Raw genomic sequence first — 270,034 nt, 5'->3', positions numbered from 1 at the left:
ACAAATTTAGTTGCAGGAATAACAATTGGAGTATCTTTTAATCTTGAAATTTTGATTAATTCATTCAACAGAATGTCTTTTTCAGTATAGGAAAGGCAGCAGAACTATAACTTACCCAGTGATATCACATTCTCCTTTTAACAGTGTTAATAGGGTATTCATCGCAGCACTGCTTTTAATAGAAAACACTGAAGAATGTTTCTATTTTTCAATGAAGTGAACAACTAATGATCTAATTATGAGGAATAGCAAAATCAATTATCATACATCCATACTATAAAATAATCACCAGCTTAAAAACATTCATGCTTTTGAAAAACCCTCTAATGACATGAGAAATTGTTCATTTTGTGTTGAAAATAGGTACAGGAGTTGTTAGGACTCATCACATTGTACATGTAGGATTTACACATTTCACTGTCTGTGTCATGCACTGAGATCTCAAAAAAAACAACAACAACAACAACAACAAAAACAAACCCAGAACTATAAACACATATTGAACTGTAGTCGATAAATTTACTTTTTGTAGTGGTCTGAGTTGGCAATTCTGAAACTACTTCCTGAATATTTTAGCTTAAGCAAGTGAGTATATATATAGACAATAATGGAAGCCAGTTTTTTCACTGTTGAAGAAAAGTTACAGATGTGAATAGGTGGAAGGTGAGAGTATTCTCTGAAGTGTTGGATTGGTACTGGAGGTATTAATTTGAATTCATGGTTTTTATATATATATGCTTAACATATATTATGTATAAGTAGAAGGATATATACAATTTTAATGATATGGATATGTAAATAATTATAAGTAGATATAGATATTTCTTAGCTTTGTCTGCTGAGAGGGCCTAGAAGGAATGACTAAGTAGTAACAATGAGTGCACCTATCACCCAGAAATTGGTTTCTAAATACCACTTTTCACGGGGCACCTGGGTGGCTCAGTTGGTTAAGCATCTGACTTAGGTTCAGGTCATGACCTTGCGGTTCCCAAGTTCAAGCCCAGCATTGGCCTCTGTGCTGACAACTTGGAGCCTGGAGCCTGTTTCAGATTCTGTGTCTCCCTCTGTCTCTGACCCCCACCCCCAATCACACTGTCTTTCTCTCAAAAATAAATAAGCATTAAAAAACATTAAAAGAAGTAAATACCACTTTCCAATAAAAGGAACTAAAGATCCTTAGAGAAATAGCTAATTCCAGGACTGTGTCAGAGAAGCACAAAATGAATCCAGATCATCTTTGTTTTTTTGTTTTTTTAAATTTTTTGTTAATGTTTATTTATTTTTGAGACAGAGAGAGACAGAGCATGAACAGGGGAGGGTCAGAGAGAGAGGGAGACACAGAATCTGAAGCAGGCTCCAGGCTCTGAGCTGTCAGCACAGAGCCTGACGCGGGGCTCGAACTCACAGACCGTGAGATCATGACCTGAGCCGAAGTCGGACGCTTAACCGACTGAGCCACCCAGGCGCCCCCCAGATCATCTTTGTAAAACAAAGTAAGGAACAAAGAGAACTTCCCTACTATTCTTCTTTTCTAATCTTATAGTCTAATAAACTTTTGCCTGCTGCTCAAAAAAAAAAAAAAAAAAAAAAGTAAGGTATTTCTTAAAGAACAACAAGAATGTATCAAAAGGACACAGAAGCCAACTTGAAGAGCTCCCACTGGCCAAATATGGGATAATTTATGCATCAAAATAAATAGTGATAGTAATGGATTATAACCCATTAATTATAAAATTAAAATCTATGAGCCCATACTTATATCAATCAATAAATAAGTAAATACATAAAAAATAAGAAAGGGGAAGAGTTCTTCTTTCAGTAGAATGCCAACTAACATACAGAAGGAATGATGGAGGTAGAAAATCATTAATGGATACTGAAACCAGTGGGTGAAGGTTTAATGAAGAATGGAATATTTACATATTCAAAGTACCTCCTCATAAATTACTTATTAATTATAAAGAGAAAGATAGTAACATTAGAGTGGAGAAAACTAGTAGGCTCTACTTTATCAAAGTGATCACAGTTAACAAACTAGTTAACAAACTAGTATCATTTGTCACCTGGTGAGATGCACTGAGAAGGATACAGCATTAGTTTGGTGGTATTCCTGCCAAAACTGCAAAAAATCTGATCAGACAAATCAAAGTCAAAGGACATTGTACAAAATAACTGTTTTGTACCCTTCAAAAATATCAAGGTCAAGAAACTCACAAAAAAGGTGAGGAACTATTCTAAATTAAAAGATATTAAAAGTTGTGAGAATTAAATGCACCTAAGATTTGATCTTAGACCAAGAAAAAACAATTTATAAAGGATGTTTGTGGGATAACTAGTGAGATTTGAAAATAGATTGTGTACCATGAGTTGTACCAATGTTAAATTTCCTGATTTTGATAGTTGTTCTCTGATTATGTAAAAGAATCAATGGGGCCGCCTAGCTGTCTCAGTCAGTAGAGCATGCAACTCTTAATCTCAGGGTTGTGAGTTCAAGCCCCGTGCTGGGCATGGAGCCTACTTAAAAAAAAAAAAAAATCCATGTCCTTATTCTTAGGAAATACATATTGATGTCTTTGACTTCCTCTCTCAAATGGTTTATACCAAATAATATGTATAAATATGAATACACATATAAAGATAGAATGGTAACAAGATGAGGTAAAAATGTATTTGTGAATCTGGGGAAAGGGTATATGAAAGTTTTTTACTATTCTTGCAACTTTTCTGTAGGAAACATTTGAAATTATATTAAAATAAAAAGTTTTAAAAATATGGTATAATCCTTGTATAATATGATCATAAGTTTGAAAGAGTAGAACATTAAAATATATTTATTTACATTATTTATATACATCGGAAAAAATTGGAAGGAGATAAAACAAAATATTATCAGTGGTTATTCCCCCACTTAAGTTTTAAGGGTTATTATAAATTTAAAAATAATATTTTTAGTAATACCCATCCATGGTTTACATATCACTTTGTAACTACTATATGGTTAGTAACTGGTTTCTGACCAACAGAATACAGCCAAAGTGATAGGATGTCATGTCTAAATTTTGTTTATTTCAAGTTTTTATTTAACTCCCAGTTAGTTAATATACAGTGTAATATTAGTTTCAGGTGTACAATACAGTGATTCAACACTTCCATATAACACCCAGTGCAAAATCCATTTTGCATTTACTTTTGTTTATGGTGTAGGAAACTGGTCCAGTTTCATTCTTTTGCATGTTGCAAATCAATCAATGTGATACACCACATTAATAAAAAAAAGGTTAAGAACCATACAATCCTTTCAATAGATGCAGAAAAAGCATTTGACAAAGTACAACATCCATTCATGATAAAAACCCTCAACAAAGTAGGGTTAGAGGTCACATACCTCAACATAACAAAGGCCTTATATGAAAAACCCACAGGTAATATGATTGTCAATAGGGAAAAACTGAGGGCTTTTCCTCGAAGGTCAGGAACAAGACAGGGATGTCCACTCTTACCACTTTTATTTATTTTTTATTTATTTATTTTTTAATGTTTATTCTTGAGAGAGAGACAGAGTGTGAGCAGGGGAGGGGTAGAGAGAGAGAGGGAGACACAGAATCTGAAGCAGACTTTAGGCTTCGAGCTATCAGCACAGAGCCCAACACGAGGCTTGAACTCACGAACTGTGAAATCATGACCTAAGCCGAAGTCAGATGCTTAACTGACTGAGCCACCCAGGCACCCCCACTCTCACCACTTTTATTCAACATAGTGCTAGAAGTCCTAGCCACAGGAATCAGACAACAAAAAGAAATAAAAGGCATCCACATTGGCCAGGAGGAAGCCAAACTTTCACCATTTGCAGATGACATGATACTCTATATAGAAAACCCAAAGACTCCACCAAAAAATTGCTAGAACTGTTACATGAGTTCAGTAAAGATGCAGGATACAAAATCAATGTACATAAATTGTTGCATTTCTGTACACCAATAATGAAGCAGCAGAAAGAGAAATCAAGGAATCAGTCCCATTTACAATTGCACCAAAGACCATAAGATACTTGGGAATAAGCCTAACCAAAGAGGTGAAAGACCTGTACTTCGAAAACTATAAAATACTGATGAAAGAAATTGAAGATGACACGAAGAAATGGAAAGACATTCCATGCTCATGGATCAGAAGAACAAATATTGTTAAAATGTTTATACTACCCAAAGCAATCTACACATGCAATTCAATCCTTATCACAATACCAACAGCATTTTTCACAGAGCTAGACAAAACAATTCTAAAATTTATATGGAACCGCAAAAGACCCCAAATAGCCAAAGCAACCTTGAAAAAGAAAAGCAAAGCTGGAGGCATCACAATTCCAGACTCCGAATTATATTACAAAGCTGTAGTGATCAAAACAGTATGGTACTGGCACAAGAATAGACAGATAGATCAATGGAACACAATTGAAAACCCAAAAATGAACCCATAACTATATGGTCAATTTATCTTCGACAAAGCAGGAATGAATATCCAGTGGGAAAAAGACAGTCTCTTCAACAAATAGTATTGGGAAGACTGGACAGCAACATGCAAAATAATAAAATTTCTTATTTACGTCTTCAAAATGTTCTGGCTTCCTACTGCACTAGGAATAATAAAACTTAATGACTTTAAATGCCCATTTATGTCCTCAAAGGGAGGTCATATTTATCACTACATCTAAATAGCTACCTCTGTCTTCCCCATCACTTCCTGCCCCCTTTTCTGTTGGTGCTGTTAGCTCCTTTTAATGGCTCAATGTTGGAAACAGTCAAACATTCAGTCTCAAGGAAGGGTTTATATATTCTGATACAGCTATGTTCTGAATTATTAGGCAGCCTACACTCTGGAAAAGCTGTCCTGTGTTATTTTCCCAAGAAGAGCTTGGCTGTCCTGCTTCCTGGCTTGTGATTAAGCCATTAAAACAAATTCCTTTGTATTTCTAGCTTTCTTACCTTTTCTTTCAGGCAGCTGGAGACAGCTAACAGAGCCCAGAGTTCGATTCTCATTACTTCTTTACTAACTAGTTTTATCACTTTAGGCAACTTTCAACTTATTGAAACTCTAGCTGTAGTTTGTCCATCCATAAAGTGGGGAAATAGTAAGCACCTCAGGGGTTATTATGAGAATCAAGGACAGGGATGTGTACAAGGTCTCGGGCAAAGCACCTGCTTCACTGTGTGGGTCATGCATTGGTTCTCTCTTATTTACCCTTTTTTCCGTGACGCAGTAACCAGGCAGAACTAGTTGCTTAGTCCTCTGTGTTCTAATGGCTTTTCTTTTTCCTGAAAGAGCTTTTGCGAGGGTGGGTTGAGACTTTTCTTTTTGTAAGTTTCTCTTCCATGGCTAGATTGAGAGCTTTTCCATGAGCACAAATGTGCTGGTTTTGTCTCTGAGTCTCCAGTACCAGGCACAGAGTCTGGGGGAACAGCAGAGCTCAAAAGATACTTATACAATGTGGAGAATTCCAGTTCTAATGACATTCTCTTACGAAACCTTTTGATCCTCTAACTAGAAATAATTTTTCTCTCTGGTGGGAATTGAGAGCTCTGATCATATTTTGCCTTGAATCATAGTTATTTGTGAGCATTTTTTTTTTTTTCTGTTTGATTTACCTTCCAGCCCTCTCGTGCAGCACCCCAGTCATATGATTGCTGGAACTGCATCTTATTCACCTCTGAAACCACAATAGTGTCTGGCCCATGCATTCCATCATTTGTTTAAGATACAATTCTTCTTGAGCAAGGATCAAGGGATATGACTCACACACTTAATGTACAATTCAGTTTTTGCCTTTTTTGTATAGGCCTGCTCAGCAAACCACTTCCCCATTGCACAATGAATTGGGAGGGTGGAGCTGCTCCCAATGTTAAAATCGGTCAGGGGTTACCAGAAGTCATTCCCCTACCTCTGAATAAAAAACATTAATTCACAACTTGACTTCAGATCCAGGCCTCTCTATTTTACCAAGAATGTCAGGATAAGAAGCCGAATCATTATACATGTGCAAAATGTAAGGCAAACTCTGAGCAAGGCAAGGATTAGAACTGAGGAGAAGATAAAGTAAACTTGGAATGTAATGATTGGATTATAGCTTCTATGGTCACAGAGTTTTTAAAAAGTTGTTGACCTTAGCAATTACACTGCACTACATATGGCTATTTAAGATTAATTGCATTGGCTGGCGTTATATTGTATTAAACTTTCCTTATGCATATAGGTGGCAGCTGAATGGAGATTTACTCAGGATCCAGTAGCCCCTTACTGAATTTTTCAGCCATTGAACAAACGTTTACTGAGCTTCTGTCATGTGTCAGCTCTAGTCTAGAAATGGCTGATAGGCAGGTAGGAGACAGACCCTGCCTCGGCTCTTTTTTTCCCTTTCTTGCTATTAAGTAATCTAAGTTGACTGTATTTATCCTGGTCACGAAACTTGCAGAATTGCTATGGGGAATGAAGAGAGTGTTTATAAAGCAGTTCACACGTTTTGATAAGCACAATGTAAGAACCGTATGTGATTATTCTCCAGCATAATACTAAAGTGTTAAAAAATCAACCATGAAATTGCATTTCTAAGACCCTTTTGCTTTTGACTTTAAGGTTTCTTAATAGTCAAGCCCACTGACTCTCATTTGATAACCGGTTTTTAAAATTAAACTTGTTTGCACCATTTAACAAAGAAATAGTGTTTTGATTCTTCTTAGGATATAAATGCTCCAGTCTGAGTGATGTTTTATGGAATTGTTTTTCTTTAATGTCCATATTTCCTCCTCAGTCTCACAGACATTAGAACCAGAAAGGAATTTAGGTATCATCTAATTCAATGATGGTCAACCATTTTCATTCTTTTCAAACATTTGACTGTGCTTTTTTGTCTGAATACTTGAGGTTCTGGAAAATTTTTGCATACCTAAATGTATTATTAGTTAATAATATTTAATTTTCTCTTTTTCATTAAAGACATACTGCTGTCAATCAGAGCTTCCAATTAGTATGAGGTAATTAGAATTAGCAATAAGCAGTGTGGTTATTGATACTGGAATCAGATTACCTGGTCTTGATCTTCGTTTCACCACTAAATAGCTGTGCAAATTACTTAACTCTCTGTGCCTCAGTTTCCTTATCTGTGAAATCATGATAACAGTAGTACATACCTCATAGAGTTGTGAGGATTCCTGCATCATCACAGCCCAAACAAAGAAAAGGGTCCCCTTTGTTATCCTGTCAAACCTCAATCTATATAATATTAGGTTTCTAATAAAATATTAGAAATATTTTAGCTTGTGAATTGCTATTTGAGAATAAAGTTATCCTTTAAAGATGAGGAACTTGAAACCCAGAGAAGTGAGTTCCCTGAGGACTCCCAGCTACTCAGGGCCAGAACCTGCACTGGAACCTAGAACTTCCAGACTGTGGGATTGTTTGTTTATCAGCCTAATTAGAAGCCTGTTCATAAAGGTCACAAATGCACCCAGATCACATGGTGTGAAAGAGATGTAGGGTTAGGACATTAGAAGCACTTACTGTTCTGGGTTCTGTGCACACTGAATGCAATCAAATATTTATTTATTTATGTTTGTTTGTTTGTTTGTTTGTTTTTGAGACAGAAAGAGAAACAGAGCATGAGCAGGGAAAGGGCAGCAAGGAAGACACAGAATCCAAAGCAGGCTCCAGGCTCCCAGCTGTCAGCACAGAGCCCAATGCGGGGCTCTAACTCACAAACCACGAGATCATGACCTGAGCCAAAGTCGGACACTTAACAGACTGAGCCACCCAGGCACCCCTGAGCGCAATAAAATATTTAAATTCCCTGTCATTTGAAATAATAGAAGCCCCTTGACATCTGTGAGGAATAGCTCCAGAATTTGGAGATACCTAATTGTCAATATCAGTGTAGCATCTAGCCTCCTCTAGGGAATGTATTAAAGAATAACTGAGAAATTGAAGTAACCCTGTAAGACCCTTATAAAGTCTATGCATATTAGAGTAGAGTGACTGATGTGGGTTTAAAATAAATTCTGCCACAGATAATAACCTTGAAATTATATTATGACATCACTATTGAAACAAAGGAAACCAAGAGCTTACCCAAATTTGCAAAAATTCAGGGATGATGATGATGGGTACCAGTGACCTTTGCTGACCAGTAACGTTCTGATTGATGGAACAATGACTGGAAGTGGCCACACTGCAGGATGGAGTCAGGACAGACTGCTGCAGAGCTCCTACACTGACTGCAGACTCTGCGCCCTTAGCTAGACTTCCTGAGTGCTAAGTGACCTTCTCAGCCAGTCCTGGCAGTTTCCCAGTCCTGTCGCAAACCAATTACCATTTCCTACTTGTCAGGAACCTTTTGGGAAGCTTCTGAGGAGTGGAAATTTGAGAATGACAAACCAAGAATGCCAAGGGTTCTTGTATTCAGTGCTGGTGAGGGCTCATTAGTACTCCTATACACTGCTGGGAGGACTGTAAACGGATTCAAACCTTGAAGAGGACAATTTAATATTTCATTATTTTAAGTTCAGAAATTTCCATTTTCTTTAACCAATAAGTCCACATCTAAAAATCGATTTTAAGGGAACAATAGATTCACAGCTGTCTAGCAGCATTATACAACAGCAAAATATAGGAAACGATCTCAATGTCCATCAATAAGAAACAGATTTAAAAATTATTGTATGTTTATGCAGTAGGAAACTAAACAGCCATTACAAAATATATTTTAGGATAAAATTTATTGATGGGGGAAAATAGGCTATAAAATTGATTCCAAAAATCAGAATACAACTCTCTATATGCACATTACGGTCCCCCCCCCCCTTTTTTTTTTGTAATGTCTTCTGGGGCTCCTGGGTGGCTCAGTTGGTTGAGCATCCGACTCTGGTTTAGGTCATGATCTTACAGTTCGTGAGTTCGAGCCCCTTGTCAGGTCCTGTGCTGACAGCTCAGAGCCTGCAGCCTGCTTCGGATTCTGTTTCTCTCTCTCTCTGCCCCTCCCCCCCTCACCCTCTCTCAGTCTCTCTCAAAAATAAATAAACATTAAAAATTTTAAAAACCAAAACCAAAATGTCTTCAAATAGAAGGAAGACAGAAAGAAAATACACCAAATATAAAAAATGGTATATTTTAGAGTTGGGATTACAAGTGATTTTTATTTTTCTGTATATTATATCGTTTCTATACTAAGTGGTACTTTTAAAAATCAACTGGTTTTATTAAATAATACATTCATGTATTTGTGATAATAAATATGGAATGAAAAGAAATCCAGACATGTAGTTCCTCTTCATAGAAACAATAGTGTTAACGGTTTCTTGTATATCCTTCCAGAGATTCTACGGTGTGGGCATTGTGTGGGTGGAAGCAGGATGGGAAGGGCAAGTGGTCAGATAGGACTCACGTCAGGAGAAGTATAGCTCTGAAGCATAAATCCCAATACAGAGTTGGTCTCATCCTGAGGTGAGGTACCAAATACTTTAACCCCTTATCAACCAGTTTTTGGCCAAAAATGAGGGGAACAGAACTTCCCAGGAGAGTCAGCTCCATTAGGTGGAGGGCAATTCCTGTGAGCCATCAGCAGTGAACATTCACAGCAGCTTGGCACAGACGGGTACCAATAAGGCACCAACAGTGTTCACTACACTGACTCAACCATTTCCTAGTTTTATTTGCTTAAAAAAGGTTAATTCATAAATCAATTCATTGTTCTTCCTAGCTATTCACTCTAAAAGTCCTCATTCCTTATCTAATATACATATCTGTGCAGAAAAGTAAGCAAATTTATTGTTTCCTCTAATAAAAATTGGCACAGTATAATCTTTTAATAAAAGGTGCTTGCTTCCTTTAAAAAATATACTCAACACACAACAAAATAAATAAAATAAATTTAGCAAAAAAAAAAAAAAAGGTTAAATTTAGTTTTAACTTTTGACAAAGAACTAAATATACTTTCATTGTTCTCAAGTACATAGTTTCCTTGGTTGGACTATGTTACTGGATTGTGATTGGTGTTTGTGCTTGGATTTCCACAAATGTCAGTGTTTTCACAGGTCTTCTTTTCCTGAGCTTTCTGAAATACTGGCTTCTAGTTCCGAAATTCTCCCTGCTTTGGGGGCAAGTAGCAAAGCTCCAAATACATTCCAGAGGCAATTGATAATTGGAAAAGAATCTAAAGGCTGACTAATCCAAACCTCTAAGTTTACAGGTGTGGACACTGAGGCTCAGAGAAGGGACACGTCTTAGCTAAAGCTGCAAATCAAGTTAGAGGTAGAAAACAGAGTTAGGACCCCAGTCACCTGGCTCTCCTTCTGAGCTCTTGAAATGAATGGCTGCTGGCTCCCCCAAAGGAACATTAAGCCACTGAGATGAGTTTAGGTGGAATTCAAATTTCTTGTTTCTTTTTTGTAGCCTTGACAGTTACCCCCAGTGACTTCACTCTGGGAAAAAAACAAAACAAAACAAAAAAGACACCTGGGAATTACAATTTTCTGGGTGCCCATGACAGTGTGTTCAAGTGTGAAGTGGGGCAAAATGTGGAATGCGTTGGACTTGGATGCTGTGTGGGGAAATTCCTTGACACTTGAGCATTTTGGATTATTCAGGAAATTCCTCAGAGACTTGGCTTCCTCTGTATTGTTGTCCTTGGAACCGCCATGAGGCTAGGGAAAGAAACAGGACTTACACTAATTATTTACAACAACTTCCCAGGGGACCAGAGTGTGTACTCTGCGGACAGATTCTGAGATCCCAGCCCTTCTGCGTCTCCACCTTAAAGAGGCCAGGCTCTGACAGGTTACTCCTAGGAGTAGAGCAGAGGAATTCTCAAGGCAGGGCATCTACATAGAAGGGTAATTACAGTCTTCAGACAGAATAAGGTTATGCTTAATTAACAGAGTTGCTCTGTTCCCAAGGGATGGACATTTGTTCAAGTGTTTTCTATGGATAAAGAGAAAGCAGACATTTCCAAGTTTTAGAGGATGTTTGGAAGTCTTTCTTGGGCCTATAGTTTTAAAACAGGTTGTGTGGCTAAATGCAAATAAATGAATTCAGCCATGTTGAGCCCTGATCTCTCGTCTGGTGGGGAAGGAGAAAGATGTTGGAGAAGGAGAATTAGGTATGAAAATTCTTATTTTACAGACAAGGAAACAAGCACAGAGGGAAGGTGGTTAGCCAAGGCCACAGAACTAGTAAACAAGTCAAAGCTGGGCCGTAAAGCCTGAACTACCCACTTTCCTTCCAAGATGGTCAAGATGCTTTTCCTAGTGCTTTCTTCCTTTCCCTTTCAAGTCTGTGGGTAAATCAAAGAAAGCATGTAGTATGGACAAAATGAAAGTCCACTTGTTTTTGTTGATTTGTTTGTCAAAAGGTGTAAACCCTTTTTTTTTTTTTTTTTTTTTCCCTATCCTAGGCAAAATCTGCTGCATCCTTCACATCTCAGCCAAAGGGTATCTCCTTGGGAATTTCTCATTCCCCCATAGGCTAGGTTTCTGCCCTCTTAAACCTTCAGATCATTCTGTGTTTGCAAATTTTATATTTGTATTGGGCCTGCTCTGAATTCTTAGGGTCTAGCATCCAACAGAGACTCAACAAATGCTGGCTGCCATGAATTCAGGCTGACCTGAGCAGGGAAATGGCACAGCAAGCACAGTGAGACAGCAAAGTTCTCATAGGATTCAGCTGCTCTGGGAAGCTCCTTCATCCTGCAGCCACCACATTCAAGTGACATATCCATATCTCAATAGAGATATGGCCCAAGGTTAAGGCCCAAGAGGCACTTACCTACTTCCTACACTATTCCTGGTCAGTAAAACTCTGCTCCTCCATGCTCCATGCTGCTTGGGAAGCCTCCAGTCCATAATCCTTCCTCGGTCTCAAGGTTTTGGTTCCCCTTCTCCAAAGAGGGCTAGGTTTGGTGCCTGGCACAACACTTCCCATATGCTCTCTGAATAAAATTAGATTAATAGCATTTGCCACTTATTAACCCCTCCTTCTTAAATATATATTATTAAATTTTCTTGCTGGGGTGCCTGGGTGGCTCAGTTCTTAAGTGTCTGACTTCAGCTCAGGTCACGATCTCGAAGCTCGTGAGTTCGAGCCCCACATCAGGCTCTGTGCTGACAGCTCAGAGCCTGGAGCCTGCTTCAGATTCTGTTTCTGGCTCTCTCTGTCCCCACTGCCCCTATCAAATATAAATAAACATTTTTTTTTTTAACGTTTATTTACTTTTGAGACAGAGAGAGACAGAGCATGAACGGGGGTGGGTCAGAGAGAGGGAGACACAGAATCTGAAACAGGCTCCAGGCTCTGAGCTGTCAGCACAGAGCCTGATGCGGGTCTCGAACTCACGGACTGCGAGATCATGACCTGAGCCGAAGTCGGCCGCTTAACCAACTGAGCCACCCAGGCGCCCCTAAATAAACATTTTTTTTAAATCTTCTTGCTATCTTTAAAATTACCTCGTGAGAGTAATTTGACTCCAAACCTCATGTTTTCCTCACTTGGGAGCAAGGGCCATATCTTACGCACTTTGTAACGTATGTAGTGCTTCATAAAGAGTCTGTACTAGCACTTAGTGAATGGAATGAAAGGCCTTTCCTGTTGATAAAAACCAGCAGCACAAATCACACCCAAGAAGCACCATAAGAGACAATTCAACAGGAAGGGGATCACGAACCATGGCTTAACTGCATCCACTTTTTGTGTATCAACTGATAACCTTTTGGGACCAGTAAACTTTTCACTGATGATTCAAAAAGGAGCATTTCAAATCCCAACAGGACTATAAACTTTATCTGTGAGCTTCAGGTTGGGAAATTGTTTTCCTAAAATATCTTCACCTCACACCAAAATTTTTCCATTCCTTATATTTTGATTTCTTCTTCCTCTTTTACTGATTCATTAAGTCAATGTTTATTGGGGGTCTACTATGTGCCAAGTACAATTCTAGAGACTTCAATCACATTTCCTTCTCAACCTTCACTCATTCATTCATTTGTTCCTCTATTAAGTCACTTATTGTTTAACTGTGTATAAGGCATGGAATTTCACTTCTGCATTTTTACTGAAATATCTCTGGGATAATTGGGGAAGAACGTGAGTATCTAGGGACAATGTTCCCAACCAGCTCCAAGTACCTGCCCCATTGGGGTGCTGGGTTCTAAAGGCATAGAGCAGAGAGAGGTGAGTTTCAGCCATGCCTTTTACTTGGTGTGAAATGTGGGGAAATCACTTACCCTTCACAAGCCTCAGTTTTATCCTTTACAAAATGGGGATCGCACCACTTACTGCACAGGGCTGGGGAGGATCAAATGGGAATTCAAGTAAAAGTGTGTAGCAAAGTGCACAGTGCACAGGGGGCTCTCACCAGCATGATAGTGTAAGTCCCCAAGCAGCCTTCTTCCTGCCAACACCACAAGGCAGGCAGCTTGCAGAAGCATCTTGACAGTATGGGGCAGCACATGATCTCCCCCGGTCACCTCAGGGAGGCTGTGAGGCAGGGTTACATTCGGGCAAAGAGAGTCCAATTGCGGCCTTTGTCTTTATCAGCCTGAGCAGCGTTGCAGTGTTGGGGCACAGGCAGTGACATTCCAATTCTCTGACTGGACACTCAAGGGGAGAAGGGATTCTTGGAAAGAGATGAGGGTGGGCGGGGGGCTGACTGGCTGCTCTGCAGCTTTTTCTGCTTCCCTTGCATTTCCCTTTTGGTAGTTGCCTGTTTCCAAGGCCTCCACAGGAGAGGAGCAGAGCTGTCTTTGTTTTGTGATTCTGAGGCACAGCTGGGGCACGAAGCGTGAGGGTGGGAGGAGTGTGATTCAGTCCCGTGCCCCACCCTGAGTGGTACACTTCTTGCCTCACAGGAAACCCTATGGCTTCCATGCACATGGAGGTGGACAGACTCCCAGATGTGTAGGACTCGGAATGGAGTTTTCAGCAGAAGCAAGACATTCTTGCCCTTGGAAGCTCCCAACTTGTTTTCTAGTTCTGTGCACAGCAGGATGGGTGCTTGGTGTGTTCACTGAATGAATGCAAGAGCCCTCACTTGGGAAAAGTCACAAGAAAGTAATCACTTCACCCATCGCCAGACACAATTGCAGCTTCCCTCTGGGGTGGTCTGGGGTCGAATATGTGTTCGTTTAGTTATAAACTCACCAACAAACAACAAATTCAACAAACCATTGTCAGTGCATTCTGGCCCTGCCCTCAATGAGCTAACAACCCAAATATCTTCTAGAAGGAGTGGTCACTTTGTGTAATGGAAACTAGCAATCAAAGGAAAACTCCAATGATGAGAACATCTTGTCTTCCTCATGGCCTGGGCCACTCATCCCGTAGAGCTTGAAGCTCTCATATTCTCCATAGGTCATCAGGTTAGGAGGTGGGGGAACCTGATCTTTCTTGATTCCTCTAAAATGAGGCATAAAATCTCAACTCTGCTAGTCTCTGTATGATCTCAGAACAACTTGAGTCTCAGTTTGTCCACGTACAAAAGAAATAGGTAAAGATAGAATGAATAATTCTAGAATGAATAATTTCTAGGAGGGTGCCTTGTAAAATGCACCATACGTGTCAGTTATTAGCACTAGGGCCAAAAAAAAAAAAAAAAAAAAAAAGAACACCCCTTCCCCCCCACCCCCCCAATAAACAAGCAAAAAACCTCAAATCAGGGACCATTTGTGGAAACTGTCCTTTATAGATTGAATGACCTTGGGCAAGTTACTTGAACTCATAGCCCCTCAGTTTCCTCTTTCATAAATGTGAGGCTATGTGGCCTCCTTCAAAGGGTTGCCACCCTTTGAAATTAAAACAACGCAGTGACAAGCCCAGCACCTTGTCGGGCCTACAAATAGCGCTCAGTAAGTGGTTTTCTCCGGGCATCAGCCCGGGACCTCCCCATGGAGGACTGAGTGACAAGAATTTCCCAAGTCTGCTCATATCCCCCACCCCAGCGACTCCTGCACTGCCACCTCCCTGCCACTCCCACAGCTCCGTGAAGTGCAGGCTCGGAGAAACTTGGGGGGCAGGGTGGTGTCAGAGCAGACTGTCCAAGCCCGCACCCCCCCTCCCCCCCCCCCCCCCCCCCCCCCGGCCGCGCACGCGCGCCTCTTCTGTCGCCCGGAGCAGCGCCTGCTAGTTACCTTTCACCTAGTTCGCCCGGCCAGCCGCGCGGGGTAACTCGAGGGCAGACGCCGAGTCGTGTGCGCCTGCGCGCAGCTAGCTCCCGGCTCCGGCGGGGCGTCCAAAGCGCTTATTTTTTAGTGGTTTCCGTTCCCCTCTGAAATAAAGGGTGTGTGCTTTGCGGATGTGCCCTAATTTCTGGGTCTGGCGGGACTGGGCACAATCTCAGGCCCGTCGGGGCTACCATGGACCCCTCAGCCGTCACGCCTACACATCCCCTGGTCCCGCACTCCCCATTACTTCTGATTCTCCCGTCCCCCCATCGGTTGTCTTCACCTCCCACCCCCCCAGCCCCCCACACACAGCTGGCTCCCGTTCAGCTCTGGTCTCCCCACATCCTCTTCCCCCAAAGGCGGTTAGGAAAGGAGCCCCGGGCTTCCGAAAGGAGCACAAGCTCACGGAAAGCCACGTGGGCGCACAGTTCAAGTTCTTACTTCTGCCCGGGAGGGGCCCCGTCTTAACGACCAGGTTTGCAGAGGAAAGGAGCACATTCTCTATTTTTTTCTCTTCCCAAATGGCTACATTGAAGATCGCCAAGGCTGCAGGGCGTCTCGGGGTTACTGCCGGGCACCGGGCGGGGCGTGCGCCGAGGCGCTGGGGGAGGGAAGGACTTCCGCGCGCTCACAAACCACGCTGGCCCAGACGCTCTCAGCTGTCTGGCGAGGTTTTAAGTGCCAACCGCACAACCCCCAGTGGCGCTTTTCAGGGGTCCTTGTTATCTCTGCTCCAGGGGTCCTACCTCTCTTCACATTCCACCCATTGATGGGGAGGGAACACGGTCTAGGAGAAGAAATAAGAACCAGATGTGTGCAAAATGTACCTCTTCTTCCTTTGGCCTGTCCCGCTTTCTTCCTACTTTGATTCCTACAGTCCTGTAACAACCCAAACCAGTCAAGGCCTGCCTGAATTCATCCAGATTCTGCCACCGACTGGAGTGATTTGGATGAAGTCCTTTGCTCTCTTCAGGATCACTGCACCTTCTCCTGTTAGATGTAGGGGTTAGTCTGGATGACCCCCCCCCCCCCAGTCGTCTCCTCCATTTCATACAGAGACAGGAGGGAATACTGTTAAAGAGAATTACCATCAAAGTTACAAGGTTGTTCCATGATTGGATATTTTGAGGTTTCCTAGGTTTCTTTGAAAGGTTTTGTAACTGTTTCAAGATATTAGCATTTAAGGTTAAGTATGAAGGTCTTTCCCCAATATACTAATAGGCTTGAGATCACCCACCCCAAACTATATTTCTTTGACTCTGCCATTGCCCCCAGCACAGTATATAATGCAGCCAGTTGGTGCAGATTTGTTCTTAATGATAAAAGAAAATTTGTGGCCAGTGGGGATAGGGTTCCAATGCTTTCATTTTAATATGAGTAGATTTCGAAAACTCACAAGCCAATAAGTGTATCACATGAGAAAAAAATGTGAACATAGAGAAATCACTTAGAAGGATGTTAATCTGATAAATCCTAAATGAGTCTATACGTTTTAACGATTAGTATAAAATCCTGCACTTAGTTAAAAAATCTACTGACAGGGGCACATGGGTGGCTCAGTCGGTTGAGCGTCCGACTTCGGCTCAGGTCACGATCTCGCGGTCCGTGAGTTTGAGCCCGGCGTCGGGCTCTGGGCTGATGGCTCGGAGCCTGGAGCCTGCTTCCGATTCTGTGTCTCCCTGTCTCTCTGCCCCTCCCCCGTTCATGCTCTGTCTCTCTCTGTCTCAAAAATAAATAAATGTTAAAAAAAAAAAATTAAAAAAAAAATCTACTGACATACTTTATGAGGGGAATGGAAATAAGGTATCAATAAATGCAGAGCTTCTTTCCATTTCTGTCTTAAAATGGGGAGCTTCTGTCTTATGTAATCTTTATGATGAATCTGTGAGTTAAGTGAGTACAAAATTATGGTTTCCATTTTGCAGAGGAAGAGACTGTAGCTGAGAGAGATTGAACATCTGGAGACACAGCTAACATGTGATTAAACTGAATTCAGGGCTTCTAAGACCAGCCCTTCTGCTTTAGAGGGTGCCTTCCAATAATGTGTGCACGTGCATGTGAACAGGCTTGCGTGGAGATGGAGGGAGATGGAGAAATGCAGAGATCAGATTTGTCTGGTGGTGGGAGAGATGATGGGCATTTATAATCATTAATATTGCAGCTTATATTTATTGAATGTCACAGTGTTCCAGGTACTGGGTTAGCACCTCGCATGCGTTAATTCATTTAATTCTCCCAACAACTTTTTAAGATAAATAATATTATTGTCTCTTTTAGAACAGTTGAGGAAACTGGGGCCTAAGAAAGAGTTGAATTGTCCAAGTTCTCACAGGAAGTGGTAAAGCAAGGATTCACCCTAGGACTAACTCCAGAGCTAAAGGAAAATTTTTGTTTTAGGCATTTCTGTTACCTGAAAACTTGGGATGAATCAGCAATGAAATGTAGGTTGAAGGAGCCAAAGGGACCTCGGGTTGCATTACTAAAAATCCAGGGTGAAGAATAAAGTGGAGAGTCCTGCTTTCCTGTGTGTTTGTCAGATCCCATCTGGAAGTCTGGGCTCAGGTCTGGGCACCATATATGAAGTCCTGGACGTTTAGCATAAGATGGCAGCCAGGAGCACAGCTGGGGGTTGTCCAAGATGAAGGGTCCAGGGAGGAGCTGCATTTGGCTCCTCTGATCTCTGCCATCACCTTGGAACCCTTTAGATTCCCACGGCCTAGCACAACTTATAAGGCAGTGTGGTGCAGTGAAAACAGCAAGGGATTCCAAGCCAGACCTACATGGTCTTGACTCTGCTCATGCCTTCCCAGCTACATAACCATGGGTATATTCCTTAAGTGCTCTGAGACTTGGTTTTCCCAGTTATAAAAGAGGGAGAGAGACCTACTGTGCAGCATTGCTGTGAGAACTGATTGAGATAATGTACATTTACTAACTATCCTGTCCCTGTTTCCCATCCTCATACGAATGCAGGGCAAGGATGAGTTTAATCTTTGGCCGGTAATTTAATGAAGTCCTTAAAAAGAATAACTTCAAATCTTCAGCAAGGTCTTTGTGTAGCAGAAGTTTGTCCAGGATCTAAGAAAAAGTAGTGGGCTGGAGAGAGCTCATCAGGTTTGTCTGCATAATGGAACAAGAGGAATTTGGAGTCTGAAGCAATCTGGGAGTGAAAGGTTGAGGAGGAAAGGTAGTAGGGAAAAGGATAAGAGAGGAGGATTGAGGAACCTGGCAGGAAGCCCAATCTGAACATGTAGGCATGGTTAAAGACTATAAAGAACAAGGATGACTGATATTGAATGTAAAATTGATTGGGCTGTTGTAATGTAAACGTTGTCTTTCCCGCAAAGCTTCATTAAAGGTTGCTACACATAAGAATACCTTGGTAAGTTTTGTGTGGATATAATTTCAGTTAAACATTTGTGGGACACAGTCACATAATTTATTGTAGAACAGCAAAACAATCCCAAGCAGAATAATTCTGAAGAAGAATTTGTTTTTAGAGCCTGAGCTAATCAAGAAATGTAAGTTACCCGTGGGAATTGAAAGAACTTTCCGGGGGATTATTAGGTTTTTCTGTAATCCATGGAAAAGAAGATCGAAGCCTCTATTATCTGCATATGAAGGATCAGTGTAACTGCAAATGACATCTGAATTTTAGATGTAAAAAACCTAGCGTAGAGCAGATACTTTTACAAGTAGGTAATTTTTAAAATTCATTTTATCTATCCCATGTATAGCTTTTGTGTGCACAAGGAACTATTCAAAGCACTTTAAATATATAGCAGTGTTAATTCTCATTACCATTCCATGTGTACTATTTACCCTATTTAAAGATGGATACACTGAGTCACAGAGAAGATAAGTAAGTTGCCCAAGGTACCACAGCTGGCAAATGGTGCAGGTCGGATTCAAGTACAGGCAAATCTGTATACTAGCTGGCAAATATACATGTGACTGACATGACTTTGCACTGCCAGGCTGAGGCAAGGCCCTCCCTCTCTTCCATGTATGGGCACGATTGTAAGCTTGTTGACCACTGATGATAGAAAAGCTTCCACCAGACCTGTAAGTTATCAGAGGAAGAGGAAGTGACTTCATGTCTGGAGGCTTTCTGCGCATGGATGAAGGAACAGGTTTGGTGTGATTAAGAAAGCCTCCCTCTCCCCTGGTTGTTTCCCTTGTGGGAAATTCTCTCAAGGAGATAGCAATTTGCAGTAGGTAATTGCTTTCCTAACTGCTGGCTGAGATGTCTTGAGGGACATAGTAGTAAGAGAGACTTTGAGGAATGGGATACGCAGGATGGCTGGAGGGCAACTTATGGGTCTAAGGTGACATATGAGAGGGTGCTGCAGGTGTGAGCTGCAGAGAAACAGCAAGACACCAAGATTACAGGGTCCCCTGAAGCCCAGGGAAGCTGTAGCTTAGTTGCCGGTGGGGCCACCCTGCTCTGCCCACTCCTAACACCTGCCCTCATTGCAGTCCCCCATGTGACCTCAAGTGGGCCCTTCAGGCCTTTAAGAGATGTCAAGGGCCATAGACTTGGCCTGGAGGGAAAAAAATTATTTAAAAAAAAAATTTTTTTTTAATCTTTATTTATTTTTGAGCAAGAGACAGCATGTGAGCAGGGGAAGAGCAGAGAGAGAGAGAGAGAGAGGGAGACACAGAATCCGAAGCAGGCTTCAGGCTCTGAGCTGTCAGCACAGAGCCTGACATGGGGCTCGAACTCACAAACTGTGAGATCATGCCCTGAGCCGAAGTCGGATGCTCAACTGACTGAGCCACCCAGGTGCTCCTAGGGAAAAACATTATTGAAACCTAGAGTGTGCTTGGCAGAGATGTGCCCCCAAAAAAGACCTTTGTGGGAACTGTGGCCATAGATTGACATTTATCGGAGGGGCCAAAGTAAGGTAGTATGGTCATGTAGACCCTGGTGGGGATTCTGCAGTTAATTACTCCTTTAAACCTCAGTTTTCTCAAGTATAAAATGAAAAAAATGAAACTTACTTCACAGAGTTATTTATAAGATAAAATGAGATGGCGTAGGTGAGTATGCTTTGAAGCTATAAATATACTACAGAAATGTTACTTGTATTGCTAAGAAAAGTGGCGTTCATAATCAGTCCACTCCATTTCCAACTATGTTTTGGTGGTGAAGATCCAGCCTCACCCCCAGAAGAGAAATCTGTAGCCCCTGGTCAAAACAGAAAAGAAGAACACTTCTATTTGTTATTAGTGTGCATCAGCTGGATCACTGTCCTATACTCCATAATTTGTTACACTGAATCTTTCCACAGTGCTGCGAGCCAGAAGAGAGATGAGGTGAGCCAGCTGGCCATTGGGGAAAGTGCTTTCTCCTCTATTAAAGTATCTTCCTCATCCATCAAAGGGTTTACCTGTGATTGGATGTTTTTTTTCATTTTCTCCCCCTTTTCTTCCTCTGGAGAGTCTCTCTGTCCTTTAGTCAGATTGTGAATAATTTCCCAGATACAGACTACCTCCTCTTGAGTCCACCACTCATCCCTTCAGCTCTCCTTTCAGTAATGATGCATTTCCCCTCTCACATTTTGATACCTCTCAGCTCCCAAATAAAGATATTTAATAGCCATTCCCACTCTACAACAAGAAATCAATATACTAAAGGAAAATATAGATTTTGGGGGTGGAACAGAAAGGTTCTAGGAAGCAGAACATCTGTCACCTTAATAAGTTGTGCCAAAGTTTCTCATAAATGAGACAATGAGTTCATTTAGCATTTTCCCTTGATTCCTTTCGCTTCATGAACATTTAAGGCAAAGACCTATGACTGTTTGTTTTATACACATTTGCTATATTCAGAGTTAACACATACATTTGTGAGATACACAGGAATTTAAAAATATACAACTCAGAAGCATCAGTCATGAATGCGGCATCATCAGAAGGCAAATTAATTGTAATCAGTGTGTAAAGTCTGTGGGCCTGAGGAGAGAGATTATCTTTTTTTTTAACTTAAAGTTGATATGAATGAAGTATATAAACTGATAAACACTCAAAAAAGTTAATGTAGGTTATTTTATTCTTTTTAAAAATTTTTTAATGTTTGTTTATTTTTGAGAGAGAGAGATACGGAGTGCAAACAGGAGGAGCACAGAGAGAGGGAGACACAGAATCCGAAGCAGGCTTCAGGCTCTGAGCTGTCAGCACAGAGCCTGACGCAGGGCTCGAACTCATGAGCCTTCGAGCTATGAGATCATGACCTGAGCTGAAGTCAGCCGCTCAACCAACTGAGCCACCCAGGCACCCCGTAGGTTATTTCATTGTTTATTTAGTGAGCACTGGCACCTATCACTGCCTCAATTTCCACCTTGCTCTTGCCTACCATCCATAACCAGATTTAATGATAGCCATAATTATTGAATGTTTGTTGTCCTCTAAGCATCAGGCTTATCATCGTACATAGTTTATCTCATTTAATCCTCATGATATTACCCAATAACGGCAATCAATAAATACTTATTTATCTCAATCTTATTTTCATGAGGAAGTGTAAGCAAGGGGATATTAAGTAATTTGCCCAATATCACCATTTTAATAAGTTAGCAGGGCTGGCAATTGGGCTCAACTTGTCTGGCTCCAAAGCCCGTCTCTGCAACATTTCTTGGAATTTCTTCCCGTATTGCTGACACAAAATCTTCAATTTTCCCCTCCCCTTTCTGGCTTCTGTGGTCCTTGCTCCAAGAAGCTATTTTGTGATATTACTTTCCAGTTGGACAAAACCATTTTTGTAGTCATAATAATGTCATTTACATTATAGGGTCTACTATAAGCCTATCACAGGGCTAGACTCTTGTCACACAATTAAAGTCAGATCCAGTGAACTCCACACTCTCATCCCTTTTTCATTATCATAATGTGTCAGGAAATCAGGAACAAAAACAGAAAAAAAAATTGGACAAAGAATCAAAAGTCCTGGAATTCCTTAGTTGCAAAATTAAAATAACAGCCACTTTCTATTTACTTCACAGAATAATTGTGGGGATTAAATTAGATAACACATATAATAGCGCTTTGTAAACTGGCCAAATCTCTACAAAGTATTCTTGTAAGCTATGCTAACAACCAGCTGTGTGCCCTTGGCAAGTCAACATTTCTGAACCTCGGCTCATCATCTTCAGTGGGAATCAGAGTTCCTACCACTCAGGGGTGTTGTCAAGATTAAGTGCTGCCTGGTCTACAATGCAGGGTCGTTAGGTTCACATCTCACTGAGAGAGAGAGAGAGAGAGAGAGAGAGAGAGAGGCAGAGAGAGACAGAGAGTGAGCAAGGGAGGTGCAGAGAGAGAGGGAGACACAGAATCTGAAGCAGGGTCCAGGGTCTGAACTGTCAGCACAGAGCCTGAAACGGGGCTCGAATTCACAAGCTGTGAGATCATGACCTGAGCGAAGTTGAACACTTAACCGACTGAGCCGCCCAGGAGTCCCTAATGTGTGTTTCCGAGACCATGTTCTTTCCAGGTTTCTCAATCATCTCTCCTCTTTGTTCTCCTTTGTTGGCAGTGACTTCCCCTCATACACCTGAGTCAAGTCTGACCTGTCTGTGCATGCACTTCCATAGCAGCCCAGCCACCAGTTTACCTTGGGCACCCCAGTTTCTGTCCTATGCTGCCAGCCTCCCCACTTTCTAACCTTTTTCTTCTCTGAGATCTTATAACCTGGTGCTGGGGATCACATTGTAATGCAGATTCTGATTCAGTAGGACTGGGTGAAGCCTGAGTTTGTATTCCTAACAGGTTATCAGATGAAGTTGATGCTGCTGGCCCAAAGATGACACTTTGAAAAGCAGAAATCTAGCCTACAGGCCACCCTAGAAATTACCTGACCAGGATGGTTCTGATCCTGTTGGCTTCACAGAAGCTTCCTGGGTCTTTGCAGGTGGGCTTTAGGCTTGTAACCCCTTGCCCTCTATGGCAGGAGTCTCCTCCCTCTATCTGACCCCTTTCTCCATGGTGGTGATAGAGCCTCTCCTCCCCATCTTTAGCTGGGTACCTGGCCTGCGGGAATAAAGGCAACATGCCCTAGTCCCTTCCAGATATGTATGGCCACGGGACTACATTCAGGATGTGAGCACAAGTGGTTTGTAATACTTTGGTGAAGTATCTTTAAAAGGAGGAGATAATCTCCCCCCCCCCCCCGCCCCCACGTTGGTTCTTTCCTGTTGGTTGCAGTATAGCTATGGTGGCCAAAGTTCAATAGTCACCTTAGGCCATGAGGTTGGCTTGGCATGCCAGGCATGGCAGATTCACAGCATAGGACAAACCTAACTTGTGGAGAGCCATAGCTGCCCTGTCCTGACTAACTCCAGACTCTTCCACATGAGCAGGAAATGCAAGTCTTGCTTGTTTAAGCCACTGATATTTGGGCTCTCTGTTTCTTACAGTTTAATCCAAATACTTACAACCTAGCTTTGTCAAATTTTACTTGTTTTAGCTGTTATAAATTATTCCACACTGTATGAATAACTCCAAATTAATCTCTGTTCTTTTGCTGATGGATATTTAGGTTTGTTCCAAATTTTGGCTGTTACAAATAATTCTGGGGGCGCCTGGGTGGCGCAGTCGGTTAAGCGTCCGACTTCAGCCAGGTCACGATCTCGCAGTCCGTGAGTTCGAGCCCCACGTCAGGCTCTGGGCTGATGGCTCAGAGCCTGGAGCCTGTTTCCGATTCTGTGTCTCCCTCTCTCTCTGCCCCTCCCCCGTTCATGCTCTGTCTCTCTCTGTCCCAAAAATAAATACATGTTGAAAAAAAAAAAATTAAAAAAAAAAAATTCTGGAATGAACACTTGTAAATATAGCTCCTTGTGCAAGCTTGGGGGATTTAAAATACACTCTCCATAAAGCTTACCACCTTCATCACAATTACACAAAGCGTTTTGCAGATGTGGTTCCACCTTGAAATCTTACAACTCTGAGGGGCTGCGTGAAAGGGCGGTGACCTCCACAAAACCTTTCTAGCACCAGCTCTTCCAATTGTTCTTGTCATGAATCGACATGTTTTTCTCTGTACCATCCATTCATGTGTCTCCATAATTCACATTGAAAATAACTAGTATGGTGGATATTGCTAGTTTCTAACTCATATCCATTCAGTCTTTTTTTTTTTTTTAATTATCAGAATGTCAGTGTTATTTGGGATATGCCCAGTTTTACAAAAACAGTAAACACATTCCTATACTCTCTATCTCCCATGCAGAGCCGATGGGGGGACAGGATGGGGTCACAGTAGGGCACTCTGGCCAGTGAGGCTACATGGAAATCTACAGGGGCAAGTGCTGGGCACTCCTGAAGTCTTGTTTTCTTGATACCTGTGCTGTCCCTTTTCTCCTCCTCTTGCCTTCTTCTCCTCCTTTATTTTATTTTACTTTTATTTACTTTTATTTTATTTTATTTTATTTATTTATTTATTTATTTATTTATTTATTTATTTATTTGCATGAAACTCCAGTGAGAGGCTGGATGTAGAGCCTCCACCATGAACCATGACACTGAGGCCACATGTGGAGTCTGGTGAAGCAAAAAGATGGGGAAACCGAGTACTTGATGGCATCAGAGAACCTCCATACAACCCCAGGTACCAACTTCTAAGGCTTCCAGTTATATAAGAGAAAGAACCTGTATTTGATTAAGCCTTTGTAGTCAGGTTTCAGTGCAGTCAAATACAATCCCTAAATGATACTAAAAATTTCACTTCACTTACTTGTGTTTGCCCTTTCTTTTAATCCTTTATGGACTAGAGCTGTTTCCTCCATTACAGCAGGTTCTTAGAGTCTGCTGGTCTGAATATAGGTGATGATAGGTGAAAGGTTTTGTCTAATAAAGTAAAATTTGATCTTTAGGGTGGTAAATTCCAGGCAATTTGAGGCCATTCCAAATCCATTTAATTGAATAATTCAGATTCTCTGCCAGAAGAGAATCTAACTTTTATCTTAATCTGACTGATAGACAATTACCCTGGCTAAGAATGCAAATGAGTTATCACATGTGAAATACAGTAAACATCACCTTTATAAACTTAGTCTTCTGTGTACTTAAGTTTTAAATGGTAACATAATCCCTAACATTTAAAGTATGATCGAATATAATAATCACTTAATTCCTTCAAAATTAAGGTTCATTTCTGGGGTTGGAAATTCAAATGATATAGAAAGAGGTTTTGATAGATCTGCTGAGATGAGAAACTGTATCATTTTGGATACTGTGCATTAGTTTTCACTGACATTTCATTTGGATTCTATCAGCATCTTCCTGATAAGTGCACATTTATTTTTATGCTTGGCTTCAGTAATGCTGAGCTACCTTGCGGGAGGGCTTCGCAAAAACACTAATGAATATGATTGTTATGCACTTTACAAATGTAAAGTGCTACCAAAATGCACAAAACAATAATATGGCATCATCTAGGCTGAAAATTGCATCTGCTGTTTGATGCAAGTCTAGAAGAGGCATTGAAGAATTACAGAAGAGTCATCTATCTCTGTTCAATGGATATCCAAAGCTAAAAATCTGGTCTGTTGTGGTAGCACCATGAGAGAACAGACAATTCTAATTTTTCATTTTTAATTGTTACTTTAAAAATATTTATTTCTTTTGAGAGAGAGAGCACACACACGAGTGAGTGGGGGAGGGGCAGAGAGAGAGGGAGAGAGAGAATCCCAAGCAGGCTCCATGCTGTCAGCCTAGAGCCCGACATGGGGCTCAATCTCATGAACCAGGAGATCACGACCTGAGCCAAAATCAAGAGTTGGACACTTTGCCAACTGAGCCACCCGGGCTTAATTGTTACTTTTCAGAGGTGTTTTGGGATAACTTTACCTCTGATTTAAGCAGTAATTCATTTGGAAGTATCAGGTTCATATTTATACAATGAATTATACTGTTATAAATGAATTAATAGTTTAAAATTAGTAATGTTATAGATTATTATTTATGAAAAATTAAAAAAATATTAAAAGTTATCTTAGAACACAGAAATTAGGGCCTGAGCTCCCTCCACATAAGGCATTCTTTGCTTTCCCAGCAACATAGCTCATTCATTAATTCAACAAATATTTAGATGACTCTGTAGGCCAGGCATGGTGACAGGAACTAGGGAGTGGTGTTGTGGACATTAAGTGGTACAACATTTATGAAAACATCCTGTTCACTCTTGGTTGCTATCAAAGAGAACTAAAAACAGAAGGGCCTTGGAGAAATAGAGAAGGCAGTCTAGAATAAGGAGAAGATGGAAATAACGCCTGTCTGTTCTGATAAAGGCTTTGAAATAGAAGGTGAGAATTTGGGGGTTGCTCCCGGTAACAGTGGGCAAGTCACCGCAATGCCTTTGGAAGAGAAATGAGGCTGTGGGAAAATACAACTGTAACGCTCAATGAGATGGAGGATTTGGGATAATGAATCAAGGATGAATTTCCAAAGATATGGTTTGAGGACATGTTTTCCCTGGTGATCACTTGCTCTGATCAAGAGGACTTTAAGCTAACCAAGGAGGGGGAGGGGAAAGATGCCTAGATAACCTGTTAAACAAGTTACCATGGAGTAGGAATAGTACTGAGGGAAGAAAAAAAGGTGTGGGAGTTGCCCAGTGAATCGCATGAGAAAATAATTGGGAAGGGTGTTGGAAACAACACGTAGAGTTTCATATATCTATATGTCAGTGGGCTATGTATAGGTGATAAATAGCATGCATTTGACATGATAACAGAGGACAGTAAAGCTCATTGAGCTGTGGTAGTCTGGGAATCAAACCGCTCGATGCCAGTCCCTATTTCATCAGATGAAAGGACTTCTATTATACCGAATGTGAATCACTGAGTAGCTAGTATGGTGCCTCCCACAGGGTAATTATTTGAAATAGAAAACATAGCTACAGAGCCCTTGTAAATTCCTGATCTTCTCTTTACCTCTACTCCCATTTCAGTAAATGCACTATAATCTATCCAGTTTTGCAAGCCTAGAGATCCAGCACCCTCCTGCCTTTTCAAAGCAAACACCAAATCTTGTTGACATCCGTGCCATCCACCCATTTCTGTGTCTCTCCATTTTACCACACTGCCATCATCTCTGGGTCTATTCCAGTTGTTTCCTAGTGAGTCTCCCCAATTCCATTCTTACTTCCCTCTCACCCATTCCTCATCGTGCAGTCAGGGTCTTCGTTATAAAACAAAATCTGTTCATGTATCCGCCTATGTAAAACCCACCCACTTTCTCATCACTCATGGTAAAGACCAAGACAACACTTGAACACAGCCTGCCATGCCCATGTGCCCTCCACCACCCTCTCCAGACTCATGTCTGTCCTTGCCCATCAACTTTCAGCTCCCTAACTATGCCAGGCTCCTTCTTGCCTTAAGATCTTTGAAGACATTACTTTGTTTGTCTGAAAAGCTTTCCTCTGTCATTTTTGCCCTGTTCATTCCTACTTTTTCTTCAGATCTCATTTCCCATATTGATTTTTTTTCTGGGAAAGCCCTCCCTGACCACCTGTGCTCCTAGTACTCATGGCATCCTCTGCTTTTCCTCACAACAGTTTGTAACTAGTTTTCTTAAAAAAAATATTTCTTTACTGGCTCTCTCTCCTGCTAGACTATAAACAGTATAAGGACAGGGACTATATCTATTTTGCTCACTGGTGTAGCCCTAAAACCTAGCAAAATACCAAGCAAATGTTGAAATACTCACTATATATTTGATAAATAAATAAAGCATCTATAATCTATATCTGATTTAAAGACTAGATTTAAAAAACCCATTATGGTACATAATGTTGATATGAAAGAGGCTGTCAGGGGTCGAGGGGGACAAACAGTATATAAGAACTCTGTACTTTCAATTCAGTTTTGCTATAAATCTAAAACTGCTCTAAAAATAGTCTATTAAAAATTTAAAAAACTATTATGGACAATTTCAAATGTATACAAAATTAAAGAAAATATTATAATGGATTACCGGGGACCTACTACCTTAGGTCTTAGTATGATTTGAGTGTTTGGGGTGACTAGTGAAATCACTTCATTTTAAATTGACTTCAGATTTCATGACTGATGTAAGAGTAAAGTGATTTACATTTATATGTCCTGTGGAAATGATAAATGGTGATTCCTTTTTAGAAAGCATAATATAAGCTTTCCCATTTTGGACTTTTCAGTCCTTAAAAGATCTTTATGCACTCCGACAGCTATCTGATTTCACTGGAACAGCAGGGCATGCGGTGTTGGCCACTTTGCCATGTCATTTGGACATCAGAATGCACTGGTCCCCTCAAGAGCATTTGAAATCAACATGAAAACCCTAATTCATTTCAATGACCACTCACCCTTATGCTTCAGCACTTTTAGACAAAAGCAAAGACAATTAGCCACTGTGAGCTATCAAAAGAAAAAAAAAAGCTTTGAAAATAGAATGACTAAGATGTTTAACCAAAGGAATACAGTTTCTTGTATGTGTTGGGCTACTGCCCAACCCCCAGGCCTTTGTACTTGCTATCCCTCTCTCCAGATGATACCCCTGGCTTGATCTAGTGAACTCCCCAATATCCTTCAGAACTCAGTTTAAGCGACATGTCCCCTGAGAAGCTATTGCTGGTCCTATTCTTATCCCAACATACATGGCCTTCTCTGTATACCTTTGCTAACCTCTGTTGTCCTTTGCTAACCTCTGACCCTCTACTTTACTTTTTCTACTTTACTTTTACTGTCTGTATTTCTAATTGTCTGTAAGCTAGGTGAGAGCAGAACCATTGAAATGTATGGAGAGGCATTATAATATAGAAATTAAACAATGACCTATAAACTTCAGAATTTATGAGACTTGAGTTCAAATTGTGATCCCAGCACTTATCGGCTGTGATGCCTTAGGCAACTTCTTGAACCTGACCCCTGGTTTTGTCACATTTTAAGTAAATATACTAATATCTACATTATAGAGTCATCATAGGAGTTATGAGAAATTATGAGTATAAGGCACTTAGAAGAATGAGTACCTAGGACATAGTTAATGCTCAATAAGATACGTTGAAAAAAAGAAAGAAGAAAAGAAAGAAGAAAGAAAGAAGAAAGAAAGAAAGAAAGAAAGAAAGAAAGAAAGAAAGAAAGAGAAAGAAGGAAGGGAGGAAGGAAGGAAAGGAAAGAGAAAGGAAGAGAAGTGAATGCCCACACAAAGTGATGGCTGAAAAATCCCCACAACTGTTAATGGATTCTAATCTTGAGGATTGGTCTTCTCTATTTAGCTATGGCCAAATCACAGAGATTTTATCATTTTGAAGTTGAAACGCATACATTGCACTCTGTCTTTTATGGAGAAACACATGCTTTTCGATTCCTTCACGCCATTACCCTGAGGGGGAATGCACTGATCTGCCTTTCCATTTCTCTTTATAAACTGATGGGATTCTCATCTTTCAACTGCTCTTTTGTATCTTTGGGCTCATTCATTCTTGATGGGCTTCCTATCTTTCATGAACAAGAAAATTATAGTTACTGGGCATCTACTAGTACAGAGTATTATAGCTAGCACAAATATGAAACAACATGGTCTTTTCAACTGCCTTCCTATCACCCAGGAGTTGGCAACATGAAGCCAGCATGAGGCAAAGGGGTGGATGAGGAGATTCAATACATGTGTCTCATGTACTTGGGCATCTTATTGCTGGAACAGGGTTCAGAATGACAGGTGCTTTTATTTTTCTCAGAAAAGCTCAACTTTAAGCACCTGCTATAAGCCCAGCACTGTGAAAAACACTACAAGGGATACTAAAGGAAGTAAGGCCCAACTCCTGCCCTCAAGGAACTGACCATTGAGTAGGGCCATTGAGCTAAGAACAAACTAAAGAAAATGCTATAGGAAAAACACAAGGATAGTGCTTGAAGTTTCAAAGGAGGAAAAGCACATACCAGGTTGGGGATGTTGCAAAAGACTTTATTCATTCATTCCTGCATCCATTCAATGAAAAATACTTACTGGATGCCTATTATATGTCAGGCACTAAATTAGCTATTAAGAACAAGAGATAAATGGTCCAATATTCCTAACCTCAAAGGCTTAATGATAAAGTGGGAGGGACAAATATGCAAACAAACTATATCATTCATCAATTCATTGATTTATTCAACAGTTACTGAGTGTTAAGTCCCAAGTTCAAGGATGAAATAAACATGGTCACTGTGGTAAGAGAACGTATAGTACAGCTCAGGAGAAAATTTCAATACAGTGTGTTAGGTGCTATGATAGGCATGTTAAAAATTGTGAAGTCCCAAGGTGGTTGGCAAAGGGGCAGTTCATTCTTTCTGGGGGCAGGGAAGGCTTCTGAGGGGAACAATGGAAGGGATACTAGAGGGTGAAGGACTTTGCCAGGTGGTTGTAGAGAGGAGGAAGGTGGGGTATTTGAGGGAGTCTGTACATGTAACTGGAATAAAGAAGCAAGAACAGAGACATGTTGGGATAGAGGCCGGATTGTGGAGTACAGCTGAAAGAATGGAACGTCAAGGTGCAATGATGTTCAGAGGACCAGGTGAAAAATTGAGCCCAGGAGGGCATGGAGGGAACGTTGGGCAAAGACTTGCAATGGGGGAGGTGTCTGAAAGTCTTAAATGATGTGGAGGAACTTGTTAAGAGACCAGGAAGATAAAAGCATTCAACTGGGAGAAAACAGCATTCCTCAGGGAGATGTTCCCTCTTCTGGGATTCTGATACCTATCAGAATAGTGGAGAGCAGAAATTCCAGAAAGAGAAAGAGTTTAAGCCAAGAGTAGAAAGCTCACACACATATATATTGAAGTGTAGTGAAAGCCTGTGGAAATAGCTTTTCCTGCGTTTCTAATCTCAGTTCACTCTATGTGTCTGGCCCTGACTCTGACCATTGCACAAATTAGCAAATCAGGGATGTCCTCCATCTACTCCCTTCTCTCCAAGGGTGGGTCTTGGTTAGGTAGAGTTTTTTTCAAGTTAGGAGACCAAACTTGTGTTTTAAGGCCTCCAGATCAATAGCCACTGCTACATGGCTTGAGGGCCCTGTGACAAAAAGGGCCCTGAGGCTACAATGCAGAAGTGACCACTGGACCCAGCTCTTCCTTCCAGAAGTTCTTCCTTGGCCATACCAAGGCCTTCTGCCCTGTGTTGGGGACTGGGGAGGCCAAAAAGGAACATGCCCATTTTCTTCTTCTGAGTTTGGCACTAACTGAAAACAAAACAAAACAAAACAAAACAAAACAAAAACCCAGGAGTCAGACTATTAGAGAAAGAATAGACGTATGGCTGGTGATGATCTCAATGGCTGGCCCCTCAGCTTTTCCCTGGTTCCAGTTGGTCCCAAAGGTCACAGCTGGAATCAGAGTCCTTAGCTGCAGGCTTTGGAACTAAATCTGAGAGCCATGGCTCCTGGGCCTAGTCTCGGGTCACCATGTTCCTAGAATGGGGCTCCATGCCACATAACTGTCTTGCTTGAATTGTTTACTCCATTTGGTCTTTCTGGAGATTGAGTTTTCTGCCAGAATCTTCATTCTTAAGGCAGAATCCTTGTTTTAGCCTCCTGTGCTGCCTATTGGGGCTGCTTCCTGCCCCTGACAGTGTGATGCTCCAATATGCTCTTCCCTCTTTCCAGACTCCTTTTTTCTTGATGACCCCTTCCCTGACCATTTGCACTGTCTTCAGCAAATCTCACTGATTTTGGAGCCTCTGCCTTCCCTTTTTGATTTGGCCTGTTTGGTGTCACTAGATACCTGGTTCTGACATCAGGAGGCTGATTTCTTACAACAAGCACACTAGCACTGGCACATATCCATATTAGGGTTGTCGTTTGAAGGAGTCACCTGGGAAGGTTGTATAACCTGCCTAGTCCAGGGATGCTGTTATTGTTCAAGAACATTTCTGGAATTCCTCTGTTGGAATTTCACGGAGTCACAGGGCAAGACAAGACCCTAGTCCCTCACCAGCTCTCAGTTCTGCTTTCCAGTTTGTTTGTGGGAATACTGAGGCTCTGGGAGCTTTTGAACCCACTGAGACCGCACATCAAATTATAGGATGAGCTGAAACCTGTTACCATGTGACTCTCCTTCAGTGCCAGCTTGCAAGCCACAGAAGAAGTAATCTCATAATTCTATAGCAGTGATTATCAATCTTTTTTGAGTCATGGAGTCCTTGAGGAATTTGATAAAAGCTAAAGACATGATCCCTTAGGAAAAGACCCATACACTTAAAACTTCCACACACTCCAGGATAAAATCCCTGCCCTATGTAAAAAAAAAAAAAACACCTTCCCCCAAATTTCAAAATGTTTTTATTTTATTTTTTTTGAGAAAGAGAGAGAGAGAGAGAGACAGACAGACAGACAGAGAGAGTGCCAGGGAGGTGCAGAGAGAGGAGACAGAGGATCTGAAGCATGATCCACACTGATCAGCGCAGAGCCTGATGCAGGGCTCGAACTCATGAACCCTGAGATCACTACTTGATGAGATAATGACCTGAGCTAAAGTAGGATTCTTAACCGACTGAGCCACTCATGCGCCCCTTCCCTCAAATTCAACAGCAATTATTATGCAGCATGATTGTCTTCCTCATCCTCTAGACCTGCATCCAAAATGACTTCAGGCTGTTCCCAAATATCAAATCTCTAAAGGAACGAGATGTTCCAGTGCTGAGGAGGTCCAAAAGAATGTGCTGTAAGCGCAAAAGGCATTTCCACAGAGAGCATTCCAAAGATGTTTGAAGAAAGCCAGGGTCCCTGGAAAGTGCAACTTCTCCAGATGACCACCTAGAAAAGGATAGCATCTGTGTTCCGGTCTTGGTAGGTTCTTAATCAAGCCCTTTCCCTCTCTCTCAGGCAAAGTTCATATGGAGGTTTGGGTATGAGAATTTCCCATCTGCTGATTCAATGAGGGACAATTACAAGACTTAGCACATACTACCTCCTCCATGCAGGCTTCAGGAACCTCTCCAGGCAGTACCCGCTTCTTCCTTCCTTCAAACCTTTGTATAAACCTGCATCCCTATTTCCATCTCTACTTCTCCCAGCAGCCTTTGGGTACAGACCTGAAGGGCAGACACTGGATTCATGCATTTCATCATTTGACATTTACTAAGAGGCCATCCGTGTCAAACACTGCAGACACAATGGTGAACAAAACAGTGCTGCAGACTCTCAAGAAAGGAAGACAAACAAGAAATCACATAACGAAGTGTGTCTAATGCTATCCTGTAGGAAATACAGGGTGCTTTACAGTCCAACCTGTCTCTTGGGGAAGGACGTCTTTTAAACTAAGATGTGATGTATCTGTTTCCAGGGCCCAGCACCAAGTATGTGCTCAATCTTGAACATTTCCCTAGGCAAAGTCCTGCGTGCTTGCTGGAAGTCTCCCTCACTCACTGAGGGCAACTACTCACTAAGCGTGGCTGTGGTGAGCCCCGGAAAGCCAGCTAGTACCAGGCCCAGCTGGTTACCTCTTTTAGCTTTTTCTGAGACATCTGTGAAGCAGTGGAAAAAACAGCGGATTTAGAATTCCTATAGGCTGCCGTCCTGAGGCTCAGTACCGACTACATTCGTGAGTTCTCTCACTGTCCTTTTGTATCCTGATGCCACCTTGAAGGGCAAAAGAAGCTATGAAAGATGTTCGCAAACTTAAGGACGCAATCTATCTATCCATCTAATCTATCTCCTAGTTGGTCCGGCTTTGCTCCGGAAGAGGAGGGCGGGGTAACTGTAGATTTAAGAAAAGTGACGACATTGCTTTGTAGGGCTTGTGCCTCGGTCTTTTGCTGCCTCACATGACCTGAATTTGGCAGGGAGGGGGCAGTTTGAATTCCAGGCGGGCTAAAAGGCCTTGGCCGAGAATCTCTAACGGATTTCACAACACAGCAGAGAAAAGCTTCCCATGGAGGACCGGGGGAGGCGGGGGGATGGGAGGGAGAAAGCTGCAATTCTGCAAATTAGAAAAGAGCAGGAGGTGGGAGAGTCCTGAAAGGCGGCATGGGGATAACGAGAACCCCTCCCCTCCCCCAATGGTTATCAGAGAGCTCCGCCCATCTCCTAGCTAACCACCACAACACCCAAGCAGTATTATCTCAAACTTGCCTCAAGCCCTACCTACCTCCCCCCACGGAGCGCCCTGAGAGGCGCGGGTGGAGCTGGGGTCACTTGGCCACCTGCGCATGCGCGGATCTGGTCCTGCCACCAAACACTTTCTAGACACTCATCAGTGGCGTCCCGATCATGTCCTATTATCTCCCGTTGTACCTCGTGCTCAATCCAAAGCAGCTTCAGAGTGTGTAGGAGGGCAATGGGGTTGGGAAGAAACGAGTCAAGGAGCTTTCGGCCGGGGAACTACAGCTCCCAGGAGAAGCCGCGATGGCCCCGCCCCCTCGCGGGCCGGCCGAGAACCCTCAGCGTCTTAAAGCGGCGAGATCTTTTCCTCGCGGGTTTGGCAGGGCGCTGAGCTCGCGACGTCTGTTGCGAGCTGGCCAGTGGGAAAGCGGCAGTGTCTTTCTGTTTTTGCTTGTTTGCACCTGAGCTAGCAAAGAACAAAAAACGAATAAACGGTAGTTAAACGAGTTTAGAGGCTTCTCTCAAGTTCAGCAGTTTGCTGCTTCTGCTTCACAAATTCTGAATTGTCCATTTAGCAAATGAGAACCTAAAAAGCAGTTTGTGTGTTAAATTTCTGTACGATGAAATATTTTCCCTGCGATGTCAAATAAAGCAGCTTTATTTTCTTTCCTAGTTTTCAGGTGCCAGTGGCTGATGTTTAGTCTCACTTATTTTCACTAAAGACTTAACACAATAAATAAGAGGGTGGTCTGTTCAAAGAAATCCTGCAGTAAATCATCCTGAAAAAGCAAAAGCTTGTTGACTTGATAAATTTTCTACTTTAATTTTCTAAGCTTTAACTTTTGTCATAAAGCGTCTTTAAAATGTAGCACCCTTGATATCCTGTTTTAAGATGTAGATTTTAAAATCTACTTTTAATTGTAATTTAATCTTTGGACAGGATGTTGAGGGGTGTGGTTTAAAACTGCTGCTCTTAGCTTCTTGTTAGAGGCATGCAAAAAGGGACGGTTCTTCCGTGGCAGGAGGAATAGCTATCACAATAGTGCCATTGGGGTCCTAGGTCCTCATGACTATTGCGCGTTTCTGGAAGAGTAGTAACTGTGTTAAGAACTGACTTAACATTTTATTGGCTTAACACACTGTCAGAACTTCCCTACTCTCTTCCTACCTCAAGTCCTAACCCTGATTTCTTAACAGCTGCTAATATACTACCTCCACTTGCAAACAATGAACTCCTTTTGTTTTTTGCATACAAATACATTTTAAAGGCCTCAGAGAGAATCAATTTAGAATTGAAAGTGGAATCGTTTTTGAGTTGGGTTTTTTTGTTTTTGGATGTCTCAGCTTCAGGCTGCTGAGTTTTATGACTATGTATGCATTCAGTCTGTTTAGTGTGGTATTTGTGGATAATATGAAATTAGCCTTCTATGCCAAAAATTAACAAGACATATAATTTCTTATTTGTTCTTTGTGTAGGGAAGTCCAGCAATAAGCATACCGAAAAAAGGTAATAATAGTTGATGTATAGTGATTTAGGGGATGACTACAGCAGCTATTGTGCTCTAAACAAATCCTCCATACATCATAAAACAGTAAATCCGGTAGAAAGTAAGACTGGTGATATTTAGTAATATTTAAATTTTCCCCAAATTCTCACGTGTTCTCTTTATAGTTAAAAACAGAACAAGTTTTCTAGCTATCAACTCTTTTATTAAACATTCAGTTTGGGGGCGCCTGGGTGGCTCAGTTGGTTAAGTGTCTGACTCTTGATCTCCGCTCAGGCTTGATTTCAGGGTCTTGATCTCAGGATTGGGAGTTCAAGCCTTGCCTTGGGCTCCATGCTGGGTGTAAAGCCTACCTAAAACAAAAACAAAACAAAAAAAACCCATTCAGTTTGTCAAATCTTAGCCAGAATAAGAAAGCATAATATACAACACAACATTATTGTGTACAAGACAATTTTGACAGAACCAACAGACAAATTAACACTTTTAAGAGAAGGGAGCTGGAAATAAGTACAATATACAGTAATTAAATTTATTCCTGTCACCACCAACAAAGGACAAGCATCAGTTTGATACCACTTACATTGGCAACAAAAACATCAAGAACCTAGAATAAATCTAAAAAATAAAAAAATTTTTTAAAAGATGTGCAGAATTTTAATGGAGGGAAGTATAAAACTTTATTGAAAAACATGAAGAAAACATTTAAATAAATGGATGGATACATCATGTTCATCGGTTGAAGGATTCTATTTAATAAAGCTATCAATTGTCCTCAAATCTATACATGTAATATAACCTGAATAAAATTCTCATTGGTGTTTTTAGTGTATGTATATTTACATACTAAATAAATAATTTAGTGTATTTAGAGATTAGGTGTGACCTGACAAGCTTATTCTAAAATTTATGTGAAAGATCAATGGTTCATGAATAACATTAAACAAAATTTATTATTATTTTTTTTTTTTTTGAGAGAGACAGAGCATGAGCAGGGGAGGGGCAGAGACACACAGAATCTGAAGAAGGCTCCAGGCTCTCAGCTGTCAGCACAGGGTCCGATGCAGGGCTCGAAAGGACAAACCATGAGATCATGACGATCATGACCTGAGCTGAAGTCAAGACGCTCAACCAACTGAGCTGCCCCATGAATAACATTTTTAAAAGAATAAGTTGGGGAACCTAGTAATAAGATAGCCTGGCGTTACTATAATGGAAACACAACACAGACTGTGCATATATGGGGACTTATGTGAGAGATGATTGGGAGAAGATGGACTGTTTAATAAATGGTGTTTGAAATAATTGGTTAACCACATGGTAAATTAAAAAGAATCTCTAAATCTCAACATCCAAAAAAAAAAAAAAGAGTAAAGAAATTCTAGGTTAACTAGAAATTTAATGTGAAAAGCAAGACTTTAAAACTTTTAGATGTTTGGGGCGTCTGGGTGTCTCAGTCCATTTAGTGTCTGATTTTGGCTCAGGTCATGATCTTGCGGTACGAGGGTTCAAGCCCAACATTGGGCTCTCTGTTGTCAGGATGGAGCCTGCTTCGGATCCTCTATTCCCTCTCTCTATGCCCCTACCCCGCTTGTGTTCGGTTTCTCAAAAATAAATAAAACATTAAAAAGAAACTTTGAGATGTTCTCCTATATATTTTTATGAACTTGGTCTACACAAGGATTTCTTAAACAAACCACATAAAGCCCAAACCATGAAGGAAAAGATAGGTAAATCTGACTACATTAAAAACAAGCAAGAAAGTAGGGGCATCTGGGTGGCTCAGTCACTTAAGTGTTGGACTTCGGCTCAGGTCATGATCTTGCAATTCTTGAGTTTGAGCCCAGTGTCGGGTTCTGTGCTGACAGCTCAGAGCTCGGAGCCTACTTCAGATTCTGTGCCTCCCTCTCTCTCTGCCCCTCCCCCACTCGTGCTCTGTCTCTCAAAAATAAATGAACATTAAAAAAATTTTTTCAAATAAAAAAACAAGGAAGAAAACAAATAAAACTTCGGTACCTTAGAAAACACAAATGAAAAGGCAAGGCAAACACAGGGAAACGTTTATAAGTCAGAGATAAAAGATTAGTATGCAGAACATTTAACTACTACAAATCAATAAAACAAAGACAAATGATACAATCTAATGATACAGTAATAATGAACAAGGATGACTTAGCAATTCCCAGAAGAGAAAAACTGAATGGCTACTGGTGAGGAGATGCTCAACCTCCCTGGAAATCAGGGAAATACTAATTAAAACAGCAGGAAGGCATTGTTTCACATTTATCTGATTGGAAAAACTACCAAGAAAAATAATATCCAGTGTTGTCAAAGATTTTGAGCAACAGAACCTCTCGTGTACCGCTAATGTTAGTGTAAGTTGGTTCAGTTTGGAGTATCATGAAAGTCAAGACTATAAAGCAAGACCACTTTGAACATATATTCTAGAAAAAGTCTACACAAGCATATGCATAAGCATAAAGTGACACACTGCAAAATATGTATAGATGATGACAGCCCCAAATAGGAAACAGTGAAAATGTCTCTCAAGAGAAGAATGGAAAACTAAATAAATGCATTCAATTGAATGCTATAAAACAGTGAAATGAATGAATTAGAACTGCATTATCAACATACATAAATCTCAAAAACATAATTTGTGCAAGAAGAGCAAGTTCTGATGTGTGCGATGCCAATATAATACCACTTATATAAAGTTTAGAACACACAAAACCATACTAGTTATTAATACTAGTTATTAATTATAGATACGTTTATATGTAGAGAAAATTTAAAAAGATACGTAAGATTAATAAACCCCAAATTCAAGAGGAAGAAAAGAAATAAAATTCAAATAGGTCTGTAAACTTTTCTTTCTTTATTTCTCGAAATTGTCCATTAAAAGAAAAAGAAAAGGGCTGACCTCTGGTGAACTGAAATTACACTTACGTTTTCAAATATCCTTCCAAGTTTCCCTTGTAACTCAATCCTGTGAGCCATTGCTTTCTGTAGTATCCCTTGGCATTGAAGGCTAAGGCATGTAGGGATCTCACTGAGGGCCATCTGTCCAGCTCTCTGGACATAACACAGTTAGATTAGAGAAGATAACACGGTTAGCCACACTGAGGAGTTTGAAGCTCACTGAGAATCCTTACTCTAGGAACGGAACAGAACAGGTGCAGGCTAAAAGCATAGCTCTTTGCTACCGATCTGTGATAGACGCAGATAATAGCTACAGTTTTAAGCACTGAAAACACCTCATCTCTCTGTAGGCGTCTTCCGATCAAAATAGTCAAATTAATCTGTTGGAATCCCAGATACTAGTGGGATGGCAGCTGAACCAAATTCTTGAATGAGGATCTCTTCACCCCCTCTGCAACTGGCTTTTAGTTTTAGAAAAGGTGCTTTTGAGGGTGGGTGATATGGGTGAAGGTGGTCAAAAGGTACAAACTTCCATCTACAAAATAAACAAGCCCTGGGAGTGTTATGTACAGCATGGTGACTGTAGTTGACAACGCTGTTTCGTATATTTGAAAGTTGCCGCGAGTAGATCTTAAAAGTTCTTATCACAAGAAAAGAAACTTTTTTTATAGCTTTGTCTGGTGATGGATGTTAGCTAGAGTTGTGGTGGTTGTTCTGTAATATACACATTTGTCAAATCATTATGTTGTTCACCTGAGCTAATGCCATGCTATATGCCAGTCATGTCTCAATTTAAGAAATAAAAGGTGGTTTTATGTTAAAGGATTGAAAATCATAAAAAAAAACCCCACCCTCAGATTACATATTATATTTTGCTTTACTAAAGATACTTAATTACAAAAATTCAGTTTGGCTGAAAAATTTCAATGGTTGTTCTTATTATTTTGGTAGCACATAGTCACTATCTTAATCAGCTATTGAAAAATGTATCCAATTTTTTTTTTTTTTACCCCTCAGAACAAGAGCAGTTGGAATGAATGCTTCCTAGGACTTCCTGGCTCTTTACCACCTTTACCTTAATCCCTTGAATCACTAGTCCTCCTGGATTCTCAAGTGATGTATGACTTTGGAATGCTTTTCCATTTATCAGCAAACAAAGTTTATTAAATAGTTACCCACGTTTGCACAGTACTCTACTGAGCACCTAATAAATAAGTTTTATACTGTCTCTGTACCATAGAGCTTATAAACCAAAGTAGTACCAGTAGTACAGGCTATTCAGCCTTGCTCTTTGGCCTCAATGGTCAACCTTTTATAACCTCCAGATTATTAGAACTGTTTGAGCCCAGGATTATAGGGTCCCTCACTTACTCCCTAGTCATACAGTGGGCATTCACTACATGCTTTGCTTAAAGGTGGTAGGAAAGAGTTTCTCTGTCTTTAGAGAAAGTTTGCTAAGCTTTTTCCATGGCTTTTTACCTTCTGAGCCTGTTTTCAAAACATGGTTTTCTATGGACAAAAAGCCAGGTATAGCTTATTTCAATAGAGCTGCACCCAGGAAAGGGAAGGTAGTTTGTATTTAGACCACAGTATAGAGCTCCACCAAGCAAGGTTGCTAAGGAAGTACCCAAAGCTATTAACACCCACCCACATATAAACTAGAATTCATTTTATGAGGCCTTCCCCTGTGCATAATAAAACCGAAAGGCATTCACTCGTATAAGCATGATAAAGTTCTAGTATCACACATACCACTAAGATAGATGGCAATTTACTCAACAGGGATACGATTGATAATCTAATGTGAAGAGTCAGTTTCTACCAAAAAAAAAAAAAAAAAAAAAAAGGAGAATGATGGTCTTAAAAGTGGGTTTCTGTCTCCCAGCTTGTTACTTTAGTTATTTATCATTTCATAGCCCAGGCTGCCTCGCTTGGCCAGCATGACTTTCCAAGACAGTCGTTTTAGACTCCCAGGCAAATGAGGAAAGGACTTAGCCTCTTGGACAAGTGATGTGGTGGAGCTTTCTGGTTTGAAAGAATAGGCAGTCAGGCAACTGTCACTGAGAGTCTTGGTGACCTGTGCAGCTAAGTGTAAGGAAGGTGGAGGGGGGCTGTCAGCAGAAGGCTCTGGGTGCCTCATCACCTGTCTAGGGGGCCATGTGAGAATATGATTGGTTTCTCTACTTTTGGTTGGTGGACCATAAAGTATTTTTAATCATCAAATGCTGACTATCCACATGGATAGAGAAATTATGTTTTGGGGTTCATTCTACTACTGAGAGGGCTGAGAAATTATTATTATTTTTTATATGAAACTTATTGTCAAATTGGTTTCCATACAACACCCAGTGCTCATCCCAACAGGTGCCCTCCTCAATGCCCATCACCCGCTTTCCCCTCCCCCCACCCCCCCATCAACCCTCAGTTTGTTCTCAGCATTTAAGAGTCTCTTATGGTTTGCCTCCTTCTCTCTCTGTAACTTTTTTTTTTTTTTTTTTAGAGAGCTGAGAAATTAAATGTGCTTCATAGCATGGTCATTTATGATTTGTAACCACTCTACTCACGTGATATCAGGAAGAACTATTTCTTTCTTTCTTTTCCTTCTTTCTATTTTTCCACTCCTCTCCCTCTTTCTTCCCATTCCTACACCCATCCATCCATCCATCCATCCAAATATCCATCCATCCACCAATGCTTATTGACTACTTTCTGTGTGTCAGGCTGTTTAGACCTACAGCTGTGGTCCAGGAATAGAGAAGGTGGAGGCTTATTCAAGGGCAGGGCGGTGGGGATAGAGTAAGGCAGAGAAGTGAGGGAGATGACAAGACATGACAACCAGTAGGAGGTGAGGGATGATGAAAGAGGAGCCAAGGATAACTCCTGTCTGGAAGCCTCTGCCTTGCTCCCCTAACCCCCATTTTGTGAAGGTCTACAGGCTTTTCCAGGAATACTGGAACTTGGGTGCCACTTGAAACAAAAAAAAAAATGTGATATGTACTGTGATCTTTCTATATATATTTATAATGCTTGTATATAACTCCCAAGGTTCTGCTGGGCAAGTTTCCAGTTGAAAACTATAGTCAACCAATATGCCACCATCCGGTGATTGTATACCCAGTTTACATAATTAAAAGTTATAGGAAGCTTAAATGATTGAACTGTATAAATTTTCAAATAAGTTTTTGATCCCAAAAAATCATAGAAGAAAAACTAATGAGATATAGAACATCAGATAGTCCAGGAGATCAACTCTAAGGACAGAGAATACTGATGAAAGAAAGAAGGTATTGGAAATGATACATATAAAAATGCCCTGGGGGTGCCTGGGTGGCCCAGTCTGATCCTTGATTTCAGCTCAGGTCATGATCTCATGGTTCGTAGGTTTGAGCCCCGCCTCTGGCTCTGTGCTAACAGTGTGGAGCCTGCTTGGGATTCTCTGTCTCCCTCTCTCTGCCCTCCCCTGCTCGCTCACTCTCTCTCAAAATAAATAAATACACTTAAAAAAAATGCCCCAGGACAAATCATATAGAAATGTTGAGGGCAAATCATGAACAAACCTGGAAAAGCATACAAGAAATATTTATTACAAAGAGCACTTCAGTGCAGGAGTTAAAAATATGCACTACAGATTGTCATAATAGGAAGATTTCTCTGAACCCTCTGTTTGAGGGTGCAATATCACAAGAGCTTTCACAGGGACACAGAGCCACAAGCTGCAGAGAATATATAGAGGAGGACAACTCAGTACAAACATCTCTATGTTGCTGAGTCTAATCACAAACGGCCATATGTTGCTCTCTCAGGAGTCTGATTTTTGAACTCACGAAGTGCATCTAAGAACATAATTGTTAATTTTGCTTGTAGTGAAATGTATGAATGAATAAATGCATTACTACTAATAGTATTAATAGTGATAGTATTTAATAGTAAAATCTATTAAAATGTGATGACTTGTGTTGGGGCATTGGGGTAGGGGCTCAGTTGGTTGAGCGTCTTGATTCTAGATTCTTGATTTCAGCTCAGGTCCTGTTCTCACCATTTGTGAGTTTGAGCCCCATGTCGGGCTCCCATACTGACAGTGGGGAGCCTGTTTGGGATTCTTTCTCTCTCCTTCTCTCTCTACTCCTCCCCCACTTGTGCTCTCTCTCTATCTCAAAAATGAATTTAAGAAAACTGTGGTAGCTTGTGGAATTGCAAAGCACCAGAGGAGGACAAGAAAGGATCCTGGACTGTGGCACACATGTACTAAAGACATTGAAACATGCCAAAGAAAACTGACCTTTCCCCCTGCATGTTCTACTTCCTAATGCAGGCATAGCTCCTAGAGGAATTTTAGAAAGAATTTTGGTAATAAGCATAAAAGCCAAAATAACTGTTGTCTGTAGTGCTAGGAAGGGGGATGGAGCTGGAGGGAGTGAAATGTAGATCCCTTATCCCAGGGCAGCGGTCTCCCTCCTACATCACACAGCAAGTTAACATTTAACTTCACTAATTTTTATATATGGCCAAATTCACTTTTTTTTTAGTGTACAGTTCTATGGGTTTTGAAGAATGCATGGAGTAGTATAACCATCACCAAAATTAAGATGCACTACATTTCCATTACCTCCAAAAGTACCTTGTGCTGCTCTTTGGGGGTCAACCTTCCTCCCCCCTTTAGCCCCTAAGAACCAGTGATCTAGTCTCTGTCCCTTTAGTCCTGCCTTTTCCAGAATGACGTGCAAATGGAATTACAGTAAAACCTTGGATTGCAAGGAACTTATTCTGTGAATGTTCTGCAAAGACAAGCAAACATTTCTAATAAATTTTTACTTGATAAAGAAGTGACGTCTTGCAATACAAGTAGAATGTGATGCCAAACGTCACATGATCACTATTGAGTACCAATGTTTCTTGAAATTCGCTTTGATATAGAAGTGCTTTGGATTATAAGCGTGTTTCCAGAATGAATTATGCTTGCAAACCAAGGTTTTACTGTATTCAGTAACACAGAAACTTCTAGAAATTTTTATTTATTTTTATTTTTTAAATATTTATTTTATTTATTTCGAGAGGGAGAGAGCACAAGCAGGGAAGAGGCAGAGAGAAAGGGAGAGAGAGAATCCCAAGCAGGCTCCATGCTGTCAGTGTGGAGCCTGGATCTCACCAACTGTGAGATCATGACCTGAGTCAAAATCAAGAGTTGGATGTGAAAATGACAGAGCCACCCAGGTGCCCCAACACAGCAACTTTCGAATCAGGGGATTTTAAACAAAAGCAACCAAACAAAAACAAAAAGAAAAAACAGAGCCATTCCCTGAATATTATAGTTGAGTAAAATTTACTGTGCCTGATTCCTCACGTATTCCTAATGCTTCTCAAAATATTTTTCCTGATTGAAGCAACTTTTGTTTCTCTTTCTCTTGTCCTCATCCTGTATTGCTTAAGAATATGGGGTGGGGGGGATTTGCTTTGCAGTTTGTTTCCTGTGTGGTGATGATAATTGAGTTTGACCTTACAGAGGAGACTTGCTTTGGGGTATGTTAATATTTTGCTATTCTGTCTGGAAGAGCGATAATGTTGTAGTTTCTAAAAATTTTATAAATAAGGTCTGATGTAAAGAGAACTAATTCCATGGAGTTCAATTAGGATTTTCCTGAAAAAGAGCAGACAGGAAGGGTGTGAGAAGCACAGCTAGCCACATAAAAATGAGAAAAACTCTAAGGGCCTTAATTTACAAAGATCAACTTCCTACAAAAAGGAACACAAAATTCCCAAAACATAAAATTGTGAGGCATGCAGAGGAAAAGCAACGCTTGTGGGTTTGTTTGGATGCACTCACAAGCTTCATGAGGCAGAAGGAGCAGCCCTTACGTGCAGCACAATGCTGTTGCCTTATTCTCCATCACCCTCTTTACCCTTGCTCTTCATGATCCAGAACACGTTTCATATAAAAATGAATGGTACAGAACAAGATTTTACCTTCAATTTCCCTTGGCTATTATTGGCTATTTATTTATTTATTAAAAAAATTTTTTTTAAGTTTATTTATTTTGAGAGAGAGAAAGAGAGAGAGAGAGAGACCATGAGAGGGTGAGGGGTAGATATAGAAGGAGAGAGAGAGAGAATCCCAAGCAGGCTCTGCACTGCCAGAACAGAGCCCAACTTGGGGCTTAAACCCACGAACCGGGCACAAGATCATGACCTGAGCCGAAAGCAAGATTCGGACACTTAACCGACTGAGCCACCCAGGCTCCCTATTATTGTTTTTTTTTAAAATGGACTTGAGGATGTGGGCTTGTTTTTGTTCCATCCCATGAAGTGTGGCATCAATAACACTTCTACAGGGGATAAAGGTGGGGTAAAGTATAGGCTGCTTCCCGCCTTCTCCATCTTCACTGGTGGTGTTTACTGTGCATCTATACTGGACTAGGATAGTTGCTGTTTGGCTGGAGCTATCTTAGTGCAGTTACCTTCTATTATGTCACCTTGCTCTCCCTACCAATTATCAAATCATTTGTATCAAACCACTATGTGTGTCTGCTGGCTTGGGCTCTGCCATTGTGCTTATCACCACATTAGACCTAGGAGCAGTGAAAGGCACCGAGGGAAACACTATACAAACACAATGATGGAGATAGTGGCATGGAGACCCACAGGGGCAACATATGCTTAAGATCCTTGTATTTTCTCCACTCTCATGTTGTGATAAAATCCGGGCTCTGGCAAGGCATTAACATATATTTTTATCCGTGAATGCATTATATACAAACTCTTATCTAAAGGTTATGCTTTATTAATAAAAATAAAACAAAATTCAGTTCAATATGCAAGAAGCCTAACTTTTTAGATAGGAAAAAGTAAATTCATTAAACTGGTGGGTTTGCTGTACAATCCCTGGCATCAGATGGTGAAACAGATGGTTTGTAAGCACATAAGCAAAGAAAACAGCATGAGTTTACTAAGAGCAAGCCATGCTAAACTAACCTTGTTCCCTTTTATGAGAGGTTTGACACTGATGGAAAAGAGAAATTCCTTAAAGTCAGTGTATCTTGACTCCGGTAAGGTGAAAGTGTTTTCTTGAGGACAAGATGGAGAAAACTCACCTGAATGGCAATGTGGTAGATTTGCTGCTAGTTAAACAAATGGCTAATGAGCCAATGGCAACCTTGAGGAGGTATATAGTGGCGTGTCACAGGACTTCCCATTGTTCCCCAATTTTATCACTAATTTGAATGAAGTTTGTATATGGCTTTACACAAAATGGACTAAGGGATGTGGGCTTGTTTTTTGAGAGTTACTCAATATGATGAATATCAAAATAAAGATTTTTTAAAATGTTTATTTTTTTTTTGAGACAGGGAGAGACAAAGCACAAGCAGGGGACAGCAGAGACAAAGGGAGACACAGAATCTGAAACAGGCTCCAGGCTCTGAGCTGTCGGCACAGAGCCTGATGCGGGGCCTGAACTCATGAGCCGCGAGATCATGACCTGAGCTGAAGTCGGACGCTTAACCGAGTCACCCAAGCACCCCTATAAAGATTTTTTTTAAGAAGGGAGGCTCCTAGGTGGCTCAGTCAGTTGACTCTTGATTTTGTTTCAGGTCATGGTCCTGGGATCACGGGACTGAGCCACGTGTCTGGCTCTGTGCTAGGCGTGGAGCCTGCTTGGTATTCTCTTTTTCTCTCTCTCTCTGCCCATCTCCCCCACTCACACACTGTCTCTAAAAAACAAAAGAAAGATTTTTTTAAGAAGAAAAATAAAGCAAAATGAAGCAACACCCCAAACTAATATATGATTTTTAATGAAATCAATGTAAAGTCCTAAGCCTATGTCTAAAAAAATGTACAAGTATATGATGGAGGAGAATTGCCTTCTTGTTAGTTCATGAAAAGAAGACACAGGATATTTTCGTCAATTTCAAATGTAATATGAGCTACCTGTATAACATGGTTGCTGAATAATAGAATAGCATACATGTCAGTTGGAAATGCCCATCCTACTCTACTTTCTAATAGACACGCTCATCAGTAGTAGTGTTTCTAAAACCATGTGTCTGGTTTTAGGAAAGACATTAACAAACTGGAGCAGATCCAGAGGATCTGACTAGGCCATTGAGAGTCTGCAGATGCCATCACGGGAAGAATAGGGGAAAGCAGCAACATGTACTGAATGTGTGTACTGTGAGCATCAGAGAGAAAGAGAAAAGGCGGGAGACAAAAAGGAGGATGGAATAAGAATTGGTCAGTTTCCTAGGGGTTTAAAGAATAAGTAAATGTGTAGGCAGTAGCCCCAGAACACAAGTTATCTAGAGTAAGGAAAGAGTCAAGCAGGGCGTTGTATAGCTGTTGCCTTCCTGCCACACATAAGGGTAAAAGGTGTGTGCCTGTGTGCATGTCCATCCGCACATGTATGTGTATGTGTGTTTGTATGTATGTCCAGGTAAATAGGTACATAGGAGGTGATCAGAGTGCATCGTCTTAGTCAGTTTGGCTACTATCACAGAATGCCACACACTGTAGCTTAGAAACAGCAGCAACGTATATCTCACAGTTCCAGAGGCTAGAAGATTGTCATCAGAGTGTGCCAGTGTGCTTGGATTCTGGTGAGAACCCCCTTCTGAGTTGCAGACTGCCATTTTCTTGTTGTGTTCTCACATGGCAGAAGGAAAGTGAGAGAGCTGCTGTTGTCTCTTTGATAAGGGCGCTAATCCTGTTCAAGAGGGTTCCACCTTTATGACCTAATTCCCTCCCAAAGGCCCCCCTGCCTCCTGCTATCACATTAAGGATTAGGATTTCAACATGAATTCTGAGGGGACACAGACATTTAGTCCATAACGGTGTGCATTTCTGCTCTCCTTCTTTCACAGTGGCTTGCTCCAGGAGAACCCCATTTGTCCTCAGCCACATTTGCTCATCATTCTGCGTTCACTCTTGTCACTTAGTGCCAGGCCTTGTGGTAGAAATTGGAGATCCAAGGTTGAATAAGTCCAGTTTGTACACACAAAAAAATGAGCATAGTCTAGAGGGGGCAGATGGGCATTGTGGCTGCAAGCTGGCCCGCTGAGAGCCTCAGAAGTGAAGTTGGGAGTGTAGAGTCACTCTGTTATTAGTGAAGTGTCTAAGTGTCAGCTGTACAGACTTTCAGAGCTAGAGGGAATTTTGGACATCTGCTCAGTGCATGGTTTTCAAACAGTGCCTTGTGGAATCGTAGGGCTTTTGCAAATATTTCTTAGGGATTGCTGTGTGTGAGAGGAGAGATCAAATTACAAGATGTCTGGGGTCCTCCCTACTCACACTTCAAGCAGAGTGGCATCACTTCCATCTATTTTATTTGTTCATCATCCATATCTGAATTAAGTTGAAGAAAGGGTACTGCTACTGCTAAATGTTTAACCATGTCTGAAGCCCAGGTGGGAATGTAGTGACCAGTGGCCAAAAGATATTGTGGTTTTCTTGATGTGATGAAAGAACTGTTTTTGTTCATGTGTTCATAAAGACTATGAAATCTCTTCATTCAGTGATTTCCTGAAATACCAAATAAGCAAAGACCCTATGTGCTTCTAAAATCATCCTAAGATTTTCCCTCAGAAGGTTGGCTTTTTTCATGAGACTTCAAACTCCCTGAGGGCAAGAACTTTGCCCTAGTCATTTTTGTTTCTCAGGGGAGTAACAGTGCCTGACACATATGGGCATTTCAAATATTTAGTGAATATATGAAGAAGAAATTAAAATAATGTATTAATTGGACCCAAAACAGATCTTCTGACTGATTATGGAAAACAAAATAAAATTCTGAAAAACGTATCCAATTCTCAGTAACCTAATATGCTGAATATATTCATTATACTGCATTAGCAGTAACTATAGCAATCAAATTACATATTGATTGGTATCAGACAAGAGCTGAGCATTTGGCTCTGAAGCAGTGTCATTTCTTCCATCTGTGAACACCCAGTCTCTTGTCCCTTCTTAGCGAATTCTGGAATCTAAGTCATAAATAATGATAGAATTCTGCCAAGTATATTTCTCAGAGGAGGCTATGTAACTTCTTTTCTTGTGATGCACTGACTCACTAAAGAGCTCCCCTTCTGAATTCCAATTAGCAGTAGTTCTTACTCTTTCTGGTCAGACTTATAGGCAAATCTAAAATCTTCAGAGTTCCTGTAGTCATTGCTGAGGATGGGCTGGTGGCTTTTAGACACGCCTGGAGGCCCTCAGTAGCCAACCGATCCGTGGCCATCTGGCTTGGGTGTGGCCAGACTGACACCTGCACATCGTGGCTCTCCTCAGAGAAGGTGCCTTTTGGGTGTGAGAAATAAACATGGAGAGGGTGCTTGTTCCAGTTTTAACACAGGTGTTAACCTATAAATCTGCTACTGGTACACACACACACACACACACACACACACAACTACTGACCTATTCATAGAAAGAGTCTCTAGTAAAGAGTGGGAGCCAAGATTTTATGTATAGACCGAGAAGGGGAGGAGTGGTGTTCTTAGAAGGGAGGTGACAGGCCATAGCTGTAAGTCATCCCAAGAAAACAAAGAAAGGCCCTGAAAAGCTATAGGAGCAGTTAAGGATCCTGCTTTTGATTAGCAATTCATAACTTAATTTTTTTTTACTTTTTGCAGCTGCCCCCTTTATTTAGAGTAAATGGAAAGTTTTACAGATTGTTCCTCAGACTCTCATTTGTACATTCTGCGACCATGACTTTATAGGAGGAGATAATTTTCCCCATTCTGAGCAACTGAATTCTATAGCTAAGGACACTGAGACAAACCTTCAGCCAAGTGTAGATCGGGCGTATTGTTTCTTCTCCCATGAATGTGAAATGGTGCAAGAAGCAGAAACTCGCTTTTAGCTACGGGATTTATGTCAATAGTACCTGTTTTCCCAAACAAATCCCAAATCTCAAAGATGGTTCCATCTTAGGGGTGAGGGCTGGGCAAAATGGGTAAAGGGGAGAGGGAGGTAACGGCCTCCAGTTATGGAAGGACTAAGTTATGGGAATAAAAAGAAAAGCATGAGGAATAGTGATAGTCTAATAGGAATGTAATGGGACAGATGGTAGCTGTACTTGTGGTGAACACAGCACAGTGTATAAAGTTGTCACATAACTAAGCTGTACACCTGAAACTAATGTAACAGAGTGTGGCAACTTTACTAAAAAAAAAAAAAAAAAAAAAAAAAGATGGCTCCATTTCCAGTGAAGCTCATTCTTCCTCTGAACTTGCTTTTCGAAAGCTGGAACTGTATTTTATTCTTTTACCCACATTCAATACACATAGAGGACCAATTATATGCCAGGTTCTGCACATACATTAGTTAATTAGGCACTGTCCTCTTCAAGAATGTACTGGGAAAATGGACAACTGTTTCAAGTATGTATTGCTGCCTAAAAAGCCAACCAAACCTAACACTGAAAACAAAACTAATAATTAATATTGCATACAAATCTCTGACTTGGGCATGGTTCAGAGCACGAGCTCATCTCTGTTCCATGTCTTCCAGGGAAGTTCAGAGGATGAGGGCTGGAGTCACCTGAAGGCTTGCTCTCTAAGCTATCTGGTGGTTGATGCTGGCTGTAGGCTCACATCTTAGCTAGCTAGGGCTGTGGCCACAGCACCTCGTTGTGGCCTATATGTACAGTCTTTCCAGATCTTCACTACCTGATGAAGTAACTTTAGCATTTAAACTCTATACCTCTAAGTGCAGGATGTTTTTGCCTTCAACTTGCTTTGAGCTTTGCAATGTTGGCTGAGTTATAGGAGGCCCACATATTTACCAAGACTGGGGGCTACACATGAGTTTCATAATTTTGATGTGTGTTCAAGATACTGTTGGTATGTAGAGCATGGAATAGAAACATTTGATGCCCTGCTTCTATCTACTTTACCTCCCCATGCTCACTGGCAGCTGCTATAGACAGTTTCCAGCACATGGTCAGCTTCACGTCCCAGCACCTGCTTCTCTTTTTCTCTGCCCAAGGGCTTTCTTGGCACCCTGAGGAATCTGTAGAGCCTTCAGTCCAGAAGTGCAAGGACATCAGCATCCCTGGGGGAGGGGGCCATTCTCAGCCAATAAGAGATGGAAGTCAGTGGGCAAATGCTTGAGTCTTCCCAGTAGAATGATTCAGAGCAGGGCTGACTCTGTTTTGCATGACTTGACTTGGCTGACCTTGACAGTGAGTGCCTCCTTAAATTTTGCACCCTGGGTGCCTCATTCTCTCCACAATTATCCTGACTGTGATTCTGAGGCAAGTTCCTCACCGTTTCTGAGAGGGTTCCCAGCAGGACTGAGCCCCAGTAGCTAATGGTTAATAGCTTACTTATTCACCTACCCTTTCCTGATATTTCTTCTCCTGTTCTTGTCTCCCTTTCCCTACTTTCTCACTGGTGCATTCTGAGATTGTCTTTCAAATACAGAACCAATACCCATTTCCTGCTCAGCTTTGACTCTTAAGGGAAATTAAACTTGAGGCAGGTATTATTGAGAAACGATGCTTTCGCCCCCCCAACCCCACCCATCAGTGATTTCTTTAAGCATATGATCAATTTATGATATGATTCCAATAACTATAAAGATTTATCTTCTCTGAGACAGAACAGGAACTCAGATGCTTCTGGTGCTCAAGGTTAGGCAATTACTTTCTTCCAAAGACCTCTTTGTACAAGTTCAAACACATATGCGTGGGTACTTCTTTTTTGGGTGATTGAGGAAGGCGGTGCTAGATGTTGCTTTGGTATGGTGTGTGTGTGTGTGTGTGTGTGTGTGTGTGTGTTTGGTGAAGAGGCATTTGGGGAGGTGTGAGGGGAGATAAGACCATACAAGGCTAGGAAGGCAAAAATTGTCTGGATATTTGCTTCAAACTTTTCCCTTACTTCAGCCTCATGGCTGAGGACTGGTTGTGAGCCTCTGTGGGAATGGTGCCAGAGCAAGTAACAGAATCTGTGTTTTGTGAGAGGCTAGGAAGGCTTGGGGTACACCTGGTCCTGCTTTGGGACCAAAGTGGCCAAAGGCAGCACACAGTGAGAGACATGTGCTTCACACTCTCCTTTCCTGTCCCTGCCCCAGCCCTGCACCCAGAGTGCGGATTCTGCCTTCAGAGACTGGTCTGCGGAAATGTGCAGCACTTGGTGGAGAATCAGCAAAGACCCAAGGTGGGGCACTGCAGGTGTACTAACAGAATCTGCATCTTCCATAAGGCGGGCTGTAGGCTGTCCCTGAGCAGAACAAAGCAGAAGACCCGGAGCAGGAACAACTTTTGGGGGGACTTTTGAATGAGCTGGTAGAGGCCCAGAACTGACCAAGTTTGGGAGACTGTTCATGTGACCTACTTTGTACTCACACGCAGGTGAAACCTGGCCTCTTCAGCTATGCAACGTTTGCTAGAAGCTTGCTGGCATCCATGTGATTTAGTCAACCTGTGGAACAAAGAGCTTGGGAGTCAATTATCCTGCGCTCTAGCTCTGTTGCTAACAATAACTTTGGCCAGGTCACCTCTGTGCCTCAGTTTCCTTCATAATATAATGACCTCATTGGCAAGATGGAAGCTGGAGGTTCTTTTTAATATTAAGACAACCAGAGTTGTTTCTTAGAGAGTCTTTGTTGGTCACACGAAGACCTAGAGAATGTCCCATCATGGGGCTCCTGCCTTGGAGTTCAGAAGTGGCCCTTGGGCCTGGGATCCTTTCTTCTACAGAGCTCTTGGATAAAATGCCAGGTTATGGACAGACCCTGTGGAATTGAAGAGGACTGTCAGTCACAGCTTTTGCATACTTGTCCACCTTGGGGCTTTATCTTAAATGTTTGAGAGATAACTCCTAAACTGATGTTGTAGTGTCCTTTAGCCACCATTCCCTTGAGCTCATTGTAGATCATAAATGTGAGCCTGAAACAGTTTGCCAGACTGGCAGCTAACTGCGCCCATTTGTGGTTAGTTTGGAACGAACCTAAAAGTGCCTCTTTGCAGCTGTCTGCTTATCCCCTGCCTGGCCTCCAATTTCTCTCCCGTGCTTTATAACTAACACCTTTTTATTACTTTTACTCCCCACAGGGCTGGCAGATTGCTGTTTCAGGGAGTTCAATGGAATGCCTCCAGAGGAGGTGTGGTATCATGGTTTCCCCGATTTCACGAGTGGAAAGCCCATCTTTACAGTATCATAGTCTGGGAGCCGCAGGCCTAAGGCTTCTCCAAGTTAGTGGCTTCTCCTGGATGGCACAGCTGAACTGGCTGTGAACTGTCCATTCACCTCTGATTAGCAGCCAGGCTGGCCAGTGATCACACAAGACCAGTGTGACGATAGCAAAATGCTGCTCTGCTCCAGAAGTAATTTTTAAGGAAAAGTATTGTCCCAAGGGTGCCTGGCAGGACTGTCGAAAGAAAACAGAAATGACATGTGGTCTAATCAGAGGGTCAGTGAGAAAACACATGATGAAAAAGAAAGCTTTAAATGCATATTATTAATATCTGGATATGCTGATACAATCTAATAACAATAATATCTAATATTTTTTTGAATGTTGACTATTTATCAGCTATGTCCCAAGTACTTCTACATATATTAATTCACTAATCCTTACCACAACCCTGCAGGGCAGGTACTATTATTATCCTTACTTAAAAATTTTTTTTTAACATTTATTTATTTTTGAGAGACAGAGCATGAGCGGGAGAGGCAGAGAGAGAGGAAGACACAGAATCTGAAGCAGGCTCCAGGCTCTGTCAGCACGGAGCCCGATGCTGGGCTCGAACCCACAAACCATGAGATCATGACCTGAGCCGAAGTTGGACTCTTAACCAAGTGAGCCACCCAGGTGCCCCTTATTATCCTTACGTTAAAATGAGAAAACCGAGGCACATAGAGTGTAAATAACTTTGTCAAGGTCACTCAGCTACTGAAGGGTCAAGTCTGGGATTTGAAACCAGACTATTTGGTTTCAAAGTGTTCACCCTTAATCACTCTACTGCTTCAAGAGCAAGGATGTTTCTGTCCACTTGGCAAATGAAGAAAGGAATGCCATTAACTAGAAGTATATTTCAGGCCAAATTAGAAGTGGAGGGGACACCTGAAACTTAAATGGTGCTGTATGTCAATTGTATCTCAAAAAAAAAAAAACAAAAAAAAAAAAACTGAAAGGAAAAAAAGTGGAGGGGCCACAGTGAATCCAAGCCCTCTGGAATGGCTTCTCAGGCCTTCCTAAGCCTTCCTCACTAGCCTTCCTCCCATGAATGCTGCCCCCCACACTGAGCAACTTTCCTGGGCTCCAGCCATGACGGGCAACTTTGTCGACACTCGGCTTGATTTGCTCAACTCTCTGTGCTTTTATATACCTATATATGCCCTTTCTGGAAAGTTCTTCTTCCATCTAAGTTTGGAGAAATCCTCAGCTCTTTGGACTCATCTCAAATGTCAACTCCTCCTTGGCACTTTCTCAGGCATTTCAGGCTGGGATGTTGCTCACTTCCTCCATCCCTGGCTTATCCCTTCACTGTAGCTTGTTTCGGGTAATACTGTAATTGCTTTCTCTCTCTCTCTCTTCACTAAGCTGTGAGCTTCTGCAAAGCATGGTAGCATCTAGCACACTGGGTGGCACATAGCTGGTACTCCGTAAAGGTTTACTGTAAAAAAAAAAAAAAAAAAAAAAAAAGGCTAAAGCAAGTGTTACCGTCATTAGATTAATTATGGGTGTTCAGAGAATCTGTCTTCAAACTAATGTAAAGGACTTTATTTTGGGCTCTAATTATCCTGGCAATTTTCTCAATCCTTTCACTTATTTTGTCTTGTTTGCATAAATTGTTGCCTCTTTATAAATATTTGACAATTTGACGCTGAGGTGTTACTAACATATGAATTAAGCAACCACTCTAATGATGTTGACGATAAAACATAAAGAAGGAACACCCTTATTTTCAGGGTGAGTCATGAGACCTTTCCTTTTCTTTCTACAAGGTAAACAGGTGTGCAGGTCAAACCGTAGGAGGATATGTTGTTTCTATCCTGGACATGACACAAGTTTAGAATTTTTGACATAACTAATGAGCATCAGAGCTTCTTTCTTTTTAAATTTAAATCCAAGTTAATTAACATATAGTGCAATAATGGTTTCAGGAGTAGAATTCATCACTTACATATAATACTCCGTGCTCAACCCAATGAATGCCATCCTTAATGCCCATCACTCACCTCTCCCATCAACCCTCAGTTTGTTCTCTGTATTTAAAAGCCTCTTATGGATTGCCTCCCTCTCTTTTTTTATCTTATTTTTGCTTCCCTTCCCCTATGTTCATCTGTTTTGTTTCTTAAATTCCACAGATGAGTGAAATTTTATGATGTTTGTCTTTCTCTGACTGACTTATTTTGCTTAGCATAATACACTCTAGTTCCATCCATGTTGTTACAAATGGCAAGATTTCATTCTTTTTGATTGCTGAATAATATTCCATTGTGTGTGTGTGTATATATTATATATATATATAATATGTATATAATATATATTTATACACACACATACACCATATCTTCTTTATCCACTCATCAGTTGATGGACATTTGGACTCTTTTCATAATTTGGCTATTGTCAATAGTGCCGCTATAAACATTAGGGTGTATGTTCCCCTTCAAATCAGCATTTTTGTATCCTTTGGATAAATACCTAGTAATGCAATTGCTGGGTTGTAGGGTAGCTCTATTTTTAATTTTTTGAGGAACCTTCATACTGTTTTCCAGAGTGGCTGCACTAGTTTGCATTCCCACCAACAGTGCAAAAATGTTCCCCTTTCTCTGCATCCTTGCCCAACATCTGTTGTTTCCTGAGTTGTTAATTTTAGCCATTCTGACAGGAAACATCAGAGGTTTTTAAACAGAGTCTTTAAACAGGGGATTCATTTGAGAATGATATATAACATATAGACAAACAGTTGATTTTACTAAAGAGTGAAAATTACAAGTGATTACAAGTTCTTCCTTTGCTTGGAATGTATCTCTGCTCTTTCGCTGAACAGTTGCTGACCTGTCAGGGATACCTGGCTTAGTGTGGCTGAGGCCCCTTGACTTTTGACTTTTCTCCTCCTTTGTCATGGGGCTTACCTTCTGCTACAATGCATTAATACCCAATCATTTGCTTTGTGCAGAATCTTAAAGGCTCCTTTCTCCTAGTTTTCCTTTGCTATGTTCTTTTCCCTTGTGTAGTTTACTCTCTTGCATATTAATTTTTTTCTCTTCTGTGGTTTGTTTCCTTGGTTCTCCCCAACACTTGACCCCCATCTTGGAACCTTCTGCCTCTCCCTTTGTCTTTCATTATCACCTTTAGGGACACTTCTGCCCTGTTTACTCACTCCCACTTCTGTTTACTCACTAAAATTGTTCTTTGGGGTGTATGGAGTCTAAATCAGGACTTTTAGTAATTAACTCTTGATTTTTAGAAAGGTCATCTTCTTGCTTTCCGTGAGGAAAGCAATGGGATTATTAGCAATGTGTTGCCAGGGAGATTGTCTCTCCACCTTCCCCAAAGAATGAGAACAATCTCCCTGCCCATGAAACAGATTGGCTTTTTTACCTTAAAGCTCAGCAGAACACTTTACATAATGTTTTGATGTGGTTGTATGAAACTGATCCCTGCTGATAGAGAAACACTTTTTGGAAAAAGTTCTAATTTTCAAACAATGACTATAAGCTGACTGCCCTGACCCTTACCCCATTTCTGAGCCTCTCTTCATTGGGCTGGGTTGCAGGTGGCTGGTAATAATAAAACTGAATGTTTATCAACTTATACAAGTGCTTGAGGAAATTTGATAGACTATTTCTATAATCTTGAAGTGGAGAAGGAATCTGTAAACATCAAAGCTAGAAACCCTAAAGGGAAAGATATATAGATTAGCACAGTGGGGAAAAAAAGAGTTGGCAATCTGGGAAAAATATTTGTGACACATGTAACAGTCAAGTTAAAACATTTGGTTTAGCAAGAGTTTAACAAATAAATAAGAAAAAGATAAACACTTGGAACAAAAAGTTCAATGAATGTAAGAAAAGAAGTTCTATTTTGTTAGTAATTAAGGAAAATGTAAATTAAAGCAATAATAAGTTAGGTTGGACATAGTTTAAAGTCTGATAGGACTGTTGATAAAAGGATGGCAAATTAGGCATATTCATTCCAATATATACCTATTGGAAAGGCTAAAGTAAATATTGACAATACCAAGTGCCGACAAGGATGTGGGGCAGTTGGAACCCTCATACATTCCATTTGTGAGAATGTGAAATGGAACAGACACTCTGGGAAACAGTATGGCAGTTTTTCCTAAACTTAAACATACACTTACCACATGACCTAGCAGTCTGATTCCTGGATATTTATGCTAGAGAAATGAAAACTTATATTCTCCCCCTCCATCCCCGCCCAACTCCACACACACACTATATGTGAATTATTCATAACTGAAAAAACTGGGAAAAACTGTCCTTCAATGGATGAATAAACTGTGGTGTATCTATGTAATGAAATACTACTTACCAATTAAAAAACTCCACCAGAACTATTGATACATGCAATAGCTTGGATGAATCTCAAAGCATTATGCTGAGTGACAGAAGTCAATCTCAAAAGTTTCCATACTATGGGGCTCCAGTTTTATGATATTTTTGAAAAGACAAAAAATTATAGAGACAGAATACGTTAGTGGTTGCCAAGGGTTTAGCTGCTGGGAAAGTGTGCTTATAAAGAAATAGAACAGGGGAGATTTGGGGGAGATGAAACTATTTGGATTATAGTGGTGGTAACACAAATCTATATATGTGTTAAGATTCATAAAACTGTATACCAAAAGAAGAAAAGCACATTTTACTCTATGAAAAAAATCCTAGACATCCTCATGCCCCATTCATGAGAATATACATTGGTGCCAACTTTATGGAGGATAATTTAGCCATACATATCAAAATGCAAAGTATGTCTGTTCTGGGGCACCTGGGTGGCTCCGTTGGTTAAGCATCCCACTCTTGATTTCAACTTAGGTCATGATCTCACTCCCCTGCATCCAGCTGAGCTCGGAGCACAGAGCCTGCTTGGGAGTCTCTCTCTCCCTTTCTCTCTGCCCCCCCACCCCGCCCCACTCATTCTCTCTCTCTCTCTCTCTCTCTCTCTTTCTCTCTCTTTCTCTCTGTATGTGTCAAAATAAATAAACTTAAAAAAAATGAAAAGTATGTCTATTCTATTAGCAATCCTACTTTTGCAAAAATATTCTAAGGGACTTTTGGTATGTGTGCAAAGTTAGTACAAGGCTGTTCATGGCTGCATTTTTTATGATTATATAAAAGAGATATTTGGGACAACTGGGTGGCTCAATCAGTTAATCATCTGACTTCAGCTTAGGTCATATGATCTCACTGTTTGTGAGTTTGAGCCCCATGTTGGGCTCTGTTCTGACAGCTCAGAGCCTGGAGCCTGCTTCAGATTCTGTGTCTCCCTCTCTTTCTCTACCCCTCCCCCACTTGCACTCTCTCTCTCTCTCAAAATAAACATCAAAAAAAATTTTTTTAAAGAGATACAAACTATATGTCTTTAGGGATTTGATTTCAAGTTATGATACATACATACAGTGGGATATCATACATCCATCTAAAATGATGTAAATCTACACTTGTTTACATGGGGAAATGTCCATAATTGATTATATAGTGAAAATAATAGTTTACAAATAGCATATATGGCACAAATCTGTTTTTCAAATGAGAAGTATATGTCTAAATATGTATTTATTCATAGAAAAAATTTTGGAAGAATGTACATAAAGCACACTGACAGAAGTCACTTCTGGGTAGTGGGCTTATGTGATTAAGTGATTCTCACTTTCCTTTTCGTACCTTCTTCATAGTCTTTCAATCTTTATAGCTTTGTTATAGTCTGAACATTTGACTATGAGCATGTATTAGTTTATCTATTTTAAAAATTTGTTTTGGTTTCTACAAAATCTCGTGCAAAGTTTGAAGATTTGAGTTTTAGACCATGATAAAATTCTCCCAAGTCAAACAGATGTATTCAAACCTCACATACTACACAGAAATCTATATTGTTTGCACTGTATGCCACATACAATAGATAAAAGAACATCGAGCTGCATCTTTCTAGGACTGCTGAGACCAGCAATGTTATTTCCACTGTTTAATTTTTCATCCTTCATTATGTGTGGATTACCAACACTGTTCCTCATTTTTTAGGGGTTCTCTTTGATGTTCAAAGTATAATTCTAGGGCTGAAGGAACATAACTTCAAGGTGTATGGTTAAAAGTCAAATAATTCACCTTGTTTAGGGTAGGTATGATTCTATGCATATGGTGATTGAGAGGATAAAATGGAAAGGTTATCTATTCCTAAATTTAGAAATTAGGTCCTGATAGATTGATGGTTGATTTAAATATAACTTCTTGTCAAGCATCTGTTTTTAGAATCAGATTACTATGAGTCTACAGTTTCCTTGAAGCCTCATGGTCTCACATTTCTGTTTGCCTTTGCATCGTTTTCAGAAAATGAAGAGTTTGAAGCTGCAGATTTAATTTTCATTGTTTCATATTTTATATGACACACAGGCCATTTCTTAGAAATATAAGGCGACAAACAAATTGCAGAAGAAATAATTGCCGTTATCTCATTGAATCTTAGGTCATTCAAAACTCTCTCCCACACGCTGAAGATTCATTTGGGAATGCTTTTGTCTCCCTGGCTGCCCACATGCTTTTCTGATTCATCTCTTCTCCAACTTTGCCTTCTTGACCACCCCCAGTGGAGTGCTGTTTTTCATCTTGCTTCATTTGTTTATCTCCGGGGTTTAATTCAATAAACAAAGTGGTTTGGACCAAACTTTGGGCTCTTGTGGGTGTGGATGTGTTCTTTGGTCTCATTTTTAGTTCCAAAAGAAGAATGTTGTTTTTGACCTCTCTGACATTTCCTTGCTGATTTTACTAGGACTTTGATACTAGTAAAGGGTGAAGTTTTTTTCTGAGGAAGTGGTGTTGCTTTTGTTAGCGGTGGTAATGCCTTTTACTGCCTTGTAACTCAAGTTGTGTTCCAGTACAATTGTAAAAGTGTTCCTTAAAAAAACAAACTGGCAAAAGTAGAAATTCAAGGTTACCATTCTGGAGGAAAGATGCAGTTTTTATTATTGATGCAGAAAAGAGGGCTGTATGGTAAAAGGACTTTCAGTCAGATTTAATTGCACCAAGATTTAGGTAATTCACTGCCTACCCCACTCACGTGCTCAACCACTTCTCCCAACACCCTCTCAAGGTGTACAAGCTACTACCTCCTCCACTACCACCACACTCCCCCAAGAACTTTTAGGCCAACTGGCCACAAACTCAGAAATCTACAGGGGCTGGGCAAGTGGTGCAGAAGAATAAGTCTGGCTGTTTAAGAAGACTGATTGGGGGCGCCTGGGTGGCTCAGTTGGTTAAGCATCCAACTTCAGCTCGGGTCATGATCTCAGTTTGTGGGTTTGAGCTCTGCATGGGACTCTGTGCTGACAGCTCAGAGCCTGGAGCCTGCTTCGGATTCTATGTCTCCTTCTGTTTCTGTCCCTATCCCACTCATGCTTTTTCTCTCAAAAATAAATCAACATTAAAAAAGAAGAAGAAGGAGAAGGAGGAGAAGAAGAAGGAGAAGAAGAAGGATTAGGGGCGCTTGGGTGGCTTGGTTGGTTGAGCATCCAACTCCCGATTTTGGCTCAGGTCATGATCTCATAGTTTGTGCGGTTCGTGAGTTCCAGCTCCCTCTTGGACTCTGCTGACAGCATGGATCCTGCTTGGGGTTCTCTGTCTCCCTCTCTCTTTCTCTGCCCCTCCCCTGCTTGTGTGCATGTTGTCTCTCAAAATAAAGAAACATTAAAAAAAAAAGAAGAAGACAGGGTTTAGTGGGGACTTGAGCAAAATGGAAACAGCATGTTTCATCTAGAGAGCATCTTTTTTCAGCATCAGCCAATTGTTGCGATGTGGGAATACACTGCATGTGGTCAGATCTTCCACCTTTTCAATAGAAGCAAGAAATAAAGATTTTTGTGTGACATTTTCAATCTTGTCAACTACTTCAAATAAAACATCAACACAACTTTAGTCCACACCGTGTGTCAGAGGGCTGGCTGTGGCTGTGGGCCACCAGTGTGCACCTTCTGATAACAATGAATGTGTATGAACTTTGGGAGTCCAACAGCAGGGTGCTGATGAAGGCTGTTTCGAAGTCAGGACTGGCACAGACATAATTCCAGCAGTGAATAGGGTACATAGGACTTTGAGGTACCAATCAGTGGTACTGCTGTGTGCTTGTGACAGAGCAATTGGTTGCTAAAAATTACAGCCTGATCTCTTTGAAGCCCCCAGGGCTCTTAGGCAATTCTAGGGAAGGAAATCTCAAGAAGGCGATATTGGAGTCCTGCTAGTAGGCAAGTGGAGATTTGAATAATTAAAGATTAAAAGGAGATATGACCATATTTGAACCCCATGCTGGTGAAGTGGTTTATACTGGTTAAATTTTTTTTTTAATGTTTATTTATTTTTGAGAGAGAGAGAGGGAGAGAGAGAGTGAGCACAAGCGGAGGAGGGCAGAGAGAGAGGGAGACACAGAATCTGAAACAGGCTCCAGACTCTGAAATGTCAGCACAGAGCCCTACGCAGAACTTGAACTCACGCACCGTGAGATCATGACCTGAGCTGAAGTCAGGTGCTGAACTGACTGAGCTACCCAGGCGCCCCTGGTTTATACTGGTTAATCTAACTGAAAACATCAATTAAAAAATCCAAAAGTTAGAATTTTGGAAAGGAGTCACATTTCTGAAGTTATTATTAGGCATTGAGAACAATTATATGGCTGTTTGGGATGATAATTAATAATATTCATAATAATAAATGGTAATAATAATATCGGTTGTCATTTATTGAGTACTTACCATATGCCAGGCACAGTGCAAGTATATTCACATGTACTAACTTATATAATACAGCAACCTTATAAAGTAGGTTCTACTATTACCTCCATTTGCTAGATGAGGAAACTGAGGCACAGAGAGGTGAAGTAACATGCCCAAGGATACACAGATATGTTATACCAATAAGGAATGTTCACTTTGCATTGGATCCCTAGGATTGGTTTAAAATGCTATCACTTTTTTTTTTAACAGTTTGTAAACCTACTCACCAAAAAGTTCTAGCTGTCTTAACCATTTACATCTCTTCATATTCCTTTCTGTTCTTCATTACTGTGTATGCATTATTCTAAAATATGTTAGGGTTTACTGTTTCCCTAAGTTATGATTTGTCTTTCTGCGGTTGTATACTGTCTCCCCCCAGTACTTATCTACAAACTTTGCTCTTAATGCCATTTTTATTAACTAAAAAATAGCATATGTTTATCCTAGAAATTTTGTAAAATACAAACATATATGAAAAAATAGCTCCTAAAACCATCATCCGCAGAAAAGAATGGTTTACTTTATGTGGGATTCTTTCCATTCTTTTGTATGTTCATATAGTCAACTATAAGACTATAAATATGTTGCTAATTATTTTTACCAAATATAAATCATATATACACATAACTATAGCTTTGCTTTTTTTAGTTAATGTTTATCATGAGTGGTTTCCCATGGCACTACTTTCAAAAACATTTTTATTTTTTTAAATGACTACATAGAATTGTATCATATGAGTTTACCAGATTTTATTTTTAGAATTTTCATGCTGTTAGACGATTAAATATTTTTAAAATGTTCACTCTTGCAGATAACATAGGGACGAGTGTTTTGAACATAAGTCTTTGACCATATTTGTCGATATTTCCTTAGAATAAATTCCTCCCAGTAAAATCAGTAGGTCAAAGCCTCTAAATACATGTTGCTAAGTTGCCTGTCAGAATGTTGGGCCACTTCACATGCCACTAACTCTGTCAGTTTTTAGGATCTTCATTTTTCCATCATTTTCCTCTTAACCTCCAATTTTAATTCTTTAGATGTCTTAGGACTAGACCCTCAATTTAGCCTTTTCCCCCTCATTGTAGTATGTGTCCAGGACTTCCCATGCCCGGCGGTAAGTAGGCAGATGTGGGAGCTTCCTCCTGAGCTCTGCTGGCTGATGGAGTCCATCAAGAGGAAACCAGCTTTAGGGTCAGCTCTGTGGGAAGCCCCAGGCCTCTGGGAAAGGAGCCCATTTCCCACTAATTTACAACTTGTGGGTGGTTCTGCACGTGTAGGTTTCTGGGACAAGTAACTAGCTAAGAAATGGCTTGGGTTTCACTGGACAGCATCAGTCACCAGAAGTGCTCCCACGGCGTGGTCACTGCACAACATCTGGACAGTCTTTGAGGAGACAAAAACATTTTTTCTGCCTGGATAATTTCAGAGAGGCTATGAAGGCTACTGGGGCAAGGACAGGTCAAACCAATACAAGGCCACCAAGGGGTCAACAGAGGGAAGACCATGTGCTTCTTAAGGAGTCATCCCCAAAATGCTGAAGGGGAAAAGGAGAGGCTTGCCTCTCTAGGGGATTAAGAGAAAAGGGAGATGTGGAACATTTTCTAGGATTTCTTTGCTTTTAATGACTTATTCTCTTACTAATATATCAGAGAGAAGGAAATCTCCTGGCTAAGAAATAAAACAGTCCTTCATCCCAGAAATCACACCAGGAATATGAATTCTTAACAGGTGTCAGAAAAGCACACTGAATAAGGAGAGAAGAATGCAGATACATCACTTCGGTTATAATAAATGCTTGATTTCTTTTAATCCCCAGAGTCCAATTATTTTCTTTCCAAACTTAAGAGCAGTGTCTGCCCTCTGAATCTATTGTTACACTTACTAATGGATCTGAGCTGACTGTATTATTTGCCTATTAATTTGAGTACTTAAAAAATATCTATCTTTAACAATTTTCTCTCCCTCTCTTTCATCTACCGTGTGTCCCACACCTTTCCATCTAATGAAGGGTTTTCTATACCCTTTCTCTTCTCTGTCCTTTTGGCCTCCTGCTTGTAGAATCAGCACAACAGAGTTAATAATTTAACCCCATCCATCTCCTCCAATACTACTCTTACACAGGAGGACAGGGGTGCAGATGAGAAGGGTTTCCACACAATGGGAAGCTGCAGAAGCAGAGACAGGGAAAGTTTGTGGAAGGGGGGATGGGTAGAGGTGAGATAGGGATGGGGGATGGAGGAGGAAGCAGGGTCTACAATTAGGCTGCAAAGGCTTTCAGAAGTCATGTTTGCAAAGGTCTTTGTAGGTTTTCTTAAGGAATTTTGAGGGTGTTTTGTTCTTTGTAAGCAATGTAGAACCATAGGAAACTTTGAGGGGAGGAGAAGATATGGTTAGACAGTTTTTATGTTGGTTTGATTGGCTTTCTTTCTCCCCAGGCAAAAATGACTCCATTGTGGTAGGAAAGATAAATAGGAAGGGGAAGAATCTAAAGGCAGGAAAAACAGTTTGGAGGTTACTGCAAAACTGAAGCCTAGTCCTTTGGCTTGGACTTAGTGAGGGGGATGGAGAGGAAGAGACAGATTTAAGAATTCAGTTGACCTGACTTTGGTGCTTTTTAGAATGACAAGAGAAAGACAGAGAGATGGAAAGTTAAGCAAGTGTGACTATGATTTCCCATAGTCCACGAATGGATGATGACATCATTTAATGACAAAAAAATGCAGATGGAGAAGGGCGATTTAAAAGCAAGATAGGAAGATTGGTTTGGGATTTACTTGCAGAATGTCCTGTACAGTGTTGTGCTGGTAGGTGTTAACATCTTGCTTTCCAAAAGCAGAAAGGAAAGGAAAGGAAAGGAAAGGAAAGGAAAGGAAAGGAAAGGAAAGGAAAGGAAAAAGAAAGCCTTGATTATATCAGATTTCCCATGGTGTAAATGTTCCCACCATTGGCCGATTTTCAGCCAGTCCCATGGAAGTCACTTATTGCAGAGTTGGGAAGAATATACACAGTCAGCTCTTCTGAGCTGGACTGGGCAGACTTTAGCACGCTGTTGGTCCCACTGGATACTCTACCAATGCATTAGGGAGCATAGTCCAGGAGCTCAGCAAGGAGATGAGCACTGGAGAGATGCGGTTTAAGTGAAGCCAAGGGAGTAAAGCATGTTGAAATAAAAAGAGAAAACCAGTATTAGGAGACATCTGTATAAGGAAAGAGGAGTCAGAAGAAGAGCGGTTAAAGAGGCAGGAAAGTCAAAAGAGAACCAGATTCATGAAATACAAGAGAAGAACTAGTTTCAGGAAGGAAGGTGTGGTTAAAAGTGTCAAGTACCAGAGATCAGGTAGCCTAAGAACTTAAAGGAGGTCATCAGCATTACCAGTTAAGCAGTCTTTCTGTGTTTGAGACATGTTTCTGTTTTTCTATGTTAAAAATATGTTGTAATGATAAAAAAGAAAACAGATATGCTTCTTCCTTTTTTTTTTTTTTTAAGGAGATAATTAATGAATTTGGACAGAACACACTCAGTGGTAGAAGAGAGGGGTTACCTGAAATGGGCTGGAGAGTTTGAATAAAAGGGAGGGAGTAGAAATGAAATCTTCCTAGCAGTTTGGCTATTAAGGGAAGGAGAGCTCGAAGGATGGCATATTGGAAGGATGGCTTTTAAAAAGAATTATGTGTCATTGATCAACTAGTAATTCAGAGGAATATATCTGTCTATAATCCAGGCTAACTTGCTGATCCCAGTGACAGGCGGAACAAACATCTTACTCAAGTCCAGAGGCAGTAATGGTTTTGAATTCTGCTTAAGTGTCAATAGGAGTCACATTAATACAGAGGGCATTGCATTGGTCCAATTAAATTGCATTTGTAGATATCCAGAGCCTATGTGATTCATGGTTTACTCCATAGGTAATGGTGGTATTCCTTGTATTTTTTTATTTTATTTTTTTATTTATTTATTTTTTTTTTAATTTTTTTTTTTTTAACGTTTATTTATTTTTGAGACAGAGAGAGACAGAGCATGAACGGGGGAGGGCCAGAGAGAGAGGGAGACACAGAATCTGAAACAGGCTCCAGGCTCTGAGCTGTCAGCACAGAGCCTGACGCGGGGCTCGAACTCACAGACCGCTAGATCATGACCTGAGCTGAAGTCGGATGCTTAACCGACTGAGCCACCCAGGCGCCCCTCCTTGTATTTTTTTTAAATTTGAATATTGATTGCTTGATAATTTGTTTGTGTCTGTGTATTGGAATGAAACTGACTCAGTTATGAACTGTAGGTCCTTTTATTCCTCCTTAAGTGAAAAAATAATTACCTATATTTTCCCCTTAACTTTGAGGCACCTCTTATTCTCCAGGAATTCTAAAAAAACCCAGCTATTAGGTCTTAATTGTAGTACATTCAGCCTGAAAAGTTGTTTTTAGAATACTTTATTTTTTATTCTTCACTGGCTTCCTCTGATACTCTATTTTTTCAGAGCTTCCCAAGGAAACCAAAGAGTGTGCATACCAACCCAAACACATGTGTAGTGAAAATCATTTATATTTTAAACACTGTGTACATGTACATTTACGTAGACCGGTTAATAGATATTAGACATCAAAGCAACATCGAAGCAAAGCCTTTTAGGTAATCCCTAACTCAAAAGTCTCAATAGAGTGATAAAAGTGAGCTTCTCTGTAGCTCCCTGACCTCTAGCAGGGTCTCCAAGGCCACAGCTGCCTGAAGGGCAAGTCTGTAATTAGAAGATGCCAGGGTGATCTCAGAATAGAACTTCAAGCCACCTGGGCGGCATTTACAGAATCAGCTTCTCTGGAGCAACAGCAACAAAGAAGGGCCTTCCTACAATATTTGGAAAGGGTCACCTCAGGTGGGGACTTGAGTTTTGATGTTGGTGTTAGCAGGAAGCAGAAGAGTTGGAGAAAAGCTCCCTGAAGCATACCGAGGAACAAATCAACCCACAATATTCAAGGGAGAGGATTCACATTTGCAGACTTTGTCAAAGGACACATTCTTTTACACTCTCACTTTTTGAATTCAATATTTTTGTCATATGAACCTATGACACTTGTAAAGTATGGGCTTGATGTCAGCAGACCTACATTCTTATGTCATCTGGCTAAATCATTTAGCCTCTTTGGGGGCTCGGGATCTTTTATTGGTAGAAATCAACAAGACTAATAAACATGCTTCAACCATTACAGTGTGTTCATGTATTCATCGCAGGGGTGAGCAGATTCTTGACTCCACAAGTTGTTCTTCGTTAAAAATGATCACGTTTGGTGTCGGAGCCATAGACTGATGTATTTAATTTAAAATCGATGACTGTCTTCTCTCTGAGGCTTTTCTTCTTCTTGGTCTCATCTCCTTTCTCCAGCATCCTATCTTTGTCTTGTGTGGGATTTATTGTCATTCATACCCCAGTAGAACAATCTAAAGTATTACTTTAATAGGGATTCTTTTGGGAACCCTAGCCTTCAAAATTCCAAAAACAATGATTTTGGTGGTGGGATTTTAAGCACAGTGATAAGTGGGTGGAGGGTGGGGGGTGAGGCAGGAAATGGGCAGTCAGGGAGACCTAACCACTCACCTGATCATACTTGGAATGGCATCACCTCCTCCAGGAGCTTTCCTTTATATCTAGAGGGTCAGAGAGATTACTTTTAACTCTTTATGAGACCTGGAGTTTTACAAGTTTGGCATGGGAAAAACCTAATAGGCCATGGCTGGTATCTGAAAATGACATTAATAGTCAGCTAATAATACCCTCTTTGTTTAGAGTGCCATTCTTTCAAGGGAGTCAAATGAACAAAATTCACTTTCAGAAAACCCCTGTGAGGCAGAGAGAGCATACATATTCTCTTTATTTTACAGATGAAGAAATGGAGTCAGAAAGTTGCACATCATGTGCTCAAGCCAAATTTGACCCAGAACCTAGTCTCTTAGCCAGGGTTATCCCTTGAACTAAGGCAAGATGCTCCTGGGCCTTGGGCTTCAGAAGGTGTGGTTCTGGCCCTTCTCAAACTTCAACCCTTCCTAAAGGGTGAGCAGTCCACAGGGTCAAGGTGTCCATGCCACTGGAATTATAAATACCTGGGACCCAAGAATTCCTTGCCATAGGGCCCCTAAGTGCACGTCCAGGGCCTGCGTGGGCCTCCTCACTGGATCTGTTCCTAGTGTTAACAGAACCACTGATGCGTGGACCTGCCCAAGTTGTGGCCTGACTGTAGCATAGTGTGGTATAGTGTGGAGGGGGCATGTGCAGCTGAGGTCCACATGCACACACTGAAGGTTTTTCTGGAATATGATAGAGTTGGGGGTGGGGAAGAGAGAAAAAGGGATTGGGGGTCCCCTGTCCCACTCTACCACATTCTTGACAAAACTCAGGTCAAACTGTGAGGAGTTCGAATGTGAACCTACCCTTCCAGGTTGCTTCCAGGTAGGAGACCTTTATTTTATAGTTTGTTGGGTTGATTTATGACTTAAATATGTACACAAAGTATGTGGACCTCCATTTGTACTGTTGCCTCTGTCCCCCAAATGTTATGGGTGGTCTTGCTTCTGATTGTCAAAGCAGAAGCCAGAGGAGGAAGTTGAACTGGAATGGTTATATAATTTCACACAACTGCGATTCTCTGGCTGCACTTTGCAAATCTGTAGAAACCAAAATACAAGTCCCGTGTATTTATCACTGGGACTCTGACCATTATAATGAAAATTAAAAGGGGACTGTTTTTTTTTTTTTGTTTTTGGTTTTTTTTTTTTTTGTGGCTTCCCACCTCCCCCAGTTTGCGAAAAGAAGGAGCAATAGGCGTTTCATTGGCCCTCCCAGAACCTGGGAGGCACAGGCGGGGGAATCCCAAAGGCAATAAATAAGTCGCCTATTGAATACCAAAGTCAGGGTTTGTGGTGGAAAACAAAAACTGCTAATTAGCCAGAGGACTGTCCATCTTCTCCCACACCCCGGGCATTTGAAAGGAAAGGCTAGGGGATGCTGTTCTGAGGGGTTGCAGCCCCCAATCCCTCTGACTGGGTAAAGTAACAAAGGGAAAAAAATGCTGAAAGCAGGAGTTGAGAGAAAGCGATTTCCACTAGTGCTATTTGCCGCTGAGAACGTGGAAGAGACCATCTCTGGCTCAGCCGCAGGCCCCACGATTCCTTCTCGTCCTAGGCTGGCAGGCCCGGACCGGGCAGGGGGCGCCCACCCAGGACCTGCTAGGCCCGCAGCAACTCCCACCTCCCGCCCTCGGCCCCCAGGCGTGCAGAGAGCCGCAGGACGTCGCCCGTTTAAGGGGCGGGGCGCGGCTCCACGTGCTTTCTGCTGAGTGACTGAACTACCTAAACAGAGGCCGGGGAAGGGGGCGGGGAAGGAGGGAGAGAACAGGCTTTGACCGATAGTAACCCTGGCGCTCAGCGCAGCCGAATCTATAAAAGGAACTAGTCGCGGCAAAACCCCGGTAATTCCGAGGGAGAGTGAGTGGCGCCGGGATCCGCTGAGCCCAGAGGACACCTCTCTCCTCGGGCGCAGGTGGGCAGGGCAGGGGGGGCGCCGCTGGACCGGCGCTGCCAGAACCAATTTTTCGGGGCGCTTTGCTCCTCTTTTTTCCCCCTTTTCCCTTCTCCGGAAGGGTTTTTCAAGGGGTGGGGGAAAAGACGCACACACAAAAGTGGAAAACAGGTAAGAGGTTCTCCAGTAACCTGGGCGTTATTGTTTTGTTTCGGGGCGGAAGAGGCTCTGGGAGGCGCTGAGTTTCGGGGACCAGTCTGAACCCCACTTCTTGCAACCCAAATGGAGCGGGGGCGGCGTAAATGGAGAGGACGTCCTAGGACAAGCTCTGGCTACCCGAAGACGCGGCGCTACTGCGCACGGGGTTCGCCCGGCGATGGAGCCGGGGAAGCATCTCCGGGCGTGGAGACCCGGGCGCAGTACCGCGGGCGCAGTGGGATGGAGGGTTCTGGTTGGGCTGGGGGCGCCGCTGCCGGGGCGGAGGGAGCGGGGGGTGGAGAGTAGTCTCAGCACCCAGCGCTTCTCTTTGTTCTGAAGAGCCTGAGCCGGCTGGAAACCTGTTTGTGGGTCGGCCGGCGCCCACCGGGACAAATGCCAGCACTGAGTCCCCGCTCCGTTCTTGAAGGAGCTGGTCTGAGTTGGGCTCTGATCTGGGGATCCGCCCCGTGCGCCCCCGGACTGGAGCGGCGCGTTCTTGTTCCCCAAGAACTCGGCTGGGTGGTGTCCCAAATGGGGTCTGTAGCGCTACTGATCAACTTGAGGCCTCGGAGGCTTTGATTGACCCCGGGGGTCCTGCTTCTGGCCTTCGTTTGCGCACCCCAGCTGGTGTGCCTGGCGCAGCGGGTGGGGGGGGGGACGCGGTTTTGTTTTGTTTTTTTAAACTCGAAAGACTTAGAAGAAGAGCCGGAGGAAACCTGGAGGTGATGTGCCCATTCTCCCCGCCCCCATCCTTCCTGCCCTTTGCAGTTCAGTCTCTCGGGGCTGCCTCAGGCAGGGCACGGATGGGGAAGCTGGGGCGAGATGGTGCCGCGGAATGACCGGGAGTAACCCCGGAGGGCGGCGCAGAACTCCATGCTCCGCCGCGGGGCTGGGCTCCGCGGTGGGGGAGGGTGGGCTGCGCTTGGGCCGCCCGTGGCCTGGGGGCAATGGTGCAGCGCCTCCTGGCCGACTGGCCTGGGAATCAACCCGTTGGCGGGAGGGGGCTCGGGCTTCACAAAGCGTTATGGTTTGCCGGTTCCGACTAAGATCCGGTGAAGACGGGTGGTTGCAGACTGGGAGGAATCCCGGGAGAGCAGGCGAAAAGGCCGTCTGGTTGTTTTTTTTATCAGAATGTTTCCCGATTCCCAGACCTTTGTTACCGGCGAAGGTTCTTGGCGTGGGTCGGTTTCATGGTTGTGTGTAGGTGTCTCTTTTTCAGCATTTATCTTATAGAAGGAAATAAACAAGGTGTGTGTGTGTGTGTGTGTGTGTGTGTGTGTGTGAGAGAGAGAGAGAGAGAGAGAGAGAGAGAGAAGGATAGAGAGAGAAGCGTCTGACACTGGAAGTAATTGGCTCTTGTCTTTTGCAGCATTGATACCGTCAGCTTTTAAAATCCGAGTATTATTTAGTGACACCTCACAAAGTGAATGGGTGGTATATACATTTACATAAAAGAGGACAAATAAAAGAGGACTAATTTGATATTTTAAAAGTTACTTGGTGATGAAAATCAGCAAGTCACTTTTTAAGGCCCAGTCTCCCTCCCCGCCTCCCCCAAAGGACACCTTACCAAATTTTCCAAGTTCAAAAGCAGTTTTACTGGTTGTTTTAACAATGGTTTGGGACCCAAACCTAAGTTTTGATCTTCTTTTCAGACAGAGCTTTTCAGACAGTCCCTCATTTCTCATCTCCCCTTTTATTTCGGCCCATTTTTCTCATACCTACCACAAAAATAATGAAGGCTTTCTGTTGTTTGAATCATGCCCTGAAGACACTTCTCCCAAATCAAAGAAAGTGTGAAAGCAATGGAGAATGTTCTGGGGTAGAACCTCTTCAGATAGTATAATGATTTATAAGTACAAAGTTTCCATTGTCAGCCTCTTCCCTAACTGCTCCTATAAAGCAAATAATTCATGATAGAGAGTTTAAAAAAAAAAAAAAAACAACTGTTGGTCACGCAGAGCAAATTGGTATCTACTTGAAAGAAAGCAGTAGGATCAGAGTGACCACGCTTAATGAGTACCACAGTCCATTTAAGAGACAAAGAATTGCTATTCTAGTAAGAGTAATTCCCTTGCAAGGACAAGCCTCATGTTCTAGAACAACATATCTTGATTTTGGAGGGGACACCTGTGAAATGTGTGGCGGCCCTCCTCCTGAGCATTTGAGATCTCAAGTCATAAATATTTCAGTTTACATTGAAATAGAGGCCTCTGATGGACACATCTTTGACTTAGGGCATATTTACAGTTCATATGAGATAATGGTCAGTCTAGGATTGAAAAAGGATAATTAGGACTTGGCTGTTTTCAACTTCCACTGTAGGAAGTCTCAGTGCTTACATTATTAAAAATGAATGAAACTCAGCAACACAGTTTTTTGTTTTCTGTTTTTGTTTTTAATTACCTTCTGTAGGTATTTACCTTATATGGGGAGAAGTTGGAATATTTTTCCATCCAAAAAAAAGTTTTTAGGGATCTATCCTCCCATGAACCAAGTTACTTATGCTATCTATGTTCATAGTGATTGCAAATTGTTAATATCTTTACTACTTCAATTTTTAATTAAGCGGACATTACTGTAGACTCTTTAATTGTGAACGTTTTGGATATCTAGAAATTACCAGTAGACATGGTTTTTTGTTTCTAAAATACTCTCAAATCCAAATGCATTTTTATTTACTGTCTGGATGTCAAAGAAATAATGCAAGTAAAATGCTGTATATGGCCATTATTCCAGCATCAAAGTTTAAATGATCTTTCTGAAAATTTGTTTTATTTAACTATTCTGGGAGAGGGTCTACATGAAAAACTGAGACCCTCTTCATATCTGCATGTGGGAATCATCGTAAATGCCAGAGTTATTGTAATGTTTATTTCATAGGTGCTGTTAAATAGCACCATGTGGCAAGCACTATTCCAAATGCTTTTCAAATACTAATTGAATCTCTGCAACAAACCTATTTATCATCCCTGTTTTGCAGATTAAGAAACTGAAGGGTGAACTACCTTGTCTGTCCCTGGCCACACATCTTGCAAGTGGCAAGACTAAGATTTGAACCCAGCCAGTGAACCCCAGAGTACTTTAGATCCCACACTAAGCTTTGAGGTGGTACAATTTCAGCTGCTGTAAGCAGAGGACTCTCTGAGAATGCTCACTGTATTTATGGTACATTCATCTGCTATAGCCCTTATCAGAATCTATAGCCTGTATCATATTTCCCTTGGTGCTGTGAGTGGGCCAGCCAAATTCTCAGCTTAGGATCTTGGTTGCATAGGGATTGCAACACCGTGGAAAGAACAGACAATAACATTAATTCTTTTCTTGGTTTTAAAATGAAAATTTTACTATTGCTTCAGTCAGATATTTGTGAGTAGGTCTACGATGTCAAAATGTTTTCCTGTGTAATACATCTAAAATGGAATGGCAGAGTGTTTGGCTGTAAAAGTATAAGGAACAAAAAGACAAAGGCAAGAGAACTATTAATTTAGCTGTCAGTCTTAACTTTGGTGAATTTTTTTTTTTTTCTGTTGGTTATAAAACAATACAATTTCTGCTTGTACTATCCTTAATTATGTTGTGGACCTTTTGAAATAAGCTATTGCCATTACTGTCTAGGAATCAGATTTAGCCGTTTCGTATGGCATCCTTCTCAGCAAGTAAATACAGTGTCAAAGTCGGCTTTATGAAAGTGAAATAGGATGGGAAACTGGTTTTCCTATTAAATTATTACAGCAAATTAGAAATCAGTTCTTAGAAAACATTTCTACTTAGTTAGAAGCAGTTTCACTTATTGTTCATTTACTGTGTCCTGTATGTTGTTTTAAGCATTTTACATGATGTTTCAGTTTGTTCTCATGAGAAGCACAGGTTGTGGATACTATTATTATCTTTATTTTACAGATGGGGAGACTGAGATATAGACAGGTTAAGGAGCCTGATCACAGAGTTTGTAAGTAGTGAAGCTGAGGTTGTAACCCCGGGCAGTTTAGTTTCCATGAATTTGCCAATATCAGAGTCAGGACTTTGTCAGGATATCCAAGTTTTGACAAAAGAAATACTAGCAAACGGCAAAGAGTGATTCCTCTTCATTTGGATATTTTTACCTAAAAATAGTTCCTTGGTAGATAACCAGCATAGATGTTGTTAGAGAGGTACATTCAGAAATGTTTTAAACCACAGAATGAAAAGCTCATGTGTAAAATAGTCTTCGGATAAAGCTTTCCGTTACTTTGCATTCCGTTAAGATAATAAACTATGCTAAGGCAAAGAGCATTTATGGGAATAGTGAATGGCAGGTGCATCACACGTAGTTCCTGGAACAAAATAAAGTTTGAAATCCTGTCTTTTTACATTTTGAAAACTCAATTTCAGACCTGATTGGAATGCCATCCCTCTCATGAACTCCTGGATTCACTCCTCCCTGCTAACACTGAGTGACGATTATCCCCTTCTTTTTTGCTTCCGTAAGATTAGATTACTGCACTATTCATGTCATGTATTTAATTGTTTTTTTGGTTTTAGTTAACATGTATTTGTATTCCTCTTGAGTGTACGGTTCTCCTCAAGGAGGTCTTTGATTCATTCTCCCAGTCCTTAATTCAACCCCTTTGATATGAAAGGGGTTCAATAAAAGCTGACTTGAACGAATCAAAGAGAATGGGAAACTAATTTTTGTTTGCTGTATTCTAAAAAACAAATTATAATGATGGGATAATCACAGAAAAGCCTTAGAAATAGAAATATATGTGAAGTTTTTGTAGTTAGGTTTGTGATAAAGATTGAGAAATTTTTACTCAATTTAGGTCAGCTCACTTTTTGTAGAACAAACAATTGTGATTCCATTCATTTCATTTTTTTAAGGTTTGTTTTGAGAAAAGTGAGAGAGAGTGGGGGAGGGGTAGAGAGAGGGAGAGACAGAATCCCAAGCAATCCCAAGAACCATGAGATCATGACCTGAGCAGAGATCAAGAATAGGACACTTAACTGACTGAGCCAGTCAGGGGCCCAATCAGTTTCATTTCTTTTTGAGGCAGCTGTGATTTGAGAAAATGTTATCATCTATGACCTTTCACTTTAAAGCACTTTGATTTGCACATCAATTAATTTTTTAAAATAAGAATGAGATAATTCACTAAGTAATATAGAATTTAAATACTTTTTAAAAAACCAAAACAACCTTGTATGCATAGGATCTGTTCTTTTATTCATTCTGTGTGTGTGTGTGTGTGTGTGTGTGTGTGTGTGTGTATTTGTTTAAAACTCTACGGCATTTTCTATGCCAAATTCAACTTCCAAGAAGCATTTGGAAGCCAAAACATTTTATCTGGCTAGTCTTGAAGTCCAGATGTTTTATGATAACTGGTATTTAGTATGGGACAGTTCCCAGAAAGAATTTTATATGCATAACCAATATCAGAGGTCATCATTTATTGGGAGAGGATTTTTTTAAATGTTTGTTTATTTAAAATTAAAAAAATGTTTTTATTTATTTTTGAGAGACAGAGGCAGAGCACGAGTGGGGGAGGGGTAGAGAGAGAAGGAGACACAGAATCTGAAGCAGGCTGCAGGCGCTGAGCTGTCAGCACAGAGCCTGACATGGGGCTCAAACTCATGAACCTGCAAGATCTTGACTGGAGCCCAAGTCAGAGGCTTACCTGACTTGAGCCACCCACATGCCCCTATGGGGAGAGGATTTTTAATAATCTCGAGTATATGATGAAATCAATGGATTCTCTCTTCAGAAAAAATATACAGACATGTACACTCCAAGTTTTATGTGTAATTAAATGTAATTTTGCATAGAATTATATTGTTTACATATAATTTCAGAAATCATGGCTCTTTAGTGAATTTCTGAAATTATATATAAAAAATATAATGACTTTGGGCAAGTCATTTTACTTTTCCAAGATTTAGGTCCCTGCTTTACAAAATGAAAGAGGAGGAAGTGCATGACTTTTAAAGAGCCCTTCATGTGTTTACATCCTCCAGCTCTAGGTGTGTATTTAGGAACCGGGTGATTCTTTGATCGGAGCTGCTTAGAGATAATGTCCTATGGGAAATCTTCAGCATTAGTTTCACAGATTATGTGGTTTCAAGACTAGAGAGGAGACACCCAGGGGGTGCCTAAGAGTATTCCCGATGAGAGTGAAGGTGGCACGGTGAAGGTGATAGGAGAGGAAGGCAGAGGCAAGAAAGCTGTGGAAATTGTCTACTTATCTGCCTTAATGGAGGAAGACATGATGAATCATAGAACCAAAAAGGCATTCTCATCTGAAATGCAAAGGAAGGGGGAGTTGGTTCATCTCAATAAACTTCAGTAGAGCAAACATGATTTAGTGAGACGTTGTTTCCATCTCCAACTCACCATTTGGAGAATCTCTCTGAAATAAAATACTCATTTGGACGCTCTATCCTGGACATCTCTCCATTGTGGGTATAGGTTTTGCTTCTGACACTTATCCTGCAGTCCTGTTAAGCCATTATGTGAAAGGAGCACCACTGCCCATCCTAGGATGAGAACTGGACTAACCTTATAAGGATATTCCTAAATATCTTGGAAGACTCTCACTGGGGGTAGGTGGGCAAGACACAGGGCTTTCTGAGGCATTGTCCTGAATTTGTTATCTCAGAGATCACAACAGATTGGGACCAGAAGGAAGAAGGGGGGGGGGGGGCGGAAAAGGAGCAAGGGGTTTCAGGATGGGAAGGGGGGGTGCATGAGAGGAGGAAAGACACTGTGAAGTTGTGTGGGTTTCATATCCCTATTTACACTTGCTTTGCAAAATTCCTGTAAGATGCCAGGTTGGGAATAATTCCTTTTGTCAAGGGTCATACCAAGCTTGTTTTCTTGAAGAAGCAAATCCCCAAGGGGGTGGCAGTTTGAAATGAATTGCATCTGGTGTTTAGATGACCCAAGTTTGACATAAAGGCAAACTGATGGAAGCAACGGCCTTCCTTGGAAAGGCAGAGAGACAGTAAAGACCCAGAGTAATGAGTTTAGATTGACCTGAGGATCCTTCTCTGCTCCCAGGGGCAGGGCTTGGAGGTGGAGGTGTCCGTTGATCTTAACTGGGGTGAGGTGTGATCTCTGGTATTAGGAGAGGGAGGGAAGAGGAAGATAAACTATTAGAAAAATGTGTTAATATAAAAAAATTAAATGTGTTAATGTACAAAAAAATACCATTAAACTGAAATTCATTTCTTTGGCAAATATTTTTTCAAATACCACGTAAAGTACTAGCGGCTAAATACATGTCAGAAGACTTGGAGGGTCTGCTGCCATGATGATCATTAGCTTGGCATTCAAGGCTCTTTGAAATAAGACTCTGACCTATCTTGACAGCTTTTATCCTAGATTATAAGAGGCATACTTGAAGGAACAAGATTTGTTTTTTCGCCAGTGATTATTAGCACATAGTATGGCTTAATAACTATTTATTAACTGAATTTCCTTCGATTTTAGGAGCCCCTTCCTGCTCCTCATTGTTGTGGTATCTCACATTCATCCTCTCTGGTTACTTTTGTTTGCAATGCATCCTCTACTCATATTCCTCACTGACTGAAATTTTACCCACTGACCATGGGTAGATGAGAGCACGACGAGGGTTAGGCCTTCCTTCGTGTCACCTCTTGTAAATTGTCACCATCACCCTATCTTTGATAGGCAGCACATAAGTCATTCAGGTTATTTACATTGACTCACATTTTTGTGAGTGTATTTACAAAATAGAGTGAAAACAAGTCATTTTTTGGGGTGCCTGAGTGGCTCAGTCTGTTGAGCGTCTGACTTCGGCTCAGGTCATGATCTTGCAGTTCACGAGTTCCAGCCCCTCATCGGGCTCTGTGCTGACAGCTTGGAGCCTGGAGCCTGCTTCGGATTCCGTGTCACCCTGTCTTTGCCCCTTCCCAGCTCATGCTCTCTCTCTCAAAAATAAATAAATGTTAAAAAAAAATCGTTTTTCTAAATAGTCTGTCTGTGAAATAAACTTGCTTTCCAAAGGTGCTGGTGGACTCAGAGACTTGTTGTCACTTTGTTAAAAGGGGGTATTAGCCAATATTAAAGAAGTGTTGAAGAGTAGGCCAAACAAACTTTCTCTTTAATGTAATAAAATTTTTATAAAGGCCAAAAAAGTGTTGAATGAATTTTTCTCATTGTGTGATTCAGTTTTTCATACTGCATCTGTCCATCTAGAATTGTCTAAGTGGAATTTAAGTGGCACTTAAATTCACCTTGTGATGAATTCCCACGTTTGGGGAAATATTGATGTATGTCCCATCATACAGAGATGTCTCTGTATACCTGATGCAGAGAGTGGTTAAATAAGTCGTTCATGGTTCACACGTTTTGCTAATGGCAACATGGCAACCAACACGGGGGATTCAAGCTCAAGTCTGATACCCAAGCTCCAAGCAGTTTTCCTAGATTCAGATCTTCTACTCCAGCCTCTTTATCATCAAGACTTGTTTTCTGTTCTGTGGCTTAAAGTGATATAGTGGATTTACCCCACAGGGGTCATTACCTGGAAATTAAAATCTTGGCCCCTCGTGTTTTAATCCAGACTTTTTGCTACTATACCAGAATTTTGGGTAGTATTTACAATGTCCTTTTAGGAGAGAAAAAAATTGTGTCTATACAAGTCTGTCCTTTTCAGCTTAAAATGGACACTGAATCTTTGAAAATCAGACTGGCCTCATTAACTTACTGTCTGTTGGTCCAATTTGAATCTTAAGGAGTTTTTTAACTGTATTTTCTCTCTCTCCAATTAGAATTGCTCCTTGGTTGTAGGTTTGAATAGGAAGGAAATCCCCACAGCAGTCCTGAAGGTTGAGTCTTAACTGGAGTCTGTTTCCTTTATGCAAAAGTACAAAACCCCGTGCTAATTTTGGCCCGTTAAGATTAATTGTGATTCAGGGCAGAGTGGTGTTTTGTTTTGTTTTGTTTTTTAACTTTAATGATTGTGTTCATTGTAGTAAGGACCTTGGGTTCAAGAAAAAAGAAAGCCTTTGGTCAAGTTATGTTAATTCAGTTGTCTGTTCTGTTGAAGGATTTGCAAATTTAGTGGCATCAGTGCCATTTTCCATTTTCCAAACCTGGTCACATTTCACATGATCACAGCGTGCCTTTCTCTTCCCCAGAGCAAAGGGAGGGTTGTCTGACAGTTGGTTCCAATGGCCTCCATTAAGAGGAGTGCATGTGCCCCTGGAGGCTGCAGAGACCAGCAAGGCACTCTGTCCTTAGGCAGAGCACCAGGTTGGGGACTCTGGTGCTTACCTGATGTAGATATTTAGCACATGGCTGCCTGGGAGATTGGATTGTGCAGATACTTAAATGACACTGTAAAACCACTGTTAAACAAAGAAGGCTAGTAGGAGTTGCACCCAATAGTTTAGTTTCTTTTCCTTGAACACTTTTTAATCTGCCATATAAAATGTTGGATTTGTGAAAATCTTAATGACAGCGCTTTCTAGAAGGAATACTTAGAATCATAATAATAATCGGAATAGTAGAGATCTGTTTCCTCTGAGAAGATCCTCCCAAACCTCAAAAAATGGAGTTCATGTTGCCAGTGTTTAAAAAAAAGGCCAACATCCTTCAATTTTTGCTTTTCAGAATCACAAGTGTATGGATTTAAACTTGTGATCTTATTCCTCTTTCTTTTGATTAAGCAACGCAGCCAGCAACATGGTGTGTTTTGGTTGTTATAGAGGAGTTCCAGGTGTAAAGTTGGGGGCGGAGCTCAGACCCTGGATCTCTGTGCGGGTCCTGGAAGCCCGACTAAATTTTCACTTACTTAGTTACCTGGTCCTGGCTGGGCCGTAGAAACAGAAGCATCTCAGACATGTGACAGAAGCCCGCACTGCCTCAAGAGCTGGCTGGTGAAAGAAGGTGTTCTGGATAAAGATTGCTAGGGTTTGGTCATATACTCGGTGAGCTAGAATGGGACAAGAGCCTGGGGTTAGATAACTCGTTTTGGCAAATGTAGAGGGAATAGAGTATTGAGGTGGAAAAATTTTATTCAGGTATTGCTGTGCTTCATTGAGTGAGTTTTTGACTTGAGCCTATGTGTTTAGAGTTCGAGTCTTGACCAATGCTGGCAGTCTTATATTTAGGGTTGAGCCCCCAGGGGAGGTATTCTTGTAGCTGGCATGCTTACAGGGGTTCTAGAGCCTATGTCTGGCAAATTACCCATTCTCCTTTGCCCACATGAAACCAATGAAAATGAATGTCCTTCCCAGCGAATTAGGGCGGCTTTGAGGACAACCAAATTAAATGCGCTTGAACTTGAGTTTCTTTGAGCACAGCTGGAAATTTTATCATGCTTCTGGGCTATCTGAACCTCTACTTTCAATGAAACTTCTGATTTGTTACTGTAGTGAGCCTGCTTTAACTATTTTCTCTCATTCCTGAAGTCTGACTTCAGAAGCCTTCATTCCACGAATGTTACAGAGCATAGAGTCTTCCTGGGCACTGGGCTCAATATGGCAGAGAATAAGATGTTGAGACACAGTAGCTTGCTGCACGTAGCTTACAGTTTAGCAGGGACCACCTGATAAGTCAGTAGCCTGGAGAGGATTGTAGGGAGAGCCTGAAAAGATGAAGTATAAGGCCCAGGTAGCAAACAGGTAGTTGATATAGAGGCTGGAGGAGACTTCACGGTGGAGAGGGAAACAGCCAGGTGCTGAAGACTTGGAGGAAGGGAGCAGTGTGCTTGCATAGGGAATAGGAATTGCCTGCCCAGAGCATGGAGGGAATAGTGTGAGTGAGTGCTGGGGGCTCCCAAAAGAGGATTTCGTGGTAAAACAATTCCAGAAGTGGCACCAGGGTATCAGGGTCACCCCTTTAACATCTTCCACTGAGCTGGGCACTGGGGAGAGCTCCAGTTCGTTCTGGAAAGGCCTTTGGGGAAATAGTACCTTCTGTGGACAAAGAAGAGAGAAGAGAGATTCCTTTAATAAATTGCCCACTTTATGCCCCACCCATGATGAATGCTTCACCCTGTGAAGTCAGCAGCACTAATCATTATAATAGCTACCATTTACTGGACACTTACTTTGTTCCTGGAACTGACTTAATGTTTGTATACATTATTAGTTCTATTTTCTGGAGAGGATACAGGGGCTCAGAGTCCCTACGGTCCCAGTGCTGGTGAGGAGCAGAGTCAGGCTTCCAAACCAGTTTTCTCTGACTCCAAAACCTCCCTGCTTTCTACTGGGCCAGTTAATTAAAAAAAAATAAGAGTTAAGGATGTTTAGGAAGAGTTTGCCATACAGTAGCATAAGCCCAAGGGAAGGGGAAGGCGGTGAAAGGATTTGGGTTTGTCCCCAAGTCCTTTGAGCACTTTTATAAAAATAAACCCTTTATGCTAGGAGAAGGTTGGACATCTGAAGATGTTGACCCTTCAGAGATGGGAGCCAAACAAAATGGTTTTTGCTGATACAGTCACTAGACTTTTATCCTAACATTCTCTTGGGAAACCCTCCTGCAACAACGGGGAACACGGTAGTCAAATTTTTCTGCAAATAAATGATTGATTGCTCATGGAGACTTGCTTGCTTGTGTTTCTGTATAGCTCAGGGTGTTTCTGACTTCAATAGCTCCTTCCTTCCAGGCCCTTCTTATTTTGGTATTATAATGGTAGTTGAAAAAAATTTTTTTTCTATGATAAATAATGTTGACAGATTGATTTCTTTTCAACAGGAAACTTCTTTTTCCTATATGCTAGGTACTCCTACCAGAGAAAAAGCAAATAGTTGTATTGTTTGCCGAAATCCTCCTTTGAAGGTTGCCATGTGTTTGTTTAATGGAAATCAGCAGGGGGAGATGGGCTATCTCTAATATTTTGTTAGAACTTCTCCATAATTCAATAACAATGAAACAAGAACTTGGGTACGGGACAGATTTGCTTTTGAAAACCATGGCTCTTAGCAGTTTTAGAAGTCCTGAGACTGTATTAGCTGGTAGCAACTGCAATGTTGAGAGTGATGAAATGTATCTTTGGCTGTTCAAATATGATAGAAATAGATTTAAACCTTGTGAGTCTCCTTTAAAATAGAATTGTTGACAGCAGGAAGGATAATGCTTCTCCAGGGCTAGTTACAGTTTTGATGGCATTCATGTGTCTCTTCTTTCAGTTTGTATGTGTTCATTTCATAGCCTTCATTTTGAAAATTAGCTATTAGCAAATACTTTTGTCCAGGAAATTGAATCTGTATTCCTCTATAAACTAATTGTTAATAATAAGTAAGTATGATACATTTGGCACTTAAAAAAAAAGTGTCCAAGAGTCACAGATTGCTGGAATTGATGAAATTCATTGGATATATATTTTAAAAATGGGTATGTGATAGAGCCTCTTCCAGGATGATAATAATCTTCTATAATGATAGAATTGCTTCCTTTTACCCTTGACTTTTTACCTTGGAGGATTTCTTACATCTTTTTGTCCTCAAATTTGAGTATTAAAATATTACCATTTAAGTAGGAACACAATCTCAGGGGTTGCTGAATACCAGACCATGGCCTTTCTGCAGGCCTCTAGGGGCCTAATGGCAGCTAACAGCAGTTTAACTAAATTTGGGAGTCTATAGGATGGTTGGGAAATGTGAGGGGGTGGAATTTAGGGTTAGCAAGGATGGCCTTAAAGATAGAGAGCTCAGGGGCACCTGGAGGCCAGAGAAGTGAAACTCAGACAGTCAAATGAACCCCGGGCTAATAAAGCTCCCCAGGGTCAGCAGGGGAGAAGTCACAGTCCAAATCCCTTCCTCCCACCTCAGCAGCTACGTCCTGTTTTCAGTCCTGGTTTCGGTGAGCCTGTTGCATGCAGCCTGGTTTTCTGACTATCAGTAATCTCATTAGCCTTTTCCCTGAGTGGGGCTTCTGATCCAAAGACATATGCTCAGAGATGCAATGAAAAGAACAGACCTTTTCCAAAGCAAGCGTGCTCTGTTGGGCTCATGGGTTTCATACCCTAATTTTACAGGACCCTCCACATCTCTTTGGAGACCAGATGCGTAGGTGGGTCTTGTTTTGTATCAACATCTCATGAATATGCAATCAGTTGAGCTCTAGTGCCAACTCATTTTCAATTCATATGTGGTAGGGTTCAATCCTGCCTTACATCTACCTGCTGCTTTGTATGTTACTGGCTAGCTGTTTATCGATGTGAGACGTCTGTGTTACTGGCTAGCTGTTTATCGATGTGAGACGTCTAGATACGTTTTATCAGGAGAGATGCTGACAAGCTATTGTCACAAATTTCAACTTCTGTCTCACTTCTGGTAATCATGTAGACATTTGTCAACAAAGTAGAATGTACACTTTATCTATCTATCTATCTATCTATTTATGTAAAATTTGGAGAACTAGTTGTCCTTAAGACTGCTCTCTGGGAGAAATGAACACTAGTTGCTGACTGCACGTTCTGGGTATATTTGGATAGAACTCATAAGAGAAGTGTGTTCAGAAGAACAAACAGAATTGCAGCGGAAAGATGATAGTGGGGAGGGATGTATAACAGTTGTTGGAAAAGTTACTTCTTTTTTAAATTTTTTTTTAAACATTTATTTATTTTTGAGACAGAGAGAGACAGACCATGAACAGGGGGAGGGTCAGAGAGAGAGGGAGACACAGTATCTGAAACAGGCTCCAGGCTCTGAGCTGTCAGCACAGAGCCCGACGTGGGGCTCGAACTCACAGACCGCGAGATCATGACCTGAGCTGAAGTCGGCCGCTTAACCGAACGAGCCACCCAGGTGCCCCGGAAAAGTTACTTCTTTAGACATGTGGGGGCCAGCTCTAACTCTAGGGGGTGAGTCTGGTCAAGCCACTTGCTTTTTGAGGGCCTCCGCTTCTCTATAAGGTCGGGACAGGGGTGTAGAGGGAACGGTTCTCCAAAACTGCATCAAACTTTCTGTCAGTAAGACAATTGACTGGAGTATGGCCTTATGAGGGGCCAACTACTTTGCTGCAGTGAGAAATGGTGGTGGTGTGGTTCCTGCTTGGGGACGGCCCTCGTCTGGCACATGCCCTGGCCGAGGGGTCGACCTGCACCTTAGATGGAAGTTCAGCTCTCTAGGCCTGGCCTCACGTGCCCCCAGTGTTCTTGCCAGAAGGAAAAACACCAACCGACCCTTTGGTGACTGCAGAGACTGAGAGTTCCTGGCAGCAGTGCAAACATGTGCATTTTTTCCCCCCTTATTACGCTTCCGTAGGCAGATTTAATGCTTTAGAAGGGTACAAGGCAGTCACGGGAAGTAGTTCCTGTTTTTCTTACGGCTTTGCCAAGTGGGAAATAAACCTTCCTACCTTGTCTTTTTTGCAGGACTTCCTCTGTCTGTCTCCTCCTTTCTTCTTTGTATTTCTCATCTCTCTTTGAAACTTAATGTGAAGTGCACAAGGGCCAAGTGTATTGGTGAAGAAGGGGCTGGAGGAGCAGCGTGGTGGGTGCTGACTGGGGCTGTATGTGTATTTTCCTCTTTGCACCAAGCTTCCTGTAAACCTGTAGTTTTATTCTTATGCCAGCATCACTGAGTCTGACATTCTTGGTGTCACTTGGTGACCCTTTTGCAAGTGGCACAGCCCAGTGTCATTTCACTGTCCTAAAGGTGCTTGCTCAGAAAGGAGTTACCCCGTCCCCCAATACTTTCTGTTCCCTTACTCTGCTGTATTTTTCTTCATTACTCCTACCTCCCACTGCCTTAACCTGCTGCTCTCTATTTTCCACCTCCTTCCTAGAAGTTCCACAAGAGCAGGAATTTTGCCTCTTTTGTTCACTTCAGGCTCTCCAGGATCTAGAACAGCATGTAATAGGCACTCAATAAATATTTGTTGTGCTAATGGGGACCCTTGCAGAGTTAAGGCTTCCTTGTTTGTTGAATGAATATGCAGCGAATATTTTATCCACTATTCACCCTAGTGAATCACACAATAATCAGACTTTATGCTGTACAGTTCTCAGGTCCTCCAAGGCATGAATGGACTTGTGGAGTATGTCAACTATTATAATAGAAGGAAAATGATTTGTTGGGGGGGCTGGGTCAGGTTATTGATGTATAATTTACATACAATTAATTTACCCTTAAAATTTTAAAACTTTTTTTAGTATGATTTATTGTCAAATTGGCTTTAATTTACCCCTTTAAAGTATACAGTTTGATGAGTTTTGATAGATGTATATAGCCACGACCACAATCATGATACAGAAGATCTCCCATCACTCAGTGCTCCTTCTTCAATCTGTTTTCAACCTCCACCCATCACCAGCCTCCACAGATCAAACACAGATCTGATTTTTGCCCTCATTGCTTCACCTTTTCGGCATGTCATATAAATGGAGTCATAAAGAGGCAGTTTCTTGTGTCTTGCTTATTCCCTTAGCGTAAGGCTTTTGAGATTCACCCATGCTGTTGTACATATCAGTTGTTTGCTCTTTGTTTATTGCTCAGTAGTATTCCATTTTAATTTATCTGTTAGTTGATGGATATTTGGGTTGTTTTCAGTTTTGGCTATTCCCTATAAGACTTCTGTAAGCGTTCACCCACAAGTCTTTGTGCAAACTTATGCCCTCCTATCTTTGGGGTAAATACCTAGCATGAGATGGCTGGGCTGTATCATAAGTCTGTGTGTAACTTTACAAGAAATTGCCAAACTGTTTTACAAAGCGTCTGTTCCATTTTACATTCCCACCAACAGTGTATGAGAGTTCCAGTTGTTCCACAGACTTGCTCGCGCTTTAAAATTTTTAAAAATTGTACTACTTCTAGCAGATGTGTATTTCATTGTGGTCTTAATTTGCATTTATGTACAACTAATGATGTTGAGTATCTTTGCTTATTTGAGAAGACTATGCTTTAGCAGTCTGCTATATTCTCTGGATATGAATAATGTTCTAATATTAGTGGCATTTGAGGTGAAAATTTCTTTTTTTTTAAGTTTATTTATTTTGAAAGAGTGAGCGAGCAGGGGAGAGGTAGAGAGACAGGGAGAGAGAATCCCAAGCAGGCTTTGTACTGTCAGCGTGAAGCTGACATGGGGCTCCATCTCATGAACCGTGAGATCATGACCTGAGCCGAAACCAAGAGTCGGTCGCTTAACCAACTGAGCCACCCAGGCACTCCAGAAGTGAAAATTTCTTTAAGAAAGTGGTTAAAAGTTTGAAAGGCCTCTTCCACTAGGTCCATACGGTACAAAAGAAGGTTAGGGTGTGGAAACTATGTTAAATGTTGGCAAAGGGTGGTGGTCCGCCTGAGTGACTGATGATGCGACCCAGAGAGAGAGAGAGCACGTAGGACTTGAACATGGAGATTGGCAGAAAGCAGATTCCAGGGCTCTACTGACCTTGGTATGGCTCGCTCGGACCTTAGCTAAACCTAGTGTTTGTGGTAAGTAGACCTAGATTTAATTACATTTTCCCGGATGCCCCAGGAGTCGCCTGGGAAAACTCAACAGTCCTTTATGGCCTTGGAGCATGTGGTAGAAGCCTGCTGAACATAGAGCTATCCTCTCTGGGGACAATTTACCGGAATCAGTTAATCAAGCTTGAGAAATCAGTTTACCACAGGCCCAGAAATGCCACCACCCTTACCTTCTGAAACCCTATTTCTCTTGTCCATCTCTTAGTCAATTAATTAAGCAAACATTCCCTGACTGTTTATTGCATGCCAGGTACTAGGGAAAACATTGATGAAGAAAACAGAAGTGGTCCCTGCGGACTCAGAATGAAGGAGAAATACTTCAAGGGAAAAGAGAGGCAGCCTTCGGAGTACCCAGGAGGGGCTCCTAACCCAGGTGTCAGTGCAGGGGAGGTAATCAGGACAGGATCCTGGGCAAGTGGAAGCTACATGGAGACCTAAGGTTGAAGAAGAGTTAGCCAGGCAGACAGTGCTGGGAGAAAGGCTTTTCTGGACAGGGAACATACCAAGAAGTCCTGGCGGTAGGACATTCAGAGCCTGTCAGTAGTTTCTTCTGGGCATGGTTTAGGAGGTGGGGAGCAGTGTGAGAGGGGTGGGAGTCATCAGGGAGACCAGTTAAACTACCACATAGACTGGACTTCCTCTTTAGGGCAGTGGGGAGCTGGCAGAGGATTCTAAGAGCAGAATGGCATATTTGGATATATGGTTTAATCGAATAATTGCAGCTGCTCCCTGATCAATGGATGGGAGGGGGACAAGACTAGAGGCAGGGAGACCAGTGAAGTGGCTGCTGTGGTCACCCAGGAGTGGGATTGACAGAGTGGCCTATTGACTGGCAGTGATTGTGAAGTAGGACCCTTTCCAGCCAGTAACTGGAAATGTGCATAAGGGCAGAAGCGAGTGTGTGACTGGCTTTGAAACATTGAGAAATCTAGTACATAGTACTGCATTCTTTTTGGTTTTGGTTTGTTTGTTCACTTCCTTGGAAAACTGATGTAGAAATGTCCCTTTGGCTTCAGTTACCTGAGCGGAGGGGTTTGGGCATTGCCAAACCCTTCTTTGTGGACAGAATTGCCCCAGCAACGATCACTGTGTTCTGAAGTGGGAAGAGGGAATTATTCAGGAGGCCAGGGCCATGCCAAGGTGGGTGGGGGATTTGGGGGAAGAAGCCTGCCTGCTTGTACCTGGCAAAGCCAGAGCAGAACCTTCATTGCTGCTCTGGGCTACTTCTTGCTAACAACCTTCTCTGCATGTCTTCTCGAGGGTCACTGGGCTCAGAACCCATGTCTGGAGACCCAGAAACTCTCCTTTCAGGAAAGTACTCTCCAGAAAATCTCTTCCTGCTCTTTCTCATCTCACGAACACTCTATTGAGGTGTGTCTTCTCTTCCTCTGAGATTTTTCACTGAAGTTTAGGGGACTCTGTGCTGTGGTTTGGCTGTGGGGGTCTCTAACATGAGGCTATTCAGGTTTCATCCTTCCTACTTGGCCCTTTCCAGAAACCCACAATGGATTTGCTAGAAATAATGGAATAGAAATGAATGTTTGGACAGGGTAAAACCATTGCTCTGTTAGGAGGTACCGATAGAACAGAGAAAGATAAGTGGGAAGAGCACTCATTTCTTTGGCACTTACAATGTGCCATGTACTGTGTTGGGAATTCATTTATATTATCTCATTTAATCCTTTGAATATCATGCAAGGTAGGTATTGTCATCTGCATTTTTTGATGAGGAAATTGAAGCTCAGAGAGTATAAAGCCTTGGCCAAGGGCACATAGTTGGGGAGCTGGGGTTGATTCCTATTGGGGCTCTCTCTGCTATGTTAATTCTTTTTAAATTACAATCTTGTATGCTTGCTTTGGCAGCATATATACTAAGATTGGAGTGAAACAGAGATTAGCACGGGCCCTGCACAAGGCTGACATGCAGATTCATGAAGCTTCCATATTAAAAACTAAATAAAATTTAAAAATTAAAATAAATAAATAAATAAATAACTTGTGTTCCAAGCTTCTCATTGTTACCCTGGGGATCTGAAAAGATTCATGTAGCTTCTAAATCAACTAAGTGATTCCTAGAGAGCAGCTTTTGCATGAGAAAAATCTAGCTAATTATTTATTTCAGTATTTCTGGAATGCAAGTCCTATCCTAGGCCACTTACAAAACAATTGGGATGACAGACATGTCTCACAGTGGCATTCTGGCTCTCAGTGCTTGGGAGGTCCGTTGACAGCTTTAAACAACGAATTGCAAACCGATGCAGTGCCAGTATAACTCTTCTTCTTTTTGGGGTGAGAAATTTTGGGGGTCTGTGTCCTAGAGGTTTGCTGAGCAAATGATAAAGAAATAGGACCTACAGCTTGAATATTTCAGAGTAACTCCTGATTTGTTGGATTGTCAGAGAATGAATTAAAATACATAGTAGTAGTGTCTTTCCTTCTCAGAAACTGAAAACTCCCTCCACTCTCTTCCTTCTCTAGAGGTTTTAAATGCAAGTCCTCATGAAGTGGGCAGCAAAAGGGTAAAAGGTTGACCTTTGCATTGCAATCTCGTTTGGACTCACAGATTTTTTTAGTCCAATATTTGGTTTTATATCCACAAGTGGTCACTGCATTAGTTCTTTTTGCTATTTGTTCCTCTTGCCTAGTTTCCCACTCCCACCTCTACCTTACTAGGGGCCACAATGATAAACTGAGCTATTTAGAAGTAAAGCTGGTTTCTGGGTTGTGGCAAGAGTTCATGACTATGAAGTGCCAGCAGGACCTAACTTTGACCTGTGTATCCCTCCCTTCTTCCACTTTTCATTTTCTACCCTTTCCCCAACTTTAATTTTAGTCTGACTACTTGGGATTATTCCAGCATTTAATAAATACAGTTGTTGAATGGGCAGCTGGGACACACAGCATGTTGTATCCGCTGCTTATGAGAACCATCCTTTTGCCCAGCAGGGTGAAACAGTCCTCCTGGGAGGTACCTGTGACACCTGATAAGGAGGGGCCAGGCCCTGTGTGCAGGTGCACACAGGTGGAGTAGAGCCAGAGTGTGCATATGTCTGGGCAGTGGGAGATTGTTGGTTTCTCAGGTGATGCTCTCCGCCTGCCTCAGCTGACTTGTTTCTCCGTGGGATATTGTTTTCTTTCTACAGACACACAGCACTGGAATTGTCCTCGTCACCTGGGAACCAGGTGTCAATGTTATTTCCTCGGTATTTACTCATAGTCATCTAAAACAACTCCGTGGCTTTCCAGATTGGGAAACTGCTTTATCCATGGTGCCGTTTATCATTTGAAGGGCACAGCTATGTGGCCAGATGAAAATGTGGTTGGTAGCGGATTTCAAGAATTAGCATAAATTACTCCAGGTTCGAAGCAAAATTCATAAATGCTGCTACGTTTTATGGGGAAGGGAAGCATTTTTCTTAGACAAGTGAGACAGGTGTCTGGGATTCCAGTGTGCCGTTTCCAACCTCAGGGTTTTGACCAACCAAGATTGCTCACTTAAGTCTGTTTTCTTTCCTAAGTGCGTTTTTCATTCCCAAATGGTCACACCAACGGAGCTAAAATGATTAGGATTATAATGACCAACTTCCAGGCTGTAGCCGGAAAACCTCCAGAATCCCTGTTTACAGGAGAAACTCTGAAGCCGCAAGTTGGGGACTCAGGGCTTCCTGAGAGTAATTAGGACACTGATCTGGGTTTTGAGGTCCCAGGTGAGGGGGCTGGTGCAACAGCCCTCACTGGCGTATGGCTTTGCAACAATAACTGATAGCATTCTCTCCTGCTTTATCTTTCAGTTAATGACCAGCCACAGCGTCCCTGCTGTGAGCTGCTGCTGCTGCCTCCAGAAGCTCCTGAGCCACACACAGGTTGCTGCGGCTGCCGGCTGAGAAAACATGGCTTACTGGCCACAGTTGAGGTTGCTGCTGTGGAAGAACCTCACTTTCAGAAGAAGACAAACAGTAAGCTTGGGTTTCTCTGGAGAGGTTCTCCTCTGCTTTTCTTCATGGTTGTGAGTTGGGGATTGGAGAAGGGAGGAGAGGGAATCCTCTTGGTTTCTTAAAGGGAAAGAATGAATCTGGCCCTGATGAGCACAGGTCCGTGTGGTCCTGATAGAGCCCTACTGCTTATGAGAGAGGGAAGATGTGCGGCCAGGCAGAAATGTCAGCTTTAGTTTGTGCTAGTGGCCAGGCATGAGTTCTGATCCCTGGAATCTGGCACAGAATTGCCTCTGACCATCCCATTCTTTCCTTTTGCTACAGCCTTGGGGCCACCTGGCTGTGAGCACCTGAAGGGCCCTTGTATTTCTGGGAGGTGGGAATGAAGTGAGTTAACAGCCCAGCTCTTAGACGCTGATCTCTTCGTGTCAGTGTGGACTCTCTCAGCTCTGACTGAAAGCCTCAAGGAATATAAAACTGAGATTTGTTTGATTGCTGTGGAGGGTTCTAAGCCATTCACTTCCCAGTTGGGACACAAATTCTTTGCATATCTTGAGAAGATCATCTTTAATGCTCAGGTGAATGGTGTTTTTACACAGAGGAGGGTAAAGGTTGTGAGGCACGGTGAGCTCCCTGGAGCTCAGACATCAGCTCTTTGCTTGTCTATCTCTGATGAACACTCCTGGACACCCTATCTAGTCTCCTGGGCTTAGCTGCACCCCTCTGTAGTTGGCTTCTAAATCTGTTTCCTGCCCTGCCCTTTCTTCTGAGTTCAGAGCCTGAGTCCCCACTGGGCTATCTTAACTAAGCTTAACATGTCTATAACCAAAACGATCATCTTAGACTCAAAAAGCTGTAAGAGACCTTTGAGAGAATTGAATTAGTGTTTCTCAAACCAGAATAATGCTTGGGCATTCTTTAAAAGAACAAAAATATCAAGATTCCCCTTGTGTTCGCGAAACTTATTCTTTTTCTTTTTTTTAATTAAAAAAATTTTTTTTAATTTAACTTATTTTTTTAATTTACATCCAAGTTAGTTAGCGTATAGTGCAACAATGATTTCAGGAGTGGATTCCTTAATGCCCCTTACCCATTTAGCCCATCCCCCCTCCCACAACCCCTCTAGCGATCCTCTGTTTGTTCTCCATATTTAAGAGTCTCTTATGTTTTGTCCCCTTCCCTGTTTTTATATTATTTTTTGCTTCCCTTCCCTTATGTTCATCTGTTTTGTCTCTTAAAGTCCTCATATGAGTTAAGTCATATGATATTTGTCTTTCTCTGACTCACTGATTTCGCTTAGCATAATACCCTCTAGTTCCATCCACGTAGTTGCAAATGGCAAGATTTCATTCTTTTGGATTGCCGTGTAATACTTCATTGTGTATATATACCACATCTTCTTTATCCATTCATCCATCGTTGGACAGTTGGGCTCTTTCCATATTTTGGCTATTGTTGATAGTGCTGCTATAAACATTGGGGTGCATGTGCTCCTTCAAAACAGCATGCCTGTATCCCTTGGATTAATACCTAGTAGTACAATTGCTGGGTCGTAGGATAGTTCTATTTTTAATTTTTTTGAGGAACCTCCAGACTGTTTTCCAGAGTGGCTGCACCAGTTTGCATTCCCACCAGTAGTGCAAAAGAGATCCTCTTTCTCCACGTCCTCGCCAACATCTGTTGTTGCTAAAATTTCTTCTTATTTGTGATGTTACTTGTGTACATATGTGAAACAAGGTATAAACCTCTGTACTTATAGGCTATTATACAACCATATGACCCATACATACTTGCAAATTAAATGCAAACAAAATTGTAAAACCAGTACAATTCAAATTAACATCGTTAATGTAGTGAGACAGCTATCATTGTTCAGCTGAAACCAGATTATAAGTAGTAAGGTGAATTTGGTAGTGAATGCTATAGTGCTGATTCTTTGGAGTTTGGACAGTCTACATTGCTGTGCTAACGATTCAGTTCTTCAACTGCTTTTCCAGTGACCTGCATTTGATATCATTTGGCGTTCATTTGGTCCAGTCTCCTCTTTTATAAATTGCGTCCGCATCTGTTCCTTTTTCATTAGTCTGCTACAATTACATCGGTGCCAACACAATCACAAATACAAATGTAAACCTAGGCTTTGAAATCTTGTGCCAGAAGTAGTTATAAAGTGGGCATTCAGAAGATTCAGATTTTTTTTTTAAATTTTTTTCAATGTTTATTTTATTTTTGAGAGAGAGAGAGACGGAACATGAGCAGGGGAGAGGCAGAGAGAGAGGGAGACACAGAATCTGAAGCAGACTCCAGGCCCCGAGCTGTCAGCACAGAGCTGGACGCGGGGCTCAAACTCACGAACCGTGAGATCATGACTTGAGCCAAAGTTGGACGCTTAACCGACTGAGCCACCCAGATGCCCCAGGTTCAGATATGTTTATTTGAATTTGTTTAGATGACCATTGAAATGAAAACACAACATGTTTAAAATCCTCACAGAGAACTCCTATTTAATCCCTCATGAATATATGTACTAGTCTGAGAATCACTGATTTATTTTTATTTTATTTTATTTTATTTTATGTTATGTTATGTTATGTTATGTTATGTTATGTTATGTTATGTTATATTTTATTATTCTTTTTTCCCCCTCATGTTACAAGTGGGGACCTAAATCCTAAGGTCACTAGTCAGAGAGTAGAAACTAGAATCTATGTATCCTGTCTGTCTTGATTGATGATAATAGTAATAGTAAAATATAATGTGTTATTATATAATATAATAAAAGCAAATGCCTAGGATGAGCTTCCATTATTAATTAGATTAATTCTTTAGGACCCCATGAAGTACTGTTATCTCCTTGTGTCGTAGCTGGGGTACTTGAAGTTCAGAGAGAGTCTAAGTAATCTGTCTGAAGTCCATCCACGCTGCTACTCAGGAGTGCATGTAGGTTTCGAGTCTAGATAATCTGACTCCAGAGCTGGTACTCTAAATCACTGTCAGATTGCTTCTCAGCAGCATCATTATTTTTTTGTTTTCAGTCTCAAAAACTTGAAGTTTCTGACCTTTTCCTCACCTTTGCTTCTGTTTCTCATGGCTTTTCCTAGGTATTTCCTGGGAAATTTCAAGTCCTGGTATTTCCAAGTCCTATCTGTTCATCACTTATCCTCACTTCTTAACCATTGTGTGCTCCAGGTCCCCTCCTCTTCTCATCCTGATGGCAGCAGCGCACATGATGGGAAACTGTCTTTGCCATAGCATATCCATTAACCACTGAGTGGTGGAAAGAATTGTATCATCTTAGCAATGAGAGCAGGGCTCAAGGTAGTCCAGTCCAGACCTCTCATTTCACAGATGAGAACACTGAGACGCAAAGCAGAGGAGGGATTTCCCCAAGCTCAACCAAGGAATCAGGAGCTTGGGGTCTTGGAACAAGACATGGGATTGGGCCATTCAGACTGGGCCAGCCTCTTCTGGTCTTGAGCTTGTCACTTCTGGTTTAGTACTGCTTGTGGATTTAAAAAGAGTTAAGATTAGGGAGATAGGCAGGCTTAGTCAAAGGCAATTTGTAGCCTTCTGGCAGAGTTTTTGCTGGCGGAAGTAAAGATACAGCATCTGACACAAAAGGGCTTTTCTGGATGGTACACCACAAGCCTGCTAGCTTGTCCTTACTTCCCTTCCTGAGAGCTCAAGGAAATATATTTTTCTGAAGCTGAAAAAAAAAAAAGGCAGTTTATTCCAGGCTATAGATGCTTAGGTTGTCAGAGCTGGAGAGATCTGGGCTGCCCCTAGTACAGTTGATGGATCTGGGATTCCAGGCTGGGGGGCAGGGGTCCAGAGTGGATCAGTCACGGAAGTAGCTCCGGAACCAGTTTCCAGGTGTCCCTACAGGCTTTTTTTTTTTTTTTTTTTTTTTCTTCCCCCGGCTGGTTTTGCTTTATCTGCACTAAGGGTTTAATGCCCATGGATCTTAAGTGCTGACTGGTAGCTACTTCCCAATCCACCTGGCTTGGATTTCTGGATGATATTGTTGAGACATGGGGACCTGTCCAGGGTTTTGGTTTCTCTTCGTTAGCTCACATAGTCAGAACCCACTGCCTACTGGGCAGGGAAAGAAGCTCCATGATTGTTCTTGCCCACAATGTGTGGGATATCATTGCTTGTTTCCCATTTTCTCAGATTCTAGAAATACACACTTAGCTTCAGAGCCTGGTACCTGAGATATGCTTAATAAGTGGTTACTGAAGGAGTAGTAAATGTATTAAATGGGCCATTAGTTTGCAGGTCTCTAGGAGGCTCCCCTGCTATAGGGGCCTTGTGTTCTGCTGCTGGGAAGAATATGTAAAAACTGGGGGCTGAACAGTACACCCCAGAATAGCCCTGTGGAAAGGCAACATTTGCCCTTTCCCTCTCTGTCCTTGTTTGCTAATGAATCCTGGGGACCTCTTTGTGCCCCCATTGTCCCCTCACAACAGCCATCAACCAGGGTTAGCTTTCCGTTGTTTCTGTTGGGCAAAGAATACACCGAGAGTTGCGAAAGTCGAGTGCAAAGCTCAGTTTGGGTCCAAAGTAACGGTTAACTTGTGTGGGTGGCAGTCATTCAGTACAAACAGGGCTTGGGACCGGAAGGGCGAGGGGCTTCAGGGCTCTCAGGATCCTCATCTGGTTTTAGGCTGAGCCAGAGGCCAAGGTCCCATGGAACAGATGGGACACTGTGGCCATCTGGCCTTTCTTTTTTGCTTTTGCTATTAATTTTCTCTATTAGATCTGATTAGTCATGTGCCTGGGAAGATAGGTAATTCTAATTGTCGCAGAGAGTATAGGTATTTGGACTTTGGTTAACGATAAGGAATAAACTATCAAATAAATAGAAATTAAAACTCCTCATTTAAGAGCCATTAGAGAATTTTCCAGGGTAGATGAAAACTTTCCACATTCCCTCTCCACTTCCAGTTTCAGCTGATACATTTCTTCCTCATCCTTGTTCCTGGCCTGGCAGTGACGGTTCAAATCCGGATAATAATTCTAATTTTTATTTAATTCTCATTCTGTTCTAATTCCAGCTTGGCCACCATATGCCTCAATGGCTAAGGGAAAGTCGTTTCTCTTGAGTTTTAGTTTCGTCTTGTATGGGATGAAGAAAGTTAGAACACGTAGCCATTTATTGTTTCATTGGGATAAATATTGACTGAACATCCACTACATATGGGACAGTGGACCAGGTGTAGTGGTGGAGCAGACAGATGTGATCCTGGCCCTCGTGGAGCTGACAGTTCAGCGAGCGAAGCAGGTACAAAACACATCACAGAAGTAAAAATATAATAACAAACTGTGATAGGTGTTAGGAAGAAAATAAATCAGACAGACTTTGGCACTATGTTAGATTCTACCAGGCCTTGGAAAGGGACTTAATGTAGAATGGAAAGTTATGACATTTAAGCTGAGAGCCCTGAAGTTCAAGTTGGAGAAGATCAGGAGCTCAGAGATTAGGGGCAACATCATATTCTAGGTAGAGAGACATGTGGTGTGAAGGCTATGGGCCTAACGCATGTTCCCAAGTCAAGGAACAGAAAAGCCAGTGGCACTGGTGGAGTGAATGAAGACCGGCTAGGGGGATGAGTTGGGGATTGGCAGGGCCAGATCATGCCTGGCCTTGGAGTTGGGGAAGGGCAGTTGAATTTTATTTTATGTCCAGAAGAAGTCCCTGAAGTGGATGGGTCATGATGATGGGAATCAGATCGTGTAGTCCTTGGCCCTGAAGGGACTTGAGTGACCGTAGCCCAAGGAGACCATTGTAATCATTACATGTGTATGTACCATTTTATGTTCTGTTTTCTTCTTTCATTTGATGTAATTTTGTGTATATCTTCTCTTATTTCCAAATAATCTTCATATTTGTAATAATGATTCTGGATATGTAGCCTGCATTTTCTAGTTTTGAAATACTTTTATATCCATTATCTTCTTAAATTTCGAAGCAATTCTGAGAGGAATGCTTTAAAATATGTGTCTCATAGGTAAAGAAATATTATAAATTAGCAAGTTAGTAAGAGGGGGATCTTTTGGCCCCAATCTACCATGGCAGATTGCTGTTAATTTTAAGGTAATTCATCAATACAGCTTTTATTTGATAAGTTCATATCCTATTGCCAACATTTGGATGTTTATTTATTAACTATAAGCCTCCATGTCCTCAACTGTAAAGTGGGGACAATAGCAAATGGGGATCAGTAGAACTGGGTTCAAGTGCTTGTGCACTCTCTTACCAGGCTACAGGTGATAACTTCTTCAAACCTTAGTTTCATGGTAATGATTCAACCTGTCTCACAGAGTCATTATGAGAATTAAATATTAGAGATGAGATGTATAAAAATCCCTGGTATATAGTAGGTGCTCACCATTGGCTGTAACTGTTAAAAATCTATAGACCATGAGTTCATTATACCTCCGTGGAACTAGTTGATGTTTTGTGACCATGCCACTGAATGGGGTCACTTCCCACCTGGGCCACTGCTGTGTCAATGTCATTTGGCCTCTATAGTTGGGCAGAACTAGCAGTTAATCTCAATTCTGCCTTTGTCTCTATGACTTACTCTTCCTTTTCCCCTACTTATATATATTTTTGCCACATATAAAATGGGGACATTAATGGTTCCTACATCACAAGGTTGTTTGGAGAAAGAAATGAGATCATCCATATGTAATGTGCTTACTATGTACTGGACTCTAAATAAATAAATGGTAGCTACTGTTTATCCTAAATATACAGGTGGTAGCTTCAGAGCACCAAGGGTGATGACCACCGTTTATCTTACTCATACTCTTCACTTATTTTTGTTCTTGTTTTTTTCTGAGTTCATTATTTTTTGAGTTCATTCACAGTTATGCCATTTTTAAAAAAAAATTTTTTTTTTAACGTTTATTTATTTTTGGGACAGAGAGAGACAGAGCATGAATGGGGGAGGGGCAGAGAGAGAGGGAGACACAGAATCGGAAGCAGGCTCCAGGCTCTGAGCCATCAGCCCAGAGCCCGACGCGGGGCTCGAACTCACGGACCGCGAGATCGTGACCTGAGCTGAAGTCGGACGCTTAACCGACTGAGCCACCCAGGCACCCCCACAGTTATGCCATTTTTAAAAAGTTTTATTCCTGTTGATATTTGTGAATGGTTTTATTTAGCTATAAGCTTGTAAAACATACAATTTTGTGCTCTGCTTTTTTTCACTTACTATTGTATGTTTAATAGTGTCTGTGTTTCATAGATGTGGTGACTGCACAATATATTGTCCAGTAGATGTACCATAATTTAATCATTTCCCATTGCTGTGCAGCTAAGTTGTTTCCAGTATTTTGTAATTGCAATGCTTCAGTGGCTGAATAACTTCATGTGTACAGCTTTTTGATATTTTAAATTTGGTTCTGTAGGGTGAATTTGTAGGAATATTACTTGGTGAAAGGGGATACTCATATTGCTTTTCCAGAGGGCTCAAACTGATTTGTATTTTCATCTGTATTATTTTATAAACATCAGTTCATTCTCTTACTCAATGAACATTTTTTAGGTCTTTCTTGGTGGCAGGCTTAGTGAGAAGAAAGTGATAGTGGGGGAGAAACTCTTTTTTAAATAGGGTCCCTCCTGTGCCATGTTCTGATGAAGGCACTGAGTACCTGGGGAACTCCAAGGAGGGGCTTTCAACTTTGATGGTAGAAGAGAGTGAATGTCATTTGAAATCTTGGAGATTTCAATGTGTGTTGCTTCTTTGGGATTATTTAGAGAAATACTAGGAAGATTAGCCACATCTTCGGTCTTGGAGACCCCACACTGACATGTGCTTTCTTCCAAAAGACTCATTTGTCTTTTCTTTCCCCCTTAGTGTGCTGTCAAATAGTGTAAACTATTCTTTATGGATATATGGTAACAGTGGATTTTTGTTCCATTTGAGAAGTAATACATATACATTATGGAAAATTTAGGAAACACAGGATAGTTTTTTATTTTTAAAATGGAAAAAAATTTTATGTTTTTAAACTTTATTTGGAGAGAGAAAGAGATGGTATGCTAGTGTGCACGTGCAGGGGAGGGGCAGAGAGAGAGGGAGAGAAAGAATCCCAAGCAGGCTCCATGCTGTCAGGCACAGCCTGATGTAGGGCTTGACCCCACAAACCTTGAGATCATGACCCCGAACCATGAGATCATGACCCCAGCTGACATCAAGAGTCGGACATTCAACCAACTGAGCCCCAGCCCCAGCACTGAAAAGTATTTTGAAAAGTCACCCATGTTCTTATCACCCCAAGATAGCCACTGTTATCATCTTTGTATTTCCTTCCAAAAAGATTTAAAAAGAGTTTAGTAGGTAACCATAACAAAGGTCTCTGGAAATTAAAAATGTGTTATTTAAAATATCAAAATCCAACAACAAATGACAGCAGGAACAGAGAGGTTTTATTAATTATGATGTGTTCACAGTATGGAATATCAAAGTGGCCATTAAGATCCATATTTTAAGAGAATATTTTATGTCATAGAAGACTTCCATTATGATGTTAAATAAAAAAGCAAAATATAAAATTGCTTTATAAATATAAAATATGCTGTATAATGTCAGTTTTGTAGAGAAAAATATTCATGTATACATAGAAATGGCAAAAAATATTAACAGAAAGCCTTTGTTAGCTCAGTTTACTAGGGATTATCTTTAGGAAGTAGGATTAAGGGTGATTTGTGTTTACTTTTTTCTACTTTTCTGGATTTTTTTTTTGAGAGAGAGAGAGAGAGAGAGCGAGTATGAATGGAGTAGGGGTGAAGGGTGAGGAAGAGAGAAAGCATCCCAAGCAGGTTCCATGCCCAGCGTGGAGCCCTGTGCTAGGCTTCATCTTATGACTCTGGGATCATGACCTGAGCCAAAATCATGAGTCAGATGCTCAACTGACTGAGCCACCCAGGCACCCCCTTGATTTTTTTAATTTCAAATTTTTCACAATGAAAATATATGTACTTAAAGATCAAGAAAAAAAAATCTGTTTAAAAAAAGAAGGGAGGATTTTAGGTCAGTGTTCTCTTGGCTTTATGGCTCTGCAGCCACAGTTGTAATTACTCTTAACCACAAGGCCCTGTGACTCTTCTGGGCTCTTTGGTGTTCATCCTAATTAGAACGTTAGAGTCTAGAAATGAAGGGAATAAAAGAGGTGAGAGTCTTTGCGTGAGCACCCCCAGTTCAGTTGAATCATGTCTAATGATTTCCATACTGTCCCTAGACTTATTTATCCCCTGGTAACTCACTGAGGCAGGGTTTTCCTTTAGAGACACCATATTGTTTTCACCAGTGGATCATGCTTACTTGTAAGTTTACTGATCTAACCCACTGGAGAAGATGGTACCCAGACCTTGATGGATGGGGAAGAAGAACTTTGCACTTTTCCCAGCTTTCCAGTCCTGGAGGCACACAGTTCAATATGGAACTCTGTGTGATTTTCCATTGTGCTTTGGAGACCTTTCTCAGCCCAATGGGGGACAACTTTGTGTGCATACAAAGGAGCAGAGATGGTGTGTTTAGCACAGCAGGCTGCCTGGCTTTCTCCTTTCAACAAATGGTCCTTACCTACCTGACACTGTCCCAGGGCTGGGAATGCAAAGCTGACGGGAGTGTTTGCCTTCAGGGGGTGCTCATATTGTGGTGAGGAGGCCAGTGATAGATGATTTCAGGGGCTGGAGGAAAAGGCTCTGGGAGGAATATGCACCAGTTACTATTATAGGAGAAGGGCTTCTAAGCTCAGTCTGAGATTTTAGTAAAGGAAATGATGCCTGAGTAAGTCTGTCTTGAAGAACGAATAGTAAGTAGTGAACCAGATGAAGCAGGATAGGAAGCATTTTCCTTTCTTGAGGAGAACACAGAGGTATGGAGTAATAGGTTACAACATGAGAACTGTAGACAATTCAGTGTTGTTAAAGCCTGGAGAGTGGTAGGAGAGGCTGGAGATTTGATCAGTTGTTTAATTAACTTTGCTGTGGATTTCCCAAAGCCAAAGAGCATTAGGCATCCATGTTATTTTTTAAATTCACAGCACTCTGTCTTGTTTCCCCCCTCAGTGTCAGCTGTTGCTGGAAGTGGCCTGGCCCCTATTTATCTTCCTGATCCTGATCTCTGTTCGGCTGAGCTACCCACCCTATGAACAACATGAATGTAAGTATCTGAGCATCCTGCCTGAGACTCCCCTGGCAAGCGAAATCCAGGTAGTGGACACAGGCTACATTTGACCTGTCCCAAGATGCTATCTTTAGGAAATACCACACATGATTTGGAACAGAAAAGCTTCTAATTTTTTGATAAGGCGTGAACTCAGGAAACCATTTTCAGTCTTAGCGAATGGTGATAACAGTAATTATAATAATAGCCAACATCTGTTTCATCCATTTTAGATCATGAAAGTAAAATAACCTTACCCATAAGTCAGAAAGTGGTGATTAAAAAAGCCTCCTGGGGCAGTGCCTTAACTCAACTGTCATCTGGACCCTGCCAGTTTTTTTCATATGCATTACGTCTTTACTGCACAATTTGCAAATCATGGAAACATATAATTTTAAGCAGCATTTATATAGAACTGCTCAGATTGACTAATATTCTTTTGTGTGATTGTCATAACAACCTTGTATGATAGACTCCTCATTGTTATCTATTGCTTTCATTTCTTGGTAAGTAAATTGAGGCTCCAAGAAGTGCAGGGACTTGCCCAAAGTCACATATCCCATAAGTAACAGGTGAAATTAAGATCAGATCATCAGACTCCCAATCATGTGTTTGGATGGTGGCCTTGAAAACAGCGTAGAAAATATAGTAATGGCTAAGAACACAAGCTCTAGATGTCAAGTTACTTGGGTTTGAATCCTGGTTTCAATACTAGGCATATCACCTGGGGCAAGTGACTTAGCCTCTCTGTACCTAAGAGAATGACAGCACCTACCCCTTGTGGTTGTTGTGTTGTTCTGCAATCACCGTCTTTGTCTCCTGGCTAGGCGTGCTGGATAGACTGACTGCAGAAATGCCCCCGTCTAAAGGGTCAATATTTATGTGGGAGGTTTAACTGGGATCTTTGTTCCATTGCTTCCATGACTTTTCCTACCATTAACCAGCTCCACTCACATCCTGTCAGCTCTACAGGCTTGCAGGATACTGTTCCTCTGGGAAGAGATAGGGTTAGGGTCACCTTTTAATTGTGTTCTTGGTCTGGTCCCATCCGTCTCACAGCACATAATGACAGTTATTTACCTGCTAATTTGCTAGCGCATATTATACCTATTGAAGTTAAAAAAACAAAAACATGAAACCCACAAAACCTCAAGAACATTCTACCAAATGTCATTTTTCTGATCTCACCAAAAAAGAAAAGAGCATAAAATGAAATCTACGCTCAATTTGTGGGCCAGGGAGGTAATTCTGCTTTTTCTTTTGGTGCCCTGAAGTTTAGTGAATGAATGCATGTTTGATTTTATTGAATCATTACCCTAAGCTTCACTGAAGTACACATTTTAGGGAAAACTCCGCTTTTTCATCTGCTAGGCTATAATCTCTCAGGAATGATCACAAACAGGCAAGATGGTGTAGTAGAAATCACGCAGACCTTGGCATCAGACAAATTGGGGTTTGTTTGGATCCTTGCTACACTACTTGCTGAGATTGTGCTCTTGGACAAGTTGTGAAATCTTAACCCAGAGCCCTCTGGATGTAGACTATAGATTCTCAGAAATGTGAAGTTCCTATTCTTACAGAAGGCAGGTGAGACTTTAATCCCCCTTTGTGTACTTCTTGCAACCTTACCTCCTGCTCTCACCACCTTCTAGGGACATAGCCAGAAGAACAGAGAGCTCAGATAAAGCTTGCAGAAGTGTCTTTCTCTGGGAATAAAGGATTGGTGTATAACTGTTCCCCATAAATCTTCCCCGATTTGGTCAAGAGCCATTAAGGTCGTAATCACTTCTGTGGGCCCTGGGAGTCCATTATGCTATTTGATTGTCCTCCTGTATACCCAGTGCCAAGTCCCCATCCTGTTCCCCCACCCCCCCCTCCCCACCACATTGGGGGATACAACCTATAGGAAAGGGTCTTTGCTTTACTCCACAAGGATCAGTCTAAAATAACTTCGCCTTCCATTGCCCTGTGTTGCATGGACCAACATTACCCTGTCTTTGGTGCCAAGTATCTCCAGGAGGTTAAAGAGGAGAATCCCTTGATTCTTCGAGCATTTGGTTGGGTTACATAAATTTCATCTGCATGAAGAGCAGCTGACTTAGGCAAGGGACCTTGTTTGGTTTTCCTTGAACTATTAACAGGGAGATAAGGAGGTTAACTGAGTAAATGTTCAACAGGCCAGAGTCCCTGTAGAGGTTGGCCACAGTGATCAGATCTTGTCACATCCTTGCTTTGGATGTTGCCTCTCTGGTTGGACTATGGATGGAAGAAAAAGGAAGAAGGACCCCAATATTGAAATTGCAAAGGGTAGCAAACTCCTGGTTATAGTTTACCTTCTGGGTAGACTTTGTTAGCACATTTGTATGAAAAGAGTAAGATGAGTAAAACAGGATTCCTGCTTTGGAGGATGGTGGTAGCTGTGAGGTGGAGAGGCTGTTCCTGGCTGGACAGTAGCAGAGTGAGTACTATTGTAGGCGCACAACCACAGTGCCTCAGTAATCCTGACAGGCTCACTCATTGAGCCTTTACCCTGTGCCAGGCGCTCTGATACATGCTTTGCCTGTAAGAATGCATGCAATACTCACCACAGCTCTGTGAAGTAGATTGTATTTTTATCACCATTTTACAGATCAGGAAACCGAGGCAGGAGTTCGGTGACTTGGCTGAAGTTGCTACTTAGCAAGTTTTGGGGACTAGATGTGAAACCCAGTTAGTCTAACCTCAAAATCTGTAAAGCTACATAGTTCTTCATCACCTAGAGCCACTGTTTTGTTTTTTTTTTTTATGTTTATTTATTTATTTTTGGAGAGAGAGAGATGTGTGTGCATTCAGGGCAGGGACATAGAGGGGGAGAGAAAATCTCAAGCACAATCCGAGCTGTCTGTGCAGAGCCTGATGTAGGGCTTGATCCCACGACCCTGAAATCATAACCTGAGCCAAAATCAAGAGTTGGACACTTAGCTGACTGAGCTACTCAGGTGCTTTGAGCCATTGTTTTTAATGGCCATTAACTCTTTTAGGATCACAGATAATCCAGAGAATATGATGAAAGCTGGAGCCATGGCCTTTCTGTCCAAACCACACATGCTTGGTTCTCACGTTAAAAGCTCCTGGTTCCAGGATTCATTTATCTTGATCCTCGTAAGGGGCACCTGTAGCTGACAACCTCACACGATCTGTGCCTTTGACACATGGGACCAGTCCCAGACTCCCCAGTCATGCTGTTTGTAAGAAGTGCCTCCATAATGAAGGGAAAGAAGAGTGAAGGGGTGACCTATGGGATGGGGCTCAGTGTTTTGATAAGCGACAGAACAGCAATGACAACAAATATAGCTTCACAGATGATATCTGATCCCAAGTCAGCATGGTTATTAGGTGCCTTTGAGGAGCTTGTGAGCTGGCAGAGGAGGAGAAACTGAGGTGTTTGGCCAGCAGAGGACAGTACCTCAGGAATAAGGGAAGGAACATGGATCAGGATCACGGACATGTGGGTTCCACTCCTAGTCCTGCCCACTGTCTCCTTGAGCATTCTTCACCTGACACTTCATCTGGCTGTGGTTTCCTTAGAGCATGAAGGAACTGGCTAATAAGGTCATTCCCAGGGCCCCTCCACATCTCTGAAAGGTAAGGCAGGAGGTGGAAGGTCGAATAATGATGGCCAAGTGCTTGCTACACATCAGGCACTTTTTGTATATGGTCTTCCTCTACTACTGTCGTCACTTCCCCAGGACTGGGGCCTTGAATCCCATTCCCCAGGTGATGTCAAGTAGATTAAGAACTACTATCTGATGCCAAGTTTCTGACTCAGGGTAGGATGTGTCCAGAGGTGGCTGGTCTCTGTGATGTGGGTAATGGGACAGACAGAATTGGGATGAAGCAATATATGGGTGGAACCAAAAGAGATAAAGGTTCCTATCAAGTCCCGGAATCACTTCAAGAATTAATGTTTCTCTTTGTGTTTTTCTTCTTGATTTCATAGGCCACTTTCCAAACAAAGCCATGCCCTCTGCAGGAACGCTTCCTTGGGTTCAGGGGATTATCTGTAATGCCAATAACCCTTGTTTCCGTTATCCGACTCCTGGTGAGGCCCCTGGAGTTGTTGGAAACTTTAACAAATCCATGTAAGTACTATATCAGGTTTTCTTTCCAAACTTGTCAGTTAATACTTTTTCTTCCTTTCTCAACCTCCAGAGAATTTTGAATGGTTGAATTTGAGTGAAGTTGCTTTTGTAAAGGTTTGAAGAATGAGGGCTGGGAGGATTGCCACCAGGATTTAAGACTATGGGGACCTTACTTTGGTGCATTTTAGGAGTAACAGTATGTAGCTAAGAGTCATGTGGTTGGGGGCCATATTTCTAGAAACTGGTCAATAAGTAGGGAAGGGGAGACATAGCAGAGTTCTGTCCATTAATTATCCTACTCATTTAGCAAAACTTCTTGTGCATCTGAAATGGCTGCTCTCGGAGCTGGGGGAGGTGGTGCAGAGGTGAGCATGGGAGGGGGCCTGCCCTCAAGGAGCTCATGGCTAAGGATCAGAGAATTTGGTCCTCTGCTTCCAGATCTGCTCTTACTCTGTCACTGCCCTGTCATACTGCAGTGTCCCTATGTCTGCAGGTCTTTCTCTTCCCTGGGTATGAGCTCTCTGACAGCCAGGATGTTGCTTCTTTGCTCTTGTATCCCTGGCTCCCGGCTTCAATATTGGACATAGTATGGACTTGATAAGTGTTTGCGAAGTGAGGAAGATTGAAGATTGAAGATTCTTGGAATGCACAGAACCGTGGCATGAGTTGGAGCAGACAAAGGACTCTACGAGATGTATTAGGACAAGTTCTGAGGAAGCAGCAGTTGGGGCAGGCAGGGCCACATTACAGTGTTCATGGACCTCAGGCTTTGTAGCTTTCATGGACCCCCTTTTATAACTGTTGGTAAAAAAAATGAATATAATCTAGGTTGAATTCATCATCATATATATTCATTTGAATTTCTGAATTTCATTTTTTATTCTGATTTTAAAAGAAATGAAAGAATTTTGTGGACCCCTAAGAATATTCTGGGCCATAGGCACTGTGTCTACTGTGTCTCATGGATAAGTTGGCCCTGGATGTGTGTGTGTGTGTGTGTGTGTGTATAAGGGAGGGCTTCCTGGAGAGGAGGCACATGGGCTGGGCCTTGCAGGGTGATAAGATTTGGTTGTGTGCACACACGGAAGAGCGTGTAGGGCAAAGGATTGTGCCAGGTGGGCGGGAGCACGGGGTATTCATGGAGCTGGGGTGGGAAGTGGTAGGAGGGGACCGGAGCTGGCCCACAGGAGACCTGGCAGCCAGGCTGGGGCATGCTTTCCTGGCAGGTACTTTCCTCAAGCCAGAGTGGCAGCTGGTCTAACTGGGGCTTTTCTTCTTTTCTTGCACCTCCTACAGTGTGTCTCGCCTGTTCTCAGATGCTCAGCGGCTTCTTTTATACAGTCAGAAAGACACCAGCATGAAGGACATGCACCAAGTTCTAAGGACATTACAGCAGATTGAGAATTACAACTCAAGTAAGCACAAAGCCTTCTGTGTGTTGGTTCATAATTGGAAATTGACCTGCACGGGGGTGAGATGGCAGCCCGGATGGCCTGGCACTTGTTCCTTTTAGCTCTTTCCTGGGGAGCTTTCTTCCTCAGTGGCTGGGCCATAAGACCTCTCTGCAGGAGGTGTTTGAGAAGAAACGAGGCCGACTGTGAATTTGCTGGCCTCCTCCTGGGAACAGAGGAAAAGTCCCCAGAGAGGAATGGCACAGGCCCAGCATTAGGACAATTGGGGGGTGCAGGTTGCTGCCAAGTTCATTTTTTTGGGGTTGCGCGTATGGTTGCTGCAAATGGGCATATTTATAGACAGGGGATAATTACATGCGTATAAGAGCGGTTAGAGTTGCAGCTTGGTATGGATAGGTGAAAGTTAAGCCTTTATTTCTAAAAGGGAAATGCAGCTCATCTTCCCCCTGGTCATTCGGTTTAGTCTGATGGGCATTTGAAGTCTGATTTTAAAGAGTGGTCTTTATCTGCGATCTGGTGAGTACCTGGGTAGTTTCTCGCCTGCCACTGAGGAAGTGTCTGAGGAGCAGGTGGTTTGCTGCATCAGGGATCGGCTGCACGAGTCAGAGTCACGGAGCAGCCTTCCAGGCAGGCAGTGGCCAGCCAAGGGGCGGGGGGGGGGGGGGGGGGGGGTGCAGGGGTAGCGGTCTCCGGAGTGCAGGCAGTCCCGGTGCACACAGTCTGTAGACAGTTGCAAAGCAATAATGAAGCCGACCGAGAGTCGGTCTGCTTTCTATCATCACCCTGTGGTTCTAAACAATGTTGGTCATACGTTATTACTCCCCATCATGGGCCACTTGTTGCCACTGCTCCATCCGAGACAGTACTTTGTACTGACTTTGGTGTTTTGGGAGGGCTAGGGAGGGTCAGCTTCTGCTGAAAAGCCTCCCAGTTTGTGACCCACTTGGCAAAAGAAGAAATGGTGTAAAGTGCTAGAATTTCAACCAGCCTTGGAGCGTTTTCTTGGGAAGACAGAACCATGCTTTCGCTGGGCAAGAGAAGAGTCAGTGAGCAGTGTGGGAACTGATGACACACGGAGTCGTGTGTGGGTGGCATGGAGCAGGTGTTGCTTCCCCTCAAGAGAGGCGTGGCTGTGCTGAGCCGCCTGGGTCGGCTGCGAGGGGCTCCTGGCTGACCACTCCGTGCTGTGTGGCCTGGCCATCCTCTTGCCCTGTAGGCCCCTAACCCTGTACACATGTGTCTGTCCCAGCACCAATCGTAGTCACAGCCACCAAAGTCTCAGTCCTTTCTGATCTGGAGGGTCCCTGTCTGGTGGACCGGAGGATAGCTAGGGTTATTTCTCCTACTACAGAGAGACCGTGTAGGATATATTATTTTGCAGCTTTGTGACTTTGTAAATAAGTCATTTAGGCCCTTTTAGGCCACTCTCCTCCTCTGTAAAATGGGGACAATAGGAGAACTTATCTCGTAGGATTGTTGTGGGGAATAACATGTGATTGCTTGAAAACAGCACCTGGCACATAGAAAACACTTTGTGAATATGAGCTAGCATTATTTTGAAGTGGTGACATCTTGGGCAAACCACTTAAAACCCCTCTGAGCCTTGATTTCTCCAGCTATAAAATAACGGGTAGCTTGCAACGTAAAATGTCAAACCTAACACAGTGTCTGGCACAGTAGTAGATGTGTAATAACTGGGAGCCAGTGTTACTCGTAGGTGTCAGTGAGGCATTTCTGAGCACCTGGCCTCTCTCTTCTGCCTTTCAACTTCATGGCTGGAGAAACAGACTTACTGATGGGGCTGAGTTGTTAAGCAGAGTTTCAGATCTTAGTGGAAGCTTCGTTAGATACAGAACCATTTTTCTTTTTGAGCAGCTGGAGACATGAATTAGGGTGGAGAAGAGAAGACAAACCTATGTCCAAAAAACGTTCTGTGCAAAGCTCTGAAGAGAGAGGGTTTCCTGTGATTTTGATTATATCATTCCAGTGCTTATTACCCATCTCTCCATTCACTGGTCCATTCCTTTTTCTGTGCTGCAGCTACTTAAATTGTTTCCACCTTTCTTTGCCTGGCTTGCATTCCTGACCTGGGCCTCAGAATGGAGGGAAATGCACAGGGATGGCGTTTCTTCCTAGGCGAAATCAGTAACTTTTTGCCAAATTCGAATAGCACTGTAGATTTCAGAGAGAATCCGAGCCTGGGGTATGTCCACGTACATCCTGACTGAGAGCCCTGTGTTTATCTGCAATGAGAGCCCTACTCACAGTATGATGGGCTTAGTTAGCCCTCTTATCCTGCCATTGGCGGGATTGGACAGACCCTTGGTCTGGAGTCTTGCCCTCATCAACCTTCTCTGCTCCACACCTACTTCCTGAATGGGACCTACCTCTCACATGGCAGCTCACTTTGGGTATTGATAGCTCTAATTAGCAGAAAATATTCACTACTCCCACTATACCTTCCAGACAGTGGGGCTAATTCCATTTCCCTTGAAATATTTAAAGACAGCTCTTGTGATTTTTTTCCCCGTTTCTTCCTGAAGTCTTTGATTTTTTTTCGAGGCTAAATGTCCTTCATTCCTCTTCTGGATTGCTTTTTCTGCTCCTATTTCTGCCTCTCCTTTGGTTGTGTGTCAGTGTGTGTATGCCCTCCTTGAAGTTGATCAGAAATCACAGCAGTATTCCAGCGCAGAGTAGAAGGGGATTTTTGCCTCCCTTGTTCTGAGCAGCTATATTTCTGTTAATGCAATATGAGATTGCATTAGACTTTTTGGCATCCACGTCACACTGTTGAGTTCTGTTCCATGTGCAATCAGCCAAAATTACAGTCTTTTAAATACACAGTATTGCAAATTACTTGTTCTCCATTTCTTAATCATGCTGTTGGTCTTTTGAACCGAGAGGGAAAATAATCTGTCTCTTTTTTATTTTACATTTTTTAATTCCCTATGTCATTTTGTCCTACCCAAACCATTTTAGATTCTGATTTTGCCATGTGTACATTTGCTGCTTCTTACTGTTGCCTGTCATGTAGGAATTTGATAAATAGCTCTCTTTGTTCTCATCCAAGACATTAATAACTATAAACCAAGGCTTGAGGTTTGGATCAGTCCACTGGAGACTAATAGCCCCTTTGGACACTATCGCTCAGGCTCTTAGGGATTCACCAGCCTATGGTGTCGTCTGTGCTGGACTCCTGCTCCTGTGATCTAATTGAAGGACTTGTTATTTACTTCAGCTTGTATCTGCTAGATTCATTGAACTATCCACAGATAATTTGTGTTTATGGGGGTCTCTACTCAGATACTACCTCCTATTCCCATGGTTTCCTGGGCTAGAGAGTGTGATTTCACTTCTACTTATTGGATTAGACCTTAGAGGTCTTTTAGTTCATTTATAGATAAATGGGTTGACTGATTCAATCATTCAGCCAATATTTATTGAACGTAGTATGTACCAACCACTGTTCTAAGTGCTGGGACACAGAGATGTACAAAACAAATATGGCCTCTGTTCATATGGAACTTCCAGAAAATAATCTGACTTAGAAGGGGGAGGAACTTTTCCAAGTTTGCATAGCCACCAGGTTAATCTAGGAATGGAACACAGCTAAATGTGTGCTGCTCCATGAAATTCTGTTTCTACAGAATTCTCTTTCTTGTGCTGTTACAATAATCTTTCAACTAAAAAGGCCTCTAATTTTCAGAATTAAATCATAGACAAGTCTAATTATTCTTGAAACCGTCCTAATGAGAAACCCATGTAGGAAGCCTTACAGAGGGTCCCCACCCTGTTTCCTCATCACTGGAACTTGTTGGACATTTTATTATTTTCTTCCTAAACCTATAACCACACAGGGTAAGCAGTGGTTAAATTAATGTTTGGGAGTCCATATGAGGAACATTCATCCTTCCTAAGTCCCTATCATGACTGCAACCCAATGGAAATACAAAAATTGAACAAATTCTCAGGAACTCTACAAGAAATGACAGATTTATATTCTGTCTCTGTGAGATGCAGACTGGCAAAGATTAGTGTTTCTCTCGATGACTTTTGTGTAGTATCTGAGATTATTTCAATGGCAGACAGATGACAACTTTTAATTTTAACCCATATCAAATTGCAACTTCATGGGGATTATTGCATAGAAGGATGTAAACTAGAGAAAATTAATTTAAAGAATACATAGTTTTATGTGCATATGGTAAAACTTGTGAGAGCAGTTTGTAAATGATGGAAAATTGGAAAATGCTGGTGTAAGAGAAAGAGTTTGGGGCTTTGGATTAAGATTTGTTTGGGGAACAAATTCAGATTCTCCCCTTCGTTATCTGTGAATGTTGGGCATATTTAGATTATCTCTGACCCTCCGTTTACCTAGAACATAGAGATTAGCTACCCCAAGGGTCATTGAGCATCAAATCAGATGACATCTGTGGATGGTCAATGGTGGAGGCACAGCACATAGTTGACACACAATAAATCTGATTTGGTTCATTTCCCCTTCTGCTCCTGGCTGACTGTTTGGCTTCACCAATTTGTTCGACCTCTCTGGGCCTCACCTTTCCTTGCCTTGAAATTGGGACTTTGGCAAAACAGCCTGAAAATGTTTCATCTTAGAAACTTGGTCAGTACTTGGATAGGGGGATCACCTGGGAGTACCCAGTGATGTGGACTATTCCCTAGACTGTAGTTCTTGAGGGCAGGACTGGGCCTTGTTCATGACTCTCCCCCACGTATTAGCACAGTAGCAGACACATGGCAAGCCATCAGTGGACCTTTGGAGAATAAAAGTGAGAGAAAATACCTGCCTTTTCTCCTTCACAGAGTATTTTGAGGGTCAAGTGAGAGTACTTTGAAAAGTGTAAAATCCCAGCACATGTGATTTTCAAGTTGATTCCCTTATGTGAACCCAAGTCAACTGGGCTGTAAATAATAATGACAGAAGTTCTTAAGACAGTTTCGGGTCTCTTTTTTCCACAAGGTTTACCTTCCAGAACTTTACAGGAAGTGCTCCCATGAACCTGGGAGACTGGAAGTAGATTTACTGAGAAGCTAAAGAAGTTTCACTTTCTAGCCCCCTGTCAAGGACTTGGTAGGAGTCTTAGCAATCAAAAATTGTCAAAGTAGGATTTTTAAAAAAATATTATTTTTCATAAAGAGAGTCCCCCCCAAAGTGTGTCAGCTTCAGGCCTCACAAACCTGCATCTGCTCTTGTCAGAGGCTCGGGGGGGGGGCAGGAAGAACTGCCACCTTCCTCAACCTCCTCCTTGGTGCCTGCCCTCAGGCTCTGTCACCACTCCAGTCCACCTGCCCCTCTTTGGTGAATCTGCCATGTTCAGATGGGGTGACTAGTACATTGGCCAGAGCCAAGGCCTCCCCAGTGGGGCTGGTGCTGCTCAGATCAGGATTGGTCTGGAGAAGATCTTTGCTCTGTTCTGTCTTTACTGCTTATTTCCCTTTCAGCTATTTAAATGCGTTGCTTAGTCCTACCCACCAGGCTTACTAGCCAGCTTCCTGCTGAACATTTCTGCTCAGGCATCATCTTTGCCCCAATGCCGGAATGTTCACCATTGACTCTCCTTCATCTCTAGATGGCACCGTGAGGCCAGGCTCCTCTTGACTTTGTTCCATATACAGGATCAGGACTTCCTGCTTGGCTGGAAGTTGGGAAATGCACATCCTGGGGCTGAGGTTTCTTGCCCTCCTGAGTGGACCATCCTCACATCCCCTATAAGAAGTTCCCAACTCCTCTATTTTCACAGTTAGCTAGGCTCTTGTCCACTGCCATATCCCATGACTTCTCCCTCAGCCTCACCATTGCTCATGCTGCTCCAGGACAATTCCTGTACCTGTGGAGGTACTGTGGAGGTTCTCTCTCTTTATCTGCTATGGCCTGGCCAGATGGACAAGGCTGTGGGTAGGTTCTGTGGTGGCTGGATGCCCCAGTCTCCCCTGCCTAAGGGATTCAGCAACTTCCATCCTTTGCCAAGATCTTAGCTCTCCAGGTGTCAAGCCCAGTCTTACATTACAGCCACCATAATGCTCTTTAACAGAAAAGCTCAGTAGGTCCTCTGTGGGACTTCAGAAGATTATTTTCTGGACCTGCTTCATGAATTAGGCCAGGCCAGTAGGTGGGACAGTTGAGAGATGGCTTTCAAGCTGTATGTAGGGCTGGCAAGTTACACATTTCTGTGGATGCCATGTACACCAGAGTCCACGTGAGTGGTACTCCTCTGAGAAGTATGCTCCCTGAAGTTGGGTAGAGCCTACATGGCTCTTTCTATGGCCTGGGGTACCATCTCAGCATCTCCCAGTGCAGGCCTCCGGTGGCCCCCGATTCAGAGACTTCTGCAATGCCTTCTGTCTAGAATGTAGAGCCCTCTGAAGCTTATGAAAACTTTTCCAGGAAAGGACAAGGAAGAACTTTGGGCATTTTGTCACTGGGCTGGAGATGTCCCTTTGGAGGACATGCCGCATCATTGAGATCAAGGGTTGGAAAGGGGGGGGGGGGCGGTCAGGGCAGCAATACATGCATCCCAACATCTTGACTTGTGTCTTTAGCTTCTCCATCCCCTCAGCTAGATTTTTGTATGTCAGTGGCATGGCTATTACTTTCTGTATATTCATGGTACAGATCTGGTTTGTTGGACTTTCTCGTGTGGCTCTGTAAGACTTTTGTAAGTCCTGAGGGTTATGCTGGATTTTACTTAAGGAAAAGGGCCATAACTTTCTTACTGTTGGATTTACTGGTAATGCTGAGAACTCACTATGTGGACCTTTGATTCTGCTTTGATCTTTGAAAGTCAAGAAGACAGGATCCTCCAGAGGGCAGGGTGGACTTTGGTCACATGGCAAGGTAGTTGGCTGTTGCAGGGAGTTGAGGAAGAAGATATAAAATCGTCATTTTATAAAAACCCGCTGGGCAGTATAATTTAGCACTAAGAGAACACTGGGCAGCCAGGCTGACTTGGTCTCCAAATCCTGGCTCTTCTGATTATCTGCTCTGTGACCTTGGATAATCCCATAACAGCTCTGGCTCAGTTTCCTCAAAATGGAGATACGAATCAGCTAATATGGGTAAAGCATTCAGTGCAGTGGTTGGCACCTACGAGGCACCAGGCTTAGACTTTAGTTCACTGCATTTTCACAACCATCATGTGAGATTAGGAATTTTGTTCCTCGTTATGTGCAAGAAGGAGCTGAAGTTCAGAGAGGCTAAGTAACTTACACAAAGAAGCATATCTGGCAAGGGGAGGAAAGGGGCTGGAACTTCAGTCGTTCATACTCTGCCATTACTGCATCCTAAAGAGAGCAGCCCAGGGGAGCCAGAAACTTTCCCAAGGTCACAGGATACTGGGCGTGGATGGGCCTGGATCAACAAGGAGACAAGAGGGCTTCTGAGAGAAGTGTCAGACTTCCTCCACTTCCCGGCTTCATGGGGAACAGGCATGGGTGGAATGTTCCCCAAGGCCCATCTACAAAGAACATCCCGTGACTCACCGTCATTTCTCCTTCCCTGCCTGAACCATTTGGACAGCCACTGAAGTTGAGGCTACAGCCCCAAACTTTGCTTTCTGTCCCTTTGTGCGCCCCCCCCCCCCTCACCCCCGTGAGTCATGTTGTTGGGAGATCTGATGACATATGTTGACACATATGTCATCAGACTGGAAATTCCTTGAAATCTTTGCGTGATTGCAATTCACGTTCTGCATGCACTTGTCAAAAGTCCTGATCTGGGGCCTTGGGTTTCATATTTTGAAATCTTTCCAATCTAATACGAGAACGTTTTCCCAGAGCTGTCATGGCCAGGCTGTGTCCCAGAGCCCAGGGCGCTAGTTTCCATCCAGGGTAGCGGCCTGGCCCCAGCAAGGCTGTAATCAGGTGGATGCAGTGCTGTACTGCTATGTTGAAATATTACTTGAACTAAATCGAATCAAAGGTCAGCTTTACCAGACAAGAATAGAAAACACAATTACGCTCAATTACAGGACATCGTGTACCCCGTAACGTCAGCCTGCCTTTAAAAAGTTGGATTGTTAGCATCAAGAACAGTGTTTCATGTGTCTTGCTTTTCCAGTATATGATTTATTTACCCCGTGGGAGGCAGGTAGCAATTGGGGAGTCCAACGTGCTTCTAGTTAAAAGCTTTCTATTTCTTGCCTTCTCATCACTGTTGTGTTGAGGCACAAAAGGCAATCTTGGAGTGGCACCTTGTCCACCAGATGAAGTTGCACCAAGTCATGATGCCATTTTACATTTTAATAAATTGTTACATTCAAGGCTTACAGTGGCATTAGCGGATTGGTTTTATCATCTCCATTTTATTAACGAGGCAACTGGGGCTCAAAAGGGATAGGTCTGTTGCCTAAGATCACAGAAGAAAGCTGTAAATTGAATCTGGGTCTGTTTGACCCCAAGGCTTAGCATCTCTCCACCGTACCATGCTGCCATGTTGCCTTATTCCAATACCAGGAAGCATGGGCGGCATCATCATCTTTTGATGCCAAAAATGTAATGAAGTGATTTTAAAGAGTAAAGTGATTCATTGTGATTCCCCATAAAGTAGAAAGAGCCAAAGCTTTTAAGCCAGAGTTGATTGAATTCAGATTTACCACTTGCTTGCTTTGTGATCCTGAGCAGGATCTCAAGGGTCACAAAGGGGCTATTTCCACATTTGATAAACAGGAATACTACATTTCTTGTAAGCTTTATTTAGGGATTCTAGAAAATAACACATACATTGTATCTGATGCTTGGTAAACGCTAATTGCCTTCCTCTGCCTAGAAATCACTACTTTGTCCCTTAATATATTTTATTCATTTTAAAAATAAGGGAAAACTAAGGTATTTATACTATCATATAACAGTTATTCCTTAGTTTATGCATTATATTAACAATTATTCCTTAGTTCAGCCCTGGAAGGAATCCCTTCTCCGACTCTGTCTCCTCATCTTCCTTTCCTTTCCTGTGTCCCTAGGCCTCTCGGGGTCCTGTGGCCAATTCTGATCCCATGCCACGTGGTGTTAGGAGTGTCTGGTCGCATTTTCAGTTGGAGACCAGTCATCAGTGAGGACTTAATGCCTCAAACTCTTTTCTTTCTTCCCAGCTCTTTTTCTCTCCACCCTTCCTATTTGGTTCAGTCTTTCCTGTTTCTGGACTCTGGGCTTCTTCATACTTTTGGCTTCTTTCCTTCTCATTGTTCTTTGCCTTTTCTGGGCACCTTCTCCCACCTTCCCACCTCCCTGACCTTCACAAAGCATTCTACACGCAGAGTGCCTTCAGCTAATTTCTTGCTTTGTCTAATACTGGCTGCTGGTCTCTTCCTCGCTTTCTCTTCACGTGAAGAGTTCATGTGGGCCAATGTTACCTCCTCGGTTACCTTTCATTTCACATTACCTTCATTTCCTGCTGGACTTTCAAAGCCAGCCTACTGTGCCCACTGCCTCACTGCATCAGGAGTGCTCCTGGCCAGTGTTAACACATCACCCTTTCCCCCGGGGGCCACAGTCTCTACTAGTTCTTTTTCTTTTTTAATGTTTATGTATTTTTGAGAGAGAGAGAGAGAGAGAGAGAGGCAAAGGATCCAAAGTGGGCTCTTTGTGGATGGCAGAGAGCCCGATGTGTGACTCGAACTCCCAAACTGTGAGATCATGACTTGAGCCAAGTCAGATGCTCAACCGACCGAGCCACCCAGGTGTCCCTCTACTGGTTCCTTGGGGATCTGGTTACCATTCAGGTTCTTATCAGCTGACATCAGTCCTCATTTCAGGGACTGCCAACAGCCCACCCTGCCTGCTTCTCAGGAAGACATGGGTGTGCCGCTGCCTTAGTAGAGGTCTCTCTCCACCCCCTGGTTTCAGTGATGACTGACTGTGGAGTTGCAGAGAGGGCTGGAGGCTCACAAGTCTGCTCATCTGATCCTTTCTCCCTCCCCTCTTGGAAGGCAAGGACAGGGACCATGTCTTTATATAGGATCTCTTTTGTTACAGGCTCCTGCCTTCAAGAGACACTGAGAAATACTGCTCCTTTGAACCACAGCACTAGTGTTTTGGGTTCAGTAGCCATTTAGTAGTTTGTTGAACTAATGCAAGTTAACCCTACGTGTAAAATACTTTAAGGAATATGTGGTTCCTAAACTTAGAGCACTCCCACTGGTCTCAGGAGAAGACTCTGGCTTCCCCAGTACTTGCCTCAAAGGGTTCAGGGAGCATAACCCTAAATATTCTGGTTTCTCTTGGGACCCCTTCACATAATTGTTGTCCATGACTTTATTGGCCTTTATTTTGAACTTGTTTAAAATAACCCAGACTCCTAGTAAAGGTAAACTTCTGTTTATAGAACAGTGGAGGCTCAGAGAGCTTAAGTAACCTCTCCAAGGCCACATGACTGGAAAATTCTGAAACTGAGGTTTGAACCAGGTTGGCCAGACTCTAGAACCTGAAACTCTTTGGGTACATCTTGGTATCCCCTCAGCAAGCCCTCACTGTAAGGAGGAAAACTTTCCCTGGGTTGGGAACCCCAGGACCAGATGCATGGCAGAGAGGTTCTGAAGCTATATATATAAACACACACATACACCCTAAGCTCCCGGCATCCTCTCACCTGCCCTAAGGGATCACCTAGGCAGCGGCCAGTCACCGTGCCTTGCTTCGCTGTCCAGAGCCCCAAAATTCCCAGAGAAGCTCTGGTCTTCCCAGAGAAGGAGGGTCCAGCCATCTCTAGGATGCAGGCAGTAGCAATCCTTGGAGAAGTAGAGACCTAACATCAGGAAAACAAAACAAAACCCTAACAACAAAAAGCACCTGAGTGTGCTTGTTACCAGCCCTTTTGTAGCAAAGAGATTTTCTCAAGGTTTTGTTTATATGGCTGGACAAGCTTCGGCTTTACTCAGAGGAGTAAAGCCACTAGTTAGAATTTGACCTGGTCCCCTCCAGCCCACTGCCCATTTGACAGGGTGAGGGCTGGAGACCCTCCTGGGGTCCTTTTAAGAAGAGTATCTGAGCTTTGGATGCTGACGGATCTCTTTCTGGACTTCTTTTTTTCATTTGCCTCCTCCACCCACTTCTCAAGCAGCTGATTGCTGTGGTTCCTTTTCATGTTGAACAAAAGAGACTACAGGGATCTTGAAACTTGAGCTGGGGACTGGAGGGTACTGACCGAGAGTAACCCCAGCCAGCTCTGCTGAAGGCTTCCCTCCTCCGCCTTCCTGCCTGCCCCGCCTTCCTTGCCCTTCCCGGTCCTCAGCTGCTCTCAGTCAGCCCGGAGAGAAGCAGAAGAAACACATAGTGTCATGAAAGCATCTTGCCGTGTGCGGGGCCTCTCCCCTGGCTGCCATGGAAGTGTTTCCTAAGCTTGGTCAGCGAGGCCTGGCCCAGAGGATTGGCAAGAAACTGAGGATTCTGTTCTGTTCTTCCTCAGCCTACAAACACACACTTCACTTGTTTTGTTATTTAGACTCCAAACTCCTGAATTGGGTTTTTTGTCTTTGTTTTTGTTTTTGTTTCTTCTTTCTTTTGCCCTGCCTTTTTGCATCTAAAGCAAAGCTCTTGGGAAATGGACAGGCCACTGTTTGCTCCTTCAGGCACAACCAAGGGGGCTGAGTTCAGTGGATGGAGTATTTTAGTTCATATTGGAGGCATTGCAGTAGGAAAGTTCTCCTGGCCTCCGGTGGGTAGTGACTCTTGGTCTTCTCTGTGAGCAGCAGAGGCTCATGCTGAATTTAGTGACCAGTCCAGCTCTGTGATGACTGTGTTCTGTGACAGCATGCACATCCTCTTAGTTATCTAACTCTTTTTCTCTGAAAGAGTACTTTCACATTCTTGATCTCTGTTTTTGTGACAACCTGTGAATGTTATTAGCTCCATTTTATATCTAAGGAAACTGAGATCCAGAGAGATTAAGAAAAGGGGAAAAGTGAAGTTCATGGCTGCACACTGAGGAGAGAGCAAAGCTGGGACTTGAATTCAGATCTTCTGGTGCCTCCCCTGTACTGGGCACTGCTGTGCTTTGAAACAGCAAAGTCCTGGCTCTCAAGGCTCTGGCTCTATTCTTCTGGCAAGAAAGATGGGTGCCCAGACAACTGTAGCTCGGTCTGAGTGCTGCTTGAGGGAAACACAGGAGGCCAACAGAGCACAGAGGACAGCTACCTAATCCAGCTTGAGGTGGGAAAGTCAGGGCAGGCTTCCTGGAGGAGATGACTCATGGGCCAAGTCATAAAAAAAAGGGTAGGAGTTAGCTAGGACAAGGGGAAGAAGGACTGTTTCATACATCTGACTTTCTCCATATTCTTGGCTTCTCCACTCATTTTCTTGCCAACTACAGAATGGAAAAAACTGAGACCAGAGGTACAAAGCCACCTCACTCCTGTCTCCCACTACATGCCTTCCTCCCCTCTCTCCCATTCTACTCCCCAAATCTTAGGTTTTGAGAAATCTCCTCTATGTTTATCTGCTTGTCGATTTATTTATTCATTGAAAAACATTTATTTAGAACCTGTAAGTACATAGCACTATGGCTACAGGGTGTCCTGGCCCCTGCCATGATGAGAGATCTCACTTGCCACAACCTCAAAAGAGATTTTTGGCCCTCTGTCGTTTTCCAGAATTTGGCTTCAGCCAGACTCTTCCCCGCTGCCTCAAGCACTTGCAGACAAGTCTCATCTTGGTCAAACACTTGCATGAACTGCCTTACTCTGGCTTTCTCATTCCTCCTTCTGCTTCATTGACATGTCTCTTCATCTCCCTTATCAGCCTTGAAAATTCCTTGAGGGCAAGGACCGTGTCCTTACCTTCTCCCTATACTTCACTAGAGTACACTGGTAAAGTCAGGTGAAAAAAAAAAAAAAACACCTTTTCAATAATCACAAAATTATTACCATTTATTATTCACTGTTCATGCTTTACCTGTGAATACCTCCAATCCTCATATCTTGGAAAGGTGGTGATAATGTTATCCTTACCTCTTAGGGAAGAAAAGTTGGTCTCAGGAAGGCAAAATGCATTTCTCAAAGGCACAGTCCATCAACAGCAGAGTCCAGCATCAAAATTAGGTTTTTCTGGCCTCACATCCCTGATCTTTCTACCACTCCATTGTTTCTCAGACTCAGCTAGAATTGCCTGGAGAGCTGTATAAAATTCTGATACTTGGGTGTTGGCTCCAAAAGTTCTGAGTAGATGTTGGGGGGTTGTAGCCTAGGCATTGGGATTTTTGTAACGCTACCTATTTGTTTCTAATCAGAGCCAAAGTTGAGAACCAGTGCACCGTACCACATTGCTTTTCTTTGTCCACACTGGTTGTAGCTGTTGGTGGTGGTGGTGTGTGAATCTGAGTCTCCATGTGTGGTACGCATGTGACTGGAATGCGAGTTCTCTGTAGCCAGGGATCTTTGGCCTTCCCTGCTGCTCCCTGACCCAGCGACCTCACCACCCTGTGCACGTGCACTACCAAGGGTTGTTGACTATTTAATTGGCCTCTTGGTTCTTCTGTCTCATCCAGGGGATTCACTGATAGATCACATCCAGCTGTTGCCATTCGCAGAGCCTGTTGACATAACAGAAGAGTCTTATAAACATACTTGCTGGTCTCAAGAGTGTTGCTCATGACCTAGACCCATTGCAAGTGCAGCCTAGGTCAGCCTCCCACACTTTAGCAACCCTCTTCTGGAGGGAGGAGGCTGTTGTGAAGTTCCCTAGCATAGTGTCCACGTCCTGCTCTGGCTTTTCACGCTCAGGAGGAATTTGTGGTTCATGAAGTCAGTGAGGGTCAGCTCATGTGTATACTCTGCTTTATACAGGGCTCAGAGATGTCTTTTTTTTTTTTTAACCCCTGTTTTATAAGTAAGGCAGTGGAGACGCAGCTTAGGTGAGATACCCTGGCAAATAAATGGATACAGAGCCCAGGTTTTCTGACCCCCATTGTGGTGTTTTCCCCATTGTTCCACAATGGTCAGTGTCTGGCTTTTCATGCCAGGCTTCAATTGAAGCTACTAGCTTTCTTACCTTCTTTCTCGTTTATCCCTACCACAGGGGTAAACACCTGGGTGTTACTTTGTGTCACTGGGAATATTAAGATAGGGGTCCTGATTACTCCTGGGGTGTAGCCTGAGAATTGTCCTGATATCTCTGGGCCCTTCTTGGACCTGCTCAACTGAAAGGAAATCTGTGATGCTGCTCAAATACTTTTGGAATCTTCCCAGCCCTAATCCCACCTCCTATTATTTCTTATCCAGCCATCCTTTTTTTGTAATGACCAGTAGTTCTTTGCCAGGCTCTGATCTGGGCACAGGGATACAGAAATAAAACACATATTCTGAGGGCACATGGCTGGCTCAGTCAGTAGAGCACATGACTCTTGTGAGTTCGAGCCCTACATTGAGTGTAGAGCTTGCTTAAAAAGCAACAACACATATTCTGTATACCAGTGGAGATAATATGCAAATAAAGCAACATTCCTTAAGGTATGGTCCCCAGACTCCCTACATTAGAAGTACAAGGAATGCTTATTAAAATGGAGATTCTCAGGTCCCACTGTAGATCCATTATTTCAGGATCTCTAGGAATTGGGCCCAAGAAACTGCATTTTGGTATGCTTCCTAAGTGAATCTGAGGTGCTCTGAGGTTTGTCAACTATAGGAATGAGCCCTGTGGTAACAGTATAGTGTCATATGTGATGGGGAGCACCAGGCAGGTACACCTGTGGAAGCAGCAGGCTGGTTGCCGTTTGCAGGAGCACCTGGTCTGAGGAGGGACACTAGCTGGGCAAAGAACAGCCTCTTGAATGTGTCACGAGGAATAAATAGGCATTAGCTGGTCAGGTGTAACCGGACAGTCATTTCTCTAGAGATGGGAAGATGTGAATCGTGCTTAACTTATCCTTTCTAGAACTCTAAATTATTAAAGTTTGCTTAAGAACAGACCTGGATCTGGCAGCAGTGATGAGAGTCTGGTTGAGCTTTTGTGCCCTCCTCCTGCTTTATCTCATGACCTCCTTCAGCAACCAGTATTAAGCTTCACATTGTAGTCCCATTTGCAAATCACACCTGTTTTGCTTCAGTTAAATGATTGGGTTTGCAAGGTTTGCCCTCTAGAGGTCTGTTCGTGCCTGGGCCTGTGGGCTGCAGTCTGCGAATGAGCATTGCTTAGTCACGTGGTTGTGATGAGCTGGTTTTCTCTTTATTGAAAGAAGTTGGGTTATTAAGAAGGTGGGGCAGAAGAAGTGGACAAATGAAACAGGGGAGGGAAAACTGTACCATTTCAGAGTCAAGAGGGTCCCACCAAACATCTGGTTAGAAAACTCTCATTCTGGAGATAAAAAAGCCTGAGTGTCAGAAAGATGATTTCAAGTACCCAAATGATACCACCAGGCACAGCTTCCAACTCCAGGGACTAAACTTGAGGATTTCTCCGGCCAGTGCCTTTTCTGCTTTAATTACCAGACTGTACCTGGAAGGTTTATTATTTAAAAGGATTTTTTTTTTTAACGTTTTATTTATTTTTGAGACAGAGAGAGACAGAGCATGAACGGCGCAGGGGCAGAGAGAGAGGGAGACACAGAATCGGAAGCAGGCTCCAGGCTCTGAGCCATCAGCCCAGAGCCCGACGCGGGGCTCGAACTCACGGACCGCGAGATCGTGACCTGAGCTGAAGTCGGACGCCCAACCGACTGAGCCACCCAGGCGCCCCTAAAAGGATTTTTTTTATGAAACCCCGTACCAATCCAGTCATGTAGTAGGGTGAATTTTTAAATATATGCTGGGTTTTCCTAAAGCCTGGCAGACATGGGTTTTGGAGCTCTGTATCATTTGTTACACAGTTGGAATTAAAATGAGACCACATCTGTGAAAGTGCTTTGATATGCGTATTGCTTCACACCAGCGGCTCTCAAAGTGTGGGGCCCAGACCTGCAGTATCCACATCACCCGGAAGCTCAAGGGAAATGTGAATTCTCTGGCCTCATCCCGGGCTGGCTGAATCAGAAACTCTGGGGGTGGTGTGGGGACCGGTAATCTGTTTTAACAAGACCTCAGGTGATTCTGATGCCCACTCAAGTTTAGGAACAACTCTCCTGCAACAAGAGAAAATCAGCCCCTGGGGCTTGTGGGACTAAGGCTTTAAGTATCTCCGATTTGTAGCTGAGATGGCATTGGGGAGACAGGAGCAGGGGTGTTAGTTTCACAAATTTCAGATGGGTCGGGCGAGATCATCTAAAGGGTTTGGTTTTTTCCCTCGAAAAGCAAGGAAAAGCTATGTGAGTGTGTGGAGCACTGTGGTGCTTTTGAGGCTAGGAGCACACGCTGACTGTGGTTCTACACATCTTCAGAAGACATTCTTTTCATCTCTCCTGTAAAGCAAAGCTCCCTGAACGTCCTTTCTCTGTATGCTTAAGCCAGAAACCTGTGGTTATCAATTTGTTTAAAACAAGGCCATTAGGGGGTACCTGGGTGGCTCCGTCGGTTAAGCTTCCAACTATTGATTTCAGCTCAAGATCTGAAGGTTTGTGAGCTTGAGCCCCGCATCAGGCTCTGTGGTATGTGGGGCCCACTTGGGATTCTCTCTCTCTCTCGCTCTCGCTCTCTCTTTCTCTCTCTCTCTCTCTCTCTGTACATGTGCATGCTCCCTCTCTCCCTCTATCTCTCAATAAACACACAAAAAAAAGAAAGAAAGAAAAGAAAAAAGAAAAAGAAATAGTTAAAAAAAATGAGGCCATCAATATTATTTTTCTCCACCTGCCCCATTGTGCTGACTACTTTTTTTTTTTAAACTTATTAAATGAAAATAAAATACTATTTCTCGGCAGGCTTGAAGCTTCAGGATTTCCTAGTGGACAATGAAACCTTCTCTGGATTCCTGACTTACAACCTCTCTCTGCCAAGGCCTACTGTGGACAAAATGCTGGGGGCTGATGTCAGTCTCCACAAGGTAAGCTGTAAGATTTGGCTTCCTTGGGGGGCTGATGGCAGTTACACTGTTTGAGAGTCCCTGTCTTTGTAATGGTGCTCAAGTTCACCTTCACCAGCTTTCACTTCTCTGCCCAGGCTGGCATTGCCCCACCATCCAGAGAGTGGAATGTGCAGCCTGGTGTCGTGGGCCAGCTGGTTGAGATAAAACTGGTTTCCTGCCTATCAACTAGCATTTGTTGATAACATCCCCGTAAAGGGGAAGGGAGATGAATTCAAGTTAAGATAAACATTTAAAAAAAAATTTTTTTTACAGTTCTGAGATGGTAATCAGAGTTGAGGAGTATTGATCAGAGCAACTATCTATAAAATCTAAGACAGGAGATTTTAAAAGTTGATGCTTCCTTTAATGATGGACAAAAAAAAATCTATAAGGAGAAAATGTTGTTTTTTTTTTTTTTCCTTAATTTGTAAAACCAGGAAGTAATGGTAGTTTATGTAGAATTTTAACCTTAGATTCTCAGACCCCTTCCTTTGGCATAATTGGATATCATACAGCTCCTGGGCTGTGAGTAGCAGACCCTGATTGCATGGCTCTCGATTTTCATAGAAGGTTCTCCAGTGTATTCTCTGGCAGAAAGGGGCACTGCTTCTTTAGCCTGTCTCTTGTCTACACACTAGCTTATATCTTTACAATAAGCAGAAGCATTGGAAATGTTTATGCCTGATTAAAAAAAAAAAGTCTTCGTTTTACGTGATGTAGAATTTTTAAAATTAGAAAAATGTGCTTACTGCTTGCCCTTATAAAACAAGGAAAATATGCCTTGTGTTTACCAGTTGTATGGTCGGGAGATGGGCCAAAGGTAGCAGTCTTGTTAAAACAGTTGCATTTAGCATAATTTCCATTTCCCCCTGCCAGTATCATCTCTGTCCCATCAGGTTAGTTTAAAATAAGGGGCATCCTATGCATGGAGGTGGTCCTTGCATAGTATTAGAATCTCTCTGTGGTCGGTGCTCTCAAACACCGATACTGAAGGTAGGCTGACGGCAAGGACTACTTAGAGAAAGGAGGAAAACTGAAGTACACTTGCGTGTCTGGCAGTAGGTGAAAACTTACCGGAAACCATGGCAGGCCAAGTGCTCTGTAACGTTAGAAGGCTGCATAGGTCTGGAGAGGCTCTTGATCCATCACTCATTCTAGATTTCACTACCAGCAGGTCAAGCTGCATTAATTTAAACAGGAGAGGTAATAATGGAGTAATACAGAGTCTGCATCATCCATCCATTCCACAAATATTTACTGTCTGTAATGTTTCAGCACTGTGGACAAGAAAAGTGAGCAAGAAAAACAAGCCCCTCCTCTTACTGAATTTGCTAATTGGACAGTAAGGACCATGTATGAAGAAGGGCAGTTTATTGAGGCCCAGAAAAGCTAATTAAGTAAACAAAATACGGCCAAGGAAAGGCTCTCCAGGGGTCTGCTCTAATGAATACTTAAGAGTGACTTAGAATTGGCCTTCAATGAGATGAAAAAGAGGCTCAGCTTTCTGTTACTCTGCTCTGGGGCAAATCAAATGAAGAGTTCCAAATTCTGAAATTGCTTCAACATAGTTTTTTGGATCAGTGAAATAGCTATACCTACAAATAAATAGTATGAATGAATGCTTTTTTTTTTTCATAATTTGGTCCAACCCCAGTTTAAGATCGCATAAGTTCCAAAATAATGGGAGTTTTTTTCTCTAATAAAAGTGGTTTCAGGAGTTTGAACTCTCAATTCCTATTTGCTGAATCATGTGTCCCATTTTTGAGACAAAGAGTTGGACTCAGGATTTCCCTTCACAAGGACAAGAGCGTGGGAGATGATGAGTCAAACACAACATCCAGGCTTTAAGTTTTCTGTTGGATTGTGCCGTGATACATTCCAAAGTTGGGTAAAGAGATCTGATGCAGTGGACTATTGCAATGGTGTCCATGCTTCAAAGCTATATTGGCCCACCACCTACCCCATCTTCTTAATCCAGTTTCCCTTGACTCTTTTTGCATGAAATGCTTCCAGGTATTTTTGCAAGGCTACCAGTTACATTTGACCAATCTGTGCAGTGGATCAAAATTAGAAGAGGTGATTCAACTTGGTGACCAAGAAGTTTCCACGCTGTGCGGCTTGCCAAGGGAGAAACTGGATGCAGCAGAGCAAGTACTTCGTTCCAACGTGGACATCCTGAAGCCGATCCTGGTGAGTATGCTTGCTGTGTGGAGAAGCTTCAAGCACTAATACTTTTGGAATGTGAACATTTTCCCTGGACAACATAACTTTGTTTTTGTGGAAACATAAGCCTGGCTGGGAATTTGAGAGATAATTTAGCTCATTCGTATTCTGTTCTTTCAAACTTCTGGGCTTTTTCCCAAAAGGTAAAAGGGGGAAGAATGAGTTGGGTATGGCTCTGAGTCTAAACCTAAGGTCCCTTGTGCCTGTTTCAATCAGAGAAAACCTATTTTTTATGTTGTGGGTTTTTTTATATTGTAATTTGAGATTATAAGAGTTCATTTGAAGAAAGAGTTCTCCAGATTAAAAACAAAAAAATCTCAGAAATCTTCGGGAAGATGGACATCCATTCTTAAAAAGCATATCAACAAGGAGACACTGAGCTGTCACAGTGGGAAAACCTTAGAATTGGATGGGAGTACCCGTAATCATTAGATTAACCAATGATGGAATTACACTTACAGAAAAGGGAAATTGCAACAAAGTCTGATCAGCCTAGGAAGCAGTAGTTCAGAGAAGCAGTCTGAGAGTATACATGTTCATTCTTAATCAAAGAATACAGATGAACCTGAGCATTTTGGCCATCAGAGGGTTGTGTACAGTTCTAGAACTGGTGGATTTCTTTGGTTTTTTGAGAGCTCTTGTGACCTGCCTCTCCAACAACATCATTTAGCATCCAGTGTTCTGATTTCCTACTCATCAGATAGCACTCTGAGTTGTCAGTAGAATCTCTTAATACGAGGGAAAAAGCCTTGGAAGAAGTATGTGCCTGAAAAGAGATGTTCCTCATTATAATAACAAGAAATCAGAATCCTCTGGGACTTTGTGCAAGCATGATTTCTTTATAGGGAGATCCATTCTCCTGAGGCTTCTAAGAATGGTTTCTAGACTTTGTGCCTGGATTGTACCCTAGAAAGTGACCTTTAGAAACCTCTCCTGAGGTTTACATGCTAGACCGACTATCAAGAAGTTCTTGGAGCCTTGTTGGGACACCTGGGTGGCTTAGTCATTTAAGCACCTGACTCTTGGTTTTGGCTCAGGTCATGATCTCACAGTTTGTGAGTTTGAGCCCCACGTGGGACTCTGTGCTGATGGTGCCAGGCCTGCTCGGGATTCTCTCTTTCCTCTTCTCTCTTTGCCCCTCACCTGCTTGTTCTCTTTGTCTCAATAAATAAACTTAAAAATTTTTATTATAAATTAAAAAAAAAATAAAGTTCTTGTATCCTCCTTGACTCTATGATAGTGTAGCTTCTGCCTGAGTAGGTAGTAAGAAAAATGGGTGAGTTTTAGGTTTTTTTTTTTTTTTTGTGGCAAGGTTGATGGTGAACCAGTTGGTATGAAGGGCTTAGGCCTAATGCTTAAGATCTGTTTTTGTTTGTAAAACATTTTTTTAAATGTTTTTATTTATTTTTGAAGGAGAGACAGAGCATGAGCAGGGGAGGAGCAGAGAGAGAGGAAGATATAGAATTTGAAGCAGTCAAGCAGCTCTAAGCTGTCAGCATAGAGCCTGATGTGGGGCTTGAACTCACGAACTGTGAGATCATGACCTGAGCTAAAGTCGGACGCTTAACCGACCGAGCCACCCAGGTGCCCTACGATATGTTTTTGTTTTATTCCAGTAGTAGTATTTTCTGTTTCAGTTAGAAAAAAATACTGAGTTGCTTTGTTCAATAGTCTGGTATTCTATTGGTTAATGTTTCTATAGTATAATTTCAAATAAGATCTATATTTCTGAATGTGGATGTTTGCAGTCCCAGGTGACTGGTCTCCATGGCTACATTAGCTCATTTGTGCAGACACGTAGCCTGTTGGCACTTGTTGCATTGTGCCAGAAAGATGGTTATAAATGGTAGATCATTTCCTTGTATAGTTTTGGCTGTTTTGCTTTATTTCAGTACAAGGCAGAAATGTTCACTCAGCCAGAATGATGCACATTTTGGAAATATGGGTGCTTTTAGAAGTCCTAGTAACTTATATTGGTGCCCATTCATCATTCGTTTCTGTTTAATCATTAAACACTTACTGTGTGCACAACCCAGAAAATCCTTCCACTCACACAATGTCTGAATTGGACTCCAAGTAGAATGACGGCACAGCCTTCGTGATCTGACAATCACCAACTTAGGTTTCAACCGAAAATCCCTCCCTGGTTGGGAGGGTTGGCATGATAGGGTACATGGACATGTGCCATCAACACTGTCAGCTATGTTGCAGCCCATTCTGGTGTAGTTGTGTCTTCTTGATTTATGACTGGGTATTAAGGTCACTGCCATATGCTTTTTGCACATTTCTTATGCCCAGGGAGTATTTCTGGTTCTGCTTCTGCCTGTCTGCTGTTGCTGAAAACTCTGTCTCCATAAAGTCAGAAAATGAGGTTCTTGAATCATAGTGAGTGGTCAAAATTGTTCTGTGGAAAGGTGATTTTGGAGGATACCTTTGGGATAAAATGACTTCTAAACATTTTGAAATGTGACTCTCATTTCTTGAGTTAAACAGGGCCTTAACTGGAGCACTGGAATTGATACTGCATTTACATCAAGCAGACTTTTACTCCTGCCATTTGGTTAACATTTCAGCCACTTTGATGGTAGATGAATGTGACCTGCGACATCATTGCTCATGGGCAGTTAATCACACCAAGAAACACAACAGGAGAAGCAACCAGATGTCAGGCCCAGCCTTGGGGGGAGAGAAACTGTGCTGTCAATTTGTGTTTCTGTACCCAAAGCAGATTTTCAGGGAAGACCTGTTTTGAAGCATTTCTCCTCTTATTTTTGTTTTTTGTTGTTGTCGGTGGTGGTATGGATGTGTCCCTGTTCTTCAGCCAAGATATTCTTCCTCCTGGGCCTCCTCTGTCTCTTGATGACCTTTGGACAATAGTGTTTTGACAACATGGGGGAGGTATGGCAGAGTGGCCGGGGGCATGGGCTTGAGGTCAGCTGCATCTAGGTTCAAACGAGGCCTTAGCAGTTTTACCAGTTGAGTGACCTTGGATGAATTTAGTGTCAGTAAGCCTCAGTTTCCTCTTCTTTTACATATAGATAATCTAGTTTACCCTTTGTTGTGATTATTGGTCGTGCATATGAAGAACATGACAAGGGGTCTGGCATGCATTAGGTGTTCAGTAAATAGAAGTTAATCATCACTAGAACTGTTTTCATGCTGAAGGCAATTGCTGGCGAGATAGAAATTTTCTTCTGTGTTAGGTATCCATCCTAACCAAGCAAAGTAGCTCTGAAGAACATTTCAGTGAAAATTTTTATTCTTTGCCTAGATATTGTCAAGGCTTCTTACCTTCTAGATTCTTATTCATGAGCATACCTCAATTATTTATACCTTGAATGAAAATGAATACTGGATGTCAGAATTCTATTGCATCCTTAAAGTTCTCTGGGATTAATAGTGGTTTCCATTAGGCATTCTTTTAATTTAAAAACCTATTCATTTGTTGAACTATGTTGAGTTCATTTTATATGTCAGGTATGTTTTGGGAGCTAGACTCTGCTGAGATCCTCACAAAGATGGCTTCTGATGAGTACAAGGTTAGGTCAATACATGAAATATATGTCCAGGATACATGCATTTATGGAGGGAGACTTGTGTTCATAGTACTTGTACCATTGAGATAACCTCTAGCAGGGGATTGTAGCCATCTAGCAGTGACTTCTTTTTTTTTTTTTTTTTTTAATTTTTTAATGTTTATTTATTTTTGAGAGATAGAGAGAGAGTAGGGGAGGGGCAGAGAGGGAGACACGGAACTCGAAGTAGGCTCCAGGCTCCATGCTGTCAGCAGAGAGCCCAACATGGGGCTCAAACTCATGAACTGCGAGATCATGACCTGAGCTGAAGTCAGATGCTTTACCAACTGAGCCACCCAGGCACCCATCAGTGACTTCTTTTGTCTCACTGCTCAGCAAGGTGGATTTGGCTGTTCTAGTTGGCTGGGCAGGTGAACTTCCCCTTGCCTTCCTTGTGGGTCCTTCCTGAAGCAGCACCTACCTTTCCCAGACAGGAGAAATCTATATGGGGGCTTCTCTCTGCTGTCTTCCAGTAACTTGCAATCTGTTTTGGACTGCAAGAAGGAGCCATGTTAGTGGATCAGCAAATTTGGGCCAGAGGGATTTGCTTCTCTTGTCAAGTCCTTGCTGGTTGCATTTGTTCTTTTATTGCTGTAACAAATAGCCACACACCTAGCAGCTTAAAACAAAATGAATTTATTAGTTCATAATCCTGTAGGCCAGAAGTCTGGGTACAGTGTGGTTCACCTGGGCCTACTCCTTATTGTTGCACAAGATTGAAATCAAAGGGTTTACAGAGCTGTATTCCTTTTTCGAGGCTCTGAGGATGCCTCTGCTTCTGAGCTCATTCAGGTTGTTAACTGAATTCAGTTCCTTGCAGTTGTAGGACTGAAGTCTCTGTTTCCTGGCTGGATGTCAGCTAGAGGTGGGTCTTTGGTCCTAGAGGCTGCCATCATTCCTTCCCATGATTTTCATGTGGCCCCTGTTCCAGCCACAGTGGGTTAAGACCCCCTCATGCTTTAAATTTCTGTATTTTTCTCTGCCACATCTCTCTGCTTCTAGCCAGAGAAAGTTCTCTCACTTTATGGGTTCATGTGATTAGGTTGGACTCATCTAGATGATATAGGATAATCTCCCTGTTTTAACCTCTATAACTTTAATTATATCTGTAAAGTATAATTTACCATGTGATCTAACATATTCAGGTGCCTGGGACTAGGATGTGGACTGCTTTGGGGAGGGCACTCATCCTGCCACGGATGTCTTTTAACTGAAAGGTATATTTCATTATGTCTTTGAAGTGCTTCCTCAGTGCTCTCGGCTTTTTATTAACCCCTCGTCAGCTCTGTACATTTTCTTGCCCGTATTCTGAGAGTGACTCTAAAGCATAATAAACACTACCTATTAGGGTTTTTAATGCACAAACCAAAGACAGCAGTGACTTTGTGAAGTAGAATGTCTCTGAACAAGATGTGACTTAAAAGACTGTTGTAAGGCACCAAAGCTTCAGCCATGAGCATGGCAGACAAACGCACGTGGAGCTTTTATTCTAGTGGGCACTGGGAACCAACTTTTAGGCTGACATTGGGAATTTGAGGAATACTTCACAGGTCCTAGGTCTGTAGAGTGAGGGCTATCCTCTCATTCCAGCTTCACTAACGAACCCCCAGAAGCTCCCTAACAACAATCTTTGCCAGCATGGGACACTGTAAGCCATGGTGGAAAGAATGTGGGGTTAGATAGGCTTGCCTTCTGGTCTTGGCTCGCCATTGTCTTGGTGATATGAAAATGGTGTCTGATTCTTGAGTTAGGAAGGAAAGGCATACGGACTTCTCTCCATCTTTGTAGCAACTTGGGTATTGCACAACCATGTAGTTAGATTGTCTTGACCTCTGATGATACCTTTACCCTGGAAGGGAAAGTTCTGTTTCTGTAGAACAAAGAGTTCTGTTCACATGTCTTCTGATGCATGCAGCATATTCTTGCAAAGGCAGAACTCAGTTCATGGGACAAAGGAGGTAAAGTGAGTGGTGCCCTGAGGTCCCTAGAAGACCAGTGATCTCACAGCTGGGCTGTGTATAGATTGAAGGAACAGATGGAGAAGGGGTGAACGAAGTCATTCTTGTCTTGAAAGCTCTTTGTTTAGCGTCTTCTTGATCCTTAGACAAAGGCTTAGAATATAGATGGGGCTTGGCTCATTCCTTTTTGGGGCTGCATACTTGAACTTATCACATCCAGCCCTTAAAGCATTTGTGTGAGTTTTTTTTGCAGGAGAAAACAGCTGCTTTTCTTCTCCTGCATAAAACTCAGACGCTTGTGGGAGGTATCAGATTTTGTTTGGCCTTGTTTGATGGTACTGCCCATCAAACAGATGGTACACCTGTTGTCAGTACATGCTTTCATCTGGCAATCAGCTGCAATCCTTACATTTGGTAAATGACATACCTCAAGGATTGTCTCTCAAGACTGTGTTTACTTAATTCCTATAGGTAAAGGGGAGCACACAACTAGAGCTAAAGTGGTGAATATAGCAGAGTGTTAATAGGACTATTCACTCACTAATAGGACTATTCAACTCATTTTTGCCTGAGTTATACTATTTTTTCCTTGAAGAGTGCCACTCTTCCTCCCACTCCCCCCCCCGCCGCCCCCCACCTTTGGACCTTAGATTCCTTCTTTTTTTTTTTTTTTTTATTAATTTCTTTAAAATTTAAATCCAAGTTAACATATAATAATGATTCAGGACTAGAATTTAGTTATTCACTTCCTGTAACACCCAGTACTCATCGCAACAAGTGCCTCCTTAATGCCCATCACCCATTTAACCCATCCCCCACCCAAAACCCCACCAGCAATGCTTCCGTTTGTTCTCTGTATTTAAAAGTCTCTTATTGTCTGGGCGCCTGGGTGGCTCACTTGGTTAAGCGTTCAACTTTGGCTCAGGTCATGATCTCACAGCTTGTGAGTTTGAGCCCCGTGTCGGGCTCTGTTTTTTTTTTTTTTATTTATTTTTTTAAATAAAAGTCTCTTACTGTTTGTCTCCCTCTCAGTTTTCATCTTATTTTTCCTTCCTTTCCCCTATGTTCATCTGTTCTGTTTCTTAAATTCCACATATGAGTAAAATCATCTGATATTTGTCTTTTTCTGACTATTTCACTTAGCATAATATACTCTATTTCTTAAATAAAGGTTTAGATTGTATTTTGGTCCTAAATTCTGTGGTAGTAGATGTATTTAACTGTTAAGAAACCGCAAAAAAGTATTTAATGCATTAAACACATCACATTTAAAACTTAATATTTAAATTGTTGAATTGTTTTTAAAAGATTAGTTCCTCCCTCAGACAGGAGTTTTATAGTTCCCTACTTTGACAAGAAATATTAAAATATTCCTCAAAGGAAAAATTCATTGTCATGTAAATCATTGGAAAGAGATAGGGTATCTTCTGGGCAGTGTGGTCTTTGTGCCTGGTATCTGGATTACTTATTTTCTTTTTTTTTTTTTTTTTAATTTTTTTTTTTTCAACGTTTTTTGTTTATTTTTGGGACAGAGAGAGACAGAGCATGAACGGGGGAGGGGCAGAGAGAGAGGGAGACACAGAATCAGAAACAGGCTCCAGGCTCCGAGCCATCAGCCCAGAGCCTGACGCGGGGCTCGAACTCACGGACCGCGAGATCGTGACCTGGCTGAAGTCGGACGCTTAACCGACTGCGCCACCCAGGCGCCCCGAGGATTACTTATTTTCAATTTGAACTAAAACATATTGTCCTAGCCCTGGGTCGGATTTTCTGAATATGGGCAAAGTGAAGTCGAGATTTTTAGCCTACTTTGAGGGAATTTAAGAGAGGTTTGAAATGTCCTAAGGAACCCAAAGGAACATGCATTTGCAGGGGGAAAATAAAATTGTGCGTTGTATTGAAAAATCTTACTCAAATACATATACACCCACATTATTTGGTAGTAGAGTCCCTGAAAAATTGGGGGATGAGGATAAGATTTTTATAAACTGAAAAGAGTTTTCAATTAGACTTAATTTCACAGATGTTCTGTCTTCTGTTTCTATTTGGTTGTGACTTCTAATGCGTTGATAATATTCTCTCCCAGTCTTTATTTTGTATAGTGATCATCCATAAGCAAACACTTAAATTAATTCATTCAGCAAATATTGAGCCCCGATCTGTGCCATTCACTGGGCCAGGGATGCGGTGGTGAGCAAGGTACAGCTTTCTTTGTTTCCCTGCTGCTGGGCAGTGAATGGGACAGGCCAGGAATCCAGCACATGCATCCTCAAAAAGGAAGGCCGCAGAAGCCCAGGAATTGTCACCCTTTGCTGCCAATGTCTGCAGAGCCAGGTTTGGGCTCATCCTGGGGGAGGAAGAGAGTTGATAGACAGTTGTATGGTAGTTTTGTGGGGGGATTACTGTTCTCAGATTCCAGGTGAGGAGGTCGATGTACCACTGGGCATCCTTGAGGGTCCCTTGCCAGCAGGTTTTGGCTGGCCACAGACTGGTTCAGTGTGGAATCTGTGCATGAGAAGAAACTCTCATGCCTTTCCAAATCGGCCAGCCCAATACCAGGGGCTCCTCCTCAAGAATTCATTGGTCACTCTTAAAACACTGCAGATGCTGAACCCTGCAACTTTCTTACCTTCTGAGGAAAGGAAACCAGATCATGACTGTTCTGAGGTGACTGATAAAGTATTGGCAAGCTGCCCAGATCTGCATGACCAGGCTGGACAGAACCCAGACCTCACCTTGTTCAGTGATGGTAGCAGTTTCATCTACGTTCAAAAGGCAGGGAATGCAATGACATGCTTTAATCTGAGCCCTCACCATTTGCAAGGACAAGCGAGTCGACTGACTCCCAGTACGCAGGCCTCAATGGGGCCCTCCTAACCCAGTCTTTGAGGATTAGGAAAGAAGCCTCTGTTAAGTTGGGACCTAAAGAATAAAAGTTAGCCAGGTAAAGAACAGGGAGAAGAAGTTCCAAACAGAAGACATGGTTTGTGTATGAAGAAGGTGGTATTTAGGGGAACTGCACATCATTGAGTAGTTTATAGTGGAGCAGATGGAGCTATGGGAAGCTTGATGGGAGAAGGAATAGTAAGATGAGATTGTGGAGGTGACCACAGATGAACTGAGGTAAACTTTGAGGAGCTATATTAGGCCGATGGGCCTCATCCTTAGAGCAAGGGAACCCACCCAAATGTTCCGGAGGGTGGGTGACTTGATGAGGTGAATTTAAATGCCCTTTGAGGCAGGACTTCTACCAGACCATCTCTTGGGCTTTTCTCTTGCTTTTGGCTTTTATTCCACAGACATTTCCTGGGTGCCAGCTTATTCTGTGCCAGGAACTATGTTGGATGCTGAGTTGAAATAAAACACCAGCTCAGAAATTAAAGTCAAATTGACTTTGCTAGGTTACTGCCTTTTTAATTTCCAGTCTTTTACAATTTAGTTGAGCTAGTAGGATGAAAGACCGTAATGAAATTGTCTGTTAGGCCCATAAAAGACGGGGGCACAATGGCCTTTGTCATTCTTGGGCCAGCATTCCATAATGTCATGCTTTTAGGCAATGTTGCACTGTTGCGATTAACACATTTTGCAGAAATGGGTGGGAGCCTTCAAGTATACAATACACACTTGTCTGTTCTTCCTGTAATGATATTACAGTATTTAGTTATGATCTAAAAATATCTCATAATACATGAATTCTGGTTAGCTTCACACAGGTCATATAGTCCCTGGCTCAAGGTTTTATCTTTGCTCTTACTGTCTTTTTCACTTGCTTCCTGTGTTCAGTGGGGGACCTACAGGAGTTCATAGCCAAGGGAATATTTTTGTTTAGGAAAATAATAGTAGGAATTCAAAACTGTAAATTATTTACTGGAAGTGTTTGGAAATACCAGTTGGCAAGCTTTGCCTGCCTTTGTCAAGTATTAGCAGGAGACCACAGTTAAGAGTAGGTACAGGCACATGGTTCTCAGCCTTCATTTTGTGGCTTGGTTTTAGGGCATGTTTCCTGGGGTTAATTTTATTTAGGGAATTTAGACATCTTTCACAGCTTGATAGGTAGTCAAGCCAATTTACACTCTTTATGCTTCTTTAACTCCTGCCCACGCCCCATCCTTTCCTCCTCCTCCCTTTTTTGTGTCTCATTTAATTAAAAAGAAAAGTATGAAACAGTTAAAACTCACAAAAAGGCACAGAGAATAGTATAAAGAACACCCCTGTTTCATCATCCATCGTTTGCCTTGCTTGCTTCAGATTCTTTTCAAGAAAGAAAACGTGACAGGTATCCTCGATGCCACATGTGTGTCCCCATCTCTTTCCTCAGGTAATCACGATCCTGGAGTTCCATGTTTTTATGCTTGGTACCATGTATATGTTTTTGCATTCTGCTAATAACATTATATGGTATTGGTTTGTAGTGTTCACGTTGTATAAATGTGCATATTGATCTGCGGCTTGTCTTTTTCACTCAGCATTGTTCTTGGGATTTATCAGTATTGATACATGTGGCATCTGATTCATTTTAGCTGTTGCATGGTATTCCCTTTTTATATGTAAATTTTATTAAAAAATTTTTTTTAAATGTTTATTTTTGAGAGAGAGACAGAGTGCGAGTGGGGGAGGGGCAGAGAGAGAGGGAGACACAGAATCCGAAGCAGGCTCCAGGTTCTGAGCCTTCAGCACAGAACCCACGGACCACGAGAGCATGACCTGAGCTGGAGTCGGACGCTTAACTGACTGAGCCACCCAGACGCCCCTATACCTAAACTTCAAAAAATCCATTTGTCTATGGCTTAGATTTTTCACATTGTTTATGGTGTCTGTTGGTGCCTACTTTCTGCTTTTAAAAGTTGGAGTCATTTTTGCCACCTTGGTTTGGACTTTTTATATTTTGAGAAGGCCTTCCCACCCCAAGTTCATAAGTACATTTTCTGCTATGTATTTGTAACTTTTCATTTTTTACTTTTAGCTCTGTAATTTACCAAGAACTTAATTTTATATAGAGGTGTGAGACAGAAAATACTAACTTTTCTTACATGAATGACTAGTTCCAGCGACACTAATTGATTAGCCCATCCTTTCTCCATGAATTTGTATTATTAAGTTCGCAGATTCTCATCAGTCTGTTCCCTGTATTTACTTTTCCAAACACAGAAAAGTAAAAATGAGTCCTGAGCAAAATACCTGGATGATCTGAGCTTTAAACGATGCTGAATTTGAATGGTATATGTGTGTGCTTTTTTTTAAAACCCTGTAATGTTAACCCACACTTGTGTACAACTCTACCAACACATCTTCGAAAGTGGGAATTTATTTGTATGGGCAATAGGTTGCCAATACTTACGTTCATGAACACTGAGCATTTAATCTCAACAATTAGTGTAAAAGAGATCCTAATAATGACGTTGATTGTCCTATTACTTGTGGATGGATTCAGCCAATGCTTCTGTTAGAGACCAAAACCTAGAACAGTTTAAACCAACCAGAGCTCAGACCACTGACAGCAGCCACATAGTAAGATGCAGTATTGCATTTGTGTCTGAATATGTAAAGGTCTGATATCCATGGTAAATGTGATGAAGTCCTTAGATTTAGGTCTGTGGTCCACTGTGTTGCTCGTGGGTGAAATAGTCATGCAGTGCATGCATGGATTTTTGCTGAATTGTGTAGCTTTTAAAACAAGAAGAATAAGCCTGCCCCAAAGGTAAGACCTTTAAGTTGAAAAACCTGATGGAAAAATTGTTACCTATGCAAGTTTATGTTCATACAGGTGAGGAAGACCTAGTCTAAAAACAACATGAGCTGCCAATCCATCTGTACCCTTCAGGGGAAAGATGACTGCTACTGGTGACAACAAGCCAGTGTTTTAGCTAAGGTTTTAGATACCTGGTCTTTTGCACTTAGTGGCTGCCCAGCCACTCACTTGGTGTGGTGTTCTGGCCTCCTCTGCATTTGGCGCCATTTCTGATCCCATTCAAGTCCAGGTGAACTGACTGGCTTCACCATCCAAAGCAGATAGCATCGTGCTGACCAGATGTGGAATGCACAAACAACCACCTTTGTGCAAAGCATGCTGTGAAAAAAAGGCGTGAACATTGTCCAGGGGCCACTGGCTTAGTGGTTCTCAAATTTCTATGTGTAAAAAAAGTCCTGAGGCTTCCTGGCTCACATGTCTAGCATCTGAATCAGTAGGTCTCAGAGGGCTGGGAGACTGCATGTTTAACAAGCCGCCTAAGACCACACTGTATCCGCGAAACCTGGTCATTCACAATTCTGTCAAGCTCCATTGGTACCATGTAATGCCATATTTCCTTCTTGTAGATTCACTTCTTTTGCTTAAATAGATCTAGTTAGGAAAAAATACTATACCTTTGCTGTAAAGGTAAAATCAGTATCACTGTATATAGAAGGTACACATACATGTGCATTAAGATAAATGTGTGTGTGTGTGCCTATATGTGTGTATATGTATGTAGGTATAGATATACACATATACCTAAACATAGGTTATGACTTTTCCTTCAGGTTTTTCAATTTAAATGTCAGCTTTGGGGCAAGTTTATGTGTGTGTGTGTGTGTGTGTGTGTGTGTGTGTGTGTGTTTGTGTATATGTGTGATGTAAATAGAATCTATATTTATATTTCATCCACTGAACATTACTTAATATAGTATATGTTTCATCTACTTAACATCTTTTGTTTCAGTTTTGCAAACACTGAGAAAGAGGGATTGTAGGGAAGAAAGAAGCATTTCATCTCAAGCCTTCAGGAATTAGGTCTTAGCCTTTCACTGAAGAGTATTAATGTTAGTAATCCTACATTGGGTGTGGCTGATGTGCTTTGAGAGGACAATGGTAGCTCTCTGCTTAGCAGAGGGCAGGCCTCTCAACAGGAGAAACAGTTCTTGGAGAGCTAGCCAGGAAGCGGAAGGGAGGATGTATGCCTTTTCCGGAACTGGAAAACCCTTCAGTTTTGGTAGTAAACTTTTAAGGAAGGGAAGAGAAAGGCAGGGGTGAAATTTCTGAGAATTGTGAGGACGTGCTATGTGCCTGGCACTGCGTAAGGCGCTCTGCACATGGCCTGTAATTCAGTGTCCTTGACAGTGCTGAGATACATGCACATCATGAACTCCACTGCACAGTTGCGGAAACGGGGCATGGGGAATTGGAGTCATTTGCCCGGGGTTCAGTAGCCACCCCAGGTCCCCATAACCAGAGAAGAAGGGGCAGAGTGACAAGAGTCCTCAGAATCTTATTTCCATTCAGACTTTATAAAAGAAATGGGTTAACTACCAAATTTTAAGTTTTGAAAATGTACATTAAATTAACTTGGCATTTATCTGCTACACAGTCCTGATCATGCCTCATCTTGTGGGCCTCATGGTAAGCACAAAAACACTTCACCTCTTCCACCTTCCAATTAAGATCTCTTGGTTTGTAAAAGTTTTCCTTACTGTAGGTTCTGTAGGGTCGACTTTTAAGGTGATAACCTTTAGTTATGATGTGAACCTGAAGTAAGGAAGTTAAAAAAAAACCAAAAATGTCCCACTTGTTTTTGCTCATAATTACTTAATGGAAGGACCAATTGTTAACGTAATCTGTGATTTGCGTCAAGGGGACCTACCTGAATATAGTGGTGAAGGGCCCATCCGAGGACTGGGAGTCGGGGAAGGCGGACCCTGGTGACCAAGCTGTTCTAGGGGAGCTCTTGAGTTGGGCTGGAGAAATTCTTTCCTAGAACCCTTAGACAGATTTTATCAGAAACACACATTCAGGATTATGCTTGGACATGATGATGGTCATGATTATACGAACTTAATCTTCTGTATTTGGAGTTCTTTTTAAAAAAAATTTTTTTTAAACGTTTTAATTTACTTTTGAGGCAGAGAGAGACAGAGCATGAACAGGGGAGGGGCAGAGAGAGAGGGAGACACAGAATCCGAAGCAGTCTCCAGGGTCTGAAATGTCAGCACAAAGCCTGATGTAGGACTCAAACTCAAGGACCGTGAGATCATGACCTGAGCCAAAGTCGGATGCTTAACCGACTGAGCCACCCATGCACCCCTGTATTTAGAGTTCTTTTTAGAGGAAATCCTTCCCCAGGCTGCTGTTTCTGAGATCATGATGAACTCCATCTACTTCTGGCTATTTTCCTTGCAGTGTGCGTTATGATTTCACAACATGCCCCTATGGAAGACAAATAGCAAAAAATCCCAGCCTCCTCTAGATTAAAGAGGTGTCTGGTATTAAAGAAAATGGTGCCTATAGAAGCACCAAGGAAAGATGGATTTTCCCTGAAGACTTTTGTTTTTCTATTTAACAAATAAAAATGATGAAACTGGCCCTATATCCTTTTCTTTTTGGAAGCCTAAAAACCCAGAACCTAAATTTTAGGCTCCTCAGCTGTTGGAATTCTGGCCTCGGAGTCTGTGCATCACTGTTCTTTCTTCTTTAGCTTAGGCTTGCTGCCCTAACTTATCTTTTCCTTGGGCCCAATTAATTATTTTCTTACATTTGTTGTGAAGCTAGGTGGGCTATAACAGCAATGAAATATACACAGGAGTAAATACAGAGATCTGGCTAAAAGTAGGCATAAAGATAAGCATTCTGTATTAAATTTCCAGTGTTACAAATAGTGCTGACTTGAGCAGAATGAGAGAATTTCTCCTTTCCATGCTTTTGCCAGCTTTCAACTTCAGTTTCTTCCTTTCTTGTGGGCCATTTCAAACTTGTTTCTTGAAGTCATTCTTCTGTTGTTCATCTTGCAGATTTGGGAGTTTATGGTTAAAGTTGAATTGGACAGACACACACACACACACACACACACATCCTCAGCATGAGATATTTTTATCGATTGCATATCAACTAGTTTTAAATATATATTTCTACACTACTTAAAAGCATTCATCAAAGCATTAGTAATTCTTATCTGAAATAACTTGCAAACCTGCAGTTAGAATAATTTTAGTGTCTTTACTTTGGTTAGGCGTGGGTTTCTTGTGTTTTAAACTCAAGATGGTGAATGGTTTTAATTAACTTTATTTTCAATAGACATTTCAGGTTTACATTTGAACCTAGAAACAAAGTATTTTTTCTCATTGCAGACAGAACTAAACTATACATCTCCTGTCCTGAGCAAGGAACTGACTAAGGCCACAAAAACTTTGCTGGATAGTCTTGGGACTCTGGCCCAAGAGGTAAGTTGTGTCTATCTAACACCAGGAGGCAGACCATCCACTATGGCTCTTTTCCACCCCGAGTTTGGCGTAGAGGGTCCTTTTGATTTGAGTATCATGTGAAACATTAAAACGATTTAAAAAAAAAAATTTTTTTTAACGTTTATTTATTTTTGAGACAGAGAGAGACAGAGCATGAACAGGGGAGGGGCAGAGAGAGAGGGAGACACAGAATCTGAAACAGGCTCCAGGCTCTGAGCTGTCAGCACAGAGCCCGACGCGGGGCTCGAACTCACGGACCGTGAGATCATGACCTGAGCCGAAGTCGGACGCTTAACCGGCCAAGCCACCCAGGCGCCCCAACATTAAAACAATTTTAGAAGCATCGGTGATCTTAAAAATTAACTGGTTTGAGCTCCTTACTTTAGAGATGAAGAAACCAAGATGCAGAGATGTTTCAGAGCTAATTAGTTTGTGGCTAAAGGCCCGATACCTGGTCTAGAACTTTGTCTCGTTGTTATTCTCTGCCCCTCGTTAATGACTCCTTGGTAAAGAGGATTATTCCCGTCATCATCCATGCGCTGCATTTGTCTTACCAAACGTTTCTCCGTATTTCTTTTCCAATAGTGAGGCCAGTCATTTTATGAACTATGTACCCCTCATTTAGACCTTTCCCTGTAAACACCTGGCCTCTAGATTCACCTTTGGGAATGTCCTTCCTTGACAAACATTAAGTTGAGTTTGCCTTTCGGGTCCACATATTGCCTGACCAATGTGTTAGACCAATCTTCTATTCACAAGATCAGGAGGCCTGTAGGTACTTGTAAGATCACTTACCCTTCCCTCTGCCTGCCAGCCGGTGTGTGCTTCACTTTAGTGACACCCAACCTTCTTTCAGATTAGACTTGGAGAGGAGGAGCGGGAGCCCAGTGTGTAAGGAGCTGAGCCGAAGGGTGGCGGTCAGAAGCAATCAGGCCTGAATGTCCAGGACATCAGACAGGAATAACCTTCTCAAACTTGGTCCAGCCTTATTTTGAGTTGCTTCTCTAAATCGTTTTTTGGTATTTGTTAAATTTTTTTTGAGTACCAAAATTTAGTTTCCTGAGAATAAAAGTATTGTATGTTCATTGTGGAGAATGCAGGATGTTTGGAAAAACAGAGATCAAACACGTGTCGACAGTTTGGCATATTGCTTTTAGTTCAGTTTTCTTTTTTCTTTGAATTCTGCTCATGGGTGTCTGACTGAAGAGCCTTGCATTTTGGGTCCCTTTCAGGAGAAGTCCTTTCCAGCCTGCCATTTGTTCTTTTGGTTGTGCATGCTGGTGACCTTTCTGTGGGTGGAGAATCTGGGTCACCTGGTGTTCTTCCAGGAGGCAGAAAGAAAAACAGGAACTGACCTGTAAATCCATAGCCATTTCTCTACGGTCCTGTTGGCAGACACTGACCTACACTGTACTACTTCCCTCCCGGCCTTCGAGCAAGCAGAGCAAAGACTATGATGTGGGAGGCTGTCTCTAAATTTTACCTTGGGTACAGTGTTTTCTTTATATCCCAGGTCTGCCTTTTGTCTTGGGTAAGAAAACTAGTGGAAATCGTGATGTTCCCATTGCTGATGAGGCAGAAACTCTCCACCTGAGCAATATATTATTTTTCTTGTCAGCTGCCTCCTTGTGCCCTGCTTGCTCCCTGGTCCAGGTCAAGCAAGGGCTACCCACCCTCAAGTCCCTGTGATCATGAATTACTTACTGTCTAACTTGATATTTCCCTGGGACAAATGGGAGAGAATAAGTAAATAAATGCACGTGTGTATCTGTTCAGTGTTTGGAAGGAAAGTTGGATGTTTTGACCAAAGCACAACCCTTGAAAGGAAAAGGAAAAGGGAGGTAACAATTTCTGAGGACCTCCCCTGATTCCTGTAGTTTCACCCAATTTCCCTGTATCATCTGCATGACAAATGGATCTTACTGTGCCCATTTTACAGATGGCACTGAGGCTCAGGAAAGTTGGACAACTTGCCCAGTCACTTGGTTAGTTAATTGGCAAAAACTGGGATTTGAACTCAGGACTGTTAGACTACAAATTGCACGTTCTTGCTGCTATAGCCTGTTTTTTGTGTGATGAGCTCTGATGGAAACTGGACTAGACTAGAAAGGATATCCTTCAAAGAAGGAAATCTGCAACAATAGGGCCTGGCAATTGGGTAGAAATGGGGACTTTAGGAACTGGATGAGTGAAACTGGGCATGAGCTCCACATCTGAGTGACAGGGAAGGTGTGTCTGACAAGATTGGAAAGGCAGGGCAGGGAACCGCATCCCAGTTACCTACCAGGTGCCTGACACTGCTCGATGTCAGGGTCTCAGCAGTGAGCACACTGGCTTTCCTGTTCTCATGGAGCTTGCATGGTGGAAGATAGAAATAAACAGGAAGCATATGATGTGACAGCAGGCGTACTGCAATGAAGAAAAATAAAGCAGGGTCAGAAAGATAGAGGGTGATGAGGTGTTGTTTTAAAGGTGGGGTCATTAGAGAAGTCCTCTCTGATGAGGTGACACTTGAATGTGAAGAAGTGACCATATGTTGTCCACTCCAAGCAGGAGGGGCCACAGATAACAAAGATGCTGATGAAAGGACCTGATTAAGGAATGTATTTAAAGACCCAGGAGGGAGTATGGTGTGGGCAGGACAGAATGAGCAGGTGAGAAGGTGCTCAGAGCTGAGGTCAGAGGAATGGTGAGCACCTTGCAGGACTGGTAAGACTGCATTTATGCCAAGTGAGATGAGAAGCTAGTGGAGGGTTTGGAGCAGAGGGTACATGACATGTCCTGGAGTATGAGATTGTTGACATTCTGGCTGTTCTATTGAGAAGAGACTAGGCAGGGGTCAAGGAAAAAGGGGCCCTTGCAGTGTCTTGAGAAAGCGATCAGACAGCCAGTGATTGACTCCACAGGTAATTATTTAACAGCATCTTTTGTGGGCTGGAGGATGAATGGTCACCCTTCTCTGTGAGGAGGAGTGCTTCACAGACGAAGTGTGGAGCCTGAGCTGAGGTATAGAAGAATGAGTAGGAGTTTCCCCAAGACAGGTGCCCGGAAGAGCCACCAGTTCGGAATAACAGTCATTCTGGTGCCTCTGTCCAAAGATGTGCTGGTTTTATATGGGAAGAAATTTGTTCTTTCTGTTGGGGTATGGTGGACTGGTGGTAGTGAGGCAGCCTGTGAAGAGATATGAGTGGTTTTTACTTTCATTAAACAATCTCCGGTGCTGTTCACCTCCCAACAAAAGGAGGTCTGGCTACCTCTGCCTTCCGGTTGATAGACCTCATCCGGGTTATGAAAAGATAAAGTAAGGAAAAGCTGGCCACCTAATTGTGTTCTTGTGGCATATGTCACATGCTCCTTCTTTGGAGGGAGAAATGTTTGTGACCTCTGACCTACTCCTAGAAGTGCCTGATTTCCCTCTGGAGGCAGAAGGCAAAGTCAGGATCTACAGCATCGAGGACCATGTTCCGCAGAAGAACCAGGAGGCTCTGTGTGGTACAAAACTGGGCCCATGGTATTGGAAGCTAGGCCTTCCACAGGCTGTGGGTGGGGCCCCTCAGCCTCTCCCCTCTGCCCTTTATGGCTCGGTCTTCTGGGTGCTGAGAACTTGTGACATTTCCAGGAAGGTTTATTATGGATTTATTGTGAAATGTGTAGAAATGCAAAGTGCTTGATAAATATTTAATGATAAGAACAATTGGGCCGAGAACTTTACAAGGTGCTGGAGAACATTTGTATAAGAGACAAAGTGCTTGGGGTGTAAGTAACAGATGTCGTCCCTGGCTGCTGGGGCATCTGACTCCTCCCGTGCAGGGGCATTTCTTTGCAGGGCATTTCTATTTCATGCAATTTACTCCTTTCCACACTCTGTTTAGCTTCATCTTGGTGAGAGGTTGGGCCCTCAGAGAAATGACTTTTCTAAGGCTGTAAGCTAATGAGACAGGGAGCTGGGATTCAGCCTTGGGTCTCCCACCTTATACTTGTTGTGTTCCCTGACACTTAACTGAGACCAGGATGGGGGATTTGACACATAGTACCTTTTCTGTCAAGGGGCAGAGGCCTCCTCTGTTTCCACAGGAAAGTTTAAGGTGTTTTAGAAATGAGTCTGTGCTGGAGGGCGTGAGCAGTTCCTGATGGATGTATTTAAACACAGGGCTATTCAGGATAAGTATTCTCTTCTACAAACCAGAAGATAATCCAGAGGAAATAAAGCCCATCACCAGGGGTTTCACTGACTTCTAGTTTGTGCTTCTGTATCTTTAATTTGCATACCAATCACCTGGGCATCTTGTGAAAATGCAGATTTGAATTGTAGTCGGGTGGATCTAGATGTGCATTTCAGACAACCTCTCATAACTTTGCTGCTGGTCCCCGGACCACCGGTGGAGTTGCAAGATTCTGGCAATCCTATCACAAGACTAAGAGGTCAGGACTGAGATGTTCTGAGATGTGGCTTTGGAGAGGTCAAGAAAATAAGATGTTTCTTTCTCTCTGTTCCCCCAACCCTTGCTACGCCCTTTTCCCTCCCACTTGCCTCCCCCATCCCACCTTCTTCCCTCCCACTTCCCTTCCCCATCCCTGGCACCAGCTGTTCAGCATGAGCAGCTGGAGTGACATGCGGCAGGAGGTGATGTTCCTGACCAGTGTGAACAGCTCCAGCTCCTCCACCCAGATCTACCAGGCTGTGTCCCGCATTGTGTGTGGCCATCCAGAGGGTGGGGGCCTGAAGATCAAGTCCCTCAACTGGTACGAGGACAACAACTACAAAGCCCTCTTTGGAGGCAACGGCACTGAGGAAGATGCTGGCACCTTTTATGACAATTCTACAAGTGAGTGTCTGTGCAGATGGCAGTCCTGGCCCCAGCCCCCACTTAGTTTAGACTCAAGGCTGTGTCCCTCCTTCCTCGTGCTTACCCTTATCCTCTGACCCAGTGCTGGATGTTTAGGAGTCTGTTTGCCTACCAGACTGAGCTCCTAGAGGAGTCTTTTCCTTATCAGTTGACTGTCCTCACTTCTTTGAATGGAGCCTGGCACATCTCAGGTACATAGTGTGTTTATCAAATGCATGAGAGATTGAAAGCCAACCTCCCCAGTTTCCTGGGGGATGGTGGAAGGGAGTTCCCAGAGAAATCAAGGGTCTTCTTTTTCTTTCCCCTCCCTTTCACAGGCATGCTTTGTAATAAAAACTTTAAAATAACAGAATAACAGCTAACATTTAGGAAATATTTCCTATGTACTGGGCATTCTATTGAAATTATCTCATTTAACCCTTACAGTAACCCTGCAAGGAACATTGTGTAACCCCACGTTTTATAGGCTCAGAGAGGTTAAGTGACTCAGTCAAAGCCACACCATAGCTAATCCACAAGAGCCCATGTTAAGCCCAGATCTGCCTGGCCCCGTGCTTTTTTCTGGTAGACCACATGGCCTCTGAAAAAGCTGTTAATGGTGGTGTGTGTGGACCATCAACCTCAGGCATTTGATCTGCTCTTTGTTTTTGCTTCTTAGCTGCACGGTGGTGTTAAAGAACCTTGTAACTCCATATCTCTTTCTCGCACTTGGGCGGTTTTGTGATGATGTGTGTTCTGTGCCTGGTGGCAGCATGGAACCAGTGTTACAGTTTTAGACAGTGACATCCTTTTCCTTGAAAACATGATGCAAGTGAGCTTTTCTCCACTTCCAGCCACAGGTGTTTCTTTCACACACTGAGCGAGGCAGCTTTTTGTGCATTACTGTAACACAAGAACTTTTTATTCTTCTCTGGAGCAAAGCACTCTAGACATCGCCAGTTGCTTTGCAAGCCTAATGGGATGGCATTATAGGCAATTTTTCTGAAATGCCATCCGCTCCACTCCCTCACTTGCAAGTCAACCCAAGGGAACTTTCATTTGCAAAGCAGATAGAACCGTGAGAAAATCCTTTTGTTTTTTTCTTTTTAAGTTATATCCTCTTTGCGGTATGTAGAGGATACTTGGTACCTAAAAGAACTCAGAATGAAATTAAAAAAAAAAAAATCAAGAATCCTTCTGGATAATCAAGCCCTGCTGTCTATTATAATTTTGGATTTTCCAGTTAGAGGTTTTTATTACATTTATTACATATACTTGTGATGGGACCTATTAAAGGGAAATGTCTTATTTTTGCTTGAAAACTAAAATCTAAATCCAGCTGTCTGTTTTCAATGAAAACAAATTGACAAGGGCTAGCGTAAGAGTATGCATCTAGAGTTATGCAGGTGTGTGCATGGTGAAAACCTGTTTCTAGATCATCTCGGTTGTGAGTTATCCACAATCAGTGTTATAATAGACTCTGATTATTTGTCAAGTATTGTCATAGGAGCTCTACAGATAACAACGGTTAATGCTCCCCACATCTCTGCCAAGTACATAACTTTATTTTTACAGAGGAGCAAACTGAGGCTCAGGCAAGTGAAGTTATTTGTTACATAGCTGTTAAGTGGTGGAGCAGAGATTTGAACCCAGGACTGTCTGGCTAGCTCCAAAGCCCTTGTTCCTATAAGTATATGACCATGCATATGCATATCTGCCTTTGTCTTCTTCATAGCCCCTTACTGCAATGATTTGATGAAGAATCTGGAGTCCAGTCCTCTTTCCCGCATCATATGGAAAGCTCTAAAGCCTCTGCTTATTGGGAAGATCCTATATACACCTGACACTCCAGCCACAAGGCAGGTGATGGCTGAGGTAAGCTGCCCAGGCCCAGAAGTCCCTCTCCAGAATCCTCCTAGAATTTATGGGCAAAAAGGTGATGGTGGTTTCAAATGGATTATATCGGGGAAACTCGGGACTATTCTGGGGTTTCCAAAGAGTGAGAACCCCAAGTGTGACCCAGGCCAGAGCTGACTATGGAGGGCCAGCTCTCCAACCTTGGGTATTTGAATCATAGCTGCAGGCAGATTCTTCTTGGGTGTGGGAAAGACTGGAAATAGTGATGGAGCATCTTGTCAGAGGGCAGCTGCGTATCTCATGGTTCTGCCTCCCCTTTTCTGTTGCCCCTGCTCCCTACGTGGCTCCAGGTGAATAAGACCTTTCAGGAACTGGCTGTGTTTCATGATTTGGAAGGCATGTGGGAAGAGCTCAGCCCTAAGATCTGGACCTTCATGGAGAGTAACCCAGAAATGGACCTTGTTCGGGTGAGTATCCCTCTGGTTCCTGAGTGCCTGCTTGATGCTAGAGAGTGAGTTTCTGGTCACTTTCCTAGAGGTGACTGAGATGAGAATTCTTATTTTTAACCAGTATAGAGGTATTAAGCATAGCCCAAGCTGCAGGTGATGATGCACAGATAACACTGTCGTATGAATATCAGCATCAATGTGCCCGGTGGTCAAAAATCAGTTTTCCAAGAAGCTGAGCAAGGGTTGGTATTGGTGATTGTAGGAGCTTGAGTTTTTCATTTCTTCTAAAGCTAACCATGGCATCTTACTTAGCTTTCCTATATCTTGGTGTAGGTCTTGACAGAGGTGTGGGGGCAAAGCCTGGTCTGACCTCTAGACTGGACTGAGATGCTCGCTCCCAAGGTGTTGTGTGAGTGCAGAACAGGGTTAAGGTGTGGAGGGGAATTGCACTTAGTGCTTCCAAGCCACTTGAAAGGGATAAGTACTCTAGAGACAATTGGATTCAAAAGCAGAGGAGTCTGAGCAAGAGCAGAATGTTTCCTTTGTTTGAGCCTGAGTGCCGCTTAATCACATCATCCCTGTCTTGGGCTGAGTCAGAGAATCATTAGACTATTTCCTATCTCCACCGTGAGGGAGGCCTCTTTTTTTTTTGTTTCTACTGCCATTAAGAAGCAGGAGTGGATTTTACCAGGTTTCTTATCTTGACACCTCATTGGTCAGAGGGGCAGCTGAGTTTTAGAGGTGGTACCTACCTGAAAGGTACTCTCCCTTGATGCCCTGGGTGGGGGGGACAATACCCAGGCTGCCTTCCAGCGATGGGAAAGCTGGAGTCATCTTTGTTGCTCTAGTGTTGTTACATATTCAGAATTCTTAAATTGGGGCCTTTAAAAACTAAGGGACTGGGACGCCTGAGTGGCTCAGTCGGTTAAGCATCCGACTTCAGCTCAAGTCATGATCTCACAGTCCGTGAGTTCGAGCCCCGCGTTGGGCTCTGTGCTCACAGCTCGGAGCCTGGAGCCTGCTTCAGATTCTGTGTCTCCTTTTCTCTGACCCTCCCCCATTCATGCTCTCTCTCTGTCTCAAAAATAAATAAACATTAAAAAAAAAAAACAACAAAAAACTAAGGGACTTGGGTGAGAAAAAAAAAGAATAATTTGTATGGATCTATGGATTATTGCTGACTCACAGTAACAACTCCTGCTCTTCAAGGATGGATCTCTGTTGGGCTCCAGTCTCTCCTGTAAAAGGGATTACATGATCCAGCCGCTCACAGCACCATAGACATAGATGTGGTCTCTCACCTCTTCTTCCTGGTCCTGTCCTTTGAATCCAGATTTTTATTTGTTGGATGTCTTTCCTTCTGCATCTCAGAAGATTATGAGGGGCCCTGTTGAAGGGACTCCATGAGTTTTAGTCTGCAGGCAGATGGATGCTTCCCCACTTGATTGATGGATTGATTTAAACGTTTTTTTTTTTAAGATTTTATTTTATTTTTTTAAGTAATCTCTATGCATAGTGTGGAGCTTGAACTCGCCACCCAATGATGAAGAATCATTTGTTCTACTGACTGAGCCAGCCTGGCATCCCTGATTTTAAAAGTTTTTCATATAAGTATAATATATATTATTAGATGGAGAGTTTGGCATGGATGTTTCAGCAACTCACAGACTCCCAGTTCTGAGAAGACAAAACACTTGTAAACATGGCCATGGCATTCGTTAGGGATTCTGCTGGGAGAACACAGGATGTACAATAGGAAATGTAGGAACTGTGGATGGGGAGAAAGTCGTGGCATGTGAATTGGAAGACCTTGTGTGTAAATCCAAGAACTTTTACTTTAAGCTCTGAGGGACCGTGAACAGGTTTTAAGCAGGAGAGACGTAGATACATTAATCTGATGTGATAGGTGGATTGAAGTGTGGAAAGGTGGAAGGCAGAGACCAGAGTGGAGACCATCTAAGTGGGTGGCCAAGGCATCAGCAGGAGGTGAAGCCTGATAACTGCTTGATTGTGGAGGGGGAAAGATTTCTAGTTGGTGGATGGTGGGTATGTCCAGTATACCACTGGGTACTGAGGCCCGGAGTGCAGAGAGGTGGTAAAGCCGCCAACTGAGGGACTCCTCAGCCTGTGGGTGGAAGTTGAAGGAGCCTCCTCATCTCCTTTCTTCTCTCTCTTAAGGAGTGTGTGTCTGACTCCACAAACTTGGGCTGCTCAGTCCTCTGTACCCTCCTCATGTCTGGTATGTGAGGTGGTGCCTGAGGCTTCTGCTTCTTTTGGAGTAGCTCTTGTCTGTCTTTTTTCAACTTTGTTGAAGGATAATTGACAAATAAAAATCATATATATTTAGGCTCTACAGTGTGTTTTGATATAGTAGATGTTGCAAAATGATCCTCACAATCAAGCTAATTAATGTATCCTCACCTCACAAAGTAACCACATAGCACATTTCATATACAGTACAGTGTTGTTAACCGCTGTCATCCTGCTGTGCACCAGATCTCCAGAACTTACTCATATTGCATAACTGAAACTTTGTACCCTTTGACTTACCCATTTCCTTCTAAGTGTCTTGTCTTCTCAGAACTGGGAGTCTGTGAGTTGCTGAAACATCCATGCCAAACTCTCCATCTAATAATATATATTATACTTACATTAAAAACTTTTTAAATCAGCCCCTGGCAACCACCATTCTACTTTGTGGTAGCTCTTATCTTTCCACTGTTTCCAGCTCTGTCTACATCCACTGTATCACCTCCCATGCCTCCCCCTCCCCAACCCCAGATCTGGAGGCAGGCACTTCTGTTTTGAGTCATAGACACACTGACACTAAATTGTTCTCCTTTCTGAGCTGCTCTTTGCCTCCTTCATCTCAAGGCCCTGCTTCCTCCCTGGCTACCGCTCCTAAGGGTGATCTTAGGTCTCTGGGTCCTCTCAAATACCCTAGAATGGCCATGTGATCGGTGCTCTCACTGGGCATATCTTTCTGGTCTTGCCTCCTGAACCATGTGCTCAGAAGCCACACAGGGCAGGGCAGGCCTCACCCCAAATGCCATGTGTCTTTATTCTGCTCTTACTTGTTCAAGTCTCCGAATAAAGTCATGCCGAATTTGTAACGCATACCCCTGTGAACTGTGAGGTAAAAACCTGTATCTATTATGTTAACAAAAATACTTACATATCTTACTGATGACAGTATAAATTTTAACTCCCTATAGGAAAGCAATTTGGAATGAAAACTGGAAGGACCATAAAAAAAGTGCAGGATAGCACTCCATTCCATACACCCTCAGGGATGTATCCTGTGGAAATAATTTTAAAGAAAGAAGTCACTGTATGAGAGGAAGTGTTATTGCTGTAATAATTGTTATTGTGAGAAATTAGAAATAGGCCAAATTCTTAGCAGTATGGGAATAGTTAATGAAATTATAGTATATATACTCCATAAAACCGTTATGTTCCCATTAAAATAATAAATATGAAGCCACATGGGGGAAAACTTAAACTGTTAGTGAAAGTAAGAGTGACTTAAAAAGTAGCAGTGTTTCGCTCCTTAGAGATTCCATTTCAGTGGATCCAGAGTTTCATCTTCCCTCACAAAGCTGTGACAGTAGTTGTACCCACTTTTCCTTTTCCATGAGCTGAGTTTGGAGCTGACTCATTTTTCTGGATGCACTGTGCAGGCTTCTGCCCCAGCCCTCTGGATCTACTGGTTGAACACCAGATTGGTTTGTCTTTCTCTTCCATGTTGACCCACATGGGAAACCGACCAGCTAGGGAATGAAAAATGGAAGACAGGTCTCTTTTGCATCCCCACCCACGCATCCAGCAATTTTACTTGGTTCTACAGTGGCAGCATCTCCCCAGACTAAACAGCACAAGTGCGTTTGTCTTATTCAGTCTAGAGATAAGGTCATTATGTCTCCCTCAAGTCATCAGCTTGAGTCTCAAAAGAAGACGACGATATAGTGCAGGGGGAAGATTTGGTAGAATCAGAGTCCATGTTTCATACCATGGCTTTGCTACCAAAGTAGTTGTGTGAACTTAGGTTAGGGACTTGAACTTCTGAACTTGTTTTCCCATATGTAAAAATGGGAACTTTTAGACAGATCTTCCTCATGGAGTTGTGTGAGGTAAAGCTTATAAATCTAATATAAAAAATGTACAGAGTAAGTATGATCATTGTTGTTACTGTAGTTGATCTGTTAGGCTAGCCTGGAAACATATGGACACTAGATCCAGACTAGTCTGACTCTGAGTCTCACTTCCATGCCTGTTAGCATTGTGACTCAGCCTTGGTTAAAATCATACTTTCCCCCCACTCCCCTAACCTCCATATTCTCACCTATAACATGGGAACACTATTTCTACCTTACAGTTTTCTATGAAGATAAAAAAAAAAAAAAAAAAAAAAGACAACATATGTGAAAAGGTTAGGTTTTGTAAATCCTTTAAGACTTAGTATCTAGATTTAGTTGGTGTTTATTGCTTGTACTTTCTCATTGGGATGACAGACACTGTTGGACAGCAGAAGCAATGACCACTTTTGGGAACAGCAATTAGATGGCTTAGATTGGACCGCTAAAGACATCCTGGCATTTTTGGCCAAGCACCCAGAGGATGTCCAGTCTGCCAATGGCTCTGTATACACCTGGAGAGAAGCCTTCAATGAGACCAACCAGGCAATTCAGACCATCTCTCGTTTCATGGAGGTGAGGATATGATCCATGGATCATTTGGAAAAGTCTTTGGCTTCTTTCTCTGAGATGGTCCAATGAGGTTTGGATTGGAAGAAAGTTGAGAAATAATGTCTAGTCTTATTTCCAGTAGTGTCCCTCAAACCTAATACAGGGCTCGGTGTACAAAAGGCACTCAATAAAAGTTGAATGACTGAACGTGTGAACAAAACAGACCTAACTCTAGCTTTATTCTATCTCCCTCAAGGGTGTTTTTGTCCATCATCTTGTAGGTTTTCCAGAGCTTTTGTAGCTCAAAACCTAATGACAAGAAAACATGCCCTTAAAAAGGTGTTATTTATTAAATTTATCTAAAATCTAATAGGATAGATTACATTTTAAAAATCTAGTTTTAAAAATTATGTGACTTAATAGGGACAAATAAGGTGTTTTTTGTGAGCGTGTGGCTTTTTGTTTTGTTTTTGTTTTGTGTTTTGTGTTTTTGTTTTTGCTTTGTTTTGGTCTGTTTACTTGGTTAGTTAACGATTCAGAATTGCCAAGAAGACCGAGGAGAATGAGGTATGATCATTGTTTCAACCTCTTTCCCTCCACAAAAATCAGTATAAGTAACTTATCTCTAAGTACTTCCAGCATTACTCTTAAATTGCAGCTAAAAAACAAAAGACTCCATTCTCAATTGAATATTAGAAAATGACTTTGGAGAGGATGAGCGCATGGGGATAAAAATGGCTCGCAGTCAGCGTGTCCCTCTTAGGACAGAGTCTGCCTTGGCCACAGTGTATCATCCTGGGCACCAGTGCTCTTATGAAGGCTGTTCCTCTTCCGTCAGTGTGTCAACCTGAACAAGCTCGAACCGATAGCAACAGAGGTCCGGCTCATCAACAAGTCCATGGAGCTGCTGGATGAGAGGAAGTTCTGGGCTGGGATCGTGTTCACCGGAATCACTCCTGGCAGTGTTGAGCTGCCCCATCATGTCAAGTACAAGATCCGAATGGACATCGACAATGTGGAGAGGACAAATAAAATCAAAGATGGGTGAGTTCAGTCCTGTCACACCAGCCAGTTTTGGGGACGACAAGAGCAGTTATTATGACTAGAGGCACTTCAGTTTAACTAATAACTTGGTAGAACTTCCCCCCAAAAAACCCTCAAATTGGTGGCATGATTTTGGTGAAAGTGGCACATTCATTGCTAGAGACTGTTATTTCAAAGGTCATAAAATATCATCTTTTGATTCAGCATTCCCACTCAAGAGAATTAATCGCACGGCATTACATCAAGAGGAAAAAAAGAAAAAAGGCTTTAGGTTCCCTGCACTAGCATGATCCATTTTTACAAAAAAGGGCAAATAACTGAGGGTTGATGGGGGTGGGAGGGAGGGGAGGGTAGGTGATGGGCATTGAAGAGGGCATCTTTTGGGATGAGCACTGGGTGTTATATGGAAACTAATTTGACAATAAATTTCATATAATAAAAAAAAAGGGTCAAATAACCAGTATAAAAGGGAATGACTAAGCAAAATTTGGTATGTCCACTTAATGCAGTGTTAGGTAGCAAACAAAGGGGGAGAAAACCAAACCAACAGGTGGTATGCCCACTCTGATTATATGTGTTTCAACATAAGTGCACATGATCGCTAAGACCAGAAAATAAGATGCAAAAATGAAAATAGTGGCTTTGTAATGGTGGCAGGATTGTGAGTGATTGGCTTTTAAAATTTTTTATAATTAATTAATTTATTTTAAAATGGTTATTTATTTTGAGAGTGTGGGTGGGGGAGGGGCAGAGAGGGGGAGAGAGAGAATCCCGAGTAGGCTCCATGCTGTCAGCACAGAGCTGGACACAGGGATTGAGCTCATGAACCCTGAGATCATGACCTGAGCCAAAATCAAGAGTTGTACACTTAATTGACTAAGCCACCCAGGGGCCCCTGGCTTATTTTGGTGTTATGGTTCTAATGAATATTTGATCACCTGTGGTTTGGTTTTAGGTACTGGGACCCGGGTCCTCGGGCTGACCCCTTTGAGGATATGCGGTACGTCTGGGGGGGCTTTGCCTACTTGCAAGATGTGGTGGAACAGGCAATCATCAGGGTGCTGACTGGCACTGAGAAGAAAACTGGTGTTTATGTGCAGCAGATGCCCTACCCCTGTTATGTCGATGACATGTAAGTTACCATCTTCTTGTAGCTGGTTAACTCAATCCCTAGAGAGAGTATATATGCAACATACATACACATATACACAAGCATGTGCATACATACCAAAGGAGATAGGATGCTTTGATTTTATTTGTTTTACATGCGTGCTGATTTGGTCAAGAAAATCTTTTTTGAAATTCAGTGAAGATTTTAGGAAATAAGATGCCAGATGGAGGTAGTTGACTGTTCCAGCCATATCACTGACATGAATATGCACATACTGGTAATCTCCCCCCCCCTTTTTTTTTTTTAATGTTTGTTTATTTTGAGAGAGAGGAGGGGCAGAGAGGAAGGGAGAGAGAGAATTTCAAGCAGGCTCCATGCTGTCAGCACAGAGCCGGGCATAGGGCTCCATCTCACGAACCCGTGAGACCATGACCTGAACCAAAATCCAGAGTCAGACGCCTCACTGACTGAGCCACCCAGGTGCCCCTCCTTCCTTTTTTATCCATAGTTACCAGTACTTACATATATATTTTTTATATTAAAAATTTTTTTTTTATTTTTGAGAGAGAGACAGAGTATAAGTGGGGGAGGGGCAGAGAGAGGGGGAGACACAGAATCTGAAGCAGGCTCCAGGCTCCGAGCTGTCAGCACAGAGCCTGATGCAGAGCTCAAACCCATGAACCATGAGGTCATGACCTGAGCCGAAGTCAGATGCTTAACCAACTGAGCCACCCGGGTGCCCCCAGCACTTACATTTTTTTTACAACCTTCCCGTTTTGGTTAAAGTTTGCTCAAAGAGCAAATTTAAAGTGTTGTGACAAACACATGCAGGCACATGCACACAGATACACTTTCCCCCAACACAGAAACCGTGATCTAGATCCGTAAAGAGTGACTGCATATAAATTTGTCCACTCCCTCTTTATAAGTGGTGAATCACATTTTGAAACAATCCAAATAAGACTGAACAAGGCCTTTTTTATCTTAGACTTTAGGTAATCTTTCAGTACTTAGTCACTAAGCTGCCAAGACCTCGTGGGAACTGTGCATTTGGATCTAATGATTTCTTGTAAGAAAGAACAGGCAGAGGTGTAGTTATTGCAGGCATCCGAGATATGTAATGTTTCTTCCAAGTTCTGGAAATTCTCTTATTCTCTGGTGTAATTGTGTAGAGATCAGAGTGCTGAAGGAGCGGGGAGCCTCTTCTTAACGTTTGCTGTCTGCTTTGCATTGAGCAACGATTTCCTCATGTGGCTCCCTCTAGCTTTTTCCAAGTCATCCTGAATTATCTTGTATTTTACCTTCAGAAAGATTAGCCAGAGTTTTCCAAAGACCCCCCCACCCCCACACACTGCCCAAGCCCTCATCTAAGATTTACTCTAGGAAGGATGTCTTAAGATGAGGACAGGATGGGAGCTTAATGCATTAAGGGCATTTGCCTGTTGTCACATAGCAGATAAGTGCATAAATGGTAAAGCTGGGACTTGAGCCTGGAGTTCCAGGGTCCAAACTCTGTGTCCCTTTTACATCACAGTACTGCATTTCCTATTCTAGTTTGGAATTTGAAATATTACTGACAAGAGCTGCCTGGAGTCTGTTTCTACATTATCTGTGATCAAAGTTGTACAAGTCAAAAGTGAGATGACCTTGGAGATACAGAACTTTTGTGAGAGAAGGAGTTGGTTTTTTGTTTCTTTAGTACTTTAAAATAACCTGCATCTCGTAGTTACTTCGTGGCTAAAGCAGACCCCAAAGAAACTCCACTTGGTGGCACTCCATTGGTCTGTCAGTATGTTGAGCTCCTCATGAAGCTTTGGTAACCCGTACGTTTCACAGTCTGGAGGGTCTGCCCCTCGTGGGCTCCCTCTCGGGGCTTCCTCCCGCACGCAGGCTTGGGGACGCTGGCCTCTGAGCCTGATTCTCACTCCCTGTAATTCTCCTCCTCCCTTCCGTGGGGCCTCTAGCTTCCTGCGGGTGATGAGCCGGTCGATGCCTCTGTTCATGACGCTGGCCTGGATCTACTCGGTGGCTGTGATCATCAAGGGCATCGTGTATGAGAAGGAGGCGCGGCTGAAGGAGACCATGCGCATCATGGGCCTGGACAATGGCATCCTCTGGTTCAGCTGGTTCATCAGCAGCCTCATTCCTCTGCTCGTGAGCGCCGGCCTGCTGGTGGTCATCCTAAAAGTAAGGCTGCCACACCAGCCCCCTGCTGCCAGGGAGTTCCTGCACAGCCAACATCTGCTGTGTGAGGAGAAAAGCCAAGAGTATTTGGGAGGGAAGGGGTCATACGTGTCCATCTTTTGAAATTTCCTCGTTCTATATTCAGGAAGACTGAGGCCCAAAAAGGGGCAATGACTTGCCCAGGGGTCAGCCCAGCTGGCTAGCAGCTGAGCAGGGCTAGAACCCAGGGATCTTGCTTCCCAGGTAGGTACACACTTACTGTGCCATGACATCTCCTTGGCAGTGGTTCCTGGCAGCATCTGAGAGCTGTGCATTTCCTTAGGCGTATTGGGTAGTGATTCTGCCAGAATTTTTAAAAACCATAATCTGAGAGATGTGTGTTATTGCAGCTTAGGTTTTTCTGGAAACAGAGGCTGAGAGTTTGGTGAATGGGTATTTATTAGGGATCAACATCTATGGGAGGGATGGGGAGTATGCAAGATTGAACAGAGAGAGGAGGCATGAAATGCAGTGCAGGACCAGCCCCACGGGCACTCTGGAGCATACACAGCTTGCTGGAATTGTTCCTTATTGAGCTGAAATACCCAGCCCCAAGGTCTCCCTCCTGACACCCCACACCCCATACCCAGGCCCCTCAATCATTCATTGGAATGATGTGCCCCAGGGCCAGGCAGCTTTCTGTGGCTGTGACAGACCCAGAGGAGTTGACACCTAGTTGACCACTGTCTGCTGTGACTGCCAGGCAACATGCTCCCCCTCCAAAGGGACTCTGGGCAGCGGTATTCTGTGCCCACCCCATATATTAATAGGTTTGTATACTAATTTTTTTTCCTTACAACCATTTGTTTTAAGGATGCATCATGTAAAAATAAATGTTTTCAAGGTGAGGGGAGTGCAAAGGGATAGGAACTAACATTTAGTTGAATATTAGCTACTGTTAGTTACAAATGAGCACTTAGTGATTGCTAAGCACTGTAGAGAGCACATCACCTGTGCTTTCTTATTATACCTTCACTAACGCATTTAACCTGTAAGCAGATGAGGCCAAGGAAAGTTAAGGGCTTCACCGAGGTCACCCAACAGTAGGACAGAGCGGTGCTTTCTAAAATCAACCTCCTCTCATCATCTGATATCTGACTGCAAGGGTGGAGCTCCATGATGGAGGCAGTGGTCCTGTGGCTGGTGGGTAAGAACTGCTCTGGGACCACATGCTGGCTGGTCCTGCTCAGATACACCCAGATGAACTGGGCAGAGAGAGACTTGAAAGGTCCAGTCCACAAGATTTGGATGATTGTGGGAATGCAGAACCCATGGCAGGTTACCAAGGGGGAATAGTAAGGTTTCCTGGCCATTTTCCATGGCTTTTGGAGGGGGAAGTCCTAGAATGCTGTCTCCCACAACTCTTTCTTCGTGCTGAGGGAGAGTCCTAGTCCTTATAAGAGGAGAAACCAGGTAGTGGTATTTCTTGGAGAAACAACAAAATTGTCCGTTGGGATGGGTCTGACTGAATCTCAGCCCTGGACTCCTGTATTCCTGTCTCTGCTGTGTGGTCTTGGGCTAGTCACCATCCTGCTATTTCAGCCTCAGTTTCCTCATCAGAACAATGGGCAGTGCTGTTCCCCTATGTTACCTCTGAGATGAGTGTGAGTAAGCCCTGGCTTCTTCCCATAGATGGCGCAAGGATGTGCTTGCTTGTTGGGGCAGCACAGTTAATAGGTCTCTTCTTTCCCAGTTAGGAAACCTGCTGCCCTACAGCGACCCCAGCGTGGTGTTTGTCTTTCTGTCCGTGTTTGCTGTGGTGACCATCCTGCAGTGCTTCCTGATCAGCACACTCTTCTCCAGAGCCAACCTGGCAGCAGCCTGCGGGGGCATCATCTACTTCATGCTCTACCTGCCCTACGTCCTGTGCGTGGCGTGGCAAGACTATGTGGGCTTCACGCTCAAGATCTTCGTGGTGAGCAACCACCCTTGGGCAGGAGCTGCAGGCACAGCCGCAGGGTGTTTGTAGTCCAAGGCTGAGAACAGGAGAGGAGTGTGTGTGTATCTGGGGGTGGGGGTCGGTGGGCATGGGATGCAAGATTGCTGAGCCTTTGGGGTATCTTTGGAAGCATAAAATTCTAAAAGTTGTACGCTCCATCATGCATGCATTTCTGAAATGTGTGTGCATAATGAGCAGTTAAAAATAGAATCCTTTTATATGCTGTTAGTGAGCCCACTACCCTCAAGGGATCTGTAGGTGAATACTTCCATATCTTGTAATTGATCCATTTTGCAAATTCAAATTTCTCTGGGTGGAATTTACATTAGAAATAATAGAAAATGAGACACAAGGAGATGGATAAGTGACTTTTGCCTCCTTCTCACAGAGCCTGCTGTCTCCTGTGGCTTTTGGGTTTGGCTGTGAATACTTCGCCCTTTTTGAGGAGCAGGGCATTGGGGTGCAGTGGGACAACCTGTTTGAGAGCCCCATGGAGGAAGATGGCTTCAACCTCACCACGTCAGTCTCCATGATGCTGTTCGACACCTTTATCTATGGAGTGATGACGTGGTACATCGAGGCTGTCTTTCCAGGTACATGGGGCTTCCACACTGCTTTAGCCATCTGCTAGGGAAATGTAATTTCTAGCTGAAGAGCTCCCCTTGTTTGTGCTGGAATTTCTACAGAGCTCAGTGCTCCCTGGAAAGTGGCTAGGGCTTTAGACCCAAGGCAAGCCATCCAAGGAGAAGCAGCTGATGCTGAAAGTATAACTCTTGCTACTGACATAGCTCTCATTTCTCAAGCACTGTGCGCCAGGTGCTGTGCAAAATGTTAGGTATACTTTGGAATTTACTCTCACAAACCTCTTTTGCAAATGAGGGAACTGTGAATCAAAAAAGTACCTTGCCTGGCGACACACAGCTGGTAAGTGTTGGTCCTTGAGGACAAATCTGGTTGGGTAACACTGGGTCAGCTGATCCAGAAGATTCCTCCTTCTAGTGCTGGCCCAGTTCTCTAATTCTGTGTCCCCAGAATTCCCACCAGGAGACGTTCTTGTTGCCTGAGTACTGCTTGTGAATAGTAAGAGATGTTGGCTCTAAGCCCTTACCTGTGATTCAATCAAATGAGCATTCATAAAAATTCATTTTCATATTCCCTGAATAAATCTCCTTGACCAAGACCTGCCTTGGATACATTTTTATATAGATCAAATTCTGAGAGAGTGAGGTTTAACATTTTCTGGTTCACCTGATTTTCCTCTAAGGGAGTGTATATGAAATGTTTATGACCTGTACCTGGGCTTCCGGCATGGAAGATGCAATTTTGTATCATACAGATCTGGATTCAGAGTCTGAGTTCTTAACTTACTGGCTGAGTGACCTTGGGTAGGCTACTTATCCCTCAGTGTCCACATCTGTAAAATGGGGTTGATAACCTATCTCATGGGGTGGTTTGAGGATTCAGAGAGGTGTAGAATGTATGTTACATATAGTAGGTCTCAGCAAATATTAGCTCCCCCTACTGCCACCTCCATCCCAGTCTGTCCCATCTCCAGAAGCTGTGTCAAGGAGGGCGTAGTTCTGGCTGTGATACCTTGGGAATGCTAGCATGTTGCCAAGCTTGTCTTACATCTTGTTTTTTATCTTTGCTTTCAGGCCAGTATGGAATACCCAGGCCCTGGTATTTTCCTTGCACCAAATCCTACTGGTTTGGTGAGGAAAGCGATGAGAAGAGCCACCCTGGTTCCAGCCAGAAGGGAATATCAGAAAGTAAGTGCTGCTGACCTGCCTGAGCACCACCCCCACCACCACTCCACCCCCACGCTGTCAGGGGCAAAGGATGACTTTTGCCCCTTAGAAAATGTAAAACCACTCTAGGGGTAGAGAAATCACATGCAGTGCATCTTTCCAAATTCTCCCATGCCAGTTGTGTCCCGTGCTGTTTTTGACTTATTGGGGAGTCGCTATCTGGTTCCCTGAGGGACATTGCCTTTGTTTTCTTGGCTTCTAGGAAAGAGGCCCTTGATCTCTATACTTCCACACATATACCTTCCTCCAACACACACTCTTCGTGATAAATTAATAGCTAAGAAGAAGAGGTAAAGACAGCTGTCATTGTGGAACCATAACCTCACTGCCTGCCTTGTCATAGTGATAGATATATGAACCTATGTAGGCTGACACCAAGTGGCTGCCAGAGCTCAGTCTGTGCTTCTTGATAGTCTCACCCCTCATTACCCAGAGCCCTGATCCTCTCCTGGCTCCTGACGGTACGTGGAGGTGCCCACAGTTTAGCAAAAGCTCTGCCTTCTGGGCTGTTGGCTCAGGTTCTTGGAGAGAAAATATCTTAGTGTTCAGTGTGGCTTCCTAAGTAGTTAGTCAGTCCCTTTTCTGCTGATCTCTTCTTTGCCTTCCCCTAGTTGCCAGTGGAAAAGTCTGACGTTCCTTAGCAAGCACACTAGACAACTTACAACCCGCCTTGCCCACTGTCCCAGCCTCTTCTGCTGTTCCTCCTCGTCTTGCCCAACCTCCTGTCTACACCTAATTCTGAATCAATCACCTAGAACCGCTCACAGTCGCCAGGACATGTCATGCTCTCCCACATCGCTGTGCCTTTGTATGTGCTGTGTCCTCTCATGGATGATCCCTTTCTTTAACTTGCCTGCCCTCTAAATTACTACTCCTTCCTCAAGATCTAGTTCCATACCCCTTCCCCTGTGCAGTTTTTCTAGAGTCCTAGGTGGTCAGTCACTTCCTCTTCTGAGATCGCATGACTCTGAAAAACAAACAAAAAGCCTTTTTATTTAAAATAATTACAGACTCATGGAAGTTGCAAAAAACAGAATGGGGGTGGGGGACAGTTCCCTTGTGCCTTTCATCCAGTTTCCCCCAGTGGTAACACCTTGCATAACTATAGCACAGTATCAGAACCAGGAAACTGACATTGGTACAACTCATAGATCTTCTTCAGATTGGACCCGTTTTACATGGACTCATTCGTGTGTGTATTTAGTTCTGTGCACTTTGTCACATGCAGATCCATGTAACCACTAGCTCTGTCAAGATGCAGAACTGTTCTATGAACATGGACCCCCTCATTCTGCCTTTTGAAAGCCACAGTCACCTCCACCTCCCTTCCTCCCCGGTCCCTGACACCTGCCAGCCACTAATCTGGTCTCCACTTGTACATTTTATTATTTCTAGTATGTGATCTAAATGGAACCATATAGTATGTAACATTTTGAGATTGACTCTTTGTCACTCAGCATAATTCCCCTGAGATCCATCCAAGTTGTGATGTGTATCAGTAGTTTGTTCCTTTTTATTGCTGTGAAGTGTTGCATGGTCTGGCTATTGCTCAGTTCCATGGCATTTTTCGATGTGTTTTTTAAACAATTTTTAGCCTTCTATATTTTAGTTTTTTAAGTTTATTTTGTGAGAGGTGCACGTGTGTATGAGCAGGGGGAGGGACAGAGAGAGAGAGAGAGAGAGAGAGAGTGAGAATCCCAAGCAGGCTCCGTACTGATGTGGGAGCTTGATGCAGGGCTTAATCCCATGAACCGTGAGATCATCGTCTGAGTGGAAATGAAGACTTGGATAGTTAACCAACTGAGCTACCCAGGCACCCCAGCCTCGTATATTTTAAATGCTTGTCAAATCTTTTTCTCCCAATAGACTGTGAATTCTCCTTTATCAGTGAATTCCTATCACCAACACTACTGCCCGAATAGACCCTAAATAAATGTTAGTTCCCTGCTTGCCTGAGAAACCAGAACTATCCAAGGACAGTTCTGAAAGACAGGCACAGCCCCTCTGTCTTTGTGCTCCACTTGTCGGTATTTTCTGTGAGTTCATTCCCGTCTTCTGCATTCTGACAGTTTGCATGGAGGAGGAACCCACACACCTGAAGCTGGGCGTGTCCATTCAGAACTTGATGAAGGTTTACCGAGATGGCATGAAGGTGGCTGTTGATGGCCTGGCCTTGAATTTCTATGAGGGCCAGATTACCTCCTTCCTGGGCCACAATGGAGCTGGGAAGACCACCACCATGTAAGAAGAGGGTGCGGCTCTCAGAATCAGCCACAGGAAGGTTCTGTAGTGCAGTTAGAAATCCATACGTAAGGACGTTTGCACTGGTCACTGGGGCAGAGGCAGAGGCAGAGCACATGAGGAGCTGATGAATGGCTCATATTACTTAATCACAAGAGTGAGTTCCCAGTGCTGATTTTTGCTAGATGTTCTTTCTTAAGAGTAAAACTGCCTGGGAGCCTCTTGATGACCTTTCCCATTGAGTTCTCAGAATTCTACACTGTTGCTGGAACATGAGGTTGTGACAGCTCTCAGAAAGATTCTCTTGAATCAGTTTGGTTAGAACTCTGAAGCAGGAATGTGGGAAGAAAGATTTGATATGTTGGAGAGAAGTAGTGATTTCCAGGAGCTCTGTTGCTAAGGAGGTATGGCCAGACAGCTGGTGTATGACTGCCCTCCCTGGGACCCATAGAGACCTATAAAGACCTTACAGTGGGCAGCCTCAGAAGGGAGCACGGGCCATAAACACCAGAGTTAGCCTCAGTGACTTTCAGTGTGGTCCCTCAACCGTTGCTAGGGGTATGTCTTTGGGGATAATGACCTTTTCCTATATGTCGTCGTAGTCTTTTTTTTTTTTTCTTTCTTTTTTTATTAATGCAAAATCAATATATGAACATGGCAGATTATATTTATTTATTTTCATATTTTTAGTTTTTTTAATGCTTATTTTTGAGAGAGAGAGAGACAGAGCACAAGCAGGGGAGAGACAGAGAGAGGGGGAGACATAGAATCCAAAGCAAACTCTAGGCTCTAAGCTGACAGTAACAGTACAGAGCCCAATGCGGGGCTGAAACTCATGAGCTGTGAGATCATGACCTGAGCTTAAGTCAGACACTTAACCGACTGAGCCGCCCAGGCTCAGATAATTTTTAAAAGGCATGCAAAAGTCATACTGCCTAACACAAAAATGATTTTTATCTTTGAATAACTTGTTTGGTTTGTCCATTTCTCATGGATATGATTTTAGACTTAGAAAATATTTGTTTCAAACTGTACTTCCTTTTTCAAAAATTTTTTAAAGTTTATTATATTGAGAGAGGAAGCATGAGTGTGTGCACAAACAGGGGAGGGGCAGAGGGAAGGAGAGACAGAATCCCAAGCAGGCTCCACACCGTCAGCACAGAGCCCAATGTGGGGCTTGAACTCACGAACTGTGAGATCATGTCCTGAGCTGAGATCTAGAGTTGGACGCTTAACCGACCGTGCCACCTGGGCACCCCTCAAATTGTACTTTCCATTGCAAATTGGAATCTTCATTGAAAAACAGATCTCTTGATAGTGCTGTTTCCAACACATAGGCTCACTCCTAGTTATTCACTAAAGCAAAGACTTCTTTGCTTCGTGCAGGGCAGCTAGGGTCTGTTAGGAAGGAATGGGGGTGTGGGACGGTTGCTACCCTTGCCGTAGCTGTCCTGACTCTGCAGCCTGGCCTGGAGCATTTTGGAGGAGAGGGGTTAACACTGACTCTTGCACTTGGAAATTTGTGTCCTCAGGTCAATCCTGACGGGGTTGTTCCCTCCCACCTCGGGCACTGCCTACATCCTGGGGAAAGACATTCGCTTTGAGATGAGCACCATCCGGCAGAACCTGGGGGTCTGTCCCCAGCACAATGTGCTGTTTGACATGTGAGTACCAGCAGCACTGTGTGTGAGAAGGAAGCCCTCTCTGGATGTGTGTGTCCTGAGTCATGGGTGGAGTGGGACTTAAGCATTTTACCTTTTGTGAGGGTGGTGGGTCTCACCTCCCTGCACTGTGAGACCTGGTTGTCCATTGTTGTAGGAAAAGCTGGAGGTGATTGTTGGGTGGGGGAGAGGTCCCATCAGTCTAGCTGGTGGATGTGGACTTGGGAAATAGTGCTGTCCATTGCTGACATTTTAGAGGGCCAATTAGCCCATCCTCTCTCTCACCACATGACTCCTCGATGCCAGCTGCGGCTCTAACGCCCAGACCCTAGCAGTGCCTCAAGGCCTTTGTCACGATGGCCCAGCATTTCCTGCTCAAGGCTTTGTTTCCATTCACGTTGCCCTGTCTGCAGTTCAGGTCCACAGGGAGCCCTTGTGCTGGAGCAGAGAAAGACCTGAGCTCTGTGACTTTGGGCAAGGACTTCTCCCCTTCTGGGCCCCAATGTCCTCGTACCTAATGCAAGCAGCTCAGGCTCATGTCCTCCACAGGGACCTCCTTTCTTGTGTAGTGTGAGGTCCTTTGAGGTTCAGGAGGGCTGCTCCAGGTGATTGCCAAGCCAGCTTCTTGGTTGATGGGGCTGCAGGGTGGGCCCTTTGAGGACCTGAGATTGAAAGTTGCAGCTGCCTGATGTGTGGTGGGCAGGCCTGCTGAGAATTGGTAGGAAGGGACCTGTCACATTACAGTTTTGGCTTCTTCAGCAGCTTAGGTGTTGCTTACTGTTGTTCTGTCTTGATTCTTCCTATTATTTTTCAGAAGTTTATAAAGTTAGAAAAGGTTTGGGGGCGGTGGAAACATGCCTATTCTGTTCTGGGTCAGGAAGCACTGTATTCTGATGCAGCCTGGGGGGTGCAGATCTGACCTGCCCTCTGTCCCCAGGCTGACTGTGGAAGAACACATCTGGTTCTATGCACGTCTAAAGGGGCTCTCAGAGAAGCATGTGAAAGCAGAGATGGAGCAAATGGCCCTGGATGTTGGTTTGCCTCCCAGTAAACTGAAAAGCAAAACAAGTCAGCTCTCAGGTGATTTTCCCTCCTCCAACAACCTCCCCCACATACACAGACCAGGGAAACAACAGCTGCCCCAGTGTCCCCATAGGGGTGGTGAGTAGGTCATAAATGAGTCCCTGGCTTGTCCCCAAGTAGGTGCCTTCATTTGTCCCTCAATACCTCTGCCTTTGCTGTCTGGGGCTAGTTCTGGAACATCTCTCTCTCTCTGTCTCTTAGGTGGAATGAAGAGAAAGCTGTCTGTGGCTTTGGCCTTTGTTGGGGGATCCAAGGTTGTCATTCTGGATGAGCCCACAGCTGGCGTGGACCCTTACTCCCGCAGGGGAATATGGGAGCTACTGCTGAAATATCGACAAGGTAGCCGATGTGTATTTATTTTGAGTTATGGACTGGGAGGGAGGGATGGAGAAACTCTTGAGAAGTATGGCTGGGGCTGTGTCTCATGGCTGTTGTTGCTAGAGCAACAGAATTGCTTCTCAAGGAAAATGTCAGACTTCTTTTCTTTTAAAAATTTTTTTCAGTGTTTATTTTTGAGAGAGAGAGAGAGAGAATGAGCAGGGGAGGGGCAGAGAGAGAGGGAGACACAGAATCCAGAGCAGGCTCCAGGCTCTGAGCTGTGAGCCCAGAGCCCAATGTAGGGCTCAAACTCATGAACTGTGAGATCATGACCTGAGCCGAAATTGGATGCTTAACTGACTGAGCTACCAAGCGCCCCTCAGACTTCTTTTCTTAAAGCTCTGTGCTCACCCATGGTATGTATGTGGAAGTCCTGGTTTACAAGACACTTAAAATTTAGGCTTCCTGATCTAGGGGCCAGAAAGAAAAGTAATGGGGATAACGGGCATGGTCACCAGAGCTACCTCTAGCATAGAACTCAGATGTGTCTATTTTAACTATGTTCCCCTATAGGTTGAGACTGCCGAGAACGGAGGCTGTGTCTTTGTTCATCTCTGTTCCCGACATGGTGCCATATATGTGTTGAAAAAGTAGATGAGCAAATGAGGATCATGGACTCTGGGGCCAGCTCTAGCTGGCCCTGAGAACTTGGAGAAGTCGTTTAACTTGTCTTAGTTTCTTTACCTATCATAACAGCAGTGCCTGCTTCATAGAGGATTAAGTTACTTGAGAATGCATGCAGACCCCTCACACGCTGCCTGACATGTAGCACTTTCCCAAATGAATGTTATGTTCTTTGTCCTGTGAGGATGCAGAATCTGTGAGGTTGACTGTTCCATCTTCGGGGTCATGGCCACCCAGGCTTCCAGGTTCTTCTGCCTTGGTTACCGCTGCTAAGATTTCTGCAGTTCCAGCTGCTTCAGTCAGTGAGAACCAACAGGCGTCACTAGTCCCACGTCCTTGTGTTTGTGTTTGGCAGGCCGGACCATTATTCTTTCCACACACCACATGGATGAAGCAGACATCCTGGGGGACAGAATTGCCATCATTTCCCATGGGAAGCTGTGCTGTGTGGGCTCCTCCCTGTTTCTCAAGAACCAGCTGGGAACAGGCTACTACCTGACCCTTGTCAAGAAAGATGTGGAATCCTCCCTCAGTTCCTGCAGAAATAGCAGTAGCACTGTGTCATACCTGAAGAAGGTGAGTTGCATTTTCAGTGCTGGGCTTGTACTGGGTCCAGGGAGTGTATTCAGGGCTGGTCGGCTGTGAGTGGCTTGTTCAGTTCCACCCCACTCTGCCGCGTGGGGATCACCATCGCCCTGTGCTATGGTCCCTTTGAAATCACATCATACTTTGTATGTGGAAAGCTCAGGGCGCTTGTGTTCCTGCGGTCCGAACTTGGTTGAATCCCACTTCCTGTTTCCTATGGAGGCACAGTGAGTGATAGGGAAGGTCCTTAGAGGGCTTTATTATATCGAAGGAAAAAGACTCGCTGAGAGTGAGGAACCCTATTTCCAGAAAGTCCTGCTGTTGCTGCTTATTACCTCTAGATCTCATTGACCTTCACTTTTAACCTACAAAACAGCAAATATTTATTGAGCACTGATTTCATGCCTGACCCTCACCCTAGCAGATTTTGGGCATAAAAGAATATAATGATAATAGTTAATTCTTTGTAGCCTTGTTATCTTGCAAACTTTTTTTTTTTTTTTTAAACTTCTATCATCTCAAAGTACAGAGCAACTTTGGGAGGGAAGGTATTGTGATTATCACCCCAGGTTAGGTTAAGTAGGGATTGTGGAGTTTATTCAAGGTCATCCAGCAGGTAAATAACAGAGGTGGCACCAGAACCCAATAACCAGGTATGTTTTTTCCTCTGTTCTTCAGTCTATGCCTGAGATTGATTTGATTTATGTGTTGGAACCAGTGGCACCTAAAACATTTACATCCTAATCTTCAACTCCTGTCCACTTATTTACCTTTTAACTAGTGCCTGGTTACTCAAAGTGTGGTCTGAGGACTAGCAGCATTGGGATTACTTGGGAGCTTGTTAGAAATGCAGAAATGTGGGCCCAACTCTGACCTACTAAATCAGAATCTGCATTTTAACAAGATCCCCAGGTGACTAAACACAGATTAAAGCTGGAGAAGCACTGGACCAATTAGCCAGGTGAATCCCATGTCTACAAAGGTCAGTAAATGCCTGGCTACAGCATTCATTGGCAGGCCACGGTCCCATGGACAGCTCTGCTTCCTGACCTCCCATCCACACAGCACATGTATGTCAGACAGTGGCTTCAGAAGCCATGGCTGCCCTGTTCGTTGCTTCCTAAGAGAAGCCTTTCCAGTTCACACACAATAGAGCCTCATGGAAGCCCTCCCTGGCGAAGGTGCTGGTGGCTGTACCTTGCTCAGTCCCTGACCCGTTCTCACCTCCTTCTTTGCCATCAGGAGGACAGTGTTTCTCAGAGCAGTTCTGATGCTGGCCTGGGCAGCGACCATGAAAGTGACACGCTGACCATCGGTAAGGATTCTGGGGTTTCTTATTCAGGTGGTGCCTGAGCTTCCCCCAGCTGGGCAGAGTGGAGGCAGAGGAGGAGAGGTGCAGAGGCTGGTGGCGCTGACTCAAGGTTTGCTGCTGGGCTGGGGCCGGTGGCTGTGGGAGAAGGGTGCAGCTTGGTGGTAGATTGGCTTAATGCTTGCTGGGGAGCCTGGGGCTTGGCCTGGGAGCTGGCAGGGCAGTGTCCCCAAGAAGCTGACATGATTGGGGGTCGGGGGGTTGCCCCCTCGGGAATGGATCTGGCTGGACCCTGGAGACCAGGGATGAGTTGCTGAGGATCACACTATGGGGAGGGATTGGAGCTCAGTAGTGAAGGAGAGCAAAAACTCAGAAGATGGAGAGTAGCCTGCTGTGTCTTCCTTAGGAGGTACATATAGGAGGCCAGTGTCACCAGTAACACATATGGAGCAGAAGGCTTTACTGTGTCTGTCTATGCCCAGTCCTAACAACTGGCTTTTTCCAGGAAGGTGTCTCCTTCCATGAACTGTTTGATTAGCCCCTTTATTGAGGTAAATGAAGGAGCCTCCTTTAGAAGGTTAAGGAAGGGTGAAGGATCCTTTACCTCTACTCAAGCTTTCCATTGAAGAATCCTAGAGTTGAGGCAACAGACACAAAGCTTTTAACCTCAGAAAGTCTTCTGCACGCCCACCCATCCGCCCTTCCATCTTTCCACCCTCCCACCCACCCACCCACCCACCCACAATGTACTGAGAACCTACAGTGTGCCTGGCTTTGGTGATAAAAGGGTGAATAAGACCCAGTCCTCACTCCCAGAAACTCTCAGTCCAGAGATGAACATGTGGACTGACTTCAGTATCTGGGACAGGTATCCTGTGTGGGCAGCTAGCTTCTGAGGAGTAGGCATGGGGAGGACTCTGAGCCAGCTGAGCTGTCACTGTGCTTTGGTCCCTATAGATGTATCCGCTATCTCCAACCTCATCAGGAAGCATGTGGCTGAGGCCCGGCTAGTGGAAGACATTGGGCATGAGCTGACTTATGTGCTGCCCTATGAAGCTGCAAAAGAGGGGGCCTTTGTGGAACTCTTCCATGAGATTGATGACCGGCTCTCAGACCTGGGCATCTCTAGTTATGGCATCTCAGAGACTACGCTGGAAGAAGTAAGTTAAGTGACTGTCAGAGTAGAATGGAGCCCACGGTCCCAAGTCCGGACAGGCAGCCTGCCTTTCCCCAGGGGAATAGGATTACCATGAAGCAGGTTATTGCTCCTTTGGGCCATTGATATTGAGCTATTGTTGGCCACAGTTAACTTTTAAATTTGTGGTGTGAGATAACAGGAGAGCTTTATTAGGATTGCTCCCTGATGTGGCTGTGTCATAGCCATGCATATAAATAGCCAACATTTATGGAGAATCTCTGTGTGCCTGGTGCTGAACAGGGTGCATTCTTTTTTTAAATAATTGTAACTTAATTTAATCCTCATAAGTGAAAAAATGGGCACTTGGGGACGCTGACCTGAGCATCGGGGTTGATTGAGCGTGGGCTGCAAAGCCCATACTTTTTACCATGTAGCAGCGCCTCCCTTTAGAGACAGAACATCATAGACATGGAGGGATACAACATTTTTCTGGCCCAGTGGTCCTCAAGCTTGGCCATGCACCAAAAATCATCTGAGGATATTATTGACAATAAAATTCCATGCCTCAGAGCCAGAGTCTTTGAGTCAGAATTATTACATGCTTCCTAGGCTGTGGTCTATAGTTCAGCATTTAGAAATCGTTGGCTAGTTCACATTCTCTTCTGATACTTGAATCCCTGACTTAATATTTCTAGTGATAGGGGACCCATCATCTTTTGGTCATTCTGTCTTGGATGACTTATCATGGTGCTAGCTTACTCAGAGATTTGGAGCCATAGACCTGGAAGAGGCCACCTGATGGGCTCCCTGTAGATGCAGAACGAATTTCTTCTGCTGTCGTGTTGTAATGTCATGCCTTTAATTTGAAAAGGATTGTTTGGATTGATAGTTCTGACTACTGAGGAAATGTTCTCCAGTTAAAAATGCCTTCACTCCCAAGTGACTGAGAAAGTATTATTATTAAAGGAAGCTTTTACTTTTTGTCTTTAGGGGCTAATAAGTCACTCAATAATGTAATAATTGTGGGGGTGATGGTTGCTCTCATAAAATGGTGTTGAGAATATTCTCCCTCTGTTTTTCAGATATTTCTCAAAGTGGCTGAAGAGAGTGGGGTGGACGCTGAGACTTCAGGTAACCCTCTGGGGGAGCTGTGTGCACTCTGGGCAGCACCCTCTACAGGCTGTCTTGGCTCACCAGTACTGTGCCTTTCCCTTTGACTTGCTTCATCGCATTCTTATTTTCAGTGTATACATCGTGACAGATGAGGAGGGTTAGTTTTGTTAAAAATAAAATGTGGACTCTCTTCATTTTGCCTTCAGATGGCACCTTGCCAGCAAGACGAAACAGACGGGCCTTTGGGGACAAGCAAAGCTGTCTTCGCCCATTCACTGAAGATGATGTCATTGATCCTAATGATTCTGATGTAGACCCAGGTCTGTTTGGGCAAGATTTGTATCCTGTTGTTGGAAAGTGAATTTCTGTCTTGTGTACTCCAACGTTTCCTTTTGATGGCTTTAAGCTCAGGATGATAGACGCATACAGGGTCCAAAGGGAAGGGGGAAGATGAGAAAAGCCACGTTCCCTTTTCTAGCATTGGGCAACCCATCAGTCCTGAAAGAACCTATCCTCATTGCTTTCTTCATTTAGTTGGGCTCTTTTTCTCAAGACAAATATAAAAGGATGCTGCCTCAGTCCTCTGAATTCATTTATTTTCTGTGGAGACCCGGCTTCTTGCATACATTAGGTGTTTAATTGTTAAATAAGTATTGTTTGAATGGTTGAAGGATCTCTAATAAGTCAGCTTTTAGAGTTAATTGCACCTTAGACTTAGATATTCTGGATGAGTGTGTCCCTGTGTGTTTGACTGGGATGGAGAAGGGGAGGCAAGAAGTCAAACAAATACTGTTCAGATGTTAAAGTACCTCAGTTAGGAATCATTAATGTAAGACTTGGATTTTGATATAGTTGTTCAGAGCAGAAACCTTTCTAGCTGTCTCAGTCCTGCTCACATGTGTGTGGCCCTCATGTTCTCTTTGACTTTATGCATTGTCAGTACTTAGATCATTTGAATGTGTCTACCTTTTACCAAAAATATAATGGATGGGAGACAGATCTGCATCGTGTGTTCTCAATTATGTCAGCCTAAATGCATGGCTGCATAGAATATTCTATGAGAAAGTGAGGATGACTTGGTTCATCTGAATGACTGTATGTAAAACAGTTTACATGTGAACACGTATTTTGCTTTGTCTCAAGGCACCTTCATTTTCTGTACTCCTCGGACAAGAACTAGAAGGCACAAGCTGTTACTGTTGGACATTTGGAGTCCTAACTTTTCCTCAGACACAGATTTGTCCTGAAAGCCCTTTACTTTTGAGACACTTGTGCTTTCAAGCACAAGCCTCCCAGATGGTTGCTGAGGATGTTGGAGGGAGGAGCATGGTGATGTCAAAACTGCCTAAGATAACAGGTGACCTTCGGTGTTGGCTTCTTATAGAATCCAGAGAGACAGACCTGCTCAGCGGGATGGACGGCAAAGGCTCCTACCAGGTGAAGGGCTGGAAACTCACACAGCAGCAGTTTGTGGCCCTTCTGTGGAAGAGGCTGCTGATTGCCAGACGGAGTCGGAAGGGATTCTTTGCTCAGGTAACAAGAGCCGTTCCAGGCCTGGGACTCTGGCTTCATGGGTGGGCTGCTGGCTCCCTGACCAGTGGAGGCAGGAGAGGGTCATGGTTAGAAGATGGATGCTGGGGCCAGACACTATTTCAGTCCCAGTACTGCTTCTTGGCATTCATGCGTCTGCGGGCAAGTTTTCTTCTCTGCCTCCATCTAGTCCTCTTTAGAATGAAGATAACATACCTGCAACACAGGGCTGTTATGAGGATTAAAATGAGTAACTGCTTAGAATGGGGCCTGACATGGAGTAGTGCTGTGTATATGTGTCTTTGAGTTTTACTGTAAAGGATTATGGGAGAGAGGCAGAGTTCAGAAAAATTGCTGGGCACATTCAGTTTTCATAACCTGAGAAATGATATATCCAGATGCACTTGATATACACACTTCTTGGAAACGTGATTTTTCTCTAAAAACTGCAAATTGACAACAAGGTAGCCACAGAGGAAGGAAAAAAAATGGGCAAACAGACTGAGAAGACTCACTACACTATTGTCTGCATGTGAGTGTTGGCATGCTAAGTCACTTGCTTGGAAAGGATGAAATTACCCCTCTATAAAATCAAGAAGTATAAAATCAAGAGATTCTTCCCTATAGACTATGTGGATAATGCAGGAGAGTACAAGTTTGGAGATACAGACCTGGATTTGAATTATGGTTCTGTGACTTACTGGCTGTGTCACCTTGGGCACGTTACTTAGTCTCTCTGGGTTCAATTACCTTGTTCGTTGATTGGTGGTGATGATACTACTACTTAGGGCTGTAACAATAATTACATCATTGTCATGTATTTTCCCATAAAGAAGGATTTAGGTCTTGATGCATTTTGAGGCCATTATATGGTGACAGTGGCTGCTGTTTCCCTTTCAGAGTGGGATCTTACTGGGTCATTTAGTCTTGGTCCGCAGATTACAAGTGAGCACATGAGGCCACAGTGGGAAGGGACTTCACATGGATATGCTAAGAGTAGAGACAGAACCAGGTTTCAGGTCTTCGGACTCCTGGTCCAGGGCTTTTCTCTCAGCCTTTCTCAGAGCTGAGCTGGGCTCCTGGTCCAGTGTGGTCTTTGGTCTTCAGAGGGCAGAGGACAGGACCCTATGTTCTGAGTCACCCTGACATATGACTACTGTTTACTCTGAAGTTTTTAGCTTGGGGCTTCTGCCAGGTGGCCATAGCCTCTGGCCTTGTGCTGCCAGCTTCCAGAAATTCCTGGAGGGAAGAGGTTTAGTTCTCAGGATCTGCTGCTTCCAACCTGCCATGAGTGCCTTGGTAGAGCTCTGCTATGGGCCCTGTACTGCTCATTTGCATGCTGGCTGGTTTGGGAGGCTAGCTGGACTCTTAGGGGCTTGCCCTGTGCCCTTCTTTCTAACACTTGCCCTTGTTTTGCAATTTCCTTTCCCCTCTACCCCCTGGTTATAGATTGTTCTGCCAGCTGTGTTTGTCTGCATTGCCCTGGTGTTCAGCTTGATCGTGCCACCCTTTGGCAAGTACCCCAGCCTGGAGCTTCAGCCCTGGATGTACAACGAACAGTACACATTTGTCAGGTATGTGCTTGCCTTCTGCGCCCAGGGACAGAAGAGAGCCGAGACAGACCCAGGTGTTTACTGTGCTGAGGGCCAAGGGGAGGTGGACTCAAGAATGTGGATTTTATCAGGTGTCCCAAAGCCCCTGCACAAACTAATATTGGATGCAAAGAACAGCAGCAAATTGAACCTCAAATAATAGACCAGTTCTCTGTTGCCACTTTGGAGCTTGTTTCCTTTTATACTGCGGTCATCAGGAACAGTCCTATATGCTTTATGTAAATAATCTTCCCTTGGAATACATCTGTGATGAAGCTGTCGGGTACTTGGCGTTTCAAAGCTATGTTTGAACTTTGTTGTTTGATCACAGGGCTTCAATACACTGTCACAGCATTACACCCCCACGTTCTTGTTTGTGCACAGTACAGTTAATGTGCTCGTTAAGTTACAGGTAGTAACTAGTGTGTGCCTTTAATGTTTATTTACTTTTGAGAGACACAGAGACAGAGTATGAGTGGCAGAGGAGCAGAGAGAGAGAGAGACACAGAATCTGAAGCAGGTGTCTGGCTCTGAGCTTTTCAGCACAGAGCCCAACGTGGGGCTCTAACTCATGAACTGCAAGATCATGACCTGAGCCAAAGTCAGATGATTAACTAGCTGAGCCACCCAGGTGCCCCTAGTGTGTGTTCTTTAGACACAAATGCCAGCTACTCTGGAACAATCCAGTGCTTCAGAGAAAAGTACAAAGAAATTTCTCTATTTCCCTAAGCAGAAGTTTTCTTCGGTCTTACACTATTTGTAGACCAAACAAAGGAAACAAAAAAATCCATAAATAGGTGAAACCGTTCCTCCTCCTCTTACCCTGTGTTTCTTGCCTGTTGAGTTCAGGTTTCATGGCTAACTGTGAAAGTATTTTTTGAAAAACTGATCCTTAATGAATTTCTTTGCATTAAAGAAATCCATATGTAAATGTGCATGTATGTATACATGTGTTCATACACACACACACACACACACACACACACACACACACACACACGAAAAACTCCATACATAGAACTAACACAAGCTCTGCTTCAGAGGGCTGTATGTTACCTTGATCTTAAATATTCAGTCCATGTCTTGGGGGCACCTGGGTGGCTCAGTCAGTTAAGCGGCTGACTCCGGCTCAGGTCGTGATCTCACAGCTTGTGAATTCAAGCCCCGTATCGGGCTCTGTGCTGACAGCTCAGAGCCTGGAACCTGCTTTGGCTTCTGTGTCTCCCTCTCTCTGCCCCTCCTCCACTCACACTCTGTCTCTCTCTCTCTCTCTCTCTCAAAAAATAAATAAACATTTTAAAAAAATTAAAAAAAATATTCAGTCCGTGTCAGAGCTCCTTTGGGGTAGGTTCTGCATTGATTCATTTCTGTTTTAAGAGCTTGGCACACAGGAAGTGGCTAGTGAAGTGTCTAATTTAGAAAACCAATTCTACCTTCCAATTCCTGGTTTTAATGTATTGCTAAGCTGGCTGCCTGTCATGTACCCACAGTAATGATGCTCCTGAGGACACGGGCACCCAGGAACTCTTGAATGCCCTCACCAGAAACCCTGGCTTCGGGACCCGATGTATGGAAGGAAACCCAATCCCGTGAGTGCCACTTGAACTATGAGACTCTCCACAGCTGGGTCTTCTTAGGCTTGTCACCTGGTTTGATGTCTAATATATTGCCCTTATCAGCTGTGATAGATGCCACATTGTGTCTAGTGTCATCTATCTTTCGAACTATTTTTTATTTTTAAAAGGCTCAGAGATATCTAACCACACTCTCTGTAAATAAACATAGCAGACTAGGAGAGTTTTCTAACATCCCACAAAGTAAATCACTGCAGACGTTTATTTACTGCTTTACAGATTAATATTTAATTTAAATAGCACTTCATACTGATAAAATGCTTTTCCCTTCTTCCTTTCTACCAGCTCCTGTACCTAAAAGCAGAGATAGGCTGCCATTATATATAATTTTCAGTTTTGCCTATCAGTTTCTTCACTTTGCCAACCTGAAAAGATGTTATATTTGTGTACAAAAATGGACACGTCCTTCTTTTAGAGTTGCATATTTTTGTGCTTTCCTTCGAAATCCATTTTAAGGAAATAGTGTATGAATAAATGCAGTGAAACACCCATGTGTGTCTAAGTGGGTATGAGGGAAGATGTGTGTGGAAGTCTTTGTGCATAAAGACCTTGAAGAGAGTTGAGTTTCCAAGGGAGCCAAACTACGGCCCAGGCAGGTTTGAAGTTCCAGGCTGAGGTCGAATGAGATTCAGGCAGTTACATCACAGACTCTGAGGAATTATGGAGAGTGTGGGAACACAAAGATTGGAGAAAAGCTAATTTGAGTTCCCGGTTTTAAAGGCAAGGTACTGACCTCGCAAGTGACCAGTGAGCACGGTGCTCAGGCATACAAGGTTTCAGAGCAGATTTCTAGATGGAGAGTTACCATGTACTTGCTAGTTCTTACTATTAGATATTTACTAAACATGTGCTGGAATTTAATGCTTAGTGGGTGGTAAGCCCTAGCAGCCAATGTCGTCCTAAAGAACAAGATGATTGTGATGGAGAAGGACATGGAAAAAGACATGGAGACATCCTATTTGAAGTCACAAGACTTTTGCCTTTGGACAATCCTGCAAGTTGTATAGGTGAGGTAGAATGAGATGAGATGCTAATAGAGTTGGGTGGATTCCACACACGCCTGTGAGCATTGTGGACTCACAGACAGGTGGCAGCCATGGAAGGAGCCGGGTCTGGGCTTAGGGAGCCTGCAGGGACAAAAGAGGTTGGGCCTCTGCCATCAGAGGACGCACAGCCTTGGGGCAGAGCACCACTGAATGTGTGTTAAGGATGGGGTGCAATGGAAGGGGCCCCACTCTGGCAACCTTTACTGAATTCGCATTCTAGGTCTTACCGAAAGGAGGAGAACTGAGGGAAATTTGGGACTTTGACTGTGGCATTGAGCTTTGTCTCAGCCAATCATTTTGTGAAGATTTTAGAGTGTGAGCTTCAGGAGGTACTGTGTCTTACTCTGACTTTTGCATCAAGTCGCAGTGCTTTAGAGAGAACTAGAGAGCAATCCACAAATCTGTTCCTTTGAAATTTTTAGTACGTTCAAGCATAACATAAGAATGTGGCTGCACGTTAAATTGTAGAATTTGCAACTAGAAGGGTACTAGAAATGACTTGTTTCAACATGTCATTGTGTACTTTTATTTTACTAGTGGAGAAGATAAGACCCAAGAGGGCAAGTGTCTTGTTGGTGGTCCACAGCGATTCAGAGCTCAAGTCAGGCACAAAGGAGTTGTCTTTTGTCACCCAGGGTGCTTGCAAACAACCTAGCTCTTCATGCACTGAGCACCCTCTCCCCATCTCTCCCCAACCCCAATTCTCTACTCATTTTAAGACATAAAGTGAATCTTTCCTTTCTGCACCAGATTTTCAGCACATTGAGCATAACATGCAGACTCCTTCCCTGACCTGATCATCTGGCACCTGCCTCCCTCCACCCCTCCTCTTCCACTTTCTCCCTCCTAGCTCATCTCGCCCCAGCCACACTGCCTTCCTGCTGTTCCTCAAACATGGAAAGCTCATTTTCTCACTTTCTATTGCCCTTGCTTATAGTGTTCTTTCTCCCCAAATCTTTTCCTGGCTTCTCTTTCTAATCGTGTATGCCTTGGAAGAAGTATCACCCTCTTTGGGAGAAGTAGTCCTGTTTCCCCCCGTTTCCCTCTTATTTTGCTTTATTTTAGGCTAGGTGACATTTGTTTATTGCCAAATTCCTGCACAGGAATGCAGGCTCCATGCAGGCAGAGTCTTTGTCTTGTTCACCCCAGACTCTCAAATGTGCAGAACAGCGTCTGGCACATAGCAGATGCTCAGTGAATATTTGTTGAGTGAACACAGGGGCAGGAGACCAAATGCTGGTGGATTGCACTGACTGGAGTTTGGTAGGTGAGCATTTCAGGCCTCTTTGTGTTCCCATCATCCTTAACTGCAAAGGAAGTTTGTGGCTCACAGGTCTGTGGGGAGATCACACAAATGGTGAGGGGATAGATGCATGTTTGTGGTTGTTATTGATTGATCTGTGCTCCTGAGGCACAGGAGGAGCACAGGAGGCCTTTCCTGAGGAAAGGCCAGGCCCTCTCGGGTGATGCTACCTTTGATGTCTTCCCTCTGCAGAGATATGCCTTGCTCAGTGGGGGAAGAGGAGTGGACCACTGCCCCGGTTCCCCAGACCATCACGAAACTCTTCCAAAGTGGGAACTGGACGATGGAGAACCCCTCACCCGCCTGCCAGTGTAGCAGCGACAAAATCAAGAAGATGCTGCCTGTGTGTCCCCTGGGGGCAGGGGGGCTGCCTCCTCCACAAGTGAGTCAGTCTCAGTGTGACTGAGCAGATGGCGGTGCGGGGTGGGCTGGGGCGCTTCCGTTAGGAAGAAGGAATGGATGACCAGTCATGCAGGGGGTTGTCTTTCAGTCTTGATCTTAATTCTGTGGGGACAACAAGCATGTGAGTTTTGAAGGGAAGAAGCTGGTCCATAAGTTTCTAACTTAGCTTAGCTTGTTTCTCTAGTTTGAAAAAAGTCAGCCTAGGTTACTTACCTGTTCGAGTTAAAACCAGAACCCAACACTCGGGATCAGTGGGCTGTGGAAGACACACTCTGGCTTCTCCCGCTGAGGTAGTGTTGACAGAACATGTAGCATGACAGGCCTGGCTTCATCCCTGGTTCTGCCACAGATGAGCTGGTGACCTGGGACAGGCCCCTCAGTGCCTGGACCTGTTTCCCCACCTCTGAATTAGGGAGGCTGACCCATGAAGCTTCTGCGGGTCTTAAAATTCTGACATTCTCTGAGACTGTGAGTGTGGGGAGCAGTCCTGAGCCTTTTTTCTGAGAACAATTTCAGGAAGAGGCTTGTTTGTGATCTCCCTCTGCTGCTGTATCAGTATCTAGGTTGCAGGGTGAGGACAACTGATTTCAAATGGGTGTGAGAACTTAAAGGTATCCTGGTTACTTCTCCCTAAAATAACAGCTGATCTATCATCAGTACCTCCAGTGAACAAGAGAATTCACTGGGCATAGAGTCAATGATAGTGCTCCCCTAAATACCTTTGTGACTATACAGAATCATATTCTACTGTCTATTGTTTAGCAGTTCAGAATAATTTCCTGGGAACATGTTAGCTTGGCAGAAGGGAATGGCCAATGCTGAGGGCAGAATGGACTAGGCCTTGGTGTTTGGATGATGGCAGCACCTGGGGTCTGGTCATACTGTGGCCCATGTTTGAGGGACATGTGTCACTGTAGTCTTTGATTTTTTGTTTCTGTTCCAATTGTGGTCCATAAAGACACTTGTGCTTGGTTTTTCTGTGATGACAGAGGAAACAGAACACTGCAGACATCCTTCAGAACCTGACGGGAAGAAACATTTCGGATTATCTTGTGAAGACCTATGTGCAGATCATAGCCAAAAGGTCATTATTTACTAAACCTGGCCCTTCCTGGGTAGGGGAATTATAGGTCTAAAAATAGCAGGCTGAGTGTGTGGGGGAGGGGGGGTTGAAGACATCAAGTTTTGGCCTGATGTTGGCTTTTGGGACTTTAGGATATTTTCCTAAGCTAGAAAAGGTAAGTATTATGAACTTTTAGTGTTAGCATCAATGTTAGGGCTGCCCAGCATAATCACAGTGCTGTGCATTAGAAAAGTTCTTGAGATCAAATGTACACTGTTGATTATAGTTAAAAATACTGTATTCTATACTTCCAAGTTATGAAGCAACTAGATCTTAAAAATGTGCTTACCACAAAAACGAGAAAATAGTTACAGGACATGATGGAGGTATTAGCTAACAGCACCATGGTAATCATATTGTAATACATAGTACGTCAGATCAAATTGTTATACACCTTAAATTTGCACCAGGTTATTTGTCAACAAAAAAAAAACTGGATTCAAATTTGAATTCTACTTATTATCTGTTTTACCAGGAGCAATCAGTTGTCCTTAACTGTCCTCTTACTATTCCATGGTGCAGATGAAATGACATGATACATATAAAGGGCCTCTCCTGAATGGAATGCATGATAATTTTGGTAATATGTAGTGCTATGAAGTGAGCCCTGGGCCAACTCAATGGTCTGACTTGGCTTTGGAACCTTGAAAGAGCCATGAACGTTCCTGGGGCATCACTGCACAGCATTGAGTACTTGATGCCCAGGAAATGTTCACTCTGGTTTCCTTTTGGTTTGTTGAGCCTCTCTATTAGGTATTCTCAGTGACTTTAAATGACAGGGCTGGGGTGTGCTTGAATGATAATCACTGCGAGTTTCCAAGAACGAGGCATAACCTTTCCATGTCCTCCATAGTTAACATATTACCTTGAATTCAGTAAGTCTCAGGGTGCCTATCTGGCTCAGGTGGTATAGAGCATTCGACTCTTGATATCAAGGTCATGAGTTTGAACCCCACTTTGGGTGTAGAGCCTACTGAAAAAGAATTTAAAAACATCTTTTGGTTCAGTCACATCTTTGTAAGGTGGCTTTTGAATTGGTTTAACCCAAAGCATGATTTTCATATAAATAACATGGTTTTAAGATGGGGAGAAAAAGACACAGTGACTGGGGCATCCTTCCGTGGTACCACCCCCCCAACACCAGCCTGATCACCGGATTCTTTGTCTCTGTTTATTTCCTCAGGTAGATAGTAACTTCTTTTGTATCATCAGGAATAGGATCAATGTTTCTTCACACTGATTTTTGGTTTCTTTTTCTTTGGCTTCTGCAGTTTAAAGAACAAAATCTGGGTGAATGAGTTTAGGTAAGTTGATCTCTTCCTGTGCTTGCTTTTATATTTTCTGGACTCCAGTAGTTCAGAAGGATGACTTTGATCCAGGTATCCCAGATCCCAGGAGGCTGGGGTGTGGGGATTACTTGGTGCTCAGCTGCTACTTCAGACGCCTTTGAAAGATTTGGCACTCTGATCCCCTGGAGGATATTCAGCAGTTTCTTAGAGGTCTCTAGGGATTTAACAGGGAAGCACAGTGTTGTGAGGAAATACCTTATGCTATTGACACATTCCCAAGGGGTACTAGGGACTCCAGGACAATTTTTCAGGCCTCTGGAATGAGACCAAGAAGATCTTGGATGAAATAAGAGGCATCAAAGTTAATTATCTTCACAGTGTTTGAACTCCTTTATCTATGTAGGTTTTGAAGGAACAGGTAGCACTAGGGAAGAAAGGAACAATGCTTGAAGCCAATTTGTACTTACTAGAAAATGAGATAGCTTGTATGGCTGCCTCAAAACTTAGCTCCATCACTGCTTCCCACTTTTCCTCTTTGCTTTTTCCCCAAGGGCCAGCACCCACAGACCTCTGCACAGAGCAGATGCAAACTGGGACCCCTAAAGTAGTCTTCGTGCTAGAAAAGAGCCAAGGCCTGTCTATAAGCCCTCCTCCCCAGGCTACTCTGGTCAGTGTCCCTCCTCCAATTCGCCATCTGATTGTCTCGAAACCCAGAACCCTGCCCAGACACCCACGTGCAGGCCTGGGACATCAGGCTGTGAGGCGAACGACCATTCTTAATGTCTCAGACATCTCACTCTGTGTATAATCACATGCAGGTCCTTCCCACTCGTGCGGTAACCATAAGAGTTAAGAGATTGCCAGAATTCATTAGAGGAGGCCAAGATGCAGCTTTCTCCAAGGCTAGCTTCAGTCCTTCTTTGAATAAGCAATTCATCTACGTGAAGCATGCACAAATTCACGGGGTGTCTCCTGCTCAACAATACTGTGTACCATGCTGTATTTTAATGCCAGGATGTTCTTGTAGGTACGGAGGATTTTCCCTGGGTGCCAGTAATTCTCATTCACTTCCTTCAAGTCAAGAAGTTAATCATGCCATCAAGCAAGTGAAGAAACACTTGAAGCTGGCCAAGGTACGGTATCCATTCTAGGACATGTCAGAAAAATGGGCCTAGAGTTGCTGCTATGTGGGAGTAGTTGACAGGTACATCTAATCACCCAGCCACTTACTGTTTTTAAGATTTTTGAATACAAAGCTGTTGTTGGGATTTACTGATCTTGTGTCAGCCAAGAGTAGGGTACACAGTGTATGTTTAATATCTGAAAACATAGATCAAAAAAAATTCAGAGATTTAAAAGCTCTCAGAATAACTTCAGTTTGTGAATTTAGCCAGTAGGCAAATAAAGTGGGCTTCAAACATACTTTTCTAAAACAATCACTGGTTAAACAGGAAACGAATTATTTACTTAAAGTTGGCAGCAGGACCTCTATAAAGCACCCACTTCATTTCTCAGTACTTCCGGTTTCCCATTTTTTTTTTATTAAAAATTTTTTAAAAATATTTGTTTATTTTTGAGAGAAAGAGAGAACGTGAGTGGGGGAGGGGCCAAGAGAGAGGGAGACACAGAATCCAAAGCAGGCTCCAGGCTCTGAGCTGTCAGCACAGAGCCCAACATAGGGCTCAAACTCGTGACTGTGAGATTATGACCTGAGCTGAAGTTGACCGCTTAACTGACAGAGCCACCCAGGTGCCCTCCCCGCCACTCCAATTTTTTTTTAATGTTTAGTTTTGAGAGAGAGAGAGAGGGAGAGAGACAAGGCAGGGATGGGGCAGAGAGAGAGAAGGAGACACAAAGTCTAAAGCAGGCTCCAGGCTGTTGAGCCCAGTGCGGGGCTCAAACCCACAGACCACGAGATCACGAGCCGAGGTTGGATACCTAACTGACTGAGCCACTCAGGCGCCCCTCTGGTTTCCCATTTTTAAATGAGAATTGAGGGGCCAGATGACCTGCATTCCAGAATCATGGGCAGCCACAATAGTCCTAAAGTCGTATCGCCACTTTTGACGCACAGACCCTACATATCCAATACCTCAGCACACTGAGTGTAGTTCTGGGTCTTAGGAGGACGCCAGGGGAACACTTGGGAGAATCCTCACCACTCAGTTAAGTGAGACATCTGCATCTTGGGACTTTGAGTCACTGGGCATCCCTGCAACTCCTTCAAGACTTGTGGTTTGGGGCAGCACGAATGCTTAAGATTTCTGGTCACTTGTTTCTTGGGCGCCAGTTATCCAGTGGCTTCAAATCTCACCTCAGTGAACAAAGCAGTAAAATATTGCTCCTCACATGGTTGTCCCGTTGCCCTTCCCTGTGAACCATCCCAGCTGAGGCAAGTTTCTTTTGTTCACAGGACAGTTCTGCAGATCGATTTCTCAGCAGCTTGGGAAGATTCATGACAGGACTAGACACGAAAAATAACGTCAAGGTAAAGCCCTTTGTTCTAGTAACTTCTTGATGAACGACTCATCATGTTGACAGGTGTGTTCATGACAGAAAAGAGCTACTAATTTTACCACAGAGGCCATACAGTATAGCAATGAAGAGAATTTGCTTTGCCACCAGACATACCAAGTGAACTATTGTGACCGTGACCAAGTTACCTAACTTATCTAAGCCTCAGTTTACCAATCTAAGAAAGGGAGATCATAATCATGGCTCTCTTAAAACTATGGTGAGGATTGAGTGAGTTAAAGGTATAGGGTCGTTGGCACGGCACCTGGCCTTATGATCTGTGCTCCACATACCCTGGCTACCGTGATTACTTTGCCATGTTCTCAGACTATAATGTTTTATCTTGGTATATGACTGGAATTCCTAAAATTTACGCCCATGTTTTTTTGTATGTGCATCTACCTCCGGAAGAAGGATTTGGAAGCATTACTTTGTACCTGGTGTATTTTATTTTAGGTGTGGTTCAACAACAAGGGCTGGCATGCCATCAGCTCTTTCTTGAATGTCATGAACAATGCCATCCTCCGGGCCAACCTGCAGAAGGGAGAGAACCCCAGCCAGTATGGGATTACCGCTTTCAATCACCCTCTGAATCTCACTAAGCAGCAGCTCTCAGAAGTGGCTCTGTAAGTGTGACTGTGTCTGAATGGGTGGGGTAGGAGGATGAGCGGGTGTTGGTGGACTCCTGGAATAGGGGAAGGAAGTGTGAAACTGGTTCTGGAGTATCAGCAGAGGTCACAGTTATATTCTTGTATATCTGGATTATTCAGGTTCTGGTAGAAAATGATCATATGAATTGGCTGATAGGGATTAAACTGCAGAAGATAAAGGACCCTGATGTCTAAAGACCATTACATTTAGTGAATTAAAGTAAAATTGTCAATAAAATCCTAAAATACTTTATCTCACCATTTACACATTGGTTAATAAAAAATCAGGGTGCCTGGGTGACTCAGTTGGTTAAGTGGCCGACTTTGGCTCAGGTCATGATCTCATGGTTTTTGGGTTCAAGCCCTGTGTGGGGCTCTGTGCTGACAGCTCAGAGCCTGGAGCCTGCTTCAGGCTCTGTGTCTCCCTCTTTCTCTCTGCCCCTTTCCCGGTCACGCTCCGTCTCTCAAAACGTGAATAAACATTAAAAAAAAAATAATTTAAAAAATGGTTTTATTAGTTTTGAAACGACTATTTTCTAAACTTGGTGAAGCATACTTTTATCAGCTTGTCTTTTTAATTCCTCAGTCAAGTGTGTGTGTGTGTGTGTGTGTGTGTGTGTGTGTGTGTGTGTGTGTGTGTATGTGTGAAGTTTAAAGCCAGTATAATATAGTTTAAAGGGCATAGCCTTTGGAATCATACAGGTCTATGTTTGAATCTGGTTTCTAAATTTCTAGATGTATGGTGTTAAATGAGGCAATTCATGTAAATTGCCAAGTCTAGCACTCAGCATTAGATTCTTCCCTGTGTATGGAGCATGGCACAGCTATTTCTGCTGAACTCATATAGAAAATGTATGTCACTAGGATCTTTATACCAACTTTATATATAATTAATATATATAAGAATAGTTTATATTATACCCTCTTTAATGAGCTTATAATTCTTAAAATAAGAATCTGAGAATTTTTGTTACATATGCTGCATACTATTGTTTTCAAATTTATTTAAAGCCAGAAATTAACTTATTTGAATAGTTTCACACTAATATTTCTGCTTTATTTAGTTTTCAAGATATAGTAGTCCTATATGTGTGAAAATTTATAACTTAATGCTCTTAAGTGTCAAGAAAGGAAGACCAAAGTGAATGCCATTTGACCATTCTTAGACTTTTTAAAATAATTTCACTATGGCAATGGGTTCTTTTTTGCCTCACTGAAATCACTTTTGCATTTTAATCATCAGAATTTTTTTTTACTTGAAAATAATCATCTTTAACCCTGAGTGAAATTCGTTTGGTGAACAGATATTTTTCCCTCAGATCTCAGACACTTGTGTGTTTGTGTGTGTGTGTGTGCGCGCGCACGTGTATCTCACTTGATTGGGTCCTCAGCTGCATCAATGGCCTCTCATAGCCTCACTGCCTTTTGTTTTCAGGATGACTACATCAGTGGATGTCCTTGTGTCCATCTGTGTCATCTTTGCAATGTCCTTCGTCCCGGCCAGCTTTGTGGTGTTCCTGATCCAAGAGCGGGTCAGCAAAGCAAAACACCTGCAGTTCATCAGTGGAGTGAAGCCTGTCATCTATTGGCTCTCCAATTTTGTGTGGGATATGGTAAGAACTCCAGTCTGCTGCTGTTTTATAAATCATTAGGGCTGTGGATTGGACGAAAGAGCCCCCTGCCCCGGCTTTTCTAAAAGTGTACTAGCTAGTCAAAGATGAATGAAAAAGGAAAAGGCAGAGGCAGTTGTATACTCTCATGACACTAAATATGGCATCAAATACAGAGCTGATCTCCCGCTGGAAAGAAAAATCTGTCCACGCTGCAATTAATACCACTGCCGCTAATTTCCTAACTTACCATTTTTCAAAGTAACATCAAGCTGGAAGACCCTTAGTCAAAACTTCAGTGCCTTTACCTTGTCTGGTAGGTTTTCACCACCAGAATCAGGGTGTTCTTTACCTTGGTAGGAAATCCATCTTTCAGTTGAAAACTCTATACATTTTACCCAGAAGCTTATCCATCCATTTCAAATATATTTTTATGCCAGCTGTAATACATTGCTTCTGTTCAGACCAATATAGAGGACTTAAAAGAATTCTGAACTTCTAATTTTTGTAAAGTGGAGTTGAAGTTTATCTCCCTTGACTTCCATTAATTGTAAGCCACACAGAACAAATTTAATTCTTCTCCCACCGCACAGTCCTTCAGGTATTTAAAGACAACTTTCATTTAACCCAGGTCTTCCCCATATAAGATGATCTGTATGAGAACATACTTTGTAATCTCTAAAGCACTGTACAAACATGAGTAATGATGATGATGTTTGTTTTGATTATACCAAGCCTCTCAGACTTATCACTGTTCCGATATGTTGCCTTTCTATAGCCATGCCCCACGTTGTTAATGTTCCTTTTGAAAAGCCAAGCCGAAAACTAACCTTGTGTTCAGGCTGAGGTCTGAAGGGTTACATATCTAGAGAGAGTTGATCTTTATGCCATACTTTCATTACTTAGCCCATGGGTATTGCATGGGGAGGTAGCACTGTCTAGATGGCAACTTGGTAGTGAACTGTAATTTCCATTTCATATAATGATTGGTGAATGGGGTCTCTTTCACTCTATACTAATGCAATTGATTTTCTGAACCTAAACTTCATATTTATCCCTATTACACTGCATCTTGTTTAGTATCCATTTGGTTTTGTTTTTGTCTTGATCCAGTGATTACTTCATTTGGTAAACACATACTTAAGTGCTCACTATGCATCTGACTGTGGCAGGCACAGGAGGTTCAGAGATGGAATATCAAGTCTGTGACCTCAGAGCTATCCCTTATCTTCCTGTGTATTATCTGTCCCTTCCTGCTTTAGAGACTCTGAAATTCACTAAAAGCATGTCTTCATCTAAGTTGTTGATAAACATACTGGGAAGAATGGGGCTAAGACAGAGCCCTGCAGTCTGAAGCTCAAATTCTTTTAACAGCCAACAAGCCCACTTCCCCTCCCTGCATGTACTTCGGTCCGCCAGCTATGAATTCTCATAATTGTCCTGTAGTCAAGTCTTTATATCTGCATTTTAATGCTTGACACACTGTCAGGACAGCCTTGAAAATTATTCTCAGTGTGATGAAACAATTGTGACATTCATGTTATGAGGTAAGCGCTTATAAATAGATTACATGTGAGATTGAACTTGGGCAGACTATAATATAGCATTAACGATGAAGCACGCAATCATCTTTGGGAAGATTAATGGAAGCTTATTTGCTGCTGTGAAATTGTAATTACTCTGACTGGGAATCCATTGTTCAGTATAAGTTTACTGAGCGTGACACCTTGGCTTAGCTGTTGGAAAGACAGAAAGGGCATGCAGTTTATAAAATCAGCCAAGGGTAAAATGCTTGTCAAAATGTATTGTCCGATATTTTGATTAATGCTTTATGTGGCTTCATTAATTCAAAGTTATTCTCCCAATATGTTTATCTGCCCTTTCTTGTCCTGTGATGGTGAAGACTTGAGATGTGTTGTGTCTCTGACTCAGGGGTGAACCTTATTTCCTTGCTTTTCACTTTTAGTGCAACTATGTGGTCCCTGCCACGCTGGTCATTATCATCTTCATCTGCTTCCAGCAGAAGTCTTACGTGTCCTCTACCAACCTGCCTGTGCTAGCCCTTCTACTTTTGCTGTATGGGTAAGGCACCTGTGGATGGGGGTAAGGCATATAGTGCCCAGTTTCTGAGGGAAGGCAGGGGATACCCAGTGGACATTTGTCTTTGTGCCTCACCAGGTGGTCGATCACACCTCTCATGTACCCAGCCTCCTTCGTGTTCAAGATCCCCAGCACAGCCTACGTGGTCCTCACCAGCGTGAACCTCTTCATTGGGATCAACGGCAGCGTGGCCACTTTTGTGCTGGAGCTATTCACCAACAATGTGAGTCTGCTGAAAGAGCAGCTCTTGTGGGGACAAGCATCTCTGTGAGCCAGAGGACAGCATGGAATAATGATCTAATGCTACTTGTCTGTGGTGTTGACCCCGCTGACCACTCCATCCTTTTTCAGATTCTCTCCACGGCGGGTTTGAATAGCACATCTTTCTCCTCCTTTTTTTTTTTTTTTATATTTCTTACTTTGATCAAACCCTTGAGTTTCCTTTGACAGGTTCTTTTGTACTCCTTTCTGTTTAAGTGTTGCGCTTCCCACTATTTGGTCCTGTGCCATCTTTGCTTTCCACTTAAGATGTTATCTCTGTGTGATGCCATTCATTCCCGAGGCTTTGACCAACCCTCTCTCCGTGTCTTACATAGTTATCTCCCGGATCTATGCCTTTAGCCCTCATTGTTCCCTGGAACTCTAGTCTCAGGTTTTCACTTGCCTAGCAGATGGCTCCAGTTAGATTATTTCTAGATGCCCCATACTTGACCTGTGCTAATCATCTTTTCTCTCAAAACCTAGTACTTCTCTTGCCATTCCCGTCCCACTGGATGGCATTCCTATCTACCCAATCACCCCAGCTGGCAGTATTATAGTCATCGTATATGCTTTTGCTTATGTCCCACATTGAACTGTTTACCTTGTCTGGTCTTCTGGTTCCAGATCTCTTTAAGGGCCCTGTCCATTCCTGTTGTTACTGTCTTTGTCCAAACACCTTAACTTAGCATGCAAGGCCTTTAGAGGTGCACAGCTCTTCCTGGCCAAATCTCACCACACCCTTTCCCAAGGCTCTGTAGTTTTAGCTGAGTTTGTTGTTGGCTTTAACCGTCCATACTCCTGTAGGCCTGACTTCTTTTATTACAGAGCCTGGTAGTATCTCACTAAGCCTTCAATACTCTGCTCAAATATGAAGCTTTCCTTACCTGCCAAGCGGGAGGCGCTCTCTCTTTCTCCTGTGCTCCCCAAACCCTCAGTTCATGCCTCCAGTACTACCAGTTATGTAGTAATTTCCTCAGAGTAGAGACTGTTTATTAACCTTGGCCTCCCCTGTGCCCTAACACAGGGCATCCAGCACATGGCAACTTAATTGTTGGCTATTTGGCCACTGGCTTGACGTGTACAAGAAGGATTTTTAAAATGCCTACAAAATCCTGAAATTGAAATATTACCCAGACATGAGCAATTTGCTTTTGAAATGCTAAGCCAGTATTTTATTACGATTTGCCTCTGATTAAAAATAACTGTTTCCAAACTTTGCTCCTATTTCTACATATTCATAGCATTACTTCAATTTTTTTTTTTTTTTACTTCAGATTTTCTAAAGAAATTTTATTGGGTTATGTATCATCAACTATGGCTGTTACTATTGATTGGTGTCTGAATTCAAAGGGTCAGTTTGACCCCAGCGAATCCAAATTTTTCTAATCTCTCATATTTTAGATATATTTTTAGCGTAAACCACAAATGACATTCATTTGAAGAAATGACATTTCTTTCTTATTTTTTTTATTTTTTATTTTTTTAGAAACTGAATAACATCAATGATATCCTGAAGTCTGTATTCTTGATTTTCCCACATTTTTGCCTGGGACGGGGGCTCATCGACATGGTGAAAAATCAGGCAATGGCTGATGCCCTGGAAAGGTTTGGTGAGCAACAGCAGTGGCTAGAGGGTGCTTTCATGGAGATGACAGTTTTCATGGGCCTTGGGACTCTGGGCTTTGTTTTGGAAAGAGACTGGTGACTGGGCATAGGACTTCCCACCACTCAGAGGGTTCATGACAATGAAGCTGGATGTGGCGTGGATCTTTTGATGCAACATTTGTCTGCCTCTGATAGCCTTGAGAAAAGTGAGAGGGCAATTTTGGAGGTAAGGAGGTAAGGGAAATACTGACTTCATCCTGGACCCAGTGCATAAAGCCACTGGTTGGGTTTGTTAGTCACTGGAAAAGGCAAACCATAGTTATAATTGGATACAGTCCAGAGAACCAGAAGGAAGGGTACAAACTTTGGCTCTGACTACTAGCAAAGTCGTGGGTCTGCAGAGTGGCCATCTATTACCTTTTACAAAGTCTATAAAAAGGTAATTTATTGCAGCTTTTTCAATCTCTAGAGTCTTTAAAAATATTTCTCCTGTGGCCACATTACTGTTCTTCATCCACTGGCTCATATAGCTAGATGGGCCATGTTATTTAATGGACATAGAAGAGGGACTATTTTTTCTTTCTTTTCAATTAACAAGTGCACAGGAGATGTATAAGGAATGTAAGGAGTATTCCCATAAAGCCAGATGATTTAATTAGTTCAATGGGTTACATTATATGCTACTGAAAGGGGCATCTTTTTAAAGCACTCTCTAATCTTCAGTGAAACAGTTTGCTAAAATACCCTTAAAATTACCCTGGATTGTTTGCCTTTTTAAAAGGGATTTGTGGCATGTCTCATTAAAAAGGAAATATAAGATATGAAATTAGAGATCTAATACATGTTAGTTCTGAAATTCTGACTGATTACTGGGTCATAGTATATTTTCCCAAAATGCTACTCTAAATCAGACTTGAAAAGTAATCACTCCCTTACTTGTCATAGACAAGAACCATTGGTGTTTTTGGGAACATAGACAAATTTGAGCCTGAATTTGAGGAAGGGCCATGGTGTTTGGTGCCTCCATTCTGACTGGATCTCTATATTGTGTCTTCAGGGGAGAATCGTTTTGTTTCACCACTGTCTTGGGACTTAGTGGGACGAAACCTCTTCGCCATGGCTGTGGAAGGGGTGGTATTCTTCCTCATCACTGTTCTGATCCAGTACAGATTCTTCATCAGGCCCAGGTGAGCTTTTTCTCAGAACTCATGGAGCACCTGGTTGAGGGTCACAGAGGAACATGGGGAAGCGCTAGTCAGTGGTGGTTTCTTTGCATTGATCTCAAGACAATCCAACTGATTTTCCTAATGTGGGTATCCTCTAGCCCACAGCACTGCTGATCCTAAAAACTACAGAGAGTATATTTTATAGGACTTGCTTAGAAATTGGGTCTTTGTCTTGAAAGATACCTTGAAAGGTTGATTTTTTTTTTTTTCTTAAAAAATTTCCCCCAAGACCTGTAAATGCAAGGCTTCCTCCATTGAATGATGAGGATGAAGATGTGAAGCGGGAAAGACAGAGAATTCTTGATGGTGGAGGACAGAATGACATCTTGGAAATCAAGGAGCTGACAAAGGTGAGACAGTACAGGCTGTAACAACTTGTATTCAGTTGTTTTCAGCTTTATATGTTGGAAACAGTCATTTTTGCTGATTTGCTTAATAAAAAGAGCATGCTTCCCCAAATATGTACATCTATACCAAGTGTCTATCTAGTATTTAATTTTATTTAAAATACACTGAGGGGACTTCTTAATGAAAGAAATCCTACTGAGAATATTTTATAATATGAAGTCTTGTTCTCAAGTATATTTGTTTTTCACACTTACACTTTTGTGTTTGTTATTAAAACATACTAAAATTGTACATCCAGTCAAAGCTGAGGTAGGAAGAATAAATGGCTGATTTTGAGAGTCATAGTCTAAAAAGCTGGTATGTCTCCATATGTCTCAGGAGGAAGGTTTGTTTCAGCCCACGCTAGGTGCCAGAATCCCAACAATTTACTTTTTTATAATATGTACAAACAATATTTGCAGTGCTTCAATGATACATTTTTACCCTGCACAATTTAATTTTTTAAAAATCTATCAAGTAAATGAAAAATTATATTTTAATGACTAATATGTCTTTGGAGAAGGTTGATAGTAGGCACATCTGGGTGGCTCAGTCAGTTAAGTAGCCAACTGTTGATTTCTGCTTAGGTCATGATCTCAAAGGTTCTTGAGATCAAGCCCCATGTTAGGCTCTGCACTGAGAGCAAGCATGGAGCCTGCTTGAGATTCTCTCTGTCCCTCCCTCCCTCTGCCCCTCCCCCACTTGTGTGAGTGTGTGTGCACACGCGCATGTTCTTTCTCAAAATAAACATAAGGGGTGCCTGGGTGGTTCAGTTGGTTAAGTTTCCGACTTTGGCTCAGGTCATGATCTCATGGTTCATGAGTTTGAGCCCCGCATAGGGCTTTCTGCTGACAGTGCAGAGCCTGCTTGGGATTCTCTCTCTCCCCCTCTCTCTCTGCCCCCCTCCCCCCAGAGTAAATAAACATTAAAAAATAATAAAAACAAATAAACATAAAAAGGTTGATATGAAATTAAAAATAAAAAGAAGTTCACTTTTATTTTGAGCTTCAGAGTCCTTCAGAAGCCAGTTGCTACAGAGACAGACCAAGGCTCTTAGCATATCAAAGGTGTGACTTAGTTTTACTGATGAGTCTTACTTCATGTGTATTTGGGTTATAATTCCCTCTTCCACAGTTGCTTGGGATAGCTATGATTCACCATGGCTCATGAATGTGTGCACTTTGTCGGTTGCAGATCTACAGAAGAAAGAGGAAGCCTGCTGTTGACAGGATTTGCGTTGGCATTCCTCCTGGCGAGGTAAAGGCACTTTGTCTATGCTTTTCTTGTCCTTATTAATTCAAACTGTCTACCCAATCAAACAACATCTGGAAGGGTTAAAAGTGAGTTTTAAAGGCTTCTCTATTCATGTGTATGTGGAGCAATCAGTCATTGAGAAGATGGGGATCCCATTTGTCAAAAGGCTTGGGATAATGTTAGGCAATTTTAGAAAAGAATGCACGTGGGCTGGCTGCGTGGCTCAGTTGGTTAAGCATCCAACTTCAGCTCAGGTCATGATCTCACGGTTAATGAGTTTAAGCCCTGCATGGGGCTCTGTGCTGACAGCTCAGAGCCTGGAGCTTGCTTTGGATTCTGTGTCTCCTTCTCTCTCTGACCCTCCCCTGCTCATGCTTTTTGCTCTCTCCCTCTCTCTTGCTCAAGAATAAACATTAATTTTTTTTTTAATTTAAAAAGAAAGCATGCACGTCTCAAATGTGACTTTGTGATTGATTCAAGATGATGATGAAATTGAAATAGATTTTTTTTAAGTAGGTTTTTTCCTTTATTGTTCATGTTTGTGTTCTTTTCTGCCCTTGAGCCAGATTAGATAGTGAAATGTGGTTGGTTTTTATTACTTTTCTTTTACACATGAGCTTTGGCCTCAACCTCATGATTCAAATAATATTTACAAATATGCTCAATGTGTCTCATTACAAATTATATTTAAATATCTATGTAAGTTCTTAAAACCAGAAAAAATTTGACTCTTCATCAATATTTAAGAATGGTGTTTTAGAATCATGTTATCTAAAAACCCAGTTGAGGTGACTATTTTATAAGGGTCATTTATATTCAGATATTTAGTATTTTGCTTATATGGCTTACCCAATATGTTTCAGTGCTTTGGACTTCTGGGAGTTAATGGGGCTGGGAAATCATCAACTTTCAAGATGTTAACTGGAGATACCACGGTTACCAGAGGAGATGCTTTCCTTAACAAAAATAGGTAAGAAAAGACATAGAGTGTATTTTGCCACAAAAACTTTTTTTTACTTTATTTAAGTAAATATATTTTGATTTTTGGGGATTATAACAGTACTATGTAGTTTATAAAAATGTTGAAATACAGTGAAGTATAAAGAAAAAGATAAAAATCATCAATAATCCCACTACCTAGAGATAACCACTATTTACATTTTTTTTTCCAGTCCCCATCTGTTTTTTTTTTAAACAGCTTTATTCAGGTATAATTTATATACCATGTAGTTTGCTTTTCCTAAGAGTACAATTAAATGATTTCTAGTCAGTTTGCAAGGTTATGCACAGATCACCACAATCTAGTTTTAGAACATTCCCATCAGCCCAAATCTATGTTATATACACATATAAGTGTATTATAAAATTGACATGATACTGTATCTAGGTTTTTTAAAATTAGTTCACTGTTGGGGCGCCTGGGTGGCTCAGTCGGTTAAGCATCCGACTTCAGCTCAGGTCACGATCTCGCGGTCCGTGAGTTCGAGCCCCGCGTCGGGCTCTGTCTGGGCTGATTGCTCAGAGCCTGGAGCCTGCTTCTGATTCTGTGTCTCCCTCTGTCTCTGCCCCTCCCCCATTCATGCTCTGTCTCTCTCTGTCTCAAAAAGAAATAAAACGTCAAAAAAAAATTTTTTTTAATTAGTTTACTGTTAATGAGGCTGGTATGAATATTTCCCAATGGGTTACATATTCTACGATGTAGACTTTACATTATTACATAAAATGCTCCTCTGTACATTTACCTGTAGTTTATTTAATCAATTCCTTATTGTTGGACACTTGGTTTCTGTTTTTCACTATGTAAATATGTCCTTGTAGTCCTCTTGCAATTCCTCAGGCAAAATTCCTACTAGGTGAAAGGGTGTGTACTTGCTAAATTGTCCTCCCTAAAGAGTGTATCAATTATTGAGGCCACATTAAGCCATTCTCTCAGAATGCACAGGTGACTAAGTGATCTTTAAGGGGTACATCTCCACTTCAGAGACCAATTAGGCAATGTTACCCTGAATATTCTAAATATGTGGGGCTTCTCTGGGCTTTTTATACGGAGAGATGCGTTTGAACTTTTCTGACTATGATCCAAAGTAGCAAATACAGTTACCTCTCAACCTAATAAATACACAAAAACACATAAATAAGCATGTCTTTTAAAAAAACTGATCATGACCCACTAAATTTATTTTTGTAGCCCACTAATGGATGATGACTCACAATTTGGAAATAATGGATAGGGGGCTACTAGCCCATAAAATTGAAAGGAGCAAGGGACTTAATGTACTCATGGGTCCCCTCTTCTGTCTCATTAACATTTTTAGTAGCAGAGTAAAGGAGGTTTAAGAGAACAGAAATTCTGAAATAGCAGGCCTAAGCCTGCATACCTGCTTCCCCAGCCTTGATCCTAGTACCAGACTCCTTGGACATAAAGCAATGGCAGCAATAACTGGCCCAAATTAAGGTTTGTCACAGTGACTGGTTGTAAGAACTGGCTTAGGCAGTGCTGCTGTGAGGGCCAGGCCTCATGTCTGTGGACACCTCAGTCATAATTCTGGAAAAAGCTGGCCCTGGGAGTATTAAACAGATCTGCAAAGAGAAATGAATACTGCTGAAAGACCAAAGGCAGACACTATCCAGACGTGGCTGATGTGCGGCCATCAGACTGGATGGGGCCTGAGCTTCTCCCACATCAGGGATTCTTAACCTGAGCTTGGCTTCATGGGGCCCAAAAGCTGCTTCCACCAATAAATGTAAAGTTATGTCTATAGGTACATATTTTTTTTTGTCACCAGATTTTCAGAGAGCCTGTTATAAAACAACAACAATAACAACAACAAAACACCCCAAAAACAAAACCCTTAAAAACTAGAAGGGAAATAGTGGAACCAGGGGGCCTGGACCATATTGTGGCCGAGTCAATGTATGAACAGCAGAAAGCAGAAGGAGGGAGGTCACACCCAGAGTTGCTGGGCCTCCTCTGGGTCTGAATGGCCATGAAGGAGACTTTGGAGTAACAAAGTACTTCATACATATGACTGGGACACAGAAGTCAGTCTGGGGTCGAGACTTAGTGCTGAGGTCCTGGGATCATGTGAGTGAGGTTGTTGGTAAAGATAGCACTGCATTTGGAATGGACGTGGGGATCTTGAAATGGGACTGAGCTTGCAGATTGAGGTGTTGGGAGAGCCAGGTGCAAGTGGGCAGGACAGAGGCACTGATTGCCAGTGGGGGCTGGCATCCTTGGGGCGGAAAGATTGTTCCTCGAAGCTAGTGTGCTCTCTGGTTATTTTTGTCATGTACGAGCATACTTTATAGGAACATTAGGCAAGATTATCTAATCAGAATATCTCTAGATGCTTAAAACCTGACCAGTTTTTTTCTTTGCAGTATCTTATCAAACATCCACGAAGTGCATCAGAACATGGGCTATTGCCCTCAGTTTGATGCCATCACGGAGTTACTGACTGGAAGAGAGCATGTGGAGTTCTTTGCCCTCTTGAGAGGAGTCCCAGAGAAAGAAGTTGGGAAGGTACCGTGAGCGCCAGAAAGTCAGCCTGTTCTCTTTGGCATGCTGACAGTAGACCTTACGGCTTTGACTTTCACAAATGACCATTGGCTTTAGGCTCTTCTTACTCATGGATGCAGCAATGTGAAATGCTGGCTCTTGACCCCTACTTGCAGGGTGGGAATTCATGGTGATGGTGGGGCAAGAGTGAGTGGCAGACGCATGCTGGAGGGCAGAGAGGAAGTGCTGTTCCCACCCACACAGATCCCTTCCCCCTGCTTTTGGGCTCCTTGGCACTTGCTAGGTCATGATTACAGAATCTACTCAGTGAAAAGAATTTTCCTAGTCTTTACTCAGTAAAGAGACATGACATATATAAGTATAAGAAAGCATGATAAAATTAACAAAGCAGACAAAAGTCAAAGTGCTTTTCATTACTGTAGGTTGGTGAATGGGCAATTCGAAAACTGGGCCTGGTGAAGTATGGAGAAAAATATGCTGGTAACTATAGTGGAGGCAACAAACGCAAGCTCTCAACAGCCATGGCTTTGATTGGCGGGCCTCCTGTAGTGTTTCTGGTGAGTAGGACTGTGAATGGAAAACTATTTTGGCCTGAATGGAGAACATCACTTTTTCTAAAGTCCTGTATATCCAGGGATATTGCCTGACTGGCGTGGCTAATGGCAAGCCATCCTTCTTCCAACCAGGAACAGCAGAGAAGCCTTAGAAAACCAGAGGGAAGTTTTTTTGATACACACTGGGGTGGTTTTGCTATGTCCTCACATGCTCCAAAAGAGAGATGCTCCAGAGACCTTATTTCTCTGCTGTGGAGAACCCCGACAGGTGTGACTGAGTCTTGGATATGTGATTTGACCTTTCTCCGGAACATTCTTATCATCTATGTGTTCATCCCCTATAGATGGAAATTATGGTTTCAAGATCCCCAAGGTGGCATCTGGGTCATAGTCCTTACATACAGATAGATGAAAACAGAAGATTAGACTGGACAGTGGCCCATGGCCCTTTTTCTTCTGCATTGAAGTTATTACAGGAAGAAGCCTTGGGTTAAGGCTATAATGTTATCCAGACTGTTTGGATCTGTAGTCTGTTTCTCTAAGACTAGCAAATACAATATAACAGGCTAAGCTGGAGTGAGTTAGAATAAAAAAAGAAGTAAAGTAATTTTACCCAAACCTGATACAGACTTGAATAGAAATTTCAGACAAAAGAAGTTTAGTGTATACTTGTCAGTCATGAAAAGATGATTGAAACGAAATAGGTTTTTCCTTTCCCTTTCTACTCATTTGGAGAAATTTAATTTTATTAAAAAATTCAGTGACACATTTATAAGAATGAACTGGTTACAAACAAGTATGCAGTTTATTCTGGTATATAAGGTCTGGTTCTTTGGTCCATCAAGAAATAGCCTAACTTTTAACTTCCCATTCATCTTATTTCAAAGATGCTTCTGCACTTAAATCTATCTTTGATGTGTTTTCCACAAATAATAGGACTTATTTTATTCTGATCACAGGATGAACCTACCACAGGCATGGATCCCAAAGCCCGGAGATTCCTATGGAATTGTGCCTTAAGTATTGTCAAGGAAGGGAGATCAGTAGTGCTTACATCTCATAGGTCAGTAGTGAAGACTTGGCTTGGCATCTGTGTTGTGTAATTTAAAAATTTTCTAAATAGTGGATTTGATCATTGTATAAAAATTAGAAAATACAGAAAGGCAAAGAGAAAAACAGTGAAAATTACCTGAAATTGCCTCACTAGGAGATAACTATCATTAGGCTACATCTTTGCAGTTTTCTTTTGCAAATTTCTACACACGTGTGTGTGTGTGTGTGTGTGTGTGTGTGTGTGTGTGTGTGTGTGTCTGTCTGTCTGTGTGTGTATTTTTACAAGCAAAAATGCAAGCTTGGGGTTCTCAGATACCAGATAGATATTGTTCTTTTTCACTTAATATTTTGTAAACATTATTTCAAGTCAGTACATTTAGATGTGTCATCCTTTCTCATAGCTATGAGTTGACAGTATTCCAATAAGATATGCCCTAAAAAAAAGTTATTTAACTATTCCTCTTTTTGTAGACATTTGGACTGTTTGCATTTTTTTTTTTTTTTTTACAAGGGTAAACAGTGCGGCAGTAAACTGTGTTATTGCTACATCTTCATGTATTTGGAGCAGGGTGCAATTATGCCCTAGGAAACTGAGAATGTATTTCTTTCAAATTCCCGAGGTCCTATGATGTCCTGATGGTTAGAGGAGCATCTTTCTAAAACAAAAATCTCTGTGTTCCCACAGTATGGAAGAATGTGAAGCGCTGTGCACTAGGATGGCAATTATGGTGAATGGGAGGTTCCGGTGTCTTGGCAGTGTCCAGCATCTGAAAAATAGGTAACAAAGACCATTTCCTTGGGATGATACGTACTGAGAAAGCTTGCATTCTTTTTGTGAGCATATACGTGGTGGCTCTAAAATAAAGGGAAATAAATGGAACAAAATGGTTTAGTGGAAAAAATGAGGGCTTTGAGGTCCGACAGCGCTGCATTCAAATTCTGTCTTTACCTTTCACTGGTGTGTGCTCTTGCACAAATTCCTTCACCTTCCTGAGAGCCTGTATCCTAGGAATATCTACCTTCTGGCCTTGGAAAGCACATGAAATGGGAAATTTTACACATGCTGGGATGGTTAGAGCATAGGCTTTGGAATCCAACACAAATGAGTCCACATCCTGGGCCCTAGCACTTAGGAGCTCTGTACCAGGGGAAAGTGACTAACCCCCTGGGCTTCAGTTTCTATGTAGCATCTGCCAGATTTCATATGTCCAGGTGAGGATTCAATGAAATCATATGTCTAAGGCACTCAGCATGGCACCAGAATAGGTAGTCAATAAATGGTAACTAGTTCCTTCTCTCAGGTACTTATTTCTGGGTCTGTTGTGGATTTTCCTTTCTCATGGCACCAGGTGGGCAGGGTTAAATGTTCTTATGAGAGGTTTCCTGAGGATCTTCCATTTGGTTGTTTTTTTTTGTTTTTTTTTTCCTGCTTTCAGGTTTGGAGATGGTTATACAATAGTTGTACGAATAGCAGGGTCCAACCCTGATCTGAAGCCTGTCCAGGAGTTCTTTGGACTTGCCTTTCCAGGAAGTGTTCTCAAAGAGAAGCACCGGAACATGCTCCAGTACCAGCTTCCATCCTCATTATCTTCCCTGGCTAGGATATTCAGCATCCTTTCCCAGAGTAAAAAGCGACTCCACATAGAAGACTACTCTGTTTCTCAGACAACACTTGACCAAGTAAGCTTTGAATGTCAAAAATAGACTGACTTTTGAGGGTAAGGGTTCCCAATCCCTGTCCCCCACTCCCATTATGGGTCCTAGAGCAGCTTTGACCATCTGAGCTTGAATTCCTCATCTCCTAGTTATGCTATTTACTAACTGCTCTGAATGTGAAAAGGGAGATGATTCTACTTTAGAGGGTTATTGTGAGCATAGTAATAATAATCACAATAACTACCAATTTTTAGTCCCTACCGTAGGCCAGGCCTTTTGCCAGGTGCCTTATCCCATTTAAATTAGATAACATCAGGGGCTCCTTGGTGGCTCATCTTGGGTCAGGTCATGATCTCTTGGTTGTGAGATCGAGCCCCATGTTGGGCTCTGCACTGGGCCTGGAGCCTGCTTAAGATTCTCTCTACCTCTGCTCCTTCTCTTCTCTCTCGTAAATAATGAATAAATGAATAAATGGGTGAATAAATATTGAATGAATACATATTTAGGTTAGGTAACTTCAGGTACCAGATTCTGGTACTTAGTACCTATTTAGTAAATGTTAGTTTTTGTCTCTCTTTCCTTTTTAATCTGGCTTATAAGAGTCAAAATAGATGATTGAACAGTTGGTAATTTGAGGGGCAATAGAAAAGTTTAATTTTTAAATGTTCGATCCTTTTTTTCAAGTTTCCCCTCTCCCTCACATAGTTTTCTTGTTAATCTATTTATGCAATCTTGTATTCTCCTACCCTACTTTCTACATGGTGAAAATACAACTTGAAAAAAAAAAAAGAACAAGTAGAGAGGTATTTATAAAGGTCCATCTTTCTTTTGACAGGTATTTGTAAACTTCGCCAAGGACCAAAGTGATGATGACCACTTAAAGGACTTGTCATTACACAAAAACCAGACAGTAGTGGATGTTGCAGTTCTCACATCTTTTCTCCAGGATGAGAAAGTGAAAGAAAGTTATGTATGAAGAATACTGTTCATGCAGAGTGACTGAAAGAAAGGAGGAACTAGCCCTCCCTTTGCACCATGTGAAGTGTTCCAAAAGAAAGACCTGGACGTTTTTGTGGGAAGAAGTAAACTGGATACTGTACTGATACTATCTTCAATGCAATGCAATTCAATGCAATGAAAACAAAATTCCATTACAGGGGCAGTGCCTTTGTAGCCTATGTCTTGTATGGCTCTCAAGTGAAAAAGACTTGAATTTAGTTTATTACCTTATTACCTATATGAAACTCTAGTATGGAACCCAGTGGACATATGGGTTTGAAATCACACTTTTTTTTGTTCCTTTGTATTCTCACTGGGGTTGCAACAATAATTCAAGTAATCATGGCCAGTGATTATTTATCAAACTCAAAAGGCATGTACATCTTCATTCATTAAGCCGTGCCATGCCAGGAGACTGGTTTCCCGGTGACACATCCATTGCTGGCAATGAGTGTGCCAGAGTTACTAGTGCCAAGTTGCTCAGAAAGCCTGAAGGACCATGGTGTGTCATGCACCCTTTTGCGAGAGCTGCTCTGCTTCAGAGTCTATCAGCATCGTAATCAGGTGACAAAATGGTGCCATGTGTGGGAAAGGCCTGCATTGATTCCCTCTTTGATGAGCTGCTGTGGTGGCAGTAACATGCAAGTTGTGGGTGGCTCAAGACAGGTGAGACTTAGTTCCATTCTTATGTTGTCCCTTGCTTGGAGCCATGGGTCTCCAGGGGTCATTTTTCTGGGACTTTTTAAAGAAACTAAGATCCTGGAAAGAAGCCAAGAGCAGCCAAATTGTTGAGGCTGCAAGCTGCTGAGGCTAGGTCATGGGAGTAAAGAGATGGCGTGTTCAAACCTAGGGAGGCCTGTGTCCATTTGTCCTGGTTGTCTGTTAACACGGTACATTGCATCTCAAGATCTTCCTGTTTGACAGAAGTGTAGTATTATTTCTGGCCTTTTAAATTAATCTAGAATTTGAAAAGATGGAATTGTATTTTGACAAAAATCTTTGTACTTTTAACGTTATTTGGAATTTTTAATTCTGTCAGTGACTTGTGAATCCTTGGAATGGCCTCTTTGTAGAACCCGTGGCATAGAGGAATATGGCCTCACTTCACTAGCTATTTCTTATGGAAGCCTGCAGGTGTATCCTCTGACTAGTGCCTAGTGACTAGAAAATAAGGTGATGGTCAAGATCTCATGACAATACTATATTTGAGTTTAAGGTCATCATTTAAAATACTCTTAATCTCAGTTTATTAAGTATTTTTTGAGTGTATATTATTGCTGAATTGAGTATGTATGTATGTATGTATGGATTGGGTGGGGAGAAATTAAGTCTCAGTAGATAATCCCTGTGCCATGTTATTCAGCTAACAGGTTTACAAATAATAGGTTGTTTTGTTGTTGTGGGAGCCCAGTGAAGGAATACTGGGCAGCTTTTTTTTTTTTTTTTTTTTTTTTAAATAGCAACAGTGCAAAAGCCAAAAAAGTTTAACTGTCATAAGGGTCTCAAGACTAAACAATGAGTACTTTCACAAAGAAGATCACTAGCTTCAAAACTTGAGTAACACAACTTGTGCTTAAGGCATTTAGTACCTTCAAATAATTGGATTTGAAGATCTTAGACACCCCATTCTGACAATCTCAAAATTTTCACCTCCTCAATCCTGAATCTGTTATGAAAAAAATAAAAACAGCAAATGCCCACACATGGAATATATTTCAGACATTTCCGACCCAGTCTTTTTTTTAGTCAGTAAACATTTTAAAAAACATTATTTCACTAATGCCTAATGTTATCTGCCTTAAGACAACAAAAATATGAGGGAAGTACTGTTGGGTGAAGTTCAAGCTGTCTTTCAATGTTATTACTGATTTCTTCTTTTTCTAAGATTTAAATATTAACTCTAAAGGTGTTAAGATTTCAGATCTATTTCAAATCTATATTTTTTAAAATTTATAGAAAGTTATCACATAACTTGTTTGGAAAAAGAAAATGACTTAGAAATTAATGTCATTGTTTTCTAAAATGATAAACAGGTAATGAAGGCCTAGTTCCAGTAACCATTGGCATGATGAGGTGATTATATTTTGTGCTATCTCTAATAAGATTCATAGAGTAATTTATTTTCTCACTGTTTAATATTTTTAAAAATCAAACTTTTGTTAGTTTTCCCAGTTCACTATTATCATGTTCTAATTCTCTATTAAATCAGTGAATAGCTAGCTCTTGGCTTTAATTACTCTGACTTCAAGGTCACGTTGAAAAAAAATCAAAAGACACTGTGAACTGTTGTGAAAAAACAAAAAAATTTCAATATAGATTTAAAAAAGATCTCTTCTGAAGCTAGGAACAATCTACAGTTACACACTGACTTTGTGGTTACATTTTAGACTATCCAGATAGTATTTTACATTTTCCTTTGTAAACCTAATCGTAGTAGAAATTTTTTACCAATTCTCTACTCAAGTAAAAATTCTATATATTCCCTGTGGAAATGTAAGTATGTGAGGTTCAAAAATTCTCAAAAGTGTTCAAAGATTGTGTTTTTGCTTCTTTTGGACAACTTGGAAACTTTATTAACTACTGTGAATGTGAAAAATACAACAGAAAACAGTAACAAAGCCCTGTATACATTAAACATCCAGCACAGTTCATTGTTAAAAAACAGCCAAACCTCAAACTACTGTATTTCAATCTGTACTGAAAGCGTGTTGTGACTATTATATGTTGCACATCCTTCATTCACTGTAATCATTGATGAAAGGGATTTGTCTGTTTTCTTCTTGTGGTTGTATATATCAGGTAAATTTTCTTCCAAAGAGCCATGTGTCCTATGTAATAATGAACCACTTTGATACGAAGATATTAATTTGTACCCTTATAACAATTTACTAGTCATGATATAGTACTATAGTAAGATGGCTCTAATTCTCTTCAAAATTGTTGCATCCCTTTTATAGAATGTTTATATTTCCATAAGTATTAAGTTTTCTCTCTTCTTATACCCTAGGATGAAGCTATGTTTTTTTGTGCTTTTTCTTTATCATTGGCCCCTTCATTCCGAGCACTTTATGCTGTCTCTAATGGGATCTATTTTTGCACTGGAATATCTGAGAATTGCAAAACTAGACAAAAGTTTCACAACAGATTTCTAAGTTAAATCATTTTCATTAAAAGGAAAAAAAAGAAAAAAATTTTGTATGTCAATAACTTTATATGAAGTATTAAAAAAACATATTTCTATGTTGTAATGAGTCACGAAATAAAGCTGTGGCAGTTCTGCTGGTCTATGCAAATTTATTTCCATGCATCTGTAGCACCACCTACTGTTAATGCTTATAAAGCCATCAGGAGAGTAAGAAATGTCCACCTGGAGTAGAACAGGCTAAATGTCCTGTTGGAAAGAGGGGTGAGGGGACTACTTGGAAGTAAAGGGTGTTTGCACTTTCATAATTTGGTTAAGATAGTAAATATTAAGTTTAAGAGGTTTTAGATAAAAGCTTAATGATTTCGAAGCTATAGAGATCTCTGAAAACACTGTGTAGCTAAACCTGTTTAATAAAAGTCTCACTGCTTTATTTGGTATAGAAGCTACAATGGCTGCCTTCAGTTGTCCTTTGCGGATTCAACTGAAAATACAAGGACAGAGCATGGCAATTGTCCTGGGCATGTGGCCTGGGGGAGTGTGCAGAAAAGTGGAAACAGTAGAGGAACATCAGAGGTGCCTTCCTTCTGTAAGAAGTGCTGTGCAATCGCAAGCCAAGGTTATGTAGGCTCTGATGACACACATGGATATAGTTTTAATAGCTCACTAGCAAAATCTCAGAAAAGTCTGCTTATGTAATGTGAAGAACGTCTGTCAAACACCCGCTGGTAGGCTGCACGGTGGAGTCATGGCCCTATGTGGGACCTCCTCAGAATGGCTGGGACAACAGGTAGTGAGCGGTCCTTTGCTAAGGTGCACATCTGGCTGTGTGCAGAGGAGGGTCTTGGTCGGTTTGTGACGGAGCCTTCTAGACCACTCAACCTCTGCGTCACAGCTCTGTCTTTCCCTCTTAATGTTCACATTACCACAACTTAAGTGAAATGCTAGAAAACAGTTTCTTTGTGGAAAATGACCACTGAGGGAGAGAAGAAAACTGAAAAACGAAAAGGCAAGTAACTTAGATAATGTAAGTTACCCGTGGGTCTTGAGGAAAATCTTCTATATAGAGAAAAGCCTAAATAAATACTTGAAGGTTCAAAAAAACCTCGGAACCTTTAAAATGTTAATGCATATATTACATATGAAAAAGTATAAGAAAATTAGCTTTTTCTAGTGTTTTACTGTGTTGTCAGACACTTAATGTAATCCTCAATTACCTGTCTGCCCTATGGGGTAAGCAATACCATTTGATATATGGGGAAATTGTGTGGCTCAGTGGATAAATAACTTGTTTAGACCACTATCGAAATGGCAGTTCTTTCTGGTGAGGTGGTGTATCAGTTAAGATTGCCCTCATAAAATTAGTCTGGAATCGTAATTTAACAAATATTTATTAAACTCTGTTGTGCACCATATACCTTTCTAGGTTCTGGGGATGCAATGTTGAAGACAGAGTTCCTGCTCTAATGAACTAAAATTTCAGTGGAGAAATTATATTTGCATTCACGATGGATATGTAGACAAATACAATAAATTCAGACCATAGTAAGTGCTAAGAAGAAAATAAGCCATGGCAATGAGATAACGATGGAGAGGCAGCCATCTGAAGAGTGACATTTAAGCTCATATCTCATAAAATAAGCAGGAGCCAACATTTGAAGGTGGGCAGAGAGAACCTTCCTGGAAGAAGGAACACCTGGTGACAAAGGCCCCAGGTGGGAAAAAACTTGGCAAGTTGGGGAAGGAGGGAGAGAATTCCAATGTCTCCGGACTGGTAGAAGGGGCAGAAACCAGAACCTATAGGGCCTAGCAGGCCATGGTAAGGTATCTGGATTTTATTATTAGTGCAATGAGAAGCCACTGGAGAGTTTTAAACAAGGTAATGGTTTGATCTAATCGCTGTTCAGAAAAAAAGGTGGTTGTATGGGGAGAAAGGACAGTAGGGAGGCAAAGCGATATTGGGAGGAATAGGAATGTTCAGGATCTCTTTTACTGACAGAGCCAAAGGCACTGTTGACAAGATCCATGTGGGGGTTGAGGGAGAGAGAGCTATTAAGGTTTGTGACCCAAACTAAGTAGGTGGTTGTGTTAAAATATGGCTGCTATTTCAGTCTGGTGCTCAGGAACAATGATGGGAAAGAAGGTAAAAATGTGTGAAACATCAGCACAGCACATGTATGGTATTTAAGCCTTGGGACTGACCTATAAAGAAAATGAAGACAAAATATTCCTGTGCTCTGACATCCTTCCCATATTTAGAGAGAAGCCAGCAAAGGAACAGGGGCTGGCCAGTGAGGAGGAAAATCTGAGTATGATGCCAGATATCGAAGCTCAGAATCCAGTGTTTCAGGAAGGCGAAGGTGGTCAGTTGTGTCCAACACTGCAGAGAAGAGGAGCAAGGTAAAGGCAGAGAAAAAGATTTTGGTAAGACAAGGTCTTTGGTGACCTTCTGAAGAGTCATTTCAGTATATTGACAAGGGTCAAGTTGAGGGAAGAACAAGAAGTGAAGAGGGTGAATATACATAACTACGGAGAGCTCTGCTTTAACCGGAAGCAGAAAACATGACAACAGCCAGATCACAAGCTTTTATTTGCATTCCTGTTAATTGTATAGGCTGCACCTGAACACCATGTCACCTTTCCTTTCAATTTTTTGGTTTTAATCCTTTAGACATTTCTTCTATCAAGAGGCTTACAACACTTGTTTTGTAAATTTCCCTTAAGACAGCTAATTCATGATTTACTATTTTATATTCACAATATGTTTTAGAAGCAACATAGCTCTAAATATTAGACTATCAAGAGAGTTTGGAAGTACCAAACCTAGTTTTAGAATGCAGATGCACTCAACTAAAATGGAAATTAAAGGTGCTTTAAGGAAAACTCTAGCCTATCTGTGGTGGTACTGAAAACTTTCTTTCTGGGACTATTACCATGCTATTTTCTTGATGTAAATTAACATTTACAATAAAGTTGTTAAATTATTACTCTGTCACTACCCTATAGCGACATTATAAAAGCTCTAGAGAAGATAATACAAATACAAAACACAAATAAAACCCTGCAGAATGGATATGTAGGCTTTTATTCAGGCAACCATTCCCATAACCATAAAGATCTCTTTAAAACAGAACTGTCCCAACTATCTTAGTTAGTGATCGAAAATGAACAAAAATTAACTATAAAAGAACACATTTCGGCACATAAAACAAGTCTTCTGAAGTTTTTTAACACTGAGAGCTAATTACATTATATTCCAAGTTAGAGTGACTCATAATTAATGTGAAAACTGTAATTAATAAAAATGACATAGTGACATTACTTGGTCAAAGTAAAGAAACATGTTTGACCTTAGATTCTTAGGAATCCCATGTGATCACAAAATAAACACTACTGGGCAAAAAAGATTTTAAAGTTCAAAAAAACAGACATGATGAAAAGATATTATATACAAATAATTTAAAAATATCAGCCACAGAAATGTAAAATCATCACTTGAATTTTTTTTTAGATGGGATTATGTGGGTGACTTTTATTTTTTTTCAAAGTAACTTTTATTTTATTTTTAATATGAAATTTATTGTCAAATTGGTTTCCATACAATACCCAGTGCTCATCCCAACAGGTGCCCTCCTCAATACCCATCACCTACCCTCCCCCTCCCTCCCACCCTCCATCACTTGAATTTAACAAAGTGCTATAAAAGCAGAGTCTGGTTGTCAAAATAGATTACAAGGGATATTCTGAAACAAATGAAAAATCAAAATCCTCAAGTAGTGGCAAGTATTTCTAATGTGTAACAGACACAGAAATGCCAAGGGGAAAATGAACTATTTCCTCAAGTGGAAAGGAAAAGATGAAGGAGGTAGAGGTGGCTTTAAAAGTGCAGAGACCTAGCAAATTCACTTACCATCTTCCAAATAAAAGAATCTCTTGGGAGAATTTAAGCACCATTAGCAGACACATCTTATAGCAGTTAATGCAATGCTTTGTCTTTCAGTGGAAAACTATTTCAAAGGTGAAAATGATGTAGGAAGCAGAAGCATATTCTGTTGAGACACGAGGTAATTGACACTCTCCCGAACTGCAAAAAAGCATTTCATAAGAAGGCATATAAAGTTATTGACTAAATGAGATTTGTTGTACGAATAATTCATGCCTAGTGAAATAGCTTACCAGCTGCCACAACTCTGGGATCCTCATGAGACTGATGTCTCCCAGCTGCACGACTGTCTGCACTCTCATTCCACCAAAGAACATGAACTGCAGAAATAACCAAAAATAGATTCTAAAGACCATGGCGTTACTACAAGTAAGAAATACAAAAAATTAATCAGAAACATTAAGTCTTATTCATGGTGAATATCAAAAAGGTAAAATTAAGTATGTTAGTAAGATTTCGGAGGGGTCAGGGATTTGGGAGAGAAATTGATAAATCAATCAAACTTTTAAAGTTTTATAGTTGAAAAACAGATAGCTGGAGAGAAAAAGTAAGTAACAGCACTAAAAGACACAATCAAGGCTGGACCCAAGTTTTATGATGTCCTACTATGTTCTATTTTTATTAAAAAAAAAAAGCAAGATTATAACAAAAATGTTCATTACTAAAAATGTGGATGATATAAAAAAATTAAAAGCATAATTTGGGAGTGCTTGGGTAGCTCAGTTGCTTGAGTGTCTGACTCTTGATTTCAGCTTAGGTCATGATCTTATAGTCGTGAGAGAGCCCCACGTTGGGCTCTGTGCTGAGGGTGAGCCTGCTTAAGATTCTCCCTCCCTCTCTCTCTCTCACACTCTCTATCCCTCTCCCCCACTCCCTTGTGCTCTCTTTCTCTCTCTCTCCCTAAACTAAAATTTAAAAAATGAATAAATAAAAGTAGCATAATTTTAACTACTTAGAGAAAACCTCTATTAATATTTAGTGTATTTCTTTAAAAAATTAGTAAAATGAAATTAGTAAAATGTATACTATGCTTAGGAATATTTTTAAAAATCAACAGTGTGTATTTTCCATGGTAGTAACCTTAATTTTTAATGGCTCTGTGAATGCCTCCTTGTGGCAACTTTTTTTATCCCAATACCTTATTGCTAATTATTTACATTATTCAAAATATTTCAGGATTCTACAGAATACTGATATGACTAAATGTAATACACATTAGCTGTACAGATTTTAGAAAATGGAGATAAAAAGGAAGCAGGAATCATTTCTAATTCTACCACCCTAAAATAACCACTTTTCTATTTTGGTGTATCTCTTTCCATATACACATAGGGTCATACCACACTGTTTCCAGTGTTTCCTTATTGTAAGTAGTGCGGCCATAGACCGAGAGCAGCAGCTACATGTAGATCTATAATAACAATGTCAAAGACAACTACTACTAACATTTATTGGGTGCTTACTATATGCCAGGCCTCATTCTAAGAGTACTGCATGTATTAACTCATTTAATTTTGACAATACTCTTAGGTTATGATTATTATTTTATTGATGAGCAATGTAAGGCACCATAAGGTTAAGTAACTCATGCTAAGTCACAAAGACAGTAAGTGGTGAAGCTGGGATTCAAACCCAGGCAGTCTGGATCTGATTATTTCCTCAATATAAACTCCTAAAATTTAAACTGAGAGAACCAAAGAGTATTTTATATATAATTCTACATGTATAGTGTACATACTGTAACTGTCCTCCAGAAATTATGTCCTGAGTACTCCGCATATTACTCTTTCTCTGCTGTTCTGAGAATGAATTTAAGATTAAAAACTGGGCACACATGTTTTCAGTAGTTTTTTCTTATAAAAGTTATATATGCCCACTATAAAAAAAAATAGACTTAATAAACATTAACATCATCAATATCATTTACATCCTTTCAAACTTCCTTCCTATATAACCTAACACACTACACATCTATGCATGTTTCCTAGAATATTGGCAAAAATAATTTAAAAATTAAACCTTTTATCTTTATTGCCAACTTTCGGGAAATGATTAAGACAGTATGAACCCTACACAGTATATGAGTACTTACTTTTCCCAATTTATCAAATACTATATATAAGTATGTCTTTATTAGGTAAAAATGGCATCGGATTATTGTCTTAATCTGTATCTTCTTTAGTAGTCATTTGTAGGTCTACCTTTGTATAAGTCTTCATTTTTCTTTTTGCTTTTGAATTTTACTTAAGGTGCTTTGGGGCATGCAGAAAAATTGAGCCTTTTTGTTTTTATTTTTAATTCTTTTAGAGAGATAGAATGAGCAGGGGAGAGGGGCAGAGAGAGAGAAAATTTTAAGCAAGTTCCATACTCAGCACAGAGCCCAATGCAGGGCTTGATCCCAAGACCCTGGCATCATGACTTGAGCCAAAACCGAGAGTCAGAAGCTCAACCAACTGAGCTACCCAGGTGCCCCTTTTTATTTTTTTAAGTAGGCTTCATTCCCAGTGTGGAGCCCAATGTGGGACTTAAACTTACGGCCCTGAGATCAAAACCTGAGTTGAGATCAAGAGTCAGACACTCAACCAACTGAGACACCCAGGTGCCCCTGAGCCTTTTAAAAATAAAATCATCCACCCCAAAAAAACAAATAATCCAGTGAAGAAATGGGCAAAAGACATGAGTAGACACTTTTCCAAAGAAGACATCCAGATGGCTAAAAGACACATGAAAAAATGCCCAATGTCACTCATCATCAAGGAAATATAAATCAAAACCACAATGGGATACCACCTCACACATGTCAGAATGGCTAAAATTAACAACTCTGGCAACAACAGATGTTGGCGACGATATGGAGAATGGGGAACCACTCTACACTGTTGGTCGGAATGCAAACTTGTGCAGCCACTCTGGAATACAGTATTAGGAGGTTCCTCAAAAAATTAAAAATGGAACTACCCTACAACCCAGCAATTGCACTAATAGGTATTTATCTAAAGGATGCAAAAATGATGATTTAAAGGAGCACATGTACCCCAATGTTTATAGCATTACTACTGACAATAGCCGAAGTATGGAAAGAGCCCAAATGTCCATTGACTGATGAATGGATAAAAATATATGGTGTGTATATATATATTATTTTTTTTTCCAATGGAATATTACTTGGTGATCAAAAAGAATGAAATCTTGCCACTTGCAACAACATGGATGGAACTAGAATGTATTATGCTAAGCAAAATAAGTCAGGGAAAGACAAATATTAGATGATTTCACTCATGTGGAATTTAAGATAAAAACAGATGAACATAAAGTAAGGGAAGCAAAAATAATATAAAAACAGAAGGAGACAAACCAAAAGAGACTCCTAAATACAGAGAACAAACAAAGTTGTTGGGTGGGGGGGAAGGGCTAAAGGGGTGAGGGGCATTAAGGAAGACACTGGTTGGGATGAGCACTGGGTGTTATATGTAAGTGATGAATCACTAAATTCTATTCTTGAAAAAATACACATTTTTTTGATTAAAAAATAAAATCATCAATTGATTTTTTTCTTTTACTGTTTCTTTGTTTTTTGGCTTAGAAATACAGTTCTCATCCATATCATTAAATACATTTATATTTTACTTTAGTAATTCTATGACTTCTTTCTGTCTACACTGAAATCTATAATCCATTTTAAGTCTAGTTTAGTATATGGTGTGAGCTAGACATCTAGTAATTTTCATAATTTTCTCTTCATATATTTTCCAACCAAAATATCTTTTTCTGTGTATTCTGATTATTTTCACAGGATATATTACTAGAAGTTAAATTTCTGGGTAAAGATCAGAAGGTCAGCTTTGAATATGTTAGGTTTGAGATGTCCATTGGACATTCAAGTGAGGAAGATGAGGAGGCAAATGGATATAATGAGTCTTTCAAATATTTTACTAGCTATTCTTAGTTTTTATCCTTCCAGATGAACTTTACATACATTTTTAAGAGTTTGCCACAAAACACTCTCTGAAATTCTGACTGTAATAACTTTCAACTTTAAAAGTTAAATGCTCCAAACAGATGTTTCAAAATCAGTTGAGGGGATGCCTGCCTGGCTCAGTGGGAAGAACATGCAATTATTGATCTTGGTGTTGTGAGTTTGAGGCCCAAACTAGGTGTAGAGATTACTTAAGTAAACTTTAAAAATGAATGAATGAATAAATAATTAATACAGGTATGTATATTTATCTGTATGCTATGTATATCTGCACTGAAGTGTTTAGGAGGTCATTTATTTTAAGTTTGTTTATTTTGAGAGAGAGGGAGTACATGTGTGCATGAGTGAGTCAGGGAGGGGCAGAGAGAGAGAGAGGGGGAGACAGAATCCCAAGCAGGCTCCACTTAGTGCAGAGCCTGACACAGGGCTCGATTCCACGACCATGAGATCATGACCTGAGCCAATATCAAGAGTTGTACACTTAACCAACTGAGCCATCCAGGCACCCCAATGCATATGCATTATTTGTAGCATGTATATATATATCAAATAACATTTTGATCTTACTCCTATGTCATTCACATATATATATATATATATATATATGAATGTGTGTAGATACTTACTTGTGTATGTATATATATATATGTGTGTATGTATATATATATATATGTATGTGTGTATATATACACACACACACAAATGACCTATATAGACCAAAATACTAACAGCATTATCTCTAAGTAGTGGGAAATGCTTTCCCCACTTTAGGGTATGTCCATGTATTTAGTATGTGTGAAAGTATGTATTACTTTTTCATTCAAGGACAATCTTCCTACCCCAAGAAATGTTATTTTAAAAAGCCAACAAAAGTAAACTTAGAGGAAAAAAAAGATGAAAGAACAAATATATTCCTGAGGCTCTTTGCAGTTTTTCAGCATTCTGATGTGTCATGGAAAATAGTAATTCAACATTTGAAAAACACTTCATGAAGTGTTAACATTCTAAACAAAGAGGATAAAAAACAGGTTTTTTTCAACGTTTAAAATTACAGAAATCCTAAAACTCTGGCAATAAAAATTTAAATATATGCTATAATGAAGAAAAGAGACAAACTGACCCAAGAAATTTAGTAGGTCACCAATATACTTTGCAATTTCACAGAAGAAATAGACAACTGTACCTCTGTTGAGTGCTCCATATTCTGTGTGGAAAACTCCGACTAGTTTTGAGTAGCCTAGATCCACATGGGCGTTAAGTGCCCTTCTAAATGCGTCACCCCACAGAGCTGGCCCACCTGGTTTCATCTGAAAAATAACCAGCTCATAGACTCCTAGAATAGGGAGGAAAAGCGATTATTTTACAAAAGATATTCAGGAAATTTCTAATCAGGTTAGTCTGGTTCAACTGGAAGGCTAATCTGCGTACACAGATTTGGAGGATCACACAACTGTACACATGAATTGTGGCATTATTTTTCCTTGCTTTTATGTTTAGCAGGTCCTTGTCCAAGTTTAAGGATCAGTTGTTAAGCTTATACAGAAAGACAAAAATGGGAGCACGCCTGGATGGCTCAGTTGGTTAAGCACAGGACTTCAGTTCAGGTCATGATCTCACAGTCGTGAGTTCGAGCCCCGTGTCAGGCTCTGTGCTGACAGCTCAGAGCTTGGAGCCTGCTTTGGATTTTGTGTCTCCCTCTCTTTCTGACCCTCCACCACTTGAATTCTGTCTCTCTCTCACCCTCTCTCAAAAATAAATCAACATTAAAAAAAAAAAGACAAAATTGGGAAGATATATTAAGCTATTATCTGAAATACTGTTATAAATTTTGTCAATAAAATATTGAAAATTTACATTAGGATTAGGTTTCTGAGCTGCCTGAATCTGCACTTTTAGGTAAGAAATGAATTAGAAAAGACTTCTCTGATCTCCTGTATTTCCTCTTCTTTCTAATTTTAAGAGGTAATACTTTTTTGTTTATATAACTTCCCCCTATATGATTCCATTTCTAATAGGAACAAACGATGGAGCCAGTCTTGTCTGAGTTTTTGAGTGTTAGGAAAAAAATACAAAACTGAACGAGATGATTTTATTGTTCCTAAATAGCCAGATAAACATCTGAAAAGCATTCTACCTTCTGGTCAGAGGTAAGGTGCAGGTAAAGAAAAAGGAACTAGGGACAAGTAGCTTTGAGAAGAAAAAGGAATAAAAGTACAAAGTTACTAAAGAGTTATGAACAGCAGAGGAAGAAAACCAAGATTTGACACTGTCCAAGAAGCCACTTAAGTTCATTTAGATAGTGCTGAAAGCCTGTGAGGAGGTCTAGGTGGATTAGGATCCAAACAAGACTTTTCAAATCTCGGATAATCTAAAATATACTACAAAGTTGGGAATAATGGAGGAAATAAAATAAAATTCAATTAGTTAATGCTTTTTAAAAAGCTGACCTTTGTTTAAAACTATGTTAAATATTTCCTTAAGTGAGCAAGAAAGTGAAATCAGCAAGAAGAGAAATCTTTAGTAATTATTTTCAAAATGAGAAAAGGAAAACAAAAATGTTAAACTACAGTAATACAGCTTAACAGTTTAAGTCCCCTAAAAGTCTTATAAGCAAAAATATCCTTAATATTTTAAGATTAACCGTAATTTGTGTGTATAAAAAAAAAAAAAACAACTATGACAAAATTTCATACCTTATCTTTCACTTGCCGGAACATGTTTTCTCTGCTTCCAGCCCCCAACTTTTCAAACTTTACTCCCTATTCAACTTTTTATACTCATACCTCAACTTTAAGGGCTCTTCCAAATTGGGGGGAAAAAAACCAACTTCATTATTCAATGTTCATTGTTTTAATAAGCAACGAGTTAAAATTCATTTTTATCTCTATAATATATTCCTATATAAAACACAGGGGATTATTTTTCCCTATGGAAGTGTAGTTTTTATAGCTTGAAATCTGTAGTATTTTCTCCATCAAAATTCAAAGTAACTAAGAGGGAAGGACTTACCTTCTTTTGCAGGCTTTTCTAATTTGCACCATGGTACCAGGTAAGTAATCTCAAACTCTTGTTCATCTATGAGAGCCAGATTTGGAATGAGAAATTGTTGCCAATCTTTATTTTTGGCCAGGGCTTTCCGAACTTCAGTTCGGTGAGCAAAATTATCTATGGGAAGAAAAGGAGTAATAAAAGTAAAAATTTATTTAAAATCACCTATACTTTTTTTTTTTTTTTGGATTTCATTCAATTCAGCAAATGTTCACTGAGGCCACGTAAGGACACTGTTAAATCACTGGAGATACCAACATAAATAGATATGACATCTGTCCTTAAGTTTCTCATGCTCTAAAAGGGGAGTAGGAATTTAAACAACTAATGATAACATCATATGGTGGGGTTTATAAACTATTCTCTAGTAGGTAGTTGTGTGACTTAGGTTAAGTTATCGAATCTTTCTGTGCCTGTTTCTTACTCTGTGAAATGTGAATAATGATATAGTATCTCCCTCCAGGGTTTCTGTGCAGGTTAAATGAATTACTATACGAAAGGTGCTTTGAGCAGTGTTTGACACCTGGATAGCACTCAATAGATATTAATTATTCTTATTGTTTGAGACATTTAAACTATAGTGCCAGTTTAGAGAAAGACTATTATTTTTTGGTGGTAGTGGTGATGGTGGTGGTGGTGGTGGTGTGTGCTCAGGTCAAGGTACACTCTGTATTAAATTTAACATAAATAAAAGGAATACGTGCTTTTTTAGCATCTTCTTTGAATAGCTTCCAAAGAAATCGTGCTGATTCTCTTTCTTATGATCACCATTCTTTTTACCCAGTATTTATTTCTCTTACGTTTGTTACTCAAATATTTACTAACATTTAGGCCTAGTATTATATTTACTTTTAGGGCCTCAGTAAGACTAATGGTAAGAAGTTTTTCTGTGGTTTATGCAGGGCATCTTAAGAGCTTAAGTGAGTTATATCAGGACCTGACTGGTGATTTTTTAAATGGACATGAGTCCACTGGTGGCATATTAAAACACAAATTGTGCTTTAATGGGATTTGTTCTATTACTGTATGGAGAACCCCTGAACTATGGCCATGTTAAATACAGAATGAACATTTTTCATATTAAAGTACTTCATGACTATTAACTTTGGACACTGATGATTAAACATTAAGTGAAGTATTGAAATTCTTTGGGTTTCATCAAGTCCTGATGTGGACTTCACAAAGATTAGACACTGGAGTAACACACATTCTGGGGATTCCTGTAACCTGTTCTTCTTTGACTATTAAATTTCAACAATAAGAAGGAATTACTCTCCCATCCTTTATGATATTAACCTACTTGGTTCTTACAACCCCTGCTATATTTTTTTCGTAACTCATCCTTACCATAAGCCATTTATAATTTTTCTGAGAACTAAAGTCTAGTTCACAATTTTATGATTTGAAATATGAGATGCCACACTTTTCCATTTATGGTAACATAAGGATTTGGGCAAAGGGTTGTTAAAGGTGTACCCCTGGGAGGAGGAATTACTGAACTCATTTTTTACTGTTGTTCCCCATTTCAAAAGTTTAATTTAACCTGTGGGTATTTATACTAATCTAGATCCAAGAGCTAAGCATCATGTAACACTTAACAGAACAAAAATCTATACTGAACCCTTCAGCTGGAAAAACCATACCATACTTCCAAATATGAAACACTTTATTCATTTTGCCTCCAAATTCTACACTCCAGGATCCAACCAATTCAGAGTGAGCTGTCCGAAGATGTATGTTTTTCTTAAGGTTTTCCAGAAACTCATTCATCTTTGAGGGCTTAAAGTAATAAGTACGAAATTCATAGAATGTTCCATCATATTGTCTTGGGCCCGTAGCAAAAGATGAGTGCACCTGAAGAAAGATAAGGCAAATTTAAATATTTTGGGAAGGCAGGGTTTATAATACTGTTACAACCAAATCTGAATCTAGAAACAAGGGATACTCATTAGACTCATAATTCATATTTGTACCACTGTTGTCATCTGTCCTTAGACATCTGTTTAGAGAGATGTCAATACAGACAACTACTCTTTTTTTTTTTTTTTTTTCAGACAACTACTCTTAAGTATGCTGAATATATAGCTACTGTTTCTTAGCAGGGATCTACTGTTAGCCACTTTTTCATGAATTTTATCGTAAGAAGGCAGTGAAGTCTTAATAAAAGTCCTTTACTCAAGAACTACAATTAGGATTCTAATAAACTTGCAAATGTCTTACCCTATTTAGCCAATATTCTGTTTTCAGTCAATACTATATGTTATACTACTATATACTACTATAACTATACAGTTATGCAATTAAATAACTATAAAATATGCAGGTGTTATGGAAGGTGAAATGGAAATGTCTTAGCAAAAAACCCTTTTTTAGGTTTTTCTTAAAAATAAAAAATGCTATTCAGGTCAAAGTATTTATCACATCTAATGACGTAGATCCCTGGTAAGGACAGGAATGGACTCTGATGCTAAAGGAAGCTATAATCTATCCATGGGTTATATATGCATTATACTATACTATAACCACATTATACTATGGTGGTAGACTGTATGAATGCTATAAAGGAAAAATCAATGAGTTAGAATTGTCCGAATCACTATTAGGTTTAATTACAGATGCAATGTTAAGAAGGGCAATTAATCCATCCAATTATACCAGATTGACGAAAATATCTTTTAAGAACCACTAAGTTCTTTTTGCATTAGTTATATGCTATCTATATAAATTTTTCTTCTAAATTAGTCCTCTAAGTCTAAATGACCTTAGCTAGGACATGCAGAGATTATCTTCCGTATATGTATTTATGTGTATGCATACACATGCACATACATTATGATGGTATTTGCATTTACAAATCTTTCTTACTATAGGTTTGGCTATCATGTCCCAATTTTATAAAACTTATTAATAAGAATTATCTATTAAAAGTAGTGGTACACGAGTGCCTGGCTGGCTCAGTCAGTAGAACATGTGACTCTCAATCTTAGGATCATGAGTTCAAGTCCCACTTTGGGCATGGAGCCTACTTTATAAATAAATTAAGTAAAGAAATAAAGTTTTGGTACAGAGTTATGGACTAATTTTGGGCTTTTTTTGACTCCCTGATATGCCAAATGAAACTAGTAGGCTTCTTTATCTGACATAATTTAGGTTAAAACACACAATTTTTAAATATATTTTGTGTATAAAGTCATAATTATATACTTGAGTTCATTCCATTCATGTCCCCTATGATTTCTGTTCCTATTGCCCAAGTATCTAAGCTTACTTGGAAAGCAAGTATTCCCACCAAAAACAATTGCAGATACTTCTATTTTTGCTGGACATGCTTGTGTCATTTTAATCAAATTTTAATGAAAGAATGTTATGCAAATAAACAACTGACTAGTGCTATAGTTTAAAAAGTAGTATAAATAAAATATATTAGAAAACGGAACCGTTAGGTATTTATAACAATTGCTTTTATGTTATTTTTCAGAGAATTTGTATTTGGAAACAAATATGTGGTCAAAGGCACATAGTTTTATTATTTTTCAAATAAGAAACAATTAGAGGAAAAGCCCAGGGAAAGGTAACAGCAGTGAGGTAAGCGTGTGTGCTTGTGGGGAGGTGATTTTTGTCAAAGGGCAGAAACTACAATTATTTATGGGGTAGGATTCATAAGTGTTCCAGGCTCCCTTATCTTCAGGTTAGGGCTCATTTTCAGCAGCACTTACATTCAATTAAAAGAGAACACTTGGCTGACATCTAATAAAGTCACAGTCCAGAATAATAAAGTCACAGTCCAGAATAAAGTTGTAAGGAATAACTTTTGGCCCTGCCCCAGAAAAGTGTGGATCAGAAGGATAAAGACTATTGCTAATCTTGGGTGAATGGGCCATTACTGGTTCTTCTTCAGTCTTCACCAGAAAGTCAGTCTCTAGAGTAGGTTAATTCCCTTCCTATGTACCTTTCGAGAAAGAAGTACAAGCCTAAATATCCAAAGGAAAAAAACACTGTAGACTGACAGATAGGCGGGTTCCCAACAGTTAAGGCTGAATCACAAAAATCTGTTGTGCACGTTTCTCATTCAAGGGTAAATGAGGCTGTTACCGTATCTGCTCTGAGGTTCCTAACCCTGCCTGCCTCGGACACGACCCACAGGAAACAGGGGGAGGCTGGGCTGGATGCTCCACGACCCGCACCCTGGGCCTTCTCTTCCAGGTTCTCTGCAAAAAGCTCGCTGTGTACACTTCGTTTTAAACAAGGGAGGTCACTTCGGTCGCCAACTACTAGTTGACCTATTTCTCCTCTACCTTTCGTCGGGGGGGGGGGGCGGGGAGGGCGGTGGCTTGTCAAACGGTAAATAGAAAAGGCTCGATCAGCAAGCACCGGGCACCGGCCTCAACGTGGCGACCGCAGGGGGCTGGGCGGCAAGAACGAAGCAGCGGGAGCTTCAAGGGTGTCCTCAGGGACGCCTGGCACGTAGGCCAGAAAAATCCCATTCGCTGCTGCTCGCGAAACGGCCTGGAGGCGATACTGACCAGCGGACCCTCCCTGAACTGCGCCTCCATGTTCCCGCGAGTCCCGTGACCCCACTTCCGGTTCTCAAACATGCACTAGAACAATTTGGGGCGGGAACCGACTGGGCCATTGCGCGACGCTCGTAAGTCTGGGAGCGCAGCCGGGAAGCGCTTGCGCGGGACCTCGAGCTCCTCGCTGACGTCCCTCCCCTCCCCCAAGGCACGGCGTGGGCACGTCTCCGCGGCCGGTACCTGAGGCGCGAGCGTCCGCGCAGCCAGAGCTCTAGTCAGGCCGCTTCGGAGGACGAGCATGGCGCGGCTGCGAGCGCTGGGAGGGCCAGCCAGCCAGTATTCTGTCTTCGGTTCCTCCTGGTAGGGCTAACCCGCCTGGAAAAGAGCAGCGACCGAGCTACTGGCGGACGCAGGCTGGGGCGGGACTCCTCGGCGGCAGCTCCGCCTCTGGTGCCGGGAGGCGCGGCGGCACCGCCCGGTTGGCTGGCGTCGTCCGTGGGCGTCACGTTCGGGCCCCTGCCCCCTCCGGCCCAACGTTTGTTTCCTCAGACGTTCTCACCCAAACGTCAGAGGGGCGTTAGGATTAGCTGAACGCGGAGAGCGTTCCTGTGCCACCTTTCTGAGCCCATCAGCTAGTCTCCACGCGCGGTTACGCACAGTTCTTAAAGTTCGTGCGCAGAATGTGAGTTTGTCCTTTGAGAAGGAAGTATGATGCGTGCATATTATAATGCTGTGCGTTGAAAATCGTGGAGGTTTTTGTCCTTGTTCATTTTTAGTCGGGGTGACTTAAACGTCAAGACGAGGGAGGCTTCACTTCTCCTCATCAAATGCATGGTGGTTCTCTAATTGACACCGCAGCATGACCTCGTAAGGCTCTTAATGATTTCAAATTGCATTTTTCAGGAGCTCATTGGAATGGGGGTCCCGAACTAGGTATTCAAAAGCCAGTGGGGGGTGTCTGGGTGGCTCAGTTGGCTAAACGTTGGGCTCTGGCTCAGGTCATGATCTTGCAGTTGATGACTTCGATTCCCACGTTGGGCTCTGTGCTGACAGCTCATAGCCTGGAGCCTGCTTGGGATTGTGCATCTCCTTCTCTCTTTGCCCGTCACCCGCTCAAGCTCTTTCTCTCTCAATCTCAAAAATAAACATTAAAAAATTTTTTTTTAAGTCAAAGTTAAACATACATAGTTTCAAGTCAAATAGTTTTCTAAGTCTTAAAAAGCGAACCAGACCTTGGGTCTTTTCCTCCCTATCCCTGATTATTGGTCCCCAGAATAACTATTGTCAGCATTTTCCAGTTGTTTCTTCTAATGCTTTATTCTCTTTTTCTAAATTACAGGCTTTTTCTAGTGTGTCTTGATATTTTCAGTAGTGTCTGTTGCTTGGAAAAAGAGGATTTAGGTCTCTTATATACCATTCCTTCAAAATAACCTTCCCTTCCCCATCTGACAATGGTTGGATTAAAAGTAGTTGTCACATTAATTTACAGATTGTTTACATTTTTATTACTAATTGCATTGCATTAATACACATAATTACACAATGCATAATCAAACACAATTACCCAATAGTTACCTTGTTGCACACATTGAAATAATACTGCTTATACTATCAAGAATAGAGAATTATTGGGGCGCCTGGGTGGCTCAGTCGGTTGGGCATCCGACTTTGGCTCAGGTCATGATCTCACAGTTTGTGAGTTTGAGCCCTGCATCAGGCTCTGTGCCACCAGCTCCGAGCCTGGAGCCTGCTTCGGATTCTGTCTCCCCCTCTCTCTGCCCCTCCCCTGTTCATGCTCAGTCTCTCTCTATCTCTTAATAATGAATAAATGTTAAAAAAAATTTAAAAAAAAGAATAGAGAATTATTACAGGGATATCACCTGTGGTTGTATTGGTTGTGCCTTCTTCAAGGACTTGAATTATCTGTTCAGAGGAGAGAGACTTTTTAAAATACAATTCCAGAGGGGATAAGTGTTTCTGTATGATGGGCATTAGTTTTTAACCAAGTAAGACAAAACAAAGCATCATCTGTGCCTGGACTGGATCTTTACATTTAAATATATTTTCTTAGACTCTGTTCCCCATGGATTAACAATTCATTCACTCATACAGCCCATATTTATTAAATTCTTTCTTTTTTTTTCACTATATGAAGTTTATTGTCAAATTGGTTTCCATACAACACCCAGTGCTCATCCCAAAAGGTGCTCTCCTCAATACCCATCACCCACCCTGTGTTTTTTTAGTTATTGTAATGGGTCTTCCTGAATTATTTCAACTTTTCTTTTGTTTTCTTTCATTTGTTTTCGTCTTGGCACTAGTGTTTTTCCTAAAGTATTTTTGTATTTGTAATTCTTGGCTATCAGCTCATATTTTGCAGTGAGACTACTTTTTTTAATGTTTATTTAGAGGGAGAGAGAGAGGGAGAGAGAAAGAAAGTGCAAGCAGGGGAGGGGCAGAGAGACAAGGAGACAGAATCCCAAGCAAGCTCCATGCTTGATCTCACCAACCGTGGGATCATGACCTGAACCGAAATTGAGAGTCAGGCGCTTAACCCACTGAGCCACCCAGGTGCCCCAAAAACATTTTTTTTGAAAGCTCTTTGAGCATGAGTGGAGTTTGTCAAATAGCGGGCTTCACTGTAGGGTTTTCTATTATTTCATTGAGGGGAAAAACCCCCATTTGTTACCATCTGTAAATGATTTCTCTTAAATCTAGTCAGTTACCCCTGTGAGGAAACTTGCAGATTCCCATCTGTGAGTTACAAGCCTTACTGCCAGTTTTCTGTGACTGAGAAGGGAGGGAGGCTGGATATCTTAGTATTTGATAGGCAGTCATTCACTTAATTTGTTTATGACTGGTTCTAACCTTGTCAACTGTATCTGGTACTTCTGAATGTGGTTTACGTTTTCAAGAATATATTAAATAGGACAGGCTGAGCTGCTGTAACAAATAGATACCAAATGTATAATGCCTCAGACACAACAATATTTTACTTCTTCTTCCTTAAGAATCTAAAGTGGGTTTTCCTGGTTGGCAGGCAGCTCTTCTGTGTATGGTAAATCAAGGAGCCAGACTTCTACACAGTGGTTTTGCCATACATAGAAACTCTATCATCAGCTGCATCTAGCCAGTGAACTTCCAAAATGAAAATACTTAACAGATAGTAAAGAGTGATTCATGGTTATAACTTAGGGAAAACATTGGTAAGTGCTGCAAGGTGCCTAAGACAATTTCCTATTCACTCACAGGTTTTAATCATCCTCAAAACCCAGTGAGTTAAACTATATCTCCAAGTGAAGAAGGTAAAGTTCTAAGAGAGAAATAATTTTCTGAGGTTCACTGCTGCTAAGTGGCACATCCAAGATTTAAAGCCAGATTGTAAAACCAGTTCATTTTACCATTTATTTTTAAAATATGTGCGGTAGAAAATAGTGTCCAAGCAGCATTTAAGATGAAATGTTTTTCTGTGACATTTTGTTTAGAAACAAATCTCTGAACTGCCTAGAAGATACATAAAGTATGTTGAAAATTATTGTTGTATATCCTAAACTTCTGACAGGTAGTCCAAAGCTAGATAAATCTGGAATTTTAAGATAGGCTAACGTGATAGCAGCTGAATAGTTATTTTAGACTGGGTGGAGTAAGGTTGCCTGTCGAAGGAGGTAACATGAAACACATATCATACATACAAAAGTAGATGTAAAGTGTCAGTACACTTTAGAGAATAATAAATTGAATGCCTGTTACCTGCCACCACGCTTAAGAAATCAAATATGGTCAGCAATTTAGAAGCCCAATACATGTTCCTTTCTGGTCACATTCTCCTCCCTGTAACACCTTCCCCAACCTCCTTGCCTCAAGCAGCCAAAACCCAGAATTTTGTGTTAAATATTGCATTCACTTTCTGTGATTTTCAGCTACATTTGTGTATAACTCTAAACAATATATTGCATTGGTTTGCCTATTTTACAACTTTATAATGGAATTAGGCTGTTTTTGTCATTCTGTCAGTTGACATAAGATTTTTGAAAATCATGTATTTTGATGCAGTCACAGTAATTAATACATTTCTCTAATATATGCTCTTCCCTCGTATGGACATATATTTGTCCATTTGATATTATGAACAAAGATGTTTTGAATTTTTTATATACATAGATAGCTCTAACTAGATAGTTCCTGTTTCCATATGAAAATTTTCTCTAGGCCAGGGATTCTTAACCCTCTTTATGCCATAGAACCTTTTGGAAATCTTGTAGGCCTATGGAACTGTAGTGTCTGAGGGCAGGTCACTCTAAGATGGGCCACGTTATCATGAAGATTATTTTGAGCTGAAGCCAATCAAGACCCTGCAGGCTCAAGAGAAACTTTGACCCCTCTCTTAAGTACACTGAAAAATCTAAACTGGGGATCTTTGCCAGAATAAGGGTTATTACTGAGATAAATTTTATCTGAGTGACCCATTTGTATGGCAGAACAAGTATCTAATTACCAAATATCTGTGGTTCTTCTAATTACCCTGTGAATTATATTCTTTCCTCTGCACTTCTCCTTAGTTCAGGATGATATACATACCTCATTTTGCCTGTCTTTGCAATTTATGTCTATTTGGATTCCTCATGATGAAATTTTGGGGTGATGGAGGGCGGTTTGTGGGGTCCAGAGCCCACAGCCAAGAAAGAATTCTTGAAGACATCTTTGGTGCAAAAAGGTGATTTTATTATTAAAGCATGGGGACAGGACCCATGGGCAGGAAGAGCTGCACTGCTAGTGTGTACAGTGACTGCTTTATGGAGTCGGGGGAGGTAAAGTCAAGAGGGAGTTTCCAAAGAGACTATCAGACTTACTGGAGGCCTAGCTATTGTCAAACTAAGGTTGTTTTTCCCAAAGCAAAGGGAGTTTCTACTGGCCATTGATGGGATTGCCTTTTTCTGGTAAACTTGTGGAGATTCTTATCAATTAAACCATTTTTTTTGTCTTTTCCAGTTTTGGGGTATCCTGGAGTGTCCAAGGAATATCACACATTGTCCCACCTTGGGTGTGGGGCGGTTGGGGGGGAGGGGGGAGGCGGTGGCGAGTGCTATTAGCCTGCACTTTGCCCTCAGCTTGCCCCACGCTCCCTCATCACTCATACATATGCTTAAATTTGATTTTCTCCTGTTAATCTGTCTCATATTAATTTAATTCTTAGTCCAGCTTAGAAGAACCCTTGAAGGGTTCTTGCTCCCTGATACAATTATAATGTTTTACATACTTAGCAAATACATAGGTTTACAGAGAAAACAGATTGAGCCAGAATGATCAAAATATGAAAGCAAATTCTTTTTTTTTTTCAAGTTTATTTATTTAAGTAGTCTCTACACCCAGCATGGGACCCAAACTCACAACCCTGAAATCAAGAGTTGCATGCTCTTCCAACTGAACCAGTCAGGTGCCCCTGAAAGTAAATTCTTGATAAAGAATTTCTTTATCTCTAAAGAATTTCTTTATCTCTGAAGAATTTCTTTAAAGATTTTCTTTAAAAAATTATTTTGAGAGAGAGAGAGTGCACCTGCACAAAAAGTGCAGAGAGAGAAAGAGAGAGAGAGAGAGAGAGAGAGAGAGAGAGAGAATCTTAAGCAGGCTTCATACTCAGTGCAGAGCCTGATGTGGAGGCTTGATCTCATGAACTGTGAGATCATGACCTGAGGTGAAATCAAGAGTCAGATACTTAACTGACTAAGCTACCCAGGTGCCCTGACATACTTCTTTATTAAGGTAACAGGATCTATTGTCAGATTTAAAGACTATCATAATTTAAGTAGTGATAAGCATAAAAATTTTTTTGTATTTTTACAACACCTCTAAATGGAATTTGACAATATCTATGATATTTATTGGTCACAAAGTCACAGGTCCCATTAATAATACTGTGATTTGTTGCCTACATTCATACATAAAGGGAATGCTTATTTTCAGTTAGAAGTTGGTGACAATTGTTAAAAAACAAAATTTAGGGGCACCTGGGTGGCTTAGTTGAGCATCTGACTCTTGATTTGGGCTCAGGTCATGATCTCATAGTTCCTGAGATTGAGTCCTGCTATTGGGCTCTGCTCTGACAGTGCAGAGCCTACTTGGGATTCTCTCTCTCTCTCTCTCTCTCTCTCTGCCCCTTCCTGCCTGTGCTCTCTCTCTCTCTCTCTCTCTCTCTCAAAATAAATGCATAAACATTTTAAAAAAAAACACAAAATTCAAGAGAGTAAATTTTGAAGATCCAATTGCCTTTATTAAACAATTAATGAATTGGGCAACATCTCACTCCAGCAAGTAGATATTCTGAGGATTTGTACAAAATGGAAATTGCTGATAGGAAGGAGGGCAGGGCAAGAAAGTTATAACCAAAGGAAAAGAAAGGATTGTTTAAAGCATGACCATTTTCCCTGGTTGGGGTGGGGGAAGAACAGGGGTTTTTATCATGCAGATTATCTCATCTTCCTTTAGGGGATGGAGGGGCCATGTGACAGACTCAGTGGCACTTATTAGAAAATTCCTGACTGGGGTGCCTGGGTGGCTCAGTCAGTTGTTAAGCGTCAGACTCTTGGTTTCAGCTCAGGACTTAATCTCATGGTTCCTGAGTTCCACTCTGAGCTGGCAGCATGGAGCCTGTATAGGATTCTTAATCTCTCCCTCTCCCTCTGCCTCTCTCCCACTCATACTGTCTCTGTCTCTCTCAAAATAAATAAATAAGCTTTAAAAAACAAAAGAAAAAAAATTCCTGACTTACAAGTTAAGATTACATTTCGCGTGAAGGTTGATTCTGCAGTTAGATTAGGTATTAACCCTGGTTTAGTGACTTGGTGCCTTAACCTAAGTGATGCCATTTTGAGATCTGTTTTTCTTTTTTTTAACACAATAAAAATGTAATTTTTTTCCCACCCAAGTTACCAGAACCTCTGCATTCTTCCATAGACACCTGTGTACCAGAGGTTAGGAACCACTGCATTAGAGTATATATGAAGGAATGGAATTGTTAGGTTATAAGATATGTACATATTCATCTTTACTAAAGAGTGCCAAATTGTCTTATAAATTTGTACCTTTAATTGTAGTGTATGGGTTTTTTCTGACCAATTTTTTATACTGTCCATTTGGTCTGATGAGTATGAAGATGCATTTTACACCTTACATAACAAATGGTGTTCCTGTGTGGTTTTGTCCAAAGGTCCAGATCTGCAGAAGGAAGCAGGAGATCCAGCAGGAGAGCTGGATCCAGTGTAAACTTTAGATGCTTGTATTTTGGTGACATATGTGGCTAAGTACCTGAGTGCTGTATTCCACGGCCACTAGATGGTGGTATAGACTACTTTTCCTTCATTAAAGTTTGAAATAGTATGTGCTATTTTTGTTGTCACCTTTGAGTTCCTTTAATTTAAGCTATAGTTATTTAGTGTGGAGATACCTTACAGCCGTTTTTGTGTGTGCATGATACAGGATTATGTATTGGAGGGAAAAAATATAGTAAAGGATATTAAGGAACAAAAATTCAAGTTTATAGTTTGAAGATGTGAAGATGTAATTGGCTTTATTCAACAATTCATGAATTGGGCAGCATCTCTTCAAGTAAATAGGTGGTTGGAAGTGGTGTACAAAATAGTATCATTTTATAGGCAGAAAATGGGTGGGGCAAGGAGGTTATTAGCAGAAGAAAAGAAAGGATTGTTTCAGGCCAGGTCATCTTTTGGAGGGAGAGGAATGGCAGGGATCTTATGCAGATTACCTTAATATTGCTGATCAGGAAATTTCAGATTGACTGTTTAAGATCACATTTCTGGGAAAGGTTAAAACTGCAATGAAGTCTTGGTTTGGTGTTATGGGTGCAGATAACTCCATTTTGGGTCTGTTGTTTCTTTTCCAACAAGGCAAATTACTACCAATGTTTATGTGTTTCTTTTATTATTATTTATAAAAGTAAATTAGAAGTAAAAAATAACTTCGATTTTCATTCAGTGTTTCTTAAAAGTTTTATACTCATATCAGTGAATATTTGTTAAGCACCTGTTGTGTGTTGAGCATTGAATTTAATGCTATGGAGAAGGAAAATGTCAGACTGGATGCTTTTTCAGCTTGTCAGCATGTCTCGATATTTCTGTGTCAGCCTCTTTGCTACTAGCCTAGTAACTGGAAAGATTTGTGAGCAACTCAGTATTAAATGTGGTATGAATTTCTTCAAAGTTGTTTCTATTTAATTTTTTTTATTACTAAAACATATGAATGTATGAGTTTAATATATATTATTATATCCCTGTTTAGATATCTTATGTTAATTGGCTTTCTTTAAGTTTTAAGTTTAACTTCTCATTAATAAATGTAATGATTTCTTAAAATAGGTTTTACAAGTCCATTGCTTTGAGTAATCCTTGTGCCTCCCACCTGGAGTGGGGAGAGTGTTATGGGAGAAGTAGTTCTGGAACTTTTGCTACTTAAATATGCTGGCTTTTTGCTTTGCATAAATTGAGACACTTTCTAGCTTAAAACATTTGTGCACTTAGTTTGTGACATATATTTTTGTGTGTGAAGTTCCTCTTTCATTGAAGACCCATTATCCAGTGCTCTCTAGTGTATTTCTTTTCACTTACACAAGTTGTCATAGATACCTACTAGCTGAGTAATCAATTTACTTTTTAATTTGTTTTAGTTTTACTTAACTGTAATTGTTTCTGCAGCATCTTTATAATTCGTTTCATTTATATGTGAGAAACAATTTACATTTCTCTGATTTCTTCTGAATTCAGCATCTTTTCATAATTTTGTAGGCCATATCATTTTCATTTTTGAGGTCTCACTTTATTACTGTCATCCAGTTTTCTGTTGTATTGGCCATCTTTATCTTACTGATATGGAGTCTTGCTGAAAAAGCCTGAAAAAGAAGAGCAAGTTGATGTCAAAATTGCCTGAGATAACAGGTGACCTTCGGTGCTGGCTTCTTGCAGAATCCAGAGAGACAGACCTGCTCAGTGGGATGGACAGCAAAGACTCTTACCAGATGAAGGGCTGGAAACTCACACAGCAGCAGTTTGTGGCCCTTCTGTGGAAGAGGCTGCTGACTACCAGAGGCAGTCGGAGCCGGAAGGGATTCTTTGCTCAGGGGACTCTGGCTTCATGGATGGGCTGCTGGCTCCCTGACCAGAGGAAGCAGGAGAAGGTCATGGTTAAGAGAGGATGCTGGGGCCAGACTCTCTGTATTTCAATACCAGTTCTGCTTCTTGCCGCTCCTGTGTCTGCGGGCAAGTTACTTTGCTGTGCCTCCATCTTGTCATCTTTAGAATGAAGACAACGTACCTACAACACAGGGTTGTTCTAAGCATTAAAATGAATAACTGCTTGGATGACATGATACTATATGTGGAAAACCCAAAAGACTCCACTAAAAAACTGCTAGAACTGATCCATGAATTCAGCAAAGACGCAGGATATAAAATCAATGTACAGAAATTGGTTGCATTTTTATACACTAGTAATGAAGCAGCAGAAAGAGAAATCAAGGAATTGATCCCATTTACGATTGCATCAAAACGCATAAAATACCTAGGAATAAACCGAACCAAAGAGGTGAAAAATCTATACACTGAAAACTATAGAAAGCTTATAAAAGAAATGAAAGAAGACACACACAAAAATGGAAAAAACATTCCATGCTCATGGATTGGAAGAACAAATATTGTTAAAATGTCAATACTACCCAAAGCAATCTACATATTCAATGCGAACCCTATCAAAATAACACCAGCATTCTTCACAGAGATAGAACAAACAATCCTAAAATTTGTATGGAACCAGAAAAGACCCTGAATAGCCAAAGCAATCCTGAAAAAGAAAACCAAAGCTGGAGACATCACAATTCTGGACTTCATGCTGTATTACAAAGCTGTAATCCTCAAGACAATATGGTACTTTCAGAAAAACAGACACACAGATCAATGGAACACAATAGAGAACCCAGAAATGGATGCACAAATGTATGGACAACTAATCTTTGACAAAGCTGGAAATAATATCTAATGGGAAAAAGTCTCTTCAGCAAATGGTGTTGGGAAAACTGGACAGCAGAAGAAAGAACCTGGACCACTTTCTTCCACCATACAAAAACAAAACAAAACAAAACAAAACAAAACAAAACAAAACAAAACAACCTCAAAATGGATGAAAGACCTAAACATAAGACAGGAAGCCATCAAAATCCTAGAGGAGAAAACAGGCAACAACGCCTTTGACTTTGGCCACAGCAACTTCTTACTTGACATGTCTCCAGAGGCAAGGAAACAAAAGCAAAAATTAACTAGTTTCTTCACAGAAAAAGGAAGTAAAACTAGATAAAAAGCTTCTGCACAGAAAAAGGAAACAATCAGCAAAACTAAAAGGCAATTGATGGAATGAGAAGATATTTACAAATGACATATCAAATAAAAAGTTAGTATCAAAATCTATAAAGAACTTATCAAACTCAATGCCCCAAACACAAATAATCCAGTGAAATGGGCAAAAGACATAGACACTTTTCCAAAGAAGACATCCAGATGGCTAAGAGACACATGAAAAGATGCTCAACATCACTTATCATCAGGGAAATACAAATCAAAACCACAATGAGATACCACCTCACACCTGTCAGAATGGCTAACATTAGCAACTCAGGCAACAACAAATGTTAGCGAGGATGCAGAAAAAGACGATCTCTTTTGCGCTGCTGGTGGGAATGCAAACTGGTGCAGCCACTCTGGAAAACAGTATGGAGGTTCCTTGAAAAATTACAACCCAGCAATTGCACTACAAGGTATTTATCCAAAGGATACAGGGGTGCTGTTTCAAAGGAGCACATGCATCCAATATTTATAGCAGCACTGTCGACAATAACCAAAGTATGAAAAGAGCCCAAATGTCCATCGACTGATGACATCAGTCATATCGGCTGGATAACATTAGTCCATATCGACTGGATAAAGAAGATGTGGTATATGTATCTATACACATGGTATATTACTTGGCGATCAAAAAGAATGAAATCTTGCCATTTGCAACAATGTGGATGGAACTAGAGTATATTATGCTAAGCAAAGTAAGTCAGTCAGAGAAAGACAAATATATGACTTCACTCATGTGGAATTTAAGATACAAAGCAGATGAACATAAGGGAAGGGAAGCAAAAATAATATAAAAACAGGGAGATAAACCATAAGAGACTCCCAAATACAGAGAACAAACTGAGGGTTGCTGGTGGGGTGTTGGGTGGGCGTATGGGCTAAATGGGCAAGGGACAGTAAGGAAGACCCTGGTTGGGATGAGCACTGGGTGTTATATATAAGTGATGAATCACTAAATTCTATTCCTGAAATCATTATTACACTATATGTTAACTAACTTGGATTTAAATTAAAAAAAAAAAAAAAAGGAGTAACTGCTTAGAATGGGGCCTGACATTGAGTAGTGCTGTGTGTGTGTGTGTGTGTGTGTGTGTGTGTGTGTGTGTGTGTCTGGGAAAATTCAGTTTTCATAACTTGAGAAATGATACGTCCAGATGTACCTGATATATAAACTTATTGGAAACATGATTTTTCTCTAAATTTATTTTTAATTACAAATTGACAAAAAGGTAGCCACAGAGGAAAGAAAAAAAATGGCAAACAGATTGAGAAGATTCACTACACTATTGCCTGCATGTGAGTGTTGGCATGCTAAGTTGCTTGCTCAGAAGGGATGAAATTATCCCACTCTATAAAACCAAGAAGTATAAAATCAAGAAGTATGAAACCAAGAGATTCTTCCCTATAGACTATGTGGATAATGCAGAAGAGTATGAGTTTGGAGATACAGACCTGAATCTGAATTCTGGTTCTGCTACTTATTGGCTGTATGACCTTGAGCACATTACTTAGTCTCTCTGAATTCAACTACCTTGTTCGTTGATTGGTGATGATGATACTACTACTTAGGGCTGTAACAATAATTAGATCATTGTCATATATTTTCCCATAAAGAAGGATTTAGGTCTTGATGCATTTTGAGGCCATTATATGGTGACAGTGGCTGCTGTTTCCCTTTCAGAGTGGGATCTTACTGGGTCATTTAGTCTTGGTCCGCAGATTACAAGTGAGCACATGAGGCCACAGTGGGAAGTGAGTTCACATGGTACACTAATAGTAGAGACAGAACCAGGTTTCAGGTCTTCGGACTCCTGGTCCAGGGCTTTTCTCTCAGCCTTTCTCAGAGCTGAGCTGGGCTCCTGGCCCAGTGTGGTCTTTGGTCTTCAGAGGGCAGAGGACAGGACCCTACGTTCTGAGTCACCCTGACATATGACTACTGTTTACTCTGAAGTTTTTAGCTTGGGGCTTCTGCCAGGTGGCCATAGCCTCTGGCCTTGTGCTGCCAGCTTCCAGAAATGCCTGGAGGGAAGAGGTTTAGTTCTCAGGATCTGCTGCTTCCAACCTGCCATGAGTGCCTTGGTAGAGCTCTGCTATGGGCCCTGTACTGCTCATTTGCATGCTGGCTGGTTTGGGAGGCTAGCTGGACTCTTAGGGGCTTGCCCTGTGCCCTTCTTTCTAACACTTGCCCTTGTTTTGCAATTTCCTTTCCCCTCTACCCCCTGGTTATAGATTGTTCTGCCAGCTGTGTTTGTCTGCATTGCCCTGGTGTTCAGCTTGATCGTGCCACCCTTTGGCAAGTACCCCAGCCTGGAGCTTCAGCCCTGGATGTACAACGAACAGTACACATTTGTCAGGTATGTGCTTGCCTTCTGCACCCAGGGACAGAAGAGAGCCCAGACAGACCCAGGTGTTTACTGTGCTGAGGGCCAAGGGGAGGTGGACTCAAGAATGTGGATTTTATCAGGTGTCCCAAAGCCCCTGCACAAACTAATATTGGATGCAAAGAACAGCAGCGAATTCAACCTGAAATAATAGCCCTCTGTTGTCATATTTGAACTTTTCTCCTCTTTATACTACTGTTGCTAGCAACAGTTATATGTATTTTAATAAAATAATCTGCCCTTCTAAAATCTATGATTAAGTTATAAATGTATTTGGAAGTTTATAGGTAGGTTAAATTTGTAGTTGATTCAAAGTATTTATATACACTGTCAAAGCTTTGTATCTCTAGAAAGTTAATTCTTTGTTTTATCCACAATAGAATTCTTGTATTTTTAAACTGTTAAGTTGTAGATACTAGCTAGTATTTTTTCTTTAGACAAAAATACCCCTTACTTATAACAAATAATCTAGTACTTCAAACAGAAGGATAAAGGAATTTCTTAATCTAGTTAGGTAGAAATTTTCTTTATTCCTATAGGATTTATAGATCTTTAGATGGGTGAGAATATGTCAATGATATAAAAACAAGAGAAGCTTAAAAAAAAAGGTATATATATTAAAAAAAAAAAAAAGGTATACTAGGTGCTCCTGGGTGGCTCAGTTGGTTAAGCTTCAGACTCTTGATTTTAGCTCAGGTCATGATCCCACAGTGGTGAGATTGAGCCCCACATCTGGCTCTGTGCTGGGAGTGGAGCCTGCTTAAAATTCTCTGTCTTCCTCTCCCACTGCCCCTCCCCCTTGTTGAAAAAATAAGTTATACTATATATATACACACATTTGGTATAGTATATATATATATGTATATGCTTAAAAGCACATAGTATATATACAATAGTGTATACACATATAGTGTAGTATATGTACATTGTGCTAGTTTATATGTGTGTGTGTGTGTATAGCATTGTGTGTGTGTATACGTATATATAGTATATATGGTATAGTATGTGTGTGTGTGTATATGTGTATGTATGTGTGATAGCTCAGGTTTACTTTATTTTTTCTTTTCTAGGCTCACCTTGTATTGCTCATGGCTGTAGAGCATGAGTTTATTTTGTGTTTATAATCTGTGCCCATTATTGTTTATACTTTTTACTTGTCCATGCAAATATTCAGCCAGTAAAATCTCCCTGACCTTTGTAGAAAATCCTGGTCGTCAATGCCTAATGAATAATTGTGAAAGTACTTTTGAAATACTAATCCCTAATAACTTTGTGAGAGTACTTTTGTTTTTTTGTTTTGTTTTTTTTTTTGGTTTTTGTTTTTTTTTTTAAATTTTTACTCATTTATTTATTTATTTTTTTCAATATATGAAATTTATTGTCAAATTGGTTTCCATACAACACCCAGTGCTCATCCCAAAAGGTGCCCTCCTCAATACCCATCACCCACCCTCCCCTCCCTCCCACCCACCATCAACCCTCAGTTTGTTCTCAGTTTTTAAGAGTCTCTTATGCTTTGGTTCTCTCCCACTCTAACCTCTTTTTTTTTTTTTTCTACCCCTCCCCCATGGGTTTCTGTTAAGTTTCTCAGGATCCACATAAGAGTGAAAACATATGGTATCTGTCTTTCTCTGTATGGCTCATTTCACTTAGCATCACACTCTCCAGTTCCATCCACGTTGCTACAAAGGGCCATATTTCATTCTTTCTCATTGCCACGTAGTACTCCATTGTGTATATAAACCACAACTTCTTTCTCCATTCATCAGTTGATGGACATTTAGGCTCTTTCCATAATTTGGCTATTGTTGAGAGTGCTGCTATAAACATTGGGGTACAAGTACCCCTATGCATCAGTACTCCTGTGAGAGTACTTTTGAAACACTGATCCTTAATAGTTTCTTTACTTCACATTAAAATACATATGTAGGGGGTGCCTGGGTGGCTCAGTCGGTTGAGCGTCTGACTTCAGCTCAGGTCATGATCTCAGGGTTTGTGAGTTCAAGCCCCACATCGGGCTCTGTGCTAACAAACAGCTCAGAGCCTGGAGCCTGCTTCGGATTCTGTGTCTCCCTTTCTTTCTCTCCCCTCCGCTGCTCATGCTCTGTCTCTCTCTGTCTCTCAGAAATAAATAAATGTTAAAAAAAATACATATGTAGGGGTGCCTGGGTGGCTCAGTCGGTTGAGCATCTGACTCTTGATCTCAGCTCAGGTCATGATCTCATGGTTCATGAGCTTAAGCCCCGCATTAGGCTCCTCACTGACAGCACAGATCCTGCTTGTGATGCTCTCTCCCTCTTTCTTTGCCCCTCCCCCACTCGTTCTCTCCCTCCCTCCCTCCCTCTCTCTCTCTCTCAAATAAATATACCTAAAAAAATAAAAATAAGTAAAATACATGTAAATGTAGCAGCACCTGCGTGGTGACTGACTCGGTTTCAGCACAGGTCATGATCTTGTGGGCTAGTGAGTTTGAGCCCTGCATCAGGTTCTGCACTGAGAGTGGGGAGCCTGTCAGTGGGGAGCCTGGTTGGGATTCTCTCTCTCTCTCTCTCTGCCCCTCCCCTGCTTGTGCTCTTTCTAAATAAATAAATAAGTAAAATAAATAAATTTAAAAAATACATATGCAGGGGCACCTGGGTGACTCAGTTGGTTAAGAGTCTGACTTTGGCTCAGGTCATGATCTCACGGTTCATGAGTTCAAGCCCGGCGTCTGCCTCTGTACTGACAGCTCAGAGGCTGGAGCCTGCTTTGGATTCTGTGTCTCCCTCCCTCTCTGCCCCTCCCTGGCTTTGTGCTCTGTCTCTCTTTCTCTCAAAAATAAATAAACATTAAAAAATACATATGCAAATGTGTATTGTACATGTGTGTGTTATATATGTGTACATATATATGTACATACATACACACAACTTTGTACGTAGTTATACAGTCTCCACTCTGGAGTGCTTGTTTATCATCCTGATATCAAATATATGGCTAGTGTCTAGCCATATATATAGTGTTTTATTATTCATTTTTGTGTTAAGAATCTAGCACTCAGGAGTGTGTAATAAAGTATTTACTTTGGGAAACTTTTTTACCTTCCAATTCCTAGTTCTAATGAACTACTGAACTGGCTGCTTCTCATATAGCCACAGTGATGACACTCCTGAGAATGTGGGCATCCAGGAACTCTTGAATGCCCTCACCAAAGATGCTGGATCCAGCGTTATGGAAGGAAAGCCAATCCTCTGAATGCCGTTTTAGATCCTCCTTGGCTGGCTTCTTGTGATTGTCCCCTAGTTTACTCTCTAATATTGCATTTATCAGTTGCATATTACACTGTAACTATCATCATTTGCCCTTCGAATCATTTTTTTATCTTAAAAAAGCTAATATACCAACCCAATCAGAACATCTAGGAGCAAACATTTGAAGAGTGTTCTAACATCTTACAAACTGAATCATTATAGCTTTTTCTTATTGCTATAGCACATTAATATTTAATTTAATAGAATAATATACTTACTGGTCAAATGCTTTCCCCTTCTCCCCTTTCCACCAACTCCTGTACCTCAGTTTTGCAAAGGGTTGCTCCATTATATATAATTTGTGGTTTTGCTTACCAGCTTTTTCACTTTTTTTAAATTAACATTTATTTTTTGAGAGTCAGAGAGAGACAGAGCATGAGCAGGGGAGGTACAGAGAGAGGGAGACACAGAATTGGAAGTAGGTTCCAGGCTCTGAGCTGTCAGCACAGAGCCAGATGCGGGGCTCGAACCCACAAACCGTGAGATCATGACCTGAGCCGAAGTCAGTTGCCCAACCGACTGAGCCACCCAGGGGCCCTCCAGCTTTTTCACTTTAACAACCTGAAAAGATGACATATTCACAAATAATAATACATATTTGCTTCGTTAAAAATTTTTTTTTTAATGTTTATTGATTTTTGAGAGAGAGCGTGAGCAGGGGAGGGTCAGAGAGGGAGGGAGACACAGAATCCCAAAACAGGTTCCATGCTCTGAGCGGTCAGCACAGAGCATGATGTGGGGCTCAAACTCACAAACCTGAGATCATGACCTGAGCCGAAGTCGGACGTTTAACCAGTTGAGCCACCCAGGTGCCCCCCGTATTTTCTTCTTTTAACATACATTTTTCATGACGTGCCTTCAAAACCCTTTTATAACGCACTGTATAAATAAATTCAGTGAATGACCATAAGCCTCTAAGTGTCTAGGTGGGGAGGGCAAAGGTACTTCAAGGGATCACTGAGTAAAGACAGTGAGGAGAGGTGAGGAGCTAATGAGAGTGCAATGCTGGTAGAAGTGGGTTCAGTTTTCCAGGCTAGAAAGGCAAAAGAGGCATGACCCTCATTCAAATGCTACTGCTTTGATAAAGAACACCATTGATGTGTATTGGAGGCAGTCTGAAGGCAATATCTCTGTACTGACAACTCTTACTGAAATTCAAATTTTAAGTTTTTCAAAATTGGTAGAACTGAGGAAAATTTGAATGGTACACCTACCAGTGGCATTGAGCTTTGTCTTACCCAGCCATCTTTTGAGGCTTTAGAGCGTGAACTTCAGGAGGTACTGTGTCTTACTCTGACTTTTGCATCAAGTCGCAGTGCTTTAGAGAGAACTAGAGAGCAATCCACAAATCTGTTCCTTTGATATTTTTAGTACATTCAAGCATAACATAAAGAATGTGGCTATGCATTAAATTGTAGAATTTGAAGCTAGAAAGGATACTAGAAATGACTTGTTACAACATGTCATTTTGTACTTTTATTTTACTAGTGGAGAAGATAAGACCCAAGAGGGCAAGCATCTTATTGGTGGTCCACAGGGATTCAGAGCTCAAGTCAGGCACAAAGGACTTGTCTTTTGTCACCCAGGGTGCTTGCAAACAACCTAGCTCTTCATGCACTGAGCACCCTCTCCCCATCCCTCCCCAACCCCAATTCTCTACTCATTTTAAGACATAAAGTGAATCTTTCCATTCTGCACCAGATTTTCAGCCCATTGAGCATAACATGCAGACTCCTTCCCTGACCTGATCATCTGGCACCTGCCTCCCTCCACCCCTCCTCTTCCACTTTCTCCCTCCTAGCTCATCTCGCCCCAGCCACACTGCCTTCCTGCTGTTCCTCAAACATGGAAAGCTCATTTTCTCACTTTCTATTGCCCTTGCTTATAGTGTTCTTTCTCCCCAAATCTTTTCCTGGCTTCTCTTTCTAATCGTGTATGCCTTGGAAGAAGTATCACCCTCTTTGGGAGAAGTAGTCCTGTTTCCCCCCGTTTCCCTCTTATTTTGCTTTATTTTTGGCTAGGTGACATTTGTTTATTGCCAAATTCCTGCACAGGAATGCAAGCTCCATGCAGGCAGAGACTTTGTCTTGTTCACCCCAGACTCTCAAATGTGCCGAACAGCGTCTGGCACATAGCAGATGCTCAGTGAATATTCGTTGAGTGAACACAGGGGTAGGAGACCAAATGCTGGTGGATTGCATTGACTGGAGTTTGGTAGGTGAGCATTTCGGGCCTCTTTGTGTTCCATCATCCTTAACTGCAAAGGAAGTTTGTGGCTCACAGGTCTGTGGGGAGATCACACAAATGGTGAGGGGATAGATGCATGTTTGTGGTTATCGGTTGATCTGTGCTCCTGAGGCACCAGGAAAGGCCAGGCCCTCTCGGGTGATGCTACCTTTGATGTCTTCCCTCTGCAGAGACATGCCTTGCTCAGTGGGGGAAGAGGAGTGGACCACCGCCCCAGTTCCCCAGACCATCACGAAACTCTTCCAAAGTGGGAACTGGACGATGGAGAACCCCTCACCCGCCTGCCAGTGTAGCAGCGACAAAATCAAGAAGATGCTGCCTGTGTGTCCCCTGGGGGCAGGGGGGCTGCCTCCTCCACAAGTGAGTCAGTCTGAGTGTGACTGAGCAGATGGCGGTGCGGGGTGGGCTAGGGCGCTTCCGTTAGGAAGAAGGAATGGATGACCAGTCATGCAGGGGCTTGTCTTTCAGTCTTGATCTTAATTCTGTGGGGACAACAAGCATGTGAGTTTTGAAGGGAAGAAGCTGGTCCATAAGTTTCTAACTTAGCTTAGCTTGTTTCTCTAGTTTGAAAAAAGTCAGCCTAGGTTACTTACCTGTTCGAGTTAAAACCAGAACCCAACACTCGGGATCAGTGGGCTGTGGAAGACACACTCTGGCTTCTCCCGCTGAGGTAGTGTTGACAGAACATGTAGCATGACAGGCCTGGCTTCATCCCTGGTTCTGCCACAGATGAGCTGGTGACCTGGGACAGGCCCCTCAGTGCCTGGACCTGTTTCCCCACCTCTGAATTAGGGAGGCTGGCCCATGAAGCTTCTGCGGGTCTTAAAATTCTGACATTCTCTGAGACTGTGAGTGTGGGGAGCAGTCCTGAGCCTTTTTTCTGAGAACAATTTCAGGAAGAGGCTTGTTTGTGATCTCCCTCTGCTGCTGTATTAGTATCTAGGTTGCAGGGTGAGGACAACTGATTTCAAATGGGTGTGAGAACTTAAAGGTATCCTGGTTACTTCTCCCTAAAATAACAGCTGATCTATTCATCAGTATACCTCCAGTGAACAAGAGAATTCACTGGGCATAGAGTCAATGATAGTGCTCCCCTAAATACCTTTGTGACTATACAGAATCATATTCTACTGTCTATTGTTTAGCAGTTCAGAATAATTTCCTGGGAACATGTTAGCTTGGCAGAAGGGAATGGCCAATGCTGAGGGCAGAATGGACTAGGCCTTGGTGTTTGGATGATGGCAGTTCCTGGGCCCTATGGGGAGAGTCTGGCCACACTGTGATCTATTTGAGGGACACGTGTCATTGTTATTCATTTTATTTTTTGTCCCAGTTGTGGTCCATAAAGACACACGTGCTTTGTTTACTTTAAATTTCTAGTTCACTCATGTTATTAAATAAGGCAGTCTTTAAATTTGTTTAATTCAAATATGATTCTCATACCCTAGTTACACTTTTCTCCGAAATCAGATTCCCAGAATGTCATATGGACCCCAGAATAGTTTTTTAGTTTTCACCTTTACATGGACCCAAGAAGGATTGAAGAAATGGTTAAAACCACCTATTTCCTTGTTTTTCAACCCATTTGTCCTCTGAGTTTTGAAGGAATAAGTGGAACTTGAGAAGAAAAGGAAGAATCCTTGAAGTTCATTTTCATTCATCTCCGGGAAAACGAGATACCTTACATAACTGCCTCAAACCTATGTCACTGCTTCTCACTTTCCCTCTTTTGCCTGTTTCCCAAGATCCAGTACCCATAGAACTCAAAGCAGTGCAGAATGGGACCCCTAAAGTAGCCTCCATGCTAGGAAGGAGCCATGGCTGGTCTGTCAGCCCTCCCTAACCTGCTCTGGTCAGTGTCCCTCACTCTTCTGTGAGAAAAGAGTTTAAGAATTCTCTATGCTTGCACCAATGGGTTGACAGGGCTTAGGGTGGAAAGCAGCCACAGGGCGAAAGTGCCCAAGATTAGTTGTTAAGTAAAACAAGGCTTAGGGTGGAAAGGGTCTGAGAACGGTTAGAGGTGGAAAGCCACTACAGGGCGGAAGCACCCAAGGTTAGCTGGTGAAAAGGGTGCCTTGTCAGCTTTGAGGCAGCATGCTCCAGCAATCTTAAACTTTGGAGATAAGAGCTACTTGGCTGTATCTTCCACAGAGAAACACTGTCCATTTGCTGTCTGGCGCCATTTATCTCATCATGCTTTAATCTCAACTTCTAACGTCACTTGCCCCCCAAACCCTTTGCGTCTTACGGACACAAGTTAATGCCACACAAGTTAATTGTTTACTTTTGCATGTACACCATGTATGTAAAACCTTGAGAGCTCAATAAATACAGAGATGAAACCCCTGTTTGGGGCTCTTGTTCTCCCGGAAATTGGCCTCTCTTGTATTCAATTCTGTGTCCACTCTCTTGCTGGACAAGAGAGAACTCCAGACTCAAAGTCTGCTACACTGTTCCTTTTGAATCCCCATCTGCTTGCCTTGAGACCCAAATTCAGGCCTGAGTCACCAAGGTTAGAGGAGCATCTGTGAGATAAATAGCCATTTTTTGCTCAATATCTTAGATATCAGCCTATAATCAGGTCAAGGTCCCTTCCCTTTCCCACTGTAGTTTCTGTTAGCCTCCATGGGCAGGGACCATAGAGTCAAAAGATTGCCAGAATCTATTAGGGTTGGCTGGGATTTAACTTTCACAAAGTCTAAATTTGAATTTCTTTTGAAGAGGAAATATCTAAATATTTAAATAAATATCTAATACCACATGTACATACTCATGTGGTATTTGCTGCTGAGTATTGTGTTTCACACTGTCTGTATTTTAATGTCAGGCTGTTGTTTAGGTATGGTGGGTTTTCCCTGGGTGCCAGTAATTCTCAATCACCTCCTCTAAGTCAAAGGATTCCATTAAGCAACTGAAGAAACACTTGAAGCTGGCCAAGGTACTTTATTCATCCCAAGATTTTTCAGAAAAGTGGGCCCAGAGTTGCAGGTACTTGGGCGTCATTGGTAGGTCAGTCAGGTCACCTAGCAGCTTCTTGTTTAAGACTTTTGCATACAAAACCATCACTGGTATTTAGTGATCTTGCACCAGCCAAGAATGAGCTACTCAGTGTATATTTAATACTCGAAAGTGTAGATCCTATATATGGAGCATAGCAATTATTCTTTCTCTTATCTCCTACAGGGTATCAATATAGGTCATTAGGAATTTTATACAAGACCCTGTATCATGGACTTATAGGACCATTCTTAGAATCTTAGAATTTCTTTTCTTTTTTGTTTTTAGAATTTCTGTATCTATTAGATTGATATGGTATACACTGTTGCTTTTACACTTATTTACAGCTGGATTAATTTAACTTATTTGAGTAGTTTCACACTAATATTTTCTCTACTTTCTAAGTTTTCAAGCCACATACCTTTGCTCTTATAAAGTCAAGAACAGTGGACAAAAGCTAATGCCATTAGGCCAGTCTCAGACCTCTTTCAGTAGTTTCATTATGGTACTAAACTCTTTTTGTTAAAAAATTTTTTTAATGTTTTGTTTAAATTTGAGAGAGAGAGAAACAGAGTATGAATGGGGAAGGGGCAGAGAGAGAGGGAGACACAGAATTCGAAGCAGGCTCCAGGCTCTGAGCTGTCAGCACAGAGCCTGATGTGGGGCTTGAACCCACTAACTGTGAGATCATGACCTGAGCCAAAGTTGGACACTTAACCAACTGAGCCACTCAGCGCCCCAGTACTAGACTGTTTTTAACTTAGTGACATGTTTTGCATTTGTTTTTCAGATTTTTGACTTGAAAACAATCATGCTTAAACTCTGAATAAAATAAATACATTTTATTTATTGAAGAGATGTTTTTCCCTGGGCTATTCATCAGATGTTTGTGTGTGTGTGTGTGTGTCCTCCTTAATTGTGTCTTCAACTGCATCATTGACTCCTCAGATCCTCACTGACTTTCTCTTTCCAGGAAGAGCATGTCAGCGGACATTATTGTGTCCATCTGTGTTGTCTTTGAAATGTTCTTCATCTCAGCCAGTTTTGTTGTGTTCCTGATCCAGGAGCAGATCAGTAAAGGGAAACTCCTGCAGTTCATTAGCAGATTGTAACCTGTCATGTACTGGCTCTCCAATTCTGCATGGGATATGGTAAGAACACCTGTCTGCTGCTGCTTTCTAAATCTCCATCACGGCTATGGATTGGATGAAAAAGCCTTTGTCTTTTCTAAAAGTGTTCTGGCTAATCTAAAGATGAATGAAAAAGGGAAAGGCAGAAGCAGTTGTATATTTTCATGACACAGAGCTGATCTCCTGCCACAGAGAAAAACTGTCTACATTGACTGCAACTAACATTACTATCACCTAATTTCCTAGACTTTTCAAAGAAACATTGAGGTAGAAGACTCTTAGTTAAAACTCAAAACCAATGCCTCTGACTTCTGATAGGTTTTAACCTCCAGAGTTAGGGTCTTCTTTGCCTTACTAGGAAACTTATTTGTCCCTTGAATCCTTGAGGACCAGATAAATGAGAGGTGAGTATGCTTCCTGCTTTTCCATTTTCCCTCAGACAGCTAATAATTTACTTTGTTGTATTTGCAATATGTGTTAGAAACATAAATTCATATAGCTGTAAATATAGACTACCAGGAGAGCTTGGAAGTACCAAATCTAGTTTGAGAAGGCTGAAATACTCAAGTAAAATAAAAATGAACATTGTAAGAAAACCCTAGTATATCTAAGACAGTACTGAAGAAATTCTCCTTGTAGAGCTATTAGCATGCTATTTATTTGAGGTAAGTTAACATTTAAGTATATTTATTACTGTCTCATTACCTTATAGCAACACAGTAGCTCCAGATCAGAGGATAAAAATATAAAACACAATAAAAAATGATCAGAATGTACCTGTAGGCATTTATTAGGGCAAACATTTCCATAACCATAAATATCTCATTATCACAAATAGATGTCCCAAGTATCTTTGTTAAATTGTGATTCAAAATGAAGTAAAAGTTAGTAAAATAAATTGTAAATGAAGACATTTTCAGCATATAAACCAATAAGTCTTTAAAAATTTTTCATATGAGGACCTATTAACATTATTTTCCACATATGTAATTAATTATTAATGTAAAACAAAATGAATAGAGATGATAATATACTTTTCCATAATAAACAGGTTTAATACTTTTATGAATCCCATTTGGTATTACAAAATAAGTTTTACCGGACAAAAACTTTTAAAATCTCAGAAAAATAGACATGAAAAGGTTGATAATATATATAATAACTTAAAAATATCATAGGCATGGAAATGTAACATAATCATTTCAATATAAGGAAATGCTATAAAAGTAGAGGGCTGTAAACATAGAGAACAAGAGATATTCTGAAATAAATGAAAAATCAAGATCTTGAAGGAATGACAACTATTTTTAATATATGACAGATACTGAAATGCCAAACGGAAAATGAACAGAACTATTTCCTCAAGAGGTCATGACAATGAACAGAAGCAGCTTTTAAAAATGCAGAGGGCACAGCAAATTAACTTACCACCTCCTTCAAATAAAAATGAAAATCTCTTGGGAGAATTTAAGCACCATTAGCAGACACAACTTATAGCAGTTAATGCAATGCTTTGTATTTCAGAGGAAAATTATTTCAATGGGGAAAATGACGTAGGAATCAGAAGCATATTTTGCTGAGACTCAAGGAAGTTAACACTTTCCCGAACTGGAAAAAAAACATTTCATAATGTTGGAAAGTTATAAAGTTAAAAAGTGAATCAAATTTGTTGTACAAATAATTCATGCCTAGTTATTTAGCTTACCAGCTGCCACAACTCTGGGATCCTCATGAGACTGATGTCTCCCAGCTGCACGACTGTCTGCACTCTCATTCCACCAAAGAACATGAACTGCAGAAATAACCAAAAATAGATTCTAAAGACTATAGTATTACTACAATAAATACAGAAAAATTAATCAGAAAAATTAAGTCTTATTCTTTAAATCAAAATAGTAAATATCAAAAAGGTAAAACTGAGTATGTTAGTGATAAGATTTCAGAGGGGTCAGAGATTTGGGAGGTAAATTTATAAATTACTTAATCAAACTGTTTTTATAGATGAAGAAACAGATGGTTGGAGAGAAAAAGTTAGTAAAACCACTAAAGACACAATTAAGTCTAGAACCAAGCCTGTGACTTCCTAATATATTTTAGTTTATTAAAAAAAGCAAGATTATATAAGAATTATATTTACTACTGGAAATTTGGATGATACAAAGAAGAAAATTAAAAGTAGCATAATTTGAACCACCTGGAGAGAAACTCTATTGCTATTTAGTGCATTTCCTTTAAACAAATGAATAAAATAAAAAATGCATATTTTCCATGGCAGTAATCTTAATTTTTAATGGCTATGTGAATTCCTCCTTATAGATATAACAACTTTTTATCCAAACTTCTTATTATTGACCAATTAGATTAATTCCAATATTTCAATTTTTTGAATTATGGAATGTTTTTGTGCATAATGTTTTACAAATTTTTAATAACTATAATATAGGACATGTTAGCTCTATAGGAAAATGTGGATAAAAAGAGAAAAGAGTAATCATTTCTATACCACCTAGGGAAAAAACCCACTTTTTTGCTGTATCTCTTTCCATATTTATGTATATATGTATCTATTTTTATGAATATATATTATACACACATAAACATATAAATTTATGGTTATATAAATACATGATGAAATGATGTACTTTTTCTATATTATATGTGTATTACATAAAAAATGTTTTTTTATTGTAAATAATACTGATACAAACATCATTAGAGTAGCATCTATAAGTATATCTGTAATGATAATGCTGATGACAACTCATACCAATATTTATTCAGTGTTTACTATGTGCTAGACCTGGTTTTAAGCATTTTGCATGTATTAACTCATTCAGTCTTCACAATAATTTTTTATAGTAGATTACTATTATCATCACTTTATGGATGAGGAAACTAAAGCACAATGAGGTTAAGTAACTTACCTAGGGTCACAAAGTTATAAGTGGTGAAGCTGGGATTCAAACCCAGGCAGTCTGGATCTGATTATTTTCTTAATATAAACTCCTAAAATTTAAATTGAGAGAACCAAAGAGTATATCTTATACATACACACTCATAAATATACAGTGTATATATTATACACTGTCCTCCAGAAATGAAGTACTGATTTATACTCAGCATATTACTATTCTCCTAGTACACTAAGAATAAATTTAAGATTAAAAAGTGTGTGTGCACACATATTTTCATTATTTTTTTCTTATAAAAGTGATACATGTCCATTATAGTAAATTAGAGACTTAAAAGACCTTTAATCTCATCATTTAAATATGACTATATATTTTATGTCCTTTCAAATTCCCTTCTTGTATAACTAAACACACCTACATATCCATGCATATTTCCTTAACATTGGCAAAAACAATTTAAAAAATAAAGGTTTTTTGCCCAAGGCAGCCCCAACTTGCCTCTTAACACCGGGACCAAACCCTGCCCACAATAGGCAAAGAGAGCCATTTCAGACAACTGGACTAAAGGCAGATGTGGCTCAGCCACAACAGTAAGGTGCATGCAACACATACAGAAGATACCCTTGAAGGGAAATTGCACTGCAGGGCACTACAGGACCTCTTCTTCATAAGGCCACTACTTGCAAAAGCAGGAGATGTAGCTTACTTTCCTAACACACAGAAACAGACACAGAGAGTTAGACAAAATGAAGGCATATAAGAATATGTCTCAAATGAAAGAAGAGGACAAACTCACAGCAAGAGAGCTAAATGAAACAGATAAGCAATATGCCTGATAGAGAATTTAAAGTAATCATAAATATACTCACTGGACTTGAGAAAAGAGTAGAGGATCTCCGTGAAACCCTCAAAAAAGAGAGAGAAAATATAAAAAAGAACCAGTGAGAGATGAAGAACTCAATAAGTGAAATGAAAAATACACTAGAGGGAATAAATAGTAGATTAGAGGAAGCAGAAGAATGGATCAGTGATCTAAAAGACAGTAATGAAAAGCAATCAAGCTAAACAGGAGAAAGAAAAAAGATTAACAAAAATGCGAGAATAGGTTAAGGGAACTCAGCAATACCATCAAGTGTAATAACATTAACATTATAGGGATCCCAGAAGAAAAGAGATAAAAGGGGTAACAAATTTATTTGAAGAACTAATAGCTGAAAACTTCCTAAATCTGGAGAGGGAAACAAATCTAGAGTCCTAACGCACAGAGACCCCCCCCCAACAATATCAACCCAAGGAGGTCCACACCAAGACACGCAGTAATTAAAATGGCAAAAAAGTACTGATAAAGAGAAAAATGTAAAAGCATCAAAAGAAAAGAAAATAGTTACATATGAGAGAAACTCCATAAGGCTACCAGCTGATTTTTCAGCAGGAACTTTGCAGGCTAGAAAGGAGTGGCATGATATATTCAAAGTGCTGAAAGGAAAAAAACTGAAACCAAGAATACTCTATGCAGCAAGGCCATCATTCAGAATAGGAGAGATAAAGAGTTTCTCAGATAAACAAAAGTTAAAGGAGTTCATCACCACTAAACCAGGCTTACAAGAAATATTAAAGGAGATTCTTTAAGTGGAAAAGAAAAACCAAAAGCAGGAGTAAGAAAATGAGGAAAGGAAAAAATTTCACAGGTGCATATAAACATAATAAAAGTAGATTAATCACTTATAAAACAGTACGGAGGTTAAAACACAAAGCAGTAAAATCAAGTATATCTATAAAAATCAGTCAAGAGATTAATAAAGGGATGTAAAGTATGACATCATATACCTAAAACATAGAGGGGAGGGGAGTAAAAATTTAGTGTTTTTAGAATGGGTTCAAACTTAAGGGACCATCACCTTAATATAGACTGTTATATGCATAAATGTACATATAAACCTAATGGTGAACACAAATAAAAAAACTGGTAATAGATATGCAAAAAATATACAGAAAGGAATCCAGGTATATTACTAAAGAAAGCCATCAAACCACAAAAGAAGAGAGCAAGAGAAGAAAGGGACAGAGAATAACACCACAGAACAAGTAACAAAATGGCAATAAGTACAGACCTGTCAGTAATTACTTTGAATGTAAATGGACGAAATGCTCCAATCAGGGTAACTGAATGGATAAAAGGGGAAGATATTTATATGCTGTCTACAGAGATTCATTTCAGACCAAAAGACACATGCAGATTGAAAGTGAAAGGATGGGAAAACATTTATCATGCAGATGAAAAGAAAACTGGGATAGCAATACTTGTATCAGGCAACACTGGAAGACATAAAGAACATAATCATAAAGGGAACAATCCAACAAGAATATATAAAACTTGTAAATACTTATGCAAATTACATGGGATTACCCAAATACATAAAGCAGCTATTAACAAACATAAAGGAAATAATCAGTAGTAATTCAATAATAGTAAAGGACTTTAACACCCCACTTACATCAATAGATCACCCAAAGAGAAAATCAACATGTTAACAGTGGCTTTGAATGACACATTGGACCAGATTAACAGATACATTCAGAACGCCCCATCCTAAAAACAGTGGGATACACATTCTTTCAAGTGCATACGAAACATTCTCTGGAAGAGATCATATGTTAGGCCACAAAACAAGTCTCAACAAATTAAAAAAAAAAAAATACTGAAGTCATACCACACATCTTTCCCAACCACAACACTAAGAAACGAGAAATCACAAGAAAAAATATGTAAAGACCACAAACACATGGAGGTTAAATAACATGCTACCAAACAATGAATGGGTCAACCAAGAAATCAAAGTGGAAATAAAAAAATACATGGAGGCAAATGAAGATGAAAACACAACAGTTCAAAATCTTTGGGATGTAGCAAAAGCTGTTCTAGGAAGGAAGTTTATAGTAATACAGGTCTACTCAAGAAGCAAGGAAAATGTCAAACTCCTGAACCTTACACCTAAAAGAGCTAGAAGAAAAAGAAGAAACAAAACCCCCAAACAGTAGAAGTAAATACTAAAAATTAGAGCAGAAATAAATGAAATAGAACCACAAAAACAATAGAACCGATCAATGAAACCCAGAGCTAGTTCTTTGAAGAGAACAACAAATTTGATAAACTTTTACCCAGACTGTTCAAAAACAGAGAGAGAGAGAGAGAGAGAGAGAGAGGATCAAATAAACAAAATCAGAAATGAAAGGGGAGAAATAACCACCAAAAACACAGAAATAGAAAGGGTTAGTCAGAAAATATTATGAAAAATTATATGCTAACAAACTGGGCAACCTAGAAGAAATGGATAAGTTCCTAGACACATTAAGACTTCCCAAAAATGATTCAGGAAGAAACAAAATTTAAAGACTGTACAAACAATGTAATTGAATCACTAATCAAAAAACTTCCAACAAACAGAAGTCCAGGACCAGATGGCTACACAGGTGAATTCTACTAAACATTTAAGGAAGAGTTAATGCCTATTATTCTCAAACTATTCCAAAAAGTAGAAGAGGAAAGAAAGCTTCCAAATTCATTCTATGAAAACAGCATTACCCTGACACCAAAACTAGATAGACCCTACAAAAAAGAGAACTATAGGCCAATATCTCTGATGAACATAGATGCAAAGATCTGTAACAAAATATGAGCAAACTGAATCCAACAATATATAAAGAAATCATTTACATTCATCAAGTAGGATTTATTCCTGAGATGCAAGCGTAGTTCAATATTTGCAAAGCAATCAACGTGATACATCACATCAATAATGGAAAGGATAAAAACCATATGATCATTTCAGCAGATCTAGAAAATGCATTTGACAAGGACAACATCCATTCATGATAAAAACCCTCCTTAAAAAGTAGGTGTAGAGAGAACATACCTCAACATAATAGAGGCCATATATGAAAAACCCACAGCTAACATCATACTCGATGAAAAACAGAGCTTTTACACTATGGTCAGGAACAAGACGAGAATGTCCACCAATTTTATTCAACACAGTACTGGAAGTCCTAGCCACAGCAATCAGACAAGGAAAAGAAATAGAAAGCATCTAAATTGGTAAAGAAAAAGCAAAACTTTCACTATTTGCAGATGATATGGTACTATATATAGAAAACCCTAAAGACTCCACCAAAAACTACTGGAACTGAAAAATGAATTAAGTAAAGTTGCAGGATACAAAATCAATACACAGAAATCCATTTCATTTCTACACATAAAAAAGTAGCAAAAAGAGAAATTAAGAAAAATATCCCATTTACAATTGCATCAAAAATAATAAAATACGTAGAATAAACTTAACTAAAGAGATGAAAGACCTGTACTGTGAAAACTATAAAACACCAATGAAAGAAGTTGAAGATTATACAAACAAATGGAAGGATATTCCATGCTTATGGATTGGGAGAACCAATATTGTTAAAACATCCATACTACCCAAAGCAATCTGCAGATTTAATGCAATCCTATAAAAATACCAATAGCATTTTTCACAGAACTAGAACAAATAATCCTAAAGATTGTATGGAACCACAAAAAACCCTGAATAGCAAAAGTAATCTTGAAAAAAAAGAACAAAACTGGAGGCATCATAATCCCAGATTTACTAGAAATCTGTAGTAATCAAAACGGTATGGTACTGGCACAAAAACAGAAAATAGATCTATATATCAGTGGAACAGAATACAGAGCCCAGAAATAAACCCACGATTATACTATCAATTAATCTTTGACAAAAGAGGCAAAAAAAAAAAAAAAAAGACTTTTTAACAAATGGCATTGGGAAAACTGGATAGCTACATACAAAGAATGAAACTGGACGACTTTGTTTCACTATACACAAAAATAAACTCAAAATGGATTAAAGACCTAAATATGAGACCTGATACCATAAAAGTCCCAGGGGAAAACACAGGCAGTAGTTTCTTTGACATTAGCCATAGCAACATCTTTCTTGATATGTCTCCTAAAGCAAGGGAAACAGCAAAAATAAACTATTGGGACTACATCAAAATAAAAGTTTCTAAATAGCAAAGGAAACCATCATCAATACTAAATACAACCTACTGAATGGAAGAAGATATTTGCAAATGAAAAATCTGATACAAGGTTAATATCCAAAATCTATAAAGAACCTATACAACTTAATACCCCAAAAACAAATAATCCAATTTAAAAATGGGTAGAAGATATGAATAGACATTTCTCCAAAGAAGACACCCAGATGGCCAATGGACACATGAAAAGATGCTCAACATCATTCATCATCAGGGAAAAGCAAATCAAAACTACAATGAGATATCACCTCACATCTGTTAGAATGGCTAAAATCAAAAACAAAAGAAACAACAAGTGTTGGCAAGGATGTGGCGAAAAAGGAACCATCATGTACCATTTGTAGGAATGCATATTGGTGCAGCCACTGTGGAAACAGTATGAAGGTTCCTCAAAAAGTTAAAAATAGAATTACCACAGGATACAGTAATTCAACTACTGGGTATTTACCCAAAGAATATGAAAACATGAATTTGAAAAGGTTTATGCACCCCTATGTTTATTGCAGCATAAATTACATAGTCAAGATATGGAAGCAGCAGACCAAGTGTCCATTGATAGATGATGAATGGATAAAGAAGATGTGGTATGTATATATAATGGAATATTACTCAGCCATAAAAGGAATGAGATCTTGTCATTTGCAAACATATGGATGGATCTAGAGGGTATAATGCTATGTGAAATAAGTTAATCAGAGAAAAACAAATACCACATGATTTCACCCATAGTGGAATTTAAGAAAACAAATGAACAAAGAAAAAAAGTGATGAAAAACAAATTCTTAAATATAGAGAACAAACTGGTGGTTGCCAGAGAGAAGGTGGGTAGAGGCATGGGTGAAATAGGTGAAGTGGATTAAGAGTACACTTATGATGAGTTCTGAGTAACGCACAGGATTGTTGAATCACTATATTATACACCCGAAACTAATATAACACTGTATGTTACTTATACTGAAATAAAAAAAAATAATGTCAAAGAACCAAGCCTTTTTATTTATGTTGCCAGTTTTTTTTTGAGGGAAGATGAAGTAGTTACAAATCCTACAAGTAGAACTCTTTTTTCTGACCTAGGTTATACTCTACCTGTATAATGTATCTTTATTAGGTAAAAACTGGCATCTTGTGAGGTGCCTAGGTAGCTCAGTTGGTTAAGTATCCGACTTCTGCTCAGGTTATGGTCTCACGGTTCATGGGTTTGAGCCCCACATTGGGCTCTGTGCTGACAGCTCGGAGCCTGGAGTCTACTTCAGATTCTGTGTCTCCCTTTCTCTCTGCCCCTCCCCTGCTCATGCTCTGTCTCTTTCTCTCTCTCTCTCACTCTGTCTCTTTCTCTCTCTCAAAAATAAACATTAAAAAAGAATTAAAGCATCTTATTTTGTTTTAATCTGCATCTTCTTTAATATATTTTTAGGAGTCATCTGTGTCTACCTTTGCAGAATATTTATTTTTTGCTCTTGGATTTCATTTAAGGTGTTTTGGGAGGAACTAAGTTTGAGCTTTGTATAATAAAATCATCAATTTATTCTTTTTTTCCTTCATAGTTTCTTCATTTGCTTTTTGGCTTAGAAATGCTGTTTCTATACATGTCATTAAATAAATTTATCTATATTTTGTTTTATTAGTTGTATGAATTCATCAGTTTGCCACAAGAAAACTCTCTGAAATTCTGACTGGAGTATCTTTTGACTTTAAACATTAAATATCCCAAATAGACATTTTATTAAATAAATTAATAAATCATTTACTTATATCTTACATATACTATAAATATATCTAAGTAGTGGAAATGGGTAATTTTTTTTCTTTGGGCTTGTCTATGTTTTTAATATTTATAATAACTACATAGTACTTTTTCACCCAGAAATAATCTCTACCCCAAGTAATGTTATTTAAAAAAAATCACAAAAAGCACAGACTTCCAGTTATAAGATATTAAATAAGTTTTGGGGATGTAATACACAACATGATGACTATAGGTAACACTTCTGTATTGTATATTTGAAAGCTGATAATAGAGTTTATCTTAAAAGTTGTCATCAGAAGGAAAAACAATTTGTAACTGTGAGGTGATGGATGTTAACTAAACATACTGTGGTGACCATTTCACAATATATACAGATAACAGATCATTAAACTTATAATATGTTATATCAATTATATCTCAATAAAACTGGGAAAAAAGGAAAAATCATTAAAAGTACATTCAGAGGAAAATAACAGAAATAGGTAACTTTTTCAGGTTCCTTCCAATTTTTAAAATTTTATCATTTTGATGTATCAGGGAAAAGAGCAGTTCTGTATTTGAAAAAAAAAAAAAACTTTATTAGGTGAATAACATTCCAAATACATGTAAAACAGGTTTGCTCAACCCTTAAACTTACAAAAAGCTAAAAACTGGGCAATAAAAAATAAAATATAGTCCACAATGAGAACAGAGACAAATTGACCAAAGGAACTTAATGTGGATCACCAATATATTTTGCAATTTCATGGAAGAAATGGACAACTGTACCTCTGTTGAGTACTCCATATTCTGCATGGAACACTCCAACTAGTTTTGTGTAGCCTCGATTGACATGCGTATGAACTGCCCTTTTAAATGGGTCACCCCACAGAGCTGGCCCACCAGGTTTCATCTGAAATGTAGCTAGTTCATAGACTCCTAGAATAGGGAGAAAAATAATTATTTTATAGAACATATTCAAGAAATTTCTAATCATGTTTAGTTTGGTTCCAGTGCAAGGATAACTACACAAATAGATTTTGAGGATCACACCCATATACATGTTCATGTAGACATAATTTATTAATACTTTGCATTGTTTTTCTTTGCTTTTATGTTTAGTCAGTCTTGGTCCCACTTAAAGGGTCAGTCGTTAAACTTAGTATACAGAACAAACCAAAATGGATGGACTCTACAGGTAAGGTATTATTTAAGCTATTTTTAATCTACAGAAATTGTCAATAAAAGTGAAAATTTATAATGGAATAGGATATTTTTAGTTGCCTAAGTCTATACTTTATAAAGTAAATGAAAAAGGAAGTATTTCTAGTCTCTTATAGTTCCATTTTTCTTTCCAATTTTCACTACTTTTCTCTTTATGTAAGTTCCCCTTATAGGATTCCTTTTCTAACAGGAGCAGCAAGCAAATAATGAGCCTGAAGTGATTGTCTTAGAATTCTGAGTAAAAATAATTCTAAAGGAGATGGTTTTACTATTCCCAAATATCCCAAATATCCAGGTAAATACTTGAAAAGCATTTTACCTTCTTGATGGAAATATGGGCTGTGTGAAGGGAAGGAAACCAGGGGACAAGTAGATTTGAGAAGTAAAAGAAAAACATGCAAAAGTTACTGAAGAATCATGAATAACATAGAGGAAAAGAACCAAGCAAGATCTGATACTTTCTGAGAAGCCAACCAGTTCATTCAGTTAGTGCTGGGCTGAGGGGGAGCTAAAAGGCTAAGTTTCTAAATAAGATTTTTCAAATCTTTTGTAATCTAAAATGCACTGCAAAATTAGGAATAACGGGGGAAATAAAATAACATTTAAATTAGTTTATGCTTTTGCTAATCTGACCTTTGTTTAAAACTGGATTGAGGTAATAATTTCTTTAAGTCAGCAAGAAGTGAAATCAGCAAGAAGACAAATCTTTAGGAATTATTTTCAAACTGAGAAATAAGAAAGAGGAAGACATAAAAGTTAGACTACAGTAATGCAGCTTGGCAATTTCAGTTAATTCATTCCCCTAGTCCATTTTATAAACAAACATGTACTTAGATTAGTTGTAATCTATGGAAAAATACTTTTATATTTAAAAAGTTATATTATTTTAAAATTATGACAAAGTATCACATATTATCCCTCACCTACCCACAGATGTGTTCCCTGCTCCCTAGGCCCAACTTCTCAACCTTTAGTGACCATGTCAACTTTTTCTATAATACAGCTAAGCTTTAAGAATCAATAAGATACCAATATGGAAAAATACTTCATTATTTTAATGCTTATTTTTAAAAGGATAAGCTAAGAGCACCAATTTATTTTTATCTGAACAATCACATATATTCCTACATTAAACAAAGTATTAACTTCATTTCTTTTCCAGTAGAACTTGAGTTTTTATAGTTTAAAATCTAATATTTTCTCCATCAGAATTCAAAGTGACAAAAAGGGGAAGACTTACCTTCTTTTGGAGGCTTTTCTAATTTGCACCATGGCACCAGATACGTAATCTCACTCTCTTGTTTATCAATAAGAGCCAAATTTGGAATGAGGTATTGTTCTTGCCATTCCTTATCTTTGGCCAATGCTTTCCGAACTTCAGTTCGATGAGCAAAATTATCTACGGGAAAAAAAGGAGAAAGAAAAACAAAAATTACTGATTTAAATCACCTGTGCTTTTTCTGGGTTTCATTCAGTTCACCAAGTGTTCATTAAAGCTACATAAGGATACTGTATTATCACTCAAGATGCATATAGATGTGGCATTTGTCCCCAAGGTGCTCATGGTCTGGAAGGGGAGTAGAAATGTAAACAACTAATGATAATGTCATGCATTGGGCTTAGCCTCTTACTGCTTAGTAGGTATTTGTGTGACTTAGGTTATTAAATCTTTCTGTGCCTGTTTTTTACTCTGTAAAATAGGGATAATGATTTGGATCTCCCTCTAGGGTTAGATTAAATGAATTAGTATGTGAAAGGACCTTACAACAGCGTTTGGCACCGAGTCAGAACTCAATATACATTAACTGTTCTTATTAATTTAATGAGGCATTTAGTGGTAGATTCGAAAAAGAGTATATTTCTGTGATGGTGGTGGTGGTGGTAATGGGTATTAGGTCAAGATACAACTTGAATTAAATTTAACATAAATGAAATCAAGATGTACTTTGACAGCTGCTGCTTTGAATCAACAGCTTCCAAAGAAATAGTGCTGATTTTCTGTCATCCATCCTTTTTACTCAGTGCCATTATATGGGCCTAGTACTATATTTACCTAACAAAGCCTCATAAGACTAATGGTAAAAGTAATTTTCTATGGTTTATGCTGTGGATAAGGAATAACACCTATCTTAAAGCTTAAGTAAGTATTATCAGGACTTTACTAGTTGTTGTTGTTGTTGTTTTTTTTAATGGGACACAATTCAACTGGTGGTACGTTAAAGCATAAATTGTTTTTAATGGGGTTTGTTTTACAATTGGGAAAACCCCTAAACTATGGCCATATTTAGGAAGAACACTTTTCATATTAAAGTATTTTATGACCATTAACTTTGGACACTAATAACCAAAATACTAAATGAAATTACTAAAAGTTTTTGGATATCATGATGTACTAGTGGAGTTCAGAAAGATTAGGCAATGGAGTAACAAACATTCCGGGGTTTCCAGTAACCATACTCCTTCCTCTATTAGACCAGGGGTAGATCAGCTTCAGTATGGGAAGAACTCTAATTCCTTTTCCTTTACCTCCATAGATGAGTATAAGGACAGTAAATTTCTTGAAACTCTGGGGTGCAGAAATAAAACAAAAGTGTCTGAAACATAGCGATTTATTATATCTTACAGATGAGTGAGGGCTTCAAAGTTTCCTATTAACTTCTATTTCCCTAAAGCCCCTAGACATTTGAATGATTTCTGTTAAAACACTATCCAGCTATAGCTTCAATAATAATAATAAAAGCAATCCTACTTTCCTTTTATGATCTCAACTGCTTGGGTTCTTGCAGTCATTGCTGTAAATTTTTCATAAACCATCTTTACAATAAGCTACTCTTAACTTTTCCTAAGAATTAAAGTGTGGTTCATAATTTAATGACTTGAAATCTGAGATGCCATTTTCTCAATATCACATTCCCATATGCTATTAAAAGGTTCTAGCAATGGGCTATTGGAGGTATACCAGTGGGAGGTGAAATCACTGAAATTATTTTTTGGTATTGCTATTTATAAGTTTTACTTCACCTGTATGTATTTACGGTACTATAGATCCAAGAACTAAGTCTCATGTAACATCTAACAGAATGAAAATCTGTACTGAATACTTAAGCTGATGACTCATACCATACTTCCAAATATGAAACACTTTATTCATTGTTCCTCCAAATTCTACACTCCAGTATCCAACCAGTTCAGAGTGAGCTGTCCGAAGATGAATGTTTTTCTTAGTATTTTCCAGGAACTGATTCATCTTTGAGGGCTTAAGATAATAGGTACGAAATTCATAGAATGTTCCATCGTATTGTCTGGGGCCTGTAGCAAGAGATGAGCAAACCTGAAGAAAAATAAGGCAAACTTAAATATATTGGGAAGGTAGGGTTTATAATATTGTGTTACAACCAAATCTAAGTCTGGAAACAAGGGACACTCAGTAGACACAATCTGCACTCCTGTTGTCCTCTCTCCATAGACTTGTTTAGAGAGGTTATCAGTAAAGAAAACAACTTTAAAAAAATACATAATTTATTGTCAAATTGGTTTCTATACAAGAAAACTACTATTAAGTATTCCAAATATATAGCTACTATTTCCTTTACCTCTAGGTACTTTTTCATGAGAAGTTTCTCCTAAGAAGCCCCTGGGGCAATTTCTTTACCCCCAAACTACAACTAGGATCCTGGTAAGTTTTACAAATAGTTTATTATCCCTTATTTAGCAAATACTCCATCTTTAGTTAATAGTATATGTATGTGTGAGAGTTACGCATTTAAAACAATTTTATAAAATATACAGGTATTTGACTGGCACAATGAGAATGTATTTACTAGCAGAAAATTCATTTTTTTTAGGTTCTTAAAACAATGGAAATTTCTGGTCAGGTCAAAGTATTTCCTAAATCCAATGAAGTAGACCACTGGTCCAAAAATAGGACAGGAATTTAATTGTATTAGAAAACTATGAGCTATTCAATTACATTGTAATATAGTGATAGAATGTGTAAATGCTAGAAAAAGGAAAAAAATTGATGAGTCACAATTATGTGAGTCCTTATGTTTTTAGTTACAGATGCAATCTGAAGAAGGTTATTTAACCTACCCAGTCATACTATGTTGTTGGAAATACTTTTTAAGAGCCATTGATTCCTTTTGTAATATTCATATACTATGTAAATTTCTGATTTGGTTCTCTGAGCGAACCAAACTTTCAGTGGGAAATGCTTTGCCAGAAATTATCCCTGTGTATAGGTATGTGTGTATATGTATATACACACACACACACAATTTATGCATATTAACACAGATACACTCATACGGAATTCCAGTTTACAAATCCATGTTACCTAAGTTTGGTTATCATGTGCATATTTCCTGAAGCTGATTACACCAGAATAATCTATCACAACAGTTTTGATATGTACAAAGCTGTGGATGAATTTTGGGCTTATGCTGACCAGCTGGTACAACAATCAAAAGCAGTAGGCTTCTTGCTCTGACATGTATGTATATGTATATGTATATGTATATGTATATGTATATGTATATGTATATGTATATACACACACACACACATATATATACAAATATATACACACACATATGTAAATGTATATGTAAACATATATATGTGTGTATATATAAGTTTTACTTCACCTGTATTTATGGTAATACAGATATGTATGTATATTTACAAAGCACGTATATATGTATACATATTTGTATACAAATATGGGTACAAAGCATACGTATATGTATACAAAGCACATATATGTATATATATTTACAAAACACAATAGTGTTATGTATTTTGCTGCTGTATTGTGTATAAGGCTGAATTGAGCTCATCCCATTCATGTCTATGATGAGTTATAATCTTATTGTCTGACTAGGATGCCATCAAAAACAACTGCAGTTGCCCCTATGTTTAGCTGACATTCTTTTTGTCCCATTTTACCACTCTAATAACAAAATACTATGCAAATGAAAACTGTCTAATATTTATCACTTAAAAATATAAATAAAATATATCAAAATGGGCCAATGGGGTACTTGTGACAATTGCTTTTAAGTTGTTTTTCAGGGAATTTGTATGCGTAGAACAAAATAAGTGATCACAGGCACGTATTTTTATTGTCTTTTGCAAAAGAGTACAATAGGAAAGCTCAGGGAGAAGTTAATAGCAATGAAGCAATGAGAGGGGTGTGTATGGGAAGGGGTGAGGTGATTTTTGTTGAGGGACACTAGAACAGTATAACCAGAACACAAGGCCACTATGCTAAGGAAGGAAACATGAGTGCTGTAGGCTCCCTTGTCTCCAAATAAGGGCTCATTTTCAGCAGCACTGACTTCCAATTCACTTAGAACAATTGGTCGACATCTAAAAAAGAATCACAGTCCAGAATAAAGTTGTAAGGAATAACTAACTGTTGGCCCTGCCCCAGAAGAGTGAGAATCAGAAGGTTAAAGGCTATTGCTAATCTTAGGTGGATGGGCCATTATTGGTTCCTCTTCAGCCTTCACCAGGAAGTCAGTCTCTAGAGTATGTTAATCCCCATCCCATCCTACTCCTTTGAGAAAGGAGTACAAATTTAAATATCAAAAGGAAAAAAAAATCTGTAGATTGACAGAATAGGCTAGTTCCCGACAGTTAAGGCTGAATCACCAAAATCTATTGTGCATGTTTCTCATCCAGTGTTAGGACGTTTGTTCTGAGGTTCCTAGCCCTGCCTGCCTTGGACACCACCCACACGACACAGTGGGAGGCTGGGCTGGATGCTCCACCACCCGCACCCTGGGCCTCCTTTTCAAGTTCTCCGCAAAACGCTCGTTAAGGTGTGTACATTTCGAAGAGGCCGGTTCTAACACCAGCCACAGGTTGACCTATTTCTCCTCTACCTTCTGTCTGGAGGGGCGGTGGCTTGTCAAACGACAAATAAATAGGAAAGGCTCGATCAGCAAGCACCAGGCACGGGCCCCAACGTGGGGAACGCAGGGGGCTAGGCAGCAAAAATGCAGCAGCCAGAGCTTCAGGAGTGTCCTCAGCACTTAGGCCAGAAAAACCCCGTTCGCGGCTGCTCACGAGTTGGCCTGTAGACCACACTGGCCAGCGGACCTTCCCAGAGCCGCGCCCCCTTCCTGTCGCGCATCCTGGGATACCCAGCCTCCGGGGCCTGGACCTGGCACCAGAACTTCCGCGGCAGCACCACGCTTTCAATCTGCATAGAGAACCAGCTGGGCGCGTGCGCAGCACTCGCAAGTCTGGTCACGGAAGCCGGGGAGCGCTTGCGCGGGACCTCGAGCTCCTCGCTGACGTCCCTCCCCTCCCCCAAGGCACGGCGTGGGCACGTCTCCGCGGCCGGTACCTGAGGCGCGAGCGTCCGCGCAGCCAGAGCTCTAGTCAGGCCGCTTCGGAGGACGAGCATGGCGCGGCTGCGAGCGCTGGGAGGGCCAGCCAGCCAGTATTCTGTCTTCGGTTCCTCCTGGTAGGGCTAACCCGCCTGGAAAAGAGCAGCGACCGAGCTACTGGCGGACGCAGGCTGGGGCGGGACTCCTCGGCGGCAGCTCCGCCTCTGGTGCCGGGAGGCGCGGCGGCACCGCCCGGTTGGCTGGCGTCGTCCGTGGGCGTCACGTTCGGGCCCCTGCCCCCTCCGGCCCAACGTTTGTTTCCTCAGACGTTCTCACCCAAACGTCAGAGGGGCGTTAGGATTAGCTGAACGCGGAGAGCGTTCCTGTGCCACCTTTCTGAGCCCATCAGCTAGTCTCCACGCGCGGTTACGCACAGTTCTTAAAGTTCGTGCGCAGAATGTGAGTTTGTCCTTTGAGAAGGAAGTATGATGCGTGCATATTATAATGCTGTGCGTTGAAAATCGTGGAGGTTTTTGTCCTTGTTCATTTTTAGTCGGGGTGACTTAAACGTCAAGACCAGGGAGGCTTCACTTCTCCTCATTAAATGCATGGTGGTTCTCTAATTGCCACCGCAGCATGAGCTTGTAAGGCTCTTAATGATTCCAAATTGCATTTCCCAGGAGCTCAGAAGAATGAGGGCACCGAACCAGACGTGAAAAAGTAAACTGTTCAAAACTAGATAATTCTGTAAGCCTTAAAACTAAAACAGCTGACCTCTGATCTAGTTTAGTCAGTAGACCCTTTCTCTGGTTTTGGTTACCAAAATAACACCAGCATTTCAAGTTGTTTTTTCTAATGCCCGTTTCTATATTTTTAAATAATAGGCACATTCTGCTGTTTCTTGAGTTTTTCAGTTACAGAAAGTATCTGTTGACTTACTTTTATGCAAGAAGAGGATTTAAGTCTCTTATGTACCACTCCGTCTAAATAATACTCTTCCCAGCATCTAATGATACTTACATTAAAAACAGTTAGTTGTTACATTAATTTACATTATGTTTAATGTTAAAATTCTTGTTAATTACATTATTGCAAACACTGTCATTGCTTATTAGGTCTAGGGAATTAATGGTGCCTTGTGAAGTGACTTTTCAATGATCTATTCAGAGATATTGGAAAGTAGACTTTTAAAAATTATAATTCCAGGGGGGATTGAGTCTGTTTTTCTGGATGATGGACATCCATTTCTAACTAATGTAGACCAAAAAACCCCATCATCTGTACCCAGACTGGATCTGTAATGTCTAAATTGATTTTCTTAGACTTAATGCCCCCTGGAATTAACAGTTCATTCACTCATTCAACACATATTTATTACATTTCTTTTATGTTTAAGGAACATTTCCAGAAACTGGTGTCCAGAGTTCAACCTTTTAGAACCGAAAGGTTACGGGAAGCAAACAAATGAAGAGAAAATATATCAGAGGTTAATAAATACTGTGAGGAAGAACAATATAACATGGAGAACAGAAAGTGCTGGAGGGAGGTAGCAGAGACTGTTAGCCATTTATCATCCACCCTCTTTTTAAAAAATTGGCAGTGGAACCCACATAGGTTGGTGCAGTCATGTGACTAAGTCCTGGCTAGTGTGATGTGTTAGCAGATTTATGACGTGTTGTAAGAGATCTTAAAGCAGTGTAGGAAGGGTGGTTCCCAACTTTGTCTCATATTTCGACATGCTGGAATGTGGATGTGGGGGGATAAGCTGTGAGGTAGAAGCCACTGCTGGAGAGGGAACAAGAGGGAAGAAGCCTAGGTTCTGACACCATATGGAACACCACGCTAGGAGTCCTGGACCACCTGTCTCTGTTGGGACTTCCTTTATAAGATAAATCATCTTCTAGTTTAAGCTACTGTTATGTGGCTTAAACCTGTAACTGGCAGTAGAAGGGTGACTATTTTATTTTTCTTTCTCTTTCGTTTGTCTTGTTTTCCTTATGCTTATCACCAATCACCAAATTCTTTGCCAAAAGTATACATTTTTTCTCAATGTGATGAAACCTCTTAATCAGCTTATCAGTTTCATCTAATAGAGTTTCTTTTGGGAGTTCTTTGTTCTCCTGCTCCAGTGTGGGCTAATTGTTTGCTAAAATGACCTGATTGAACTTCTGGGATCTCCTTTCACTGATAATCTGGGGAGTATCATTTGCCTTGTGTTGCACATCCTGTTTCCAAGATCTTTTTTCTTTTTTTTTACTCCTAATTTTTGGAGAAGGTACATGGGAATTAAACTTTTGAGGACTTCACCTCTAAAAATGTCCTTATTTTATCAATCCTCTTAACTGATAGTTTGGATATAAAATTCTACATTGGAAATAATTTTTCCTCATATATTTTTTTAATGTATTTATTTTTGAGACAGAGAGAGACAGAGCATGAGCAGGGGAGGGGCAGAAAGAGAGGGAGACACAGAATCTGAAACAGGCTCCAGGCTCTGAACTGTCAGCACAGAGCCCGATGCGGGCTTGAACTCACAGAGTGTGAGATCATGACCTGAGCCCAAGTCAGACGCTTAACCGACTGAACCACCCAGGTGCCCCTGATTTTTCCTCATATTTTTAAAGGTAATCCTTCCTTGCATTATACTTCTAGTAAGAAATTGTCACTCTGATTCCTGATTTTTTGGTATGTGACTTGTTTCTCCATGGAAGGTTTTATATTTTTCTCATTTTCCCTGATATTCTGAAGTTTCACCATAGGGTGCCTTGGAATAGGTTTTTTTCATCCATTATTTCAGTAGAGTCTCTCAATTGGAAAATGCTTAAATTACAAAAAATTCATTGTTTCACGACCCATGTCCATCAGCATATATTTGGATTGAGACAAAAATTAAGAGCTATATGAGTATGGGTAGGTTTTGTCAAGTAATGGGCTTTACTGGGGGTGCCTGGGTGGTGGCTCAGTCAATTAAGCAAGCAGCTCTTGGTTTTGGTTCAGGTCATTATCTCACTGTTCGTGGGTTCAAGCCCTGCATCGGGCTCTGTGCCAGCAGTGTGGACCCTGCTGGGGGTTCTGTTTCCCTCTCCCTCTCTTCCTCTCCCCCACTTGCTCTCTATCTCTCAAAATAAATAAAAATAAACTTTAGAAACAATTTTTTTTAAGTAATGGGTTTTACTGTAATGTGATATGACTGGACCTTGAGTCGACCTCCCTCACCTCAACTGTTATTATCTGTAAGTTATTTCTCTTGTCTAGTGAGTTTCCCTTGCAAGGAAACTCAGTGTCTCATCTCTGAGGTATCATCCTTGTTGTCAGGTTCCTGAAGCTGAGGAGAGAAGGAGGCCAGAGATGCAATATTTGGTAGTATTTTTCAAGAGTATATTAAATAGTGTAGGCTAATTTGCTTTTACAAATTGACAGCAAAAGTGTATTATGACTCAGACATTACAGGATTTTATTTTTTATAAGAATCTGAAGTGAGTTTTCCTAGTAGGTAGGCAGCTCTTCTACACATGATAAATTAAGGACACAGAGTTCTTCCACTTTTTGGCTTTGCCATCCCCTAGAGCCTTATTGTTAATTGCTCATAGCCAACAGAAAGATAGAACTTCCAAGTAGAATTTCTGAAAGGAAAATGCTTACAAGATGGGAGTAAAATTCACAGCTACAACTTAGAGATAGATAAATATTGTTAAATGATATTAGCCACCTAAAACAGCCTATTCAGTTTCTCATAGGTTTTAATTATTCTCAAAATGCTGTAAGTTAAGCTTTATCTCAATTTATAAGTGAGAAAGGTCAGACTCTGAGAGATTAAATAATTTCCCCAGGTTCGCTGCTGCTAAGTGGCCCAGCCAAGGTTTAAAGGCAGATTGTAAAACAAGTTGTCTACCATTTATTTATTTAAAAATTTTTAATGTTTGTTTATTTTTGAAAGAGAGAGAGAGAGAGGGAGCAGGGTGGGACATAGAGAGAGGGAGACACAGAATCGGAAGCAGGCTCCAGGCTCTGAGCTGTCAGCACAGAGCCCAACGTGGGGCTTGAACCCACAAACCATGACATCATGACCTGAGCTGAAGTCGGATGCTCAACCAACTGAGCCACCCAGGTGTCCTGATTTTTTTTTCTTTTTTCTTTTTTCTTTATATAGACGTGTGTGTGTGTGTATAAAATTTTATTTCATCATGCTAAGTGTACTATTTAATCTCCATCACCTGTTTTACCCATCTCCTTACCCATGTACCCTCTGGCCACCATCAGTTTGTTCTCTACAGTTAAGAGTCTGTTTCTTGGTTTCTCTCTCTCTTTTTTCTTTGCTCATTTGTTTCTTAAATTCCACAGTGAGATTATATGGTATTTGTCTTTGACTGACGGGAAGATTTCATTCCTTTTTATGGCTCAGTAATATTCCATTGTGTGCATGTGTGTGTGTGTGTATGTGTGTGTACACACATACACATACACACAGGTATATATATACACATACATACATACATGTACACACACACACACACACACACAGCAGACCACATGTTTATCGATTCATTTGTTGATGGACACTTGGGCTGCTTCCATAATCTGACTATTGTAAATAATGCTTCAGTAAATATAGGGTGCATGTATCCCTTTGAATTAGTGTTTTTGTATATTTGGGGGTAAATACCCAGTAGTGTGATTGCTGGATTGTAGGGTAGTTCAATTTTTATCTTTTTGTGGAAACTCCATACTGTTTTGCACAGTGGCTGCGTCAGTTTGCATTCCCACCAATAGTGCACAATGGTTCCTTTTTCTCCATGTCCTTGCCAAAACTTATTTCTTTTGTTTTTGATTTTAGCCATTATGACTGGTGTGAGGTGACACCTCATTGTGGTTTTGATTTGCATTTCCCTGATGATGAGTGATGTTAAGCATCTTTTCATGTGTCTGTTGGCCATCTGGTTGTCTTCTTTGGAGAATCATCTGTTCGTGTCTTCTACCCCTTTTTTTAAAAATTGGATTATTTGTTTTGGGGTGCTGAGTTGTATAGGCTCTTTACATATTTTGGATACTAACCTTTTATTGGATATATCATTTGCAGATATCTTCTCACATTCATTAGATTGTCTTTTAGTTTTGTTGATTGTTTCTTTCACTGCGCAGAAGCTTTTTATTTTGATATAGTCCCAGTAGTTATTTTTGCTTTTGTTTCTCTTACCTTAGGGAATCTATCTAGAAAAATGTTGGTATGGCCAACGTCAGAGAAATTATTGCTTGTGCTCTCTTCAAGGTTTTTTATGGTTTCCTGTTTCACATTTAGGTCTTTAATGAGTTTATTTTTTTCTATGGTGAAAGAAAGTGGTCTAGTTTCATTCTTTTGCATGTAGCTGTCCAGTGTTCCCAACACCATTTGTTGAAGAGACTGTCTTTTTCCCATTGTATGTTTTTTCCTCCTTTGTGCAGGATTAATTGGCCATATACTTGTGGGTTTATTTCTGTGTTTATATTCTATTCCATTTATCTATGTGTCTGTTTTTATGCCAATACCATACCTTTTAAATTATTACTGCTTGAAATCTGGAATTGTGCTAACTTCAGTTTTGTTTTTGGTTTTCAAGATTGCTTTGGATATTCAGGTCTTTTGTGGTTCCATAGAAATCTTAGAATTATTTATTCTAGTTCTATAAAAATTTTTATTAGTATTTTGATGGGGATTGCATTAAATATGTAGATTGCTTTGGGTAGCATACACATTTTAACAATATTTCTTCAAGCATAAGAGACTCTTAAAAACTGAGAACAAACTGAGGGTTGATGGGGGGTGGGAGGGAGGGGAGGGTGGGTGATGGGTATTGAGGAGGGCACCTTTTGGGATGAGCGCTGGGTGTTGTTGAAACCAAATTGTTGAAACCAATTTGACAATAAATTTACTATATTGAAAAAAAAAATATTCTTCCAACCCATGAGCATGGAATGTCATTACATTTCCTTGTGTCATCCTGAATTTCTTTCATCAATGTTTTATAGTTTTCAGAGTACAAGTCTTTCACCTCATTGGTTATGTTTATTCCCAGATATTTTACTGTTTTTGGTGCAGTTCTAAATGGGACTGTTTTCTTAATTTCACTTTCTGGTGCTTTATTTTTAGTGTATAGGGATGCAATAGATTTCTGTACATTGATTTTGTATCCTGTGACTTTACTGTATTCATTTATCAGTTCTAATGGTTTTTGATGGAGTTTTTAGGGTTTTCTATTTTTTATATCATGTTATCTGCAAAGAGTGAGAGTTTTACTTCTTCATTACTAATTTGGATAACTTTTATTTGTTTTAGTTGTCCAGTTGCTGTGTCTGGGATTTCCAATTCTGTGTCGAATAAAAGTGATGAGAGTGGACATCCTTGTCTTGTTCCTGATCTTAGAAAAGCGCTCTGCTGTTCCCTATTAAGGATTATGTCAGCTGTGAGTTTTTAATATATGGCCATTATTAGGTTGAGATTTGTTCCCTCTAAACCTACTTTGTTGAGGGTTTTTATCATGAATAGATGTTGTACTTTGTCAAATGTTTTTTATACATCTATTGAAATGATCATATGGTTTTTATCCTTTCTCTTATTTATGTGACATACTACTTTCATTGTTTTCCAAGTATTGAACCATCCACCCTTGGATCCTGGAATACATCTCACTTGATCATGGTGTATGATCATTTTAATGTAGTGTTGGATTCAGTTTGCTAATATTTTGTTGAGGATTTTTGCATCTTTAGTCAGGATAATTTTTTTTAATGTTCATTTCTTTTTGAGAGAGAGACAGAGAACGAGCAGGGGAGGGGGAGAGAGAGAGAGAGAGAGAGAGAGAGAGAGAGAGAGAGAGGGGGAGAGAGAATCTAAGCAGTATCTGAAGCAGGATCCGAAGCAGGATCCAGGCTCTGAGCTGTCAGCACAGAACCCAATGCAGGGCTCAAACTCACAAATGGTGGGATCATGACCTGAGCTGAAGCTGGATGCTTAACTGACTGAGCCACCCAGGCGCCCCCATAGTCATGATAAATATTGACAGTAGTATTCTTTGTTTGGTGTCTTTATCCAGTTTTGGTACCAGGGTGATACTGGTCTCATAGAATGAATTCAGAGATTTTCCTTCCTCTTCTCTCCTCCTCCTTTTTTTTTAAGTTTACTTATATATTTTGGGAGAGAGAGAGAATGAGCTGGGGAGGGACAGAGAGAGAGAGAGGGAGACAGAGTATCCGAAGAGGGTTCTGTGCTGACAGCAGAGAGCCTGTTTTGGGGTTCAAACTCATGAGCCGTGAGATCATGATGGACACTCAACTGACTGAGCCACCCAGGTGCCCCTTTTTCCTCTTCTATTTTTTGGATTAGTTTGAGAAGAATCAGCATTAACTCCTTGAAATATTTGGTAGAATTTTCCTGTGAAGCAGTCTGGTCCTGGACTTTTGTTTTTTGGGAGTTTTTCTGGTTGCTGATTCAATTTCTTTGCTGGTAATTGGTCTGCTCACATTTTCTATTTCTTCTTTAGTTTTGTTAGGTTGTATGTTTCTAGAAATATCCATTTCTTCTAAGTTGTCCAATTTGTTACCATATAGATTTTCATAATATTCTCTTTTAATTGTATTTCTGTGGTGTTGGTTGTTATTTCTCTTTTTTAATTGGTGATTTTATTTATTTAGGTTTTCTCTCTCTCTTTTTCATGTGTCTGGCTAGAGGTTTGTCAATTTTATTGGCCTTTTCAAAGAACTAGCTCTTGATTTCATCAATCTGTTCTATTGTGTTTTTTTTTTGTTGTTGTTGTCATTTGTTGTTTCTATATCATTTATTTCTACTCTAATCTTTATTATTTCCTTCCTTTTGCTGGGTTTGAGTTTTTTTTTTTCTGCTCCTTTTGGTGTAAGGTTATGTTGTTCATTTGTGATTTTTCTTGCTTTTTGAGTTAAGCCTCTTTTGCTATAAACTTCCATTAGAAACACTTTTACTACATCCCAAAGATTTTGGATTGTTGTGTTTTCATTTTTATTTGTTTCCTTGTAATTTTGATTTCTTCTTTGATTTCTTGGTTGACCCATTCATTGTTTAGTAGCATGTTATTTAACCTCCATGTATTTGTGCTCTTTCCAGATTTTTTTCTTGTGATTGATTTCTTGATTCATAGCATTGTTGTCAGATAAGATTCATGGTATGACTTTGATTTTTTTTGAGTTTGTTGAGACTACCATTTATTTTTAAAAGATCTGTGATCTGTAAGGTAGTTTTAGATTTGGAATGGAAAATAGCCTGTAAACAGCATTTAAAATATCATATTTTTCTGTGACTGTTTTTTTACATATCCCTAAAATGCCTGAAAAATATATAGGTTAAGCATTTTGAACATTATTAGATATCCTAAACTTCTGATAAAAAGTTCAAAGGACAGGTAGTTCAAAGATAGAGGAGTCCAACCAGAATAACTGGATTTTTAAAATAGGCTAATGTGATATAGGGCAACTACTTAGTTATTTAGATTGGATGGACAGACATGACATAAGGAGGTAACATGAAGCCTTTAACATAGGTACGCAAGTATATTTCATATATCTGTACACTTTAAAAAAATAATAAAATGAACATCTGTGCCCCTGCCACCAAGCTCAGGGGATAAAATATTTATAGTAACCTAGAAGCTCATTACATGTTCTTTCATGGTACCATTTTCCCAATAACACCCTCCCTGATCTCCCTGAAGTAACTATGATCTTGAATTTTGTGTTAATCATTACACTGATTTTCTTTAAAGTTTACGTTTGTAAATAAGACTATACAACGTATTGTTTTGGTTGGTCTATTTTAGAAATTTCTTTAAATGGAATCATTATTTTTATTATTTTGTTACATAATTCTTAGATTTAACTTCAGGCTTTTGAAAATCACCCATGTTAATATAGTTGTAGTAATTTATTTCTCCTGTATACTATTCTATACCTTAATTTATTTGTCCATTTGACTATATGGGCAAAGCTGTTTGACTCTGTGGATGTCTCCTGGTTCCAATGAAAGTATTTCTTCAAGGCAGACATTCTAAGCCTTTTTTGTGTTTTAAAACCCTTTGGAGGGGCGCCTGGGTGGCGCAGTCGGTTAAGCGTCCGACTTCAGCCAGGTCACGATCTCGCGGTCTGTGAGTTCGAGCCCCGCGTCAGGCTCTGGGCTGATGGCTCGGAGCCTGGAGCCTGTTTCAGATTCTGTGTCTCCCTCTCTCTCTGCCCCTCCCCCGTTCATGCTCTGTCTCTCTCTGTCCCAAAAATAAATAAAAAACGTTGAAAAAAAAAAATTAAAAAAAAAAAAAAAATAAAACCCTTTGGAAATCTTGTGAGTCTATGATCTCCAGGTGTTTTTAAAGGTATAACAAATGAATAGGGTTACAAAGAAATTGCAAAGAAGCGTGCAAAGAAAACAAATTGAACTAGAGTCATTAAGATATTATACACTTGAAAATTGTTGAGAGACTAGATTTGAAAAGTTCTCAGGGCACCTGGGTGATTCAGTCAGTTGAGCGTCTGACTCGTGATTTTGACTCAGGTCATGATTTCATGGTTCTTGAGTTTGACTCCTGCATTGGGCTCCACACTGACAGTGCAGCCTGCTTGGGATTCTGTCTCCCTCTTGTTCTGCCCTTTCCCTGATCACAATGTGTCTCTCTCCCAAAATAAATAAACTTAAAAAAAAAGTTCTCAACACACACATACCTACAAAGGTAATCATGTGAGGTGATGAATACGTTAACCTTACTGTGGTAATCATTTTGCAGTACATATGTATATTAAACCATCTCATTGTAACCTTAAACTTATACAATATTATATGTCAATTATATGTCAAAAATCTGGAAAACATAAAAGCAAATCTTCAAAAAGAAATAGACATACTTGTTTATTAGGATACTAAATTGCAAGGTCTTTCAGTATATATGAGATATAACTTTGAATTAACGATAAGCATATAAGAAATTTTGATCTGTTGATTTTTATCTATGATTTTTATTGGTTACAAAGTCTCCAGTCTTGCTAATAATATTATGATTTGTTGCCTACATTTCATATTCAAAGGAAATGCTTATTTTCAGTTAGAAGTAGGTGGTATTAAATGTGTAATTTTTTTTCATTCAAGTTACCAGACCCTGTGAATTCTATACCTAGAACCCTTGGGGATCTGTGTACTGGAAATTATGAACCACTGTTCTAGTTTATATACCTAGGAGTGGAATTGTCATAAGATATGAACATGTTTATTTTTACTAAACAGTACAAGACAAACTCTTTTACAATTTTATACTATAATCGCAGCATATGAGTTTTTTCTGACCAATTTTTTAATTATTTCCCATTTGTTTTAATGAATGTAACCAATAGGAATCAGTTAAAGGGTGGAGGAAATTATATGAGGTGGGCAAAGGCAACAATCCACATGATGGTGTTCCTGCGTGATTTTGTCCAAAGGTCAGGTTCATGCAGATCTGCAGTAGGAAGCAGGAGAAGTGGATCCAGTGCTGTCTCAACTGAGTAGGAGGGCAGTAGCTCTGCATGTAGACTCCATGCTTTTATTGTGGGGACGTTCCTGGGTAAGTACTTTTCTTAGTACCGTTATATTCTGAGGCCACTAGATGGTGGTATAGACTACTTTTTCTTCATTAAATTCTCAAATTGTGCTATTTTTCTTATAATTTTTGAGTTTTGTAACTTAAACTATAGATATTTAGAGTGGAGTTAGTTTACAATTCTTTTTTTTAAAATACAGGATTATGTACTGGAGAGGAAAACTTTAGTAAAGATGAATTATTATCATAACTTTTATTAATTGCTTTATTATTAATATAAGTAAATGGTAATAAAATATTAACTCAGTTTTCAAAATGTTTCTTAACAAGTATCCTGCTCATATCAGTGAATATTATTAAACACCTCTTGTGTGTTGAACATTAGATTGGATGCTCTGGGGAAGGAAAATGACTGGATGCCTCTTCTTCAGCTTGTCGACATGTCTTGATATTTCTGTATTAGCCTTGTTGCTGCTAGTCTTCTTAGTATAAGTTGCAGGAAAGATTTGTGAACAGCTTAATATTAAATATAGTATGAATTTATTTAATGTTTCTGATGATAAATTATTTTTATTACTAAAACACATAAAATGAGTTAAGTATATATTCTATCATATCCTTTGTAGATATATTAATTGGCTTTCTTTATGTTTTGCATTTGAAAGTGAATTCTAGTACTGAAGACATTTTAAAACCTCTTATTAATAAATGCAATTATTTCCTAAAATAGGCTTTGCAAGTCTATTGCTTTGAATAATCTTTGTGCCTCACAACTGTAGTTGGGGAGAAATGTTATGAGGGAAGTATTTATGGACTTTTACTGAATTTTTTTTATTCTTATTACTAAATATGGCTGGTTTATTTCCTCAGTATAACTTGAAGCACCTTTTAGCATTATGGAATCAGGGTAATTAGTTTATGGCAGATCTTTTTTCAAGAAGTTCCTCTTCCAAGTGAACACCCATTATCCAGTGCTCACCAATGTATTTATCTTCACCTCCACAAGTTGTCATAGATATTTACTAGCTGAGTAATTAATTTAGTTTTTGATCTGTTTTGGCTTTACTTGAGTATCATTGATTGTTTTTGCAGAATCTTTACAATTTTTTGTTTGTTTATTGTCAATATTGTATTAAGGACTGCAGGATTAATTGCAAGGGTCTTGTAGGCTGTGTCCAAACACTGGGGGCTTGTTTTCTCTTCTGTCACTTGTTAGGTCCTTCAGGATGTTGTTGAGGATTTTCCCAAACTCACTTTGTGATCTAACTTCAAATGTCCCTCTATCTCTTGTGAAGGTTGACAGACATATAGTTTATGGGAAATCAGTTCTATTCGGATTAAAATCCCCTCTATAAAATATCCCAAGTTGACTTCTCAAGATACCTTAATAGTGCACCCGGAAACAAGCTTACTGTTCAAGATGGTTTTCTTCTTATATAAGGACACTGGAGCACTTGGGTGGTTCAGTCTATTGAGCGTCTGACTCTTGGTTTTGGCTCAGATCATGATCTCATGGTTTGGGCTTAGGTCATGATCTCGTGGTTTGTGAGTTTGAGCCCAGCAATGGTCTCTGTGCTGACATCCTGGAGCCTGCTTGGGATTCTCTCTCTCTTTCTCTCTCTCTCTGACCCTCCCCTGCTTGTGCTGTCTCTCTCTCTCTCAGAAGAAGTAAACTTAAAAAAAGGTGTTTTTTTTTTTAAAGACACTATTGAAAAATACGGTTCCCAATTTTCCTATTTGCTTGGAGTCATCTGAAGCCCCCACTCAGCACAAAATAAAAACTGAAAATAGTGAAAAGTTATAATAACTTTATAGGCTGCCTCAGTATAATTTCTGTCTCATTGTATTTTTCTAATTAACAATTGGTCCTGAGCATGTAAGTATTTTGGAATGAGATATGTTGGTAGATTCATGTTACTAGAGCCTCCTTTATGAGACTCTAATGGGAGCTAGGGCCTCATTTGATTACTTAATCTTCATTTCTATTTAGCTGATCTTTTCATTTTTAAAGAGGTTTTAGTAAATATTTACTTTAAAAATCAAGTCAAATACCCCATTCCTATCCCTCTTTCAGAGAATGTCAGTGATAACTTTTTCCCAAATAAGAGAGTATCAGATTCTAATGAGTCAGATGTCATATAGGAGCTGTCATGTGTGTTTTGTCTTCTATTGAACTCGTTATTACTCTCTTTCATTTCATTTTGTGACATTGGTATTTTCATTGTACAGAGTAAGACAAAAGCAGCAAAAAGAAGCTTAAAGAAGCTGCTAAAGGCTAACAAAATGATCAGTTTAGAGGTGGTTCATTTTACTTGCTATCCTGTAATCCTATGTTATAGTATGCTATAACTTAGTTGTTCTTTCATACATTAATATTTAGATGTTTCAGTATGTCCATTTTTAAATTATGCTTCAGTGAGTAGCTCTGTAAATATCTCCTTG

The 270,034-nt window shown here is 41.1% G+C and overlaps 4 protein-coding genes and 1 non-coding gene across 12 annotated transcripts; 3 read left to right on the top strand and 2 right to left on the bottom strand.

The window, feature by feature from the left end:
- Positions 1 to 69,014: 69,014 nt before the first annotated feature.
- Positions 69,015 to 204,800, top strand: ABCA1 (ATP binding cassette subfamily A member 1). 5 transcript variants are annotated; one of them, XR_008424289.1, is made up of 51 exons: positions 69,032 to 69,293; positions 89,531 to 89,695; positions 99,756 to 99,849; positions 103,832 to 103,973; positions 105,270 to 105,388; positions 122,181 to 122,302; positions 124,337 to 124,513; positions 139,176 to 139,268; positions 143,875 to 144,115; positions 145,851 to 145,990; positions 146,323 to 146,439; positions 150,933 to 151,130; positions 151,945 to 152,150; positions 153,106 to 153,282; positions 155,226 to 155,448; positions 157,178 to 157,399; positions 157,812 to 158,016; positions 159,079 to 159,192; positions 161,301 to 161,472; positions 163,005 to 163,136; positions 164,071 to 164,213; positions 164,418 to 164,555; positions 165,574 to 165,794; positions 167,146 to 167,224; positions 168,070 to 168,272; positions 169,333 to 169,381; positions 169,570 to 169,683; positions 170,748 to 170,896; positions 172,343 to 172,467; positions 173,976 to 174,074; positions 176,661 to 176,850; positions 177,860 to 177,954; positions 179,265 to 179,297; positions 180,310 to 180,415; positions 181,696 to 181,770; positions 182,253 to 182,422; positions 183,882 to 184,059; positions 186,023 to 186,138; positions 186,235 to 186,379; positions 187,904 to 188,027; positions 189,080 to 189,209; positions 189,478 to 189,598; positions 190,830 to 190,892; positions 191,753 to 191,859; positions 194,271 to 194,412; positions 194,832 to 194,966; positions 195,923 to 196,026; positions 196,702 to 196,794; positions 197,453 to 197,696; positions 198,508 to 199,337; positions 203,240 to 204,800. XR_008424289.1 is itself a non-coding variant. In XM_053908144.1 (50 exons), exons 2-50 carry the CDS (start codon positions 89,630 to 89,632, stop codon positions 198,646 to 198,648), a joined length of 6,792 nt encoding a protein of 2,263 aa, XP_053764119.1. In that variant the 5' UTR covers positions 69,015 to 69,143; positions 89,531 to 89,629; the 3' UTR covers positions 198,649 to 201,964. The 5 variants fall into 5 exon arrangements, 3 of the variants coding, with proteins under 3 accessions (XP_053764119.1, XP_053764118.1, XP_053764120.1); XR_008424288.1 differs by lacking the exon at positions 203,240 to 204,800 and adding an exon at positions 202,257 to 202,274; XM_053908144.1 differs by lacking the exon at positions 203,240 to 204,800 and having other exon boundaries at positions 69,015 to 69,143; positions 198,508 to 201,964.
- On the top strand, positions 87,587 to 87,690 carry LOC128778712 (U6 spliceosomal RNA). Its single transcript, XR_008424440.1, has one exon. It is a non-coding gene; the product is annotated as a U6 spliceosomal RNA (small nuclear RNA).
- On the bottom strand, positions 179,309 to 217,643 carry LOC109270040 (protein NipSnap homolog 3A-like). 3 transcript variants are annotated; one of them, XR_008424292.1, is made up of 8 exons: positions 217,535 to 217,643; positions 214,424 to 214,634; positions 212,742 to 212,897; positions 210,916 to 211,065; positions 205,990 to 206,076; positions 205,724 to 205,897; positions 191,739 to 191,845; positions 179,309 to 179,496 (listed from the first exon to the last, which is right to left on the bottom strand). XR_008424292.1 is itself a non-coding variant. In XM_053908147.1 (6 exons), the coding sequence occupies exons 1-6, from the start codon at positions 217,592 to 217,594 to the stop codon at positions 205,821 to 205,823; spliced, it is 741 nt and encodes a 246-aa protein (XP_053764122.1). In that variant the 5' UTR covers positions 217,595 to 217,643; the 3' UTR covers positions 204,883 to 205,820. The 3 variants fall into 3 exon arrangements, 1 of the variants encoding a protein (XP_053764122.1); XR_008424291.1 differs by lacking the exons at positions 179,309 to 179,496; positions 191,739 to 191,845 and adding an exon at positions 204,084 to 204,193; XM_053908147.1 differs by lacking the exons at positions 179,309 to 179,496; positions 191,739 to 191,845 and having other exon boundaries at positions 204,883 to 205,897.
- Positions 217,644 to 217,864: 221 nt separating this feature from the next.
- Positions 217,865 to 241,099, top strand: LOC128778623 (phospholipid-transporting ATPase ABCA1-like). Its single transcript, XM_053908148.1, has 4 exons — positions 217,865 to 217,976; positions 229,924 to 230,048; positions 235,783 to 235,972; positions 239,583 to 241,099. The coding sequence occupies exons 2-4, from the start codon at positions 230,020 to 230,022 to the stop codon at positions 239,628 to 239,630; spliced, it is 267 nt and encodes an 88-aa protein (XP_053764123.1). The 5' UTR covers positions 217,865 to 217,976; positions 229,924 to 230,019; the 3' UTR covers positions 239,631 to 241,099.
- LOC109270038 (protein NipSnap homolog 3A) lies at positions 240,512 to 257,269 on the bottom strand. Of its 2 annotated transcripts, XR_008424290.1 has the most exons (7): positions 257,051 to 257,269; positions 253,816 to 254,026; positions 251,936 to 252,094; positions 250,261 to 250,410; positions 242,664 to 242,745; positions 241,445 to 241,531; positions 241,231 to 241,347 (listed from the first exon to the last, which is right to left on the bottom strand). XR_008424290.1 is itself a non-coding variant. In XM_019454299.2 (6 exons), exons 1-6 carry the CDS (start codon positions 257,108 to 257,110, stop codon positions 241,271 to 241,273), a joined length of 744 nt encoding a protein of 247 aa, XP_019309844.1. In that variant the 5' UTR covers positions 257,111 to 257,265; the 3' UTR covers positions 240,512 to 241,270. The 2 variants fall into 2 exon arrangements, 1 of the variants encoding a protein (XP_019309844.1); XM_019454299.2 differs by lacking the exon at positions 242,664 to 242,745 and having other exon boundaries at positions 240,512 to 241,347; positions 257,051 to 257,265.
- Between the last annotated feature and the right edge of the window lie 12,765 nt (positions 257,270 to 270,034).

The sequence above is a fragment of the Panthera pardus genome, unplaced genomic scaffold, assembly GCF_024362965.1.
Source record: "Panthera pardus isolate Hobbes unplaced genomic scaffold, ASM2436296v1 HiC_scaffold_20, whole genome shotgun sequence".
NCBI lineage: Eukaryota > Metazoa > Chordata > Mammalia > Carnivora > Felidae > Panthera > Panthera pardus.
The sequence above is the reverse complement of the archived record's forward strand: the minus strand, read 5'-3'. Positions and strand labels throughout refer to the sequence as shown.

Coding starts and splice junctions, on each gene's coding strand:
- ABCA1 (XM_053908144.1), top strand. CDS start 89,630: ATGGCTTACTGGCCACAGTTGAGGTTGCTGCTGTGGAAGAACCTCACT. Junction 172,468..173,975: donor GAACAGTACACATTTGTCAG/GTATGTGCTTGC, acceptor ATGTACCCACAG/TAATGATGCTCCTGAGGACA. Junction 180,416..181,695: donor AACACTTGAAGCTGGCCAAG/GTACGGTATCCA, acceptor TTTTGTTCACAG/GACAGTTCTGCAGATCGATT.
- LOC109270040 (XM_053908147.1), bottom strand. CDS start 217,594: ATGCTCGTCCTCCGAAGCGGCCTGACTAGAGCTCTGGCTGCGCGGACG. Junction 206,077..210,915: donor ATATGGAGCACTCAACAGAG/GTACAGTTGTCT, acceptor TTATTTCTGCAG/TTCATGTTCTTTGGTGGAAT. Junction 205,898..205,989: donor TCCCAGAGTTGTGGCAGCTG/GTAAGCTATTTC, acceptor GCTTTTTTGCAG/TTCGGGAGAGTGTCAATTAC.
- LOC128778623 (XM_053908148.1), top strand. CDS start 230,020: ATGTACAACGAACAGTACACATTTGTCAG. Junction 230,049..235,782: donor GAACAGTACACATTTGTCAG/GTATGTGCTTGC, acceptor TTCCCTCTGCAG/AGACATGCCTTGCTCAGTGG. Junction 235,973..239,582: donor GGGGGCTGCCTCCTCCACAA/GTGAGTCAGTCT, acceptor TTCTCTTTCCAG/GAAGAGCATGTCAGCGGACA.
- LOC109270038 (XM_019454299.2), bottom strand. CDS start 257,110: ATGCTCGTCCTCCGAAGCGGCCTGACTAGAGCTCTGGCTGCGCGGACG. Junction 252,095..253,815: donor GTTTCATATTTGGAAGTATG/GTATGAGTCATC, acceptor TTTTTCCCGTAG/ATAATTTTGCTCATCGAACT. Junction 241,348..241,444: donor TCCCAGAGTTGTGGCAGCTG/GTAAGCTAAATA, acceptor TTTTTTTTCCAG/TTCGGGAAAGTGTTAACTTC.